The 274,009-nt window shown below is 45.0% G+C and overlaps 5 protein-coding genes and 1 non-coding gene across 9 annotated transcripts; 1 reads left to right on the forward strand and 5 right to left on the reverse strand.

Moving 5' to 3' along the window:
- Window positions 1-260: 260 nt before the first annotated feature.
- On the reverse strand, window positions 261-39,695 carry ST8SIA1 (ST8 alpha-N-acetyl-neuraminide alpha-2,8-sialyltransferase 1). The gene is made up of 5 exons (XM_078863622.1): window positions 38,836-39,695; window positions 25,861-26,005; window positions 20,291-20,403; window positions 18,435-18,527; window positions 261-12,071 (listed from the first exon to the last, which is right to left on the reverse strand). The coding sequence occupies exons 1-5, from the start codon at window positions 39,057-39,059 to the stop codon at window positions 11,600-11,602; spliced, it is 1,047 nt and encodes a 348-aa protein (XP_078719748.1). The 5' UTR covers window positions 39,060-39,695; the 3' UTR covers window positions 261-11,599.
- A 12,920-nt stretch (window positions 39,696-52,615) lies between these two features.
- Window positions 52,616-194,537, forward strand: SLC67A1 (solute carrier family 67 member 1). 2 transcript variants are annotated; one of them, XM_078863623.1, is made up of 10 exons: window positions 52,616-52,879; window positions 56,778-56,875; window positions 59,397-59,542; window positions 62,371-62,503; window positions 86,837-86,955; window positions 88,922-89,026; window positions 151,519-151,619; window positions 172,069-172,170; window positions 187,292-187,412; window positions 192,465-194,537. In XM_078863623.1, exons 1-10 carry the CDS (start codon window positions 52,766-52,768, stop codon window positions 192,665-192,667), a joined length of 1,242 nt encoding a protein of 413 aa, XP_078719749.1. In that variant the 5' UTR covers window positions 52,616-52,765; the 3' UTR covers window positions 192,668-194,537. The 2 variants fall into 2 exon arrangements, with proteins under 2 accessions (XP_078719749.1, XP_078719750.1); XM_078863624.1 differs by lacking the exon at window positions 88,922-89,026.
- Window positions 194,538-194,611: 74 nt separating this feature from the next.
- Window positions 194,612-205,071, reverse strand: PHLDA2 (pleckstrin homology like domain family A member 2). Its single transcript, XM_078863625.1, has 2 exons — window positions 203,902-205,071; window positions 194,612-195,358 (listed from the first exon to the last, which is right to left on the reverse strand). Exon 1 carries the CDS (start codon window positions 204,488-204,490, stop codon window positions 203,960-203,962), a length of 531 nt encoding a protein of 176 aa, XP_078719751.1. The 5' UTR covers window positions 204,491-205,071; the 3' UTR covers window positions 194,612-195,358; window positions 203,902-203,959.
- A 10,433-nt stretch (window positions 205,072-215,504) lies between these two features.
- Window positions 215,505-239,056, reverse strand: LOC144936506 (nucleosome assembly protein 1-like 1). Of its 3 annotated transcripts, none has more exons than XM_078863627.1 (15): window positions 239,000-239,056; window positions 235,676-235,706; window positions 234,005-234,090; window positions 233,134-233,236; window positions 232,660-232,801; window positions 232,154-232,234; window positions 230,978-231,103; window positions 230,549-230,620; window positions 228,025-228,164; window positions 226,605-226,750; window positions 223,110-223,135; window positions 219,902-220,021; window positions 219,494-219,520; window positions 219,341-219,394; window positions 215,505-215,850 (listed from the first exon to the last, which is right to left on the reverse strand). In XM_078863627.1, the coding sequence occupies exons 2-15, from the start codon at window positions 235,690-235,692 to the stop codon at window positions 215,812-215,814; spliced, it is 1,179 nt and encodes a 392-aa protein (XP_078719753.1). In that variant the 5' UTR covers window positions 235,693-235,706; window positions 239,000-239,056; the 3' UTR covers window positions 215,505-215,811. The 3 variants fall into 3 exon arrangements, with proteins under 3 accessions (XP_078719753.1, XP_078719752.1, XP_078719754.1); XM_078863626.1 differs by having other exon boundaries at window positions 238,866-239,030; XM_078863628.1 differs by lacking the exon at window positions 235,676-235,706 and having other exon boundaries at window positions 215,506-215,850; window positions 238,866-239,030.
- On the reverse strand, window positions 221,431-221,562 carry LOC144936613 (small nucleolar RNA SNORA35). The gene has a single exon (XR_013637440.1). It is a non-coding gene; the product is annotated as a small nucleolar RNA SNORA35 (small nucleolar RNA).
- Window positions 239,057-243,921: 4,865 nt separating the features above from the next.
- On the reverse strand, window positions 243,922-269,649 carry CARS1 (cysteinyl-tRNA synthetase 1). Its single transcript, XM_078863630.1, has 22 exons — window positions 269,564-269,649; window positions 264,022-264,113; window positions 263,407-263,495; window positions 261,958-262,054; window positions 260,582-260,680; window positions 259,593-259,742; window positions 258,040-258,180; window positions 257,775-257,863; window positions 256,788-256,909; window positions 255,974-256,086; window positions 255,013-255,141; window positions 253,359-253,488; window positions 252,897-253,000; window positions 252,407-252,504; window positions 251,643-251,832; window positions 250,630-250,695; window positions 249,743-249,824; window positions 249,517-249,597; window positions 248,790-248,857; window positions 248,437-248,496; window positions 247,341-247,424; window positions 243,922-246,221 (listed from the first exon to the last, which is right to left on the reverse strand). The coding sequence occupies exons 1-22, from the start codon at window positions 269,571-269,573 to the stop codon at window positions 246,096-246,098; spliced, it is 2,220 nt and encodes a 739-aa protein (XP_078719756.1). The 5' UTR covers window positions 269,574-269,649; the 3' UTR covers window positions 243,922-246,095.
- Window positions 269,650-274,009: the final 4,360 nt, after the last annotated feature.

Genomic DNA, 274,009 nt, shown 5'->3' on the forward strand with positions numbered 1-274,009 from the left:
TGTTCTCCACATGAGGACGGCTACTTGTGTTGTGGCCGAAACGTCGTGAGAATTATTTATTATGTTTTATTTTTATTATTTTATTATTTCAATTCTACGTGACTTTACCGAAAGAACCAAGAAAATTCAAACGTATTTATCCATATATGACAAATGTAACCTTTAACATTTAAACTATTATTTTAAATCAATAATATTGATGTTATTTATTACACTATGTGCAGCCCACGAGAAATAATGGAAAACAACGCATTTTTTTGCAATATAGTTCACAATGATTTTAATTGAGATGCAGGTTACAGAATAATAGAATATTGAATTTTTTATTCCCAGGGGAAGGAATGATTTTTCCCACCAGCGAACACATGGTGGGGTCAGGCGAGGGTTGTTTGTTAGATGCCACGTTTACTGTTGGTCCGGTGCAAAAGTACATTCACGTTGAACATCTAACACAGGAAAGTCGTGTTTCAAATTAAGGTTTGAGTTGAAATGCATGGATGTAGAAATAACAGCTCGTCCAACGGGTACAACAAATACTCGTTCCTGTGGGGAAACACATGAGGGGGGGGGGGGGGGAGACATTTAGTCTCTGGAAAATGGCACCCACACGTACCGATGGCTTGCTTTTGCCAATTAAATTAAAGGGCATTTTAGATGTGCAGTGGAAAGTGTGTCCAACTCCTGAGGCCGATGTAGGTGATTGAGAGGTTAACTGCTCAAGTTGTGCCAACAATGAGTCCGTGACCTCCCCCCCCCACCCCCACCCTGTACATGTCATCTTGGCTAACACAAACCCTGTTAACATCAGTTGCTTCGAGGCGACTCCTAACATCTGATCAAATTGTGGTCAGTTGTGAACATGCCACAGCTGTGTAACTGTGCGTGGGGGGAGGGTGGGGGGTGACGTCTTAGGAGCATGGCCTGGATTTTAACACCGAACAAAAAAGATAAATTGTGAAATACTTCACGGCTCAAGGTTAAATGGTAACCAGGCACAGTAGCGGGCAAGTTTAAGAGGAGGTAACCGATAAGCACGGTTGGCTATAGATGGTGCGAAAGAAGTTCAACGTACGTACGTAACTTCTGTAGCAGCAACGCCATTGTCAAGTTCCAGCCATAAATTAACCAATATGATCATATTCCGACTGCATTGTGGTAAAAGGGAAGTGCTGTGAATTTGGAGCACCAACCCAGTCTCCTTCACAGCGTGAATGGTTTTGGCACTTTAGTAGCTACTGGACAACTTCATTGGCGACCAGACGGCCCCTTCAAAACGTTGGCGTTGATGGGTTAAGTGAACGATATGGGCACACACACAGGCAGACGCAAGCACACTTCTGAGTTGATTGCAGAAGAGGAATCGTACATGTATTCTCAGGTGAGACGTGACATTCTGGAATGAAGTCACATGAGACGAAAACATGAAAGTAAAATCGTTGCTAGAAATTAAAGTTGAACAAACAAAGGTGTTTTTTTTTCGATTAACATGCAGGATTGTTATTTTTCCGTACTGATTACGTATTGTTATTACTCGAGCATATAGGTGCACTTAAAAAAATTAGTCAAAGGCTTTTCGTTGCGAAAAATCACCACAAGCATATATTTACGTCCTGAAATGCCACAAACCGTCAGTCCCTTTGATGAACGCACGAACCGATGATCCATGCTGCACAAGCAAAAACGTCTAATTTTCATCACGTGACTCCGCTCTCAATAATCCATTAAAAATACATTAAAAGCTACTTAGTACATTCACAGTTGAAAACATTGGCACGACACTTGTTGTGCCAAGATTGTACCAACAAAACATTCATCACATTGGATGCAGTCTAAGTACTTTTGTCTTAAATAACAACTTTATTCCGCGTTTCAGGCAACATCTTGGGTTAAATAAGTATGTCGGGGGTGGGAGGGGGGAGGGGTGACAAGTCCATCATGTGCAGGTGTAGAATGCCAGTGTAGCCCACTCACCACTTGCTTTTGTGAACCCATCCACCTTGGATGCACACATCGAACATTGAGACAGAGAGGCATGACCGGTGTGTGTCCAACTGATGCTAGTCGCAAAGTCGGAGAGCCCACGAGAGAGTCGTGTGGGTTACACCTGCACGTTCCGCCTACAACGCAAGATGCGGCCATTGTGATTTACGTGGGGTTTTGCTTCGAACTAACTCAGCCGTTGGGCGGGGGGTGGGGGGCAAGACATACTTGGATAAACCAGCAAACGTCCACAGGCTGAAACGTTTTAAACCGTAATCTCCATTCTAAGATCATTCGAGTTACGGGACACAACTACTTTGGCTTCTTATGCACACAGTAGGGCTGGATACCACTTCAGCCACGTCACATTAACTAGAATCCGTTGTGCAATCACAAAAAAAAACCGCATAAGTCATGCTCAAGTGCAGAATTCATGCCCAATGCCAGCTTGAAAAGAGAGATGAATTTTAACTTAGCAACAAAAGTAGGACATTGCCCACCATAATTAGCAGGCCAACGTCAACATCCACTGCAGAGGGCCTGGCCAGGATGTGCAAGGAAACAGTAACCACAAATTAATATGCAATCTATATAAATAAATACCTTAATCTGTATGTTTAAAAAAAAAACTTATAGGGTACTACCCGACCAGGTAGAAAGCTGGAATTTTGTACATGGGTAGCTTTTAGGACACAACCCACAGGGAAAAATCTGAAATTCGCGATTTTTCATTTTAAGGCCCCCAAATCTCGATTTGAAGTGCCCCAAAAACATTCAGAAACCATGAAAAATATAAAATTACGGTTTTTTTTTCGTTTGATAGACCGTTAAACAGCAAATGCAATTTAAGCGAGAACCATTGGGTTTTTGAGATATTTCAGATTCAAGCGGTTTTGAATTAAAGAAATACGCAATTCATGATGTTCAATTCTGAACAATTGGAAAACGGTAAAAGATAGGGGCTTCCTCTCGTAGATTATTAAGTTCATTAAAAGTTGTTCTTTCTAATAGAAATGATGACGGAATCTTTCAATCGAGCGGTTTCCGATGGGTACGTCTTTAAATATAAGAAGTTGATTCAAGTCGTGAACAATTTTTGTGTGGGTTATTTTACGGAAAAATACCACATTTTTGGAGTAAATTTTAGTGTCTGATCGTAGATAAAAATTGCAAAAACAATCATATCAAGTTGATTATTAAATATATTGAAAACTTTTCACTGGCGAAGACAGGCTTCATGAACTAGTCTGTTAAAAAACAGATCTCTGGACAAGATCTCTACACTACTGCCAAGCCCCTTCCAGCTACGCTGGACATTTACGCAAGTTCTTCACATGCTTGATTTAATGTCATCGTCGTCAACATCATAATTGCCGTCATTATCACAGCCATGCTTAATCCACTGCTGGTTGTAGGCCTTCACAAGTCGCTACTCCCACTCCTCTCACAAACCAAACGACAACATGTTATAAAAAAACATTTGGAAAATGGTAAAAAAAAATATTCACAAAATATAACGTAGTGCACATGAGAAGGGGAGTCATTCAAGGAGACGCACTCGCACGCAAGCTATTCACAGCGGTGCCATACAACGCTTTACACAAACTGCAGCGGTAAAGAGGTAATAACTTCACCGCACCTACGTTCGGCGACGTATCGCGCGAACGAAGTTCACCATACATACACAAACATTTACGGCTTAAATTATTAACCTCATATTAGCTGTAATATTTACGTGCTCCAACCGGTCGTTTTATTGTTTGAAGTAATTCCGGGACCTCAAGCGAACCGTATGATCTCACATGAGTGGCACAAAAAAAAGCACAAAATGTCCTCAAATTAAATGGCACAAGAGGAAGGGAGAAACAAAAAACACATCCCCTACGCTATCGAGGCCACATCAGCCCAACTTTGAAAGTCATTCTTCTTTTTGTGTATCACAGTTGCTGGGCACCGGCCCACAACTCCAAGCGGCCAGTAAAAAAAAACAACAGCACTAGTCCAGGTAGAATAGAAAAAAATTCATACATGTGTTGAATTCAGCAAGGTTGTGAGAACTTGTCAAATATACCATTGGCAGGGAATTCCAAATTAAAGCAATTCAAGGGACGCAGCCGTAATAGAAGCGTTTTGTCCTGTCGTGTGGTGGTTGAACACAGCGTAGATGAGAGGAAGCAGTCTGGTAGGCCGAGTGCTCAACAAGAATGAAGGATGATAATTGTTTTTTTACCCTTCTATCTGGAAACAAAACTGACACCTTTTTTACAAGGAGTCATGTTTGCATAGACCACAATACCTGCAGTCATAATGCAAACAAAAAACATAACTCTGATAATGTGCACTGTCCTTGAAGTTGATTTGTCCACACCCGAGACAGCTTTTCTTAGAGCCTAGTCTCACATGGGTTGGACCAGATGACGCCAAAAGGAATCAAGAAGTAAAGTTCATGGGAACATTAACCATGGTAGTAGCGATAGAAGGCGAATGACTGACTAACCGGCGAGTGACCGGAGTGAGTTCAGTGAGTGCTGGATTTTCAATCAACCCTACTGCTTTAAACTTATTTCTATCGAGCTCAGTGAAGTAGGCTTGATACAGTAAATTTAGCTGTGACGGTCCCACCTGATGACGGAGACTTGTGTTGCCTCTGAAACGTCGTGATTTACTATTTTATTTCTATTATATGATTTCCATTATTTTATTATTTATTTTTACCTACGTGACTTTACCGAAAGAACCTAAGAGTATGAATCCTTGCAGTCACGAAAACTTCAAATCTAGAAGTAGGAACGGGCTGCTCCACCAGAGACATGACAGCAGCAGGACTCCAACTTCGGGACAAATTGTGTTGTTCTACATGATGGCCAAATACAAAAAAAAAATTTAAAGGGTATTTTGAAAAAGAAGGGCGTACATTTAGCATTCGCTCCCAATTGCATTATCCCTGCTCCGACACCGACCTGCACATATCGGCTGTAGCTTGGGTTCATCGGCATGCTATAAGACACCTGCAGTCTGTGTAGACTTCTCAAGTCCCAGCCATGGTACAGACACAGACATTCACATCTACCAACCGTATCTACCAATGCCGTGCCGCGGACAGTGAGCATTATGTCCCAGTGTTGACTGATAGAGATGAATGATGGCTGGGATGCAGTAAGAAATCGTGAGGTTAGAATTGATATGCTATGACGTAAACTATAAACTAAACAATTTTTGTATTTCACCAGCTAAGGCCCACTGAGCTATATAGCTATGTTTCTGACGTGTCCTGGTCACAAATGACAAGCTCAACGTGAACATTAATAATCGTTACTTTGTTAAATATTTGTTTTACAAAACCAAAGATTTAAAAAACCCAGTAATGATAATCGTGATGTTAGAATATTTAGCAAAGCGTATGAAGCTTTTATCATGGGTCTCATATCGTCCGATGAACTGCGTGTCGGACTATCGGCATGTCGCGGCAACCCGAACTTGAAGGCGACTCGACTTCTCATCATGACCAACGCGAAGCGTGACGTTCAGCGGGGCTGTAATTGCGTGCGATCGCTAACGATGCACGCCGCTAACAACGCACGAACGCACGTGTCCAGTGACACCTCGACATATAATGAATGCACGTGATATTTATTCAGATTTCGTGATTTCGTGCATTTCGAGATTTTTGCACTGCTATCTTTTTTGTTGTCATTTTTTGCTGTTGGAACTTGCTAACAAGCCCATACTGGACATCTGTGAAAGTAGGAGCTTCACTGCTCTTGGGATTTCTACAGTCTAAATTGAGATTCTGATTCGGAAATGGGTGTATTCGATAAAGGGAGTTTCGGTATCACGAACTTTAGATTTATTACTAATATTATAAACAGAAAGCAAAACAAATAAAGCAAATTAATAAATGCACTGAAACGAATGAATAAAACATGTCGAGCTACGGTGCTGTATAAAACAATTGAATTATAATAAGTCATGGATTCTTGAGCATTACGATGTCTTGTATTGACGTCAGTTTATATATTAAACTACTGCACATTATAAAATATTATATTGTCAACATAGATTATTTTATCCTTGTTTGCAATACGAAAGGTAAGTTAAGAAGTTTTTTTAAATGAAATGGCAAGCCACGAAAGGCTGTGAACGCATCCCCGTAGCGCTAATGTTACAAGTTGTTCAACATACGAGGTTTCAACGTACGAACGAAGCTCCAGGAACGCATCTACTCCGTACGTCGAGGTATCACTGATCTGCTTCAAGTCGCAAAAACCACATTGCCACACGCACGCGCAGCGCTCGGTGTACTTCACAATGTGCCTGTTGCTTAGCCAAGTCGTGACAGGCGTTTGGTATGCATGCAAGAGTCTTCACTTCCAAGAAGTGCTCATGGGAGCCCACTTTTGCGCAGGAATGCAACGAGCTGTCGTAAAGTCTAATCCCTGAAGTGGGCTCCACTGCCGCTCTTAACTTTGCACTGCATTTTAATAATAGATGAGGTATTGCCGATGTTCAAGGGCGGCCTGGAAATGGTGTCAGGAGTGATTGATCTTTGCAAAGGGAAAACTGTTGAAGAGGAATTCCCCTGCCAGTCGCAAAGGTATTTACTTTCATCAGATTTTAATCAGGGACGTAATGCGGGCGGTGGAAATGCAAAACCTGCAGTCACGTGACAACATTCTCTCGGGAACCATTTTTGGAATTTTCGTTATTCGCCTCGAATTAACGCGTAGGTTGTGATCGTGGTTGTGCTGACGCGTTTACTAATAAGCACCACGTGGTGTTGTTTGGCTTGATGTCCGGTGTTTCACTCAGAGTATCGGGAGTATCTTCAGGAACCAGCGATACGTCGGACAACATGCCAGACAATACGCACGCCAGAGAGTGAGATTTGCCTCCGCCGCAGGAAATGGATTTCTGGAAAAGGTCCAATTCTGGTTGGGAATTCCAATTCACGTGTCAAATTCACCTTTACTGTCGGGTATTTATAAAGTTCATGGCAATGTAATCACTGTCGGCAATTTGTAAAGATCATGGCAATGTCAGCACACTTTAAAACAAATTCCATCAAGTTCGCTGGGTCCTTAATTGGGCCTTGAAATTAAATGACAATCAACAAAGTAACCGTACTGAACTGTAGATTGGCAGTCATTAATACGAGTCAGTCTTTTTGCAGACAATGTTTAAATGCAGCGCATTACACGGATCCTCTAATCGTACGGGAATAGCTTAATCGGGTCTCAAGACTCGTTATGCAGGAGAGTGTTGCTCGGGAGATTTGGCCACTTGCTCTGTGAAGAAATGTTGTCATTGCCCTATGGAAATATCAATCTGTGGAATATAACGGCTTCTTGTTAAAATAAATAATACATAACTGGAGGCCAAACACTCAACAGTCGGATGCATCGGATTCGTTATACTTACAAATAAAGGGTGAACATTTGCCGATATTTATCGCTCGACTCGATATTTAGTCCATCCCTGAAAACATGCGCATGAGCAAGCGGCACTCATCCTAAGTGGCCTTCCCAACGTTTTCGCAATTCGCAAGGCACACTTCACAGTGCACTCAGTACTACGCCTTGACATTTTGTTGGGCAAAAAAGCCATTGCCAATCATGATTTTTTTCACAAGGACAACCAAGCAACGCACATTGACATCGAAGCTCTGGGGGCTGAACAGCGGTGCCGTTTGTTGCAGATGATGACAAAAAAGTGCACGAAAAGTGCGGAATTCATTGGGATGTTGTGGTTTGACCTTTATACCAAGACAATTCAAATCCATTACTCTCAACTGGATCTGGAAAAGACTTGAAGGCAGACGGACGAGATACAGCAAGAATCGACAATCAAACTTTTAAATGTCGAGGAAACCCCACCGTAACGAAATAATAGTGGGCTGGACATCCATAAGTTCAAAACAATACACAGAAACATGACAGAAAGCACGGCGCCTCTGTGCAGTATGCAAAAACCACCAGTATTTCCTGAAGAAGTGCATTGTGGTCCTCTTGTGGAAAGTCACCATCAGTATAAATGTGAGCAAATGTGACTGACAGCAGCAGTGATGCAGTGTGTTGACAACTGTGGACCGGTTTTGTCAGAATTAGGACTCATCAGCACAGTTTAGCCACCAATCCTCAATGCTGCATTCTGCCTCTCGCTAACCATAAACAGGAGTTCCCACTTCCACACTATGAGGCCCATGAGCCAGATTTGCATAATTTCGCACGAGTGCAAATGATGTTGACATCAATGTAATAATGCTACTGGACATCGGTGAATAAAGAGCTGTATAGCTCATAGAATTTCTCCAGTGTGAATAGGTATTCTGATTCTGAATTATGTGTTTGCTATATGGCTGCACGAAACACGTACACCTCTAAAGGGAGGCAAATGTCAGGTCAAACGCCGGTGTGACTTGCGGACATCTGCCGTGTGGCGCAAATGAACGTGGGACACTACGGCACCTTGCTGGGCTTTGACGGTTGAGGTCATCTGCACGACAGCCACAGGTGCCATGAATCCTGTTCCACTCTGCAAACTTTCAAAACGACCACAATCGCGCTTAGAACGAAGCCGACAGACACAATGATGAAAACAAATGTATATGGAACAGTTTTATATATGGAGCGATTTAACAAACAAAAAAATTCGGGTAAGATTTATTCGTTAACTCACTTATAGGGGAACTCCTCTATCCGCAACCCATTTTGTCTGTAGAATCTGTGGAGTGGGTAAACATAATTATCCACCCCTCTATACATAATTATGCGGCTCTTTAAGGACTACTTAATGACGTCATTTATTAAGGACCACAGTCTCGTGTTCACCTCGCGCATTGCGGCTCGTGAAATATTGACATTTTTACTGAATTGGAAAAAAAATGCCTCTTCTTCTTACTTTGGTCACTGAGCTCTGTACCATACTGACTGGGGATCGTCTTCCTAATACCTTCAAACATTCCTATAATTATCCGTGAATACTTCCCACGGATAAGTGGAGTAAACTAGTGGACAATTCGAACTGCGATGCCGTTCCCCCACATTAGCGGGGACACGGGTTCACCCACACGGTACGTTGGTGCGCCCATTACATTTGCCTTGGTGTAAGATCCGCGTATTGAGGTCTACAATCTCAAAGGGTCACACACGTCTTGCCTCTCGTGCTCAGGGAGGTGACCAGATATCGGAGGAAACGATCGATTGGCAGACACAGCACGCTCAGTCCGTAGCAGCAATTCACCAACCCCAGTGGGACTGCACAAAAACGAGGGGGTGGGTGGCCAGCACCACGCCTGACCGCCTTTGTCTCCCCAGTGGCGAATTTTTTTTTAAAAACACCACACCATCTTCTTGGTTCTTTCGGTAAAGTCACGTAGAAGGGAAATAATAAATAATAAAAATAAAACATAATAAAATAATTCTCACGACGTTTCGGCCACAATGCAAGCAGCCGTCCTCAGGTGAAGAACAGGTCTGTCGGAAATACAGCGACTGAATGGGCACCACCATGCTTGGCAGCGTATATTTAAACTGGGTTGGAGGGGGAAGGGGCGCCTTGACAAAGGAATTTTTATTATTTCCCTTCTACGTGGCTTTACCAAAAGAACCAAGAAGATGAATTCCTGCAGTCACGAAAGCTTTAAATCGAAACACCACACCAGGTACTCATTTGAGGCTGAGTAGACCTAGATGAGGCCCAGGACTGGTTCAGATAATCGCCACTGGTGATGGCCGTGAGCGGGAATCGAACTCGGGTCACCGGGTTTGTGTAACAGCGTGCTCACCGCTACGCTACAACTCCCTAAAGACAAACATCCCCCGTATAGCCTTTGAGCAGACTATTGGGGCTAATGCCGTTAGCGAGCAGCACCTATGAAGGCCTCTCCCCACGTGGCCGTGAACACCCACACCCAATTAATATTTGTCAACACACATTCGGGTGAAAAGACAGCGCAGTTCATCTTTTGCACTTCAATCTACGTTTAGTTATTTTTAATTAGAGATGTAAAAATAAAATAGGTGACTGTGTAGCTTGGAGTTGGGGGTTGTGTGGTGGAGGGGGTGGGTTCCACACGCATGTGAGAGCGATAATCCCGCAGTGCTTACATTCTTATATTCTGGGCGTCCACCCAAAGTATGAACAGGCGGTTGCTCCGTTACCAGAAACGACAAACGAGGTTATTTGAATAACTCCACTACAGTTAATATTTGCAGGGGGGCCCCTGCTCTGATAAGAGCTTATTATGCGGAAAGATTCTGAGCATTTATCTTTTTTTTTTGCTTTTGAACAACTCAAAGGAACACAACCAGTGCGGACAGCAGAGTCACATGCAGCCCCCGTGGAGAAATATTCGACAATCTATCACCTGCGGTGGTGACCTGTGTGCGGTCACCGCGGTAACTTATTAAATGTGACCAACAAAACATTTATCTTACATAACCAGGCGATTAGAGGCCTTGAAAACATATTAGCCCCTAAGCATGGCAACCGTGGAAAAATGCGGTCGCGAAGCAGATATGTTTTTCTTAATTATACACTCAGCTGCAAATACTTTGAGCGTATATATTATTTGGGCAATGACGACCGCTTCACAGCGACGTGACTTTTGTGAATTATGTTGGGTTTTTTTATTGCTGTTGTTGTAAATACCCGATTTGCAGCCAACAGTTGCAAGAAGATAATTTTCCGCACAAATTACCGGGGGAAAACGCGGACGTCAGCAGTGCACGGGCTCAGCGGCGAGCGCGCACGATAGCATGCGAGGACTTTGAGTCACCCGAATGAAAATTCACTCTGTTCATGAACGCCTATGGCACTTATCAGAACCTGATTGGGTAAACACCGAGAAAATAAAAAACATCCCCAAAAACCCACACGCGATGGGGAAGGGTCCCCAATCACACACCCTGACAAGGAAAGAATTCGCAAAAAACCCATGCACCCTCGGCGAATTTTCTCAATGGTAGAGGTAACGGGAGACATTGGCACATTTTTTGCCACATTCAGGCGAAAAGGGGTGAAGACAACTGGCAGAACGTCAACCAGGCCCTCGCAATATCCCAGCAGTACGGCTGCATAGGTGATTGGCGGCTGTGCTCTTATCGCTCCAATGTTTTTTTCGGGTTGTACTCTGTGCTGTTTGGCACAGCGTCCCAACGTTTTGCACCACATGCTGGGAGCTGCTTCAGGGACGGACATCGCGGGGAATGACACGTGGTAGAGGGTTGTCACCTCTGAGGTACAAATCAAACACGGGACATATCATGGGAAGAAAAAATATCTGTCAATACTAACAAGGGGTAAAGTACTACATATATACACGTTGTGTTAATTGGTTTATTATTGTGGAACGTTTTCTTTTTGCATCCGAAAATATTTAGTTAACACAACAAAAAAAATGGGACAGCCACCTCAATATGAGGACAACCTTGGGAAAACCAGGACAGGTGGCAATCCCGAACGAGGCGCAACCCAAAACAACTCTTTAGATCGCAGAGCTTTCAAGCACAACGGCCAAAACCTACACAGAGGCACGACTCGCCTGAACGTGGCAGAAACCTCACAACGTGGGTCCGAACAACCGTAAAAAAAAAAAACTCGCGTGACGACAGAGCAAGGGTTACTCGGACGGCTCACATTGCTCCAGGTGCATGCGCAGGATGCCCCGTTGGTGGAGCATCCACAGCTGCTCGAACTCCTCGGGCATGGCGTGGTAGTACCAGAGAGGCGGCACGTCGTCGTAGTAGTGGTGGCTGATGGCGCGGCCGCTCAGGTCCTCGCTGAAGGGCCAGAAGCCGTAGAGGTGAACGTCCTCGCACATGCCGAGGGCGGCGCTCACCAGGAACATGCCCGTCGAGAGGCGCATCGCTCGCACGCCGTTCTCCGTCCAGAAGGTGCCCGCGCTGTGCAGGAAGCTGGGGTTGGCGAACACGGTGGTCTGGTTCTGGTGGCAGTCGTGCAGCGTGTGGTAGACCCGCAGCGACGACTCGGTGGCGGCGCGCATCGAGAAGGCCGGCATGTACACGAAGCTGTGGCCGTAGGCGCGCATGCTCTCCGAAAAGGCCCTCCTCGACCACAGCAGGTTTTGGTACCTGGAAACGATTAGGTCGGTCGTCATTGTCGTCATCATTGTCGTCATCATTGTTATCGTCGTCGTCATCGTCGCTGTCGTCGTCATCACCGTCGTCGTCGTCATCGTCGTCGTCATCGTCGCCATCATTGTTATCGTCGTCGTCATCGTCGCCGTCGTCGTCATCACCGTCGTCGTCGTCATTGTCGTCGTCATCGTCGTCATCACCGTCGTCGTCATCATCGTCATTGTCGTCATCATCGACGCTATCATCGTCATCACCATCGTCGTCATCGTCGTCGTCATCGTCGTCATCACCATCGTCATCATTGTCATTGTCGTCATCATCGACGCCATCATTGTCATCATCGGCGTCGTCATCATCGTCATTATCGTCGTCGTCATCATCATCATCGTCATCATCGTCACTGTCGTCATCATCCTCATCATCACCGTCGTTATCATCATCATTATTGTCGTCATCATCGTCCTTACTGTCGTCGTCAACGTCGTCATCATCATCATCACCGTCATTATCATCATCATTGTCATCATCGTCGTCATTGTCGTCGTCATCGTCGTCATCGTCATTATCACCGTCGTCGTCTTTGTCATTGTCGTCATTGTAATCATGGAGGTCGCCATCATCGTCATCATCATCGTCGTCATAATTTTTTTCATTGTCGTTTTCCTCATCATTTACTATTTATATACCACACTTCCCATACTATATGTCCTGCGGCGTCCTAATGCAGTGGACCACCCCGTGGCAGCTGTTGCTGTGTGGCACACAAAAAGTTACCAGACATCAGTCAAAAATAGCTTTAGAGCTTATCGGATTATTTCAGTATAAATAAATATTTGTATTCTGATTCTGAATGCAGAACAGGCCTGAGAGTGGGTCAATAATATTATTATTTTATTTTTTTATTAATTTTAATTTCATTTTTTACCTACGTGACTTTACGGAAAAAACTAAGAGTATGAATCCTTGCACTCACGAAAGCTTCAAATCTAGAATTAGCCTGCGGGTCGTGGGAGCGAAGTCGGCATGTGGTTTTCCCCTACCACTACCCCTACCCCGACCCCTACCACTACCCCTACCCCTACCACTACCCCGACCCCTACCACTACCCCGACCCCTACCACTACCCCGACCCCTACCTGACCCCTACCACTACCCCGACCCCTACCACTACCCCTGCTACTCCCTGCCACCACCACCCAGCTACGATCAGGCCTACCCCAACCCCTCCACAACCACTCCTGCCTGTCCTGTCCCCATAACTACACCGCCACTCTTAATGAACCCCACTTTATCTCAACCACTATCATGTTATTTACAATTGTTATAATTCCTGTAAAGCGCCTTGGAGAAAGGTGCGAAATAAATCCATGGAAGATAAGATAAACGCACGGCTGCTGCACCCCAATCATGAACCTCTGCGATAGGCGCTCAGCCTTGTCCATGCAATGGCAGGCGGGGAGAGCGAGGGGGGCGGTGATGGACTCACACGAATCTGTAATTTAATGACGTGTGTGTGTACAACCCTTTTGTCAATCCACTGCTGGATGACGAGGGCTTCCCCACACCACGTGGGATGTCAGGGAGTAGTTGGTTATATCTTCTTGGTTCTTTCGGTAAAGTCACGTAGAAGGGAAATAATAAAATAATGAAAATAAAACATAATAAAATCATTTTCACGACGTTTCGGCCACAACGCAAGCAGCTGTCCTCAGGTGAAGAACAGGTCTGTCGGAAAGACAGTGTCTGAATGAACACTCAGAACTCTCAGTGTTCATTCAGACGCTGTCTTTCCGACAGACCTGTTCTTCACCTGAGGACAGCTGCTTGCGTTGTGCCCGAAACGTCGTGAAAATGATTTTATTATGTTCTATTTTTATTATTTTATTATTTCCCTTCTACGTGACTTTACCGAAAGAACCAAGAAGATGAATCCCTGCTGCGGTCACGAAAGCTTTAAAGTTAAAAACGAATGTTCACAGAATGGAATTAATGTCTCGTGAGCGAAAGTGTCCATTTGCATAGTCAATAGTTCAATTCCCACAGCTGCCCCATGGCATTTTCTGTGGGGAAATTTCCACGGCCAGCCATCTGCTGTAAAGTGCATTCAACAAAGTAAAACCAATTGCAACATCGCTCACGAGAGAAGGCCATTGTGGTCTAATGTCACATCCCCAAAAACCCAAATTAGAAAGATTACCATCAATCCGTGCCCAAGAAAACCCCGGTTTGCCGAAAAGCTAAAATCTCACAATATCCCGTTTAAAAGAGATAATGGGACGGAGAACTTCCAGTTTAAATGAAGGCCATTCATTACATATACAGACACGTGCCAACAACAACAACAGCAGCTTGATCTAAATCTACAAACATTTACAAATCCCAGTGAGATGCTTCAGTGCGAGACAATCAGAGTTATAAGGACACCGTTGATGATTGCTTGTGTTGCAGTCGAAACGTCGTGAGAATGTTATTGTTTTACATTTTTATTATTTTATTGTTTCCCTTCTACGTGACTTTACCGAAAGAACCAAGAATATGAATCCCTGCAGTCACGAAAGCTTTAAATCAAAAGTACACCGTTCTTCACCATTGGTACCTCATTTGCCAGTAAAAAATATGATAATTGGTTTTTTACCCTTTTATCTGGCAACAAAACTGACACAATTTTTACGAGGAGTCATGTTTGCATAGACCACAATACCTGCAGTCATAATGCAAACAAAAAACATAACTATGATAATGTACAGTGCATACATTATCAGAGTTATGTTTTTGTTTGCATTATGACTGCAGGTATTGTGGTCTATGCAAACATGACTCTCGTAAAAAAGGGTTCAGTTTTGTTGCCAGATAAAAGGGTAAAATACACCGTTCTTGGTGCACACAACGGTGCCAACAAGGAACGACATTTTCAACGGCTAAACACAAGTGACCTCCCACCCCTCCGCCTCCTGACGTCATCGGCAATTATTTGCCCTCGAATTCGAGAGAGGCGTTGTTTACATTTCAGCGGTAGCGTCACTCGCCGTTCGTTTTAGGTGAAGGGGTCATTGTTCAGCTTCTATCGCCGACAGCGAGGCGTAAAGTGGCGTTTGCTCACTCAACGTGGCAACGGGGGGTGGGTGGGAAGTGGGCAGGGAGATGGGGGGGGGCACAAAGTCAAACGGGGCTATCAGGTCTGCCTCTGAGTCTTTGTGTGTGTGAGTGTGTGCGTCCATCCATCCCCGTGTGTCTCTCTATCGCCGTGCGTCTCTCTCTTCGTGCCTCACTCCTCTCTCCTGTGTCGGTCTCTTTGCATCCCCCATTGCCACTAAACCGTTGTTTCTCTCTTATATCAAGTGTCCAATCTTATCTCAAATGTCTAATCTTAGCTCAAGCCTCTCGTCTTATCGCAAGTCTTTCATCTTATCTCAAGTCTCCCTCTTTACCCATGGCTCTCTCCCCAATGTGTGCGAGTCCTCTCCCAGCGTTTCTCTCTCCCCGTGTATTCTCTCTCCGTGCCTCTTTCTCCCCACGTCTCTCCTTGCGTCGAGGTCAGGGGGTCGGCAGCCTGCCGCGTGCGGTGGCTCTTTAAGGACTTGCTTCGTGGCAGTTATTTATTAAGGACCCCACCGTCTCGCATTCACACGCATTGAGGCTCTTAAAATATTAAGGGCTTTTTTTTTACCGAATTCGAAAAATATGGCTCTTCTTGTTATTTTAGTTCCCGAGCCCTGGTCTAGACTCCCATTTCTCGATTTGGTCGTGTCAACGGTCTTGTTTCTGTCGCTCCTCATGTCTCTCTCTCTGTGCCTCTCTAATTCCTATGTATTTGTGTGTGTCAGAGAGTCTGTGTGTTCGTGTGTGCAGCCAAGTTATTCACGTGCAAATGTGCACGTGCTCACGTGTGCCTGTCGATGCACATGTGTGCGTATCCCTACCGGATGCATTTGCATATGCGAGTGTACGTGGAAAATATCTGAGCCTCACTTAGGTCGACTCAGCCATAAATGAGTATGGTGTGTAAACATCAGCATTGGGGAGACAAAGGACGTGGTACTGGCCAAACGCCCCCTTCTTGTGCCGTGTCGGCCGCCATATTTGCTCGCGAACAGCACTTGCCCCAAAAGTCTGTTTAAAATGCGACATGGGGAGACCTCCCTCCTGTAGTCGCTAGCATCGCGCTACTAAATTGCATCGATGATATGGGTGTTTACACCACGACAGATCAATGGCGTGGCCTTCCTGGGCTATTGAACAAGCTAAACCGGCTCAGATGGAGGGGGCTAATACACGCGAAACCCAAGCGGCTGCACCCCTCTTTCAACACAATTATGATCCATACAGATTGCATTGCCAAACTGGAGCCGTCTCCAGAAACAATGAGAATACCTAAGAGGCCTAGCTCCTCTGTATTCCCCTATATGGGGAAACCTATCTCTTCAAAATAAATAAGAAAGCCCGTAATATGGCAGGAATGGCCAAATAAAAACACAAGGCTAATTCGAGACATAGTAGACTCACAAGGAAACATTACTCATGGACAGAACACCACTTACTCGCTTCCCAATTTAATAGGTATACCCAACTCATAGCGGCCTTGCGGGATAAGGAACTACCCAGAAACCTTACTGCCCCCCAAACAACGGAGTGGCTCATGGACTCTGCTACCAAAACAAGCCTCCGTAGCATGACCGAAAACCGACAACAACCTGGTCTTCCCTTAACGGTGCCCCAGTAGCAAGTGCCGAAAGAAACAACACCTGGGCTAGTATGCAACAACATCTTCACTCGACCCGTCTCAGAGAAACACAATTTACATCTCTCCATGGCTATTACTTAACTAACTAAAGAGGCAAATTCGACAAAACATTCTAGATTTGAAGTTTCCGTGACTGTAAGGATCCATATTATTTGGTTATTTCGGTAAAGTTACTGCTATAACGCTATGGGCTCTCATGATATTGTTTTCTCCGAGACCAAGGTGCTCTGCAAGCCGTCTGGCTACCATCAAAGATTTGTTCATGAAGGCATCCAGATATATAAATATAGACATAACTTTAACCGAGATGATGGATACAAATTGAGCAATCATTGGAAAGATGTTATTAACCAAGTAAAAGTTTACTGTTCATAGTTGTTCCATCTTATTTACCGGGTACTAGTCTATTTTACCGAGTTAATTGCATCCTCAGCGTTTAGCAGTACGACTATTTTGCTTTGTGCGCCATCATCTATCTTGGCAGCGATCATGTTGCTTCTTTGCTCTCAGCGTCCCTGCAGCGCTCGCCCTCCTCTCCCCATCTGCCCCCTCCCTTCCCCCCACCCTCCCCCCTCTCTGGCTTATTTAACTGACCTAACCTTGGCATCTCTCCCACTTTAGTAAAAATGTTCTTGCTGTGGTTGTCACACCTGATGATAATTGCTTGTGTTGCAAACGAAACGCCGTGATTTATATTTATTTATTTATTTTTCGCCAAAACCTACCCCAACTGGCCACGATGCCCCCCGGCACCCCTCCAACATACAGGCATTGCCTTTTGAAAATGTCCACACATTGACGAGTTCAAATGATCACTTTGCTACTTTAACCACATTCACAAAAAAAGCATCTCACCCTCACCAGAAACGTCGCTGTTGGGGTTGAAACCTCAAGGCCTTTCCAGGGAGGCAAATACATTATTCCAAATGTTAAATGTTACGGCAAAACTCACCATTATAGCCAACTTAGGAAGAGCATGCTCCCCCCAACACTGCAGGAATGGGCCAATACATTGTCAATAAAATGGCCGCTCTAGAGCGTCTAAGTGCAAAACTAAGGGGCAGGGAGGAAGCTTACCACCAAACATGGAACCCCTTCACGACCTCACCTGCAGTGTGCATTGATTCTTAAGAGCGTTCATTGGGGCATTTAGCCCCCCCCCCCTTTCCCTCCCTCCTCCCCTGTTTCCCTTCTCCTACAGCGGTATCAGAGCTTATGAAGACGCCAGAGGTTCGTAGAGTTTATTGAAGCAGTGTATTGATACGTGCGGTTCATACAGGCGTCCATTGCACTGCAATCCGTAATGTGTTGTTCGTGCTGGTGTCAACCCACTTTCATATCTTCTTGTGTTGTGTACCTGAAATCGTTTTGTTAATAAAAAATACTTTTCGAGGAGGAAAAAAAAGGCTACATGGGGGGGGGGAGACCTTTGTTTTTCTGTTTTGTAAGTGCTCATATGTAACTTTGGACGTTTGCAAGTGTATATGTACAATCGTGTATATATGCGTGTTTGAGTTCATGCATTCACTTAAAATGCGGTTTTGAAACCAGGTTTGAGAGTTATTGTCCCAAAGGGCAAGTGTGCAAGTGATAAGAAGGGGAGATATACAACTCACCTTATTTGAATGATGCTGGGGTTGGCTGTAACTAGGTGTGTCTTTGTGCCAATGTCTGGCTCATACTGCTTTGTAATTGGGGGCAGGTTGCACCTTAAAGGACAAAAACAAATGACACACGGAAATTAATATCAGGCAACGTTCAAACTCAATGATGTATATCTGTACACCCGACATACATGAAGTATTTACAAATTTCGCATGCACGTTCATTGCCCGAGTGTATATAGCAGCGTTTAAAGAATGTTGCTTTATGAATGGTTCATGAGAAGCCCAAGTTCAATGTTTCAGAAAATCTGTGGTGACGTTCGGTAAAGGCGTAGCGTCAATTATGGTTTCAAATACAATCAAGCAATTCCTCGTTTGGCGCTGTAGGTGCGCTCCTAAAAGGTGCCTCGTTTCGCGGAAACAAAAATTCCCCATCAGAAATGCCGTAAAAGGTGGCGGGGGGGGGGTCTGCAAGATGCCACTCAGGCCGCGCAGCTCAAGGAGGTAAGAATATTGTAAGTTCATCGCCGACCGCTTTAGAAACCGCGTCGTAACGGTGCACGTGTTCCCGACGAGTTAAGAACCGTGTCGAAGCGTGGACACGCATCGCAGTGTGCACGCGCGTTAAAAACGAGGACTTACCGTGCCGTAAAAAAATTAAAGGGATTTTTTTGTTTTGTTAGAGCATATCAAATACACAGAGCATGAAGCCTGGTGCAGTGGTTGTCAGACTGGAATTGAAGTCTCAAGGTCGCCGGTTCGGTCTCCAGGCGCGGCAGTCGAAACAATCCGCGCATCGTGTAAACTTCCCTCACCTCCGTTCTCCCCACAGCATTAGAAACAGCCGCAGGTTACGTACGGTGGGGTAAAGTGTGGGTACCTCATCCGACACGTCTGGCCAGTGTGGATAAGTCGGTCAAAAAACCCTTCTGGAGAGGGCCTTCCAGAACTAACTCTTGTGGAGGCCCTTCTGCCAGCAGTGGCGTGAGCAGGTCATTTGCAGGGTCTGCACCTTTATCTTTACTTACAAACACACATGTGAAGCAATGATCAAATAAGCATACTCTCCATGTTGACTTGTACTAAAGTGTATACGTGAGCTGAATCTTAAATTGCCGCAACTTAATTAAATGCGTGAAGAGATGGAAGGGGAGTGTTGTCGACTGTACCGACCGCAGCCTGAATATATTTGATAAAATTCCGTTAGTGTTGCAGAATTAAATCCAGGCCGCGTAAGCACACCTAAATACACGAAAACAGCGCAGAGTACTTAACGAGCTGCTTAGAGTGCAGTCAAAACAATACAATTTTATTATTGCTAAATAAGTCACTCAGTGTCAAACTGTGCTACTCTTCCATATCCAACTATTTCATTAATATGGTGAACGAAGGTCTGTGTGTTTCATTGCTCACAACGCTCCACAACAACGCATCACGAACCCTCGAATTTCCCAAATCGCAAAGAATGAGACAGAGCAACTACATTGAACTGGTTAAAAAAAAATGTTGTGCACAGCCCTTGATTAATGCACTGCTGGATGAAGGCCTCCACACACTTCTCAGTCATGGAGGTGGTTTGACCATACTTCACCACGCTGGTCGATGCAGGTTGGTGCAGGAGGGGCCTTGGAAAAGTTCAGAAACACCACTGATCCTACCCATGGCTGGGAATCAAACTCGGGTTCCCAGATTTGGCGCCAGCACTCCACCGGGCTTTTATCTGGGTTAACGATCGTCCTTTCGCAGCAATAAATGAATGACAAAGTGACAATGAGCAACCGAACCGTGAACAAGTATCCCATAATCATTCACGGGTTATCCACTGGGCCTCATAGGAAAATTGCTTTTCTGGGAACGTTGGATCTTACCGGAATATGACGTCAGCCTTGTCGATGTCTTTTCCACAGCCGTGGTCCAACATGATGGCACTGTTGCCGACGATGGCGCATCTCTTCAGAAGCTTCTGACCCAGTGGCTGGTGCTGCAAATACAACAAACAAATAAAGACAAAGATCCTCCGTGTAGCATTAATAGACTGTTGGGGCAAGTGCTGTTAGCGAGCACCTATCAAGGCCGGCACGGCACACGAGGGGGTGGGTGGCCAGCATCCACACCCGGCCGCCTTTGTCTCCCTGGTGGCAATATTTGCATATTTCACGAGATACTCATTTGAAGCTGAGTCGACCTAGGGGAGGCCCAGGACCGGTTCAGATAATCGTCACTGGTGTTGGCTGTGAGCGGAAATCGAACTCGGGTCACAGGGTCCATAGCGCAGCGCAATAACCGCTACATTGAAAATGCACACACACACACACACGTGGGCATTATCAACAGGTTATACAACTTAAGGAATGCTACCACAGGGGTGTGACGGTCATCACACTGGACTTGCAAATACCAGAGGTCATCGGTTCGATTCGATCTCCTGCAGCGACGATTGACACAATGGTTCAATTTCGATGTAAAGCTTTCGTGACTGCAGGGATTCATCTTCTTGGTTCTTTCGGTAAAGTCACGTAGAATGGAATAAATAAAATAAGTTCAAGTTTCTTAAACCCCCCCCCCCACCCCCCTCTGTCCCACCCAGCAGTATCAATGGTCAGAATCAGAATCTGTATTTGTCCTGGAGAAATCCGATAAGCTATGAAGCTCTTTTTCACAGACATCCAATGGTCACACTCTAGTCAGTCGATCGGCAGGTCACGTTCGGTAGGGCACTCCCACCTCTTCCAATGTGTGTGGAAGAGCCACATACATGAACAGAGGGGATCGATAGAGCTCCCTCTTGTGAACGGCACACATTTACTGCTTGAGAGAGCACACGTACATGTGCAGCCCTTATATCGATCCACTGCTGAATGAGTGCCTCCCTACACCGTGCGGGTGTTTTGTGATCATACTTTGCCATGCTGGTCAGCAGTGGCATCTGAAATTCGCACGGTTGGCTACGTACGGCGCAAAACAAGTTCAACGTACAGGGACTCTAAATTTCGATTTAAAGCTTTCGTGACTGCAGGGATTCATCTTCTTGGTTCTTTCGGTAAAGTCACGTAGAAGGGAGATAATAAAATAATAGGGACTCCTCTACTTACAAACTTTCAGCGATACGAACAAACCTGTCCGAATGTCCAGTTGCCCTGTTCGGATCGAGAGTCATGAGTTCAACCGCCGCGCAATAGATGGCGATGGTCGTTCAGTGTCATTACCCAGCATTCCCGGCATTTCGTGTCTGGGCCGCCGCCAATGTCTGTCGCTGTGCGGTTCACTACGACGCTCTCTTTGTGCTTTTCATGAACATAATGCTGTTGCATGTTACAAGTTGATTTATGAACAGAAGAAGACAGCAACTGTGCAGACATCTCTTGGTACGTTTTTTTTACATCGGCATGACCTTAAAAACCAGTGGCATCTACATCTGCAGAACATGAAGAACCAGTGGCATCTACATCTGCAGAACGTGAAGAACCAGTGGCATCTACATCTGCAGAACATGAAGAACCAGTGGCATCTACAACTGCAGAACATGAAGAACCAGTGGCATCTACATCTGCAGAACATGAAGAACCAGTGGCATCTACATCTACAGAACGTGAAGAACCAGTGGCATCTACATCTGCAGAACGTGAAGAACCAGTGGCATCTACATCTGCAGAACATGAAGAACCAGTGGCATCTACATCTGCAGAACGTGAAGAACCAGTGGCATCTACATCTGCAGAACGTGATGAACCAGTGGCATCTACATCTGTAGAACGTGAAGGACCAATTGCATCGACAGGAAATTATACACATTTTAAAGCCATTCCCGGTGTTTGGTGTACATGCCGCATACCATGTTTGGAATCGACAGGAGTAAATTCTAGATTTGAAGCTTTCGTGACTGCAAGGATTCATACTCTTAGTTTTTTTCGGTAAAGTCACGTAGGTAAAAAATGAAATTAAAATTAAGTCACAGCCAGATTTGCTGTATCATGTGAGGCCTCACATGATACAGAAAATCTGGCTGTGATGGTCCCACCTGATGACGGAGACTTGTGTTGCCTCCGAAACGTCGTGATTTATTATTATTTTATTTTTATTAATTTTAATTTCAGACAGGAGTAAAGTTGGACGAATAAATCGACTTATGACCTCTAGAACCTAACTCGTTCGTAAGTAGAGGAGTCCCCGTAAATACATCGGGGGTAGAGCTCCACCTACTTTTTTTGTATAAAAATACATTTAAAATATATGGATTATTATGCACTGCCCTAAGAATGCCCCTTCCCTTATAATGTGAAATGAGCAAAACTGTTTGCGATGAGAAGCTTTACGCAGTGAGCAATGAGATCATTAAATAATGCTTCATTATCATCATCGTTGTCGTCATCAGAAACGCGTAGGCGACGAAGGCCCCGTGGCTCCAACCAATGTCCCCATTCCAAGGACATTGTAGAAGGAGGCCTCCTGTCAGGCAAGGCCAACGTCACAACAGATTGGACGCGCGACCGGTACGGTGCCGCGATGGAAACGTCTCAAGATCCACTCTTTGCCTGGATGGAATTATTGGGGCACGGTGTACAGTATCCGTGTGTTTTGGCAACACGGTCAAACGGATGTATATGTCTACACTGGGATTGTATTACACCGATTGTTAACGTCTTTTTTCTACGATTCTTTGTTTATAGTTTTAGTCCTGTCCCAATATATTCTCAACATTGTCCTAAAACATGGCACATGAAACGCTTCCGTCCGTCGAGTTCTTTTCAAATGCTCAGGGCGTTTATAAAATATCAGTCGGGGTACATTCACCACTTTGTAATCATTATAAATGTTGGAAATCCAAAAAACCTAAATGGAAATGCGGTTGGGGGGACGGGAGAGTCATTGCTCAACAAACTTTAAAGATGTTTAACGGTAAATTGAATGAGTCACGATGCAATCTGCTTGTGTTGAGTCGTGAATTTTGCTCCGGTTCTCACCCTGTGTACATGACGAAAAATCATGATGCCCGTCGATTAATTGCCACCCGTGTTAAAATATTGTACCAACATTCCTGTCACTTGACTGCAAGAATCTTTAAAATTGGGACTCATATATGTGCTATAAAGGAGGGCCATTGCCCCGAAACTTCGCCTATTCATATATATATATTTCCTTTTGAAGGCATCGTGTTCAGTTGTTGTTGTTATTTGTGCTTGTGCACCACTGTCAACGCACCAGGATCTCCAAAAAATGTGTACAACAGGGAATGAGCATTTAATTTGCTCCATTAAGTTCGGAGGGCTTTACGTGTGATTTGCTACCCACTGGTTTGTTTATTTTCTCCATCAGTCTGCTTTTTATCAGTGTTAACAAACAAAAAAACACATCAGCCATGAGAAAATGCAAAGGCTTAGTGTTGTTTAAGTGGTAGACTTTTTTCAATCAATACAAATATTACTTTGACAAAAGTCCACCATGTCATCCAAATTGTGCCCATGCTTTTCCTCGTGCTTGCTGTGTTGTGTTTTAAAATACGATCGGCTACGCAAAGGCATTTCTGCTGCGTGCTCTCCCACCAGCATTATCAAGAGGGTCAGTGGAGCTTATTTCGATGGCCTGAGTAAATATAAGTATCCCTGAGCTGCAAGACTCAATGGCTACTTTGCATGTGAAATGGCGTGCAGACTGAGCGCCATGGAGACCGCTGCATTATTTATACTTTCTCACATAAACACTGTGGCGTGATTGATCTGCATTTTAATGCGTCTACGCCGAAAACAGTTTGGCTGTCTGCCGCATAACAACTACATGGTAATTGGTGGGGGGTTTTTCTCTCAAAGTTATGAGCAATGCCTATCCAAAATAATCATGAGAGAGCAACTATGCAGATTCGTTGATACAAGAACTGTTCTCTTTGGTTTTTTCGGTAAAGTCACGTAGGTAAAAAAATATACAGCCTAGATGGACAATGGGTTATTTATTTGTTTTCATTTTAAATGTATTTTTTATTTTTTACCTACGTGACTTTACCGAGAAAACCAAAGAGTATGGATCCTTGCAGTCACGAAAACTTCAAATTTAGAAACAAAAACTGTTATTTGCGTGCAGAAATCAGGCGCGTCGAATTGCGTGTGCGTGATCGTTACGTCAAATATGCAACGATTGAAGATTTTAAACTTTGCAAATGAAGGTCACAAAATGTCTTATCATGTCCAAGTATCATTTCATAACAAATAAAATGTAATGAAGCAGGTGTTGCTTTCAAATGAGATAATTGGCAGCGCAAAATTTAATACGTATTTAAAGTTGAACGTATCATACACACATATATGGTGGCCCAAAATGCCATTCATTCACCATTGAGATGTATAATGGCACGGGGTGACCAATAAGGTCTGAATTTGTCTGTAATAAGTTAGAGCACTGACGTAATCCGTGTGTTCATCAATTCCAAGCGTGCATCACTCCACGCTTCCTTGCAAACTTTTGAGTTTTTTTGCAGTAGTTTTTGTTAATGACCTCGTTTCTGAATCATTTGAAGCATATAGGTAAAAGTGCAGCCCTGCAATTTCAAGCCAACACGACTGCTGGTGGAAGGGCCCCCTCTAGACGGCGCTCTAGAAAGCCCCTCTGGCAGGTATTTGGCCTACTCTTCCACACTGGAAAGGCGTCTTGGAAAAGGTACCCATTCATACGGCTGGATGGACGAAAGCGAGGTGGGTTTAAGAAACTTGCAACCATTGTTTCAACTACCGCACCAAGAGATAAAGTCAAACCAGCCACCTTTGGTTTCCAAGTGAAGTGTGCTCACCGTTACGAAGCAGCAGCATCCCTATGCAGCATACACACAAGACTAAAATCCAGGAAAGGTGTCTATGCGCCGCTTCTCGGTGGCAGCCCCAACAGTCTGGAACGCTATCCCTCTGCACATTCGCAGCATCACCTCAATCGCCTCCTTCAAGAGAAACTTAAAAACTCACCTCTACAGCCACGTGCTTTCGAGCGACTCTGAGCTTGGCTCCGCGCCTCTGAGTTGCGGCCACTACGTCTGCAAATTTTCGCGCGTTATAAATTGAACTATTATTATTATAAGAGGTAACAAGTGACAAAAGGTCTTGGAGGTGGAAGCATTTACACTTTACCCCACTGCACGTGACATACTAATTGACTAACTGTGCTATACTCACTGATACGGCTGGAAGGACAAAGGCAGGGTGGATTCAATAAACTTGCAACCATTGTTTCAACTGCCACGCCGGGAGATCGAATCAAACCTGGGGCCTCTGGATTGCGAGTCCAGTGTGCTCAGGGTTTACACCGCAGCAGCCAACCATGCAAACCTCCGATGAGCACGGTTGGTTACAGTAACGGTGCGAAAGATGTTCAACTTCCATACAGCGGAATCCCCCATGAAGCACACACACACACGAGACTACAATCCGTGAACGGTTTATCGTCGATAAGGGGTCCTCACAGGTGGGAATAGACCAAAGGTGTCGTTGTCCACAGTGATCCAATGGAACAGCTCTCCGTCAAACCAGATCTTCTTTCCCACCGGAGAATTCTTCTGCGTGAGAGCGAAGCTTTTCAGCGGGTCACAGCACTTTTCAATCTTTTGCCTGCGAGAGAACACAAGCGAGAATGACATCACCACCAGCGCATTGGCAAAACGCAATTTTTTTTTCTGTTTATATCCTCACCGTGGCGTCAAGCCGCCGCTGACGCCAAGAGATAAGGGATCCCCCCCAAAAGCGGGGGTCATTAGATTCGTGAGAAAATAAGGGTGTATTGAATATCAATTCAAATTAAAATCCATGACAAGGTAATACACACAATTGCCAATGAACCTCTCTTATCTCTATCTTGTCTGCACATCGATCTTGTCACCTCACTTCATCTTCGCTATTTCATCATGGGACCTTTCTTTAAAAGGTTTCTGTTTGGTGTTTTAACATCTTAACACCTGTTTTATTGCCAGAAAGGGTAATTTTTTTTTTATATATTTTGATACCGGCAAGAAAGGTCCCATGATGTAGCTGCTCACCATGAGCGATAAATGCCCTGATAGTACTTTGTCTTTGTGCTGTTCTTCTTTTGGCGTTCTATGGTCTAACACTATTTGAGACTAGGCTCTAAAGAAAGCTGTCTCTGGTGTGGGCCATTCAGTTTAAAAAACAATGCGTATATTAGATCTTGACTTAAAGCTTTCGTGACTGCAGGAATTCATATTCGTTGGGTCTTTCGGTAAAGTCACGTACATAGGTTAAAAGAAAATAACAAAAAACCACGACGTTTCGATCGCAACACAAGCGGTCGTCATCAGGAAAAGGGGGTTAGCTTCTAAAGGCAAACTGTTTCTAAAGGTTTGAAATGGGCGTAGCCCAAATGTCAGCAGCATGGGCAGGGCAGCTAATGTTAATGTAAGTGGTGGGCAGCGACCACGACGGTAGTGGGTTTTCAACCAATTAAAGCTATCACCCCAACTGTTGCGAAAGAACCATCTGAGGACCCAATCAAAACCATCACCTTGCCATACATAGCAGGGGTCACCAAAAAGATTTCCAAAATCATGAGCAAACACAAGATCCAGGTTCTATTTAACACAGTACATACAATTCGTGATCTGATCCCATCTGTGAAGGATGTGATCCCTGACATGCAATACCCCGGCGTCTACAAACTAAGCTGTGTCTGCGGCAGTAGTTACATTGGGGAAACTAAGCGACATGTCTCGGACCGTGTTCGTGAACACAAGGCGGATCTGAAACATGGTAGGACCAATTCCTCGGCCGTGGCTGATCATTGTTGTAATGCGGTGGGCTCACATGATATTGATTTCTCTAAGACGAAGGTACTTTGCAAACCCATTGGCTATCAACAAAGATTCGTTCATGAAGCCATCCATATATACAGACACAATTTCAAGCGAGAAGATGTGTACAAACTTAGCAATCATTGGAAGGACGTTATCAACCAGTTTAAATCATAACTAGCTGTGATGTTCCCATCCTACCACCTTCTGATGTTAGTTATTTTCGGCTCTCCGATATTCCATTAACATGCTAATCTCTCACATTAACATAGCCACCTCAGCGCGCTCGCCGTGGAGGCCGTTCACCGATCTTACATTAACATGCTAATTGTTACCTGGCAGCCCTTTAATTGGTGGAAAACCCACCGCCGTCACGGTCGCTGCCCACCACTTACATTAACATTAGCTACCCCGCCCATGCCGCTGACACTTGGGCTACGCCTATTTCAAACCTTTATAAACAGTTTGCCTTTAGAGGCTAACCCCCTTTTCCTGATGACGACCGCTTGTGTTGCGATCGAAACGTCGTCGTTTTTTGTTATTTTCTTTGAACCCATCTACGTGACTTTACTGAAAGACCCAAATAAAATGCATTTATTACCATAGCATGTTTTTGTTTGCATGTTCACCACAATTATGTGTGATTAATGCAGACATTATTCCTTGCAAATTGTTTCTGTTTGGTGTTTTAACATCTTAACACAACTGTTTTATTGCCCGAAGGGTAAAAACCTATTCTTAGATCTCCGGTATTGTCCGCATTGCTCCTCTCTGGCATGCTGTCTCCTTTGACTGACGTTCACTCCATGAGTTAGTTCTGACCATAGGCCATCATCATGTCCAAGCCCCCTTAATTTTCTTAGCAGTAGACACAATGCCTCTAACTCGGGTGTGCTCTCTGATCCGTGTTTCTTCCTCTTTCTTTCTCTTAGTATAAGTTAGAGCGTAAATTCCAGCCGTTCGCCTGCCCATATTTTCACTATTTGTGAATGCGTACACGTTTACTTCAAATTTAAATAAATCAGGATTTTCAAAATCACCCCGTGCGGTGTACATTGACACTCCACAAGACAGACATGGCGAGGTAACATGTATTCATGTAACCATGCTTGCGATAATAATTATCATCATTATCAGTCAGCTCTGTCTCAATTGTATATTATTAATTCGTTCACCGTTCATTCATCACTATACAAGACGTTACGTGCAAGGGACTACGTGGCCAGACTCCCTTAATCACTCAACATAAGTGTCAAAGGGTGTGAGGCCAACTCGACTTTGCTGATTCTAGCAAATCCCTTCTCCCGCAACTTGTTCATGATTAATGAACCAATGTGAACACAGAATATATTATGCTCATAATTTGCCTTATGTTGCCAAGTGTCCGTACAACCATGTGCACAACCCGTATTTGCAATTCACACTGCAGTGGTTAATGAGCCAGACTGACTGGCTTTCTACGCAGTGCCTTGTTGTACACACACATCCAACAACTTATACACAGCTTATGATGTATACATATAGTATGTTTACATATACTTGAAATATCATATAGTAAGAGTCATTGTCCATCCAACTGCTAGATCAAGGCCTCCCCCCCCCCCCCCCCATGCTATCGTCATCTCTCACGGCCCGGTGCTGATACCATCCATCTCACTCCTGCACACTGATCTCCTCGCTCCATCTCTGCGGTTTTCGTCCTCTCTGATGCGTTCCCTCCTTTGGCTGCCATTCAGCACTCGGCCATCGGCCATCATCTTTCTAGAGGTGAACATCTAAAGCCCACTTTTCTTAATTGTCCAACAGATGCGTCTCTGATGAGTTTTTTTTTTGTCAGTGCCAATGTTTTCTGGTCCCATGTCATAGCTGGAAGAAGATTAATATTATTCAATGGTACAGTCTATAACTTATTATGGATAATCATGATTTTTAGAAAGTCACTGGAGCTATGCACGTTTAAATCTAGATTGAAAACTCATTTATTTAGAACTGCTTTTTGTGTTTAGTTTGTTGTCCTTCCCCCACACCTCCAAGTAGCACGGTTGGCTACGTACGGTGCGAAAGAAGTTCATACATACAAAAAATTGCTCAGTTGGAACGTAAGTAGCAATCATTGCCAACGACAGGGAAATTTGCAGGACCCTCCTGCCAGTCATGATATTCAGTCAGGCTTTCCTGGGTAAACAAGCATATTAAGCAATCATAAATTACACTTTACATAATGACTAGTACAACATGCACCATATTACATTGACGTTGTTATATAAGGTACATAAAGTACAGCAGAATCACTACGTTGGTGACCCGAGTTCGGTTCCCGACTTCGGTCAATATCAGTGGGTGACTTCACCTTCACCAATACGCAATAACCAGAGCAGTGAAGTACAGTCAAATACAGTCACATAATCCCCATGACCGACACAGGGTGGAAACATTAATCTTACAATGAATTGATGAAGGTCACGACATTTATGTTAATGGAAATAATTAAACAAGTAAAGGAGTTCCTTGGAGGCATCCATTTTAACAAGGTGAGTGTTCTTCTTGGTTCTTTCGGTAAAGTCACGTACAATGGAAATAATAAAATAATAAAAATAAAACATTATTATGTTTCATTTTTATTATTTTTATTGCTTCATTATTTCCATTCTACGTGACTTTACCGAAAGAACCAAGAAGATGAATCCCTGCAGTCACGAAAGCTTTAAATCGAAATGTAAGGTGAGTGTTTATTTACAAATGGGAAAGTCGGTGCAGCTCTGCTCTGTTGAATCCAGCCTAGCAGCACCCCGCTTGGATGTTCTTCTGCAGTCTCGTCCCAGCCTTGCGCCCCGAACTGCGTTCGGGCTCCCTCTTATATACCCTCTTTTGGGCCCGTCCTCAATCAGCCGGTGTCCCCACGTGGACGGGCCACCTTTTCTTAATTGACTCAACGTGTGACTTCCCAAATATTCCTTCGTACATTTCCCACACCCACGCGTCCACTGTACCACAACGTGTACCTCAACCATAACTCAAACATAGTCCCCTACATCACCCCCCCCCCCTGACGAAAAAACATAACCATCTAACCTATACAATTACACTGGTCTACAGCCAAAATGCTTCCGAAATAAATGTAGTCCAACTTTACTAATTTTGGGTCACTGAGAATAAAAATTATGCTTAAAATTGATTGGCTCTAGTTTCAAGCGATGCTACTGGGTCAGTATATACGACCCTCGACTTGGTGTAGGCGGAGGATAAGTGAGTTATAAAGGGAAGGGATCTACATTTAAACCAGAAATTACTAAAATACATCTTTGACTGGATCTATGAATAAATCTATGACTGGGTTTGGGCAGTACTTGCTTTTTGAGCAAAACAATGATTAATGCAATCTGAACCTGGTACTGCGCCATACGTGATATAAATTCCAGCATGTTATTCCGAGAAGTCATGGATGATGCAATCATAACTAGGCTTACATCCCTCTGCTGAACAAATTGCCCTATATCAGCTCTAGAAATCATACAGTGTCATGCTCTCTTATTTTGTCAGTATTTGATTTTGCAAAGGGACACATTTCGGTTTAGCTAAAGTGAGCAGAGATTCCTCATACGTGTGTGAACAAAGCAGATAACTTCTGCTATGTTTGTAGTGAAGTGACTTTTGCAACACAAAAGTGCAGTATAACCACTATGGGTAAGAACGCCTATCACCTTTATTTTGGCTGCAAAATTGGAAATCAGAAAAAGATGTGGGCCCACAATATGCTGCAACACTTGTGCAACAAATCTTCGCCAGTGGTTGAACAGGAAAATGAAATCTATGCCTTTTGCAGTGCCAATGGTTTGGAGAGAGCTATCAGATCATATAAGCAATTGCTACTTCTAATGGCACCTCCAGTTGGGAAAGGTGTGTCAAAGAAGAAAAAGTGGACTGTACATTATCCAAACATTTCATCAGCTATATGCCGAGTACCCCACGGAGAAGGACTGCCGATTCCTGATGCACCAGAATCATTCTCACTTGAGTCAGATGAGGAAGAGGATGAAACTTCTGGTCCTGAACCATCAATGTCACTTGACCCATATTGTATCCCATCCTCTTGCACTGAACCACGCTTCATAACACAAAGTGAACTGAAAGACCTTGTCAGGGATTTGAAACTACCCAAGAGTAAGGCAGAGCTGTTGGGCTTCAGACTGCAGCAGTGGAATCTCCTGGCAGCCTGCAAAAACATCGATGGTGTGATGGGACAGCCCTCAACATCGTTCATGTTGCAGATGAGTGGAGACTGTTCATTGATTAATTGAAGCTGAGTTCTAAAGCTGTTTTGCTGCATAATGGCAATGTTTTGCCATCAATTCCAGTTGGTCATGCAGTCCATATGAAGGAAACCTATGACAACATGAAACAACTTTTGAGGTGCATAAACAATGACCAACATCAGTGGCAGCTTTGTGGCGATTTCAAAGTTGTTGCTCTCTTGCTTGGTCTGCAGACTGGATACACAAAGTACTGCTGTTTTCTCTGCGAATGGGATAGTTGTGCGAGAGACTCCCACTATATCAAGATAGAATGGCCACTCCGACAGTCATTGGAGCCTGGGAGGAAAAGTGTTCAGCATCCACCACTTGTTGAATCAAGGAAGATTTTGTTACCACCCTTATACATCAAGCTGGGTCTGATGAAGAACTTTGTCAAAGCCATGGACAAAACACAAGCAGCTTTCAAGTACCTCCGTAGAAAATGTTGAAGGTTAAGTGAAGCTAAGATAAAGGAAGGTGTCTTTGTGGGTCCTCAGATTCGTTAACTTCTTCAAAATGATGCATTTGACATTAAACTGGGTGGCAAGGAAAAGACGGCATGGAACACCTTACAGTTTGTGGCCACACTTTTTCTCGGAAACAACAAGGCAGACAACTACATGGAGTTGCAACATGTCACTAAAGATGCATTTTTTGCACTCTCAGCAGTGAGCGATGAGCATGGCGAGCGATTTCATCAGGACATTGCAACAATGGAGAAACGCTACAGGGCAAATGGAGCCCATCAATGCTTGCAAACTACTGCTGGACAGTGACAAGAGATGCTCCATTTAATGAATACAAGAGACAAGCCAAGAAGCGCCGAGTAGACACTGAATAAGGACTAAACTAATGTATTTATATATACATAATAGTTTTACCTTTTTGTCAAAATAAATGTTATTTATACAACCCTTTTGCTGATTTTTTTTAAGTGTTACTTGAACAGGACAGGTGACATGTTATCATGTAAAGCAGGTGACATGTTATCATGAAAATACAAAGGTAACAATTTACAAGTAAATCTCTATTTACACAATGCACATAGATATAAAATGTAAACACTTAAATATCTTGGGAACAGTAGCCAATGAGTTGTTTTAATGGTCATATTTGAATTCAGCACGTCAAAATCCATAATAAACAGCACATTTCATCTCTGAAGCAGACGACGTCTAAAAAATTGTAGATCAGTGTTACCTAACATTAGGGGACGTATATTACTTAGACAATCGAATTTCACACGGGAGAAGTATATTCTCCCTGACGTTCGAGATATGAGTTACACAAGGGAATATTCCCTAGGGGCCCGGGATTATTTTACATAATTGTTGGTCAACGCTGAACATCGGGGCCTTGTAGAACAAAAATGGGGGGATGGTGTTATGACCAACAATAGCCTGTGTTTGCAGACGTGGTTAATACAGGTTATCCCCGTGTCTAGTACACCGATTAGAGGGGAGCATACATGTACATTACAACACACAACACATCCCCTCAACCGTCACTCCAGATCTCAGTGCATTAGCACGCGTTTGAACTGCATGCTCGTCCCGGTACTGGTCCTCTCCGGCGTGTTTTTGGATGACACCCTCCATGTTCCACCTCATCTTAGTCCTCAACAAGGTCGTGCCTAGAAAGGAAGGTTGAGAGTGTGGAAGCGGTACTTTGCTGGGGTAAAAGTTTTCCCCCTCGGCTTTCGTCGCGACACCTCGAGGCTCGGCCTCTATGAATCTGGGTGGTAGTTGTTGTGGGTGGTTCTCAATATGGTTTCAAGTGACTCGGGTGGACCATCCATCGCCAGTGCCCAGAGGCATAGCTAGTGGGGGCAGGGGGGTACTTATGTCCCCGGGCGCCAAGGTAAAGGGGCGCCAAAATTAGGCTTACAACGTCACATTATAACGTATTGCGGTGGGTGCGGCAGCCTGAAACTACTGCACAAATCTACACCTCAAACTAAAAGTTTATATATCCCGCCACACACAGCCTACATGTCATGTAATTACATTTTGGTATGTGATTCAACGGGGGGGGCGCCAATTTTATAGTTCGTCCTTGGGCACAAAATATCCTAGCTACGCCACTGCCAGCGCCCCATCTGGATGCGTGCACTTTGTGGGCAAATAATTATCTTCCGTACATCAAAAGGAGGAGAGCTCGGTCAACGTGTGCGGTGCCCTTTGATAAGCTCCTAAGACTCCTGAGATGTGCAAGTACCAGTCTGTTTGTTACTACGTGGCACAGCATCACAGACAGCGTGCGGTTGAGCCATTCCACCTGTCCATCGGACTGGGCGTGGAATGGTGATGTTCGAATTTTCTTAATGTCTATCATTTTGCATACATCGTGTAGCCATTTTGTGGAAAAATTTCGACCCTGGCTGTGAGCAGTTTCTCAGGGGGGCCTTTGTCCAAGACATATCCGTGGAGAAAGGCCTCCGATATGGGTGTGGTCATCTGGTCTGGCATGGGCCATCGAGTACAATAATCTGTCCCGATTAGTAAATATTTATAACCTCTAGGTGTTTTTCGGAACGGACCAAGAATGTCTAGCGTGACCAACTCGTTCTCCATTTATACTGCGATCAACTGCAGGGGAGGTTGTACTGGTTGTGAAGGAGGTTTCCTCTTCGCACACTCCTGGCAAAAATTACCCAATCCCGCACATCCTTAGCCATTCCTGGCCAATAATGATGGGATTTCAATGCGAGTAGTGTTTTTCGATGACCCAGGTGCATAAGCTGTTAAGCGTGCATCTCTGATAACAATTGGTGGCACAGGAGGGTGCGAACCACCAAGCAGCAGCGCTGCAGTCTAGGGTCCCATCTCATCAACAGTCCCCGCCATTTTATGAATGGCATTCGTGGCTGTATTTCCTTGGCTGACTCAGCTGACTGTGCGGCAAGGGACTCCAGTGAGTAGTCCTTTTTTTGTAAGCGGATCCATTTGGTCCGTATTAGCCCGAGTTCATGATTCTCGGGCAGTTCGTTCATGTCATCGATCACCGCGTTTATTGGTGTCCCTAGGCACGGCGATTCGGGGACGGTCGTTTTACATCGAGCTATCCCATTTGTACAGGTACACACGTTTTTCCATTTTAATCTTGACAGCACGTCCACATTACAGTCACGGGTACTCTTTCTGAGTGTCACGTCGTAAGAGTACTCTTCTGGATTCTCTATCCACCTAGCCATCTTCGCGGACGGTTGATCCATCCAGAGTGAGAATTGTAGTGCCGCATGATCGGTCCGCACGGTAAACCGGCGGCCGTATAGGTAGGGCTGGAATGAGAAACCAAAAGTAACCACTACTAGGAGTTCTGTATGCGTGACGCAATACCGTTGCTCCATGGTAGAAAGCACGTGACTCCCATATGCGATCACCACTTCCACGCCCTCTCGCATTTGTGACAACACAGCCCCAATGCAGACGTCACTAGCATCCGTATCTAGGATGAACGGCAAGGAAAAATCCGGGTATGCTAGTGGGTGAGCCTCAGTCAATCTAGAATGCAGTGCTTGGAAAGCCGTCGCTTTTGCTTCTCCCCACTAAAATCACATTCCTTTGAGCGTGAGGCCATGCAATCGTTTCGCTATGGTAGCAAATTGGGGTACAAATCGGCAGTAATAAGACACAAACCCCAAAAACCACCGTACTTCCTCTATTGAAGTTGATGTAGGCCAATTTTCCACAGGGCAAGTTTTTTCACGGTCTGTCGCCACCCCTTTCCCATTGACTACCCTAGCGATTTTGCTGGTTTCTATATCTGGGTGCAAAAAACGCATTCGCTCTCCTAACGGTGTCCCAATACAATCCTGGTCCATCAAGATTGTAATGGACAACCGACTCAGATAATAATCAGTCCCTCATAAACATGGTACTGCCACCATCAGGGTCGGCGTTCCTGCCTCTTCATGTACCAGGAGGTATCTCGTGAACCACAACTAAGTCCGGTCGCTCTCCGGTACAACGGGCAGTACGATTCCACTCTTTTGCATGAGGCCTCTATCTTCTCCACATCCAGCGCGTCTGGCCGCCTCGTCCATCCTGAGAAATGCTACTTCAGCGAGCACCAGAAGGGTGCAATGGAAGGCCATCAGTGGCTCATTCTGTTCACGCTGCAAGCTCGAGAACTGTTGCCTGGCACTGGATGGTGGCAGGCAGAAGATTTCCGCCATCTCTTCATAGGCCTGTTGTAATGTGGCACGATGAGCCTCTGCGATGGCACAGAAGGCCATCAGCACCCCATCGTCATGCACCGTCGGCAGGGCTCGGAGGGCATATTTCTTCATTCCAGCCGCTGACGGTGATGGCCGCTTTGAAGCACTTGACGAAGGCCGCCCAGTCGCCTCCAGTGGCCGCAAACTCTTTGATCGGGCCCAGCCGTCGTACTCGTTCTGCTGGGCTCTGGGTTGGTTTCAAAGATGTCTGTGGCACCGGCTCAGGTGGTGTGATGGTGGCCTGCAGTACAGCCGGGGACCGCAGCTGCACAAGATGATCCATTCCCATACGTCTAGCCACAAAGAGGAGCGACGACTGCTCCAGCCCATCGATGTCAGATCGCCGTACAGCGAGGAAGCGGCTACTGTTCCGGCTCTATACTGTCGGCTCGCCGCATGGCAAGGGGCGGCGACTCCATCCCCATCCTGTCGGCCCGCTCAAGATCTCTCTCGTCGACAATCCCCGCGATGAGCCGCTCGATCGACAAGGTGAGGCGGTCCACCTTCTCCGCCAACTGTCGCCACACTTCCGTGGGGCTCTTCAGTCGCGGCATCTCGGGTTCCCCCAAGAACATCACCGCCAGCGGGTCGGCACCTCCTCCTCTTGTTGAGCTCCTCTTTCGGTTCTTCATCAGGATGTAAAGGTTGACATCCCACTGCTGCCACCAGTGTAAAGGAGTACCTTGGAGGTGTCCATTTTAACAAGGTGTCTATTTACAAATGGGAGAGTCGGTGCAGCTCTGTTGAATCCAGCCTAGCAGCACCCCGCCTTGATCGTCCTTCTTCAGTCTCATCCCAGCCTTGTGCCCCGTACTGCGTTTGGGCTCCCTCTTATATACCCTCTTTCGGCCCCGTCCACAATGAGCTCGTGTCCCCACGTGGACGGGCCATCTGTTCTTAATTGACTCAACATGTGACTTCCCAAATATTCCTTCGTACAATTTCCCACGCCCACGCGTCCACTGTACCACAACGTTGTATCCCAGCCATAACTGAAATATACAGTCCCCTACAAAAATATATAATCAATTGTTGCATATACATAAGTTGTATGCGTATAGCATCGTGCATATACTGAATATCTAGTTCTTGTTCATACTATAGAATAAGGAAATTCCAGGATAATGGAGAATGCCAAGCAATAAATATTACTCTATTCTCCGGATAATAAGACGCACATTACCACCTCCCACCCTCCTGTATGTTAAAGCAAAAGTTGTGAATGCGTCTTATAAATCGTGTCGATGTGCACGCGTGTGACCAGATTTCTGTAATTTTTTTGACACCGGACACAAGTTTGGTGTGCGTCTTACTTTCTCCAAAGCGGCTTATAATCCGGTGAATACTGTAGCAGAAAGCTAACATCAATTCCTTTGACGCAAAGTCTTTCAAGGTGAGCATTTCATGATATTACATTCACCAGTGATGAAGTCATTAATTAGTGTATCGGCCTTAACTATTCCCAACTCGTGCAATGAATGAGGCTCTTATACATCTGACCTCATCAAAACATCATTACCAACAGTAACTGGTTCAAATTGGAGTAATTAGCATGGCCCAACATTCATGTATTCATTCATGAAACAAGAAATATTAGCCTTAGTCAAATATGCCCTCCATACGTTTACTACCTTAAGACTTTATGGTCTTTCCTGCATGTGTCATGCTACATGTGTCATGCTACATGTGTCATGCTACATGTGTGGTAGAGCGGTGGCACAGTAGTTTGGCGAAATAACATTTTGAGTTCGATTCCAGACCTCGGCTACAAGTGGGGCGAATCATGCCTGAAGCGAGTCCTCTCCCCAAACCCCACCCAACTCAACTCATCCGACAACCCGCACTGACTTGCTAAGCATGGCAAAGTACTACTACTGATACTCTTTAGGTCTTTCGGTAAAGTCAGGTAGATAGAAAAATAATTAAAAAATCACGACGTTTCGATCGCAACACAAGCAATCGTCTTCAGGTGAAAAAAAACCTATCCTGCCTAAGCAGGTTCGCCTGCTGTATTTTTTCACCTGAAGACGATTGCTTGCGTTGCGATCGAAATGTCGTGATTCATTATTTTTCTATTTACGTCACTTTACCGAAAGACCCACAAATAATTAATTCTTGCAGTCACAGAAGCTTTAAGTCAAGATTTACTACTACTGACTCACATGACGTGAAGAGAAAAAAAAACCTTTATCCGGTAGTGGATTGAATCATTGAATGAACACTCGAGACGCGGGTTTCCACGGTTGTGCCGCGTGCTGTTTGTCAGCATGACGTTTGCGCTGCGCGTGCTAGGGAGCTGCTCTGTTAAAAAAAAATGCTTCCCAGCAATTGGGAGCGAAACGTCGGACACTGTACCGAAGAACAGGCCGTAACGACGCGAACACATCATCAGAGAGCAAAAGCTGTAACATGAATCGTGCAGATACATACATTATAGACTGCCTGTACACTCACCCAACTTAATAACCAGGCGACAGTCTAAATTATAGACTGTCTGTACACTCACTCAGCTTAATAACCATTGCTAGTCTACATTATAGACTCAGTTTAACACGTAGGCTTTCGCGACCAATATTATTCATAATCAACGTTTTTGGGTTAGATCTAACCCAAAAACGTTGATTATGTACATTATAGACTGCCAGTACACTCACCCAACTTAATAATCAGGCGACAGTCTAAATTATAGACTGTCAGTACACTCACTCAGCTTCATAACCAGGCTACAGTCTCCATTATAGACTGTCAGTACACTCTCTTTACTTAATAACCAGGCTACAGTCTACATTATAGACTGCCTGTACACTCACCCAGCTTAATAACCATTGCTACAGTCTACATTATAGACTGCCAGTACACTCACCCAGCTTAATAACCAGGCTACAGTCTACATTACAGACTGCCAGTACACTCACCCAGCTTAATAACCAGGCTACAGTCTACATTATAGACTGCCAGTACACTCACTCCGATTAAAAACCAGGCTACAGTCGACATCAGTGTTGTTTATAATTTTTATTCACTTGATTTTATTTTATTTTTCTATCTACGTGACTTTACCGAAAGAACCAACGAATATTAATCCTTCTCAATATACGTTGCATTGCATCATCGCTGCTTTCTTACCTGAACAGTGTCGTAGCGGTTTTGTTTTTCTTCCACAGGACGCCAGATCGCTTCACCAGCCGAATGAGTTTCTGCTCGTCGAATTTGCCGTGCATCGGCAAGAGCTCGTAAATCCCGTAGAGTGACAGCAAAGCCAGGACGATGAAGAGACACACCTTGCTCCTAAGCAGTTTTGATGCTTTCATCATTTTGACCTCCACCTTTTTTACAGGTTGCGCGTGCATGAATAACCCCTTAAAAAATTATAATGTCCCTTTAAAAAAAAATCAAAATAGCACTGCGTAAATATCCGCAAGAGTTCTGTTGCTTTTTTTCGTTGTTGTTGTTATTGTTGTTATTATAGCACGAGAAATTGATGAAGGTTCTCTACGGGACTTGCGTTTTGCGTGATCGGAGTCAATCGAACGCGTCCCGCTACCTGCACGTGCGATGCAACACCTGTGCGGTGATTGACGGGGGACACATTCGACGCTGTCAACGCAAAGCGCACAAGCGTAGCTCCAACCATTATTCTTCGTCCTTCATGCAGCTGGTTCTTTTTTCTAAAATCATTTTGGCATCATCAAAAGACGAGTCGGCCCAAAAAAAAAAATCTGCGCGGTCCCTGTTTAAAAACACACTCTCTACGTTTAGGTCCCGGGTACTAAATGATGAATTTGTCCACGCGTTGCAGAAGGCAAGCGGGGGTAAGGCGTGCAGGGACGTCCCTGTAATCACGACACTGTTCGTAGTCAAAACACTGCGGTCCTTGTTCTTTAAAACAAAAATGTCTTCTCCTTTCTCTGCTGTCTGCAGCCGATCGTGTGCCTGGCTGTGCCGAGCCAGAGCCCGTCCTCACTGGTCCTGGGGCTCTGCATGCCGTCCCCCGTACACCCCCATTCCTCCCCAATTCCTCCCCTCCTCCCCACTCTCATCACCACTCCCCTAGCACCACGATACACCACGCACACCACCACTACCACCACACACCACGCACACCACCACCACTATACCCCACGCACACCACCACACACCACCACCACAGACCACGCACACCACCACCACTACGATACACCACGCACACCACCACGCACACCACACACCACGCACACCACCACCACTATACCCCACGCACACCACCACACACCACGCACACCACTATGACACACCACGCACACCACCACACACCACGCACACCACTATGATACACCACGCACACCACCACCACGCACACCACTACGATACACCATGCACACCACCACTACCACTATGACACACCACGCACACCACCACCACGATACACCACGCACACCACCACCACGATACACCACGCACACCACCACCACCACACACCACCACCACTATACACCACGCACATCACCACCACACACCACCACCACCGCACACCACCACACACCACGCACACCATGATACACCATGCACACCACACACCACGCACACCACCACTACGATACACCACGCACACCACCACACACCACGCAAACCACCACCACCCCTACGATACACCACGCACACCACCACCACGCATCACGCACACCACCACCACACACCACGCACACCACCACCACCACACACCACGCACACCACCACCACCCCTACGATACACAACGCACACTACCACAACACACCACGCACACCACCACCACACACCACGCACACAACAACCACAAACCACGCACACCACCACCACCCTACGATACACCACACACACCACCACCACACACCACGCACACCACCACCACACACCACGCACACCACTACCACTATGATACACCACGCACACCACCACCACCCTACGACACACCACGCACTCCACCACCACAATACACCACGCACACCACCACCACCACAATACACCACGCACACCACCACCACGATACACCACGCACACCACCACCACCACACTCCACCACCACTACGATACACCACGCACACAACCACCACCACCACGCACACCACCACCACTACGATACACCACGCACACCACCACATCCCCCCCCGCCCCTCCCCCCGCCCCGCCCCGCCCATCCCCCCGCCCCTCCCCCCGCGGCCCCCACCTCCCCGCCCCTCAACTCTCTCCATCATCATAGACAAAGGTCCCCTTATAAGCTTGACAGACCGCCGGGGCAAGTGCTGTTAGCGAGTAGCACCCACGACGGCCGGCACGGCACAAACACAGCGGTGGTGCCCCCCCCACCACAGCCACCTTTGTCTTCCCCCAGTGGCGATGTGTAACACACCGCGGCAGGTGCTCACTTGAGGCCGAGTCGACCTAGGGGAGCAGGGAGGACAATCGTCTCACGCAGCTTGCGGGGCCTGCCTCTCACTGCCTTTGGCTCTCACTCGAAACGTCGACGATGACTGCGGCGACGACGGCCCCACCACCTTCACCTCCAATTCGGCCATTGATGATGTTATGGGTGTGTTTGAGAGACCTTCAGGGTGGTGGTTGTTGTTGTTGTTTGTGATAGACCTACGTGGTGGTGGTTGTTGTTGTTTGTGTGTGAATATGGCAGAGCGGACGAGCTGATTGAGTTTGAAAGTGAGTAGGGAGGTGCTTTGTGTTTCTCGGTGTTTGTGTGCGTTAATATCGCGTTTCATCCATCGTAGTTTTTTAAAATTGTCTAAGGCTTTGGTTTGAACGTTTTGGCGCACTTTTTTTAGTGTCTTATCATCTGTGTCTTTGTGTCTGTGTTCGTGTGTTCTTGTCTGTGTGTACTGTAGTGTGTGTACAGTAGTATGTGTGTACTGTAGTGTGTATACTGTAGTGTGTGTATGCTGTATGTACTGTAGTGTGGTGTACAGTAGTGTGTGTACTGTAGTGTGGTGTACAGTAAGGTGTGTACTGTAGTGTGTACAGTAGCGTGGTGTACCGTAGTGTGTACTGTAGAGTGGTGTACTGTATCTGAGGGGTGGACAGTTCTCCACTCGGGGCAGGAAACAACCAAACAGCAGGGAGTGGCACTTTTCAACAAAATAATGAAGATACTGTGGGCTCGCCTTCCCATCAATAAGAGGCAAGGAATGGTGGTGGTTGCTTACGCCCCCACCGAAGATGGACATCAGTGGAGGGATGCAGACAAGGCCGATGAGTCGGACGCCTATAACCTCTTGTCCCAGGTGCTAGCTAAAGTGGCCCCTCGGGATAGAGTCATCCTATTAGGTGACTTTAATGCCCGAGTGGGTCATGACGCAGACTCCTGGGTTGCAGTGATCGGAAGGCATGGGCCAGATCAGCTCAATAATAACGGAAGGAGGCTGCTAGACTTACATGCAGCCCATGGGCTTGTTATTACAAACACGCTGTTCCGGCATTGGTGCATTCACACAACATCATGGAATGTATGCCGGGTCCAAGCAAGAACATCTGTTGGATCTATATAATTACGGACCAGCGGATATGGGCCCATGTCCTTGACACCAGGACCAACCGTGGAGCTGATCTCCCCACTGACCATTGATTTGTCATCTGTAAGATACGCCTACCATTCTTCCACTCCGGTGGTGGGTGTCAATATAGGACCCCATTCAAACCCGCAGTCACCTGGTCTCAGCTAGCTGAGGATAATTGCAAGCAGGAATTTCAACATCGTTTGCAGCTGGGGTTAGCATCGTGCCCCCCTCCTGATGCTGAGGGGAAATGGGTGAGGTTCAGGACTGTGGCTCATGCAGCTGCAACAGCTGCATTAGGCTTGTGATCCAGATCTCCCCAGAGACCCTGGCTGAAGGAGATGTTCCTCTTCATTGACAGCTCATAATGGTGGACCCCCGGAAGGTGCTGATGCCACCACTGCACATCAAATTGGGCCTCATCAAACAATTTGTCAGAGCTGGAGATAAGGAGTCGGCAGCCTTCAATTACCTTCAAGACTTCTTCCCTAAGCTGTCTGAGGCAAAGGTCAAAGCCGGTGTCTTCGTTGGACCACAGATAAAGAAGATCCTGGAGTACAATGAATTCCCCAAGAAGCTCACTAGTAAGGAGAAAGCGGCTTGGAACAGCTTTGTCATAGTGGTTCGTGGCTTCCTGGGCAATCACAAGGTCGAAAACTACGTGGAGTTGGTTGAGACTGGTGAAGAACTATGCACAATGGGCTGTAGGATGTCCCTCAAATTCTTTGGGTCTTTCGGTAAAGTCACGTAGAAAGGTTAAAAGAAAATAACAAACTACGACGTTTCGATCGCAACACAAGCTCGTAACACAAGCTTGTGTTGTGATCGAAACGTAGTTTTTTGTTATTTTCTTTTAACCTATCTACGTTAACGAAAGATCCAAAGCATATGAATTCCTGCAGTCACGAAAGCTTTAAGTCAAGATTGAATGTCCCTCAAAGTCCATATCCAAGATGCTTATCTTGATAAATTCAAGGAGAACATGGGAGCGTACTTGGAGGAGCAAGGCGAGTGCTTCCACCAGGATATACTGAACTTTGAACGCCGCTATCAATGACAGTTTAACAAGAACATGATTGGAGACTACATTTGGGGGCTGATTCATGATTTACAGTATATTCATAAATCTCGAAAAACTACTCACTTCTAAATCTTTTGTAGTAATTTTTGTACAACTTTAGTATAAATACATGTTAATATTGATTCATATGGTTTTTTTCTGACTTTGTGAACGAAAATACACAAATTCGCCCGTTTTCTCATTGAAAATAGGTAAATTTCAAAATAGCACTGTCCTGGTCACAAAAGCAAAGTTTGTGGGGAATGATAACCATCTTCTATACTTTTTAGGCATAAGCAATTACGAAATATCAAACTACCCAGGAACAAAAATTGTGTTACATTGTGTAATCAGTCCCCAGTCGGCAGGTAACAGCCAATGTGAAAGAGACTAGAACCAGGCCCGTACCAGTAACTCCCCAATACAAATTATTGTATTTGTCCTACAATTCCCATGCTCCCCCCTTTCGCAGCTACAAATTGACTCTGAACGTACAAATTGAACATGATCGCCAACGGGCTTCTTAACTGGTCGGTCTTCCAGGCCATTTCAGCCTGGGGCGCTTGGAGTAGCTGCTGCCCCATCCTCTTCTTCTCCTGGAGTCTCGGTGGGGTTCCTTTTATGACCAGCGTGAGACCTCTTGTAGTTGATCCCACCGCTGGCACCACTGTAACGACTCTGACACGTTGGTTGTTGAAAAGGTGTGAGAATATTTTATTATCTTCTGCAGTGCACGTTCACTTCAACTTTCACCATCAAAAGGGCCCCGAGACCTCTCCGATCCTCTTTTCCCGTCTCTTTCCCGCTATTGTTCTTCCGTTTCTATCCAATGACTTCTCTCCTCGCCTCCCTCGTCATACCTCTTCTCTTCTCATCTGCATAGGTAGGTACGTCTGATATCATCTGTCTCTCTCCAACGGCAAATGAGCTATTTCTTAGGTGCGCTCTTTCAGCCAATAGGGAGCCATGTTGCTCGTCGTCTCCACGGTCCACGTAATACTCATGTGTTTGACTGTCTCTCCATTTGTGCAGGTAAATACTCTATATTCGTATAGCTGGGGAAGCAGTTATACATGTACGATAGTTTTGATGTCGAGATTAGCAATCAATGCAACAACTTCACGTGAGGGCAGAGTGAATGGTTGCAATGCCGCCGGGAATGAATCCCTCAGGGTAGGAGGAGTTCAGTACGTCGGTGATTGTCTGACTTGGGTGGCCAACCATCGATTGTCTTGACTTGGGTGGTGCATTGGGTAAGCGCACTGCGGACACGAGCCCTATGCCTTTACTCTTTGGTTCTTTCGGTAAAGTCACGTAGGTATAAAATTAATTAAATCACGACGTTTCGGGCGCAACACAAGTGTCCGTCGTCAGGTGGGACAACCACAGCAAGAAACAATTGCTGAAGTGGGCAAAAGGGGCTGCTGCAAAAAGAGGCCATATAGGCAAGAGATGGGGGGAGGAGCCAGGGAGGGTGGGGGTGTGGGGCAGGGGGGTGGATGCTACAAGTAAGACTCAAGCACGGCAGAAAATGCCGGGGTGGGGAGGGGAAGTGGGCGGGGCTGGGAGTGGGAGGGTTAGGAAAACTGGAGCTGCGGATATGAAGGCAGGCCAAAAGCAAATGTAGTGACATAAGAAGGGAGGAGCTGCTGGGGGCTCGGTTCCCGGGCGGGTCCAGACGCTTAAGCCTCTGGGCGCCAGGCGCTGGGTTCCCAGGCGCTTAAGCCTTTTGGCGCCGCCAACGGGGGGGGGGGGGGCTGTGTGTGCTCTGTTGGATGTCTGGTGGCGCACACGGCCCCACCCCTCGTTGGCGGCGCCAAAAGGCTTAAGCGCCTGGGAACCCAACGCCTGGCGCCCAGAGGCTTAAGCGTCTGGACCCGCCCGGGAACCCAGAGCCCCCAGCAGCCCCTCCCTTCTTATGTCACTACACAGTTATGGTTTTACCTGGTTAATAACATCCTTCCAATGATTACTCAATCTGTATCCATCTTCTATGCCTTTGTTGAGTTTGATTCTTGGCCACAGCTAACATCAGTGATGAGGTGTTGCATGCAGCAAATGTGGGCTCAATGGCTGTTATCATCACAGCTGAGGACACTGATGTCATGGTGCTTTGTCTTGGCTTCCAGAAGGACATCACCTGTCCCATCTACCAGAAGTGTGGGACACAGAACCGCACGCGGTTTGTCGATATCAGCAAACTGGCAAGGTCACTTGGAGACAGCATCTGTGACAGCCTAATTGGCTTACACGCCTTCACAGGCTGTGACACGGTTAGTGCATTCGCCGCTCGAGGGAAGCCGAATGCCCTGAAGATGGTGAGAAAGGACACTTCCTGCCAAGAGACTTTTAGTCGACTGGGGCAGTCATGGAATGTGAGTGATGAGCTGTTCCAGACAATTGAGCAGTTCACCTGTCACATGTATGTTGCTAATAGCAGCACTGGTGAGGTGAACGAACTGCGCTACCAGCTCTTCTGCACCAAAAGGGGAGAAGTCGAGTCAAGCCAGCTGCCACCATGTAGAGACTGTCTCTTCACGCATGTTCAACGAAACAACTATCAGGCAGCAATCTGGAAGTGCTGTCTGCAGGCTAACCCTGTGGTGCCAAGCCCTACTGAGTATGGATGGACAGACGATCATCACCATTGTGGTGTTCATTCAGACGCTGTCTTTCCGACACCATTGTGTTCATTCAGACGCTGTCTTTCCGACAGCCCTGTTCTTCACCTGAGGGACGGCTGCTTGCGTTGTGGCCAAAACGTCGTGAGAATTGTATTTTATTATGTTTAAATTGTATTATTTCCCTTCTACGTGACTTTACCGAAAGAACAAAGAAGATGAATCCCTGCAGTCACGAAAGCTTTAAATCGAAAAAATGATTTAATATTCTAAATAATATTTACAAACACTAGAGAAACGTTATATATATGTATTTTTAATGCTTTTATTACACCGAAACCTGAGTCTGACATACCACGCTGAAAATTCACGGTAATAGGGTAAAACAAATCTGCAGTCATCCATTCCAACTCAACGAAACGACATGAAAGGGAGAGAAAGAAAGGAATCGTATATATGTATTTAACAAATGATAATGCTTGTACAACCTGCAATAAAATCTGATATAACACTTTTCCAACCTCAACTGAAAAGCTATGTTGTAATTATGGTCATATCGTGAAGTTTATTATCGCATCATGAAAACATTGTGCCAAATTTCGGGGAGGCTCAACCGGGACGCATCTGCTAAATGCATAGAAAGTTGTCTGCCTCGACACTTGCAGGCTGTGCAATTATGTGCCTCTTCTCTAGTCAAGTCCTCTATCGTAGATATCTACGTGACTTTACCGAAATAACCAAAGAATATGAATTAGTGCGGTCACGAAAGCTTTATCCTCATTTCTCTCTATACTCATTTCTCGTTCCGCCGCATCCTCCCATCTCAACCTTGGTCTCCCTCTATCTCCTAATAATCGTCGGCTTCTTTTACTCTCTACACAAATAACAATACGATGATTGTTTTAATGTTTTTTTTGTCTTAAGTCATGTCAAGGGTTTTTTTACACGACCGAATAATGGAAAACAATTATGAATGATAATATTGGTCGTGAAAGCTTATGTATAAAATTAACAATACGACCCTAAACTGTTGATTCTGTGTGAAAACGTCAATGCAGTTATAATTGACATATGTTTGCATATTGGTACAATTATCACCTTAAATTCGTATTCATGTTTTCGTAACCTAATTGTACTTTGAAGGATTTTCAAAAGTAATTTGTCCAAGCCAATTTTCATTACAGGAATTATATCTTATAAAATATTAATATTTTTTAAAATATAATTATTTATTTCTCTTGAGTTGCTTGTATTTCAAATTTTACTTGATTCATTATAGTAATTAACGTTATTTTTAAGATTTTGGTGACCCACGTGACCCTTGCAAATATAATTACCCTGGTCTCTCGAGGTCTCACCTGGTGAAATGAAAATAAACTTTAGAATCGAGCGTGTAAATTCATCATACAAAGTGAAATAAAATAACATTAAGGTCAAATGAAAATGTCTGGTCGAGTACTTTCCAGCAGCATTCACCAGGCTTTGATTTTCAGAGTATCATCATCATCAGGGTGTGAGCAATACCCGCTGGGATGCATAGTGTTTATAGGAAAGAACAGGTAGAGCCAATCAAGGCGGCACAGGGACACTGCTATTTTAGCTGCTCACAGGTGCAAATTATAGAGCAACGGTGTGACACCCATTAAAATCATTCACATTTGTGTCTAATGGGAACACAGCCCAGATGGTCCATAGAGGCTGACGGTACTAATTGATATTTTTTTTGGGATAAAAACAACCCATTGTCCATCATTACTTACATACTGAAAAATATCCACGAACACAATAAAAATTTACATTTATACGGCGCGGATCCCATGTAATAAATACAGAAAATGCATAAACTGAAATGCTCAAATGTTCACGTTGTCGTTATCAAAGCGACTCCACCTTAATATGGTCAGTGTTGTTTCTACCTGGCGAAGGGGCAGCGTTCTTGAGACAGTATTGGAAATTCCACGTTCCCTTGACAGGTGCAAGTCTACACATATATAATTTACTAGTCTTTTGCCCGTCCAAAGACGGGTGTATTGTAGTAAATCTGAAACTTGCAAGCGAAAAGCAGAGCGCGACGTGATAGTCATTGCATCCATTCATGTGCATTTGTAAGGCCGCAGTGACACACTTATTTCATATTCTTTGGGTATTTCGGTAAAGCCACGTAGATAGAAAAAATAATCAAAATAATAAAATCACGACGTTTCGATCGCAACACAAGCAATCGTCTTCAGGTGAAGACGATTATTTTTCCTACCTACGTGGCTTTACCGAAAGACCCAAAGAATATGAATTCCTGCGGTCACGAAAGCTTTAAGTCAAGATTTACACTTATTTCATTAAAAGGTTATAATCGCTTGTTCATCATGATGTCCTTTTTACTTTGATGTCTCAACAGCGTTACGGAGACCACGTGACGTGAGGGTTCTGCCTTTCTGCCTTTGTAGTGAGGGTTGGAGTGACGTCACCCGCTAATTATTATGAATGAGGGGGGCGGTGTCCATTTGGAGTGACGTCACTTGTTCATGATTATTAATGAGGGGGCTGTTCCATGTGGAGTGACGTCACCCGCTCATGATTATTAATGAGGGGGGTGTCCATGTGGAGTGACGTCACCTGCTCATTATTAATGAGGGGGGGTCCATGTGGAGGACGTCACTTGTTCATGATTATTAATGAGGGGCTGTTCCATGTGGAGTGACGTCACCCGCTCATGATTATTAATGAGGGGGGTGTCCATTTGGAGGACGTCACTTGTTCATGATTATTAATGAGGGGGCTGATCCATGCGGAGTGACGTCACCCGCTCATGATTATTATTGAGGGGGGCTGGTCGACGTAGAGTGACGTCACGCGCGGGACACACAGACATTCTTGGCTTATTATGGTAGTAAATGTCGAGTGAGAATACTGTACTGCCGTGATCGGGGAGAAGAAATGTCATCCCTTTTGGTTCGCACACGATGCCTCCTCCAATTTGAGTTTCGCTTCATCACAACGCACATGGTGTGGCGACACCTCGTGGTAAAGCTGCGGCATGGCACTTAAGAGTCACCAACAGCGCAATTCGGTCAACTTGCAATTACGTGGACGGTCCAACTCATGTTTTACCACGAGGGACCCATGGGGTAACGGACAGTCCCCAACCCAGATTGTCCACAATATCTCTCTGGGCTGTCTATGAATAGGAGCCATTGCCCAAAACGTGACCTCCGATTAGCACGGTTGGCTACGTACGGTGCGAAAGAAGTTCATTATAGCTTTTCATTCTAAGGCGGTATTACTGTCACGTGTTGAATGTTGTGTTAATTGTGCTTGTGCACCAATGGCAACGTGGGATCACCAAAAAATGATCGGCAGGGGAAGTGCATTTACAAGTCCAGTGTGCGAACCACGCAGGTTAATTCAGTAGCGTAACGAGTGTGGCGGCAGGGGGTGCATCCGACCCCCGTGGTGGTCAAAACTACAAATTGGGTCCCCCTTGACAACCACCAATAGATTATGTTTTATAACAAGTGTAAAAGAACAACACACTTATTTAAAACGCGGTTAAATAAAAAAAAATGCTTTCAATTACGTTCCACGTTTCATTTGTATTTAATTCAAATAAAATATTGGGACCCCACCTGACCGATTGCCGCACCCCCCCCCCCCCCCCCTGAGTTGATAATTAATGTAGTTAACGCCACTGGGGTTAATGCCAAGGCTACGTCCGCTTGATGCCCTCTGGAGTAGCTGGATTCAAGTTTCAATTTTCATTGATTCGGTACAGCCCTGTGAGCCATGCGGCTCTTGAGTCGGGTGCAACCGCAACAAACAAAATATGAACAGAGAACATCTTACAGCGACGACGCGCCACAGAAACATCCTGGATAAAGCAGCAAATCTTCCAGAAAAAAACCCTACCGTGTTACAACGCTGGATGCAAATTCCATAGGAGCGTTGTGCGCTCCTCGGCGTCCTTTGCGGCTGGGCGAGAACGCGGGACAGCGCTCCCTGCTGGCGAACCTGGGGGTAGTTGCACCTCCAATTCAACAACAACAACAAGCGCCATTCGCCACTAAGTGGCGGTGACGTCACCACGACGCTTGTGCCAGGCTAGGTGCACCTTGAGGCTACCACGTGAAGTGTCGAACGCCCGCTGGCAGGAGGTCACTGGGCAGACCCAGCAGGTGCCACGGGTCGACTGACTGAGACGATTGGGCCGATGCACCATCTGTGCCCCCTACTGTGGCAACCTCGAATTCACTGCAATGGACCCCCCCCCCACAGTTCACTCCCACAGGACACAAGCTGCTGATCGTCATACGATTATTGTGGCACTCATTCAATCTCCTGCATGAACAGACGGTGGGGAGGGGAGTTAAGAAACGCACCTATTCGTGTCTTAGGGCCCGTCCATAAATGACGTCACGCACCTAGAGGGGGGGGGGGGTTAGACATTTGTGACGATTGTGACGAGGGTGGGGGGGGCTTTTAGAAATGTGACGTCACATCAAAATGCGCAACTTTAAATAAATATATACAACACGTTCCACTTAATAAAATATACTTTTTGATTAATGTTTTCTTCTATAACATCAGAGTGCAGCGCCACATTAAATACGCACTACAATGACAATAATTTAAAGCGATTTGAAGCATGTTTTATATTTTTTGGGGGGGGTGAGCAGAGCTTTGTGACATCATATTTGAGGGGGGGTCTGACTTTTTGTGACGCCGTGTGACGAGGGGGTGGGGGGTCAAACATCGTCCAAAATCGCGTGACGTCATTTATGGACGGCCCCACAGGCTATTAGCAGCAGCCCCGAGTGGACACGAGTGATACGTGTTGTTATATAACGTCAACTTCGTTCTGTCTCCATGTATATAACCTTCTGACCCGCACCTACTGGACATCTATAAACACACGTTCAGAGTATTTGGCTGCTATATATTTACACATGCTAAGGGGCCGTCCATAAATGACGTCACGCGATATTGTACTATTTTTTGACCCCCCCCCCCCTCGTCACACGGCGTCACAAAAATTCAGACCCCCCCCCTCAAATATGACGTCACAAAGATCTGCCCCCCCCCCCAAAAAAAAACATGCTTCCAATCGCTTTAAACTATTGTCATTGTAGTGCGTATTTAATGTGGCGCTGCAGTCTGATGTTGTAGGAGAAAATATTTATCAAAAAGTCTATTGAATTAAGTAGAACGTGTTGTTTATATTTAAAGTTGGCCATTTTGATGTGACGTCACATTTCTCAAATCCCCCCCTCGTCACACATCGTCACAAATGTCTGACCCCCCCCCCTGGGTGCGTGACGTCATTTATGGACGGCCCCTAAACCACTTCGTTGAGCTGTCATTTGTGGCCAGGTCGCTTCTGACAAAAGGAGCTGTATGTATCCATGGGCCTTACCTGGTAAAAATAAATATAGTTTATAGTTTAAATTTTAAAAAAAGTTCATAGTTTATCTGTCAAATACAGCTTCATAGCTCATCGGATTTCTCCAGGATAAATAAACATTCTGATCAATACATATTTAATTCCGTACAACGCAACATTCTGTTCACTTGTTGTAAACGTGATAACCTATATTGATCAATCATTACATTTCAGTGTCCATTTCAGTCTATAAATTGTGGATAATCATTAAATTCAGAATTCCATTCAAGAATATTTATTTGATCTCATTTGTCTCTGCCTCGTTAGTCACGTTTCCCCGGGTTTCTCGTGTTCCGACCAAATTTTGATTCGCTCAAATCAGCCCGAATAAAACATTTGCATCGCATTTGCATACCGCGACAAATATCGAACCGTTTAACACTCGCAATCAATTCGAAACACGTTCTCTGAATCCTCATGAAGTAGATTTTTTTTAAAGTAAGTTAATCATAGATTTTCTAAAGGACAACAGCGTTAACGGAACTCGGTACCACTTAATGTGGCAAAACTTCAATCGCAGCGATTTATACCCGAAGCTCGTGAGAAGTGAATTACAGCTACAATATATGATAAACCAAGACCGTAATTATAATATATATTGGGGGGGGGACACATCCCCCCCCCAATATTCAAATATGCTCAAAATGTCCCCCCCAATATATTGCTATAAAATATATTTCTGTTATTTGATTGTGGTTATGGTTGTACTTTATTAATCCATAATCTCTACCATTACACACAATGAAACAAGAAAAGGTAAAAAAGAAAACACAGCAATGTAATACAATACACTATTAGACATTATTGTAAAAAATAAATAAAAAGTCCATCCCATGTGATAGTGAATTCTTTTATATTTTAGGCAGGAAATGAGTTTTCAAATTTAGATTTTTTTTCTGTGGGGGGGGCCCCCAGACCCCCTGGAAGATTTGCCCCCCCCCCCAATGTTGACTCCATGGCCACGGCCTTGTGATAAACCCACTCATTTCAAACGATAATTAGCATCGCACAATCCACTGCTGTTGGCCACACACAGAAATTATAACCACTTAAAGTTTTGCCACTGCAGGTGATTAAAATATACTCGACATATATTTATTTTTTCTGTGGACCCGCAGAGCAATTAAACTCACAGCTACCGTAGTCAAGGGGGTCACCATGCAACGTGCTGGCAGCGAATCGGCCCTTTTGCTTGTTTGTACTTTGCGCTCAAAGCAGTTTTGTTTAAATATTTCCTTCCTTCTCTCTCTCTCTCTCGAGTTACGCAACCTCGCAAGGGTTTAACCAACATCGCAAGCCGCACGCCATCGCTACTGTACGACCGCTTAGCGGACAAAACGCCTTCGCGCGCACCTCGAACGCGCCTGTTCGACGTTTCGCGCGCACTCCTTTTTTTCGGGCGAGACTCTTTGCCGGTCGCGAATCATGGAGAAGCGTGCGGAGAGAAGCGTGGAGAGAGATCGCTCCGTTGTCCGGACTGTGCACCTCACGACGGCCATCTACGCGTGCTGCTTCTGGATACAGCTCGGCGTTTTGCCCGTGAGTGAGCGATTTAAACGAGACCAACACGCTCTTGTTACGCTGGGTCCATCCGTAGTCCGCCGGTCGTTCATTGCAAGTCACCCGGGGTCACTGGCCGAGCCCGGTGTGGGCCCTTCGTGTGTGGGGGGCCCACCTGACTTGCGACCACCGAGACAATGCACGCGATTTGTGAAACCCCAGCGGGTGTTAAACGTCAATTCGCAAAGAAAAGTTAATTGACGAACGCTCATCTTCTAACACCGTCGATTGCCCGGAATGGTGTACGTAAAGTGTATTTGTGTTACCGTATACGGTGTTTGGGCACTTGCATTCTATTCATTGTCTCTGTGGGTATGTCAAGCGTTGGTTTTTAGTGGGTGGCTCTTGACAGCAGCTGTCTGTCTGCACAGGAAATCACCACAGTCTTGAGTTCACGTTGCCGGCTGTGTGGGTGGGGGGTGACATTGCATTTTTTTAAATTCAGTCCTCCGAACACGGCAACTGATTGCCAACCGAGGCCAACGTCAGTGGCGAGTGATATTCGAAGCAGGCTCTAACCGACCCACGCTGACCAGCGTGGTGAAGTATGGTCAAACAACCCGCATCCATCTCTTCAATAACCTGAAGAGATGGATGTAAATCATGGCACACGCATGATAGTTTTTGTGTGTTTAGTTTTGTGGTCCTCCGATTAGCACCGTTGGCTACGTAGGGTGCGAAAGAAGTTCAACAGACAGTGCATACATACACGTTCACAATGTTAAAGTGTCAGGTCGTTGATTAGTAAAGTACTGTTGCAAGGCAGACCTCGAAATGCACGAGACAAAGATCCCCCGTGTAGTCTGAACAGAGTGTTGTGGCAAGTGCTGCTAGCGAGCACCTATGAAGGCCGGCACGGCACACGAGGGGGTGGGTGGCCAGCAACCACGCCCGACCGCCTTTGTCTCCCCAGTGGCGATGTTTACACACCGCACCAGGTACTAATTTGAGGCTGAGTCGACCTAGGGATGGCCCAGGACCGGTTCAGATAATCGTCACCGGTGTTGGCCGTGAGCGGGAATCGACCTCGGGTCACCGGGTTCGTAGCGCAGCGTAGTGCTAACCACTACACTACCGCTCCCCATAAAATAACCATAACCACGAATCCACACACACACAGCATCTTCGTTTACGAAAGTGATTCGAGTTACATTATAAGGAGACTATGATCCGATGAATGGTGTAACGCAGCGCTGCGCCGTGACACGTTTTCATTGCTTAATCGCTATCCATCATTGAGCCTTAAGGGATTTAGCAGCAATCACCTGCTTAGGCTGAGACGTTTGGTGTTTTGATTAATAACTGTGCAGTGCACCATCCCTCTTGAATCTATAGGTGTACTGTTCTGTAATCAATAATGCTTGTACTCGTCTATCAAGCGTGAGAAAGCCAGTGCTTTCTGCAGTATAGAAGTGTTTGGTGGCAGATTAATACTGCTGCTGTATGTGTTTATACATTTCTAATGCATGTAATGCATTAAGAATTGTTGAAAAACAAGAAGATTGTCTTCGAATTATTTGTGTTTGCTATCAATGATGAATAACAGACATGCCGATGAAAAAATAAGAAGAGGTTTTACCCTTTCTGGCAATAAAACAGGAGGGGTTAAAATGTTCAAACACCAAATAGAAACCTTCTACAAGGCATCAAGTCTGAATTAACCACACGTACTTGTGGCAAAATATGCAAACAAAAACATGCTCTGATAATTATAATATTTTGAATTTTTTTTTATGTTTGCAATGTCTTTAAAACTGATTGGCCTACACCAGAGAGAGCCTTCTCTATGGGCTTGTCTCACCATCAATGTTAGAGCAGAGAACGCCAATAGGTGAACAGCACAAAAGTAATGCAACTAACGACCAGTTATACATAACAGACATGCCATGTCACATTCTAGGAAATGGCTCTGTCCGTTAATAAATCAACAATTACCGTTCATTTTCCCGCACCTCCGATTAGCAACGGTTGGCTACGTACGGTGCGAAAGAAGTTCAACATGCTTACATACAACATTGCTAATGCAACAAACAGACCCATCATAGACTGGCACGTGACAGCGTGGACACGTGCCCGGGTGGGGCCTTTGGCGCAGGACTGCTCCGTTGAAGCACCGTGCTGTGGCCTTTACGGCCGCCTGGCTTCATGTGGAGTGGCCCCCCTGCTAGACCAGAGGTCGCAACCAGGTACCCAATACCCGTACCCTACCCGATACCCGGCTACCCGTACCCGGCCGTACGGGTACCCGTTTGCGACCCTGGTGCGGCCGGGTATGGGTAGACCGTGAGTCACTGGTGAGTCACCGTTTGTCACTCATTTCCCAACGTCTTGTCTCTTCTCACAATTCAAGTTCCTAGAATCAACCCACCCGCGCCTGTAACATGGCTTCGTCCCAGAGGTCGCAATCAGGTACCCGTACGGGTACGGCCGGGTACGGGTACCCGTTTGCGACCCTGGTGCGGTCGGGTACGGGTAAGGAATCAAACCCCGTTTGCGACCTCTGTGCTAGACCCACACGACGGATATTGCAGAGGCCCGGTGCCCTGCTCTGCCCACTCGACTTTGTTGAGCCGATTCTCTCTCCCTTACAAAAAAAAAACCCCTTTGGCTGAAGGTCACCCGCTAGGCTGCCTGGTTGAAACAACCTATGGGGGTGAATGTATGTTGAACTTCTTTCGCATCGTACGTAGCCAACCGTGCTTAATCGGAGGTATGGTGGGTGGGGGGACACACACCAAACTCAAACAAGCAGTTCCGAAGAAATTAGTTTTTACAATTTTAATGTCGAGGAGAGGTCTGATGCCGGGGCAATCGAGCTGGGCATCCAGCCAGTTGTGTGCGTGGTGTGCTGGGGGTGCTTAGTGGAAGGAGTGTAAATTGCCCTGGGTGGCTGTGTGACCGTGGCATCCCAAATCCAAATTCCCCATCGCCCCTCAACAGCTACCATCAAAATCTGCACCATCGCAGTTTATTTTCACCTGAAATGTCGTCCAGTGTCTCAGCCCCATAATCCCTCTGGGGATCGATAAAATCAGCACCACTTTATGGAGTGGTTGTCCTGTGGAGAGAGAGAGATAGAGAGACTCGACTTCCACCGTAGCAATGAGGAATTTCCACCACTGCCTTCAAGGCTGTATACAGGAGATGAATACTGCCTCAATGCTCAGTTGAGCAGGACATCACTTTGTTTATGCCTCGTCTATACGTTCCCTAACACATCCGACACCCGAAACAACATCTGCACAAACCACACCAGATGCGGATAGCTGATGCGCGAATGGAAAATGTTAAACTGACCAGTGTCAGACAGTGGTCATCCAGAACAGACCGTACAGCGTGTGCGACGTCCGATCCACAAATACGAAGGAGACGTCGCAGCGATACACTCCGCTGCTCCTCACGCGGCTATGTGGCTTGGCCACCTGAACGTGAAGTCGTTTGCTCTGCATCTACATCAGCAGTCACACGACAAGAAGAAACCGACATTTACCAGCCCTGTCTACGTTCACCATCACGGCCCAAACTCACAAATCACAGTCTGCATTCACCCCCACCACAGACTCATTTCACCTCCAGCTCTCACCTTTGACCCAGGCCCCGTAGCGTCTTAGAGGGGGGGGGGGAGGGGGGGTGAGGTGCTGGAGGAGGATGAGCCCCTACTTGCTGAAGGCTTATCCTCACTTCTAGATTCCTACAGCTTTAAATTTGCTAGACCGTGACTGCATCTCAAGTCGTTATATGCTCTCCGTTCACGCTCCAGTGTTGCCACCACACTTTGCTCTGAGCCTGTCTCGCCGCTGATGCCGCCGCTATCACCGCTGCTGCCACCACCGCCACCACCGCTGCTGCTGCCGCTGCCGCTGCTGCTGCTTCTCAGTATCTGTCCAGGAAACTGGACGTGGACGCGGTGCAGTTCGGGACGCTGCAGACCTTCTTCGCGGTGGTGCAGCTGCTGGGAGGCTCCTTCTTTGGGAGGTGAAGCGAGCGATGGGGCAGAGGGGAAAGCCGGTCCCACGGGAGAGCTCCTCCTCTTTATCTGCTGGTGACCTGAATCGGAGTCAGAATAGTTATTTACGCTGCAGAAGGAATCAGATGAGCTGCGGCGCTCTTTTTCACAGGTGTCCAGTCGGGGCGGGCGACAAACGTTACGACAACGAATAATACAAAAACACACCAAGGTTGCAAAGTATATGAAAGGTAAACTCATAACTAAAAAATATACAGATACAACTGAATTATTTGTGATGTGAGGGTGGTGCAGGGTGGGGGACCAACCCCGCGGATCCTAGTATCCACGGGGTTATCCACAAATTCACTCTTATCTGTAGGAATAGGACCGTGGATAATTGGAGCTTTTGTGGACCCAACAACCCCCGTGGATAATAGGGGGTTGCACACATAGAGGAGTTCTCCTGTAATTGGCTACCAGGTTGCCGAGACAACGCAATGGGGCATCATTTAAATTGGTTATCCAGTTCGTCAATTAAAATACAAGGTAAGCACGAGGAGTTGTACTTTTCGAGTGCTTAAATAATTCAGAAACTCAAAGGGCCTTTCGTCACATCTCATCCCAACCATTTCGTTGCCCTGCTCTATTGTAGCCGAGGGAGGCCCCGCGGCAGCTGCCTCTGTGTGGCCCAGGGTGGGTGCAGCCCTGGCTTTCATTCATCCCAACGTGTAACGCACTGCACAGTATTCGCCCACTGCTCTAAGAGACAGAACGACTCGGAGGGGCAAGGGACCCTAAGACAAGCGGGGAGGCAGCCAGGCGGTGAGCTGGTGGAAAACTTTGCCCAAACTTTGCCCAAACTCTAAGGCCCTCTAAATATTAAGATATGTTCAGTAAAATCACGAGTGTTTATACATGTCGGAGGAAACCAGAGTGCCCGGAGAAAACCCAAAAGTGGCAGGGAAGCAGCGCCAGAGGTCGCAACCGGGTACCCGATACCTGTACCCTACCCAATACCCGGCTACCCGTACCGGGTACGGGTAGACCGTGCGTCACTGGTGAGTAACCATTTGTCACTCATTTCCCAACGTCTTGTCTCTTCTCACAATTCAAGTTCCTAGAATCAACCCACTCGCGCCTGCAACATGGCTTCATCCCAGAGGTCGCAATCAGGTACCCGTACCCGTTTGCGACCCTGGTGCGGCCGGGTACGGGACCTCTGAGCAGCACTCTATCCCATACAAATGGAGCAGATGGAGATTAGTCCACATTTTTCCGTACTGCCATCTCCTGGCGACTCAGGGTATGGCACCTCAACGCCATCGGGCAGGAAGTTTCACAACGTGTGTGTGTGTGCGTGATCCACCAACCGTCGCCTCCACATTGCTGGATAACAGGCGTTGCTGGATTACAAATTAAAGGGTCATTAGTTTGTCAGAGGTGCACAATGCCTATAGACCAAATCACCGGGAATGCGCAATCACACATCTCACAAGCTACGCAAAGTTAAGCCTGGATAGTTTTTGGGTGATTAACCACCAGGCACGGATAGCTATCTGGTCCATTGGTCTGCGGGGCAGCGTGTTTGGCAAGAGAGGGCAGTACAACAACGCCCATAGCTTTGCACACGGGGCTTCCGTCGTTCCACATTGAGGTTTCCCCCCTTCAACAACCCGCACTGACCAGTAACGGTGAAGTATGGTCAAACGAGCCCGACGAGCCATACGGCATTGGGAGACCCTCATCCAGTAGTATATTAACAAAATACCTGAACACGAATGTGTACGGATATGAATGCACGTACACGTATCTGTACACGTACCTGGCACGTGCGTTTACCAGATGAGAACAATACTGCATTGTGGGAAAAACGCGACGGCTGCATATCGTGCAGAGGGGGGGGGGAGGTAAATATTTAATGAGTGCACTGAAATCGGTGGGTGATTAGGGAAAGACTTTGAGATTAATCGTAGTTTTCTCGATATTTTTTCCCTCTATTTATTGTAGTGGGGGGTAATCTATGAATGGATCGCCTCGTAGTATGTTTTTATCCCTAAACGAAATATTGATGGGACTTCATTGGCGGTGGTTTACATGGACAAGGACGAAATGCACCACAATCACTGCAAACAGCAACAACTAAAAATTGCCGTTCGCCACTAAGTGGCAGTGACGCCACCACTGCTACGTGCACCACCACCATTATCGCCATTAACACTGCTCTTTTCGGAGAAATATAAATGCTAAGCTGACTTACAGGCAAAGAACATTTCCCAAAATCATCATCAGCCTGGTCTTGTACAGGGTGTCCATGGAAGTAATATCATGGCTGCATATCTACCTTTGCTCGTACGTTTGTTGAACTTCTTCGAACTGTGCTAATCGGAGGTGTACGGGGGAAGGACAACAAACTAAACACAAAAATCAGTTCTAAAGGAATGAGTTTTCAAACACGTTGATAAATATGGAAATGCGTAATGTGAACGGTTTTTTTTTTGGTACGTGCTTTCGAAGGGCCTTGCGTTGTCATTTTGTAACGCGCCACAGGTTCGGGGACGTGTTTGGTGGGCGGGCGGCACTTTCCGTGGCTTATCTCTCGGCGGCGTTCGCTCACTTGCTCCTCGGCCTGTCCAGCAACATCCCCCTGCTCTTCATCTCTCGCCTGCCCTCCATGTTCATGCACGGATTTCAAGGTGACGACCGCACGGCACGGCAGAGAAAAAGAAAATCAAAACTAAAAACTAAACTACTTTTTATTCTACCAGGAAAGGCCCACTGAGCTGTGTACAGCTCTTTTTCAGGAGCGACCTGGCCACTAATGATAGCTCAACCAAGTGGCTCACCGTGTGGAATTTTATAGCAGCCAAATACTCCACACGCGTGTTTATAAATGTGGAGGGAAAAACCGGAGGACCCGGAGAAAAATACGCACGACAACGGGGAGAGAGACATGCAAACTCCAAATATACAGCAGGCGTCAGGGTCGCGATCGAACCCACGACCTCCTGTATATCAGGCGAGGGAGTTACCACCTCGCCACCGTGGCACCCTTTTGGTACTGTGACATGTCCCAAGTGGTAGCATTTCCACGAATGTTGCAGAGGTCCGTGGCTCAAACCCAAGGGAGATAACATCTCGAGGGAGATAACACCTCGCCAGGGACTAGGTGGTGGCACGAACCGGGCAAGCCAGAGTAGCTGTGCTTGCCTGGGGGCCGTTATACCTCGGGTTGCCATCCGTCGTGGTTCTCCCAGCAGTGTCTTTCTTTAGTTCAAGGTAGCTTGTCCTATTTAAAATCTGTAAGTCTTCCCAAGGCATTAGGAGTTCCGATTATTTTGTTAGTGGTGAAATAATAGACCACAGAAGACAATGCATGTAATTATCATTCTCCCCCATTCTGGTATTGTGAGATATATTTCTTCCCGTGATTTTAGATTGAAGAGGCATTTGTTTGGAACTGCTTTTTGTGTTTAGTTTGTTATTTGTATGCACGTGGGAATTTCTTTGCATGCAAGGGGCTCGCACTCAAAAGCTCCAAAAATAACAATAAAAAAATATTTGCTGCACTGTCATCTCATAACCACCTCGCAGACCACAGCGAGTTTGGGAGTTTTACAATCTGTGTGATTCACCAAACCTTTCCACAAAAGTTCCGGGAGCAGTGGCACGCACCACCAAAAACAGCAACGGATGATGAATGCATCCAATGAGCTGGCAGAGCCATTTGATTAATTGCAGTGCTTTAATTCTTGCTTATTTTTTTCCCCTTTGTATTTGCGTTTTATGTGTTAATATTTAAATGTTTTGTTGCAACGTATGGCAAGGCAGGTGGCTTAAACGCCGGGTGTACTGTCTTTTGTCATGAATTTGAATACGAATGGAGGCCTCTTAACAAATTTGCTTCAGTGGTACACGGAGCAGATGTTATCCATCCGTTTCATTTCAATATAAACCATTCTCCCCCTGTCATCTGTAACCTCTGTTTCAACCACTTATTGTTTGACAAATGCTGAGACGCGGTCATGCTCTGAGAGTGTTCTGACGCATGGGGGTAGTTTTTTTTTGTTCTTCTTCCGACTCGACTTCAACATTTAACAATTCCAAGGTCACGCGAGTAAGGAGTATCGTGACCGAGACACGCGCACATGATGTGTTGACGTTCGCGGAGAAATCCTAGGACATTTTTCAGTTTCTCAAAGCCAAAACTCTTTTTTTTGTTTTAAAGGACAGGCTTGGTAAAGCAAACATACTTTTAATGCACTTTATTAACCACAACAAATATGTATTTTTTTTTATACATTCTCATACATCAACTTTATGTGTAGACATTCAATGTCATTTGTTGTATAGTGGGCGGAGCAGTGGCGCAGTGGTTAGCACACTGTGCCATGGACCTAGCAAACTGAGTTGGATTGATGGCCACGACTAACTTGACTGCTGAGTGATGTCTGAACTGGTCCTGGGCCTCCCCTAGTCTCTTCAGCAGTGGATCGACAAAGGGCTCAAGTAGACTTTCATAAAGTGGAGTAATTGTTAGCAAGGTAGCTGACTCGGAGCATAATATCTACTCTAAATATGAATAGTGTACAATCTTTGGCCATGCTGTATCATTCGTGGGGTTTGTTTAACCATACTTTCACCATGCCGGTCAGCACTTGCTGGTCAAGTGAAGGCTCAGGGACCGGTTCAGATGTCACTCACCACTGGTGTGACCTTGTGACCAGGATTCAAACTCGGGTAGCCCAGGCCTAAAGGGAAAAATTCAAACTCCTGCACACCCACTCCTCATTGTAAATGTAAACACCTCTGTTGATTTCCACGTAGGTTTCGTTAACAATATAACCAAATCCAAAACTCCATACAAGCTGGCATTGGAATGTTCCCTTAACTTTATTACAGCTGCCTTACATTACTTTGCGTTTACAGGTTTCATAAGAGAAAACGACTCTTGCTGGAATCTCACCGTGTTAAGCAGAGGACATTGAAACGAACTACATTGCACTAATCGCACTGCTCAAGGATGCTTCCAGCCTTCGCTGAGGTCATGAGCCGCAGTAAATGTTGCATGTCGATCCGTGGGACACGCGGGAATGAATGCTCTGCTTCACAGACAAGGCTCTGTCGATGGGCCGGTGATATTGCAAAGCTGAAGCACATTCACCGCGTGTTGAGGAGGTTTGTGGTTCAAACCCCACGGCTGCCCTGGGTAGAACCGCGAGTTTCTATCAGCCAAAATATTTGCATCGTCTGCTTCAAAGCGGACATCAAAGATCCCCGTGACTTTGTTCTAACAGGGTAGGCCATTCTCCCCAGGCATCAGTTTAAAATTTGCCAATTGGTGGAAAATTACCCGCAAATTACTCAATTGGGAGAATACACAGCAATCATCCCCCCCCCCACTGTGAAACTACCGCAGACTGCGGCTGTGCAACACAGTGCGGCGCCTACCCTTCGCGATCGCCTCGCGCTTGGAGAAGGCGCGCCAAATGCCACCTCTGCAAATGTTTCGACTCGATCGCAGGGGCGCAGATGGTGGTCACTGACCTCTCGGACAAGTCCCAGCGCGCCGACGCCTTGGGAAAGATCGGAGTGCTGTACGGCGTGGGCATGATCTCCGGATCCATGCTGGGGGGTCTGCTCACCAGTCACTACAGGTGCGAAAGCGAGCACGTGTCAAGCGTGTCAGCAACGCGTGCGTTCGCGTCGAGGGGCGCGCGGAGCCCTATGCGGCGGGTTGCCGCGCGTGTCCGGACACAGTCAACATGTTTGGATGTGGTCGGAAACATCCACGTGAATTCATTGCCTCGGGCATTTTAACCATTCGTTCGTTCATTCATTCATGTTTCTATACACAGTCGTTCATTCATTCATTTCATGCATTAATCAAAAAAGTATTAGTCAATCCGTTCGTGCATTCAGCAATTGACGAAGACATGAATAAATTAGTTCACTCATGCATTAGTTCATTGATCCCTGCATAGATTTGTGCATTCTACCATGCACTCGTGGTCGCATTAATTAATTTGCCAATTTTACGAGCCATTCATGCATTAGTTAATGCAATGCCTGTGGAATGCGTGCAGCCTGCATATGCAAAGTATATGAACATCCACCGCACTCCCATAACAGTAAAGGGAAGAAATCCATAATGCTGTGTGTGTACCGGTAATGAGGAGCGGTCGTGTAGAGGTTAGCGCGCTGCGCTGCGAACCCAGCGACCAGAGTTCAATTCCCGCTCACGGTCAACAGCAGTGACTGGTACTGGGCCTCCCCTAGATGAACTCGGCCTCAAATGAGTACCTGGTTCGTTGTGTAAACATCGCCACGAGGGAGACAAAGGTGGGTGGGCGTGGTGCTGGCCACCCACCCCACCTCGTGTGCCGTGCCGGGACTTCATCGGCGCTACTCGCTCACAGCACTTGCCCCAATAGTCTGTTAAGGCTACACGGTGGGGTAGGGGGGGGGGTCTTTGTCTTTTACCTTGCATCAGTAATCTAACCAATAGCCACCGGCGAACTCTGATCGAGTCCTGACAATGCCACCCACTTCCGAAGCAAGTTTTTTTTTGCGCCTGTTTGTATTTGGCGACATCGCGATGTGACAATTGTCTTCGTGGACATCGCAAGTGTTTTATACATATCGGAGTAACTGTCCCGGGGCTGTGTCTCGTCTTTGCGCTTACGCGAGCCGAACGCTGCCCCGTTCGAGTCACGGTGATGTCGACTGCAAGGCCCCTTGGCCCGAATTGGAATACGATTGATGGCTGCAGAGTATGGAGCCTCTCCCCCACGTGGAATTAGCAAACTGCATTGCCTCAGATTCGTAGACCGAATATATCCCTGCCCAGTAAGCATGCCAACGACATGCCTAAAAAAGGTGCTCAAAAAAGGTATCCCATGATACAGCTGCCCACCCCGAGCTATAAATCAGAGGTCGCAACCGGGTACCCGATACCCGTACCCGATACCCGTGTGTCCGGCCGGGTACGGGTACCCATTTGCGACCCTGGTGCGGCCGGGTACGGGTAAGGAATCAAAACCCGTTTGCGACCTCTGCTATAAATGCTCCGATGCGTGTGGCATTGTCTTTGAGCTGTTCACCTTTTGGCGTTCGCTGGTCTGACACTGGCGGTGAGTCTAGGCCATAAAGAAGCCTGCTACCTCTGGTGCAGAGCAATCGGTTTCAAAGACGAGGTATCAGTTTGTGTGCACGCGTGTGATTAATGCAGACTTGATTCCTCGCAAAAAGGTATCTACTTGGTGGTTGGACATCTTCACACTTATTTTATTGCCAGAAAGGGTAAAAACCTATCCTTATTGTTCATAACATGCCAACTAACGTTGGCCAACGTTGTTGGAACTGGTGGCCCAACGTGGGATCAGCGTTCGACGCTTGCTGGGTTCGTGGTGTTCCTAGTGTGGTCCAACTGCTGTGTCGAGGAGAACCGAGGTTTCATACGTCATTACTGAAACCAACACGGAGGTACTCTTTGTTTTTTTCGGTAAAGTCACGTAGGTTAAAAAAGAAAACAAATAAATTTAATCACGACGTTTCGGAGGCAACACAAGCCTCCGTCTTCAGGTGGAACCGTCACAGCAAAATTACTGTAGCTTGATACAGGAGGTGTTGAATCTAAAAGTTGAATACAAATCTACAACAAGGTACAGACGAAGAATCTCCCTCTCCATAGCCTTAACGGACTGTCGGGGCAAGTGCTGCTAGCGAGCAAGGCACTCAGTCTATTCACCAGCCCCCTGCGGCAAACTTTTAATGTGTGCGGTAAATTTGCCCCGATATGACGATACAACGGTATATGTTACGATTTAAGATCCACGGTCATCGTTATCGTCCGTTTTGCGAACATATCGTTCTATCGTGAATATAATATTGATCATTATTTCATTAGTTCTCGCTTAAATGTAGTTTTTGCATCGTAAAATACTTGTGAATAAATCAAAGCACAATCATCAAAGTGGTGATGACATTTAAATAGCTATTATCCCATTATACAGCTGCCTTTGCAACATGTTTTCTGGAGCAATTGACGGAACGGTCGGTTATAAGACGACATACTGTTCATAATTGCTGCATATTATTTCCACTATAACTCACAGCACGATTGCTTTTCAGCATTGTTCATTACAAAGTAAGGTTTGTCACGTAAGCAGAACGTGCCAATTCGTCACTAGTACAGCACACCGGTGTGTTGGAGAGCAAATCCGCAACATTTACAATCCACAACATTTACAATCCACAACATTTACAATCCGCAACATTTACAATCTAGTTGTAATTACTGGCGAAACGTTGTGGATTTGCTCTCCAACACACCGGTGTTGCTGTACTAGTAACGAATTCTAGATTTGAAGCTTTCGTGACTGCAAGGATTCATATTCTTAGGTTTTTTCGGTAAAGTCACGTAGGTAAAAACATCAAAATTTACCTACGTGACTTTACCGAAAAAACCTAAGAATAGTAACGAATTGGCACGTTCTGTTTACGTGACAAACCTTACACATTTTCTGTGTCGGGTGGTGGCGGGTTTAACGACACATTTATGTATTTACGCGATCTAACCCAACATAACCTTTCATGGATGATATTGGTCGCGAAAGCCACGTGTTGAACTGGAAGGCTTGTGTTGCGCAGACTGCAAGTTGAAGTATTCTTTATCGATCTCTGTTTGTAACTGGAAATGCACAGAAGCATAACAATTCTACGATAACATTGCGAAATGCAATTGCAAAGTTGTGCCAAGTTTCTATCGCAATAATCGTCATATCGTGAAATTTAATCTCGCAACATGCAGTATTCTGAAACGTTATAACACGGCAACCCCCGAGTAGTACCACCAGATGGCAGCACTGCCATATAATTTATTGTTTGTTTATCTCTGCTTTCACTTTCATCATTAATAGATTTTCTGAATTCAAAATTTGTATCTTGAAAATAGACGTTGAGCCTTTGCCCCCTCCCCCCCCCCCCAATGGGTTTCATGGAACAGTCCCAAAAAATGTATAACAGCACGTTACGATCATTCCAGAAAGTTGTACATTCTGTTGGACGTTTAAGAGTACAAAATGTACGGGAGGACAGAGCCAGGAGTAGAGATCAAGTTCAAGTTCATTTATTTGGTATAACCCTATGAGCCATTCGGCTCTTGAATCGGGTGCAACCGCAACAAACAAAAAACAAAAACATGAACAAGAATACATCTTATAGTGACTATGTGACTGAGCGCAAACTGAAAATCCAAGAAAAGACAGCAAAATATTGCAGAAAAATCACCGTACACCAACACTGTGTGCAAAAATCCCAGTGGGATGCAAGTCAAACAACAACAACAACAACCACAAGACAACTTAGATTAAGGCCATCAGTCTAACTCTGTACTATAACAAACAAACATAGCCAAACCAAAAAACTTTTCGAAAATCACCAAAATAAAGCCATAAAAGCAATGTAACAGTGATCATAGGAACTGTGACCGAATTTTCACAATAAACGACGTAAACAACATGTACTACCAAACTATGCAGCCATAGCTGGCTGCATGAGTCACTCCACAACAGTAGGAGCATCAGTCGGAGTATCAACATTTTTCAATGCACCTTTAAGATCAGCACACAGATGCCAGGGTGAAAGCTCTGGCTGCATGAGTCACTCCACAACAGCAGGAGCATCAGTCGGAGTATCAACATTTTTCAATGCACCTTTAAGATCAGCACACAGATGCCAGGGTGAAAGCTCTGGCTGCATGAGTCACTCCACAACAGTAGGAGCATCAGTCGGAGTATCAACATTTTTCAATGCACCTTTAAGATCAGCACACAGATGCCAGGGTGAAAGCTCTGGCTGCATGAGTCACTCCACAACAGTAGGAGCATCAGTCGGAGTATCAACATTTTTCAATGCGCCTTTAAGATCAGCACACAGATGCCAGGGTGAAAGCTCTGGCTGCATGAGTCTCTCCACAACAGCAGGAGCATCATTCGGAGTATCAACATTTTTCAATGCACCTTTAAGATCAGCACACAGATGCCAGGGTGAAAGCTCTGGCTGTATGAGTCACTCCACAACAGTAGGAGCATCAGTCGGAGTATCAACATTTTTCAATGCGCCTTTAAGATCAGCACACAGATGCCAGGGTGAAAGCTCTGGCTGCATGAGTCACTCCACAACAGCAGGAGCATCAGTCGGAGTATCAACATTTTTCAATGCACCTTTAAGATCAGCACACAGATGCCAGGGTGAAAGCTCTGGAGCAGTGGTTCTTAACCTGGGATGCACGCAACTCCCTGGCGGTCGCGAGATGCCCTTTCTGAGAATCGGGCAGTTAAGGTTAAGAACCAATCACTGCTCTCGAGTCTAGAAGGAAAGTGATTGACTGATGCAGTAAACACTGCGCTCCAGATAGAGCACCATGGGGGGAAATTAATTCGGCCCCGTCGTCGCTAATGAGTTGACGGAGGGTACAAATTATGTTACAGAAGTGGCCGTTAAATAAGATTTACATTGTTGAAAAAAATAGTATAGGTTTACTCGAAATGCACAAACACATTTCGATTAGAATTCGGCTGAGTTATTCCTCTAATCCGTAATGGGAACACAGTAACACCGGTAGGACCAACGATTGCCGTGGATGAATTCACGAATGAATGAAAGAATGAACTAATGAATGAAGAGGAAGAGGGTAGTGTGAATGGCTGGCTGAATAGCCGGCGTGAAGTGGGAGACGTGTAGCCTCGAACGTGACCCAGGCTGGCTCCCGTCGACAAAGCTGCTGACCGTCTGCTCTCGTTCCCACGTCTCGAGCTCATGGCTCGCGGTGCTCTCAGAGTCTATCTTTTATCCCGGAGAAATCCGATGAGCTTCGAAGCTCTTCTTCACTGATGTCCAGTAGCTCAGCGCTGGGCCGTCACAGCACCGCGCGAAGCAGCACCCCTGAACTGTTGCACGTCGCCAGTCAAGTGGCCACGGACGAACTCATGGTCGGCCAAGTTGGGTTTCAATCGAACGAGAGTTTTGAGACCCCCCCCCCCCGTGCATATACAAATATGGATGATTATTATGTGTGCTATAATAAAAATAAACATAATTAAATAAAATACCGAAAGAACCAAGAAGATGAATCCCTGCAGTCACGAAAGCTTTAAATCGAAATGTGTGCTATAGTTTGGTCACTGGGATTCTGGGCAAGAGTGGGTTCATTGCCGGTATGCCTTCTCTAGTTTTGGGAAGGAATTATTGCGGATCCGCTTGATGGATACGTTAGCGCAGCTTTAATTGGAGGAGAGTGTGTTTCCATCCATATATTTTCAGATGACATTGAATTGACACTGGGAACAGAGGAAGACCTTTGCGAAATTACAAGACAACTCTGCACGACATCCGAATCAGCATCGTTATTTCTTCCTGGAGGAATCCGATGCACAGATTTCCAGTATCAAGATGATATGGAACGGAAATTAGTCGTGAGAATTACCGGTGTTAATCGCATCGATATTTCCATCATTGGCCAAAAGTCAGGTCAATTGCTTCGAAATACTTGCGAGCGGCCTTTGAAAATGCAATGGAAAAGAAATGTTATTAACGCATGAATAAGGATGGAATTCTTTGAGACATCCATTGAAATATGTGATTGTGTGTGGATGTGAAGCACAAACTCTTGTCAGCTGAAGATGAAAGGGGGAATCCTGGCTTTTGAAATGAAATGCTTTTGAAAGTTACCATGAAGCCCTGGCACGGCGCACATAACTGACGGACGTAGAACAATTACCACCCAATTAGGAGAGAAGGAATGGCTTCCAGCCACAATTTAATGAGGAAATCTGCAGTTTAGCCCCCCCGATGTGTTTTCGAGTCGTACTGCGTGCTACTCGGCGCGATGTCCAACGTTTCGCTCCACGTGCCGGGAGCTTCATTCGGGGGGAGGAGAGGGGGGGAGGGTTCGACACAATCCTAGAACACATTTGAGAGCTTTGGGGCTCATCAGCGAAAACCTTCACGGGAGATAAAACAGCAGATCACTGAGCGCCATCGATAGATCAAGCAAACCACCCCGCAACCACCCGACAACGCGTCATCGAGGGCAACCCAAGAAGAGGAAGCTCAAGGACGACTTGTATTCAGAACTCCGCGGATGATCGCACCGGCCTTAAAGCGCAAGCGGCTGATCTGTGAGGGTGAAGGCCGGGCAAGGGTGCAGAGGGAGACCACGAGCAGAGCCGCGAGCACGATGCCCCATCGTCACGGGCGACGGATCGGCGGATGGTCTAGCGTGAGAGGTCATGTTTGTGCATGTGTCATTATGGAGCGGTGGTTAGAGCGCACGGCTCGCCATCAGAACGTCGAGAGTTTAATTCCCTGGGAGGATTTTTCGATTTAAAGCTTCTTTCGTGACTGCAGTGATTCATCTTCTTGGTTCTTTCGGTAAAGTCACGTAGAAGGGAAATAATAAAAGAATAAAAATAAAACATAATGAAATAATTCTCACGACGTTTCGGCCACAACGCAAGCAGCCGTCCTCAGGTGAAGAACATGTCTGTCGGAAAGACAGCGTCTGAATGACGCTGCTTGCGTTGTGGCCGAAACGTCGTGAGAATTATTTTATTACGTTTTATTTTTATTATTTTATTATTTCCCTTCCACGTGACTTTACCGAAAGAACCAAGAACATGAATTCCCTGGGAGGGGGTCAAGGAGGTGGATGGGGTGGGGGGGGGTTCGACTCCGGAATAATATTCATCGTAGAGGTGCAGCCCTGCAACCGCCTGCTCACACCACTGCTGTTAGAAGGACCTCCGCTCGTGGGAGCTCCAGAGAGGCCCTCCCTACTCTCTCACGCCAGCGAGACAGATTTGGAAGGGTTGGGAAGTGGGAAGCACCCACGTTTAACCTCACCGCACACGACCTGCTGATGGGCGAGTTGCGGTGTAGACATATTACGCTGCCGGCCGGGCAGAGGCGGGGAGTGGGAGTGTGGATTTTTTAAAAAGAAATGCAGACCTCTGGATCGCAAATCCACCGCGCTAACCGTGACGCAACGGCGGCATCATTATTCCGATGTTTTTCTCGCGTGGGTGAAATGATTCCTGCTTTGTGTGGGAAAGTCGTACGGCGGCGGTGAGCTTTCCAAGTGACTCATCCCCCCCGCACATGGGGATCAGGAAATGCCCCACCGCTGCCTTCGGGATGTAAACAGGAGATGAGTGCTGCCTACGGTTGTTGGGATTTTGAAACCGCATTGACGATATTTTGCTTCATCACTCTTTAGGTAGCCGTGTGTATTTGTGTGTGGACTACCAGAGGTGTGGACTCGAGTCATGTGACTTGGACTCGAGTCAGACTCGAGTCATGAATTTGATGACTTGCGACTCGACTTGGACTTGCATAACAATGACTTTGTCCCACCTCTGTGGACTACTATAACAACTAAAACGCATTCCTGCGGAGGGAGCTGGTAGGAACGTTGGGTTGCTCGTTCAATGGCCAAGGTCAACGGCGGCGTGTTGTATTCCGCAAATATGCCCGACTGTGAGGGCGGGCACAAGCCGGCGTGAGTAGGTTAAACGTTGAGTTTTATAAGGGCACCACGGGGTGACCAGCCCCTCCCCCACCCAGCCCCACCCTTCCCACCCAGCCCCTCCCCACCCAGCCCCTCCCTGCACGACGGACACAATAATCCCCTGTGGGCTGGTGTAACCAGGAGGTTCCTACCAGTAAAAGTACGCGCTGCGCTGCGGATCCCCGGCGAGCCGAATTCGATTTCTCGCTCACGACCAACATCAGTGACGGTTAACTGAACTGGTCGTGAGCATCGCCTAGGTCGACTCAGCCTCAAATGAGTACCTGGTGTGGTGTGAAAACATTTCCACTGGGGAGACGAAGGGACACCCAACCCCTGTGTCGGCTTTGATAGGTGTTCGCTAACAGTACTTGCCCCAACAATCTGTTGGGGCCTTGTGTTTTATACAGGATACCTCCTATAATCACCCAGGAATGTCTGTCCTTAAAATTAGTGACGTCACTCCACATCGACCAGCCCCCCTCATTAATATTCGTGAGCAGGTGACGTCCTCCAAATGGACACCCCTCCTCATTAATAATCACATGGAGTACCCCCCCCCCACACTAATAATCATGCGCAAGTGACGTCACTCCACATCGAACAGCCCCCCTCCATTAATAATAATTAGCGGATGACGTCACTCCACATGGAGGGCTGAGGCGCCTCCCCTCCTCTGCGTCAACTCACAACCCTCACGACAAAGGCAGAACCCTCACGTCACGTGGTCTCCGTAACGCTGTTGAGACATCAAAGTAAAAAGGACGTCACGATGAACAAGGGATTATAACCTTAAAATGAAATAGGTCTGTGTCACCGCGCCCTTACAAATTGCACACGCATTGATGCTATGCATATTACGTCGCGGCCTGCTTTTCGCTTGCAAGTTTCAGATTTACTGCAAATACACCCGTTGGATGAGCAAAAGACTCGTGTATAAGAATAACTCGTCCAGCTCCATGACGAATAACGAAAAGTTGTAAACAATTACAAACGTATGAGAACAACAATGACAACACATACCGCAGTTGCGTCGAAGGAAAATTGAACATTCGCCACAATGTTATTCCTTTAGCCCCAAAATGTGAACGCCTTGAGGGCAGTCATCGGATGTGATTCATTGGAAAATGTTCGTAAAGTAACAACTCGAGTGAAGCGTGTAATGTGTTAGGAATTGTTTTCAGTTGTTTTGTTCATGAGCGTTGTGCCTTTTTCTCTTTTTAAACATCATCTTTAAATGTCAACATGGCATCTGCAGTACGCTATTGCATTTCCCATAAGTAATCTTTGGGAAATGATTGTGGCTGGAAGACTGGCGTTTTTTGTTGAAAGTCAAACCCCCTGATGCATGAAACGATATTAGAGTGCTTATGCAAGAGGTAACGGCGCAGCAACCTGAAAAGATGCTCAAGGGTGCCCCATCTGTGCAGTATTTTGGCCTACTCTTCTACATCGGTCAGATGTCTTGCAATATGTGGGAGTCCCCACACTTTACCCCACCACACAAGACCTGCCAATCGACTAACTCCACTGTACCCACGCATAATACTACTGGGTGGACAGAGACGGGGGCGGGGGGATGGGGGGGGACAGGGTAGATTTAAGAAACTTGCCAATTGGTTGATTTACCGCCTCGGGAGACTAAACCGGTGACTCCTGCCAGCGCGAGTCCAGTGAAGGCTACACGGTGGATCGTTGTCTTGTGTTTGGCCAAAAAAGGCAAGATGTTGTGCCCTTGCGCAAATGAGCGCTGGGAAGTGGCTCACGAGAAAGCATTGGAAATTCCACTTATCTTGCGACGAGGATACGTATATCCGTAGAAAACACTGCTGTTTCTAGATTTGAAGCTTTCGTGACTGCAAGGATTCATATTCTTAGGTTGTTTCGGTAAAGTCACGATAGCTGTATACAGCTATACACTGCTGTTTCTAGATTTGAAGCTTTCGTGACTGCAAGGATTCATATTCTTAGGTTTTTTCCCACCTGAAGACGGAAGCTTGTGTTGCCTCCGAAATGTCGTGATTTTTATTTTATTTTTATTTTACTTTAATTAATTTTAAATTTTTACCAACGTGACTTTACCGAAAAAACCTAAGAATATGAACACTGCTGTTGACTTCCCAGCCAAGTAGTCCTCGTTTTATCGACACAGGAAGCGTGATGGGCTGGTTCGATTCCCCAAACAGGATTTTGACCTTAAAACCTTTTTCCATTTGTAGTCCTCGTGCTTCCCAACAGCGGCCCGTTTCGAAATTTGGCAGCGTGTGTGCGTGTGTGCATCTCATCGAAATCACAGACTTTGGGCTCTGTGTCTCTTTCCATCCGATTTCTGGCAAACAAAAAATATGCCGATGTCTCCATTGGCAACGAGAGGGCAAGTCGCCAAAGGGTGGTTGTGCTGTAGCTCAGTCCGACTCTGTAGCATGAGCAGCAAGCAGCGTTGAGACTCATAACAGGTATTGCTTTGTTTTAGATTTGAAGCTTTCGTGACTGCAAGGATTCATACTCTTAGATTTTTTAGGTAAAATCAGGTAGGTAAAAAATAAAATTTAAAGTTAATAAAAGAAATAACGTAAATAAAATAATAAATCACGACGTTTCGGAGGCAACACAAGTCTCCGTCATCAGGTGGGACCGTCACATCTAAAATTACTGATGCAGTAATTACTGCATCAGAAATGCCTCCGAAACGTCGTGATTTATTATTTTATTTTATTTCCATTATTACTTTTATTAACTTTTAATTTAATTTTTTACCTACGTGACTTTACCGAAAAAAAAACCTAAGAGTATTGCTTTGTGTGCTTATTTATTTATTTACCCCGAAAATGCTCTGTGAGTCTCAGGGCATATTTTTTTCCGGGTGTTTCTTAGAAAGTTGGGCACACTTTTTGAAAATATTTTTGAGTAAGAGTTGTAGGAATGGAACGCATCCAAGATGAAGTCAACTCGCACGCAGGTGGGAAATTGCGACGGGTTGGGGATATTTCAACGTGTGCTGACGATGATCTTGACGATGATGATGACGACGACGAAGTGTTGAAGGAAACTACGAGTGCCCAGACAAGAGCCCACCTAAGCCAAGCACATGGGGCTCCGCAGCCCACTTGCTGCGCTGTCTCTTCAAGGCACATCACTGCTGCTGTAGGTAGTAGGATTTCCAGTATCTCACAGTGCCGCAATATTGGAGAACAACCCTTAAATGCATCATCGCCTCGAGTGATGCTTTATAAGACAACTGACATAAACCTGGACTCTTAACGCCCCGGGAAGAAATTACAGATTTCCCAGCACGGCCACTTCCAAAAAGAGGGCAACTCCTGGGAAAAACCTGGGCAGGTGGCACTCCCGATACAGGCGAGTGTTTCCACGCACACGTGACTTCAGCGTGACCCACATACACCCAGCCCGCGAGGTTGTGAAAAGCAGGTGTGCGCCACACACCTGGCGTGCCTGCGCGCTCACGAACGTGTAAGTGCATGCGACAACCATCGGTGAAATGTGAGCTGGAGATGCGGCTACTTCAGCCTTTGTAGAGCATAACGAGGAGGCCTGGAGGAGCCCGGTGTCGCTAGATGGGTTTTCAAGTTCAAGTTAATTTATTAGGTATAGCCCTGTGAGCCATTCGGCTCTTGAACCGGGTGCAACCGCAACAAACAAAAAACAAAAACATGAACAAGAAAACATCTTAAAGTGAATATGTGACTAAGTGCAAACAGAAAATCCAAGAAAAGACAGCAAAATATTGCAGAAAAAACACCGTACACCAACGCTGTGTGCAAAAATCCCAGTGGGATGCAAGTCAAACAACAACAACCACAAGACAACTTAGATTAAGGCGTCTGCGTTCTTCACTCTCGACCAATGTCTCGGACGCTGCCGTGATGTCATGGGTAGCGAACTTGGACTTGCAATCAGCCAGAGGTCGCCGGTTCGATCTCCCCGGGGTGGCAGTTGGCGTCAGTTGGTAGGTCACGTGCGGTGGGGTCAAGTGTGGGTCCTCAGGTGGAGAACAGGTCTGTCGAGAAGAGACTCTGTCTTCAGACTCTGTCTTCTCGACAGACCCGTTCTCCACCTGAGAACGGCTGCTTGCGTTGTGGCCGAAACGTCGTGAGAATCATTTTATTATGTTTTATTTTAATTATTTTATTATTTTTATTCTACGTGACTTTACCGAAAGAACCAAGAAGATGAATCCCTGCAGTCATGAAGGCTTTAAATCGACAGATACATTCATACTTACCCCATATAACCCTTTAAAAAAAAAACCTGTATCATGAACAATATTGGTCGCGAAAGCTCACGTGTCAAACCAAACAACCAACCGTGCTTTAGTTTCCTGAGATGTGACGAGATGAGGCACGTTCGTGGGATATTCAGTCACGGCGTGACTCAACTCAGTTCCTGCACCTCACAAAATAGACGCTCATTAGACTGTAAATATTTGAACGTCTATGCCAATGGCTATCGATGACACAGTTGCACATCCATCACTTCTTGTCAAACATTTACTTAACGTGACCGGGAGTCGATTTTGAACAATTTGCATTCGAGTTGCACAAATTCCGAGACGAGGCGACCAGTGGCACGCAGTGGATAACGCGGCTTGTTTAGCTCACTGGCCTGTGACCCCCCCCCCCCCCTTATCACCTGAGTTGCGTTCACAACCCCGCGGCCAATAACATCACCGGCGCCTGATATCCGAAGTGGGTCCTGGACCCGCCCCTTACACCAACCCATACTGACCAGAATGGGGAGGTATGGGTAAGGTAACCCCTCTTTGACCGACGAAAGCTTGCGGAAGATTGTTGTCAGGCAGTGGTTTGACAAAGGCCGAAACATTATTATAATTCATCTTCTTGGTTCTTTCGGTAAAGTCACGTAGAATGGAAATAATAAAATAATAAAAATAAAACATTTTAATAATTCTCACGACGTTTCGGCCACGGCGCAAGCAGCCGTCCTCATGTGGAGAGCAGGTCTGTCGAGAAGATAGAGTCTGACTCTTATTTTATTATGTTTTATTTTTATTATTTTATTATTTCCATTCTACGTGACTTTACCGAAAGAACCAAGAAGATGAATCCCTGCAGTCACGACAGCTTTAAATCGAAAATTATTATAGTTGATATAAAAAAAACAATTCAAGCTGTCCCATGGTTGCCTTTCTCGAGATGTGTGCGCGTGTTGATGCAGCGGTTCACTGCTGGAGGGAATTATGCAGAGAAAGAAACGGCTCGTAATCCAACACTTACGGTTTTCTGTGTGTTACACTGTATTGTGTTGATGGACATTGCCTAGGGCTGCGTGCTGGCAGACGGCTGAAAAATGATACGATCCGGGCCGCTCATTTTGCACAGAATCGGTGTAAAGGAGCCATTTTAAAGTGGCGTGAGATTAGTGAGAAATGCGTGTGCATGCATGTGGCCGTGGGGGATGGGTGAAAGCCAAGAGCAGCCAAAGTAACAGTAAGAAACATGAGCTCGTGCCAGGAATGTCCTTGAATGGTGGAGTGTTTGCTGAAAAGTCGGCGAGTTTCAAGTCTCGGCGCAGCTTTAGGGACAGCAGATGATTGTCTTGTTCAGCGTTGGCAAGCAGAACTGAATTTGCGTCTCCAAGTTTAAACAAAAAAAAACTTGTAGCGGTTGTGTTATCACTCACACTTTATTGGTTAAATGTGTTTATTCCTACAGGCGAATGTTTAACATTTTGATCTCGAGACGTAAGCATTTTGGTGTCTTTTCGTTGGTGATCTACCGGTGGTCTGCTAGGTTGAAAGTTAGGTTGAGAGATTTGTAATGACTAAGGCTCGGGAAATTATTATGTTTTATTCCATACGTCGTAAATCATCACCACACAAGTCGCCCGTTCAAGAGCATTGATCGATGCAAGTCTGACTCTGCTGATGAGACACTGAATATCAAAAGCGGTCGAAACTTTTGCTTGTATTGAACCAATGCTGCTCACAAGATGCATTGCCAGTAGGGTCGTGCGGCCGATGGGTTATTTATATTGCTATTAGAATTCTCCACTTAATGATTGGTGTTGCGCACACATGCCAGGTCACTGCCAACGTTTCGCAATGGCACCATAACGCAGAGTGCCGATCCAAACTCGGTCAAGCTTATGTAATACAAATTGTTTAATCAAGCAGTGCTTTCATGAATGCAAATCTCCCTCCACTGTAGTGCGTTGAGTTTTAGGTGTGCTTCAAGCAATCACTACCTTCATGAGCCCACGTTTGAGGTCTGAAGGCCGCAGTGCGTTTCACTTCTTGTTTACTTGCCTGCCAACATTACAAATTATCAGAGGTGTGGACTCGAGTCATGTGACTTGGACTCGAGTCAGACTCGAGTCATGAATTTGATGACTTGCGACTCGACTTGGACTTGCATAACAATGACTTTGTCCCACCTCTGAGATGTGGACTCGAGTCATGTGACTTGGACTCGAGTCAGACTCGAGTCATGAATTTGATGACTTGCGACTCGACTTGGACTTGCATAACAATGACTTTGTCCCACCTCTGAGATGTGGACTCGAGTCATGTGACTTGGACTCGAGTCAGACTCGAGTCATGAATTTGATGACTTGCGACTCGACTTGGACTTGCATAACAATGACTTTGTCCCACCTCTGAGATGTGGACTCGAGTCATGTGACTTGGACTCGAGTCAGACTCGAGTCATGAATTTGATGACTTGCGACTCGACTTGGACTTGCATAACAATGACTTTGTCCCACCTCTGAGATGTGGACTCGAGTCATGTGACTTGGACTCGAGTCAGACTCGAGTCATGAATTTGATGACTTGCGACTCGACTTGGACTTGCATAACAATGACTTTGTCCCACCTCTGAGATGTGGACTCGAGTCATGTGACTTGGACTCGAGTCAGACTCGAGTCATGAATTTGATGACTTGCGACTCGACTTGGACTTGCATAACAATGACTTTGTCCCACCTCTGAGATGTGGACTCGAGTCATGTGACTTGGACTCGAGTCAGACTCGAGTCATGAATTTGATGACTTGCGACTCGACTTGGACTTGCATAACAATGACTTTGTCCCACCTCTGAGATGTGGACTCGAGTCATGTGACTTGGACTCGAGTCAGACTCGAGTCATGAATTTGATGACTTGCGACTCGACTTGGACTTGCATAACAATGACTTTGTCCCACCTCTGCAAATTATCCACTCCATGAAATGAACTCGACTTTTTTCGAGAAAGGCCATGCGTTCTTCACAGTTGTGAAAAAAGGCCACCGCACTTATTTGCCGTGAAATTCAATTGCAGTTTGGAATTGTGACGTGTCGTCGGATGTATAAAGTGGCACTCGAGTCCTCTGCAGAGCACCATGGGATCTTCGTTGTGCAAGTCTGCAAACCGCGACACTCTTCGAAATAAAATCGCATCGCAGTTCGGAGTCATGAAGTTGTCTGATTTATAAAGTGGCGCTCGAAACTTTAACACGACGAATCTTTGTTTTCAATTTGCAAAAGGTCACAACGGGTCTTTGGAGTCAGTTCGGCCAAATGCAAGTCTCGTTACAATTCAATCACATTGCTGTTTGGAGTTGTGAGGTGTCCAATAATGTACACAGTGACAACGTGACTTCACAAAGAAGTGAACTTCAAGAGAAGGTTATGGAGTCCTTTAACATTGAAGTCTTAAAGGGACACCGCTCTTTCCTATCAAATTATTTTGCAGTTTGGAGTTATAGAGTGTCCAGTGTGTTAGTGTGACGCTTGCTATTCCGTGCACATACTTGCACGGTTTCCGTGTCCGGTTTAAACATTGAAAACGTAAAATAAAATGCCGTACGGAGTGTTCAGCGAGCGCGTCGCGTCCGCGCGTGTCCTCGTGCACTCATTTAATGGAGACATTTGGATTCGTTTTGGAGGCTGCTATGCCCACCTCGGGTCCGTCAACCGAATCGCGTAAGGTATGTGTGCGCTCCCCCCCCACCACCACCACCATCTGGTTTTCATTGCCCCGGCCTTAAAGAGAAACTTCTCATTGCCTGCACACACGCTGTGACCCTTTTTCTACTCTGAATACTTTGGAGAAATCCCCAAAAGTTTCTTGCCAATGTTGATTTTTTTTTGCTGCCTTAGATGTGATGGTAGATTGCAACGAGCGACTTGAAAAAGAGGCTCGGTGAGGGGGTTAAATGAAAGCATCGTGCGCTTGCCTGAGTTTGCGAAGGTAAAGCGAGAGGGTGGCAGCCCTGAAATTCCTCACTTGCGATGCTGTTGGCGGAAAGGCCTCCGCTTTAAGAGGGACCTCTCTCTCTTTCCAGAAGGTATTTTGGCCTACTCCTTCTGCGCTGACCAGATGTCTGAGAACAGAGGTGGGAGCGCCAATGCTTCGGCCTACCAGTTTTGTCGCCCTGCCGATCGCCTAAACGGCGCTGTCCCCATTCGTATTACTCTTTGCTTCTTTCGGTAAAGTCGCGTAGAAAATTAAATCAAATTATAATAGAATACGACGTTTCGGTTGCAACACAAGCAACCAGCATCAGGTAAGAATGAATAATAAAACACAGACACGGGAACAACATAGGCAGACACACATGCAGAAAGAGACACACAAAGACACACCGAGCGAGTGTGTCTCGCACGGTGTGCCCGTATCTCTGTTTTATCATTCATTCTTACCTGATGATGGTTGCTTGTGTGGCAACCAAAACGTCGTATTCCATTATTGTTTGATTTTATTTTCTACGTGACTTTACCGAAAGAACTAACGAGTAATTCCTGCAGTCACGAAAGCTTCGAACCAATTCATATTGTTCGGTAGACAGGGCCGGCCGGCTAGGGGGGGGATTTAAGAAACTTGCACCCGTTGTTGAACCTGCCACGCTGGGTGATTGTACCAACGACCTCCAGATCGAAGTGTGCTGACCGTTAGGTAATTCAATTTCAGTTCTGGTACGATTCCTGCAGATAATCCCTTTGCGTGATCACTGATCAGATATCATTATGACATTATTTTGAAATGTCAGGTTATGCTTCCTGCAATTATGCCTTTGCCTTAAACAGTCGGGGTATGCTATGCTTATTGGTCACGCAAGTCAAGATGAAATGGTTATACATATCAAGCCAGCTGGAATGTATGCTATTAAGAGCAGTCAAAATGTTTGATATTGAGACATGGAATGTACTTCGACTCCGGATTTAGAAATAGATGTTTTTTTCCAGTGCATCAAAGACACTATTTGACATCATCGCACTTATCTTTGTACATTCACGAGGGACATCTCGAGGCTGTAGTTGATATCCACGGTGGTGCATCATGCGAGCAATGAATTGAGCCACATCCTGATTTCAAGCGACGAAGACAAAGCGTGGATTGCTCAACGCTTTCCCAGCGAGGATTGCGCAATGCTTTCCCAGCGAGCGTTTGTCTTCGAAACTGTTTAATTATTTGTTCAGCATTACAGAAGTCGACGGGTAGCGGTCAGGACAAAACGTGCTTATGCATATATTTACAAGACACCGTAATCCCTTTTTTTTGTGTCTCCCGAGTTTTTGACTGCTTTTTGGTCAGTTTCCTATCTCGTGGACCCCGTGTTACAGATGACAGCGAGAACGACGGACAGAACCAACTCTCCATCATGGGACCTCCACCCTTGCCAGTGTCAAAATACAAGAATATGTTTCACCCTTTCTGGCAACAAAACAGCTGTTAAGATGTCAAAACGCCAAACAGAAACCTTTTGCAATGACTCATGTCTGAATTAACCACATATACTTGTGGCGAACGTGCAAAAAAAACAACAACCATGCTCTGATAGTATATTGCATTGTCTTTGAAACTGATTGGTTCACACCAAAACAACGCGGCCGGCAAGCGGTGAGCGTTTTTCGTCTTGGGCGCTGCGACGTGAGCTGAGAGAGGGGCCGTTTGTCTCACCCCCTCGAGGACCTTTTGACATTTTTCGAAATTGTAGACATGACCTCGAGCTTCCTTGTCCCCCACTTCCCTCCCACCCCCGGGGGGATGCTCCTCAAGCCCCTCCCCCCCAAAGCCTCGTGTTTCTGTCATTCTTGCCACCCCCCCCCACCCACCCATAGACACATGTGCGAGGCTCGCGAAGCCCACAAAGTGTACGACTGCCGCGTTTGTTTTCGTTTGCAGTTGTGCTCTGTGGCTCTCCGACGATGTGTTTGTCCGGGTTTGTGCCACGTGCTTTCTCGCCATTTTAACTCCTGAAGAAGAGCCCCCTCGCACGTGGAGTGAAACGTCGGACATCGTGCCGAACGACGTGCAGTACAATTTGGAAAACACGTCAGAGAGTTATTGAAGAACTGATTTTTTTCTTGAATATATATCCTTTTTTTCGATTTAAAGCTTTCGTGACTGCAGGGAATCATCTTCTTGGTTCTTTCGGTTCGGTAAAGTCACGTAGAAGGGAAATAATAAAATAATAAAAATAAAACATAATAAAATAATTCTCACGACGTTTCGGCCACAACGCATGACTCTGTCTCCTCGACAGACCTGTTCTCCACCTGAGGACGGCTACTTGCGTTGTGGCCGAAACGTCGTGAGAATTATTTTATTATGTTTTATTTTTATTATTTTATTATTTCCCTTCTACGTGACTTTACCGAAAGAACCAAGAAGATATATCCTTCTTGTTTGTATGCAGTAGCTTATCAACAACTGAAATAGTTTACGTAGGCAGATTGCGTTGAGATTGTTCTGGTCAAATTGACGTGGCTGATAGGCAAGTACACGGGGGAACATTCAACAAATCATTGAGAACATCTCGCCGGGGGAATGCGAAGGAGTCGTATGCCCGGGCTGTGAGATGTTGAGCAATACAACAATGGATTTCGATTTAAAGCTTTCGTGACTGCAGGGATTCATCTTCTTGGTTCTTTCGGTAAAGTCACGTAGAATGGAAATAATAAAATAATAAAAATAAAACATAATCAAATAATTCTCACGACGTTTCGGCCACAACGCAAGTAGCCGTCCTCAGGTGGAGAACAGGTCTGTCGAGGAGACAGAGTCATGCGTTGTGGCCGAAACGTCGTGAGAATTATTTTATTATGTTTTATTTTTATTATTTTATTATTTCCATTCTACGTGAACAGGTCTGTCGAGGAGACAGAGTCATGCGTTGTGGCCGAAACGTCGTGAGAATTATTTTATTATGTTCTATTATTATTATTTTATTATTTCCATTCTACGTGACTTTACCGAAAGAACCAAGAAGATGAATACAACAATGGTTTAATGAAGCTGTCTGTGCTGAGCTTTGGTTGTTACCCCCCTCTTATGAGTGGGGTTTTCTCCGGGTGCTCTGTTTTCCTCCCACATGCCAAACACTCACTAATGGAATTGTCCAGACATTAATTCAGGACCATCCTAAAAGTAAGTCTTGAGACCCAATGAGACTTTCCTGGTTCAGTAAAGGAAAGTATTATTGAGGGATCGACCATTTGCTTTTTGAATATCCATTTAGGTTTAAAAGTTATGCAAGTGTGAATTCCATGAAGCAGGTGTTATAGGTTACAGGACGACGTTTTGGTCAGCAGAGGGCAGTGCGTCAAATTCCCATTGTACTTCTTTGGCACCACGACTATGCTCCACCACCTTCAATCCACACTGACCACAGTGGTGAAGTATAGTCACCCCCCCCCCCCCCCATTACGTGGGGTGGAATTGGAGGGGTCCCATTTATCCCCCCCCCTCCCATCGCCATCACCCCGCCAGAATTTAACCCTCCCCCCCCCAACTTTTCACAGAATAACAACACGGGATTCGGAGCTGTTTTCGTTGTGCGTGCTGTTTTTTTGTGTGTTGTTGCTGTGGGTTGGGGAGGGCGTTAGAGTTTTAATAAATGCAGGTGTCTCTCTGTTCGTGGTACGGCCGTCTCGTCCAGCACGTTGGTAAACATCTATTTCACCACTCCTCCTCATGCGCACCGAACGCCCGCTGGGAGAATGCCCGATGCCTTTCGTCGGCAGGCCCTTTTAAAGCGCTTAAAGGGGAGCGAACTTGGCGGCGAGCGAGACCTTTTTGTTGTTGTTGTTGTTGTCTCTTCCCCAAACAAAACATAAAAGGCGCACGCACGAAAGGCTCAGAGGATGCATCCGAGGGGCCCATTTTCCGTCGGCCGGGCGACTGACCCACGGCGGCCTTGGCAGCAAATTAGCAATGCAATCATTTGGCCGGTCGACTCGTAGTGTGGGATTTGTGGAGCTAATTGCTTCCATGCGCTTCAAAGTGGGGGTGGTGGTAAAAGGGGGGGGGGGCAAAAAAAATGCGCACCTCTGGGAGGAAACGTCGCAGAATGAGCCCACAGTTTTTGAAGCTCGTTACGCCGGCCGGAACGCGGTTCTGCCGTTCGAGACTAGAATATATTAGTGTCTTCAACGTGCCACACACTTTTTGTGTGCGTGTGTGTGTGCTTGGTTCATCGTGAGCAATGATTTGCCATGTGGATCATTGCGCGCTCGCTCTCGCTCTCTCTCTCCCTGGCCGTGCTGTTTATTGTGGTGATGACAAAATAAATGAACAACCCGCGTTTTGCTCGTGCGGGATAGATTTACATTCGCACTTGTGGGGAGCGGTGGTGTAGCGGTGAGCGCTACGCTGCGCTACGAACCCGGCGGCATGAGTTCGATTCCCGCGCACGGCCAACACCGGTGACGATTATCTGATCCGGTCCTGGGTCTCCCCTAGGTCGACTCAGCCTCAAATGAGTACCTGGTGCGATGTATAAACATCGCCACTGGGGAGACAAATGCGGCAGGGCGTGGTGTTGGCCACTGACCCGCTCGTGTGCCGTGCTGGCCTTCATAGGTGCTTGCTAATAGCACTTGCCCCAACAGTCTGTCAAGGCTATAGGGGTATCTTTGTCCATGCATTTGCATCAAACAACCAAAACAACATTATAACATCTCAGGGCGTTGAAGTTGCATTGAACAATTCAAGAGCGTTTGTGTTGTGTGTGTGGCTTTTGGCAAATTCCTCAAAATGCTGCCAGATCTAGTCAGATGTTGTGCATGTATGTGCGTTGAACTTCTTTCGCACCGTACGTAGCCAATCGTGCTAATCGGAGGTGCGATGGAAGGACAACAGACTAAACACAAAAAGCAGTTCTAAAGAAAGGAGTTTGTCAATCTGGATGATTTAAAAGTGCATATCTCCGGTGGCTTCCTAATATGGGAAGGAAGAGCTTTCCAGACGGCCGCAGAAGCGCATCTGAAAAGCGCCGCGCGATGCGGTGGCCGTCTTTGTTCGGTAGCGTTAAGCAACAGCGAACGAGCCTTGATGTCCTGGATACGGACGGTTGACCGCCACCCGCAGATTGCCACAGCGCTAGCGGGTGTCACGTGACGGTCATTGGACGGCAGTGCAAGCGAAACGAGTCGTCGTGCTGCGCGTCGTTGCTTCCACGGCTGTGCTCTCCGCAGCCTTCGCCAGCGACGCACTCGCTCATCAAGCTGTTGGCGACGTTTCAGTCGACACAGCGCTCGCGAACGACCACCGCACGCTAGCACGGTGGTCGAGGCGTCACTCTGTCAGCAGCAGCAGTAGCAGCGGCGGATTGACGAAGAGAGGGGTTCACATCCACCAGCGGCTCTCTGAACATTTGAGTGCAGCCTTGCAACCCCTTTGGTTCGCAATCGTTGAACAACAAATAATGCACAATGTTCATTAATGCCGAGTGTTCGATGAAAGAGAGGAGTCGTTCTTGCGTGACCGGGCTTAATTTGCGTTTCCATTATTTACCTTCTCTGAAAAAAAAACAAATCTGGCCATGTCTCTCACCCCCCATGAAGCCAGGATTTTCAGGTAGGGGGGGTAACCCCTCCAGCAATGAGAAATGATAGAGGAGTTGTTAGTAAGTAAGGACTTGTCCCTTGCTTTTTATTCGGTGCGTGTGCGGCGATGGCGCAGCCATCGATCGAGGGTCGAATTCGAACCGCGTTGTGTGATCGGCATCTCGCTCGCCGAAGGTGAATGCCTAATAAACCCGAATGATCCGATCGAAATTCGGGATTTCGATCGGATCATGGGGGGGGGGGGGGGGGGGCACGTGCCACCCCACCCCCCCACTGGCTCCACCACTGGGTGCGCGCAGCCCAGGTCAAGCAGCAGCACTCCGCTCTGCACGTTCACTCGCATAGCGCACGGGGAAGGGGGTGGGCGGTGTGGGGGACTGGGTGGGCGGGGAGCCTCGGAGCTCTCCCCGTCAGTTATCTGGCGATAGAATCAGCACTTGTGGCGAGGATGTGTCGCCGACTCTGGCGATTAGACTATACACGAGGGGCGCTCCTCCTTGAGCCCGTGGCGGCCAATTGAGAGTTGCTGTCTCGTCAGCGAGGCCTGCCCGCCCGGCTGTCGTAGAGTCAGGGGCAAGGCGACAAAGACAGACTTCCGTCTCAGGTCGTGTTTTCCCACTCTCGTTACTCGGCGCTCGTGCAAAGAGTTCGGGTGCGCGTGTGGGGGGGGGTGGGGGGAGGTCGTGGCACGTGTGTGCTTAACGGTGTCGGCGTCATTGTGCTGCTCGCCAAGCGCGCTTCAAACAATCCGTCTTCCCAGGTGCCTTTTCGGTTGCTGTCCGTTTGCTCCCCAAAATGTCAAGCCGCTGTGCTCCGGTTAGCCGAATGCCGACGGCGAATACGTTGCACCGCGCGCGTTCCTGGGTTTTTGTCGCGTGACCCTGCATGACATCGCCCTCGGTTGCTCGTATCGATTTGGCTCCATCGATTGTGATGATCGTTTATCTGAAATGTGAAACGCCGATTTGTCGTTCGTGACCTTGTACAATGAGCTGCATTTGAACTGAATACAGCGGGTGCTTCTACAACTGCCATTAATTTGATGTCTATCTAAAGAATAATACAATTAGATGCCACTGATGTCACTCGCCACTGATGTCAGCCGTGGCGATGAATCAAACTCAGATTGCTGTGATTAATGATGCGGATGCATTATACTCCACAAATTGACATTACGTCATAACGGATGATGCATCCGTGGCCACCCAGTACACTATATAACAATGTATGATCGTCAGTGTGCTTGAGACTATAAGTGGGCAACGTCGTGTTTATCACACCGCATTAAGATCTTGGCAACCCAGAATTGATTAATTCACATCGGCGACAATTGGTATCTGAATGTGGCCTGGGCACTCGCTGGGTTGACTCAGCCAGAAGTAAATACAGTGTTTGGCTTCAGAGCAGGTCCTCCAATTGTCTGGGTCTCCTTGCCTTTGGATCCAGGTCCTGTCATGATCAAGCATCGTGTGGACACTGGCTCGAATCGACGGTGTTCTCACGTTACTCTGATCACGTGCAGGCATCCTCCTTGAACTAAATATAAACAAGATATGCGGTTCCAGGATTGGTCTTCATCAGCCACCTGCGTAACCCACAAACCCTGGCCATCATTGCTGCGACACTCCCTTTGTGCATGGTGCCAACCCTAATGGGTGTGTAGAGAAGCAATCCATTACCGTGAATATGAGACTAGGTTTTAACCGTTCTGGCAATGACACAGGTGTTTAGATGTTAAACCACCAAACTGATACCTTTTGCAAGGAATGTCTGCATTAACCACATACACTTGTGGTGAACATGCAAAATAAACACGCTCTGGTCGTATATGATGTATTGTCTTTGAAATTGATTGGTCCACACCAGAGACAGCTTTCTTTAGAGCCTAGTCTCAAACGGTGTTAGACCAGAGGACGCCAATGCCAGCTTGCAAGCACTCGTAGCATTTAATGTGTATATATAAGCACGTGCGTGTGTGCGTGTGTGGGTGTATATGTAATGCTGATTTAGCCTGGCATGTGTACATGGTGCTGTGTGTAAACATTAGCACTGAGGTGGCAGGGCGTTGGTGCAAGCCACGCCAACCTACGCCTTCGTAGGTGCTCGCAAACAAAAGCTGCTCTAACATCCTGTAAGGGGAGCTTTGTCTTATGTATATATATGGCGTATGTATATGTGTGTGCCTATAACCAAATGACCCGGAATTCACGACCGGTCTGATCGGATCTCAGAAGCGAAGCAGGGATGAACCTTGGACAATGCTTGGATGGGTGACCACCGTGCAGTCGATAGCTGCTCTAGGCAGCTCCGGGGCTGCTTTGTCAGTCGAGGCCATTGCAGCAAAATCCAATGTTGTACTGTACTACGCTCCAGCATCTATGTTCTCCCCACTCACCAATCCGCAACCGACCCGACACCCTGAAGCGTGGTCAACGAATCCGCACGACGCGGATGCAACAGTGTGTGCGATGGGTCACAGCCCCCCTCGTCCATCGAGAGAAGGGTCTCTCCGCGTTCCACCTTCGCGCGCGCGCGCCGGCGATGGAGGAGCCGTGCACTGCGAGCCGACCCGTGTCTCCGTGCCGCTGCGCGTGTCTCCGTGCCGCAGCGAGGAGACCGCGGCGTTCGTGGCGGCGGCCGGGTGCCTCGCCTGCTGCGCGCTGGCGGTCGCGCGCGTCCCCCGCCACACCAAGTCCCCCGCCGTCCTCCTCGCGAAGGGAGACAAAGGTCAGTAGGTCACGTGACCGCCGCTGGGATTGTGCTTGTTGCGACCAGGTGGTGGGTACGCCGGAGCGGGTTACTGCTCTTTTGTGTATGATGAGAGTCATAATGATGACGACAACGATGACGATAACAACTCGCAGACCCTTGTTCATCCACTGCTGGATGAAAGCCTCCCCTAGGCCGTGTCGGTCACGGGAGTTGTTTGAGCCGGGCGACCTCGGTTTGATTCCCGGCACGGGCCTCCCAGCAGCCCTTGCTAACACCAACCCCACACTCACCAGTCTGGTGAAGTATGGTCAAACAACCCCTATTATGAGATGGCATAGGAAGGCCTTCATCAGGCTGTGGATTGGCAAACAGCTGCAGTAGACGGTTAGTTGTGAAAGTGGGATTATCAGTCATTGTAAAGTAATCGACCCCAAGAGGATAATATCCATTCCAAATATGAACATATGGGGGGACCCCGGGGTCCCGAATAAACGGAAGTCAAAATCGTAATCAATACATTTATTTTTGGCGACTCCATCCCACCGCGCACGTAAACGCCGCGACCCGCCTGGCACGGATCATTCTGTTGTCATGTCGTGTCCAAGCGCAGCAGCAAGGACGAATGGGCAGGATCATGAGTCTTACCCAAAGCTGCTCAAACTGCCTACACGACTTAAGTCCTTTATTTGTCATCACGGGATGCATAATACAGTGAAACTGCTCTTTTATCTTCATTATTATTTGTGACCTGCCAATGTCTGCAGCCAGGATCAATCGATGACAATCCTATTACCTGCAGATATTTAACAGATGAGATGCGTTGCACCGTTAATTCCTCCTGTTTGATAATACTTCTCTTGTCCATATGCATCTGTGCAGATAGGTTTTTGTTTTGCGTTTAAGCCATAGTCCCCACATACCGCTCGTATCAATGCAGATAAGAGGAGCGGTGACCCGCTACTCTGTAGAGTAACATTGGTATAAACGCTTGTTACAATATGAACATCGCATTGAAAACGCGCTCTATTTTATGTACTGTTTACAAAGTGTGTTCACAAATCCACACTGAGAAACACGATGATTGACAGAGGGGTGTTAATATTTTTTTCGGAAGTGTATTTAAATAGAGGTACTGCAGGTAAGTAGTCAGCAGTTTTAAAGGCACAGTTTAACAAGACAACACTTGCCACCATCCTTCAGACCCATTGGTGAAAACGAGTAAAGTTTTTGTTCACATCACAATATGTTTACGCGAGAGCCGGGGGCTTATGGGTCCCCGGGGTCCCACCATGAGGTCCACATGTATTTGAATAATGAACATCTCTTCTTGAATCCTCTGCTGGATGAAACCCTCTCCATGCTCCATCAGGAATTGGCTATGCGTCACCACGCCGGTCAGTGCGAGTTGGTGAAGTGGTGCGGGGGGGGGAGTGGAGGTCAGGCTTGGACTGGTTCAGATATTACTCGCCACTGATGTTGGCCGGGAATCAAACTCGGGGTCACCGTGGCACATGGCGCAGCACGCTAGCTGCTCGAACCGCCGCTCGCCCAGTGAGTGAATATTACTCGCTGCTGAGATACGGGACAGTGAAGGCGTTGGCGTAACGCGTTCATGGACCTACGTGTCGCCTATTTTTGTGGAACAAGCGGCGATATTAATAACCACAGTGACATCTGGAAAGCTTCAGTATCAAACGTCGTGTCGTGTAGCAACTCGATGAGCAAATCAGAATATCCATTTATTATTCTATCGCACAGATTTACTTTCCGTTTTGTTTTACATATTTAAAAAAAATGTTTTTATTACGAATTCAGAGCAGCATTTCGCCTTGCACATTCTAGGGATTTTGAGTATCGCAGTTTTAATAATTGAACAAAGACTGAGAGTGTTGAGATGTGCGGCTGGGATGCAATGGATAACCCAGAGGGCTGAAGTGTTCTCTGAAGTGTACTTTGAAGTCTACTCTGCTGTGCCATTCAGATGAGTCAACGGGCATCTTCAACGTACAGAAAATAGTCCAACTGCTGAAGATTCCGGGAACGCTGCAGATTTTCACCATAAAGACCATCACCGGATTACCAGTAGGTAAAAAAAAATCGCTGACTCCCTTCACACTGTTTACACTGGCCTGTTAAATTCGCTGCTTCTACAATGTAACGCCCAAGACCGGCAGCTTGCCCAACAGCTGCGGGTAAGCGTTCAGGTAAGCTCTGGTAAATGTTTGTCTGACACCGTGGGGCGTACATAGCGAGGCGACTTGACACGAGTGGCACACATACCACCAGACCCAGCGGAGTCTTTGCACTTGACCACCACATCCGTCATCCTGCTGTAGTCCGCTCAATAGGATATTGGCACACGAAAGCGTGCCACACCAAATGACATCATCATCAGCAGCAGCAGCAGCCTTGATCTATCCACTACCGGATGAAGGGCTCCCCACTCCGGCACCACCCCCACACAGTCTCACCACCGTGCCGTAACCCATCTCGCTCCTACATGTGAACCGATGCCATCTCTCCTCCGTGGTGGCGGTTACCCGCTTCGGGTGTCATCTTCCTCTTTGGCTGCCTTCTTTCTCTCGCCGGTCTCGTCCATCAGCAATATTCAACTCCGCGCACAAAAGAGGGCGGCGTAATTAAATGCGCGATGCCGGGTAAATGCCTTGTCCCGTGCTGCACATTTTCTTTATTTTTCTTAAGTTCCCTCTGGATTTAAGACCTCAGCGAAGAGAGCGGGGGCAGGGGGTAGTGGCGTACATGTACACGCCTGCGCTGAAACCAGTGAGCGTTTCATATTCTTAGGTTTTTTCGGTAAAGTCACGTAGGTAAAAAATTTAAATTAATAAAAGTAAAATAAAAAATAAAAATCACGACGTTTCAGAGGCAACACAAGCTTCCGTCTTCGAAACGTCGTGATTTTTATTTTTATTTTACTTTTATTAATTAAAACATTTTTACCTACGTGACTTTACCGAAAAAACCTAAGAATATGAATCTTTGCAGTCACGAAAGCTTCAAATCCAGTGAGCGTTTCTTCACCCCCACGAGTTTTGCAGTTCACGTCATGCGCCCGGGCATTCAGAGCTCCCAGCGAGCGAGCGAGGAGCGAGCGGGCGAGCGTGCGAGTGCATCGCTGGCTGGCTGCAGCCCGTGCCAGGCCTGTGTGACGGTTCACACAAAGGAGACGGCGCGCTGTTTCCACGCGAACATTCTCACGTATATTTATAGCGGTGGGAAGCGGTGAACGCCCGTGCCCTGGTAATGTCACTTTGCAATTACACGACCGCTTCAGCACCTTTCTCGGCAACCCAGATTCCACATTTTTAAGGAAGTTTTTTTTTTGTCAGCACAGGTGGCCCGGAGAAAAGTTGGTGGAAATTCCACATTGCTTTGGCGGAGGCCAGTCTATCGTCTATCTGGTGTTGAAATTCATCACACTGCTAGTGGTATATGTTTCGGTTGTCATAATGTATTGTGAGAAATTGTAACTATTATTAGAAAATGCCTGTGAAATTTCACAGTTAATGTTCCACAAAAGACGACATTTGTCATCTTACAGACTTGTTCACACAGAAAGACAAGGATTCCCCATATAGCCGTCAAGAAACTCTTGGGACGAGTGCTATTAGCGAGCACCTATTAAGGCCGGCATGACACAAGAGGGTGTGAGTGACCAGCACCACGCCAGGTCGCCATTTTCTCCCCAATGCTGATGTTTACACACCGCACCAGGTACTCATTTGAGGCTGAGTCGACCTAGGGGAGACCCAGGATCAGTTCAGATAATCGTCACTGGTGTTGGCCATGAGCGGGAATGGAACTCCAGTTGCTGGGTTTGTAGTGCAGTCTGCTGACCACTGCACTACCACTCCCCACGACACACACATACATACTATGGGAACCTCATTTGCCAGTAAAAATATGATAATTGGTTTTTTACCCTTCTATCTGGCAATAGAAGGGTAAAAAAACAATTATCACACACATACATGTTTACTAACGTACATACACACATATATTTAGACACAAACACACATAACCATTTTCATTAGCCATGATCAATCCACTGCTGGATAGGCCATACTACAACAACAAAAACAATCGCCATTCACTACTTGGCGGTGACATCACCACAGCACTTGTGCCAGGCTATGTGCACGTTAAGGCCAAGTGAAGTGTCGAATGCCCGCTGGCAGGAGGTCACGGGACAAACCCAGGTGCCACAGGTTGACTGACTAGGATGACTGGCCGATGCACCACCTGTGCCCCCTACCGTGCCAACTTGCTGCGTTTTAGCCACCCGGCGCTCTGCTCGTTGTTGTGAGTGTCGGTCCTCTGCCCTCCATACAAACACCTATGCTCACGCATATCCTTATACACACATATACTAATAATAACAACATCTAGCCCTTTCTCAATCAAATATTTAATGATGGCCTCCTTTTTACCAGATTTCACCACGTTTCTCTTTATGGGTATTACCAAGATCTTAAAATGTTGGTTGGCAAACGAGGGGGCCAGAGGTGGTTGAGATGTCACGTGCCACTGATGTTTATCATGGCCAGCAATCAAACTCAGGATGGCTGATATGATGTATATAATTATACTCACACACACACAACTTACAATCCCATATAGACGCACACATAATATCATACAAATACCATCCTATACCTACACCCACATACAGCCATTTACTGATAATCATATACTAATGTGCCGTATAAACACATGTATACTCATACATGTGCCCTCGCACGTACATTCACGCACATTTACACAGATATATGAATGCACAAACCAGGTGGACGGACACATGGATGGCCACCTTAAAATTTGGTTTACACAAATATAATATATATAATGAGTTGGGGAAGTGGTGGCACAGTGGTTGGCGTGCTGCGACATGAATCGACCTAGGTTCACCCGAGTTACAATCCCGCCGCTGCTAATATCAGCGGCGTGGCGTGTGACATCTAAACTTGTCCTGGACCCCCCGCACCCCCTCACCCACCACCCGCACCCCCACAAACCCACGTTACAAACCCCAATCGACCAGCATGGTGAAGTATGGTTAAACAACCCCCCACAGCGGTCATCGTCCTTGCGATGAGCACGGTTGGCTACGTACGGTGCGAAAGAAGTCCAACACACACGTGCACACATCCAGCAGTGGAATGAGAGGGGAATCTGTGTAGGTTATTGTGTACAGCGTATGCGGTGGAAGGTTTTGGAGATAAAAAAAAAATTAGCCCAATTGTATCCTGGCTTGACACACGCAGAGGGCATGTTAGGCTGCGATGTTAATCACACGCAAACAGTTGGTACTGACATCGGCTCCACATGCAACGGAAGCGTCTAAATAATGAAATAATAGCGACCGCCGACTTGTAAGTTCTTCGGTATGTCCGGACAACTGCGCCGCTATTGCGCCGCTCGTCCTATTTTTAAAACGGATGACCACACGAGCAGCGTGCGCATTTGAATCTGTCGCCTACTGCCGTGCAGCGGCGTGGTGCTTCTCAACCGTTAAAACCTAAGAATATGAATCCTTGCAGTCACGAAAGCTTCAAATCTAGAATTCTCAACCGTTATCTCTACACACGGCGCATCTCTGCGGTGGCGAGCTTGTTAACTACCTCGCCTGGTGTGCAGGAGGTCGTGGGTTCGATCACGACCCTGACGCCTGCTGCTGCTGTATATTTGGAGTTTGCGTGTCTCTCTTATCATCCTCATATCATCACGGTGTCTATGATATGTTAACTACCTCGCCTGGTGTACAGGAGGTCGTGGGTTCGATCAGGACCCTGACGCCTGCTGCTGTGTATTTTGAGTTTACGTGTCTCTCTCTCATATCATCATCACGGTGTCTATGAGATGTTAACTACCTCGCCTGGTGTGCAGGAGGTCGTGGGTTCGATCCCGACCCTGACGCCTGCTGCTGCTGTATATTTGGAGTTTGTGTGTGTCTCTCTCTCATCATCATCACGGTGTCTATGAGATGTTAACTACCTCGCCTGGTATACAGGAGGTCGTGGGTTCGATCACGACCCGGACGCCTGCTGCATATTTGGAATTTGCACGTTCCCCCCGTGGTCGCCTGGAATTTTTTTTCTGCGGGTCCTCCGGTTTTTCCCCTCCATATTTAGAATCAACATCACGCGTTTCGAATATTTGGTTGGGATGCATTTCCACATTGATAAGCCACTTCGTTGAGTTATCATTTGTGTCCAGGTCACTCCTGAAAATGAGCAATGTAGCTCAGTGGGCCTTACCTGATAAAATAAAATGAAATAGTGAAATATGTCCACCCCTACCTTCCCTAGCTGCCTGCACAGTATATTAAAAACGCAGCGATGAATTACATTTAGAGCTCAACCCAATATGGATTTCCCCCTTCACCGCCACAGTTATGAAAAACCACAGATTTACAAGGGAAATCAGTGTAGATTGAGCACACTTTAGGACATTTTTAAAGGTCGAACGGTTTGTCATACTTTGCATAATGTTGTTAGTGTCAAGAAGAATTGTACGTGACTATGTACGTGGGCATGTGGACAAAGACAAAGATCCCCCGTATAGCCTTAACAGACTGTTGGGGCAAGTGCTGTTAGCGAGTACCTATGAAGGCTGGAACGGTACACGAGGGGGTGGGTGGCCAACACCACGCCCGGCCGCCTTTGTCTCCCTAGTGACGATGTTTGCACACCTTACTTGGTACACATTTGAGGCTGAGTCGACCTAGGAGAGGCCCAGGACCAGTTCAAATAATCGTCACTGATCTTGGCCGTGAGCGGGTATCGAACTCGGTTCGCCGGATTCATAGCGCAGTGCGCTAACCGCTACACTACCGCTCCCTACTCTACCGATCTTTGTCTGGGGAGCGGTAGTGCAACAGCCAACACCAGTAACGATTATCTGAATCGGTCCTAAGCCTCGCCTAGGTAGGCTCAGCCTCAAATTAGTACCTGCTGCAGTGTGTAAACACCGCCACTCAGGACAAATGCGGCCGGGCGTGGTGCTGGTCACTCACCTCCTCGTGTGCCGTGTCAGTCTTCAAAGGCACTGCTCGCAAACAGCACTCGCCCCAACAGTCAGCTAAGGCTATATGAGGGATCTTTGTCTTTGTGCATGCAAACATAGTGTTAGTGTGGGTGGGTGAGCAGTGGTGACCCAAGTTCGTTTGCCGCTCACAACCAATCACAGTGGCGGATTTTTGAACCGACCCTGGGCCTCCCCCAGGGTTGGACTCACCCTTAAATGAGTACCTCGTGCCGTGTCTAAACATCGCCACTCGGGAGACACAGGTGGCCACGTGTGCTGCTGGCCACCCCACCACCCCCTCGTGTGTTCCATACCGGGTGGTGGAGTGTTGGGGGGGGTGCAGGCAAAAGTTCCAAATGATCCTTGACATCCATAATAGAAAATCTTGATTTAAAGCTTTCGTGACTGCAGGGATTCATATTCTTGTCACGTAGAAGGGAAATAATAAAATAATATTAATATAAAACAATAAAAATTCTCACGACGTTTCGACTGCAACTCAAGCAATCATCATCAGGTGTGAAATCCACAGAAAGAACATTTTCTTTCTGTGGATTTCAAGAATATCCATAATATTTTTTTTAGCTAGATCGCGTAAATATTTAAATGTGTCGTTAAACCCACCACCACCCGACACAGCCAATTAGTAAGGTTTGTCACGTCAAGAGAACGTGCAAAAATTCGTCACTAGTACAGCACACCGGTGTGTTAGAGAGCGAAGCCACAACATTTACCATCTGAGTACGACGTTTCGCCAGTAATTGCAACCAGCTTCATCAGGCGACAGCCAGATTTGTGGTGAAATGCTCCTGTTTCGTTTCTTAAAATCGAGGGGTAGATGTGATGTCGACGTTGTGTGCTCTTCTTGGATGATATTAGTCGCGAAGGCCGACGTGCTAAACTGATTCTTAGCATTTGTTTATTTTCCTGGTTCTTATTTCTCGTGCCGGTGTTTATTTTGCGCCAATGTTTCATTGCGAGTTCATACGGCGGATGGGCCGCTCGCGTTTAAATTCTCATCTCGTCGAGGCGCAAGTAATGCCGTATTAACAGCCGCTGAGGCGTGCCGTTGTCATTAAGATTCTGATGGGCCTGATGCTGACGACAGATGATTGGCTGATGAGTTTCCTGTCTTCTGTTCACAAGGGAATATGTAAAAAAAAAATAACAAATCAGGTAGACATGTGGGTAATGGCATGGGTGTGGATAATTGGCGTGCAGATGAATGAGATTACCACATTATATAACACGCATTCGGGGAGATGCCTTGTAAATGTAGGGCATTCTGCAATGCAACAGCAGCCACGTTCATCTTAAGGTGAAGGCATACATCTCACTAACGTATCGTCATCATCATCCATGATCAATCCACTGCTAGACGACGGCCTCCCCAAGCTATCACCGTGTCTCGCTGCTCTGCAATGTCGATATCCACCCAGCACCTGCACACACACACACACACGCCGATTTCAGTGCTCCATCTCCACAGTCGACGTGTCCTCGGATGCGTTCCACGTCTTGGCTGCCACTCGACTCGCTATTCTTGAACGTTGGCCATCATCCTGCCCAAGTCAATTTCTTTTTACAATTTTGACAATCATGTCTGCATGCTCCCTCTAACCCATGTGTTCCTGTTGTGTTTCTCAGTGTCATTGGAAGCATGCCTCTCCTCCATGCTTCTTAGAACAATTCCACAGTTTTTGTCCCGGTTTTGTGTTTGTTTTTTAACGACCCTGTTTCTGAATCATACGTCATAGTCGGCAGTGCGCACTGATTTATACATGTTTTACTCCGGGCACATGCAGATGATACTTTTCACTATCAGCTTCATCTTTCAAGAAGCACTCCAACCTGCGCTAGCCTGCCTCTTTTATTTCCCCATTTTGATATCGAGTCTGCCTTCAGTAGCCATCCAAGGTAGCAAATAATTCTGCTGTGTGTATGTTGAACTTCTTTCGCAGCGTATGTAGCCAACCGTGCTAATCGGAGGTCCGGGAGAAGGACAACAAGCTAAACACAAAGAGCAGTTCTAAATAAATGAGGTTTCAATCTTGATTATTTAAAAGTGCACAGCTCCAGTAGCTTCCTAATATCGGAAGGAAGAGCGTTCCAGACGGCCGCAGAAGTGTGATGCGGTGACCGTCTTTGTTCGATGGGCAGCCAAAAGCCGCCGCTGTGAGGATGACCGGAGCTCACGCGATGGTTGATGCTCCTTAACGAAAACCAGCAAGATATTGTGGTTCATTTGTGGCGAGCACTTTTGTGTGGAACAGAGACAGTGCAACGCCAATCTTGAATGGCGACATCGCCCACATTACGAAGACAACAACAAAACAGCACTGTAAAATCTTCCCTGCGAAATCGCTTTTAATGGTCTTTGCGCCCAGAAGTCAATCCGCTAATTCAGACGTCGTCGTCGTCTTCGCTGTAATATTCTCTTTGTGAGCGGGACATTGGACTCTTGGCTCACGTGGCGTCAATCACGTCCCTGCCACGGCATCCAGCCCTGCCCACCAAACCCACCCAACGACCCATCAAACTCCTCTCCGCTCTCCCACAACTTGTTTGGGAGGCGCAAACTTGAATGCAAGTTGCACAACCGTGAATAGCAGAGGGGGAGCTGGGGCGGCCGGCGGGGGGGGTGGTGAGCGGGTGTGCTTAATGCGCGCGGCTGATTTAGTGATGTGACCACGGCCCGACTCGCCAAACGAAGTCTGTTTGCGCTGTGGTCGCCCAGCAAATCTTGTCACGGTTCCCTTGTCTAAGGCGGGCTGCACGGGCGAGAAAACAAGCCGCCCGCTCGTAAATGTTGGGCCCATTCATGCGCTCGGCCCGAATGTATCAATGGAGTTGGAAACGGATGTTTTTGGCCGACGGTTTGAAGTGAAGGTGGAGGAGGGGCTGTAGGGGAGGAGGAGGAGGAGGGGGACGATGTTAAATGGAAGCCTTAGGGGCATGAGTGCGTTTTAATGCATTCATGTCGATAAATTGCATTTTGTTTTCACTGCGATGCTCGCAAAGTGGGAGTCGTTTTAAATGCGTTTTGATGTCGGGCGCCTGTTGCCAAACAAGCTGAAATCCCCTTTGGACGAAGACTATGACAGGGAGTAAAGTTGTTTTTGGCTTTGTGTATTTTATGCATCAAAAGGCATTGCTTTAAAAAAATTACTTAACAGATCTTGTTGTTCCGAGGTTAGAAGCAGGGTCTGCTGTATTTAAAATCTCGCTGTATCTTTCTGTCTGTGTCACTGCCGCTTTGCTGGAGCTGTGCAATGTTTTGGTATTGTGATTATTCTGATTATTCCGCTTGTGAACCCAGAAGAGCCTCGCCGAGTCTCAAGACTCGTTTGACGAGGGTCCTGCCAGGTTTTCGCAGTAGGGGGCGACAAGTGCTGTGTACCGTATCATCCGATGGAAGTAATCGCAAATTTCGACCGTGACGCCGGCACACGATGGACCCTCCTCTCGCGAACGGCGTCACGGGATCTTTAACGTCCGCTGCGAAGCTTGCAGCGCCTATCCGCCATATCTTCACCGCAGTATTAACCAGGGCGGCCGCTGGAATCGAACCGCCACTCCGCCGCCAGTCGCTCTTATCGCTGAATGAGCGGTGGCCCCAGTGGCGTATTCAGAGGTGGCCTTGGGGATGAGCCAGGCAGGGCGGTGGGAATCCTCGCACCGTGAGAAAGCCACCTCCCCCACCGCAGAACCTCCTGCCAATTTATTACATTTTTGCGACCACTGGCAGCAGTTTCGCTTCTCCTCGCGTCCGTGCCATGAAACCGCGCGGCTCCCGCGCGAATCCCCGTCGATGGCAACGGCCTGAAGCTTTCCCTAAAGAGCGACGAGCGATCACCACTCATTCGCGCGTGATCATCGTCATCGTCACCGTGACGACAACGATATAACGATCATGGTCCTGACAATGACCGTCATCGTCATTGTCGCCATCACCAGTTTACATAGAAATGTAATGATGATTACAATTTTTGAATACTAACGTAGATCCCCTCTGGATCAATGCCGAATGAGGATGATTATTTGACCATGCTTCACCATGCCGGTCGGTGCGGGTGGGTGAAGAGTTGGAGGAGAGTGGGGCAGGAGGGCAGCATCGGTTGAGATATCACTCGCTGCTCATGTCAGTGATTTGCCAGGAATAAAATTCAGGTCATCGAGTTAATTGCACAGTGCGGTGTCCGTTGCACCACCACTCCCCCCCAGTTGTGCTACCTATACATGTGGTAGCTTATTTTAGCTGCACCAAGTGTTTTTGTTTAAGCCTTGGTCTTATTTGTTACAGTGCAGTATTGTATATCTGGTATAAGTTTACGTAATCAGGGCATGTGTTACCTGATCGTTTTGCTTAATCTTTTGCAATCAAAGCGGTTTCACGTTTGCGCATCTACTCGAGTGTATATGTTACAAATACGTTCTACGGGTATATTAAAGTGTAACTGCTCTTAGGCTACTAGATGTGGTGCTTAAGAGTGCTCTTTTTAATTGCGTGCAAAATAAAGCAACGCCAAAATTGAGCCTGAAGCGTGAGATAGTTTGGCTGCTTACAAAAACATTCTGTCCATGATGTCCATTTCCTGCGCTTTAAATATTGCATTTGTGATGTTTGAAGGCTTGAAAGTGGTGCTTAAATAGTAATCTGGTTTTTCCTCGAATCAATTGTTAATGAACCTGTGTGTGTGTGTGTTTGATTCATTTGGAGAACTCAGTAGTTATTTATTTAGGTGGTAGCACTCAATCACAGGTTGCAAAATTAGCGTATCAGCCAGGCCCAAGTCATTAATATCGGATGTGATAAATAATGCACTCAGCGCTCCGGGATAATGCTTAATGTCATGTTTATTATTATTTTTATTTTTCCCCAGGTGTGTTCTTTGCAATTGAGTGCACAACACCCGAGCTGTGTACTTTTCGTTTGTGTGAAGCCGTTCTCGCTCGGCACAGCGTGACAAAATAAATGATAGCAATTAAGTCGCATGGAACACTTGAGGAAACATGGGGGTAGTAGTGGTGATATAAAAAAAAAACACTCAGACTCGCAGAAGTCCGAAGGCTTAATTTTGAAATTATTTGAAGCAATTAAGCTGTCTTCAACGGGTCTTAATGTCTCCATAAAAAAAACGGCGACATAATTTTTTTTTAAAGTTATTCTTTTACATCTATTTTGCGAATGCATGCTCTTCACAAGTTACGTTTATTTTTTTTCACGAAACATTGAGCGTTGAACACATGAATAAACTCCAATCTCAAGAGTATTCAAGAAACGTGTGTTGTTTTTGTATGTGTGCTAGTTTTATGCAGCTTCTCAGGTCAAGAGAAGATCAGAATCAAACTATGAAATAAAGAGGTGAACAAAAGCATCATTAGAGTGTGCTTGGGAAACTGAATTTGATATTCTTGGTTCTTTCGGTAAAGTCACGTAGATAGGATTTTTTTTTATATATAAGTGATGAATTGAAAATAATAAAAACAAAAACCACAATAAAAAATAATTAACAATTTTTATTTTTTTATTATATTTTACTATTTTTATTTTTAATTGTGGTTTTTGCTTTTATTATTTTCAATTCATTATTTGTATTTTTTACTATTTTTCATTTTTTCTTTTTTCTTTTTCTATCTACGTGACTTTACCGAAAGAACCAATAATATGAATTCCTGCAGTCACGAAAGTTTTAAGTCAAAAAATTGTAATTTGATAACTTCCTCTGCGTACGGCTGGGGAAGCAGTTGTAGTTTTAACGCCAAGGTTAGCGATCCATTCAGCCGCTTCAGGCGAGGCAGCGTGAACGGCCGCGATGCCACCAGGAATGGATCTCTGGGTGGCAGGAGTTTGGTGCGTGGGCGATCATCTGACTTGGGTGCGCCTAGCAGTCACGATGTTGGCCGCCCCTCAATGTCCCAACATCAGCGAATTGCGTGCATTGGGGCAGTCATTCGTTGGCGATGCGGCGAAGTGAATGGTGCCTCGGCACGGTCGCTAGTTGGCGAATCCCCGATGTCCCCCAGTTATGTTGTACGAATTACACTGAGAGACGGAGTTGGGGTGCGCACTGCTCAAGAGAACAAGATGCTGATTACCGTAGGCGGTTAAGACGAGCAAGTAGGATTTGGGCAGGACACCCGGCTAGAACGGACGCTGTCCGATGGAACAAAAACTGGTCGCGGAATGCCGGCCGAGGGTGAAAACAACTGACCAAGGCTGAGGTGGAGCGGTCTATACTCTTAGGTTTTTTCGGTAAAGTCACGTAGGTAAAAATAATAATAAAATAATTATAAATGAAAATTACTCAATTCAATCATTTATTATTTTTTTATTATTTTTTACCTACGTGACTTTACCGAAAAAACCTAAGAGTATGAATCTTTGCAGTCACGAAAGCTTCAAATCTAGAAGTGGAGCGGTCTGTTCATCTTCGGGAGCGGGGTGGAGTGTGGCATAACAGGACCATCAGGGGTCTGCGAATGGCATGGGGGAGGCTGTAAACCGGCTGTGGATAGACCATGGCTGATGATGTCTTAAAATGCACGTGTTGCAATTTGCAGACAATGGCCGAGGGTGATGATTATCTTCTTGGTTCTTTCGGTAAAGTCACGTAGAAGGGAAGTAATAAAATAATAAAAATAAAACATGATAATTATTTTATTATGTTTTATTTTTATTATTTTATTACTTCCCTTCTACATGACTTTACCGAAAGAACCAAGAAGATGAATCCCTGCAGTCACGAAAGCTTTAAATCGAAGGTGATGATGATGTTGATGATGATGTTGATGATGATGCAGGAATTACCTAAATTGTTTCTGTTACAATAAGCTGCGATTATAAGGACACAGTCTGCACTAATATTTAAACACAGTTATAGGGTGTTAGCATTTAAACGGGCGGTAGTGTAGCAGTGAGTACACTAAGCAGATGCAGGCACACGTATTGCAGCGCTTGGATATGGATTCCTGGCACGTGTTGAATAATTTTTCAAATAGAGCAGAGCAGGCACCCCGATTTACTAACCCATACACTTCCCAGAAATGCAATGTCTGTTTTATATTGCACCAATAAACCTTAAACATTATGCTGGAGCCCTTGTCCCATATATTGGGTTGTTTGAAGAACAGTTGGGTGCCTCCAACTGGAATGGTTATATTTAAGTTATAAGCGTATCGTGTGCAATATATAAAGCTGGAATGTATATCAACCAATTATACTTTTTTTGCACTGAAATTTAGGCTAAATTTTTTTATATTTGCAATCCTCTTGGAGTGCAAACGAATGGGTTCGTGGTGGACATGCTGGCTGGATTGTTACAACGCAGGACCGTGGAGGTGGCGACGGCTTGTGGAAGCCTTCATCCAGCAGTTGATAGACCATGGCTGACGATGATATCTAAAATGCATTGGTGTGTCGCAATTTCCAACATTTAGCGTACAAAGAAAGACACTTTCAAATATGAATTCTAAGTACTTTTAGATGTCTTTATTCATTTAATGCTGTATAAGAATGTAGGGCCGACATATGGGACACTAAGTAACCTTTGGCCGAGGGGGTAAGATTGACACTAATTAAATGCCCAATGCCACTCAACCCTGGCTGCCTGTGTGTGTCCAAGCATGATGGACTTAAGTCGCCCTAGAATGGGAAATATAAAGACTCGTGCTCTGAATTGCCCCCAATATTGTTCACTCTTTGCTCATTGTGGGCTATGCCAACTCAGAATCAGAATATTTATTTATGCTGGAGGAATCCAATGAGCTATAAAACCTTTATTTGTTTTCACAGATGTCCAGTAGGGCCATAGGGTCAGGACGTTACAACAACAAACAATACACAAACACGACAGGAGTGAAAAGTATAGGAAAGGTAAACGCATCACTTAAAACATCCCAGCTTAAATAGTCGCTCCAAGCCTGGGGCTTGTCATTCAGACTCTGTCTCCTCGACAGACCTGTTCTCCACCTGAGGACGACTACTTGCGTTGTGGCCGAAACGTCGTGAGAATAATTTTATTATGTTTTATTTGTATTATTTTATTATTTCAATTCTACGTGACTTTACCGAACGAACCAAGAAGAAGACATTTACACAAATTAAACTAAACATTTTTTTTTATCTTACCAGGTAAAGCCCACTGAGCTGTAAGCTTCTTTTTTTCAAAAGCGATCTGGCCACAAATGACAGGTCAACGAAGTGGCTTATCGTGTGGAAATTTATAGCAACAAAAATAATCCGAATAAGTTTGCACGTGCTCCGCAGATGCTTTGGTGACCTCCCTATTTCATTATAAGCCAACCGACTGTCTGCACATGTGGCGCCAGCGTGTTTCAAGTAATGTCAACCAACGAAACCACCTCTGTGTTCTATACAAACCCATTATGAATTGTTGTGGAGCATTCGTGGTATTGGTATATATTACACAATATATACTCGATATGCAGAACGCCAGTGTGTCTCCTGGAGTACAAATACAAATATATTATGTGTCTGTCCACACAATGGCTTTCCAGACCAATGTTATATTATGTGTACATCCGCCGAATGGCTTTCCAGACCAATGTTATGAAATCGGTCCGAACAAATGCATCCGCCGAATGGCTTTCCAGACCAATGTCATGAAATCGGTCCGAACAAATGCTTCTTCGATCGAACTAAATGTTTTTTTTTTGTTCATTTATATGTGGAGACATAGAATGAAGCTCTGCTTATACACGCCTACGCCTTCCCTTCTGTGTTAGCTTTTCTAGAACTTGCCCCCATCGAGATGCTGTGTGAATGTGTGCAGTGTTTGATATTTCCCATTATGCAAATACAGTACTTGACGGCTTGTGTTGGGGTTTCTGCAGTGGCGAGATGTTAACTACCTCGCCTGGTGTGCAGGAGGTCGTGGGTTCGGTCCCGATTCGGACGCCTGCTGTATATTTTGAGTTGGCATGTCTTTCTCCCCGTGGTCGTGTGGATTTTTCTCCGGGTCCTCCAGTTTTTCCCTCCACATTTCGAGTATTTGGCTGCTATAAATTACCGTATGATAAGCCACTTGGTTGAGCTATCATTTCTGGCCAGATCTTCTGAAAAGAGATATACAGTAGAGCTGAGTGGACCTTACCTGGTAAAATAAAAAAATGTGTTTAGTTTATAGTTTTAGTATTTGTTTAGAACTTTCTGTGATGTGACTGCACATGGCATGTTCTCTTTATATTAGCTCGTGGTTGTTTTGTGTTTGCAGTACATCTATCGTTTTATGGCACGCTCGTCATATTGTTTTCGTGTTTCATTATCTCTTGCAAGGCAACGCAGTGGAGGCATCTAAAACATTAAATCGAGTCATGTTGATTTTAAACAACAGAAGCCGAGTGAGTTGTACAGCGATTTATTTCAGCTCTTCCTGTCTTCTGGATCGGATGCCTGCTGCTTGTACTTGCACTCACTAGAAGGGGTTTGGCAGCAAAATAATAACAGTCTCATTATTGGGAAAGAAAAAAACAGGTCTCTTCTTTAAAGTGATTTGTGAAGTGTGCGTAGACTGTGCTTCCCTGATGCAGCAGCCGCATGAACTGCATCAAAATAATTGGGACAGCTTGTTCTCAGTGCAAATTTTATCGAAGAAACTATCTCCGCGCTCCTCAAATGAATTGCATATGAAGTATAGTTCAGAAAACTTCAGGAACATATATATGAATAAAAATGTAGGCATTTGTTATTTCTGCACGAATGCGTACAACTGTTATTGTAATTTATCATGTTAGGCACGATTATACTTTACCTTTCCACAACAGTAGCAAGTTGGAATCCCGTTGTAAATTTAATTTATAACGCATTCCGATGCGCAGCAAGCTTGTAAATTGCGTTTTTTAACATGAGTGACGTGTAACTAAACATTGAATTGTCGCCACTTTTTCACGGGCGTTGTCAGATATTTCGCGGCCTCACAGCGTGTGTCACAACCCGTGTTTATTCACACGAATCGTAGGGTCATCTGTTATAGTTTTGTGTGTGTGTCTGGGGTAACATTTGTTTTTGAGTTCTGATACATTCCTGTCCTTTCCCACTCTCGTTATCTCGGCTGGACCTAATCCACTTTGGGTCACTTACAAAGAGACCTCAACCGAGGCCATAATTTCATCAATCGGTCTGTCGCGTGCATGCGCGGCCAACTCAATACCGCTTCCAGCTCTGCAGCGGGATTCGTTCTCACCAGCCCGTGTCTCCGTTTCAGCGCCACTAATGTAAAACCATTACGGCAGAAGCTTTCTGATAAATTGAAAAGGGGGTTGGCGTGCTGGAGGGGCGGGTGGGGGAAGGACAAAGATCCCCTTTGATAGAAGCCAAATGCGAGCGAAACAGCAGGGAGTGTGTGTGTGCGCAGCGCCAAATTGGTGCCCTTTGATGGCACAGGTGTGTCGTTGGAGCGTCTGTTTCGTATTTTAGAATGGCCACACAAAAAAAAACCGTTTGCGCCAAGGATATGTCATTGATTTTTCATAACAAACTTTCTTGCTTTTTGTTTTGTCAATCCCACGCCGTCCGAGTGGATTGGACGGGGTGGGGAGTATTGCTGCGCTGCTGCTTGATTAAATACCCGTGTGGCATTATGTGAACTTGTAAAACGACAGAAACGACTGTGTGTCCTTTATATGAACAGACCGCTGTGCTGTATTAATGTTGCACAACAAGCACACTCTGGACGGGTTTCGCCATTTAGTGTCTCATCAACAGAAACTGGCTTGCATTAAACCGATGCTGGCGTACTGCCAGATGTATATATAGGCAAGTGCCCTCTCTATTAGACATGTGTTGTATGTTTAAACTATTGAATACATTACACAAACTCGTTGTGTTATGCATGCGTAGTGACTAACTCGGAGACGGTAAGAGTTGGAGGCACTTCTTTGTTAACGAGCACCATCGGGGGAATACACTCTTAATAACTAGTCTGTCTAAGGTCGGCGACGCTACTCAGGACAGTTGGTAGGCCGCCTGACTGGTGACGCCCCGAGATGGTGAAGACGGAGACGACGACGAGAAAGATGGTGAAGACGACGAGAAGAACGGTGACGAAGACTTCAGCAGCGCGACGAGGATCCCACTCCACACGACAGCCCCGAGGTCCCCTACAGGGGCCCTTCTTGTACTGTCACGTGGCCTGGCTCCGCCCCTGACCACGCCCCCTTTCTAGAACCTACCAGCGGGTTCCTGGTGTGCCCCTTCTGTGAACTTTCCCCTAGATCCCCCTCTGGTGTGTCACGTGGCCTGCTGACGTCAGGGCTGCCGTAAGCTGCAGATCCCTTTCTCTGCCAGCAGCCGGCGCTATGCTGCTACACGACTATTCTATGCCACTACACATGCAATAGTGGTATGGTTCACCCAGCATTGGTTTAAGTGAGCCAGACTGCTGATGAAACACTGAGTGTCGAATCAGTCCAGAGTTTGCTTGTCTTGAACCAATGCTGCTGAATAAATTAACTTCCAGAAGGTCTTGTGGCTGACGGGATGCGTAAACAAGTTCTCCACAATGACAATCATGATTATTTCATGTTCTGCGTGATATCTGACCGATCCTGGTACACCCTGTCACCAACCCACAATGACCAGCGTAGTTCAAGTACGGTCAAACAACCCCTCCACCAAACATGGTGTGTTGAAGCCTTCATCCAACAATGGAAATACAAAGGGCCGTACATTGTTCGTAAAACTCAAAGTATCCTGAATACATTACCTAGGCTATATCGTGGGCAGCAGAAAGGCTACGCGGTGAAATCCATTGTTGTACTGGACTGCGTTCCCCACCTTCAATATCCCAGCACGTGGATTGCGTGACCGCACGTTTTGGCGTACGTCTCAATCCGCGCGGTGCAGAGTTTCGCACGTGAGCGTAGGCCGCGCAAAAATTGCTTTGGAGGAACGCGGCGCCACAGCCTGACTCAGCTGGGGCGTTAAGTCTATTAAACGGATTCCCCCACTCTCCATTGCAATATTGCGAGATCGCGTCGGTGCAATTGTGGCTTGCTCCGCGCGAGCTCGGATCGGGAGAGAATCCAAATGGACCGAAGGAGTCGTAAATTACTCGCGCCCGCCACGATTTAACTCTCGACTGAATGTTTTATTCAGTTTTTTTTGTATTTTGCCTAGCTTTCTCGAGGCGGCTGCGACGTTTTATCTCAAAGAGTGATATTGAATGGCACTATTCTCGAAGGAAAATGACAATGCGAGATAAATATATCTGTGTGTGTATATATATAAAAACAAGTGATGTATAGTTTGGTTCTCTTCTGTGACAGTGGTGTAATGATGTTATTTAAAAACACGGAGAGAATGCGATGCTTTTTTCCCACAACCGCCAGAGTTATGTGACGGAGGCAACTGTGTGCCGCACTGCCATCGATTTCTTCTCGGGGAAACTTACATTTTCTCCCGGCAGCAAGATTCATTTCACAACGTCTTCATTTCATTGGAAAAACAGAATTATCATTAGGGCTTCAGCGGGCGTTTCCATCATCCATATTACTCACCTTCATCACCAGCTCTCGGCAGATATGCCCCATAGGACACACAAGTCAGAATCTGGACTTTTAACCTCTTTCGGTTATTTCTTATCACATAATTCTCTCCCAATGTCATCCCGTGCCGCGCATCTGTCTCAAGTGCACCGTAACAATAACCTCTCCCCTCTGCTGCAGTCCCGTTTGCTTTATTTTCTGTTGCGTGCCGACGACTTAAGGTTGCGTGCCTTTGTCCGTCAGGAACGATATTTAACCTTGAAAAATAATTATTTCAGAACGATTGCGTCAGACGGTGCCTCTGAACACATTTCACTGGATATTGTGATGTGATACGTTCTGCTATTTTATCATCAAACACTTCTACTCAGACTGAATCTCCTTCAAATGTTCCCTCGTGTTCAATTCTCATCTATACAATGAATATAAGTATCTACTGTACGGATAATTATCGGCACGATATCATTATCATTTGAAACTAAACTAAAACTAAATTTTTTTTAGTTTACTAGGCAAGGCCCACTGAGTTATATAGCTCTTTTTCAGAAGCAACCTGGCCACAAATGATAGCTCAACAAAGTGGCTTATCATGTGGACATTTATAGCAACCATATACTCTAAATGTGGAACTAAAAACTGGAGGACCTGGAGAAAAATCCACGCGACCACGGGGAGAGACATGCAAACTCCAAATATACAGCAGGATTCAGGGTCGCGATCGAACCCACGACCTTCTCCATACCAGGCGAGGTAATTAACATCTCACTACCATGGCGCCCATTTGGGTCTGAGACATGGTCAAGTGGTAGCATTTCAACGCATGTTGCAGAGGTCCGTGGCTCGAACCCGCCAGGCCGCCCTAGTTAATACTGCGGGTGTATTAACCGCAACATGTTTTGCTTGTCTGCTTCACAGTAGACGTCAAATATATCGTGGCATCGTTCAAATAAGAGTAGGGCCATTGTGTGCCAGTGTCACGGCCCATATTGGTCAAATTAGAAAAACAAGTATTTGCACATTACTTCATTGGAAAACGCATTGTAATCATCGCCCTCTCTGAAAACTTAGCAGGACCTTCTTAGAATTATAGTGCCGAGACTCAGGCTTTTCTGGGTAAATAAGCATAATAAATAAGATGCAATGTGTCTGGCCAATGCCATTAGGGACATAAGGAGAGAAGCCATGCGGAGAGATGGGACTCGTACGATAAAACCCTCATCACACCAAGTGTGCATGGCTTGGTTTTATCGACTAAGGCAAAACTGCTGTCGAATTATAATTTTCAACATGCGACGCAATTCATAAATCCGGACAAGTCACGGCTTTACTTAATCGAGAATCCAATTTTTCCATTCGTCTTTGCGCGTTGTTTTCAAAGGAACGGCGCTCTGTTCATCGTCCTGACCCCTACTTTGCCACTATTACACAAGGACATACATGGCTGTACAGCCATTTCCAAAGCAATTGGTATGAAATTACCATCAAGAAGATACACGGCTTACGCTCTTACCGGGGATTAAACGCTCGCAACGTAAGATGTCCTGTGTCGTGTGCCGAGAGTTGACACCAGATTCACGGAGTGTTCCTTCATCCACCGATGCTTTATAAGGCTGGAACAAAATCGCGCCTCTTTTGTATTCAGTGATCATTTCCTCTGAAATGTTTTTCTGCAATCACCACCTGCATTCATTCCTCGACGAAATCGAACGTAAACGCTTTGATCGTCGCCTTCTACCACTTTTAGCCTTCGCGTCTTACGTACGTGGATTCGTTCAGCGTGTCAGTGACAAAAAGTAGGATTATTTTGAGAGCAAGAATCGAATTGGAATGTTAAAGAACGTATGGCTTTTTGCGTGTTTGTTTTGCCGTTGTCATCGACTTTTGTCCTGTACTCGTTACGCATTTAATGCTTGTCACCAAGGTGCTCCGAGACACAGAGGAGTATAATTCCAACGAGCTCTCCCTGGGTCATCAATACGATACCTACTCCTGCGCATTATCTCATATCTTTGCTTTCTTTGCTCCATCTCCACAGCGGTAGTCCAACAACAACAAAAAACGTTCTATCTCCACTAGCCCTTCTCATTCCTTCAGAATTTGTACCTTAAAATGTAAAGGAGCAGCCCTGAAATTTCTTGCTTACGTCAATGCTGGTGGAAGGGCCTCCGCTCGAGAAAGCTCTAGAGAGTCCATCTAGAGAGTATTTGTCCTTTTCATCCACACTGATCAGACCCACACTTTACCCCACCGCACACGACCTGCCGATCGACTGTGAAATGAAGGGGTGGGGGGGGGGTGCGAAATAAGAAACTCGCCCCGCTGTTCCAAAGTTCCATGACCTCTTCTTCATTGCAAGTCCAGCGCGCTCACCATCATCCAACATTTTCAATAAATATATTTTTTGCGTGTTATAACACACAGGTTCAACAACAACTCAATAGGTTGTTACCTCGAGAAGAGCACAGCTCCGAGCAATGAATAGCTCCAGTCACAACACTCTCTGCAAGTCTAAATCAATAAGTATTTTTGTTATTATCCACCCAGGAAGACGACCTTCTTAAAATGCTTCAATATTAATCCAGCTGTTCCCAATCCATGTTGGTCATGGGGTTTGTTTTGTTTGTTTTACCATTCATCACCATGCAGGCCAGGTTGATGAAGGGGGAGAGGGTAGCGTTGATTCATAGATTATTGGCCCTGGCCAGGAATCAAACTTGGGTTGCCAGGTTATTTGTGCAGCGTGCTTACCACTCCACCCAAGATACGTTCATAAAGTATTTATTCTCTCTTCCTGTTGAGAGCAAATTCAAATTTTAGTTTTTTTAAGTTTTTAAGTCATCACAGACTTGGTTTGGCTCAGGCCATCAGACTCAATGCATTTGAGGATCAATTTCACCTTGGAAGTGGTTATTCCACCTTTTGCCAGTTTTACTCAGTGTCATGGCTAAGGATTGTTAACCTCAAATTCAGACTGTTGATTTTTCAGAGGGCTCGTTGGGAAATCCATTCATTATAGCTGCTGGGTTTTTGAAGTACAAATTTGCCAACGTACGTCACTAAAGGACCATAAAAACACCTCTCTTCTGCCTCTTTCAACACACACCACTCGACTTTAGAATGCATTGCGATCATCTGTTCTCATGAACCCTTATCGCCTTGCTTCTAAGAATGCTCTTTGTTGCTGGCCCCTTGATGTTTTGACCATTTGGGCCTGTGTTCAGAAGCTGTAATAAAATAGCAAGTGCAATATCGATTTTATTTAAGTGTGCATTTGATAAATCTGAGTCATCTCTTAATACTGAACAAAAATATAAATGTTTGCTTCGTAAGCTTAGTCGTTCGCTTATTTTTCTCAATTGCTTGGATTGTCTACCCAATTTGAGCCCCATTGCGCGAGAGACGTCACGTGATCAGACGGAACATCCACTTGGATACTCTTTGGTTTTTCGGTAAAGTCACGTGGGTATAAAATAAAATAAATCACGACGTTTCGATCGCAACACAAGTGGTCGTCCTCAGGCGGGAAAAAATATATAATCAAGCAGTGGAATTGCTGATCCAGCATCTCTCGCAGTGCATTGCAACCCATTAGCTTAGAGAGAACGGCTCATGGCAGCAAATCTCACAGAGCTACCTTTGAGATCCCTTCAGGTGACCTCTGGTTCACACACAGTAGAGGGCAGCACTTTCCAACCCACTCTGCACGTGACAGTCATCGATTGTTGCGCGACATTCAAAACAATGTTTTTTATTCTTATCACTGGAATTCGCCAAATTGAGTGCAGGAATCGATTCATTATACCCGATGGGAGTTTTTGATGCACACATAGCCACACTTAATGCGATGGTATTGTTGTGCAGTCATTTGCTGATCGGATTAAGACCATCATGAACTCGTTACAATTGAGAACCCGGCTTCAATCATAGGCAGCTGCCTGGATTTGAACCCAGGTTGTCAGTAGTGCCAGCTCAGCACTTTGACCTCTGAACCACCCCGGTCTGTTCTCCTATAACGAAGTAGTTGCGTTCCTGAAGAACACCGCGTTATGTAAAAATATCGTTATAATAAATAAATAAAATATAATCTAGGGTAGCGCACTGTCCGCGATAACACGTGAAATGCACACGCAGGCTGAACAAAGAGTGAGTCGCGTGGATAGAATCTAGAAGCATTGAGCAGTATCCTGGCGCCTTGCGTGATGACGCTACGCTGCTGCAGCCACACAACCGCTTATTCCTACTGGCGTGACGTAGTTCGCTCACTCGCGTTATATCCAATTCGCACCCGCGTTATAAAAAAAATGCATTCATTGCGTTATATCCAATTCGCGTTATGAACACAACACGAGTTGGAGAAGAACCGACTCTATTGTAATTGCAATATTTTTGTTGTTCGTTCGTTTAACTAAAATAAGGTAAGCTGACTATGAAATGGGCTTGAAGTCAGATCAAACGCAACAGAGTACTGCGCAATTCTCTGGCTCTTTTGCTGCTCCTGATTGATTGGGGAAAGTGCTCTTTAATCAGGCTGCCCAGGGTGCTCTGGCCATTATTAACCCCGAATTCCCTCCCACTGCCTCTCCCCGACAAGCGTAAAGAAATTAGAGGAAGGGACAGGTATTAATTTTAGCTTGAGGGAATCGGTGAAGGTCGTTGCAGAATGTACAGATCAATTTAATCTCTATTGGAAATAATTACGGAGGAAAAACAATTCTCGAAATCATCAACGTTATAGTTTTCACAAGTGATAACATTTCTTTGGCATTTTTTATATAATTTTTTTGTCCTCAAATGCCCTCTTCAGTGCCAGGAAAGATTAATTTCCCTCTCAAACGAAATTCATTACATAATTACGTTTTATTAACAACTTAGCGCGACTTGTGATGCATAATCTCCTCCGTCCTGTAATCAAAATGAAGGTTAAAATTAGCATAACTTTAGACCGGATCTATTTGCATCTAGACAACATTATCATCGTGAAAGTAATGGTTTCCAGCAATGCCATGTAAATGAGCCCGCCCGACTTGCGTCTCAACTCAGAAAACGAAGCCACTAGAATAATAAAATCTTGCGAGCAGAAAAAAAGGCCGCGCGATTTCCGCTGGTGGATCACAATTGCGGGCAGCTGCTTCAGGAATATTCTTAGGTTTTTTTTCGGTAAAGTCACGTAGGTAAAACATTAAAATTAATAAAAGTAAAATAAAATAATAATCACGACGTTTCGGAAGCAACACAAGCTTCCGTCTTCAGGTGGAACCGTCACAGCCCGACAGCTGTATCAAGTAAATGAGAGATTACAGGAGATACCACTCCGTATATATAATGGTTGAGGGGGGGGGGCAGGGATGGCCCACTCTTTATTATTATGGTAAGGTGCGGTTTGAGACTATGAATAGACTGCATAACAAAAGACTGAGCCTTTATTATGGAGAGGTTCGGTTTGTGACTACGCCTAGCCTACATAATAAAAGTGTGAAAAAAGAAGAAAGCTAAACCTGGTAGAAAGCTAAACCTGGTGAAACAACTGGTAGGTACAACTTTTTTTCTTCCCCTGATGTTGTGCCCCTGTGATGTCTCTCCCCCTCCCCGCCTTGCGCAATGTCAGCCCGTGAAAATAAAAATAAAATGGCACGAGATAATTCAGTGCAACGTTCTTCAATTCCCCCACAGCCCTACATCATCCCTTATTAATGCTCTCCTGCCCGCCGTGCCGAGGCTGAATTTTTTAATATTACCGCGCACAAGACCAGACTGTCGCGTGCAAGGTCGAAGCAATTGCTAAGTGCTCATTTAACCTCGTGCACCCCACGTCATCTTTTCTAAAATGCTTATCACTTATATATGCCCGTGTATTGGTGCGTTGAACGTGTGTCACTCTGACAACTAAAACGAAGGCCTTGTCCACGGCATGCCGTTTATTTCCACCGTCGATTACAATCGTGAGGTCTCCGATCGTCAAAGGTAATGGTGCAGCCCTGAAATTGCCCGAGAGGGGCATGCGGCCGGTTCGTCCACGCTGGCCAAGATGTCTCGAAAGAGGTGGGAGTATGCACGCTTTGCCCCACCACATGGAAAACTTGCCGATGGGCCAGCTGTCGTGTACCTATTTAGGTGGTCGGGTGGACAGAGGTGGGGAGGGATATCACCTGCCCTGCCAGCAGATTGAAACTACAACCTCTGGCTTCCAGGTGCAGTGTGCTGACCCGGTTGCTGAACGAATACATCATGAGCTCGCACTGAATACGCACGGAGTGCTTGCTGCAAATGAACCGCGATGCCTTGCAGATGTTCGTCAAGGAGCACAAACCATCACGCTAATTCCGTTCGTCTTCGCAGTAGCGGCTTTTTGCGAACCGCCGAACAAAGACGGTCGCCGCATCGAGCGGCGCTTTCGGATGCGCTCCTGCGGCCGTCTGGAACGCTCTTCCTTTCGATAATAGGAAGCCTCTGGAGCCGTGCACTTTTAAATCATCTCAATAAAAAACTAATTTATTTATAACTTTGTTGTCCTCACCCCCGCACTTCCGATTAGCACAGTTGGCTACGTACGGTGCGAAACAAGTTCAACATACATGCATAACACTGTGGCAGGACCCGTGCTGTAATGTCGTGTTATGTTAGTCGACCCGAACATAGTCGTGGATACGGTGTTTCACATACATGGGATATGAGGTGTGAGATATGCGCACATACGTTTGAATGACAGTGTATTACATTATTTAGGGTTCTCTATGGCATGGCACGCTTACCAACTAAACACAAGAAAGTTCAGCTTTAAGTCGACATTGTTTGCTGAAATAAGGTCGGAAATACGATAGCATTTTCACCTGGTAACATGTTATTAATTTATTTACAGCCCTTTGTCGATCTACTGCCAGATGAAAGCCTCCCTCAGCCCAATCAAGAAATGCGTGATAACATTTCTTTTTGCAACATTGTTATAAATAAATAGTGTTGATGAAACAGGTTTCTTACTCAATGCAGATGTTATCCCCTGTGTGATGTGACCGAACTACGGGGCTATGCGGTCGCCAGTCAATGCGCTTTGTTCGTCCTAACAAGAACAAACCTTCCCACAATGCATTGTGCCAGCATTTTGAGAGAGAAAAAAATGGTCTGCAGAAATAATTAAAAAAATGAATTCTCATCAGGCCCCATTGTGTCCATGCGGTCTCCAAACCCTGATTAACTCTTACCTCTCTGGCCTCGCTGTTACGCGTTCTGTAGATTAAATATTTTGAGGCAGAGTTGTTGACGAAAGTGTTGATTTGCCAATGCAGTAGCATCACCAAGTAATGTATTTTAGTATGATGTAGTACAGCATGTAGGTTGCTGACCTACCTTTGTGGCTTCTTGCAGGCTTGTGGAAAGCTGCAAAATATATCTTAAGGAGTTGCAGGTAGGGTTGTAAGGATATGTCGGCGAATAGCGATTCTTAAGCTCGCATTGCATTGCGTGGGGTGAGAATCAATGCTTGTCAAATTCGCATTGATCGTGCGTAACGGGTTCACGTGACCCCTGCAGTCACTAGAGGCGCTACTAACTAAAACTAAACTCAACTTTTATTTTTTCCAGGTAATGCCGACTGAGCTAGAAAGTTGGTTTTCAGAAGCGACCTCTACACAAATGATTGCTGAACGAAGTGGATTATCCTGTGGGAATTTGTGGGAATTTATATAAGCCAAATTCTCTAAGCGCACGTTTCTAAATGTCGATGGAAAAACCGGAGGACCCGGAGAAACATCCACGCGACCACAGGGAGAGAGAGACATTAAAACTCCAAACATACAGAAGGCGTCAGAGTCGGGATCGAACCCACGACCTCCTGCATACCAGGCGAGGTAGTTAACATCTCGCCACCGCGGTGAGATGTAAACTAAAAATAATTTTCTTGGTTCTTTCGGTAAAGTCACGTAGAAGGGAAATAATAAAATGATACAAATAAAACATCAGAAAATAATTCTCACGACGTTTCGGCCACAACGCAAGCAGCCGTCCTCAGGTGAAGAACAGGTCTGTCAGAAAGACAGTGTCTGAATGGAGAACAGGTCTGTCTTTCCGACAGACCTGTTTTTCACCTGAGGACGGCTGCTTGCGTTGTGGCCGAAACGTCGTGAGAATTATTTTATTATGTTTTATTTTTATTATTTTATTATTTCCCTTCTACGTGACTTTACCGAAAAAACCAAGAAGATGAATCCCTGCAGTCACGAAAGCTTTAAATCGAAATTTAAAAATACATTGTCACTTTAAACTGAGAGCCTGAATTGTGACGAATCTCCGCCGGTGGAGAGGGAGTCGTTCCACCCCTAATTACACGGCCCTCCTTAAACAAATAGAATTTCGAATCTCACCGAGCCTTTCTTGTGTGTGTTTTTTTCTCTATAATCAATAGATACTTAATTATAGATAGCATGACATGACAGAAGTTTCTAAATCGCAGCACTTCTTGTTGTGTTATCTCGGCCGATGCACGCGTGGTTGTATCACGCTGCGCTCGTTCCACGTTGAGACTTCAAAAGGCGCCGCTTACATTGGGGGTCACCTTGCTACCCCCCCCCCAACTCCCTGCGCCCCCCTCCCATACTCCCCGTAGCGACGGACAAAAACTGTCAGTAAAGCGTGATGAATTCACGCGTGCAAATCGCACCAGGACATCCGTTGCAGGGCAGTAAAGCCTCACTTCTGACGGTGTGACATATTGTGACATATTATTATTATCATCATCATCATCACCATCACGGCCGTCCACCCGCAATGTGAAAACGCCCTTGAACGCTTTTTTTGGAAGAGAGAGAGAAAAAAAAAACCAATTAAGCGCCCGATTCCTTGCCGAGTTATTTTGGGAACGTCGGCATGCCTCGCTATGTTGACGCCGGAGGCTTCTGGGGGACGGCCTCAAGGAAGTACATTTAATCTCACCTTGCAATGACTGCCTGATAACCCCCCGCGCTGGGAATGGGTGTACACGAGATCGTCATGAAGTCTGGCCGAGTATAATCCTGTTGAGCTACCTTTACTCGATAGCGGTGGTCTCCGCAGCTCGTCGTTTATTTTTCACAGAATGCATTCTTTTTTTTATTATCAAGGCTCTGCCGAGTCTTGCATTTCGCTGATAAGATTCAGGGGGGCTTTGTTGAACAAGAAAGCATTGTGACAAAAGAAAGGAGACGAGACTTGTGAACCGCGTGCTCTTTATTTGATTTGACTCTGGCATTCACCGATGCTGGTTGTAGCTACGAGAAAAGCCTTCTTGGTTCTTTCGGTAAAGTCACGTAGAAGGGAAATAATAAAATAATAAAAATAAAACATAATAAAATTGTATCATAAAATAATAAAAATAAAACGTAATAAAATACATAATTACAATTGTATTTTATAAAATGTTATTTTATTAGGTTTTTTATTTATTTATTTTATTATTTCCCTTCTACGTGACTTTACCGAAAGAACCAAGAAGATGAATCCCTGCAGTCACGAAAGTTTTAAATCGAAATTTACGATAAAAGAGTCAAGACTACCCGATTTCGAAATTTTGTGGATCGCTCTCCCAACAACGCTACCGATGCCGAAGCAGTTTGGTCGTCATGTGACAACTTCATTAATCGTCTGCGTCGGGTGGAGGAGGGTTTCCGACACGCAAACATTTTACCCACGCGATCGAGCGCAAAGATCAGTTACGAACCGTAAATATTGGTCACGAAAGTGAATGTCCGCTTCGGGGACGGAATGATGAAACTCTAGTGTGCAAATGCTCGGTGGATTTTTACAGGACCGCGACAGATGGCAGTGCCTCTGGGAGGCTTTCATCCAGCAGTAGATAGCAGAGGTGTGGACTCGAGTCATGTGACTTGGACTCGAGTCAGACTCGAGTCATGAATTTGATGACTTGCGACTCGACTTGGACTTGCATAACAATGACTTTGTCCCACCTATGAGATGTGGACTCGAGTCATGTGACTTGGACTCGAGTCAGACTCGAGTCATGAATTTGATGACTTGCGACTCGACTTGGACTTGCATAACAATGACTTTGTCCCACCTATGAGATGTGGACTCGAGTCATGTGACTTGGACTCGAGTCAGACTCGAGTCATGAATTTGATGACTTGCGACTCGACTTGGACTTGCATAACAATGACTTTGTCCCACCTCTGGTAGATAGAGCATGCCTCATGACGATTCACTGATACATAAAGCAGCATTGAGTTATAAATGTATGCTAGATACTGTAACAAACAAATACATGATTACTCCTGCGTTATCAAGACAGTTTGATAATGTGGCTTCTGGCTTATGCCGTCTAATTAATATACATTTTTAATAATAATTTTCAAAGTGACTCTAATTTGGTCATAATAATGATTAGCCTGTTTAATCAAAACAAACTCCATGACTATTTATTATAAGCTGCAATGTTTTGCAACAATTAGCATGTGGCATGCCACAACAAGTAGAGTATTATCGTGGTAAATGCAAGGGTGGGGGTAGCGATGGTGCAGTGGTTAGCACACAGCTCTGTGATCCCAGGAATCTGAGTTGAATTCCCGGCCACAGCTGACACCAGTGATATGTGAACCAATCCAAAAGCCCTCCAATTCATCAAACCAGCAACCCTAGAAACCAACATGACGTAAGAGGGCCTTCAATTAGCAGTAGACTGACAGAGAGCAGTAATAATGAACTAAAATATATCTCATAGGTGACGTTTCTGGTAATGGCTCAACAGTGGCGAGATGTTAACTACCTCGCCTGGTATACAGGTAGTCGTGGGTTTGATTCCCAACCCTAACGCCTGCTGTATATTTGGAGCTTGCATGTTCTCCCTGTGGTTGCGTGGAGTTTTCTCCAGGTCCTTCGGATTTTCTCTCCACATTTCGAATTGAAGTACTTTTACAGTGTTTGTCTGCTGTACATTTCCACGTGATAAGCCACTTCATTTGGCTATCATTTGTGGCCAGGTCGCTTCTGAAACAGAGCTGTATATCTCAGTGGACCTTCCATGGTAAAAAAAAACAACAACTAAGTTTTACTTTTTTGGTTTAGTTCTGCTATCAAGAAGGGCAATTTCTCGAAGCGGGCCATTTACAATTGTGTAATTTGATCATAAATACATGGTAATTTGTATCCTTATCATGACTGTGTGAACCAGCTTTTTGTACCCCTTTTGTAATCCAGTGAAGCCAGTGTTGACTTTTGCCGATAAGGCTGGGAAAGTTGCAATGTGCCAGTAATCAGCCAACGGCTGTGTAAACCAGACCATCTGGTGCATTGATGGCAAATGGCACAGAATAAATAGGACCCTGCAGCCTTACTAGCAATTGTCCCACATCTCCTTCTGTTTGTGCCCGATATTGAAACCCTTGCTCTTTCATAATTCACCAGAGAACCTGTTTCTCCGAACGAGCCTATGCACTCGTAACCTGTGCAACATTCAGTTTCCGAATGTCCGTGCTGTGACAATATTCTTGTTTTCATGGGCAAGACAATCGTCCTCAGCGTCAGTCATGATCTCTCCACTGCTAAATGAAGGCCTTCAAATGTCTTGCCCATCCATCCATGGTGATGCAATGCCACAATCCATCTCGCTTCTGCGCATCGTCTGATCTCATTGCTTCTTCCCCTCATTGCCTCTCTTGGCTGTGATGCACCTGTTTTCATGAACAATATTAATATACAGAGTGCTTAAAATTTGATTTAAAACGTATATGGGACTATCGTTCTTAATGGAAAAAGAACGGATAATAGACTGGAACATGATAACAAATGTGATGTTAATAGCTTCAAAAAGTCAAAGATTCTCCACTTATTCGCCATCATTGTCAACACGTGTCTATGATAATCTCCAGGTGGTCTCCAGAGCCCGGGAGGCACATTTCTTGTGGTGTTGTTGCAAATTCTCGGAAGTGTTAAAACACATTCCTGCGGAGGGAGCTGGTAGGAACGTTGGGTTGCTCGGTCAATGGCCGGGGTCAACGGCGGCGTGGTGTATTCCGCAAATATGGCCGACTGTGAGGGCGGGCACAAGCCGGCGTGAGTAGGTTAAACGTTGAGTTTTATAAGGGCACCACAGGGTGACCAGCCCCTCCCCACCCAGCCCCACACCCCCCACCCAGCCCCTCCCCACCCTCCCTGTGGGCTGATGTAACCAGGAGGTTCTTACCAGTAATATTTCTTTGAAGCACCCAGTATATGCGTATGTCCGTACGTGCATTGTTTATACGATCCTGTGGGATGGCACAGTGGATACAGCATGCGACTCGCAATGAGATGGAGGTCAATCCTCGACGTGTTCCCACCTGTCATTGTCTTTGGATAAAACAGCCGGTCACAAATCTTTCATGATCGCAACGTTTATTTCATCTTGTCCGGGAGCTTTTGGAACATTTCTCGAATGATGAGGCGGAGTTCATTCCCGATGCGACGCATTTATTGAAGACAGTCTGTAACAATACAAAGATGGACATGTTTATGTCTGGCTCTTCCTAACCCGAAAAAAAAAATTCAATCGGGGTATATGATGTGGGTATTTTTTTCTGCTATCAATATATGCATTGAATGATACCACTCATTTGTATTGTAATTATTATTCCTCAATCATGCCTTATTCGTCCACATTGCTGTTGACAAGACTCCGATTTTGCGATTTGCCAATCATCAACATGCCACCGTTTCCATGCCACCATTGCTTGTTGTGATACCTGCAGTCACTCTTCCACCGCGTTCGCAAATCTTAAATTATTTATTTGTATTCCTAATCGTTGTAGACAGGTCTGTGTATGCTATGGTTTTGTTTGGCACTTCCACTTAAAAAATGGGTAGAATGAGTGTTGCAATACTCAGCGGAGTGAATTCATGTTTCAAATTGAAATATAGTTTTTAAATGTTAATGTTTTTTTTTTCCATACAAACATATCCACATGCTAAAGAAAAACGACGCTCTTTAAATGTGCTATTTTCTTTTTTCTAACAGATCTTGTTAGTAGATTGGTGGCGTCGAGCTTAGTTTGCACATAGTCACTTTAAGATGTTTTCTTATTCATCTTTTTGTTTTTTGTTTGTTGCGGTTGCACCCGATTCAAGAGCCTAATGGCTCGCAGGGCTATACCTAACAAATGAAATGAAAACTAGCATACTATGCTTTTAATCCTACGGGACCTGAGTTCGATTCCCAGCTCGGGCTAAAATCAGTGGTGAGTCATCTCTTAAACCAACCCCATAACCAATGCAGCATTGCGAGGTCATTGTCCAACAATGATGGATTCACAAGGAACTGAAAGCTATTACAATAGCCAGCAGAGAACCCGTTGCTCTGCAATGGAAAATAATAGACAGCTGTCTTTTTCACACTCTTCTCACAAACCTGTACTTGGAGCAGTAAAAGTAATCTCCTTTTTTACGCCATAATAAAATACTGGCGAATAATATCTTTAATAGGAGCGCAAATTTAAAACTTCGAGCAATGTTGAATGACCCGTGCAAGTCTTCCGTATTCGTTACTCCCACTCTTCGGTGTCGCTATCCGTTATTATGACGTCTTCCGAACACCCGACATCGTTATAATTTCGATGTTCATTTGTGAAACGGAAAATGCTGTTCAACCAGTTAGTTTTGGTGTCAACGGTTTGTAGCGGCCGCTAACAACGGAGTTGTTGCGGCGGAGATGCGCCCAGCCAGCAGCCAGCCAGGGAACTCAAGGCATAGACTATTTGTAACAGTGGCAATATGTAACTGATGTTTTAAAATTTGTAATAAATTTAATATATTGTACCGTTTATTTTTGGTGTATTTTTGTTGTTTACTTTGTTACAATGTGTTCTGCCAAATATAGGAAAGATTCTTGATTGGTAAATCAATAGATTAGGCATATCAGAACAAAGCTCCGTTATATTTTCAAACCTAAATTAAGCTTGCCGCACTTTTGTTTTGGTGAGCAATGTGAGGCACTAGTGGTCTGCAGTTCGTTCATTTCAACACTCTCTTCATTAAACGCATGAAATGAATTATTCAATTGGCCTACAAAACAAATATATTAACGGCATTAAAGATATACACAATATATCTCGTTTGAAGTGATAAAAGTGTTTTATGTTCATGTTAAATCACGTGTTGACAGAAACAAAGCGACTTCTCCATCTGGCCCGCTTTGGGTTTTGTGCACTTGGCGAAATGTGCGTCGAGTCTGCCGTCGAATGTTTACGTTACCGAGTGAATAATAGCTTTTCGCAAAAATCTGCGGCCCCCCAGAAGCACAAATGCACAGAGAGCGATAGTTTTGCCGCAGAAACCTAAAAGGGAAAGATTCAAAAAACCCTTTTTTTTAATTTACGTTTATGTAAAAGTTATTGCCTAAACTATTTACGGCCAAGCTATAAATTACCACCATGCAACCTACGGCAGTAAATTGTTTACTGGTAATTAATGGTGCTGATCTTCTGTGACCTTATGAAATAAGGCTTTATATTGGTCATCTGTCTTCGGCAGTTGCTTCTTCCACGTGTGGAAACTTTCCATGTCCGTTACAATCGCACCACTGGCTTTGTTTTGTTTCACAAGTCGAAGACACATTCAGCAATAACATTGGTCGCCGTTGGGATAGTTCAGCACGTGTAGCAATGGGCCTCAAGTCGACAGTTTCCAAGATCAAGAAGTCGGCATGACCATCGCCGTTGATTGCCACCACACCTCACCAAAACGTTCCACGTCCACCTGCCAGGTCCCACAAGTGGATGTGCAGTAGAAACCGCTCGTCTTTTGGCGTCCTCTTGTCTTAACACCGGTGGTGAGATAATGTCATACTTTAAGGCTGTCTTTGGTTGTGGACCAATGAGTTTCAAAGACAATGACGTACGTTATCAGAGCAAGTTTTGCGACAAGTATGTGCAGTTAAATTTATATTTAAAGCTTTCGTGACTGCAGGGATTCATCTTCTTGGTTCTTTCGGTAAAGACACGTAGAAGGGAAATAATAAAATAATATTTTATTATGTTTTACTTTTATTACTTTATTATTTCCCTTCTATGTGCAGTTAATGCAGACTTGATGACGGCTGGCTACGTACGGTGCGAAAGAAGTTCAATATACTTTACATATTTGGTGTTTGAACATCTTAAAACCTCCTGAATTCATTGCCCGTTCTTTTTTTCCCATCAGCAAAACACGCGACATTTACCATCACCGCCTTCTTTCTTGCCGTGACATTTTCTGGGTCAGAGACATGACCACTGACATTGACAGGCGGGTGGAACACAGGTTGAAAGGTGCACAAAGAGAGACACGGAAATGGGCACGATTGGAATTACACAGGGAGACAGAAGGAGGAGCACGTGGAACGGAGCGCAGGGTAGGAGACGTCGCGTCGCTTGAAGGGATGACGACCGATGGTCGAGACTAACGAGGAAGTGTTCGGCCAATGGAAGGAACACCTCTGAGAGGACGCCCGCCAGAGGCAGATGGAGTGATGAGCGATGAGATCTGATTGTGCGCGGGAGACACATTTATCGCTGCGTCGCGTGATCACGAGAGATTGGCAGCCGCGGTTTTGGTAAGCTTCATCCAGCAGTGGATTGAGCCCGGACGATGCCGATAATGATGATGATGATGATGATAACGATGGCAATGCAACTGGAATGTGTAAGGGATTAAACTTGTTGGGAATTACCCGGGGCACACTTTTGTTTTCGCGGCATCTCTCCCTTGCCGCCAGATGCATTTGCCAGGGCGTTGAGACATGCGCAGAATACTAATGCGTTTCCCATCCAGGGTAGCTGTCAGCTTAGCCAGATAGAGAGGAGCGTTAAAGCAGAGAGGCAGGCTGAGAGATGACACGCCACGAGCAGGCCCGTACGCTGTACCACTTGGCGATGGTCTGTGTCATCAAATTAACTTATTAGAGCTATTCAAAGCCACGGCTCAATGCAGCAGTGAGCGGACAAGCCGTGCGACCACGTGACCACGCATCCGAGCATCGTGACAAATGTGAAGCAGTGGAAATTTTCGGAGCTGCGTTGTGTTTGTTGTACAATAGGCCTGCCATTTTGTCTTATTCGGGGTCAGAGCCCTGGTAAGAAGCCCCCGGGGGCCTTTAATGGCTTGGTGTGTCCATGAGAACGCCCTAATTGGCACGATCAACAACAAATTCTGGAACTCTTTTTTTGACGAATCATGCAGTTTAATTGTGAATCTTTGGGTGAAGTGTATTCATTTTTTTTCTCCATCGTGAACATATTTTCTTTACATATTTTTTTTATATTTGTATCTACAATAGGAATCGTAAATGATGTTTGATTTTTTTTTCAATTGTGTGTTCACCAGTTCCAGTTATTGGAAAGTATATTTTTTGTGTACTTTATAGCAAGGTTGTGTCTAGGTTAAAATTACGTCAGCTGCATTGATAATTCACTGTGTAACAAAAAACATGTTTGTTCCTGGGTAGTAAGTGTTATTTCCTAATTGCTTATCCCTTAAAAGCACAGACAATGGCTATTATTCCCCATAAACTTTGCTTTTGTGACCAGGACAGTGATATTTTGAAATGTACCTATTTTCAATGAGAAAACGCGGTGTGCATTTGTGTCATTCCATCACGTAAAATCCTGGTCACAAAAGCAAAGTTTGTGGGGAACAGTAATAGCCATTAGTTGTACTTTTGAGGCATAATAAATTAGAAAATAACACTTAGTACCCAGGGACAAAAATCGTGTTACATAGTGTAATGTATGTAGCATTTTCAACAGATGGACAAACACAGACAGAATCTCTATTTAAACCGGTGCCGTTCTATTCATCAGTAAAAAATACACTGATATCATCATTATCATTATTCCCATTGTTGAAACTTGTGATTGAATACCTTACATCGAAATCCGGCACCAATATTTGTTCTCATATCGCAGCCTTGATACATTTGCTGAAAGAAATGTCGACATCCGCTCGTGCCTGCCGTCCGTGCTTTATTGTTTTGTCACTTTCGCCATTTGCTCGCTGGCGATGTGGCGTGCCGCTGTGATCGCCGACCCAGACGGACCCACGTGGACCCGTGGGTGATGCGAGCCGGGTAAAGACACGGCACAGAGTCTATTTCCTTTGCCCCGCCCCCCCCGTATCGATAAACAGTCACAAGAACCCTTTTCTATAAAGGTTGGCACAGCCTTTGCCGTCCGGATCATAGGCATTACCGCGGAAATGTAACGGTGAGATGAAGTCGCGCGGTTTACACCCAGTGTCTGCCGTTGCAGCATCGCATTGCAAAGGGCGCCACGGTTGTGAGGCGTTAACTACCTCGCCTGGTCTACAGGAGGTCGTGGGTTCGATTCTGAGCCTGACGCCTGCTGCTGTATATTTGGAGTTTGCGTGTTTCTCTCTCCGTGGTCGCGTGGATTTGTCTCAGGGTTCCTCCGGGTTTTCCCTCCGCATTTAGAAGCAACATCACGCGTTTATAGTATCTGTCTGCTGTACATTTCCACGTGATAGGTCACTTCGTTGAGCTATCATTTGTGGTCAGATCGCTTCTGAACAAGATCTATATAGCTCAGTGAGCCTTGCCCGGAAAAACATTATAACAATTTATCTTCTTGGTTCTTTCGGTAAAGTCACGTAGAAGGGAAGTAATAAAATAATAAAAATAAAACATAATAAAATAATTCTCACGACGTTTCGGCCACAACGCAAGCAGCTGTCCTCAGGTGAAGAAACGTCGTGAGAATAATTTTATTATGTTTTATTTTTATTATTTTATTACTTCCCTTCTACGTGACTTTACCGAAAGAACCAAGAAGATGAATCCCTGCAGTCACGAAAGCTTTAAATCGAAATATAACAATTTACTTTCATATTCTTGGTTTTTTCGGTAAAGTCACGTAGAAGGACTTTACCGAAAGAACCAAGAATATGAATCCCTGCAGTCATGAAAGCTTTAAATCAAAATTAACTGTCAGTGCACTTTGCAGCAAGCGTATGTTAACGGGAATTGGATGTAAGCTGCAGACAGCGTTGGCGTCAGCCTGCAAAGTGCATGTTTGGGCCTGTCCACCACTCGAAACGGCAAAACACCCAACGCACGCGCCCACGCGCATTTACGCGAGGGTCTGACGTCGATGTGGATGTATGCGTGGGTTATTTACACTGGGGGGAAGTGCGTGGCACAAACAGTGAAATGCACTCTCTAGTGAGGTTGACATACTTGGAGTGGTAAGCTAATGGCCAACACACAAAAAAAAGTATGAATGCCATCCTGGTGTCCCGAAGAACTGGAGTGTGAGAATGGAACTTTTGGTTGTGGACAAAAAAAAAAATTTTTGCAAAAGGGTAGGAAATGAAGCATTGAAATACGTAGCTCATATTTTGGCTTTTGGAATGGAATGTTGACCTTTCATCTTCACGATCTTAAATTTCCAATACCGCTCGTAGCACTGCCGTATGACCACAGCAGTGACAGTTTTTCAAGTTACCGTGGGACAATTTGAGCGAGGCATTGATTTAACATGTGCTCTCACTCAACAATCATGCCTTCGTCTGGCGCGGGCGGAGATACCGGGATAACGAGATTGCTATTTTGGCAACTTGCGGTGAATAATGACACACTTAGCGACGCACTACACACACAGTGGCGTGCAGACGTGGGCCAGTTTCAAATACAAATCCACAGAAGAGCACCGTTTTACTTTTACGACAAGTCACACTGACCATGCTCAAACGACGCTCCGCCGTGTAACATTTATAAGGTTCAGCATTACAGAGACAAAGATCCCCCGCATAGCCTGAACAGACCTGTTTGGGGCAAGTGCTGTTTAGCGAGCGACTGTGATGCACACCGACGAACAATGCAAATGCAAGCAATTAGGTCAATTTATACTGATTTCAACTTCTCGTGTTGACCTTTATAAGATTAAATCGACTTAATGCGACCAATTTAAAAATGGACCCCATATCTTAAAGTCAGGATGCCCGCCGATAACATCTGGCAGATCAGTTCAAGCAATTCTGACTCCGCTGATGAGACACCATAAGTGGAAACCGGCACAGAGTTGTGCTTGTGTTGTACAAATTCTGCTGAAATGGTGCACTCCCAGAAGGCCTTGCAGTCGGTGGGATGTGTTTTCTTTTTTTTTTATGCGGAGGGAGAGATATATTGATGGCTTATTGTTTTTGTTATTTGGAAATGATTTGTTTCAAGACCGTGTAAGAACATTTTGAAGTTTGGCTTTGTTCCCTCTTTTCAATTTGTGTAATGAAATTTTAAATTTGAGATTTTAATTCGGTTAATGTGCATCGCTTCCTCGCATGGATTGTGTTATTATTTAATATACATAGTTATTCTCTCATTTGAGTATTTTTGTCTCTTGCTAGGAATGGTTTGTCTGTCCTGGTAGTGTATGTTGCTCATGAATATCGTTAAATATTTTGAATCTAAGAAGTAGGTTATTAAAAATCATATTTTACAGATCGTTTTCATTCTGTGGTTGGATTTTAAGGCCTCCCCACACCGTGTCTCTTGAGGGTTATTTCACCATACTTCACCACGCTGATCATTGCAGGCTGGTAAAGACAATTCCAGAGCCTGAACATTAATCATACCTGTGTATCGATAGTTACATTTTAATGTGCTATTTTATTAAGGGGCTCTGTGCTATCTTGGTGTGGTCTGGGACTGTTTTTGTTGTCTTGCCGAAGCTTGCATTTCGTGTTAAAAAATTTACTTATGTAAGTTATTCATTTATATTTAGTGACTTGCTTACCATTTTTTTCTATTTTGCCCTCCTATCGTTTTTTTGGGATTGTTTGTTGTTGTAACTTGCTGACCCACCCCTACTGGACATCTGTTTAAAAGTGCTTCATAGCTCATCGGATTCCTCCCGTATAAATAAATATTCTGATTCGTATATTTTCACATTGGAAAAGGATAAAAGATTAGCTTGGATATGTTAAAGTAATCCAAAGCGTCCAATTACAATTTTCTATTCCACCAAATAAGCTTCGTTGTCTCAGTCTCCAAAGTGTTCTCTGATTGTCCTGTGTGTTGTTCGGCACGATGTCCGACGTTTTCTTCCGTGAGCTGGGAGCTTCTTCAGGAACTTAATTCCTGTACGTCGGACATTGCGTCCGATGTCACAACCGCGAAAAATTACGCAGAAACGAGGCCTATTGCAGCTTAATAGTTGACCGTTTCATTGTGTCTTTGGATTCCAGGATACAAATTATACATTTTTTTAATCCAAATTATCTCAAGGACACCACAGAGGCAAAGCAAAGGGGTTTACTTCCATTTGATGAAAATGTCAGTGCCTTGCTGAGAAAATGACCACTTTCACCAAATGAAAATCTATGCCAGAGGGTTTACTGAGTTGCCGCATCACGTGACTTCCCGTGGGCAAGAAAAACAAGTCCCGTTGTGTTTATGTTGCTGCAGAGTACACGAGTGAATACACGTACGGTCTGACGCTAAGTGTTTACAAGATTACGCACCCTCCTTGGAAGGCTGCAACGAAGCTGGAATGTTGTCCACTACTTAATTTACTGGAGAAGCCTGTCTGTGCTTAATGGAACATTAAAAAAAATGAAATGTACTGCCAGCCAAACCGGCCCGCAAAGAAATTAGATAAAACCCAGCTGTGCCATATAGCGTGATCCATGATGTATAGCTATCGACGTATTTATTCTGATCCGCAAGCAAAAGTTTACTTTTACATTTTTCTCATGGAGCAGATGACATTTAAAAGCAACAGTTTCTCCGCCCCCCCCCCCCCACAAATTGGCTTTGGAGAACCATGGCTTTATCTTACATTCTAAATGTGCTGGATCAATAGAAAAATCTCACAACATTTTCCAGGCTTGGGCACACAAAGAGTTTCTCTGTGGACGCTCAAGGCTCGGGAGGATCGGACCGTAAACGAAGGGCATTTTTAATATGCTCCTATTGTTTACGTGGCTGGAGCGCGTTGGGGTGGTCTGTCCGGGCGCTCGCTCGCTCGCTACAAAAAAGCCTCTGTGCACCGCCACACAGCCGCTCTGTGTCTCACCGCCGCCGCACACACAGCCTCCCCCTGTCACAAGACACATTTGCGGGCCCTGACTCACGAGGGAGATAATAATCCCTGCCCCTCCAACAGCCTCCTCCCCCCCCCGCAACAAAATGGCAATCCCTCGGCCACATTGGCAGAGGATGAGAAATGAAATAGGAAAAGACGAACGGTGACAAACAAAAGAACTAAAACGATGCTCGGTGAATTCTTCAATGCTAATTTAATTCCATATTGGTTTTTATGAAAGATGCCCCCCCCCCCACTGCCCCCCACAATCATTCCCCGTGATGGTGGGCTGATGATGTTTTGAGTCGGCGAAAATAAATTAATAACCGCATGCTATAAATACTTATCGCGGAGACGTTATGCGGCAATGCATTCTTTAAAGTTATGACACACACTGGTATCGCCTGCAGCTGTGTTTGTACAGTTTGTGATTTTCCCAGAGGTTTAGGGTTTTCCGTGGGCTGCATGGCCTTGTCCAGCCGGCGTGTTTACTCTCCCAATGCCATGCGTTATTGCCAAGTGAGAAAAAAAATATATGTTATTTTAAAAAAACATACTTGTAATTCTTTTCCAAATTTTATACCGATTATGCTATTGGTGTCATGCCAAGACACGAAGCACCGATTCGGATCTCTCACAGAGCAATGCAAGTCTTTTGTGCTAGAGAATCGCCCGTGAAAGTAGATACCACAGAGCTACCTCTGAGATCCCTTCTAAGTGACCTCTATTCCACATGGTAGGTGGCAGTATTTTCCCACTCGTTCTGCCACTGAAAGTAATGTTCGTTGCATGGCAGTCACACCAATATGTTTCTTCTCAAAGCTGGAATGTAGCCCAATTAAGTGGAGAAAAACCATTTCATGCTTGGGGTTTTGTGCAGTTGTCGGTGATCCTGCTGAGACGATCAACTCGTTACACTTGCTTGAAGGACCTGGTTTAATCACAGACAGCTGCCTGGATTCAAATACAGGACCTTAGTGGTGCCAGCTCAGTAGCTGTGGCAATGAATATTTCATAAACACGATTACCACGGAAGCACATATGTGTTGGTCACATTGGGAGCATTATTCAAATTACAGCAGTTTAATGCCATTTGCAGTGACGAGTAAAAAAAACCGTTAATGGTTTAAAACATTGTTTGGGTTATTAAAAAAACTGACGAAAAATAGAAATCCAATTACAATTACCGTGCGCGATACAATTTTACCATGACTTATGCCAGCCGCGTTAAATCAGAACAACCGTAATGGATATATCAACTTGCTATCGGTGCTGATAATGGATTTTTAGGCGATGATAACAATATATTTTTTAATGAAAGCTGGTTATAAGCGCTTAAGTGTTAAGACGTAACGACATTTTGTAGGCATTTTAACCACGTAAAAAAGAGTTAATTGAATACTGAGACAATTTGAAAATTAAAAAGAGGCATTGAAATGAAGAGGGAAGAATAATATAACATACTTTAATCAATCGTCTTGTCAAATGGCTTATTGTAAAGATAATAACCGTTGCTCAAATATACAGTGTACGTTATATATCATGGGTTTCAGAAGGGGGGTTGCAGAGACTCATTCTCTTTTTAAAAAAATTGGCATTTTGATAATAATAATAATAATAATAAAGTTTAAATCACAGAGTTTCAGTGGTTTAATTTGCCGTCCGAACATGAAACGCCCCAACTCCCGAATGCCTCGTGATTCTGTTAAGTCCCGCGTGGAGAGCAGAGAGAAAACTTCTTGATGAAATTTACAAATAATTACGAACTCATCTGTCTGTGTCAGTGGGCGTAACCACATTGGCGCACATGGCCCGAAATTATTTCACCATAGCGCCTTCCACCGCGTTGACAATTTAAATTTCCCCTAAGTAGTATTGCGTTTGCCAAAATGCTTTTTTATACAAACAAAATGTTTTCTTTGGTGTGGCATATTACGTGTGCTGCAGTTTAACTTATTTTCACCACTTAATGCGCAAGGATATAAAAAAAAAAACTGCGTTGGTCTATTTGTGATTGTCATATACGGTTCTTTTGCATGAAGGGTGAGCACATGTGTCGAATATAAATAATTAAATATTCAAATCACAGTGCAAGTGTCGCTCCACTGCTGGATGAAGGCCTCCCGATGGCGTGTCAGTCACGGGGGGTTGTTTGACCATACTTCACCGTGCTGGTTAGTCAGGCTTGGTAAAGTGGTGGAGGATGGTTCATGATATCCCACCCACTGATTGTTTGCCATGATTGGGAGTCGAACTCAGGTCACTGGGATCACAGTACAGCGTTCTGCTCCTCCCACCTCACCGCACCCCCTCAAATCGCAAACACTGCTTGAATAATTGCGGCTCGCTGCGTTTAGTTCGCCGGTGGGGATTTTTTTTGAGCCGACTGAAAACAATGCGCGTGCCCGAGTGTTAGATCGAAGCTAAGTGTCTGGCCGGTGAATTTTCTGAAACTTTAACTTGGTTTCTTCATTTTCAAAACACTACGCTAAATTATCTTGGGACAAACCTTGTGCTTTCCATAGTAACATATTATTTACTGTAAAAAGAGAAAATGTAATATTTCGAACAAAACGAGTTATGGTGAAAATGTCCTGATTTTTAGGACATTTATTTGGCTGGTATGCTGCCGTGGTGTGTAATGGTTAGCAACACTGGACTTTAAATCCAGAGGTCACTGGTTTGATCTCCCGACACATCAGTTTAAACAATGGGTACGTTTCTTAAATCCCTCCGCCTCTGTCCAGCCAGCTGTACAAATGGATATGCAAGTTAGTCCATTGGCAGGTCCCGTATATTTAATTGTACGTTGAACTTCTTTAGCACCGTACGTTGCCAACCGTGCTAATCGGAGGTGCGGGATCAAGTGTGGGTACGCACACCTCTTCCAAGATGCCTGGTCAACGTGGATGAGTAGGCAAACGAATCCTCATAGAGGGGGCCCTCTAGCGCAGCAGTGGCGTTTTTCAAGCACTTTCAGAGCTGCGTCTACTTGACTGGTTGGCCCAGGATGTGGCTGCTTTGTCTCGTGTTTGTGTATTACCCCAGGGGACCGCAGGGAACAGTTATCTCGGCTTCCACAAGTGCTTAAATATTTCCCCTGCGCGGCGAGCCTCACGGCTTCAGCTGAGCCACCCGTGGCCACGTGTGAATTGGTGAGCGATTCGGTCATCCTCGACCCTGAGAGGACGAGTAAGCGGCGGAGGGTGGATTTAGATTATATTATTAGTGTGCGCTCTGCGATTGTACATTTTGTACCTCCATCAGTTGGAGGTACAATGATACTCTTGAGCCACTGTGTTGTGCGCGAGTTTTATCTTTGTTTTATCTGCGTAAGCTGGCGCTTGTATTATTGTAGCATTTCTTCCTAATCTCTCCCTTCAGTCGACTGGAGAATGCGGCTTTGTGTTTCGCTGCACTGCCCTCACAACGCTTTGAGAGCGGGAACTGCATCGGGCATTTTGAACACATGCTGCGGAACGTGTCACCGTGTCCCCGTTCAATTTGAAAATCGTAAAAAAAAACTCGCGAAAATATAGAAATGCCTCGAACGTTGTGTTGAATTATTTATGTGTTGCTCTGTGCGACAAAGCGATGGCTGGAATTGATGCATATAACCATCCTCACTCAGCACTCGATGGGTTTAATGTCCCCAGACGAAATTGCACACGTGCAGTGGGAGACGTTAAGGTGGAGGGAGGTTTGAATGCCTCTCTTCTCGGATGCTACCATGGTGTAATGGTTAGCGCATTGGATTTGCAATCCTGGATTGGGAATCAAGAGGTCGCTGGTTCGATCTCCCTTCCGCCTCTCTCTCCATCCACCCAGAAGTATAAATAAGTGCACCACAGTTCGTCGAATGGCTGGTCACGTGTGGTGAAATACACTGTGAGCGCTCCCATGTCTTTCAAGGTGTTTTCTCAGCACGTCAATACCCTCGAGAAGGATTCTATAGTCTATAACTCTCTTTCCTCTAGCAGTGGGGTGAGCAGGAAATTGCAGGGCTGCACCTTTAACTCCCCACGTCCTTACGTTGCCTGTGTATTCTGCATGCAAGAGGGCCCTTTATCTTCCGTTGTGTCTTTGGTCTGCACTTTTGCACATTAGCAAAATGTACAAGGTCCTCCGTATAGCCAACACAGCAGGCTGTTTGGGCAAGTGACATTAGCGGGCATCATTACCCACACTCTACACAAACTATCCAGAGACCGATGCACCGTTCCTGTGAGCGCTGAGAAGCAGAGGCTGTTCCGGTTTGCGAACTGGGAAAGTGGGCATGGTGCAGAATTCTCATGGCAGACTTACCGGGATGACAGATCAAAATAGGTTTTGCGGTGACCCACTTGCTCGCTCGCCTGCATGAGCACACAAGCGAGCTGGCACCCGTCACATCATGAGGTCAACACGGACGCACCTCCGATCAGCACAGTTGGCTACGTACGGTACGAAATAAGTTCAACATACAGTCAGTTCTCCTATAACGCGATAGGTAGTTACGTTCCTGAAGAACATCGCGTTATAGAAAAATCGCGTGATAATAAACGACATAGGATAAAGCACAGATAGCACGTGAGATGCGTACGCAGGCTGAACAAAGACCGAGGCGCGTGGGTAGCGTCTGGAAGTATCCAGCAGCATCCCGACTCACGTAACGCTGCGCCGAGGCAGCCGCACGAACGCCTTGTTCCTACTCGCGCGATGTAGTTCCGTTCGCCCAATCGCGTTCTATACAATTCGCGTCCGCGTTATACAAACAACTGTGTTCCCTTGTACATTCATCGCGGTTATATCCAATTCGCGTCCGTGTTATCAAAACGTGTTCCCTAATGCATTCACCGCATTATATCCAAACTCACGTTATAAAAACATGCGTTATAGGAGAACGGACTGTTCATACGTACACGCCAAATTCGTGCCCGTGTGGGTTTATTTGTATTTGTTGTGTTCACGTTCCCAACGCATGGTGGTAGACCCCGACAATAAACACACTGCGCAGGCGTTACGGGTCGAAGTGAATCCTTATTTACAGATCCTATCATAGGGATTTCGCAGGGTTGGCCGTTCTATTAATTGATCAACACAAGAGGGGTGGGCGGAAAGCCGAGGCGAGGGCTTAGTCCATGCCTTTGTTTAAAAGTCACCGCAGAAATGTAACAGAATAGGTTTAGAGCTCGTGATAGCGTAAACTCACGCTAATGGAACGTTAAACCTTGTTTAAAGAAACATAACAAATAACATTGCTTCTCTCTGGCTGCAGAGGAGATGGGGGGGGGGCGAGCGAGGTTGCGAAGACAGAGCAGGAAGCAACGAGGCCTCGGAGCCGCACGGTGGGACGAGAAATTAGCCATGCCGGCACCAACATGAGGCCTGGCACGGCTTGGTTTGATTTATAACGGCCGTGGAAATGCAACATTAGCAGTCAGGTTCGGTGGATCATACAGAAATGGACCCTATATAATATCAGCGCACATACACCAGTGAGGCGTATGTAGATGGCAGTACAGAAAGTATCTTTGATTTGGTGTTTTTTTTTTCTTCTGAGTACCATAATTTGGTTTCCACTTACAAGAAAAAAAAATGCAATTTGGCCAAATAATCAGGCTTTGAAATGAAGTCCTGAATGTCAGTGGCATTTATTTATACGCCAATAAAGAATTGTGTTATCCCAAGCTCTTTCTTCATCTATCCGCTGCTGGATGAAGGCCTCCCTACGGTGTGCATTGCTCGCGTGTTCTTTGACCGTTCAGTGCAGGTTGGTGAAGGCAGGCAGCATACACGCAAGAGCATAGACAAACAGTACAACGTTGGATTTTATCATCCGCTAACCACCACGGAGTAGAATCACACAGCCACTTATGACAATCTGCTGTGCACGGTGGTAAACCACTGGGATTTTTGCACACAGTGTTGGTGTACGGTGCTTTTTCTGCAATATTTTGCTATCTTTTCTTGGATTTTCTGTTTGCACATAGTCACTTTAAGATGTTTTCTTGTTCATGTTTTTGTTTTTTTGTTTGTTGCGGTTGCACCCGATTCAAGAGCCGAATGACTCACAGGGCTACACCTAATAAATGAAAACTTGAAACTTGATCTGAGCACTGACCAGGCTCATGCCTCCTTTAGGCACCATAAGATCCGACAAAATCGGACACATTCTGCCTGTGCTAAATATGCAGCGTACACGCGTGTGCACGTACACAAATGCAGCATACATTAAGCTGCGATCTGATGGGAAGACGCGTATAAAAGCCTCAGTGTGCTGACGCCGTGGCCTGAGAGAATTTTCTGACGCAGCTCGTCTCGCTGAAGTGGGTGGTGGTGGTGGTGGTGTGAATGCAGCTTTCACGGTGGCAGCTCATTAAATCCTAAAGCCCTCGTCGGCAGGAGAGAGCGGTGGGGGTTTTCCCGGCGAAGAAAGCGAGGCACTCTCCCCAGGAGCCAGATGGTCCGCTCTCAGAGGGTGGGCATCCGTCCACAAGGAAGAAAAAATAAGACAGCGCGTTAATTGCTTACATTTGTGGAATTCTTATTGTGCACGTTGTCAGAGCAGAAGGAAATCCGCACGCTAAAAAGGAAAATATTTGAAGCGTTTGCATATATCTGTGGGGCGCTCGCAGGGAACGTGCGGTTTTGCGGCAAATATGGATTTGAATTTTTTTTAGTGAAAAATGCCGAAGCAAAATATTGGAAACGTTTCCGTTCTAATATGTATCCTGGATATATGTCTGTTACTCGCAAAGTAACATAAAGTTTGCCAGCAATATGACGTCATCCAACTCTGACGTGATTAATACAGAGAGCCGAGGTTTTTAAACGTCCGTAATCTGTTGCCTGCACGCCAAGGTTGCAAATTGTATAAACTGAATATGTAAATGATGAGAAAACCCATCGCAACAAAACACATCGGTGCAGGTCTGCATCTCATACGTTTCAAACAACACACACAAACGTGTACAAGAAGCACTTTGGCCAGATGCAATATGCAAAAATCCATGAACAGTTCCTGAAGAACTGCATCTTTGTCCACTTGCCTTCGGTTACCATGAAAAAAAAAATGTTCATTTTTTTAAATATATATTAACGCAGACTTTTCGGGAACACTTAATACCGTGTAGTTCATCGTCTCGCAGATGCCACGTGCATGAAACACGTGGGTGTAAACTATTAAATATATATCAAGCCAAATGAGCAAATTTTTGGTTCTTAAAAGAAACGAAGCAACAACGCTGTGCGTGCCAGCTGTGACAAGTTAATGGGCCCGATGCAGGCAATGGGTGCAACCACCATGGGAAGTGTCGTAAAATTGTTTCCTGGTTCAGCATTAATATTTCAGCAGATGGCGTTTCCAGACACCCTAGGAATGCTGGGAACGACAGCAGAGTGTGAGGGCCCACACCTCAGGGATCGATCGACTGATGACCGGGTCATGGATAGAGTTGCCACCTCTGAGGTTCCAAAAAAAACGAGGACATATCATGGGAAGAATATCTCACAATGCCAGAAAGCATCGGGCTAGGTGGGGGGAATTACTGTGCACATAAATACAATATTTGGAGCGGTGTATAATCATGCAACTGGCAACAAATTAACACTTCAAATGTCACAGGAAGACTTACAGATTTCCCAGGACAGATACTAGCAAAGCAGAACGGTCCTAAGAAAACCAGGACGGGTGGCAAACCCAGGCAATGGAATAGGGAAGGCTGTTTCCAGGCGTGGTGGTGCGTGCGGATGTCCCAACACTTTGTAAATCAAGGTTGGTGGATCACGCAGAGATGTTCACGTGAGTGAGACACCCATCTCTGCTGGGCTATAAGGTAGCCGTTAAGTTGCAGCATAGGCACCAGCTCAGTGGGCCTTACCTGGTAAAATAAAAAGTTGGGTTTCGTTTAAAAGATGATGTTGTGACAGAAAACACGACCGTCAACTGCACGCGTTATTCTGCAGTACAACCTGCATTTTTAAAGACGCGAGGAGAGAACCCGTTGCTATGCAGTGGGAAATCAGAGAGGGCTGTCATTGTCATGCTCTTCTCACAATGCCCTAGACGGACCACTAAAAGGAATATGTTTTTTTACGTAATAATAAAATAGCAAGATAATATGTTATGTGACGGAGTCTTTTTTGAACGTATAAATTCACTCGGATTTAAGGAATATCCTGGCAAAAGAATTACATTCATGGGGAGCACAAAATGAAAAGTCAGAGCTTTGAGTGCTTAGAAATTGGAAGTTGTCGCTCGGCGCTATTCTCAGAGCGCACGTACCTCGTGTGTTATTCTCAGGGTGCCCGTACATTGTGTGTTATTCTCAGAGTGCCCGTACCTCGTGTGTTATTTTCAGGGTGCCCGTACATTGTGTGTTATTCTCAGAGTGCCCGTACCTCGTGTGTTATTTTCAGGGTGCCCGTACATTGTGTGTTATTCTCAGAGTGCCCGTACCTCGTGTGTTATTCTCAGGGTGCCCGTACCTCGTGTGTTATTTTCAGGGTGCCCGTACGTCTTCTGTTATTCTCAGAGTGCCCGTACCTCGTGTGTTATTTTCTGGGTGCCCTACGTCTTGTGTTATTCTCAGAGTGCCCATACATCGTGTGTTATTTTCAGGGGTGCCCGTACATCGTGTGCTATTTTTAGGGGTGCCCGTACGTCGTGTGTTATTCTCAGAGTGCCCGTACATCGTGTGTTATTTTCAGGGGTGCCCGTACATCCTGTGTTATTCTCAGCACGTACCCTCACCAGTAGCCCGTGCTGGCTGCGACAGCTCGTCAACAGAGCCAGGCTCCCCAGGACTTATAGTGGGCGGCCTTGCATGCCCGACTATGAGTGAGCGTTGGGGTGGAAGAAGATGGGGGGGGGAGGGGGAAGGTTTGGGGAGGGGGGAGAACAGGGGAGGGAGGGGGGGCAGTTGGCACGCGTCTCGCATCCCCTTCACGCGCTCCTCCAGGCAGACTGAGAACACTTCACTGCCATCGCTGTTCACAAGCAAGGGCCTCTGCTCTCAACATTCACATTGCGTGCGACGCAGATACGATGTGAATCGTTTTCTTAACTTGCATGGTACTTCGCTGTGAAAACACAAACTGGATTCCTCGTATACAATTTTTTTTTTTACCAAAAGGCCGAAGTGGTCTTCAATAGCACAGAACAGAAGCATTTGAAACGATCACAGCCTTAGATGTTGGCAAACACCTGCGTTTTCTCTCTCTCTGGAAACTATTTTTTTATTTTACCAGGTAAGGCCCACTGAGCTGTATAGCTCTTTTTCAGAAGAGACCTGGCCACAAATGATAGCTCAACGAAGTGGGCTTATGATGTGTAAGTTAATAGCAGCCAAATACTCTCAAGGGATGTTTCTAAATGTGTATATAAAAACCGGGGGGACCCGAAGAAAAATCCACCCGACAACGGCAAGAACGTGAAAACTCCAAACATTCAGGCGATCAGGGTCAGAATCGAACCCACGACCTCCTGTATACCAGGCGTGATAGTTCACATCTCGCCAATGCCACTGCGGACACGTGCAGGTTTCGAGGGATGAGGCTGGCATGATGAAGTCTTCATACGACCTAGTGCGTGTGTGTAGCTTTATTTACCTAGCTCGAACTGATGTCTAATTATAGTGCTTTAATAATGGATGACACCTTCATGAACTTCTTGTATATACACACAGAGTGTATAAATGTGTCATTTCCTGATATGCTGTCTCATTATGGAATAACAATTACTGTACTAATAATGATGTACGGCCCTTTGTCAAGCTACCGATTGCCAACACTGGTCAACACACTTTTTCTGGCATAAGGTATTCCAACGGTTTGAAGGTAATTTTGGGGTGCTGATTCCAAATCTGGCATCAGTTTTTTTCCATCACATCAGGTTTTTAAGATATCAAATATTGCATTTTCAATAAAAACTGCAAAAGAAAAATATTAAATAAATGTGGATATCTACATAAAATGATGTTATAAACACACTATCCTAAAAATACAGCACCATATTTTAACACTAAAGCAGTCACTGACTCGCAACAACTTGCAATCATAAGTGACAGAGTTAATTTCAGGTAAAATCAATGAAAATGGGGTATGCCGATAGCATAAAAATCAGATGTGATAGAGAAAATCTGAGATCAGATTTGGAATCAGCACCCTGAAATTAGTCTAAAACAGCTGCAAAAGTCCAGGCCAGAAAAAAAATGTGTTTTTTTGTTGACCACTCCGTGCCAATGAACTCCCCAGGCCATGGGGGTTATTTGACCATATTTCACCACGCTAATCAGTGTGGATGCTCAGGACCGGTTCAGACATCACTCGTCACTGACATTAGCCACGGCTGGAAATCAAACTCAAGTCCAGGGTCTATAGCGTAGTGTGCTAACCACTGTGCCACTGCTCCTCCCCCCATTGTGCATTATGCAAGACTGTATATAATAGTGTGCATGTGCTGACTGTAAATATGTAACGTAAGTTTATCGTTGTCAGCCTTGGCTTTTTAACACCTCTGGCGCTACACCATGCCCACTGGATTGATAAAAATGCAAAGATTAAGGGATGTAGAAAAGTTCAAGATTGAATGTGTGATTTAATCTTGGAATCGCAGTTTTGGCCAAACGCTACGAGAAAAATAAATCAATTGATGGCCTATACATTATTAATCGGTAACATTCACAGCTCGGTGCCGTTTTTTATTTAACATTTTCACACACGGGGCTGCAGAGAATCGCAAATGGGAAATGATGGCGCTGGGCTCTGGACGGAACGAGTCTGGTTGATAATAATAATAAGAAGCCTTTTTTGGGGTGCGTATGCAGTGGCGTTCATAGTGTTGCCTGAATGTTGATCCTTGAAATTCTGGAGGTGGTATCTCAAGAGTGTACTACTGTTAGCTCTGATCAATTTAAGTCCTATGAACAACTGACTCATGCCGCCGTAGCCTTAGAATAAGTGAGTTGAGTTCACGTTAAATAATCACAAATTTATAAAATTGGTGAATTCACAACCCGTCCTGCACAGTTTTGCTCAGGGCAAAGGCATGGATTCATTACTAAGTTATCTAAAATCTGGAGTAATTTTAGACTGCTTATTGCCAAATGTATAAGGAATTAGATGATTTTCCCATCATAAATGTGATGAATTGTCACAATAAAAGATCACGATTCAGTTTACAATAGATTTCCCTTTTTCATCTTATTTTTATTGTCTCCTTTCTATTGTGTATTGTTTAGTTTCAGAGTACTTGTACAGTTATACTAGTAGGAACCTCTGGTTACACCAGCCCACAGGGGATTATTGTGTCCGTCCGTCCATCGTGCAGGGAGGGGCTGGGTGGGGAGGGAGGGGCTGGGTGGGGAGCGGAGGGTGGAGAGGGGCTGGGTGGGGAGGATGGGGCTGGGTGGGGAGGGGAAGGTGGGGAAGGGCTGGGTGGGGAGGGTGGGGAGGGGCTGGGTGGAGAGGGTGGGGCTGGGTGGGGGGTGGGAGGGGTGGGGCTTGGTGGGGAGGGGCTGGTCACCCCGTGGTGCCCTTATAAAACACAACGTTTAACCTACTCACGCCGGCTTGTGCCCGACCTCACAGTCGGGCATATTTGCGGAATACACCACGCCGCCGTTGACCCTGCAGGCCATTGACCGAGCAACCCAACGTTCCTACCAGCTCCATCCGCAGGAATGTGTTTTTTTACTCCAAGGTCCTTAAGATCGAGGGATGCAGACCTTCTCTGCGTTCCCAGATCGAGGTTTCGGTCCATGGGTGACCGAGCGTTTTCCCGTGTAGCCCCCAGGCTATGGAACGCCCTTCCACGAGCCATTAGGAGTCTCTGAGCCTGTGAACATTTTTAAAATGCGTCTTAAAACCTATTTATACGTTTCCGTTTATTAAACTTTTAGTTCATTTCGTAAATGGATTCTTAAAATTTATATAGAACATCATTACTTTCATGCTGAGTGTTTGCTGCTGCTGCTGTGTCCTGGACAGCACTTTGAGATCATTGATGAAAAACATTGCATACCATTTGCACACATTGTTGATAATCTGTCCTCACACACTTGATTTGACACGTGCATTGTGAGACTAAGAATCAATTTGAATCAATTAATCGATTAATTGTGTTTTAAAATGACACGCTGAGCCACTATGCGTGTCTCTGGGCCACAATGTGAGTCTATGGATCTCTGTGTGAGTCTGTGGGGCCGAGTATGTGGATCTATGTGTGTGTCTATGGGTATCTGTGGGAGTCTGGGTCTCTATGGGAGTCTATGAGTCTCTGAGTGAGTCTATGTAGGAAGCCACTGTCAGTAAATTTAAAACAAATTCTCAATAAATCCACTTGTATACATTATTACCCGAGACTGGAAACTCCAATGTGGGCATTTTTAGCTTTCTCAACCTGATATCCATGAGCCACCCGTGGTGAGAACAGGAATATATGAATGACATTCGTGTCTATGTGCGCCTCTGGTTGGTGACTTAGAAGTTAATTGGCGGCTCAAAACACACCATCCGCAGAGTGACTGGACAGTATTTATGGGTTTCACACAGGAGCATTTTTTTTAAACACAACTAAAACATGCCTGAGATGCTCACGTGGTGTCATAGTTAGCAAGCCGGACTTCTAATCCAGCGGTTACCGGTATTCGGTCTCTTTCTCCCGGCACGGCATTTGAAACAATTGGGAAAGTTCATTTAGTGAACCCAACGTCTGTCCAGCCAGCGGTGTAAATGGGCTATGCCGCAGTTAGTCGACCTGCAGGTCACGTGTGGTGCAGCTCCTGTCACCTAAGATGTCTGGCCAGCGTGGAAGAGTAGGCCAAGTACCCTCTAGAGCAGCGGTCCCCAACCTTTTTGGCACCAGGGACCGGTTTCGTGGAAGACAATTTTTTCACGGACCGGGGGAGGGGGGGGTTCATCATTGCGGTCTTTCCCCCTTTTCAAAGAAGCTCTCCAGCGACGTTTGTTTTCTACTCATTGTGGCTACTAGGGGTTAGCAGCTTGTGCGCTCACCAACACTGTGACTGCTGAGACAAGTGCGCGGTGCGGGAAAGAGGCGCGGATGGAAGTGGTGAATAATAACACAATGGGGGCGGGTTCCACGCGCGGACTCACCGCTCACCTCCTGCTGCTGTGCGGCCCGGTTCCTAACAGGCCACGGACGGGTACCGGTCCACGGCCCAGGGGTTGGAGACCCCTGCCATAGAGGGTCTCTTTCGGGGAGGTCCCTTCCACCAGCAGTGGCCTTTCGCCAGTCGAGACGTTCGCAAGCCAATGCAGGGCTGCACCGTCTTCTTTGCCATATTTGACACAAACCTGAGAGCGACTGTGTTCTGTGGCCTGCGGTTCACAGTGCGAGTCTTGATTTTGTAAAACAGAGCGGAGCTGCAATAACTGCGTGATCCAGAAGTGCTTGTCTGCTTGACCCGCTGAGCACACTCCAATCGTTTTTATTTTCGCGACATAGATCATAGCGTTTGTTCGCTGTCGCGTCGCCTGTTGCCTAGAGGCCATCCCTGCTTGATGAAATGTGATAGCCTGCTCTTCGAATGTAATACTTGTGTACAAAGGGGCCCTTCGTACATTTATAGAATGACAAATTATTAGCAACGATCCGTTTTATTGTCGCATAATGTCCGAGTTACTTCCTCTTCAATCATTATACTACGAACACTAAAATAAGTAAACAATGTTACAGCCCCTTTGACTGTCGGCTGTTGGATGAAGGCATCCCCACAACGTGCCAGTTATGAAGGGGTGTCTGACCTCACTTCACCGTGTGGGTTAGTGCGGGTTGGATGCAAGCAGAGGGGAGGTAGTGTGACTGGTTTGCCACGACCAAGAATCGAACTCAGGCAGCCAGGTTCACAAGACCAATGCGCTAAATGCCGACATCATACCGTGTAATAAATCAGAGCTCTGCCTAAGGTAGGGCTCCCTATGCCAAGGCTAACCTAACCCCACTCCTGAGCTTAACTAACCATGTCCGTGTGCAACTCGAGTGACGCGGCGCCGATGCATAATGATCACTTTTGACTAAATTAATTGACGTTTAACGGAAATAGGCGGCATCGCGGTGGGAAAGGTAGGGTTATGGGGAGGCGGTGTATTGATCATTGCCTTTGAAGATGTCAAACTCGTAATTACACCACAATTTAACAACACACACACACACAACACTACCCCTTCCCCCACGACCTCCCCAAAAATATACGGCTCAGATGCAGCCGTCATTGACAGTCATAAACGTGCAGCGGCGCTTTACAACAATGCGTGCAATTAACGTTCGAATTTCAAGCGCGTAAGGAAATGCTCTCGAAAGTTGATTGCGTCAAAATAAAAAAATGTTAATGCATCTTCATGTTCATATCGTGATCATGACCAAGGTGACATCACTTAGATGAGCTGAGACCTGGCAGCCGAGTTATCTCGTGGGGTACGGCCTTGCAAGGACACAACTTCATTCCATCGATGACTTGTCTTACGAACTCATTACACGTTCAATCTTGATTTGAAGCTTTCGTGACCGCAGGAATCCATACTCTTTGGTTATTTCGGTAAAGTCACGTAGGTAGAAAAATAAAAACAAAAAATAATATATCACGACGTTTCGATCTTTATTTTTTTTCTGGCGGAAAAAATAATAATTTTAATAAAAAATATATTTTTTTCCGCCTGAGGACGACCGCTTGTGTTGCGATCGAAACGTCGTGATATATTATTTTTTGTTTTATTTTCATTACACGCTGTTGTTGTTGTTCTTATTGACAATTACGGGTACATGTTTATACAAGCAGAACTCCATTCTGTGTCTCCCACATATAAACAGAATGAAGCTCCAGTCCATTGTTGGCCTTCTGGCTTTACAGACCAACCAATATTATACAGCAATGTTTGTTTCAGTGAGCAGACTCTGGACAGGGTTTAACCTTCTGGGTCTCCACGAGATTAATACAGTGTGCTCTTGCCAATAATATTTGGAAGCCCAGCAGCATTCGTTTAACATTTGCTCCATTTGTTGAACAAGCCTGACCGCTGATGAGAGCCAAAAGGTTGAAACCGGTACCTAGTTTGCTTGCTTAAACAAATGCTGCTGGATAAAATTAATCTTGAAAGCCGACAGGACGATAGAATACAATTATTTTATTTATATATGTAGACACAGAACATTGCTTATTGGGATTGTTTTACCCACCTGGTTAGATAAGAGCGATGTTTTTCAGAGTCCCTTCTAGTTGACATCATGTATTTCTCAAACAAAAATGTGACAGTATTTAACATTTACTTTAGACGTCATATTTATTTTAGGTCCCTGCGCGTAGCCACTTCGGTCATTCTGCAGCCTTCCTTTTGTTTGTTATTTTGTTTATTTTATTTCGCGAACGGCAGATGATCTTTTTTGCCTAAAGGGTTCCTTCGGCCGCCAAGCCCCGTGTTGTTTACCGGTCAACCACACAGCGATGATGAGCCGGGCTGGGTTTGCCGCTTGATAGGGATGCTGAGTAAAAGGCGTTGGGGAAGTTTGGCTCCCCCAACCGCCCTCCCCCAGTTGTTTTTACGCCCGGGGCTCTGAACTCCAATCGATTGAGTCAACACAACGGCACGCAGGTCACGAGACCATCAGCACCTGTCCACGTTGCCGGCTAAATTACGAACATTGGCCACTTCCCTCTCCGACTCGGGTTTCCTCGAGGTCGGGTGTTGCTCATTTTGCCAAGAAAAAAGCATTGCGTCATTGGAATTGTGACAAATATTTGAGCCCAGCAAGCTCTGGGGCTCTTCGTGTGATTAAAATCCATCTCTCTGATTAAAAATTACGGCCACGGCAGTAGTCGTCATTCGTCATGGTAGTGGAGGGGGCTTGTTCATAATAATAATGTAATTTTACATTGCGTCATTCATGCAATTGCATCCCACAGTGCTGCACATAAATTCGTCAGTCCCTTACACAGTTAATACAAAAACAAAACCCACCGACTCATCAAATCAAAAACTAAATGATGAATGCATAATCACACGAAAAATGCACATAACAAGAAAATGATCATCACAGCGAAAATAAATTAGAATAAATAAATCCGTTCGATCTCCATACCCCAAGACCATAATCCCAACATTTCGCCGGATGTCATCAATTACAATTTTAAAGCTGAATAATTAACGTGGCAGCTGAAATGAATGAAAATAGATGGGCTGTGACGTGCAATTGCCTGAACTGCTGTAATGGGACTGACCTTAAAATATAGTATTCTCTCTCTTACTTGCCGTTCTGTTAGTGATTAAAGTGGAGGAGATTTGGAAGGGCACTTATCTCGAATGATGTGAAATAATGAGTGATTGTTCAGAATGTCGTGCATGTTCGATATTGCACGTGGTATTTGGGGGCCTGTTGGCCAGAACCTGACATTCGTGTAGTCTACGAGTAAATGTTCAAGTGTTTTCTGTTCCTTTTCTATGCAACTAAAGCTGGATCCGGGGTTTTTGCCATTTGCAATCGTGGCCACCTTCCACAGCTCTGTCTGTCACCAACCCTTGACCTCCCCTTGGGTAGATGCACCTGTGCACCTGAAACATTCCCTGTTCTCTTTCTGCCACTCTTTGTCATGTTTCATTTGTTTTAGCTCTTCCCCCATCCCTTGGCCTAACCCACATGCTACCTTATGACCCTTGCATAGGCCAAGGTTACACACCAAGACAAAGATCCCCCGTGTAGCCTTAACAGACTTTTGGGGCGAGTGCTGTTAGCGAGCACCTATGAAGACCGGAAGGGCACACGAGGAGGTGGATGGCCCAGCACCACGTGATGTTTACACACCGCACCACGTACTCATTTGAGACTGAGTCCACACAGGGGAGGCCCAGGACCGGTTTAAAAAAATCGTCACCGGTGTTGGCCGTGAGCGGGAATCGAACTCGGGGTCGTCAGGTTCAGTAGTGCAGTGCGCTAACCGCTACACCACCACTCCCTCCCCGCACACACAACAACAACAACCGCCATTCGCCACTAAGTGGCGGTGACGTCACCACGACGCTTGTGCCAGGCCATGTGCACCTTGAGGCCACGTGAAGTGTATATGCGAGGCTCTAGCCGAGGCTAGACACATGCAAGGCTGTGCACGTAATCTCCCTGCGTGTAGTCCACAACTAGATTGCATTAAATATGCGCATTATTATTTGGTAAACCACACATGTTGATGGGAACAGGTGAACGCCGAGATGTTCGTGAAGGGAAAAAAAATCCCTCAACCTCAACAAAGGCAAATGTTTTATTTGAATTGGGAATACAGTAAAGGTTTCTGGATATTTTTTTTAGAAAAGCCGGTTAACGATATTAATTTGCTGTCATGAGCTGCTGTGCGGGTGCAGGCCGTGGGGGAGAGGGGGGTGTGCAGTGGCCCAGTGATTCACGCACACTGCACCATTAACCCGGCGACCTGAATATAATTCCCAGCCATGGCTAACAACAGCGTCGAGTGATACCTGAACTGAACTATACGAATAATAACGATGGTGGTGGTAGCCATGGTTGACATGATATTAACTTTTCGATTTAAAGCTTTCGTGACTGCAGGGATTCATCTTCTTGGTTCTTTCGGTAAAGTCACGTAGAAGGGAAGTAATAAAATAATAAAAATAAAACATAATAAAATAATTCTCACGACGTTTCGGCCACAACGCAAGCAGCCGTCCTCAGGTGAAGAACCAAGAAGATCATTTGAACTGGTTATACACCTCCATCACACACTTCATCAACCCACGCGGAACCAGCGTGGTGAAGAATGGTCACAACAAAAACAACAACAACAACAACAACGGCCATTCGATACGAAGTGGCGGTGACATCACCACGGCGCCTGTGCCAGGCGATGCGCACTTTAAGGCCACGTGAAGTGTCGAACGCTCGCTGGCAGGTATAGTCACACGACCAGCAGTGGATTGAAAATTGGTCATGAATAATGCATAATTACTTGTGAATTGTCAAGTGAGGACTCTGCCTTGTAAATTGAACGAGCAAAATTGAAACACAGTTACAGCTGCTTCTTTCACCAGCGTTAGCCTCTGAGATTTTTCTTCATTACTTTTTTGTATTGTCCTGTATTGTTTTAGGGCTTCCAAGGGAACGCTAATTTCTACGAAGTTAAATCTAAACCAAGCTCTACACAATCTCTGATTAATCTACGAATGTTTAATTTTATATTGAGTTCAACTGAGTCGCAGACATACTCTTTGGAGGAAACACATTTATTAACACCAACACACGGGATTACTGCCCCTTAACAGGATAACAACCTATGGTGGTGACCACCAGGCTAACTACACTGCAACTAGCTACAACAGACCGGACCACAGCTTGGGTCCAGGACCACGTGTTGGAGACTCTGTAGGACGTAGAACGTAGAACGTTGACGAAGGTTTCTTCAGGATGAACAACAGCAGCCGGTCCCACTGGGGGGACCCGGCTTACATCCTCTGTGGTCGTGGCTGGCTCCGCCCTGAGCCACGCCCACCTTCTAGAATCCTCGAGCAGGATCTCGACCCTGAAACGTGACCACCCCTAGCCCTCACCTGGGGCCCCTGTGTAGACTTCACCGGTCACGTGTCCTCCGTGGTCAACCAGAGTGCCACGGCCCTTAGTAACCCCATTCCCATGTCCGGCACTCCCGCAGCCTATCCTGTAGGGGCCGGCACTGCACGCCGAGCGTGATGCCATCCAGCGCTGTCAGTCAGCGCTCACCGAGCCCCTCTAGGGCCGCTACTGCACCCACACCCACGTGGTGTCCGCGATGTCGCCACATCGCACGCCGTGCCTCTCTAGAGCCGGCGTTACACAGTGACATCTCGCGATGCCACGACAATTGTAACAGGAATACGAGCATGCTTTGCGTGTCAAGGCGGCGTCCTTTAACCGTTCGATATTTTTGTTTGATTCTCCGGTTTGTGGCTTAGGGGCATTCATTTAATCGGCCGGTTACAATGTCGGCTACGGGAGAAGCTCTTGACTTTTTCAACAAAAACTTTGGTTATCATTGTACGACACAAGATGGGTCTTTTACATATTGAACTAGTTTTCTTTAGGCGGGCGCAGTAGAATTGTTTCCACTTGTGACACTCGAGTATGCGAGCGGAATCCCCTGCTCTGTCGCTTAAACTTTTATTGGATTTGTCGTGACAAGAATTAGCACTAATTGTGCGTGTGATTTTCTCTCAGCCCATGCTCACTTGAGATAATCTTCGTTGCACGCTACACTAACCGCAAAATTAAGATTCAGCGACAAGGCGATTGCTCTTGACGAGTCACCAGCAATTACTGCAGCAATGGGGCGAATGCAGTGAAATCAGGGTCCAACTTGCATTCAAATCAACTCGGGCCATTTTGTTGTTGTTGTGCAGCGTACACACAACGGTTCGCGAATGCGACCCTCTCACCTCACCGCGTAGGTTTTCGCGGCTGTGCCCGCCGGATGGCTGTCGTTTTGGGCTCCGTTCACTCCTTTGGCTGCCACTTTGTCGTTCGTCTCGACCATCAGCCATCGCCCCTTCTAGCGACGCGTCCTTCCCAAGCCCACTTAGTTTTCATCACGGTCTTCTTCTTCGTCCACGCGTTTGTCCCACTCGTGCGGAGTGTTTTGCTGTCATTGCCAACCTTCTCCACGCTGCCCTGTCCTGCGCCATCTCTCTTTCCGCTCCTCGGACCACCACGGTCCGATCGCACCACATCGCCCCCCCCCCCGCCCCCGCCTCTTCTTCTGCCTTCCTCTTCTTGATCTCTTTCCTTACACTTGCATCACTTGCCACCTTCTGACCCACATCATTTTCCTGTTGTCCGAACCACACCAGAGCCTTCTCTCTCTCTCTCATCTTCTCCGTGACATCTACCGCCTTGAGACTTCCTCTCACTTTTTCATTTCTCACCGTCCTTTCCTTGTTGAACCCAACATCCACCGCGACATCCTCGTCTCTGCGACAGCCACAGCTTAGTCCTCCCTCTTGCTTGTGCCCCAGCACTCGGCCCCATACAACAGGAACCGGCCTCAGCAACGTCTCGTACAACACTTTTCCCTTCAAACAAGCTGGGAGCACCTCAGTCACTCTGATCAAATCCGCAAACGAGGAGAAAACCCCCCTCAAAACAGAAGAAAAGTCTTGTTCTGGAAGTCAAAATGATATCCGTAGCTTGCGTGCGTCGTATGTTCTCTCATCCATCGTTTCCTCGTTACGTCTCTCGGTGGAATCCCAAGCACACATCTGTCCACGCTTCTTTTCAGCCTCCGTCCCAATTCCCTTGCCCACGTTGCTGGGCTCACTTCAATCGGCACGCTTGCGCGGCGCGGCACGGCAATATATATACGAGCAGTGTTAACGCGCACAACAGGATAACCGCGCTTACCTGGCACAGACCGGGGAACAGGTTTACACGATCCGGGGACACATTCCTCCAGCCCAATAAAAAGGTGCTATCTATGCATCACCCCCCCCCCGCCCCCCCCCCCCATTCCTCCGGGCTCTCCATCCGCTATCCAAGGGATGAAATATTTAATTCATATTTTATTCATCCTCTTCACGCACTCATCCAGCACAGCGATGCTCAGCGGCGCAATGGGCCCCCGAAAGTGAATTCCCCGCGCCATACGCAGGGTATGGGCGGCAGGCATTGCCTCCGTTGCGTTAAGTCACGCCACTGAACGTCGCTTTTAGGAACAACAACAACCACAACAACAGCTGCATATCTTACGTTACAGAGCTACTGTGTAGGGAGGCTCTGCTCTAGAGTAGCTGTGTTTATTTGTGAGTCATTGCCGTGCGTATGCTCAAATGTAGTCTGCAGTTCCGTTAATAACAAACAAATAATGTGCCCGATGCGATGTTACGTCTTTTTGAAGCTACTCTATTCCGGACACATGGAAACGTGAATCGGCGTGAGTTGAGGTGTAATGAGTGTGCATGGATGCGCGAGTGTTATTGTTGGTTCATTGCATGTCTATATGAGCATGTTGGTGACTGCTCCTTTTCAAGACTGCAGCCTGCGTGATGGTGTCTGGGTTCATCTCTATGCATGGCGTCTGAGCATGTGTGCACTTGTGTGTATGCGCACTTCCGATCAGCGCGGTTGGCTACGTACGGTGCGAAAACACATTCCTGCGGAGGGAGCTGGTAGGAACGTTGGGTTGCTCGGTCAATGGCCGGGGTCAACGGCGGCGTGGTGTATTCCGCAAATATGCCCGACTGTGAGGGCGGGCACAAGCCGGCGTGAGTAGGTTAAACGTCGAGTTTTATAAGGGCACCACGGGGTGACCAGCCCCTCCCCACTCAGCCCCACCCCTCCCACCCCCCACCCAGCCCCACCCGCCCCACCCAGCCCCTCCCTGCACGACGGACGGACGGACACAATAATCCCCTGTGGGCTGGTGTAACCAGAGGTTCCTACCAGTATAAGTAAAACATACGTAGATACGCGTGCACACACAGGTTCAAGATCCTCCCACATTGCCTGTTCATGCTGCGGAGGCAATTGATGTTTGCAAGCACCTACGAAGGTGGGCAGTGTGCACGAGGGGAGCTGGTGAAGCCAGCACTGTTGTCAGCCACCTTTGTCTCTCCAGAGCTGATGTTTCCACAGCGCACCAGGTGCTCGTTTAAGGCTGAGTCAAAGTATCGTGGACTAGATCAGGAGATGAAAATGCAGGCTCTGTGAGACGTTATCAAAAACATTCGCAAGGCAACCTGCAGAGTTATTGTCAATTATCTGGAGCGTGGAGTGTCAACGTCAACACTGGGGGGAGAGAAAGGGGAGAGAAAGGTGGCCGGACATGCATGTGCATGTACAAATACAAAGATCCCCCGTATAGCCTCAATAGACTGTTGGGGCAAGTGCTGTTAGCGTGCACCTATGAAGACCACCAAGGCACACGAAGGTGTGGGTGGCCAGTACCACGCCCGACCGCCTTTGTCTCCCCAGTGGAGATGTTTACACACTGCATCAGGTATTCATTTGAGGCTGAGTCGACCTAGGGGAGACCCAGGACCGATTCAGATAATCGTCGCTGGTGTTGGCCGTGAGCGGGAATCGAGCTTGGGTCACCAGGTTCGTAGCGCAGCGCGCTAACCGCTACACCACCGCTCCCCACACACACACACAGAGCCACATTGCCACACACACACACGCAGTGCGGTATTTCCTTTTTGGCACAACAAAAAATTGTGGCCGCAGTTATCCGTCGGAATCTGTTGTCATCAGTGAATAGCTGTGGGTCGAACGGGAATATTGACAAACCACATCCTCACGCACGCCCGCCACACCTACACATTACGCCGGCAGACAGACCGCGCTTACAGCGGAACGGACAGGGAGCAGTGACGCAGTCACAATTTCGTTCAATATATTATTGCTGCGGAGATACGGTCGGTGCAACCGGAGAGCCACCTGGTCAGCATGCACGGTTGCCGAATGGGCACGGCAAATTAATTTAAACGGCAGATTGCCCAGTGCAGCAAAAGCTCACTCATCCTAAACAGGCAAGGGCATCTGAAAATTGGTTCGGGCGAACGAGTGTTTGCGGTGTAAATAAATTGCAATGTTGCACGTTATTACGCGACAATGGAGGTTCCGTTGAAAAACAATACGGTTACTTACGGTTACGCGTAATCACCATCGTCAACAGCGATGGGCCCTACTCACCACCACTGGACGAATGCCTCTCCACAAGATCGCCCCGCGTGGTCTCGCGATGCCGTAAATCCACATCCCGATCCTGCATGCGAAGTTGTCTCATCTCCATGGCGGTCATCCCTCTGTGGGCAGCTCCTCCTTCGGCTGCCTTTCCATCCACCAGTCTTGTCCGTCGCCTTCGAGTGATGTCTCCTGCCCAAGCCTTCTTTCATTAACGCTTGGCTATTAAGCCCTCTCGTGGCTAGCGGACGTCGATTCGACATTGGCATTTTGCTCCAGAACATATTGCCGCAAGCAAGAATTAGAATGGAATGGTGGCAGGGAAAAGTATTTGTTCCCTGAATCGCGTGTTCATTATTCTGTCTGTTGGTGTTCTTCGAAGCATGTAACAGGGTGCTTCAAAAAATTGTTAACACTTCTGAGAATTTCAAACAATACCACGAGAAATGTCCTGCCTCTGGGATCTGGAGACCACCTGGAGAAGATTCCAGGCGCGTGTTGACAATGATGGCAAACAAGTGGGAGAACAAGTGGGAGACAATTGTTATCATGTTACATTGTATTATCCGTTCTTTGTCCATTAAAAACGAGTCATATATAAGTGTTAACATTGTTTTGAAAGCACCCTGTATATATGTCGTGATTTTTGTGCACTTTTGAACATTTGTTCTTGTTATTTTTACATTTGTGTTTATATATTTGACGCCTATTCTATGCGCTTAATACATATCTATTCATTATCCATAAGACTGCTGTAAGGCTATTTTTCTTTTCTTTTTTCGAAATTCAAATAACAAGCGTAGGAGTGATAAAATATTCAACGGAGCAAAGATATTTTTCCTGACCCACACCACCTGTGGTTAACGATTAGGAAACTGTGAGACATCCTAACGTTTTAATTTAGCTTTTAAGTGATTCTGGTCAGCCCTACATTTGGCCACACATTTTGTTTAATCCAATCAACGTGACGGAAAGCATGTTACCATGTAACTAGTTAGAATCACCCGGGAAAGCCAGTGTGTCATTACTCCTGTTTCTCCTGTCTCACACGGAAAAATGCACGTCTAACAATGAACATGCATCGCACACGCGGCTTCGTTAACGACGATCACGCTAGTAAGGAGCCGAAAGCATGTTTTAATTGCCCGAATCAAAGGCGAGGAATTAACCACCAAGGATGTATCTAATGGCACTATATATCCAGCTGTTAAGCATCTGTGACCTTTTACTGCAATTCCTAAACGTAGCCTGTGTGCCTCTGCAATTATCCCACCAGCTGTACTTACAGAAGCATCTCTCCTTTAAGCCTCGTGCCCTCCTGCGTTCCGTGTTTTTGTCGCCACCCAGGAATCTTCCACAGCATGTTCTCTCTGCTGACTATGGAGTACTTCAAGCTGCAGCCAGAGCAGAACGGATACCTCATGTCCTACATAGGCCTGCTGCAGATGGTGAGAGCTTTTACACCCTTATTTTCCCCCAAGTGCAATGCTAAGCCAAAGCTCATTTCCCGCTTGTTGATCGTTGACACACACACACACACAAAAAAACATTCACACGTATTTCACATTTTAAAACGGTGTGTTTCGTCATACGTCATTGGTGTTGTGCTGTGGCACAGTGGGTAAGCGTAAGGCACTGTGAACCCGACGACCTGAGTTCGATGTTTCATTGTTGGCCAAGGATAACGTTAGTGAATCGGGGACATTAGTTTCGGGTAATTTTGTGAAAATCCAGTTAATTCTATAAATCGGCTGCCAAGGAATAATTGCGCACGTGCAGGCCATCGGTCCGGAGGAGCAGTGGTGCAGTGCATCACGTTCCGCGCTGTTAACCCGGTGACCTGAATTTCATTCCCAGCCACGGCTAACACCGATGGCGAGTGATACCCGAACCCCATTTTCAGCAACCGGCGCTGACCAGCGTGGTGCAGTACGGTCGAGCAACTCACACGACCAACTCGGCATCGGAAGGCCTTCATCCAGCAGTGGATTGTCAGAGGGCTCGGCAATATCATGAATGGAGATGTGCGAGAACCCAACGCGTATCATCGTCGTCCGAGCGTTGTGTTGCAACTCCACTGAATGTTTGTACGCGGGGGGGAAGTCTGCCGATGCTATGCACCCAATATTTGTTAAAAGCTGAAGATGACAGTCAGAAGAGTCGTGAGGCAATGCATGGCACGTAGCTTCGCGTACGTAGTCTGCCTCCTAAATGTAGAACATAGCGTACACGGATTGAGATCAATTCACCACGCGTGTGCCCGCTTTTTGAAAGCTAAGCATAGTTGGTGCGTTGGTGGGTGAAGCACCGTGGCCTTGCCAGAATTGTGTTGAGGCCGTGAGGTGATCAGGAAGAAACTGGTGTTGTCACGATTTAAAGCTTTCGTGACTGCAGGGATTCATCTTCTTGGTTCTTTCGGTAAAGTCACGTAGAATGGAAATAATAAAATAATAAAAATGAAACATTCTTTTATTATGTTTTATTTTTATTATTTTATTATTTCCATTCTACGTGACTTTACCGAAAGAACCAATAAGATGGTGTTGCCACCTTCTCGTGTGTGTCTGTGTGCGGGTTTTTTTTTCCGGGTACTCCAATTGACCCCCCCTATAAGTGTCCAATTAATTATTCATGTTATTTGGCCAAACATCCCAATGCAGGACCCTCCAGGAAATTAGTCTTGAGACTCGGTGAGTCTTTACCTGGCTGAATCGTTATCAGTGTTAAACGCTGGCGTTGATTGCCATTATTAGGGGCTGTCATTGGTGATTCAAACTGGCACACACTCATATGAGCATTGTAGTTTAGGACGCTAGCATTGCTGATTGCTATTGACGATGTGGTAACAACAGCACTCATCAGTATGGCGATTGTTAGTTCAAACTGGGTAAGTAATTGGCATTATTGTTTACCCTGAAAGTGGGACATGCCATTGGCTAAGAATGCCATTAGGCAGCAAGCAGGAGAATGGAATGGCAAGGGCTTTAGCATGGGGGTGGCCTTTTGTATGTTGAACTCTTTCGCACAGTATGTATCCAACCGCCAGCCGAATTCTTGGCGAGGTTCCCTTCCTCGTGGCAAATTTCCATGGATACTGAACCTGTTTGTCGCACACGTCTCTTTGAAACCAATATTTGTCAATGGAAGTAAATACACATACCCTTGCCCCAATGTGGAATGAGTAAGGTGACGCTCATTAACATCTTCACAAGTTAATTCTTTTTTAATTGCTTAATATTTTTTTCAAGGCTTTTTCCCTCTACATTGCTTAATATTTAGACTCTGTATGATGATGTTTTCAAGGAATTGATAGGAATTATATTGTGTCCCAGGTCACCCTTATACTCGATGGCTTCTTACCTCGTTGTAGATTGAGGATATTGATCGATGCATTAATATTTGGACATAGTGTAAATGATCATATTATCTGTTTTAGCGTTGTTGCTACGGTAACACCCACTATTAGTCACCACCATTCATCAGACTCACAGCCACCAAACTCTATTAGTCACCACCATTCATCAGACTCACAGCCACCAAACTCTATTAGTGATCACCATTCATCAGACTCACAGCCACCAAACTCTATTAGTGATCACCATTCATCAGACTCACAACCACCAAACTCTATTAGTGATCACCAATCATCAGACTCACAGCCACCAAACTCTATTAGTGATCACCATTCATCAGACTCACAGCCACCAAACTCTAGTAGTGATCACCATTCATCAGACTCACAACCACCAAACTCTATTAGTGATCACCAATCATCAGACTCACAGCCACCAAACTCTATTAGTGATCACCATTCATCAGACTCACAGCCACCAAACTCTATTAGTGATCACCAATCATCAGACTCGCAGCCACCAAACTCTATTAGTGATCACCATTCATCAGACTCACAGCCACCAAACTCTATTAGTGATCACCATTCATCAGACTCACAACCACCAAACTCTATTAGTGATCACCAATCATCAGACTCACAACCACCAAACTCTATTAGTGATCACCATTCATCAGACTCACAGCCACCAAACTCTATTAGTGATCACCATTCATCAGACTCACAACCACCAAACTCTATTAGTGATCACCATTCATCAGACTCACAGCCACCAAACTCTATTAGTGATCACCAATCATCAGACTCACAACCACCAAACTCTATTAGTGATCACCAATCATCAGACTCACAACCACCAAACTCTAGTAGTGATCACCAATCATCAGACTCACAACCACCAAACTCTATTAGTGATCACCAATCATCAGACTCACAACCACCAAACTCTATTAGTGATCACCATTCATCAGACTCACAACCACCAAACTCTAGTAGTGATCACCAATCATCAGACTCACAACCACCAAACTCTATTAGTGATCACCATTCATCAGACTCACAACCACCAAACTCTAGTAGTGATCACCAATCATCAGACTCACAACCACCAAACTCTATTAGTGATCACCATTCATCAGACTCACAACCACCAAACTCTAGTAGTGATCACCAATCATCAGACTCACAACCACCAAACTCTAGTAGTGATCACCAATCATCAGACTCACCGCCACCAAACTCTATTAGTGATCACCATTCATCAGACTCACAGCCACCAAACTCTAGTAGTGATCACCATTCATCAGACTCACAACCACCAAACTCTATTAGTGATCACCAATCATCAGACTCACAGCCACCAAACTCTATTAGTGATCACCAATCATCAGACTCGCAGCCACCAAACTCTATTAGTGATCACCAATCATCAGACTCACAACCACCAAACTCTATTAGTGATCACCAATCATCAGACTCACAGCCACCAAACTCTAGTAGTGATCACCAATCATCAGACTCGCAGCCACCAAACTCTATTAGTGATCACCATTCATCAGACTCACAACCACCAAACTCTATTAGTGATCACCATTCATCAGACTCACAGCCACCAAACTCTATTAGTGATCACCATTCATCAGACTCACAACCACCAAACTCTATTAGTGATCACCATTCATCAGACTCACAGCCACCAAACTCTATTAGTGATCACCATTCATCAGACTCACTGCCACCAAACTCTATTAGTGATCACCATTCATCAGACTCACAACCACCAAACTCTATTAGTGATCACCATTCATCAGACTCACTGCCACCAAACTCTATTAGTGATCACCAATCATCAGACTCACAGCCACCAAACTCTATTAGTGATCACCATTCATCAGACTCACAACCACCAAACTCTATTAGTGATCACCATTCATCAGACTCACAGCCACCAAACTCTATTAGTGATCACCATTCATCAGACTCACAGCCACCAAACTCTATTAGTGATCACCATTCATCAGACTCACAGCCACCAAACTCTATTAGTGATCACCATTCATCAGACTCACAGCCACCAAACTCTATTAGTGATCACCATTCATCAGACTCACAGCCACCAAACTCTATTAGTGATCACCAATCATCAGACTCACAGCCACCAAACTCTATTAGTGATCACCATTCATCAGACTCACAGCCACCAAACTCTATTAGTGATCACCATTCATCAGACTCACAGCCACCAAACTCTATTAGCGATCACCAATCATCAGACTCACAACCACCAAACTCTATTAGTGTTCACCAATCATCAGACTCACTGCCACCAAACTCTATGAGTGATCACCATTCATCAGACTCACAGCCACCAAACTCTATTAGTGTTCACCAATCATCAGACTCACAGCCACCAAACTCTATTAGTGTTCACCAATCATCAGACTCACAGCCACCAAACTCTAGTAGTGATCACCATTCATCAGACTTACAACCACCAAACTCTAGTAGTGATCACCAATCATCAGACTCACAGCCACCAAGTTCTGCTGTCCATCACGAACTAATGGGAATCATAGATATGAAGAAAACGATTCTTTAGGTTAGCTTAAATTAATTGGCAGTCGCCGTGAAGACCGTCTCCCGGGGTCCCTGAGCAACGACGAGTTTCGGGTGCTGTGGGTAATTCTCGCAGTTTACCGAGTTGGCGCATGGTCCTCTGGGCTGCGGAGAGGTCAAGGGAAGAGGGGAAATGACCCGCTCCCGTGTTGCGCATGCGATCGCTCGTGTGCATAAACAGCCTGCGTCACGCGTCATAATTGATGTACTCCACGTGACCCCAGTGACACCGTTCGTCTTTGATGTGCTGCTGCATTCGTTAATGCATGCAAACTGCAGCCGCTCTGCAAGTGCGCACGGAAACTGCTAAGGTGCTCAGCCAGCCACCAACACACACACAAAGACAAAGGATTCCCGATACAGCCACAACAGAAAGTTGCATGGGGCAGGTGCCTTTTGTTAGCGAGCGCCTATTAAGAGCGGCTAAAACACTCGAGCGTGTGTTTTAGCAAAGTACCGTGCCCAGCCGTTTTTGTCTTTCCAGTGCTGATGTTTACAAACCCTTTCAAGTATTCACTCGAGTTGACGTAGGGGATGACCAGGACCAATTCAAATATCGCTCGCCGCTGATGTTAGCGTTGGCTGGAAATCGAACTCGGGTGGCCAGGTCCATAGTGCCGTGCGCTAACCACTGTGCTACCCACTCCTCCTGCACACACAACACTACTTACACATATACACCCATACCTATACACACACACACCCATACCTATACCTATACACACAGCACTACTTACACACACACACACCCATACCTATACACATAGCACTACTTACACACACACACCCATACCTACACACAGCATTACTTACACACACACACCCATACCTATACACATAGCACTACTTACACACACACACACCCATACCTATACACATATACACCCATACCTATACACACAGCACTACTTACACACACACACACACCCATACCTATACACACAGCACTACTTACACACACAAGACAAAGATCCCCCGTGTAGCCTTAACAGACTGTTGGGGCAAGTGCTGTTAGCGAGCACCTATGAAGGCTGGAACGGTACACGAGGGGGTGGGTGACCAGCACCACGCCCGACCGCCTTTGTCTCCCCAGTGGCGATGTTTACACACCGCACCAGGTACTCATTTCAGGCTGAGTCGACCTAGGGGAGGCCCAGGACCGGTTCAGATAATCGAGCGGGAATCGAACCCGGGTCGCCAGGTTCATAGCGCAGCGTGCTAACCACTACACTACCGCTCCCCTCGTCAATTAAGTTGTATATTAAAGCTTGCAATGCAAGTGTTCTAATTGCCTAAGAAGGAATATTTACAGTGTGTGCAAATTATATGCATGCTGAGTAATATGTTGCATGAAGGTTCATAGAGAAAATACAGCTGCGAGAAAACGAATGAGAAACAATACAAATGAGAGGCAGTAAAAACAATTCATGAATCGAATTGTCACCAGGAATTGCGACAATTAATCTCCAATTGTCACAGCCACAATTTATGGCATAGATTCTAAATGTAATGTTATATATATAATAAATATAATGTGCAGGTAAACTTCACATTGTAGAAATTCCACGTTTGTACGGCGAGGGCAAGTCTATCAATAGGAGAACCAAGTTGGTACTCACTTCATTGAGGCCGAAGAGGTGATGACCTGTTTCAACCTCCAACCAGGATTTGAATTTAATTCTAGATTTGAAGCTTTCGTGACTGCAAGGATTCATATTCTTAGGTTTTTTCGGTAAAGTCACGTAGGTAAAAAATTAAAATTTAAATTAATTTAAATTAAAAAAGAGGGTTCCACCTGAAGACGGAAGCTTGTGTTGCCTCCGAAACGTCGTGATTTTCATTTAATTTTTATTTTACTTTTATTAATTTAATTTTTTTACCTACGTGACTTTACCGAAAAAAACCTAAGAATAGGATTTGAACTCGCAACCTTCCCATTGCAAACACGTTCACTCTGCAGCTGAGCCCCCTGGCCCAATGTGAAGGCTCACTCCTCGACGCCTTTTTCCAACAATACAGGCACGCATTTAATATTCCCTGCAAAACAGTGTTTGGCGACATTTAGAATTCACGTTTTTTTTCATTATTGTCGACGGAGCAAGCCACGTTAAGTTAAAGGCTGAATTCAAGTTGATGGGTGTTTCGTCGAGGGTTTGGTGACTGGACTAAGACGATCAGCTCACTTCCACTTCACAATCCCATTTCGTCAAAGGTGGCTTCTCAGGTGCAAATCCAGAATATCAGCAGCAGTGGCAGCTCAACACTCTGACCCGCACATTAACCCCCTTTAGCCACCCGTCCACCTCGAATGAATATATCAAGATGGAACAGCGCAACTGACGAGGAATACTCAACACACTTGGGCATCGTTTTATTCCAAATGGAGCCTTTCGATGAAAACGGGCAGCGATGCTTACACCACCGTTGCCACAATTGTTTATCGTTGCAATGTGGCTGCAATGAGCCGCTCGTATGAAAATTGCACTTGCCGCATCGTAGCCAAAGTATTCCTCGGACAAGCTTCATGGGCCCAATCTCAGCCGAGGTCAAGACACGAAGCAGAGAGAGAGAACAAATTACTGGCCCAAGGATAAACTCCCTTCTCCACATCGGTATGTACTGTACCATTCAGGCTTCGTTACACTGGCCTCAGGCTTCTGAAATTGGATGCCTTTATCGAGAGAATTGAATCTTGGTCTCATTTGTCTGGGTGGGACTGGAGCCCGATTTTTCAGACACCCTGTTTGCGAAGCAATCACCATCCGTGCCTATTCTGCCCTGGTTTAAAAAATATATATAATGCCGCAAATAAAAAACAGACCTATCCATATTGGTTGGTATTATTGTAGTCATTGTTATACTGTATAATTTTGCCCTATTTTCTCAGCCAAGGTAATTGTTTTTTTTAACTCCACTGTTGTCCTTTTCTTGTTCATCAGAAGTAAATCAGTGCATTATTCTTACGAGTGCTATCTAATGTATCTCTTGGTGGTGCAATGGTGCTGTTCAGAGGGCTTTATCCCGAGTGATCATTGGGGCTCACGATTCCTTAGGCAGTCTAGACTAATGCTTTGCCAATTTAGTGGCCCGTGGTCTTGTCTGCCCTGTTAAATCAAAGGATTTGTCCGGACTTTCGTGATGAAAAATGGAAAGGTATTTTAACAAAGCACTGAGCTGCTTGTGGGGAAAATGTAGCCAGAGTCCTTTGTGGATTATGTCATTTCTATGCTTTGTTAACCTATGTCATGTGATGACTCCACAAAATCGGAATGATCCCGGATAAAGGTGCTTAGGACCCCCAATATAAATGCACTTGAACCAATTTTTTCTCATTTAAATCCCTCATTTTCGGAGAGCCGCTTTAAATTGAGAAAAGGATTATAGTTGATTTGGTCAAGTACAGTTTTACTCGGTGTTTACAAGACAGATTGACGTCTTGGTCAACACACACTGCCTATTTCATGTACCGCCGACCAAAATACATCGAGACTTTTATTGAATTGCATTACATTTCTTCCCCCCCCCCATTCCAGTCTATGCCCACGAGTATTGTAGAGCACTAATTTGCTTTGCCTATTAAATGTACATGAACATATCGCCGTGTACGTGATAAATGGGGACTCTGGCGTCGACAATAATACTTATTCTAATCCAATACCTAAAGTCAATGCGCACTAAGTACACCGACCATTCAATAATGTTGCTGCAATAACAAACAGCATTCAGCGCCCTACTCCGCATTGCAAAACACTCTTTGCAAAAAATAACACCGCCCGAAAAGAAAAAAAATCACGTTTTTTTTTTCACTTTCCCTCGGGTCAAGGGCAGGTCAAAAGTATAAGAACATGCCGGTTCCATTAAAATGAGACCAAGACCTTTCGAATGAACCGTTGCTCATTAAAATCGCTTCTCGGGTTTTAGCGGAAAGAGAGGCCTCGCGTCGACGCAGATGAAACGGGGCTCGCCCGGCGGGTTTAGCCGATGGTTTGAGCATCGTCTGCCGGCGAGCTGCGGTGGACGTACAAAGCGTTGGAATTGACGTCACGCCGAGTGGCAGGTCACCGCGTGCGCGGCCCACGCTGCCACCCACTCCACGCCCCCCCCACTCCACGTTGCTTGCAAGGAGACAAAACAACGGGCACTCTTTTAGATTTGAAGCTTTCGTGACTGCAAGGAATCATCTTCTTAGGTTTTTTCGGTAAAGTCACGTAGAAAGTAAAATAAAATAAAAACAAAAATCACGACGTTTCGGAGGCAACACAAGTCTCCGTCATCAGGTGGGACCGTCACAGCCAGATTAGCTGTATCAAGTGATGCAGCTAATGATACAGCTAATCTGGCTGTGACGGTCCCACCTGATGACGGAGACTTGTGTTGCCTCCGAAACGTCGTGATTTTTGTTTTTATTTTATTTTACTTTCTACGTGACTTTACCGAAAAAACCTAAGAAAACGGGCACTCTCCTTTAGCCGTCGGGTCGGCCTCTGTCTCTCAGAGGCTTGCTGGCGCCTGGCCCTTGTTTCGCTGTGTGGATTATGGGCGTAGCAGGCGAGGCAATGTCATTATTTTCCAATTTGCTTTCTTTGATAAAATAATTAATTTGCCCCTTTGTGAACGACTTGTCACTGGCACATAGTACGAGACTTTGCGTAGGTGTGTGTTCTTGTTCGTATTAAGCACACCCCCCCCAAAAAAACACATCTTCAGTCGTATTTTAAACTATCATTTCAAATTGGCTATTGACTACAGGGGCTTATTTTCTTGTCAAAGCTATTGGAATTGTCCCTTCGCGACAAAGCGTTGACATGCCGGAGGAACAACTAAAATCACAGGGTCCCTACGTTCAACCAGCAGTGCCTGTTGCCCTGTGGGTGCCCTGGGCCGTGCCACAAAGTCGGTGTTTGTGGCCCGGCTGGATCACTTCTCCACGAGTTGTTTTCAAGTTGCTCTGCGTCTTGTTTGGCCCGATGTTTTGCGATGCCACTTTAAATTTCGATGTAAAGCTTTCGTGACTGCAGGGATTCATCTTCTTGGTTCTTTCGGTAAAGTCACGTAGAAGGGAAGTAATAAAATAATAAAATAATATTTATTATGTTTCATTTTTATTATTTTATTACTTCCCTTCTACGTGACTTTACCGAAAGAACCGAAAGAACCAAGAAGATGATGCCACTTTAGTTCCCGAAGAAGCTCCCGGCACGTGGAGTAAAACGCCGGACATCATGCCGAGCAGTTTGGGAACTCCCACATTCCTTTCATAGGGGGGTGGGGGGACAGTTGCTTTAAACTAAACTATATATTTTTATTCTACCAGGTAAGACCCACTCGAGCTTCATAGCTCAAATGATAGCTCAGCAAAGTGGCTTATCATTACGTGGAAATGTATTGCAGCCAAATACTCTAAAAGCACGTTTCTAAATGTGGAGCGAAAACCGGAGGACCCAGAAAAAAATCCACGTGACCACGGGGAGAACGTGCAAACTCCAAATATACAGCAAGCGTCAGGGTCGTGATCAAACCCACGACTTCCTGCATACCAGGGGAGGGAGTTAACATCTCTCCAGTGCCCTTTATAAGATAGGTGGGGAACCTACAGCCCACAGGCTGTATAGGGTGTTCCAGATGCCTTGTGACCCCCATTTAATTCTCTAAAACTTAATTTTTTTTAGCTTTATTTGAAAACAAAAATGAATATGCAAAGGAACAAAAATGTGTGGGGTAAATTAATTGGGAGTCACAAGACATCTGGATCACCCTGTAGGTGACTCGACACTGAATTTCACGTAGCCCAAGGCCAGATGAGGCCTGCCACCTTCAAAGAGCCAAACAAACAAGATTTATTCGCCGCTGCACCTTAGCCACGTGTCTACCTCGGAAACGTGACCCGACACAAACGAGACGTTAGTGAGAGTGATTGCAGGCGCGGACATGGCCATTAGTGCTGTATAAGTGAGCACCAATAGTTTTGCGTTTTATTTGGATGGGAGAACATTGACAACCACTCTTGTGACAACAGTGAAGATATAGGAAACAGCACCAATGGTTTGGACACGTGACGAGATTAGAGCAACGACCGACGTCATCCTACAGGGCAAGGTAGCAGGAGAAAGAATGAGAGGCTGCTCTTAAGATCTGATGGACCGGCCTCCAGTAGAGGGAGCCCTAGAGAGCCCCTCTGACGGGTAATTTTGGCCTACTCTTCCACACTAGCAGACGTCTTAAAAGAGTTGGAGTATCCACACTTTACACCACCACAGGCGACCTGCCGATTGATTGACGGTGGTGCCCCTATTTATACTGGCCGGTGGACAGAGTCGGAGGGATTTAACAAAAAACTTGCACCGTTTCAACTGCCCGGAGATCGAACCGGCAACCGCTAGTCCAGCGTGCTAGACACAGGACAGCGTTGTCAATAATCGGCATCAATATATTATTACGATAACGTATGAAGAGAATAGCGTCCTTGATAATTGTTTTTTTACCCTTCTATCTGGCAACAAAACTGACACCTTTTTTACAAGGAGTCATGTTTGCATAAACCACAATATCCGCAGTCATAATGCAAACAAAAAACATAACTCTGATAATGTGCACTGTCCTTGAAGTTGATTGGTCCACACCCGAGACAGCTTTCCTTAGAGCCTAGTCTCACATGGTGTTGGACCAGATGAGTTGGACCAGATGCGCCTTTTGGCGTCATCTGGTCCAACCCATGTGAGACTAGGCTCTAAGGAAAGCTGTCTTGGGTGTGGACCAATGAACTTCACGGACAGTGCACATTATGAGAGTTATGTGTTTTGTTTGCATTATGACTGCAGATATTGTGGTCTATGCAAACATGACTCCTTGTAAAAAGGTGTCAGTTTTGTTGCCAGATAGAAGGGTAAAAAAACAATTATCATATTTTTTACTGGCAAATGAGGTTCCAATGGTGTAAATAGCGTCCTTGTTTTCAGAAGAGAAAACGCGTGCGGTGTTTGTCCTTTGTATCTCCCCTGCGACAAACTGCACCTGGATAAAGTCGGGATTTGTTGTTGTTGTTGTTAATTGACATATATTAAATCGTGGGGGGGCTCTCTGATTGATACACCCAACAATTCGAGTGCTGTGCTTTTCACAACCGGCGTAGCGTCGCTTTCCCTGGCTGCAGACTATACTTTATTTGTGAACCCTCTCGCGTGTTGGAATTGCAATGGGGCCACGTTAATGATGTGGGATGTTGGATATGGATGCTGCATCGCACTCCATAGACCGCCACTCGGTCCACCTTGTTTTCGTTGTGCAGACGACACAACGCCGGGGGCTGCTCTGCACGGCGCAATGCGTTCAGCTCACGTTGGCGAGTGCGAGTTTGAGACTCGGCCCATGTAGACAGAGAGTGTGCATTATTAGAACTTGGGCATGCACTTTGGGGCCGTTCATAAATGACGTCACGCACCTGGGGGGGGGGGCGGGGTCAGAGATTTGTGACGATGTGTGACGGGGGGGGTGAGGAATGTGACGTCACATCAAAATGCGAAACTTTAAATAAATATAGACAACACGTTCTACTTAATTCAATAGACTTTTTAATGAAAAAAGTTTTCTCCTACAACATCAGAGTGCAGCGGCACATTAAATACGCACTACAATGACAATAGTTTAAAGCGATTTGAAGCATGTTTTATTTGGGGGGGGGGCAGAGCTTTGTGACGTCATATTTGAGGGGGGGTCTGACTTTTTGTGACGCCGTGTGACGAGGGGGGGGGGGTCAAAAGTCGTCCAAAATCGCGTGACGTCATTTATGGACGGCCCTTTTTACTCTTGAGATACATTGACATTAAATAATGTAAGCCAGGTTTGACAAATATGTCTGCGTGTGCGCAGTGGTGGTAGAGATAAAGTTTGTGCTTTATCTGTATATATATGATTGTAATCTCCTGGATTAAATGAACGGGAGGGGGGCGGATGGGGGGTTAAAATATAATTGGAATCTATTTGAAAACTTAAGTCAGGAATGTTTAACTCCTTCGTATTGTCACCACTAAAGTTACATGTTGGTCATGGACCGGGGAAGGGGAGATTTTTTTACAAATATTTTTCGTAAAAGGTTTCCTGAAGCTAAGCCTCAAGGCTGCCTTCATAGGCACACAAATCTGTAAGAGATACGAGCAGAAAATACGGCGTTTTGTTTATGATGAGTGTTCTTTTGGCACTTGTGCAGAATGCCTGGACCTTAGACCCAAGTCCTTCCTGTGCTGTACAGCACATAAAGTCGCGTTGTTTTTGCCTCCACTTCTGGTCTTCAGCCAGCTAAGCCGCATCATCCAATGATTTTTTTGACATTTACGGTTTATATATTTTTTTAACACAGTTGCTCTAAAAAACTGGCTCAAAGGCCTAAAACGTCAAGCATGCAGCAACAAACAGTGCCATAGATGTTGTAATAGATCCGAGTTCAACACGTGTCTTGTATTGAGCAAGGTTGTTATTGTAAGATCTTGGGGAAACGAGTCGATGGGAGGGGGGGGATTCCAAAGTGGAACAATGCCAGGGAAGAAGCAGAAACAGAAGCGTTGTGAGTGAGAGGGTGAGTGAGAGGGTGAGTGAGAGGGTGAGTGAGAGAGTGAGTGTGGGTGAGTGAGAGAGTGAGTGTGGGTGACTGAGAGGGTGAGTGAGTTGTTGTCACTCACAGTGTGGTAGGTGAGTGTGGGGGAGTGAGAAGGTGAGTGTGGGTGAGTGAGAGGGTGAGTGAGAGGGTGAGTGAGAGAGTGAGTGTGGGTGAGTGAGAGAGTGAGTGTGGGTGACTGAGAGGGTGAGTGAGTTGTTGTCACTCACAGTGTGGTAGGTGAGTGTGGGGGAGTGAGAAGGTGAGTGTGGGTGAGTGAGAGGGTGAGTGAGAGGGTGAGTGAGAGGGTGAGTGTGGGGGAGTGAGAGGGTGAGTGTGAGTGAGTGAGAGGGTGAGTGAGTTGTTGTGACTCACAGTGTGGTAGGTGAGTGTGGGTGAGTGAGATGGTGAGTGAGTGAGAGGGTGAGTGAGTTGTTGTGACTCACAGTGTGGTAGGTGAGTGTGGGGGAGTGAGAGGGTGAGTGAGCATGTAAGAATGTATTATTATTGACGATTTGTGCAAATTACGTGAAAATAATATGCCAATCTGACATATAGGCCAACGGATTGAACAAACTTTACAAAGGAGACAAAACCATTTGAAACAATATGAGACACAACGATTTGAAACAATCAATAACTGATTATTGAATTGAATCACGGCCCGAACTTGTGACAATTCATCAAATTGCTGGTTGAGGTGGGGTGGTGGCTGGAATTGTTACATGGCTATTCCGTAAGCTCATAATCATCATCAGCCTTCATCAATCCGCTACAGGACAAAGTCCTCTCCGCGTCATCGCCACCCCTCACGGTTCCGCGATGCAACAATCCACACAGCAGCTGCACACGAGCCGATTTCATCCCTCCATCTCAGTTGGTGAACGTCCCATTGGATGCATTCCATTCCTTGGCTCAGCTTGGTCATAAATTTATAAAGTTTTGGAATTATTATATTGATCTTTGGATTCATGCCATGTGGACTGCTAGAATTATTATTATTATAATAAAAAAATACATTAGCCAGCACTAACACTGACCTGAAGTTATGTGCAATTAAACATAACTGGATCGTCATTTCGAATCGTTACGCGGTTTTATTTTTGCTGGACGTTGCTTTTGCAGGTAGAAAAACATTGAAAACGTTCAAAAAGTAAAATTCACGTCGCATTCTAGCCATGGGCTTTCAGCCGAGGGCACACATTCATTGCATGGCACACGCTGAATTTATTCTGATGCATGGCAGTATTACGGTTAGATTTATATTTAATCGCTCCCTTAAATATGGAGGCCTGCTCGACAGACCTCCTAATCCAGCGTGCACTGCATCACATAAATCACACTGGCATGTTTATTGATCAAGATTAATGCAACTTAATTGAACGTGATCTATTAAAAGGTTATCCCTTTTCCTAATGAATATTAGCCTGTTCCAAATCGCCTCAGTAATTAAGCGCTAATGCAAATGCCTGCTACCAATTTCATTAGCAGCCAGTAGATGTATGCGAGATGGCTCATATGCACACTACTGATCTCTGATACACAGCAAGTAGATTTTTCATCTCATGTGACCTTGAACTTGTTTTTATTTTGCCACGAATTACATATAATCATCAACAGCCATGATATATCCACTGCTGGATGAAGGCTTCCCCAAGCTGTAGCCATCTCCAAGTTCTCCAATGTAACAATCCAACTAGCACCTACATCCATGTCTTACATGTAGTCATTATTTTCAGCCCTTTGCCAGTCCACTCATAAATGAAGGCCTCTCCAGGATGTGTATCATCTTGGACCATACTTCACGAAGCGGAGTCAAAGTGGGTTGCTGAAGGGGTGGGGGGCATAGGACTGGTTCAGACATCACTGGCCAGGAAACACATTCCTGCGGAGGGAGCTGGTAGGAACGTTGGGTTGCACGGTCAATGGCCAGGGTCAACGGCGGCGTGGTGTATTCCGCAAATATGGCCGACTGTGAGGGCGGGCACAAGCCGGCGTGAGTAGGCTAAACGTTGAGTTTTATAAGGGCACCACGGGATGACCAGCCCCTCCCAGTCCCTCCCCACCCTCCCCACCCAGCCCCTCCCCACCCTCCCCTCCCCACCCAGCCCCACCCTCCCCACCCAGCCCCTCCCCACCCTCCCCTCCCCACCCAGCCCCTCCCTGCACGACAGACACAATAATCCCCTGTGGGCTGGTGTAACCAGGAGGTTCCTACCAGTATTAGACTCAGGTTATTGGGTTCATAGCACAATGTGCTGATCACTGCACCACCACTCCATGCTCCAAAGGAGCATGATAAACCAAATGCTGATGCAAGACCATTACTGCAACAATTATAATGGTGCAGTAAAATTCAAGAGGTTGATGGGGTCTTTATACTTTTAATTGTTTAGCCTGGGGCACTGATTCGATCAAATTTAATGAGATATTTAAGGTACGTTTAACACGTAGGCTTTCACAACCAATATCCATAATATAGGTTTTTTTTGGGTTAGATCGCTTAAATATAAATGTGTCGTTAAACCCGCCACCACCTGACACGTGGATTGTAAATGTTGTGGATTTGCTCTCCAACACACCGGTGTGCTGTACTAGTGACGACATGTTCTGTTTACGTGACAAACCTTACTAATTGGCTGTGTCGGGTGGTGGCGGGTTTAACGACACATGTATATACTTACGTGATCGAACCCAAACAAACAACTGTATGATGGATACTCTTTGGTTCTTTCGGTAAAGTCACCTGACTTTACCGAAAGAACCAACAAGTATGGATTCCTGCAGTCACGAAAGCTTCAAATCAAGATTGTGTTATGGATATTTAAGGTATGTTCACACATATTCTTAGGTTTTTTCGGTAAAGTCACGTAAGTACATCTCTTGAGGAAGGCCAGCGTCTCGAGAAGCCGTGACTTCTTGTCTCGTTGTCTGTTAAAAACTCTAACTGATAGGTGGAATTCCTCCCGTAGAGGGCATTAATTAATATCCTCTACGGGAGGAATTCCACAACGAGACAAGAAGTCACAGCTTCTCGAGACGCTGGCCTTCCTCAAGAGATGTACCTACGTGACTTTACCGAAAAAACCTAAAAATATGAATCCTTGCAGTCACGAAAGCTTCAAATCTATGTTCACACAGGCTAACTCGGGTGGCACATCTTTGAGTCCCAGCCACCCCACTGCGTAAACAAAGGCAGTAACTGTGCCTTTGTATGAACACTGTACTTGTTAAAATGTCATTCGCGAGTGGATTCTTGGGAATCAATACACGCTATTCCATCATTAATACATATCATAGCATTGTTAAATTACATAGAACAATGATTTTTTTTTTAATGGCGCCTGTTTCTTAGTCAATATCCGCTGACATTTGTTTTATCTTGACATCTCTATTTCCTCAATGGGGGTGTTGCGGTTAGCACGCTGTGCCACAAATGCGGCGGTCCGCTTTCGACTCCCACACACTGCTAACGTCAGGTGCACGGCAGTTACGAATCGCCATCACAGTGATCTAAAGCAATTTTAAAACACTTAACTTTTTAAAATGTTAAACTAAAACTAAATTTTTTATTTTACCAGATGAGGCCCACTGAGCCATATAGTTCATTTTCAGAAGCGAACTGGCCTAAATGGACAGCTCAACGAAGTGGCTTATCACGTGGAAATTTATAGCGGCAGCCAAATACTCAAAGCAATGTTTCTAAATGTGGAGGGGAACACCGGAGGACCCGGAAAAAAAATCCACGTCACAACGGAAAAAGACACGCAAAGTCCAAATATACAGCAGGCGTCAGCGTCGGGATCAAACCCACGACCCCCTGTATACGAGGCGAGGTAGTTAACATCTCCTAGCCACCGTGGCACCCCCATCGTTCTATTTCATCGTTCGTAATGTGCAGCGGTGGTGGCGCGGATGTTAGCACACTGCGCTGAAGACTGCTATCTGGAATGGAATCGTAAAACATTTCATCTGAATTGGTCGTTGAGCCGCATCGTACTCCACCAGCCCACATTGACCAGCATGGTGAAGTATGGTCAAACATTTTTAAATGATCTTCTCAATACTGGACAATTTTTGTAACTGTTTGGTACACGTAAATGTACAGTGCGGCCCTTTTCGTCAATACACTGCTGATGTGGGCCTCCCCCATGCCGTGCAGATTGTGGGTGTTATTTGACCATACTTCACCACGCCGGTCAATGCAGGTTGAAACGCACATTTATGGTAGACGTGAGGAAATAAAATTGCTGCACTCAATGAATATATGCATGCGCTTTATAGTGCATATAGCGATTGTCAGTATCACATTTCATCAGTGACCGATTGCAGAAGCAAGTAAAATGTAATGGGCTGTAGTGCAATACTCATACACATTAGTAGGCAGGGCATGCTGAGATAAAAAATACGAAGATCTTGCCATGAATATGACAAATATTAAAATAATGTTTCGCATTAAGATTAACATTCATCATTTTGCAGTTTATCTGGCTTTCACAAATTATAATTGGGGCTGCAAAGATAGTGAAAATTTCGACACATTCACCAAAATTACATTGCAGAAAGTGGCTGTTATCTAGCAAACCCCCGTAATGCGCCAGTCACCTAAGATAAATAATTAAAGTGTGGAATTTTTCAACCTTGGTGTCCTTTCCTTATTGAATCTATTCCTTTGTTTTCCCACCCGTCTTCTCGTATCGTATGCAATCAATCAGTTGCCTTTAATTTTGCCAGGCGAGCTCTCGCTGAATGTCATGAGTTTATTACTTTTTAAATAACATTTGGGGTGAATTAATTTGTAAATATACAAGCCCTTTTTTTTCTTCTTGGTTCTTTCGGTAAAGCTGTCTTTCCGACAGACCTGTTCTTCACCTGAAGACGGCTGCTTGCGTTGTGGCCGAAACGTTGTGAGAATTATTTTATTATGTTTTATTTTTATTATTTTATTATTTCCCTTCTACGTGACTTTACCGAAAGAACCAAGAAGATGAATCCCTGCAGTCACGAAAGCTTTAAATCGAAATACAAGCCCTTTTGTCAATTCTTCTTCTGGATGATGGCCTCCTCACGCTGTGTGGGTTGTTCAGGTCATTTGGCCACACTTTGCCATGCTAGTCAGTGTGTGTGTGTGAAGGTAGGTAAGCCTAGACATGGGAGCATAGTACATTGCAATGGATTTTGTGTAAGGTGGTTGACTAACAAAAGCACAATCCAGGCTCAAACCTGCTTAGCTTTCAAGATCTGACAAGATTGGGTGTATTACATGTGATTTGCTCATAGGCAGCAATTCAATTTAGATGTGTGCTCATTTTTAAATTGGCATTCTGGCCATGACAGATGCACAATGGACTCGCTGATATGAATGACATAACAGTATAACGTTGGGAATGTTTATTGTAATGCCTGATCAAACAATACTGGGCTACTGAAAGGAGAATAAAACTGTCAAACCACCTTTGGCACAGTGTTTAGTATTCGAAGCTAAGCTTGTGAACCAGACACAAATGTATACAAAACATTACAAAATACCATACAAGCAAAAGTGTTGCTTTTGTGCCATGCTTAAAAAAAAATTCAACCCTCTGTTGTACCACTGCTCGGATATCACAAACTTTTTGTGCACTTGTGTCTGTGTATGGTAATTTCTTATCTATTAGCTAATATATATTTTAATTGGCTTCAGGAATGCACGAATTTCACAGGAACACACACACACAGTTATGTTGTGACCTTCTCATTTTACACCATCGCGGGTACGCTCAGCCCCCACATTTCGCGACACTTTATAATTGGAATGGCAACCCTTGGACAAAGTGCCATAATATAATGAAGCAACGAATATAGCGTTTCTGTTCATGTTGAGAACCCTGATAAAGATTTTGCCAAAATTAAGGCTCGCCGTGGCTTGGCACTTTAGCTGCAATTTCATAAAGGCAGCATTAAAGTGCGGCCTAGTGGAAAGGGCTTTCATTAATGTTTACCTATAGGGTTGCCACCATATAGCAATCCCTCACTGGAAATTTAGCACGGTTGACTATGTACGATGCGAAAGAAGTTCGACTTACGTATAATCCTATGAAACGTTGTACGTTATGAGACCCACGGTGACCACAGCATCCTCTGCACAAAGTACAGTTATGTTTTGATTATCGTTGCTAATTACATTTTTCTGAAATGTTTTTTTATTGCTGCCAAAAAAAATTGAAATAGCAAACTCGGTCATTGAAGTTTCAAATAAATAGCTATCTTACCCATAAATTAATGCTCTGTAAAATGATTTATGTATTAATTGACAGCATGGCTGTTACATAACACAGTTTAATTCATTATTTTAATATCCTTAGTGTAACTGACAGCTTGTGAATTTTACGCGTCGTGGATTTTAATGATTAGAAAGACATATGGCAGGCTTAAATTGAGTAAACCGCAGTTAAGAAATCTTTAAGTAATCTCTATATGTACTGGAAGTACAGCAAAGCACAAAACATGCACTAAAACAGGTTAAATAAAACGACTAAGTTGTGTGAAACTGATATCGTGATAATTGTCATATTGTGAAATGTTGTATCATATTGACAAGAACATGATATCTTCTTCTTCTTTAGTGCTGCCTAACGGCGTGTGCGACTTCACGATGATATTGGTCCCGGTCTAGCACGGCGTGTAGAGTTTGTGCTGCTGTTGTTAATTGTAGCCATGTTTTGATGTTACTGAGCCATGTCGTTGTTGGCCGTCCTGGTCGTTTTTTCCCTTCGATTTTTCCTTCCAGGATTAGCTTTAATAGCTGGTATTTGTGGTCGTTTCGGGCAATGTGGCCTAGGTAGTAACACTTCCTGCTATCACTGCAGCTATTTATAATAAACTTAATTAGACAGACATGGTCTGATCTTTCCAGGTATTACAACTTCTTCGGCAGTTCTGCATATATTTATAAGTAAAGTTTGCAGTAACTGCTTACATATTTGCAGGCAGGTCCAGCGTGTGTGTAAGGGGATTATTTTTTATTTCTGGTGGTTAATTTGGCCAGACAGCAAGCCTCACTTTGCCTTCAAGGTCAGCATATATTTTCTCATTACCGGCCAGTAACACCCTATCAGGGGATGCTTGGGAAAGCGCACGAAATGGACAGACCTTGGCTCAACATTAAACTTCAGGGACTTCTACAGCAAAGACACATATATTGCTCATAATGACGACAACATGGCCCCAGGTTGTCTTCCGCCCCCCGCTCCCCTCCTCGCCCCCGAATCACACACACACACACGCACGCAGGACCTCGCCTGACCAGCTCGTGGAACGTCAAGCTAAGAAACGCGTGCCTCCGGCCCACGTGTGTGCACAGGTCATGCAGGGGGTGCTGATGGGCCGGCTGACTAAGCGCTTCCACGAAGGCAGCCTGCTCCTCTGGGGCATCGGCATCACGAGCTTCGTCGGCATCGGCTCGGTAAGACGGTCAACCCACGCCGACGCACCCAGGGAATGAGGCCGAGGCGGTGTGTAGGGATGGATGAAAGGATGTATGGATAAATGGACAGATGTACGTTGAGTTCAGTCTCAACAGTGTACCTCATTTAGTATTTTCCGCAGAAGCAATTTGGTTCATATACCTGCATGTATGTTGAACCTCTTCCGTATCCTACGTAGCCAATCGTTCTAATCGGAGGTGCATATACCTCGTTAACGGTGCCGCTACGAAGCTGCCACATTTCCCCTACCCCGTCTCTCCACCGCCACGTTGCGTTTCGTACATCCACATCTTTCAACACATCTGGCCAGACTGGAAGAGTAGACCAAATGCCCTTGAGCGTCCTCTCCCAGCGGAGGCCCTTCCACTCGCGGGCGGTTTGGTTCAAACAATCGCAACGGCCGCGGCCATCACCTCCGACAGCGCTGCCCTGCAAGCCTGCGTGCCCCGAGTGTGAGAAGAAATCGCAGGTCTGTTTTTAGTTGGATCGGCCAAGCGTGAACGTGTCTCGGAGTGTTGGAAGAGGCCACGGGCTTGTGAACGCTCGCAGCAAGGGAGCGTCGCGTCGAACCGCTGGGCTGCCGCTTGCATCAAACGAGCGCCCAGCCACATTCGAAACTGGAATTTCGCATTGGCCTTTGCATTAATGAAAACACTCTCACATTCACAAACAGAGGCGCAGTTAACAACAGATGCCTCTTTTAGCCGCAGATGACCGGGGAAATTTGTGAAATTCCCCTTAATGGCTTGCATGATCAACCAGATCTAACCCACAATTGTAAAAAAAAAGAATCTTATTTATGCAGGGTACATCTCTTGAGATGTATTTACAAAGATTTATAGCTCCAAGAATGATTCTCCATATATAAATTAGCTATGTAGAGGGAATTTGGCTTGCCCATAGATCTTGCTGATCTGTAGTGGGATTTGCTCTGTGACAGAGATTAAGGCCGCAGCTATGATTAAACGATTCCATGAAATGTTTACGTCTTATCTCATTTTGTAACCTTACTTCTTCTGTATGCCGAGCACAAGGGTAGATTGCAAACTCTCCCTCCCTCTCTGCAGCTGAAACTTTTGTCTGCAACTTTGACCTTGCAGAAAAAAAAACATAATCACATAAATACTTAGCGCTCATTTGCTTTCATATAAACGCCTTGAAATTTCCGTCTGATTGAATGCACCCAATTAGGTTGCCGCCACGAAGTAGTTGAAAGGGCTGAATGGAATGATTGCTTTTTTGTGGGCGCCTTGACAATCTACGTAATTGTCTCTCCGAAGAGATTGTTAAAAATAAATATAAATTTGAAAAAAGTTCACTCCTGACCGAGCGATATTAAACGCATGCGACACATTGGAGCACACCAGCCTGTATTTTAATAAACGAGATCATGGTAAGGGGACCTTAGTGTAGCCAACCCGGCTATAATAGCCTTCATCAATACATTGGCTTCTATGTGAGGCCATACCGCCTGATTGAATGTATGCTCAATTAAATTAAATATCCAGCCATTAAAAACTGTGCAAAGAATAAACAGTCATTGCCCCCTGCATAGAACATCATGGCATTCATGGAGAAACCCAAACTGTCCTCCATTGAAATAGGGGAAGTCTAATATAACTGTTTCCATGTATAAATAAAAATATAATTTTATCTTCTTGGTTCTTTCGGTAAAGTCACGTAGAATGGAAATAATAAAATAATAAAAATAAAACATTATTTTATTATGTTTTAAGAAGATGAATCCCTGCAGTCACGAATGCTTTAAATCGAAATATAATTTTAGTCCATCGGACCTCTTGCCTTAAAGACCAATATTACCCCGCAGCATTGATTTAAACAAGCCGACCCCTGGACTTGTTTTTTGACCGTTTGGGACTCATCAGCAGGGCTCAGGCTTGTTGAACAAACGGCTGCCGAAATGTCCCTCTCGTCGGGAGAAGCAGCGCAGCTGTGCGGTTGGCCCGAGGGAGGACATCGGCCCCGACGTCTTTAGGGGGGCGAGCGCTGCGGAACAGGATGCCCGCGCGCGACCCCACACACCTGCTCGGACGCTTTGCGGCCCGTCGTCGATTGGTAACCTGTAGTCCACCTCAAGTGGTATTCTTAGGTTTTTTCGGTAAAGTCACGTAGGTAAAAATTTAAAATTAATAAAAGTAAAATAAAAAATAAAATAAAAATCACGACGTTTCGGAGGCAACACAAGCCTTCGTCTTCAGGTGGAACCGTCACAGCACGATAGCTGTATCAAGTGAGAGAAATTCCAAGAAAACAGTCCTTGTATATATACTGGTTGAGGGTGGGAGGAGCCAAGGTAGGCCCTGAATATTATTTTTGTGAGGTTCGGTGCAGCTGAAGCACCTCAAGTGGGTTTGTCATCGCCACCGTTGGGCGTTTGGTGGCGAGCGGACAGTTTTATTCTCCTTTCAGTTGCCCAGTATTGTTTTATGCGGCATTACAATAAACATTCCCAACGTTATACTGTTATGTCATTCATATCAGTGAGGCCATTGTGTATCTGTCATGGCCAGAATGCCAATTTAAAAATGAGCACACATCTAATTTCAATTGCTGCCTATGAGCAAATCACCTGTAATACACTCAATCTTGTCAGATCTTGAAAGCTAAGCAAGTTTGAGCCTGGATTGTGCTTTTTTTAGGCAACCACCGTGAATATAACGTTACACAAAATCCATTGCAATGTACTATGCTCCCATGTCTAGGCTTACCTGCCTTCACACACACACACACTGACTAGCATGGCAAAGTGTGGCCAAATGACCCGAACAACCCACACAGCGTGAGGAGGCCATCATCCAGAAGAAGAATTGACAAAAGGGCTTGTAAATTTACACATTTATTCACCCCAAATGTTATTTAAAAAGTAATAAACTAATGACATTCAACGAGAGCTCGCCTGGCAAAATTAAGGGCGTCTGCCACAAAGAAGGCTTCGGTTACATTGAGCTGCCGTCGCCATTTATTTATTTGACGAAAACTTTTTTTAAATCCTTCATATTAAGTTCACTTGCTTGCTTGCGCGCTTACGACCGTGCAAATCTTTCGGTCGTTTTTTAACCCACTTCCCGTAATCCAATCAAGCTGACATTTTGCACACAGACTCGTTGTGCGTGACAATTTATTTTCGTGAAAAATTTTTTCCCAAAATTTTACACTTTTTAGGGGAATTTTTTTTATATTTAATTACCAATTGCTTAATGGTGGCACGCAATCATCTGACCCATAGGTGGCAGCCATCTCAAGCCAGAGGACGAGAGGACTCTAGCCGCCACGCATATAAAGGATTTATAGTGAAAAACTTAGTTTTTACGGGTTAATTTTTTTCATTTCCCCTCGGTGTTCAAATCTTTAACGAGCTGCCCGGCCTCTCGTGCGGCCTTCCCCACGTCTGCGCTGTTGTTGTTGTGGCGGTGATACATCGCATCTTTTGGGGCGGTTTCGGTGGTGGCAGCGCTCAGCGCAATTTTTTTTTCCGATGCGCGTGCAATTTGCGGTGTCTAACTTGATGGGGTTTTTAATAGTTATCTCCCCCCCCCGCCTTTGTTAACACGAATGCAACCAAAATAAAAGTTTTGAAAAAGCTTCATTTGGCTCCAATTACATTCCTGGCATTTTAGGCACCAAAGGTCACGGTAAACGCTGCTCTTACCCGCTGCAGCTGTTCTCTGTGCTCCGTGTATTACGTGTGCTCCGAGGCAAAATGGTATTGTAAAAATAACGCAATAATCCGATAACGGTAACCGCAGCAAGATCATCATTGTTTTTTTTTGGGGGGGGGGGGTTATTGCGTATAAGCAGGTCACACTGAGCTCCAACGTTTAATCGCTGCTTCATGAAGATCAGCACAAAGAACATTGCATACTTAATGATATTTTTTTGCTACATCTTTTAAAATTAAAAAAAAAAACTCCTGTGGTTCATTTGTGTGCGTGAGCCAGAAACGTAATGCTAATTAGTCGTCTATCATTTTATCAAGTATTTTATTTTTAACAGATTAATTTGCAGCGGCTTCATTACATTCGTTTCACACCCACAAGTATGTGTCTGTGTAGAGAAGCAGTTTGTGTGGAGAGCAGGAGTGTCCTGCGAATCCGGTGACCCGAGTACGATCCCCGCTCACAGCCAACACCACTGACGAATATCTGAAATGGTCATGGGCCTCACCTAGGTCCACTCAGCCTCAAATGATTAACTGGTGTGTAAACATCGCCACTGGGGAGACAAAGGCAGCTTGGCGTGGTGCTGGCCACCCACCCCCTCGTGTGCCGTGCCGGCCTCCATAGGTGCTCGTTAGCAGCACTTGCCCCAACAGTTTGTTAAGGCTGTACGGGGGATCTTTGTCTATGTGTGGTGTCGTAGTTCGGGCACTGTGCTACAGGTCCGTTTTCTGTCTGTGAATACTATTGAAGCTTAGCCTTAAAATCATTGAAGGGTTGCCACCTTTGAATATACGAAAGTATTGACAAAGAGCAGGTTAAAAAGGAGTTGTACTATTTCACAGTTATACATCCGCACAAATAAGTGTTTGGGAGAAAGGGTGTCAAATCACGCAATTTGAAGAGCAAAGACAGTGCCAAGGAGTACTGACATTTCATTTGATATATATAGCGTCTAAAATGTGTACGGGTGACCCAACAGTGGTTTCCATGACTATTGGAAATCAGGGTCTTCTGGCCCAAGAACGGCGCAGTTCTATCACCTTGCTCAATGAATAAAGGTCCGTGATTTCATCCCATCTCCTCATATCCACACCCACCAGGCCACCAACCGCTTTCCCTCCATACTAAGTTGCACAACGACGCATTAATTCATTAATATTGATTGCTACGTTCACGATACCTGCATTCATATAGTGCGCGTGAGAATCGATTGTTTAAAATGTATGTGTGTAGCATCTTTAGAATGAGGGGGCAGGGTCCATTCCAAATGCCACCAACATTTATTGAATGTCTGTAACAATAACGGATGAACACTCTTGTTCTTCGCTTACTGCTCAGGAGCACACACTGCCAATGGCTTGCATGCAGTGATGTTTCACTGCCTCAAAGGGCAGAGAAATACAACTTACATTCACTCAGCATACACTCTACACATGTCTATAACCGCATAAGGCACCACTGTTTCGGCACTTCAGGGTCAGCAATCTCTAAAATTCGCATGGAACAAATAAACACTACACATTTTTTTTGCACATGTCATAAAAAAGAAATAAAACCATCTTTGCAATGCACTGTACATCAAATTCTTCATAGGCAAAAACCTATAAGGGCGTCTCTGTATTACAATTATTAAATAACAAATTAACCTCATGGCGGTATCCCAGGGTACCATAGTACCCCGGCTCTCGCATAATGTCCGTGATGCAGTCATGTTTAGTCTGTTGATGGTCGGCGACGCGGCAATCGACTCATCTCGACGAGCTGTACACTACGATGCACCACCACTACGGTGCGTACGAGCGTTCAGGGTTTCAGCGCAATCGTCCTCGCTGTGTTTGGACACCGCGGAGTGTGGCACCGATTTCGGATTGATTGGTACCCCAGCCGCGGAGTGAAGTACACCCCTGGAAAAAAATAGTGTCCCAGAAATAAAATATGTAATTGCCTCAGCCCATTTTGTATTATTTGGTACCCCGGGGTACCGCCATAAGGATCATATTTGGAACTCAGAGAGTGAAAACAATATTTTCAACTCTTACCTTTTCCACATTTCCCAGTTACGTTACAATGACCACATCAATAGCCACAATCAACACAATATAGTGCTTAACAAACACATTTGCGTAACACTTTTATACCCCATCCAACCGTCATAACGCTTTCGCAAATCTCAGTCAGTTGACTTTAATAACGTGTGTACAACTCATATATGTCAAAATATGGTGACTAATATTCGTACTGTTAGAGTCCAGTTCACGTCCTTTAGGAGCACATTTGCACATGGCCTGCATGCAGTGATGATGCTTCACTCTCGAGGTGTTTACAGATGAGAACTACTGGCGGGACCTGAGCACTGCAGTAATATTTTTTTTCTGATGCCTCTCGCTCTCGTGTTTATATTCGTCCAATGCCTTCCTTGGTAGCTGTGCAATATTCCTTGAGGAACCCTGTACTCCTTCTCTGCAATGTTGATGTTTTTGTCTTTGTTTTGTTCCTGCTGCTGTGCTCAACGCAGCCAGGGAAAACTGGCCGAATGGGATTATATTATCAATGTAACAAATTCAAATCAATATTCTATGGGTCTTTCGGTAAAACCACGTAGATAGAAAAATAATAAAAATATATATATCACGACGTTTCGATCGCAACACAAACAATCGTCTTCAGGTAAGAGGAAGAGTAGGACAACGATTGCTTGTGTTGCGATCAAAACGTAGTGATATTTTTTTTATTATTTTTCTATCTACGCGGCTTTACCGAAAGACCCATAGAATATGTATTCCTGCAGTCACGAAAGCTTTAAGTAAAAATTCAAATAAACCCGAGCTCACATTCAAACGATGGCCACTATTCTCTTTCGATTTAAAGCTTTCGTGACTGCAGGGATTCATCTTCTTGGTTCTTTCGGTAAAGTCACGTGAAGGGAAATAATAAAATAATAAAACATAATAAAATACAATTCTCATCTTCTTGGTTTTTTCGGTAAAGTCACGTAGAAGGGAAGTAATAAAATAATAAAAATTTAGCATAAAACAATTCTCACGACGTTTCGGCCACAACGCAAGCAGCCGTCTTCAGGCAAAGAATGAGAACCTGTCAAGCTGGGAGCTTATATCTACGCTGAGTTGGGGGGGGGGTGTAAGAGGAGCGCCTTAACAAAGGGATGTGCATATCACATATGTATTTTATTGTATTTTAAAATACAATTTTTTTTATAGTATATTAAAATACAATTCTCAATTGTATTTTATAATGTTTTATTTTTATTATTTTATTATTTCCCTTCTACGTGACTTTACCGAAAGAACCAAGAAGAAGAAGAAGACACTATTCTCTTGTTGTGTATGGCAGCAGAATGTTCAGGAGCTAAATACCAATGTTGAGGTCTGCTAGCCACGAGAAACCTTCAGGAGAGAGTTTGTGTGTATCTGCGCTATTGCTCCGTTGCAGAGCTCAGACGTATTGTTACAGTTGCATCGCCACAATCGCACTCATGTGGCTTATCTGTAATTTCACCCAAACGTGACGGAGGTGTGCGCATCGGCCTGTTGACGGTCTGATGCGGCTGACGGTCACGGAAGCGATGGCCACTGAACATTTATCATGAATTGATTGCTCTTTTACACGGTCTATAAGGGGGGATGAGGACACGGTCTTATTATTAGGCCCTTTTAATCCACCTTGTGTCTCGTGTGCCAATTGTATGCTCCAGTTTCGTCGAGGTTAAGTGTTTGAAACCGTCCGAATAAGAGACAGCAAAAAAGAAATGGTACAAATGAGGCAATACAAACAAATAGAACCATTTCATTACGTCCCGGAAACGTAACACTGCATCGAATTGTCAAACGCATCGGGGCATGTCGATTCCCTTCGACTCCACTGCCAACGGTTTGAGTCGAGAAGTAATCTTAAAATAAGTTAATTTCCAACAAGGTTAAACATATATACACGGGTTACTTTCGACAATCTTAAGCTAAAATCAGTTTTGTGATGCTCTGCCATGTATAGGATTTAAACATTAACGCAGCCAACAAATTGACCTGAGAAAGTGACATCGCAGGACATGCGTCTCCCTTCTATATTCATGATCATCGTTATTTATTTTTTATACCGCGCCTCTCATGCAGCGAATCTATTGACCCCATGAGACCACAGCTGGTGGCTCTAGAAGTGTCAAGTCCCCCTGAGAGCGTGAGTTCCTCCTGGGCTCAGCCAGTTTCAAGCACTAAGCCAGTGCAGTTCCGACTGACTTTTGAAAATTACGAACACACCACTCACACTGATGCCGTGCCAGCCTTCATATATAGCACTTACACCAAACGGCTTCTACGTTCAAATCATGAACTTTAATTACGAAAAAAACTATTGAAAGATTATTTGATTGCGTTTAAAAACTATATGGTGCCACATTAGCCAGAGAATGCATACGCACTGGCTTAGTATATTGCGAGTGATACTGTGATTGCTCTTGTTAGCTAGCACTTTCATACTTGCCCTAACAATCTGTTAAGGCTATACAAGGGATCTTCGCTCTCCGATGTGTTGTGGGGAGCGGTATTGCAGTGGTTAGCACGCTGCGCTACGAACCTGACGACCCGAGTTCGATTCTCACTCATGGCCAACACCAGTGACAATTATTTGAACTGGTCCTGGGCCTCCCCTAGGTCGACTCAGCCTCAAATGAGTACCTGGTGCGGTGTGTAAAATAATCGCCACTGGGGAGACAAAGGTGGTCGGGCGTGGTGCTGGCCCACCCACCCTCTTGTGCACCATGCCGACCTTCATAGGGGCTCGCTAACAGCACTTCCCTCAACAATCTGGGCGTGTTGTGGGTTGAACCTCGCCTCGTTTGGCCGCAAGACCCTCGGCATTAGTAACACTGTGGGCGTTAATCGGTGTTTTTAACTCGATGAAGGTAAACTTACACGGACGGTGACTATACGGGGGGGGGGATGGATAATCGCTGACAACAACGCAAGTATTAGGCTGCTTCAAAAGGATTTCGCAACTCGGCTCACTCGGTATTTTCTTTCTCTCTCCTCCTTTGTTAAAATCAAGTTTACATTCAAACGTTTTTTTTTATTTTTAAGACTCACAATTCGGAAACGTAAAATCGCCGTGATTGAAAGAGCTTTGGAATGCTAAGAGCCAAAAGGGGCCTCGGGGATTAGAGGCCGAGATTGACGGCTACAGGCGCCGGCTGGGTCCGGGACACAGGCAGAGAGCGAGAGAGCTGCGATCGCGCACCGATCTCTCCAATGCGCTACTCCCTTCCCAGAGGTCGCAACCGGGTACCCGTTTGCGACCCTGGTGCGGCCTGGTACGGGTAGGCCGTGAGTCACTGGTGAGTCACCGTTTGTCACTCATTTCCCAACGTCTTGTCTCTTCTCACAATTCAAGTTTGTTAGAATCAACCCACCCGCGCCTGCAACATGGCTTCATCCCAGAGGTCGCAATCGGGTACCCGATACCCGTACCCTACCCGTACCCGGCTACCCGTACCCAGCCGGGTACGGGTACCCGTTTGCGACCCTGGTGCGGCCGGGTACGGGTAGGCCGTGAGTCACTGGTGAGTCACCGTTTGTCACTCATTTCCCAACGTCTTGTCTCTTCTCACAATTCAAGTTTGTTAGAATCAACCCACCCGCGCCTGCAACATGGCTTCATCCCAGAGGTCGCAATCGGGTACCCGATACCCGTACCCTACCCGGCCGGGTACGGGTAGGGTACCCGTTTGCGACCCTGGTGCGGCCGGGTACGGGTACGGGTAAGGAATCAAAACCCCGTTTGCGACCTCTGTCCCTTTCCCCATCCGTTTCCCTTGCGTTCTCCGCGAGAAATGCAATCACACCGGCGTTCGCTTTTTCGTGTGTGTGTGCGTGCACCCTTTGGCGCTTCGTGTTCTTCTCTGTACAGTGCGTACTTTCCATATCCATTAAATATTATTCCTGTGATAGTGATTTGCTTTGCACCATTACAGCGGTCTGACCTTGCCGCTAGCTTTTCTTGCCCTCTTTGCTTTAATGAAATGTAACCTGCTGTGCGCAAGGCTTTTGATCCAATTGGCTCCTTTGCTTTTTTGTTTCCAGCCACTTATTCGACGTTCCCCACTGTTCCTTCTCACCTTGCAATGTGTTTTTCCCCCTTCTCCGGAGCGAACCTCAATAACAAAACAACCGTGCCTCCACATTCATCTCCTCCCCATTCACTCCACCGTGGGTAGCGGTGGGCATTTGTGTTTCTCTGCTCTATAACCCAAGCCGAAACCTGAGCTGGCATGGCACAATTAAATGTCTTCACAGTTGTAACCACCTCGGGATGGGAGGATGATTCAACTGCTCTCCCTAAGCCAAACTTCCTCTCTTGGGGAAAGCCAACTTTGTCGAATTCATTTTTTTAAACCCGCTCCCTCCTCCCACATGCCAACACGGCGCACACCACCCCCACCACCTCACTGTACTTGATGGGCATTCAAAGTAAAACAATCGGGTTGATCGATGACTCCAGAACTCGCTGATTTACTCTCGTCACTCGCGGTCAGTTGCCTCCTTGTTCCTCTTCTATCGCCACTGCCACGGCTCCTGTTCGTGTGAACTCCACCCGTGTTGACGACTCAGTCTCATCAACACGGTAACTACTCTTGCTGCTCAATAAAGACGTGGAAGATCTCTGGGTTTGATCTTCCACGAAGCTGATGGTCCACCAAATATAATTTGGAGCTTTTGTGACTGCAGGAATTACTCTTTGGTTGTTTTGGTAAAGTCACGTATAAAGATAAAATAATAAATTAAATACTAGCATACGACGTTTCGATTGCAACACAAGCAATCATCATCAGATATAAATGAGATAGAAAACAAATTTAGTATACTTAAAAATGTATGCCTCTGTGTGCCTATGTTTGTTCTCTCTCTATGTATCTCTGTGATATCTATCTGCTTATATGTCTGTCTATATATCTCTGGTTTTGTGTTTTATCTCTCTCTCAAATTTAGCATTCTCAGGAAGAACGTAATCAACCAGGTAGAGTGTTGACTGTTATGGTATCCGACTCTCTGTTGTATTACATTACATTTCTAAGTATACTAGATTTGTGTTTCTATTTCATTTATTCCTGATGACGATTGCTTGTGTTGCAATCGAAACGTCGTATGCTAGTATTTAATTTATTATTTTATCTTTATACGTGACTTTACCGAAAGAACCAAAGAGTAACTCATGGTCCACCCTAAACCGCATCCACTGGTACAAACCACGGCAGTAGATGCGGATGCGCGATACACAAATATAACTCTCCGTTGTGCCACTGTGGTCATCCAGGACAGACCCGAACAACGATGCCCGATCCGCAAATTACGAAGGGAGACATCACGGCGATGATCCACTCCGCTACCCCTGTTATTTATTTGGCTTGACCACCTGAATGTGAAATTGTAGTCGTTGTTCTGCATGCACATCAGCCGTACGACAAGAAGCAGAAGGCTGCTCAACTTTGGAATTCCTTCCCCTTGTTTCTTTTCCAAGTCTGCAGTAACCGCGCTCAATTCCAGAAACGAGTCAACTCTTATCTCTCACAGTTTTTATTTTGTTATCGAATATTTGTTGCGTTTTGGGCCTGTGCTCAGCTATTTGGGGCCGTCCATAAATGACGTCACGCACCTAAGGGGGGGGGTCAGAAATTGGTGACGATGTGTTACGATAGGGGGGGGGGTGAGAAATATGACGTCACATCAAAATGCGCAACTTTAAATAAATATAGACAACACGTTCTACTGAATTAAATAGACTTTTTAATAAATGTTTTACATCAAAGTGCAGCGCCACATTAAATACGCACTACAATGACAACAGTTTAAAGCGATTTGAAGCATGTTTCATTTGGGGGGGGAGGGGGCAGAGCTTTGTGACGTCAGATTTGAGGGGGGGGGTCTGACTTTTTGTGACGCCATGTGACGAGGGGGGGGGGGCGGGGGTAAAAAATCGTCCAAAAACGCGTGACGTCACTTATGGACGGCCCCTTATATTAATGCAGTGGAGACAATCAGAATTTGGTGGACAATTAGGGGAAGGTGTGGCCAAGCCCCGGGGCGAGGAGTAAACTCCCTGGACGGTTACTACGCATCATTTGTGGGTGTTGTTGTTGTTATTGTAACGAGCATGTCATGTGCACGTGTTACAAACGGCAACCTTTAATATCCTTAGGTTTTTTTCGGTAAAGTCACGTAGGTAAAACATCAAAATTAATGAAAATAAAATAAAAAACAAAAATCACGACGTTTCGGAGGCAACACAAGTCTCCGTCATCAGGTGGGACCGTCACAGCCGAATTAGCTGCATCAAGTGAGGCAATGATTCAAGATGTAATCCCTTAAAAGCAAGTTGAGGGGGGAGGAGAGGGGGGCTCATCAGAATGTGGTAGCCAATGAATGGAACGTATCGGGAGGGAGGGGGGCGGGGCTCAAAGACGGCACGGAGTGCTAAGTACAACGCAATCTGCAACTTATGTTCTGAAGAAGACGTTCAGTCATTGTCTCAAGGCAGGTGTGACAGATTGTGACTGAATCTTGATTTGAATCTTTCGTGACTGCAGGAATCCATACTCTTTGGTTCTTTCGGTAGAGTCACGTGGGTCGAAAAAGAATTAGATGTTTTTTATTTTATTTTATTTTTCTACCTACGTGACTTTACCGAAAGAACCAAAGAGTATTGTGACTGAAGTTTGTATTTGTATTTGCCGTCCCCCCCTCCCATTTCCACGTGGCATCATTGTCAACATTGCTGCCACCCACACCAGACGTATGCGTGCAAATCTTCCACAGATGATATGACGCGTTTGTCGTGCTACTCCCAAGCTCCGGTGGATAATAGGAGTCATGAGCGAAAGGGTTGCGGATAAAAATGGATTTGTTCTGGAAATAAACAGGAGGAAATGTAATTGAGAATTATTTTTTGGGCAGTGAAATGTTATTGCTAACTGCTCATTTGTACAACTTTTACTCGAGGTGTTATCCTCCAACATTTGTGTTCAGTGGATGAGCCGTTATATTTATGCTTCTTCGCTTGCTTATGCACACTCAGAACAGGTTTCACTGGGTTCTCACTTAAGTTGTGACAGGGTTGGTGACTTACAAACAATCAATGTGCGCTCATGCCGTGCAGCAGACAGACACGCAGTAATTCACCCCTCTGGTGATTCCATGAATTGTCACGATTTGTTGTCCTGGCTTGATTAGAAATTGCACTTCATTGGCACCGTCTGTCTCACATGCTTCGTCGAATGTTTTCTGCCTCGTTAATTCTGTGCTGTTTGCCAGGTAACCTGAGTTCGATTCCCGACCATGGCTAACATTAGTGGCAAGCAATATCTGAACTGGTCCTGGATTCCCCCCTTTTCACCGACCCACATTGACGAGCTTGGTGAAGTATAGTCAAACAACCTCCTTGCCCGACATCAGCGTGCGGAGAACTATATCCCACAGTGGTTTGACAAAGAACGTCAAATAGTATCCATAATACAGTTATTTTTGGGTTAGATCGCATAAATATATAAATGTAAATCTTATTATTTGGTTGTGTTGGGTGGTGGCGCGTTTAACGACACATTTATATATTCATGCGATCTAACCCCCCCAAAAAACCCCCTGTATTATGGATGATATTGGTCGCGAAAGCCTGCTACGTGTTAAACTAACTTAAAATATTAATTCTATTAGCTTCCCACTATTTAGGTATGAAATTATAATTTGCATGTATTGTAAATAATATATTCCTCGTTGAAGCATACGATGCGTACGCATCGTCAGCAGCATAATTGATTGGAATTGAATCGATTTATCCTTGCATACCTAACCTGCAGATAGTCATATCCTTATCAAAATAACAACAATCACACCAACTATATGTGTCCTATAATGTGTGCAGTATGTAGCCCAGCATGTTGGCACAGTAGGGGGCACAGGTGGTGCATCAGCCAGTCGTCTCAGTCAGTCGACCCGTGGCACCTGGGTCTGCCCCGTGACCTCCTGCCAGCGCGCGTTCGACACTTCACGTGGCCTCAAGGTGCACATGGCCTGGCACAAGCGTCGTGGTGACGTCACCGCCACTTAGTGGCGAATGGCGGTTGTTGTTGTTGCAGTATGTAGGAAATCATGCTTGCCAGTCGTCTAGAATGCACATCTCAATATACCCTTTGCTGGATGATGTAGACCTGATGTCGTGCACTGGATCGGCCTGAACTCAGGAATAATGAATGGTCTGAACCATAGTTGGTCCCAGAAACGTTTAAGTCTGGGCACTAAATCGAGAGTCTACGAGTGCTGTGTTTTGTCAGCTTTGTTGTATGGTGCGGAGGCCTGGGCATTGCTAAGGCGCCACAGTTGCGAGATGTTAACTCCCTCGCCTGGTATACAGGGGGGACGTGGGTTCGATCCCGATCCCGACCCTGACGCCTCCTGCTGTATATTTGCAGTTTGCGTGACTCTCTCCCCGTGGTCGCGTGGATTTTTTGTCCGGGTCCTGCGTCGCATATGTCACCATTCCCGAGCTGAGTTCGAGGGAGACGGCTACCACTTCGTGGAGACGTCGCCCCCATCTTGATGCGCAAATTGCAGCAAATTGCGCTCACTGCAGTTGGCGGTCGATGTTTGAAGTGAGGACTGCGACCCCCAAAGGAATGACGTTGACCCCGTGGTCGCCTCCCCCCTGCCCCCCCCCCTCCCGTGATCGGTCAATCAAACAAATCACTCGAGACGCGGGTGTATAGCAGCAAGAGCAGTTTTTGCGAATGCTGTCGCAAGTGGTTACGTGCTCGACGCAGCGGCCCTTCGCTGACTATGCGTGATGAATGAATGAATGTGAATCACTGCCCAGTCCAGAATGACCCAACATGTGCTAATCGGTGGCTTCTTGCACCACTGTACTCAATCTCTCTTTCGCTCTTAAGTGGGTCTGCCTACCTCACTTTGCCAGCAAAATAAATAGCACCTGAGCAAAATTGTGTTTTCTGCAGTGAGGCACATGGGATAATTTAAAATTACGGCTTCAATTGATGACCTTGATGGTGGCAACAGTGGTGGAGATGGTGATGGATATGGTCATGGTGGCAGTGATGAATGTGAAGATGGTGGTGGTGGTGGTTGAAGCAATGTGGCAAACGTGATTCGGCGGTAGTTGTGGTGGTGGGGGATGTGATGGTGATGAATGTGACGGTGATAGGGTGGTGTAGTGGTGGTGTTGATTGATTTCATGTTGTTGATGGAAATGGTGACAGTGCTAATGTAATGGTGGAAATTGAAATTACAGTTGTGGATATCGCGGTGGTGGTTGGCATCAGTGATGATTGCGGTGGTACAAGTACTGTAACCACCATTTCCTGACTTGTGTCGTCTCCCTCGTTGTCTCCGCCCTGAACATTCTGCAGGCCATGATGACTTCGGTGTTTCATTTCTGCCTGAATGCCATTCCCATGTCGCTGGGGCTGGGCATGACCATGGTGATGTCGGACAGCTTGCTGACTAAGGTCGTGCCGCCTGCAAACACAGGTAGAACACCGGGTGGGAAGACAACAACAACAACACCAACAACAACAAGACGCGTCCATCGTTGGGAGAGAAATCCACCCAGGTGCACCGCAAAGAGTGAAGGGCGGGGGGGGGAGAGAAATTAAAACGTTCCCCGCATTGCAAATGAAACCTAGAAAGTCTAAAAGGCGGAGTTTGACTTCTATATGTGGGGGGGGGGGGGGGGGTGCTGCAGGGGTTCGCTATGTCCCTCACATTAGGAATCGCTTGCGCATACAATACACGTCTTTATATTTTTCTTCGTCTTAATTGTAAACTCCTGAAAATAAATTGATGAATCTTCTTGGTTCTTTCGGTAAAGTCACGTAATAATTATTATTAATAATTATTATTAAAATAATAAAAATAAAACATAATTATGGTTTATTTTTATTATTATTAAAACATAATTATGTTTATTTTTATTATTTTATTACTTCCCTTCTACGTAACTTTACCGATAGAACCAAGAAGATGAATCCCTGCAGTCACGAAAGCTTTAAATCGAAATTTAAATTGATGAAGTTGTCCAGTTCGGGTGGGGCATTGCCCCCCCCCCCTGCCGCAAACTCCGCCCATGCTACAAACACATCAAAACCACGACTAATATCAACTGCACGCCGATGACATCTGCACATCGCACCATTGTTGAGCCTCCCCCACCTTCCGGCGCGTATCCCCACATCCTTGATATTTGATGAATTGTGTCAGCTCCTTTATCCGTCACCGCGGGTCGCTTCATGCCGATTGTAACCGAGCCACCCACCGTAAGAGAACAAGGCAGGGCAGCGACGAATCCCCACGGATAGAGGGGCTGCAGGTCCGGGAAACGAAGGGGTTAACGAGAACACCGGCAATTTGTGCCATTATGTAATGCGCACTTAGTGCGCATATTTCGCAGGATTAAAGCGCATTACGTGGCGGGACTTACGGGAAGGCTGGGCCGTGAATCAGGACACGGGGATTGAGCGGGGGGGCAGAGTGGCGTCGTGAATCACCGCGTTATAATCACGCGGTCTGGACGCACGGGGCAGTAGGAGGTAGGTAGGTGACGCCCGGAAAATTTCATTCCGCGAATCAATTAAAGAGTGAGGCTAACGCAACCTCCATCGATACCGGGAGAGTGGGAGGGGGGGCATCTCATCTCGTTTCACGACCCCTCGCGAGCGCGACAAGAGCTGTGCGGTTGTTGCTGTTTCGGGGCAGATTTTTCACACCGCATCTTTTTTAAAACTCCGTTTCTCACCCCCCCCACCACCCCAACCACCAACCACCACCACCCATCCCGTCCTCCTACCCCTGTAATTCTTCACTCGCTTATTATTTGGCACCCATAAAGACCAACCCGGCGGAATGCGAGCAACATTTTGCCGTGGCAGATAATCACTCCCGCAAAAAGGGGGATTGAGTTAACACGCGCGCGGAATTCGCAGCTGTAAGGACCCCCCCCCCCCCCCGATAATCGGCATCTTGAATCCCCGTACCTTGCGTTTGTGGGAACGGGCAGCAGCTGCGTGAAGGGTGCAACACACACAAAAAAACACACCGGCCGGATTTGCCCAGCCCAGCGCCACGTTTATGCCTCTCGGCTCGCAGTGGCACAGCCGACGTTGGCAAGGTCTAACTCCTGCGGAGGCGCCGTCTCTTGCCGAGTGTGAGAGCCTCACCCCATAGCCGCTCCGTGTAAGCCCCGCCGCACGCTAAGTGCCTAATGTGTTTTTATTAGTGGAGACGGCACAATGAAGGCAGTCTGGCCGTGAGAGCAAAATGGCGAGTCGTTTTCGATCAAGCTGTCTTTGCCGTGTGTGTGTGTGCTTGTAGAAGCATTGTACTGCTTTGTTTAATGCATGTAATTCATTCCCTCACTATTCAACCCGTTCAGAAGTTGTTGACGCTTTGTGAAAGAGAACCCGGGGTAATCGTTGCCACATAGGGAAAGTTACAGGGGCATGTCTGTGTCTCTGCAGACTGTTGCTTTTATCCGCTATGATGCAAATTACTTGAGAGACAAAAAGGCATAGCAATATCACGCCCCCCCCCTGCACTAGCAGACTAATACCCATTTACAGTCCAGTGATGAAGACATCTTGTTGCCACAAAAGCACATCTAGTTATTGGGGTCCCTTTGGCTACGTGATGAAAGGCGCTTTGAGTTTCTAGGGCATTTAAACACCCGATTCGTGCAAATGGTGATGCAGAGGTCATGGAGAAAACCGACTCTCAGTTTCCTCCCACATGTTAATATCCTCATCCAAGAAGGAACAAGGCCAATATCTCAATGAAAGGTCCTCCTGAAAAAATAAACGACTTTAAAAAAAATTGGGCCATGACCCATCACAAAGTGGCCCACGCGTGCACCGAATGTTTTCGCAATTGCGCCCCTCCCATAGCTCTCCGGTGTGTTTTCAGTTTTGTGCCGCGTGTGTCGATGGGTAACGATGTCCGACGTTTCAATCCGTGCGGGCTCCCGACGAAGCTCACGGCACGAGCAGCGAAACGTGCGGTACAATCCGAAAAACACGTGGGAGCAAATTCACGGCCGTCATCTTTGCAGCGGGCATTGCTAATTCCTCCCCACGGGAATGAGTGGGGCAGCTGCCGGAATGGAAATTGTCAACGCCGTGCAAACCGGTTCGGTGGCTATATCAAGCGACAATCGTTCGTTTAACCAGCCACCTCTTCATTTGTTGACCAATCAATGGACATTCAGGTGACCGTAGTGTCAAGTAGCAAATGCATGGCCCTTGCTCAAGCTGATGTACACACAGGCAGTTTCGCTATACCCTCTCTGGCTGTTTCAATGTGGACAGGATTCCTTTGTTGTTGGGAGCAGATGTGCTTTGACAGCGGGTCACTGCTTCCGAACTTGGTATAAAAGGGACTACAGCTACGGATCCCAGTGTTACGACGTTTCCGTGCGCAACTTACCGCCCCCGGATTTGTTTAGGTTACTCGCGCGTGTGTTTCGTTGGATGCTAAGCACAGAAGCAAGGACAACACGCCTCGAAGCCATCGTTTTCAGTGGTTGTGTGCCGGAGACGAAACGAGTTGCCGTGGCGCAAGATTTAGCAGCCCCGCCAACAGCCACTAGAGGCACTGTCGTTCACTGCTATCGTTAACAAAATAAGTAATATTTATAAAAAAAAAACTTTTTTTAAACACGCTTTAATGAAATGTACCGTACTTGTAATGGAAGAACTCCACGTCTCCAGGAAGTGGCCAAGAAGCTTGCCATAACGTAAGGGGCCGTGGTGATTTACAGCCAACGGCAGTTGATTAGACCCAAGCCGAAATAGAACATATAACAAATTATGTTTACAAAATTACTTTTATGATAGAATATAGTATTGTCATCAGTATGACATAAGTATACCAAGTTTGCAGTCGATACCACATTGGGAAGTGGGTAAAAATTGAGTTACAAGATTTGTGGATACAACAACAACAGACAGAGTGAGTTAATAAAAAGCGTGTAATAAAAAAACATAAACTCCGAGAAGGAATTGTCGGGTGTGGAATTGTGAAGTCCGAATTCCACGGGAGAAGAATTAACTTCCAACTAGCCCTGGTTGTACTGTGCAGTGTCAGGGAGCGTCCTGTACTCGTTGGGATAAACAGACGAATCAAGGGAGATATCCGACCTGGAGAGTGACAGCATGTCACGCTGCTCATTTCGTGCCATCAACAGAGCGGGTTAGTGGCGCCGGGCTAGGAGTTAAAATCACTGAACCTTGGAATCCGAATTGAGTGAGTGACCTCTGAGCAACATGGACGCTTGCAATCTTCACTTTTTTTTATCTCCCTTCCTCCCTCTCTCTCTCCCTTGTACGGATTTGCCCTGAAATGTAACAGCGATGCCACGCAATTGCTAATTCACTTGTGTTCCGATCGCTCTGAAAATATGCAGGCGGAAAGATGTGGCATGCCGGGCACCGTGTCAGCAGTTTATTGGTGTGAAACCAAAACCTATCCCCCCACATGACTGGGTACTTTGGAAAAATATTCCCTCTGGCTTGGCAAAGGTGCAGCCCTGCAATTACTACCTCGCGTCACTGCAGGTGGAAGGACCTCCAAAAATGATGGAGCTCAAGAGATCCCTTCGAGATGGTATTTTGGCCTACTCCTCCACACTAGACAGATGCCTTGGAAGACGTGGGAGTACCCTCCCTTGACCACACCACACGTGACTTGCAAACTGGTCTACTGCTTAGACTTCATTCAAACCACATGTGCTACCTGCAATCACACGTTAAATACCCCTCCATTCACAAAAATAAAGTTTAGTATGCCATCGTTAAAGCCCAACTACTCATCCGTAATGAGTAACACATGACTTGTAAACGGTAACTGTATAAAAACGTGCGTTAACGGATTACCTGGTTTGCCATTTGGAATGAAAAAACTATGTGCGCAAAAGTAACATGGGCAGATGCGTGCTTGGAAAGACACGAGGAACAAACGGATTAGAGAACACGTAGTTCAATGACATCATACAAACTGTGGAGGAAAGTAAGTGTGCTTGGGTATAACACCTTTAAAGCCAACGAAGTGGCTTATCATGTGTAAATTTAGAGCAGCCATATCTCTAAATGCATATTGATTTTAAATGTGGAGGGAAAAACCGGAGGACCCGGAGAAAAATCCACACGACAACAGACATCAAGGTTGGGGTTGAACCCACGACCTCCTGCATAACAGGCGAGGTAATTGACAATCTCGCCACCGTGGCGCCCCCGTTTGCGAAAGGAGATGACGACCGATGGTCGAGAGTGATAACGTTGTGGCAGCCAATGGGTGGAACATGTTCGAGATGGCGCCCGACGAGGAGATGAAGCGATGAAATGACCTCGTGAGTGGGTGCCAGCTGAATTATACCATCGCGGGACTGTGAAAGATGACAGCAGGATCGGAGGGCCTTCGCCGAGCCGGGCATCTGCCCACGACTAGAAACGCGCGATGGTTTGCAATTTGTGATGAGTGCGAAGATGAGGATGTGTGTATATATATATTTGTTTTGTGTATCTCGTTCTCCAGGTGTGATGCTGGGTCTGAGCATGTCCATCCATTCGCTCATCCGAACGGTGTCCCCGACCATCGGTGGGTTTCTCTACGCGTCCTTTGGCTTCCCCGTGTTTGGGTGGCTTCAATTCGCGGTCAACCTGGCGCTCTTCGTCAGCCTGCACATCTACAGACGGTCCAAATCAAAAGCGGCGGCTATTTTTAGCTCGAAGCAGTAAATAGGGAGGACTTCATCCAGCGGTGGATTGACTGGGACCAACGATGGCGATGCTGGTGATGGAGTAATGAAGGGCCAAAAGAAATTTGACTCGAATGAAAGTTGAAAACATATTTTAAAGAAGTGTGCGTTCAAGCCTGGGTGGTTTGATGCGCAACGTTTCCTCGGTTTTATTTTCATACCGCACGCATTCATCTAAACTTGGCCGTGACAACCGCACGCGATGCACGTTTCTCTCTCAGCGTCTCGGGACTGCGACTCTTCGTGCACAACCGTGGCATGGTGGGCGGACGTAACGTCAGCTCGCGTAGCCGCCTTTCCAAGCCAGATTTGTTTTTGCATTACTGCTACTACAAATATAAACTGCGCTGCTGTACATCAAACGCCCGGTGTTAGTTTTTTTTGGGCAAGTTGAAATGAAACTTAAACACGGAATTTTCACTTCGTAGGCGACAACCGGCATCCATGGGCATAACTAAATGAAAGTGATAAAACCGCAAAAAAGAAAAGCAAGCACGAACGATTTAAAAAAAAACAAGCTGCGATAATTTTTCATCCTTCAAAGACTGCTCCCTTTTTTCGGCCCCAGTTTTCCTCGGCAGCCTGCGATTTTTCACACGTGAAGCCGAAATGCTTAACATCCTTCCTGAATGACGGCACGCTTGCTCCTGCGACATTGCCTATGCAGTACACAACACTCATGCAGCAGTCTGGAGAGCATTTTTTTTTAACTGCTACTTCAGTGCAAGAAAGTTTCCCATTGATAAACAGCTTCAAGTTTTCACTCTTGCGAGTTTTTGTTTGGCTGTGGGGTGTAGAACCAGGAATGCGTGCCAAATGAAGCACTTCTAACTGCCTCATTTACCGCCAACTCAAGCAAGAGTCTGGCAGAGAGTGTTTAATATGCGCACTTTTTGGCAAATGCGGTCAGCATCTTGAGCATCAATGACAACTGGAAAAAGTCCAAGCGTTCCAAGACCGTTTTTATTTTCATCATTGGGATTTTCAGTCGGGATTTAAGAACACGTGGTGCATAAAATTGCCGGGTTACAGCTGTACAATTCAGAATCACGCAGCATTCTTAATTGCACTACGAGCCGCAGCCGTGTGAACAATTTGGAGACGATCCCAGGCATAAATGCTAGTGCCCCGGTGGGCGTTCTTGCAAGGTGTGATGTGGGACAATTGTGCAGGCGACTGTACGAAACGTACTGCAGCACTTACCTATGTGATAAGTGTAAGCACGACCGCGATCTCCAGGATTAAGTCCTAATGCTTCGGTGGGTGTTCTTGTTGAGACACGATGTGTGCGGCGATCATTAGAGGCTACATTAAACACCGCAGAGCTTTTGCCTGCCTGAGTCATGCAAATCAATGCAATTAATGCAAATGCTCCAATCGGGTGCAGCGGTGACGCGCTGTTTATCCCACTGCACCGTGAACCCGAGTTTGATTCGCAACCACGACTAACGTTAATGGCGAGTGATTGTCAGAACCGGTCCGAGCGAACGCCCTACGTAGCAACTCTCGCACGCAGTGACCATCGTGGTGAATTTTGCGATGAACGCTTCATCCAGCAGTCGATTGATCCAGGCCTATAAGTTTAACACGTAGGTTTTCGCGACCAATATTAGCCATGATAACGTTTTTTTTTTCTCAGTTAGATCGCGTAAATATAAATGTGTCGTGAAATCCGCCATCACCTGACACGGCCAATTCGTAAAGTTTGTTACGTCAACAAAGCATACTCTCGAACAAACCGCTTGAAGTTTTGTTTACTTGACAAACCTTACTAATTGGCTGTGTTGGGTGGAGGCGGGTTTAACTGCATTTATATTTATGTGATCTAACCTTTATCAGTGCTATAAATGCTAATTTATTATAATAATTGCTACATCACAGTGCTTTAATAAACCATGATGAAGTTGGACACTTAAAACAGGGATTGTATGTTATTTTTTATTGATGTAAATAATATTAACAGTGGAGCAATGCAGACACAAGAGCTCTGAACAACCAACAATCGGTTTGATCCACACAACACTGCCCATTCACTAGGTGCAAGTTCTAATGGACAGGAAAGAAGAATCAACAACAACAACAACAGAAGAAGAAGCATGAATCACATCTCCACTTAAAACGTGGTGAATCACAAACGTACAATATAATTATACACTACAGCAGGTAACACTGTTTTTCTTTCTTCCTTCCCCCCCGACGACTCCTCCGGACGACGCCGACGACGACGACGACACTCCTCGGCATGAAGATTCGCGCGCAGATCCCAATCGCCAAAAGTCCCGTCATCTCTTCCCCGACTGCGCGGGAACCCATCGCCATGCCACGTCAAGCAAAACAAAATTTGCCGTTTCTGTCCAACTACTTGGGGGTGAGGAGGGGCGGCCGCTCCCGGGCATTTGCATGGCAGGCAGATTAGCAACATGACACACGCGACTGACACGTGGCCGCTCTCGCGCCGTCGCCAGGAGGTGCGGTTGTAGGGTGCGTCGCGCCGTGCGCACGCACGCACGCGGCACGGTACCGTAGCAACTTGTTCGGGAACTGCGGGCTATCTACAAAAAAAGCTGGCTGCGAAAGATTGGCAAAAAGGAGGAGGAGGGTCGGTCGCTGCTTTGTGCTTGGCAGAGGTGGAGGGTGGAAGCTGGTGACTCGCTTCCAATCTGCTTGCAGCCTGGAAAAGAAAAAGCGGTGGACGAGAGATATAAATATATGAAAGTATCGGGAATTTAAACAATGAAGAGCGGTGCAAAGCTCTTCTGAATTCAAACGTTCGCATACACAGATTTCCCAATTACCGGCAAACATTAAACGTCAGAAGATAAGCATGACTACCCTGTGATTAGTAAAATTATCTGCCTTTTTGGTTTTTCAATGCGGCCACGTTGGCTGTGGCTAATTTTAGGGTTGAGATGTGTCTTTGCACATGGAAACTGGGTTACTTCCTCCCCCAGTGCAAACGCGCAAAGGGTTGTTGAATTAACGGTGGGTTAAGCATCACGAACAGCTGTTATTGCTCTCGTCAAACGTGTGCAGTTTCCCAGTATTATAGACGCTGCACTTTTGCGTCGGAAACATCACTGCACCACGTTAAAGACATCGTTCAAGCCGTTAAGGAATTGCGAGTCGTTGGCTTCGGCAGGAGACGGCGCTAGAAAGGGATGATGGCCGACGGTTAAGATTCACAGCCAAGGAGAGGACATCCACCTCCTATGGTGGACATCTGTGAAAAAGAGCTTCATGGCTCATCGGATTTCTCCCGGTTCAATCTTCTGATTCTGGATGATTACATCGCAGGGTCACGAGAGATGGCGACGGTTTTGAGAGACCGCTAATCCAGCGGGTGGACTGATCGTGGCCGAAGACGACGATGAGCATTGCACCGGATGAATTTGCCAGGGCTCAGCAAAGTGTGTACGTGAATGATGGCTCTCTCTCTCTCGCACGCAATTGCTGTGCATCTCCGAGAAACCCTGCTTGCGTTCAAACACGCGAAGCCAGGAAACCGAAAAGCAATGCAGAATCTAAACCAACGCTCTCAATCAGCGCAACAAACAGCAATACAAAAAATCGGCCAGTCTTGAAGAGCTTTTGCACAGCTTTCACGCAATGCATTTTCATTAAATGTAAATTTTTTGTGTTTGAAAGAATTCAGTTTCGCAGGTCACAACAGCAGCGATGTCTAAACGCACCCGATCTTGACACTCTCACAGCCCCGCCCAGTAGCACCACTTGGCAAATGGCATTTCCGTTGCCATGGCAGCCAAATGTTATATCCTGGCAGCATGTGTGTTATTGGCCGAGCGGTGGGTGGGTGTGAAGTCGTGGTGGTGGTGTTGGAGTGTGTGCGTGTGTGCGTGCATCTTTTTGGGGAGCGGTAGTGTAGCGGTTAGCGCGCTGCGCTATGAACCTGGCGACCCGGGTTCGATTCTCGCTCACGGCTAACACCAGTGACGATTATCTGAGCCGGTCCTGGGCCTCCCCTAGGTCGACTCAGCCTTAAATGAGTACCTGGTGCGGTGTGTAAACATCGCCACTGGGGAGACAAAGGCGGTCGGGCGTGGTTCTGGCCACCCACCCCCTCGTTCGTGTACCGTTCCGGCCTTCATAGGTGCTCGTTAACAGCACTTGCCCATACAGTCTTTTAAGGCTATACGGGAGATCTTTGTCTTTGCATCTTTCACTGGTGCTCCTGGGTGTCCCGGAGTGCCTGTGTGGCTCACAAAAGACGGGGAGCTACAAGACCTCAAGCAATACGCAAAATCCCACCCACAGATCCAGCCAAATCCATTGTGCGCCGTGGTGGTGAGATGTTAACTACCTCGCCTGGAATACAGGAGGCCGTGGGTTCCATCCTACCCCTGATGCCTGCATATTTGGAGTGTGCATGTTCTCCCCGTGGTCACGTGGATTTTTTTCCGGGTGCTCCAGGTTTTCCCACCACATTTAGAATCAATGTACGTTTAGAGTATTTGGCTGCTATACATTTCCACACGATAAGCCATTTCATTTGGCTATCATTTGTGACCAGGTCGCTTCCAAAAAATAGCTATATCGCTCAGTGGGTCATACCTGGTGAAATAAAAAATATATCTTCTTGGTTCTTTCGGTAAAGTCACGTAGAAGGGAAGTAATAAAATTATAAAAATAAAACATAAATAAATAACATAAATAAAACATAACCAAATAATGCCTGTATATTTTGTTATGTTTTATTTTTATTATGTTATTACTTCCCTGCTACGTGACTTTACCGAAAGAACCAAGAAGATGAATCCCTGCAGTCACGAAAGCTTTAAATCGAAATTAAAAATATAGTTTAGTTTTTAGTTTAACGCAGGCGCATGAAAAGCGTGCTACTTTTATTTGCTCAATGCGTGTGGCATGGAGCACAATTTACCGCAGTTACAAATGTGTATTGCCAACGGCGTGGGCACTGCTGAGGTACAAACAAACAGGACGTGCCTTGGGAAGGGTGAATACTGTATCCTACAATATTAGTCCGTAAGCCAGAACGCGATATTTCAACTGTAGGTACCACCCAGAGGTGCCATCACTTTAGCGGTTCAAATTAATTTACGTGGACAATAACAGTGGATGATGTGATAACCACTTGAAATGAGTGGGTTATGGAAACATATATATTGGCCGTATAAATACATCGCTAGTGTGAAGGTATTAGCGATTTTTTTGTTGTTGCGATTGCACCCGATTCAAGAGCCGAATGGCTCACAGGGCGAAACCAAATAAATAAAACTGAAAAATGTCTGCTCTGGCCGACTGTTTGATACCAGAGGAGGGCAGAACTGCATGTAAATAAATGCATTGCCCTGAGTGCTGTATTATTACTCAATTTACACACACAAATAAACGGGATTATTAATATCCCGGGAAAAACTTGCCTTAAAAGGTGCTATAAAATGTCATTTCTTTAAAATGTTCTTTGCACAGGTTTTGTAATACGGCACATTTAAAAGTAACGTGATTCAATGTCGTAAGCGAGGAGTGAACCCACCGCGATTGAATTCGTAATAAGTAATCCGAAGTGTATCATTGTGTGGCACGGCTTATTTTACAGTTTGGATTTAAGTATTCATCAGATTCGGGTTATCATAGCGAGCGCACAATTAACTACCTCTTACAAACGACTCCGTGGCACGGCGGGTGGCATTTTTAGGTTACCCATCGCCCCGATAAAACAAAAATAAGAATGCATTTTGCAAGTTACCAAAATCCAAACACTTTGCCACAGTTTCCATCCGTTCATAAGTAGTATTTTTCTAGACCATGGATGCTGTCGTGGTGTGATGGTTATGAGACGTTGTACTTGCGATCCCGAGGGCCACTGGTTTCAAACGTGTCAGGTTTCTTAAACTCCCCCCCCCTCTCCCCGCGCACAGTATAAAAGGATACACCAGTTAGTAGATTGGCAGGCCTGTACGCTGGCATGAAATGTGGTTTACTCCCACCTTTTCCAAGATGTTTGGTCAGTGTGGAAGAAGTAGGCCAAATATCCTCTCGAGGGGCGCAGAGGGCTTTCCACCAGCAGTGGGCATGAGCGGGTAATTGCAGGGCTGCAACCTTTACCTCTTTATTTTTACCGTCGATATCGTAACGTGCCATTTTCCTTACGAGTCAAAACACACACACACACGTGCAAATGTGACCGTGCGTGCTAAAGCCATCAGTTAAACGTGCAATTTGTTTAAAAATAAATCGGGAACACGCACGAATCGCACTGCTGCTATACGTCCTGTAACCACCACGCAATTTTGTGACAAACGAGAATCCTGATTGCCGCCGTCGGGGAAGATAATTGTGTCCGCCTCTGCCGAACGCATTACTTGGGCTCAGATTCGGGCATTATGAAAATAAATCTGCCCCGCGGGAAATTGGGTATGCTTTAAAAGCGCCGAGAGCCAATACCGCCCATTAATCAAACGGAGCGTGAACACTTGAGGGCAGAGGCTCGTGAGGAGCTGATGTAAAGCCCACCGGCATGCACCTACGGGATTATATTGAATTGCATTTGCGTCACCAGGCATGCTTCCGAGTGAAATGCAGACCCGTGTATAGACGCAGGGACGTGTTCTATTTCATTACGGCCTAATAGGTAGTGGGAGTGCTCACATTCCAAAATTATTGGGACTATTCCAAGCTATTAGCTTTTTTTTAGTACCGCGCTTATTTCACCTGATCGGAAACTGTCGTATGCGTATACAATGACAAAGGTCTCCAGTATAGCCTTGACAGACAGTTGGGGCAAGTGCTGTTAGCGAGCACCTATGAAGGCCCCCACGGCACACGGGGGAGGTGGGTGGCCAGCACCACGCCCGGTCGCCTTTGTCTCCCCAGTGGCGATCATTACACATCGCACCAGGTACTCATTTGTGGCCAAGTCGACCTAGGAGAGGCCCAGCACCGATTCATAAAATCGTCACTGGTGTTGACCGTGAGCAGGAATCGAACTTGGGTCAGCAGAAATCGAACTTGGGTCAGCAGGGATCGAACTTGGGTCAGCAGGCATCGAACTTGGGTTACCAGGTTCGCAGCGCAGCGCGCTAAACCTCTGCACTACCGCTCCCCGTACTGGTCCTGCCAGTACACACACACTGAAGAATACATTAGGGCATATAATGAATGATCGGAATTAATAATTTACAACACGAACCTACCGCGGTGATTCAACTGTGTTGTTCGATGGGAGAATCATTTCCACGGGAAAAATATTGTGTGCCTCCGCCAAATCACAATCGCCTTCCTATGACTAGGTAGAGTACACAATTGTCCGTGCTGCACTGCATTTGAATCGCACACAATTATTGCACCTTGTGTTTTATAACTGGGGGGGGGGGGGCTATTAAACTGTAAAATAATAATAAACTCCGGTACTGTAACCGATATTGTGATAACGCTAAGCACAATGCATTAATGGCGCATTAGATGAATAATTTAGTCTTAAATCATGCACCGCTGTGCGCTGACCTCATACGAGCTCACACACGAAACGCGCCACTGTATCTGGACGCGTCACGTAGACAGACATTCGTGTTTCCCGAGTGTGCGGTGTGTGTGTGTGCGTGCACCCGATTGTGGTTTGTCAACGCCCGAAAGGCATCGACACGGACACACTTGTGTACACGTGCGTAATACGACAGGCAAGACATCACAGCAGGAATTGACGCGGTACCCGTGGCTGGGCGTGCATTTACATGTCGGAAGCCACAATCCACCCCCCAAAAGAAGGACCCCGCATGTCCCTGCTCGGGACACTTTCGTAAGAGGCACCCCGTTGTTTCATCGGCTGCCACCTCGCGGTGCTAAGATCTTCACGCGGGTCGATGGAAGTCGGTGGGAATTCATTCCGTTCGCACGAGGCTGGCACTTGTGCCGATTTATATGGAAAAGAATTAACCCGTAAAAACAAAGTTTTTCACTATAAATCCTTCATATGCGTGGCATCGGTTTTATTTTATTATTCATTTCTGTTTTTCTTGAGTAAGAGTTTCATTTTTATCACATTGGTATTTTAAATTAAATATGAACATTTTTTTTCCTATAAAGTGAAAAATTTAGGAAACTTTTTTTTCACGAAAATAAATTGTCACGCACAACGAGTCTGTGTGCAAAATGTCAGCTCGATTGGATCACGGGAAGTGGGTTAAAAAACGACCGAAAGATTTGCACGGTCGTAAGCGTGCAAGCAAGCAAGCAAGTGAACTTAATATAAAGGATTTAAAAAGCAAGCGTTTGTTTCGGTCCCCCCCTCACCCCGCCACCGTTAAACAAAAGACGTCAACCCTAAAAGCTTTGGGTGCGTAATTCCATATGCACTTCGTGAGCAGGTGAGTGAAACCCCCCTCTATTGAGACACCGTGCGTGCCCTCTTTTCGAAGTGAGACCTTGGCAAAAGGACAATCGGCCGCGGGACACGAAGGGAAGGGTGCGTTCAAAAAGAATGCCACCGCGAGCACAAAAGGGACAGGCGGACAATGCCGCCGCTGAGCATTGAACGGGAAGGCTTCGAATTACACTCGCCGGTTCAGCGAGGGCCTCTTTAAATTGGGGGCAGAGCTTTAGACGGTCTTTTCTACCCGGGGAGGAATGGAAATTCATCAAAGTGGCAGGACCAGTGCGTATGCACTTAGCACCCCGCCTTGACCTGCATATGTTTGAGTTGCAAACGAATGCCACGGGGTTTAATCACGTGTTCATTTCAGCACTGCCATAATTGCTTTGTGGTGGAGCGGTAGTGCGCTGGTGAACGCACGACGCTACGAACATGGCCACTCGAGTTCGATTCCTGGCCACGGCTAACATAAGTGGCATGTGGATAGATCCTGGATCTCCACCCCACTTTTGCTCACCCGCACTGACCAGCGTGGGAAAGTATTATCAAACAACCCCCACGAGGCCTTCATCCAGCAGTGGATTGCTCATTCTCTCGCTGTTTGGACCGTGAGCAGTACCAGAATAATAACAACGATCCATACAAAAACAGCAGCTAGGTTTGAGTTGGCGTTAAGATTTCATGAAAAAGTGGACTAAAAACAGAATACTGTGCCTGTAAAATCTGTCAACACTGAAAAAATGCGATCCAGCCAACACATGTTTCCCCTCATCCGTGCTTCATCCTGCACATATATGATCTAGTATCACAGCTTAAGCGCACTCACAGCACAGAGCCAGTATTTATCTGCTGCTGGATGAAAGCCAGCTGTGGATATCTCCCAAAGCCAAAGTTATTCACTGCACACACACACACCACGCCCCTTAGGATAATGTTTAAATATAAGCGCTGAGCAATGGCCAGACAAAACAGACTGCCCATGACTTGTCCATCCTTAACCCTGAAACTACAAATTAACTGAAACTACAATCAAGTATCAGCCATGATTCATTCGCCGTTGGCTATAATATATGTCCACAAAAGCCACTTCGTTGAGCTAGCATTTGTGGCCAGGTCGATTCTGAAAAATAAACACATTTTACCTGGTGAAACAAAATAGTTTAGTTTTACGTGTATTTCATTTTTGTGCGTGATTTTCTTACCTCTCCTATACTTTGCACTCCTATCGTGTTTTTGTAACGTTTGTTGTTGTAACGTTCTGACCCGCCTCTACTGGACATCTGTGAAAAAGAGCTTTATAGCTCATCGAATTCCTCCAGCATAAATAAATATTATGATTCTGATTCTGGATGAAGGCCTTCCCAAGTCGTTGCCATCTGTCGCAGTTCTGTGGCTCACCTAGCACCAACACGTGAGCTGATTTAATCGCTCCATCTCCTCGATTGATGCCCTCTGGGACGCGTTCCATTTCTTGGCTGCCGCTCCGTCACTATTCTCGACCATCGGTCACCATTCTTAATTTGTAGCTTTCGTGACTGCAGGAATTACTCTTTGGTTATTTCGGTAAAGTCACGTATAAAGATAAAATAATAAATTAAATCATCCATCCCTTCCAAGCGGCGTTGCCCTATGCAAGTGCACTTACTTTTCTCAACAGTTGTAATGGTCTTAAATCTGGTAACGTTCTCTAATCCAATCCACGTGTTTGTTTTGCTTTCTGTCTGTCTCCCAATGCAATTCCAAGATAACTAACAAGATAGACCGTCATGTGACTTGTTAAATGAATTCTACAGCACGCAAAGCCGATGCATGTAGATGAGTGCCTGATGTAAATTATAATGATGCCCTGACTGCAAGGGCTAGAAAGCTGACAATTGGCATGAATGCAAGTTCAGTATTTGATTACAAGTAACCTAACACTAAAACCCAATGTCACATCTGGGCCTCCACAAAATGACAGCCGCGAGCTTGGCAGATAACCCATAAGACGGAGCCAGCCTGAAGTTTCTTTAAGTTTAGTGTTCCTTAAAAAATAAGTTTACGATATCAATCGTCAGCGAACCATGTCATCATCCACCATCAGCCATGTTCAATCCACTACTGGATGAAGACCTCTCCAAGCCGCCGTCACCTCTCTCGATCCTGCGATGTCAATAATAAATCGACCTCACATCTGCGCGTCAACTGATGTAATTCGCTCCACCTCTTCAAGACGCGCACACTCTCGGACGCCTCCCATCACACTGAACTATTGACCCCCCCCCTCCCGTGAAGGGCGACGCTACGGTCGACCACGCATATACCTGGCGATGGGTCATTTGGGATGGCAGTCCGTTAGTGCATTCTTGAATCCACCTCCACGGAGTTTTTGAACGTCACCCGCACATGTGCGTGGTGGGTTTTCTCCGCGGGGAGCTGCAGTTTCCTTCCACGTGCCAAACACGCAGATTGATGACATTGGCCAAACACCCCCCCACGCCCCCACCTCCAACATTCAAGAGGCCCTCATTAACAAACTAAAGTGTTGAGACCCAGTGAGGCATTCGTGGGCAAAATGCATTATTAAGATTCTAACAATTATTGTTATGGAGGGATTAAGTGGCGCAATGGATAAGCGCGCCGCGCTATTAAACGTAGCAACCAGGGTTCGTGTGTCGGTGAACATCAGCGGCGAGTGATACGTGAACAGGTCCTGGTCTCTCTCCAACCTCTCTCCCCTTCACCCACCTCACCGACCCTCCCCGGACCAGCGTGGCGAGTTCCGATCAAACAAAACCTCCAAGAACCGACACGGCACCGGGATGGTTCGCCTTCATGCAGCAGTGGCTTTGGACAAAGTAGTAGCAGCAACATCCGAACCTTCTTACCTCTGGGACTCGTTCGCAGGGGCTCCAAGTGGCCACTTTATAAACGCGGGCGGGGTTGTCAATTGCGCACGGACTGTGGCAGATGTTGCTGCTGCTGCTGTTGCTGCTGCTGCTGCCGAGCCCTGGCCTCCCGCACCGCCTGCTGGTTCTTGAACTGCACCAGCGCCAACGTGATCTGCGCGTTCCACCCCGTCTCGTCCAGGCAGCGGAAATCGATCTCCTTGTTCTCGGCCGTCACGATGGTGAAGTACACGTACTTGCCCTTGCGTTCCACACAGTCCAGCGTCTTGATGCTGGCGAAGGGCAGCTCCTTGGCCGAGCCACTGCTGCTCCCACCACCACTAACACCACCAGCACCACCACCCGCGACTGCTCCACCGGCGCCAGCTGTACCACCACCACCACCACCGGCACCACCGCCGCTACGTCGGGGTCTCATGAAGCCCTCCTCGGCGTCAGAGATGCTGAGACCCTCCGGGGTGAGGACACAAAGCTTCTTCTTCCACAGCTGCAAGAAGTTGTCGCTGCGCTTTTCCAGCTCGCCCTCCTTGATCACCTGCCGTGGGTCCATGGGTGCTGTGTTTCGCATCCTCCTCCCCGGTGTCCCACACAAACTCGTTCCCCCACCACCCCCAACCCGGCCCTCTTCCACCTCTCGCACTGTCTAGAGGATCTGTCTTGGGGGCCTCGGTGTGTCCAGAGGGCTCCCTGCTGAGCTCGAGAGCGACGGGATGACGTCCTCCAGTTGACACCGTCTGCTAGTGCCTGGGCTGCTGTGTTTGGTGGCGTTTTCTTCACGGTCTCTTCGCTGCTGGCCGCTGTTGAGAACGATTCCGAAAGCAGCGGTGAAAATAATTACTTTAACCCCCCCCCCCAAAAAATGAAATATAGCGGTATTGACAGTCCCGAGGTTCGGTCGTTGAATTTAAAATAACAACAAAAACCACACACACACACAAGCCCCAGTCTAGGGCAAGCAGATGCCGTGAAATATCCGCTTGGCGAGCAACGTTAATGCATAACGACAATGTGGATGATACGCGTTGTTCAGTGGGTGTTGTACGGGGAAGGGGCAGGCAAGCGCTGGGCCCACACAGACACACACACAGCTGCTGCTGACGCCCGGCGTTGGCTGTCAGTGGCGCTGTGCGTGGCGAGGAAGCGCTCCTCTTTATACGAGGACCCCCCACACCCCCACCCTCACCCCCCACACCCTCACCCCCCAGCCCCCCACAACACCCCCACCCTCACCCCAGCCCCGCCGCAAAGTGCTGACGTCACACGTCGCCCAACCCCGCTTCACCCACACGGCCCCCACCCCCTCCACCCCGAGCCGGCGCGAGCGCGCCCCCGCACGCTTCCGATGGGAGAATTTCCTCCGGCGACACAATCCCAGCAAAGGTGCCATCGCGAAAAGCAGCAGCTACTGCTGCTGCTGCTTCTGCTGCTGCAGCTGCACTACACAAAGAATAAGTGTGCAGCAGTAGCAGCAACTGCAGCAGCAGCAGCAGGAGCAAGAAGCAGCAGCACCTGCAAGCTGTACACAAATAATAATTGTGCAGCAGCAAGATCAAGCATCCGCGTTGAAATCTCGTTATCGGGGATGATCTCCCACAAAGAGACTTATCCAGATTCTCCGGCTTAAAAACAACGTGTGTGTGTGTGAGTGGCAACGGCGTCGTGCCTGATAGCGATAACCCCTATCACGGTCACCCACAGCACTGACGATTATCTGAACCGCTTCTAGGTCTACTCAGCCTCAAATGAGGACTGTAACTGGTGCGGTGCGTAAACATCGCCACTAGGGAGACAAAGGCGGCCGGGCGTGGTGCTGGCCGCCCAACCCTTCGCGTGCCGTGCCGTGCCGCCTTCATAGGTGCTCGCTAACTACACTTGCCCCATAAGTATATTTTGTTTAAAGGGGGGATATTTGTATATGCATACGACAGTTTCCGATTTGGTGAAATAAGCGCAGTAGTATTAAAATCAAACCAAGAGCGTGGAATAGCCTCAATAATTTGGGAATGTGAACACTCCCATAACCCATTAGTACCACCAAATCAACAAGAGCTGTTGAGAAAATGTGGCCAAACCAACAGGCGGCAGTGAAGCAAAGACACAACTTCGTGTGTACTCGCCTCGTCATAATTAGGACTCGCCGATTCACTGCAGTCCACTTGTTATTGTAAAGACCAGACGTTCCCATTTAAATCTTTCGTGACTGCATGCAGGGATTCATCTTCTTGGTTCTTTCGATAAAGTCACGTAGAAGGGAAATAATAAAATAATAAAAATAAAACATTATAAAATACAATTCTCACGACGTTTCGGCCACAACACAAGCAAGAAGAACAGGGCTGTCGGAAAGACAGCGTCTGAATGACGCTGTCTTTCCGACAGCCCTGTTCTTCACCTGAGGACGGCTGCTTGCGTTGTGGCCGAAACTTCGTGAGAATTGTATTTTATTATGTTTTATTTTTATTATTTTATTATTTCCCTTCTATGTGACTTTACCGAAAGAACCAAGAAGACCAGACGTTGTGACTTTTCTATGGGAGACAGGGCCTGATCGGCAGCCAGGCTCCACGAGTGTGGAATTTTCTTCCTCTTCGGTCCATTGCGGGAGTCTGCGGTGTCTAACTCGTAGCGGGCTTTCGGGACCGATATTATTCATAATCAAGGTTTTTGGGTTCGATCGCGTAAGTGTAAACGTGTCGTAACTCTCCACCACCCGACACAGCCAATTAGCGAGGTTTGTCACGTAAACAGAACGTGCCAATTCGTTACTAATTCAGCCCACCGGTGTGTTGGAGAGTAAATCCACAAGATTTACAATTTGAGTACTGAAGTAGTCACTAATTGGCGTTTCGTTTACTGACATATCCCTTAGTAATTGGCTGTGTCGGGTGGTGGATGGTTACGACACATTTATACTTACGCGATCTAACCCAAAAACCTTTATTCTGAGTCCCGAGTCTGTTACAATGTTTTAAAATTCTCGTCTTCAAACTCGCCTGTCTTCACAACAGGCTTTCTCCATAACTCACACTCTATGTGAAGCCCTCTGAGGCCTTGTGCAAATTGTGCTATCGAAAACCGAGCTGTTTATGATTATTATATTAAAATGTTCGCTGCTGCCATATGCCTGTGGGAGAGCCCCTTATATGGAGATGGCTTGTTACCTTAACACGATGGGGACCCATTAGCACTTGCCTGAAGGACACGATAATTCAAATCTGTAAATGTTTTCGTTGTCATGTGTTTACAGATTCGAATTATTGCCATTGCTGCTGATGATGCTGCTGTTGTGTTAATCATGGTGATGATTTATCATTTACGAATTGAAGGTGATGATGGTGTGTTGATAATAATTTGTGAATTGCCGCTTGATATAAATCACTGTCATTACTGTACTGACGATTCGTTAGTGATGACAACAAATGAAGATAATGACGATATTTATAAGTCATTAATGGTAATGTTTGAGTATGATGATGATGATGATTATTGATAATTGAAGAAAATATAGATCATGATTCATTTTAATTGAGGATCATGTGTTAATCATTTGTAAATTACCGGGACACATTGCCATTGCGCTTGCTGATGATTATAATGGTGTCCGATGATGCATGAATAACGTCGTGGTGACGATGATGACGATAGTTGATGCATGAATGATGTCTGACCACACACTCATGATGGTGATGCATTGTTGATGATGCGTAAATGACCGCGAGAAAGTTATATTTCCTGCTAATGCTGTTGGTGATAATGATGATTCAGTGTTGAGAATGATTATGCATTTATGATGAATTCATGATGATGATTACGTGTGAATTACCCACAAGACGCAATTTGATTGCTGCTAATGATGCTGGAAATGATACATTTGTGCCAATGATGACGCATTGGTGATGATTTAATAATGATCATTATATTTGGTAGTAGGGCCGTTTATATATAGTACTAGCCTTTTGCCCGTCCAAGGACGGGTGTATTGCAGTAAATCTGAAACTGCAAGCGAAAAGCAGAACGCGACGTGATATTCATTGCATCAATTCGTGTGCAATTTGTAAGGGCGCGGTGACAAATACTTATTTCATTTTAAGGTTATAATCCCTTGTTCATCATGACGTCCTTTTTACTTCGATGTCTCAACAGCGTGACGGAGATCGCGTGACGTGAGGGTTCTTCCTTTGTAGTGAGGGTTGTGAGTTGACGCCGAGGAAGGGAGAGGAGGCGCCTCGCCCCCCCATGTGGAGTGACGTCACCCGCTAATTATGATTAATAGAGGGGGGGGGTCCATTTGGAGGACGTCAGCTGTTCATGATTATTGAGGGGGGCTGCTCGACGTGGAGTGACGTCACGCGCGGGACACACAGACATGCTTGGCTCATTATAGTAGTAAATTGCTACGACTGCTGCTGATCATTATGATGCAATGATGCTAATGTTAATGATGATGGGTGCCGATGACAGATGGCTATAACGATTGCCCACGTGTCCATTGCAAAGTATCACATATATAGTAATCGGTTTCAACGTGTCATCGATACCCGGGGCGATTATTAATGTATCATGTTCTCTGTACACGATGACTAATATAAATGTACTGTATAGTGTAGTTTGTAAAAAAACAAATCAATTTGCAATATAGATCTGTGTAGTCACTTGTCACGCACAAAACGCTCTTTGTGTTATGGAAGACTGCCCGGGTAGACCAAGCTGTTCTCGGGATGAGCTGCGAGGGAGTTAGCAGATGGAAATACAACAATGAATTCTTGACTCTATCCGTGCGGGGCTTTGAGTCCTACCCCTCATGTATGTGGTGAGGGTTTTTTTGTTTGTTCCGGGCACTCAAATGTCGCCAAGCATCCTCATTTAGGACCGCGTTTAAATAGCCCCGGGACTCAAACGTTGGCTTTGCTGGTTAAACTGCCACTATTAAAATAATAATTGACATTATTGTTGTTGACAAAATAACATAAATTGCGTTCCATTTAAACACTTGGTGATGTAGACAACACTGCGTAACACCAGTGGCACACACGATGGATTGCCCATTCTTTCGAAGGACGACGTCACGTGGGTTCTCACCTGGTTAAATAAAGGATTGGCAGAAGCGGAATGAATGAAGAGTGAATGAACGGTTGTGACGTTGACCATGTTTTGTGCACGTGCAGTACACACCTGAATGTGCAGTGGGTCTCATGCGGATGTGAGCTTTGTGTGTGGGTGTGTGCAGATGTACCCTGTGTGTTTGCGAGCACCTATTAAGGCCGGAACGTTGCTTAGCTAACAGCACTTATCCCCAAGTCTAACCTGTTAAAGGCTACACCGGGGATGTTAGTCTTTGTACGTCATTGTTAACTTGTTAGTGACAACCAAAAATGGTCAGTATGAAGCTGACTTTGCTCAGGATTCAATCGACAAATGGTCAGTAAAAAAATGGTAACCATAGCAGCTATGTATCCAACTCGGTAACTGTTGTAGCTGTTGCTCTGTATCCTGTAACACTATGCCATATACTTACGTGAATACATGACAGAGCTCGATGGTCAGTGTTAACCTTTCCTTAAAATAGGCCCTGCCCGAGTGTGAGTGGCTGTGTGGATAAACCTGCATGTAATGAGGATCGGTGTGAGTGGTTAGCGCAAATGCACTACAAATCCGGTGACCTGGGTTCGACTCGTGGCCACAGCTAACATCGGCGATGAGTTATATATATATGAACGAGTCCTCGGCCATCCTTAGGTCGACTCAGCCTTAAATGAGTTCCTGGGCAGATATGTAAACATTAGCACCAAGGAGACACATGGGGCCAAGCGTTGTGTCCACACCACCCCCATCGCGCACCGTGCAGGCTTTGATCAGTGCTGGGACCTTTTTTGCCTAATGGGCGTTTGAAGATCTGAACACCTGTATTCTTGCCGGAAAGGGTAAAGTCTATAATTTTTTTCTTCAACGTTGTGCTCTTTATTTTGTGTAAACTGTGTGCGGGGCTGATGTGTAAGATACATCGTACCCTGGGTGGTGAGCGGTTAGTGTCGTGGTTAGCGCACTGCACTACGAAGCGTGCGTCCAGAATCAATATTCCGCTCACGACCAATACTGTAACAGCGGGCGATATATATATGAAACGGTCCCGGACCTCCGCTAGGTTGGTTCAGCCTTAAATGAGTTCCTGGTACAGTGTGTAAACATCAGCACTGGGACAGAAAGGCAACGGGGCGTGGTGTTGGCCACTCAAACCCCTCCTGTGCTATTCAAGGCTTTATAGGTATGTTAAAGGCGATTGAAGGGATGTTTGTCTTTAGACCCGGGTGTGGGTGGCTGTACCTGGGTAATGTATAACCCAGTGGGTAACAACGTGTGTAAACCATTCTCAGCCATGCTCTGCAAATAGGCGTCGAAGCCGAGTGGCAACCTCCACCGGATTAAATCTGGCTCTGGCAAACGGGGGAATTGGCCACGTTCAAAAATAGAAACCAAAGTGAGCGGTCGCTTGTTTCTGTAGTCAAGGGATGGGCATCCTCGTCGCCTTACTTTGGCAACGAGAGCGTCGTGACAAAAGTGCCCGTCGCATGTGCTGTGTGCTCTCACACACACGCGCGCGCGCGCGCGCACACACAGCAAGCATGGCACGAGTCAACATTCGTGAGCTCTGCGTTCCCTATTCGTGCCACAGTAGAGCAGGTTAATCCTTGAATATTAATCAATGAAACAGTTTGATAGACACACGACACTGCAACATCACGATCGGACTGAGTTATCGTAACGTGTACGAACAGGGGGTTCATTTCAGCCGGGACTGGGGCGGTGAGGGACTCGAAAGGAAACGAATTCATACCACATCCAGTATACCTCTCGTTGTAGATGGGGCTACTAGTCACATGCCTACCGAAGTCTCACAGCGACTCGGAAAACATTAAGTGAAAATGTAAGCCATGTTTAAGTACTGTATAGCCCCCTATTGTCAATTCACTGCTCCACGAAGGCCTCCACATACATGCCCCGTGCGGGTTGTTTTTGTGTGTGTTTAGTTTGTTGTCCTTCCCGGCACCTCCTATTCGCACGGTTGGCCTACGTGCGGTGCAAAAGAAGTTCAACATACACATATACATGTTGGTCAGTGCGACTTGGTGACTCGGCCGGATGTATCGCCACCTTTGTCCTTTGGACACCTGAGCAGAAAAAAAAATTAACCCGTAAAAACAAAGTTTTTCACTCTAAATCCTTTATATGCGTGGTGGCTAGAGTCCTCTCGTCATCTGGCTTGAGATGGCTGCCACCTATGGGTCAGATGATTGTCTGCCAGCATTAAGCAATTGGTAATTAAATATTTATTTATTTTCCCCTAAACAGTGTAAAATTTTGGAAAAAAAATTTCACGAAAATTAATTGTCCCGCACAACGAATCTGTGTGAAAAATGTCAGCTCGATTGGATCACGGGAAGTGGGTTAAAAAACGACCGAAAGATTTGCACGGTCGTAAGCAAGCAAGCAAGCGAACTTAATATAAAGGATTTAAATACCTGCCAATGCTCACCTCCTCTTACAGTATTTAAGAGAGTTTAGTGTCCCCCGGGTTCTGGGCTATGGAATGGTGCTCTAACATATACGCTCGGTGCATGTCGGTGACTAATGTGCTGTCTGAATAAAAATATATAATTGTGTATATGGTTCACATTAAAATGTTTTTTTTTTCCTGGACTCCTCTGGAGTTTTGGACCCTAGACAAATGTCAAATTATCCTCCCATGAAACCGGGCCCTGGTTTGTGAAGGCGGGGGGTGAGGGGTGAGTGAGGGGCACTCCATTGGCGATGGGATCATATAATTAGTTCGCTCGCACGTACGTATGACGTTGAATTCCCGTGGTTTTATTTCGCGGAACCGTGCACGCGAACTCGTGCAGAGAGATATCTTAAAACTTGAATGGCCAAACTTTAATTTCCTCCGCCGAAGCCCAACCACCGAGATAGAGCACGTCCTAGCGACACTTAAAGCAGCAGCGAGCGGGTGATTGCAAAGCTATCGCGAGTAGAACCCCGGTCAGATTGTGTGCATTGATCGCCGTTGCTGCCACAGTGACGCGATAGGCATCGGAAATTGGCACACGGCTGGTGCTGCTTTGTCACTGCCGTTAGAGCCATCACGCTTGGCCGTATAAAGACGTGTGCGTGCATGGGTGCAAAAAGTGTGTGTGTGTGCAAGAGACACACACATTTCTTACTCGTTTCCTTCACAAACTCATTATGCATCGCTGTGGAGCTTTATGGGTAAAATAAAATATAAGCAGAATTGCATAGCCTACGCGTAAATACAATATTATAACTCCATCAGCGTATGTATCGACTTTACAGAACAATATTATCAAGCTGCACCTAAGTAAGCAAACTCAGCTACCAGTTTTAACCTTCTGGGTCTGATCGGCAGTCAGGCTTGTTAGCAAGTCACGCTTGTCAAATGAATGCTGCTTGTTGACGCGACCCGCAATGGCAAAACGTGCCCCAGGTGCTGTTGCTTACTCATGCCAATGCTGCCTCGTATTGGTCTGGAACACAAATCGGCTGATGGAGTAGAGGACATTTCTCTGCGCGGAGAAATATATCGCACGAATCTGCTCACATTCGCTCTGTTTCCTGCGCAACACCTCGCCCGCAGCTCCCCCAGACAAGCCCTGCAATCAGTCCGATGGCGTCTAAAGGGTTTGCTTAGTTGTGTCGAGTAAACATCACTCCGTTTCCTTTTCTCAACCGTTGTTAAACTTTGAAGCTGTATATAAAAAAAACCCATTCATACGCACCAACCCCCTGCTAGTGACTTTGCGGTTTCCGTCTCATTCAATGGGCCTCCTGTAATCTACAGTATTGTGGTTAGATAAGACATGTGTACATTCGCAGGTACAACACATCATTCTGTTACGGACCGACGAAACCAGCTTGTGTGCAGGTGCTAAGGTGGATTCTTGCATTCTGGTGGTCCGATGATGGCGATGTATCGTACGCCGTGCCGGCATTAACAGATGCTCGCTAACAGCACTTGCCCCACATTTGCCTGTATGCGCATAGAAGAATCTTCTCTTTGTACTCGACATAACCTTGCAGATGGATTCCCCCCCCCCCACACTGTACGGGCGTGCGATTGTGTGTCTTCTGTAATGTGTGTGTGTGCACACTGGTGCGGTGTGCCTATTTTGATGTCTGAACGCACGCGCACGGCTTTTGCTCGACACTTTCACCTCTGTTCCTCTAAACATTGATAAATAAATGAACACCGGCTGTCATTATTTGACAGCCCACGGAAATTGCACGATGTCCATTATTTATTTGGAAATCGTTATTGGGGGGGGGGGGGTAAACTTCTATTGTGATATAGGTTCTGTGCAGCGTGATACACGGGGACTTTGTGGAGGTATATTGCCGATTTATTACTCATGTTCGAGCTGGCTTAGCCAGGACACTGAACCACACGGGTTGGGGCTAGAGTACTTTAGAATTGTACTCACCTCACAAGGGAAAATTACATGATTGTTGATGCCTTCTGTGGTTTCAGATAGAGACGGCACCTCCGGCAAGGGATGTTGTACGATCCCTTTAATGCAGGGGTCGGCAATCTGCTGCTCTTTAAAGACTACAAACCCCTGACTATGGGAGGTCCAGTATATTATGGGAATCCGAGATTACCATGGAAGCCCAGTTTACCATGGGCAGGCGTCAGCAACCTGCCACTCCACAGCAGCATGTGGCCCTTTAAGGGCTTCGTGACGTTAAGGACCGTCTCGTACTCGCATGAATTGCGGCTGTTGAAGACCCCTTGCTTGAGTGGATCCATGACTGCACGAGTTCTCCCCATGCAGTGTGTCACGGGGATTTGATCATACTCCACCACGCTGGGCGGTGGGGGTTGATGGTGGGGCTCATAGCACAATTGTAAGCTTAACTACACTGCCCTTTGGTGATAAAATGCACCCACAGCAAACTGCCTGCATGGTTTTCAGCCATTCAAAGACAATGCAGGATCAACTTTGCCTGGCATCCGAGATCTGATGAGATCGTGGGCCCATTCCGGGTGATATGGTCTAAGACGGGGGATTTCGTTGTACATTAAAATGAAAGAATGTAAATCAGTTACGTGCCTCGACTGCCATTCGGTATTGAAGATTAAGGAACAAATGGCTAGAGATGAGAACAAATCGTGATTATGTAATTAAACCAAAGCTGCACGGACAATTACCCATCAATCGTCATTCCAATCGCATAGCCTTTATAATAGCACGAGTGAATAGGGTAATGCTGCTACACTACACAGGCCTCTCTTAATTGCCCATTAACTTGCAGAATATCCTGCAATAGCTGTTTTTAGGTTTCACAAACGATACATCATGGTTACAAGGCAGTGATAATGGGGCCGTGTGAAACCACTTGACGTCATTCTAATATCAGCTATCATGATGATGAAAAAAATGAATGGCCAGTAATAACAAAATTACCATTCGCTTCAATTTCAGCTAACGCCACTCCCGTCACTTTCAACGGGCAAAATGAATTATGACGTTAAACCGTTTATAAAAAGGTACGAAAGGTTTTTTTTTGGAATCGATGGCAAGGTTGCATATACCAGTCAGTTTCCCAGTTAAAATGTAGGGCTAAAACAATACAAATCCTTTCAACATAGGTTATTATCACGGAGTTTATTCTCTATTTAGCTAATTGTATACAAAAATCTACTTATTAGAACCCTGTTAGACGAGGGGTGGTGGGTCGTGCCAAGTCTATGTACACATGAATCCTACAACTTCCAGTCTTGCCATGACATTTGAACGTATTGGCGGGTACAACGATACGTGGTATGAAAAGCAAAATCTTGGTAATAAGTATTTCCCCGTGCTTCGCAACTCGGGGTCAGAAAATCTTGCGGGGGCGACTCAAAATCAGTTCTCGTGATGTCGGGCGTCAGTTCAAATATTGATTATAGACTGTTTGACAGGAGTGTTGTACTGCACTGGTGCACCAATGTCAATTTATCCATCACCACATCTTAGCCAAAGAATGTGGCGTACATAGGACTATTTCTAACGTAAATTAACATTGTTAGCACCCTTGGTTTACGTCCTTCACTGCAAAAGCAGCGTGCAGTGATCAAAGTCACGTTGCACCCAATGTAGAGTAATATTTTTTTACTCTTAACAAAGGGCACCTATTGTGCCGAGTACTGTACTAAAATTGCCCTCATTGTACAACCTTTGGCAGATGAGTAGCTTATCTGCCTATGTTTCAGTCCTGCTTTCCAAGCATACTAATTCACAAGCGATGGGGGATGCATATACCTGGTTGAAGTAGAAAATGGATACACGGATTGCCTGCAATTGGCTTTAGAAAAGCCGGTCAAAGCTCTCATTATCCTTTACTCGAATTCGAAGCATGAAACTAAAACTTATTTACTGTATATATATCTTTAAAAAAATAAGTGATGGATATTGCAGATGGTGAGCAACTGTGTATAAAGGAAAGCTGGCCATAAAAATAGCATTTCAGTATCGTTTGATACTATTTGCCGGTTGTGCAGTAAATATATTCTTCATTGAACATGTTTGGATTAAAGATTTTATTTGGGCAACTTCCACATGTGAACATCAAAGCTACTTGAATTATTGAAAGATAAATGTTATAAACTTGCAAGGGTTAAAGTGCGGCTTAACTTTACCTGTAACAAAAGAGCCATACTTTTTTTATTTATTAAGCTGGTTTGCGTTACTAACTAGGCAATTCACATTTCAAAAACAAAACAAGAAACCGTGAACACAAACAAAACTCTTCAGCAGAAACAAATATCATGCCAGTTTAAAGCTAAGCCAAGTTTATAGCGATATAATTGACAACTTTTGAAGGACGGGTATTGTCCTCTCACTGCTGCTTGCACTCGGCAGGCTGCTTGTTATCCGCCTGCAGGCACAAACATAAAGGAAGTTGGTGAATAAGTTACAACACCGGCAGAAATCCACAGAAAGCACAACTCTGAATGTTTGAGGGTCACTTTTTGGGTAATCTGATACAAATCAGTTTACGAGCATTAACTTCCACTTCTAAGCACGTTCTCGCCAGTGCAGTGCAGAGCGCAAGGTCATTCTTTTCTTACAGCCTCTGCACATAATTAACCCACAAACTGCCATTTGCTCACGACTATTGCAATAAAGTGATTCAACATTTATAGGCGTTAAATTTCAATTAATAAAGCCTGGATACCAATTAGCAATACACCAAAAATAACCTAACCACCTGGAAATTCATTGGGGAAAAAAGTTTGTAGTTCCCACCATCAAATCATGACACATTTGTACTGCAGCGCTTCAATTAATTGACTTATGTCAGAGAATGTATCAAAATATATTTCAGGTCTATTCTTTGATACACTCGTTGGAAGGCAACTGCAAACGATCAAACGCACTCTTGTGCTGTTGGAAACCTGTCAAGTGAAAACTAATTTAATCTAGAATTGAAGCTTTCGTGACTGCAAAAAATACTCATTGGTTTTTTCGGCAAAGTCGCGTATGAAAAAATAAAATAAAATCATGACGTTTCGAACGCAACACAAGCGCTCATCATCAGGTGGAAATGGGGTAAAACACACAGCGAGGGAACACACAGGGGGACACCACATACATAGCAACATAGAGAACGGCAAACTGCATGGAGGCAAATACAGCAAGATGGAAGACGAGACCTCAACAAGCCTTAGAATCATGTGATCCAAACTAGTCAGCCAACAACAGTTAGACACTAACATGGTTGACCACGTATTTCAAGATTGCTAAATTTGTGTTCATCTTCTGTGCTGAAGATACGCTGCCTTTGTATGTCTCTTGGCGTGGTGTTGCTCTGGTTGTCCCTCTGGGCTGCCCAAAACATCTTTCCCTGTCTTCTCTGTATATGTACCTCGTGTCTGTTCACGAGTCCTTGTCCTCTGTTTTACGTTGGTATGTTCAGCCCAGAAGATGAACAAAAAATGTAACAGCCTTTTGAAGTACGTGGTCAACCAGGTTAGTGTCTGTATTGTTGGCCGACTGGTTTGCATCACATTATGATTCTAAGGTTTGTAGAGTTCTCGTCTCCCATCTTCTTGCTGTATTTGCCTCCATGCAGTTCTCTATGTGCTATGTACGTGGTGTCCCCATGTGTTCCTTCGCTATGTGTTTTACCCCATTTCCAACTGATGAGCGCTTGTGCTGCGTTCGAAACGTCATTATTTATTTAAATTGTATTTATTTAGAAAGCTAATTTTCCAGGTGAACACAACAAGTTGACCTTTGATCATTGCAACAGCCAGAGGTAACAGCTATTGAACATTACACAATGTAGAAATTCAAAGTGCATGGATCTTTGTTCACAAAAAAATGCATCAACTTGACGCTCTTGCATAAAGCAGTGCCTTTATTATTTTATAAACCATTTAAGATAAACACTAGTGGCATCCAGCATGCATTTGTTAATCCTGCAGTAGTTCCAATACAAAATTCCTTTAAAAAATACCCTCTTTTTTTGGCAGAATTGTAAATCCAAAACAGTTTTTCACCATTTTGCCTATTTTCTGTATTCAAAGTTGACCGTACAAGATTTTTTTTTATAAAATATTGAACTTTGGGTTCAATAAACAAATAAAAACAAGAGCCATCTCCACTTCATGCCTCAGTGGTATTTTTATTATTTTGAGTGTTAAGGATGCAGCAACAGCACTGGATAATGATCCACACACTTAAGTCTCAAAAGGCTGAAACTGCCTTCAATGCACACATTCATTAGCTCTATTAGATGCAACCTTCATCTCTGCATTAACAGGTCGGATATGGAAATGTACAAAATCTTCACGAAGGTGAAACAAAAGCATCATAAACTTGCTTATTGCCAATCAGTATACGCTATACCAGGATGTCCTGGACACAGCTTATAGCTGTGGATGTTGACAATTACATTTTATTGCCTTGTCATGAGCAACATTTTTACGACGTCTTAAGTCACGCAATGGGTGTACAATAAATAACACAGCTATGTTGCATGCTGTTGAGTGCCGTAACTGTACATTTTTTTTGCACAAATCCTCACCAATATTCTATCATACTTTAGACATTTGTACAGTATTTTTAATCTATTGCAGTCATCTATCCATTCTCGATAAGCACCAGTCTTATATTAGTTGTTCATATGCCCTTATAAGCTCAATAATTGGCGCTGTTTATAAAGCGGTCAATACGCTCGCATTTACGAAACACGTGGGAGGTGGGGTTTTTTTTCAACGTATCTCTTAAAACACTTAAACAGCTGTTGATTTTACACTTTTAGATTACCATTAAATACAGAATACATTTCCTGAAGGCAGTTCATTTTCACGCGTGTCACTAGCAGGTACGAGAGTTACTCAAAAGTATCACCAGCAAGAAGGTGGGTTCATAAGCAGGCAAAAGTCCAGCAGAATTACGATGCTAGAAAATTCAGGGCTGCACTCAGCCAGCCCCACGCTGATAAAAGGCTTTTCAGTGGGGCAAAGGCATGCCTGCAGGATAATATAACAGCTAGACAAAGACCACTATTCTGACGCACTCATGCATGCCCAAACATGTTATGACACGTCCACGTCTGGCCTCAATTAGGCTTCCTTTAACATTCATGCACATTTTTAACTGAAGATCTGCGATTGGAGAAGGATGCAGCCACTCCGGACAGCACTGCACCAACCCCCCACTCCAGTACGTTGTTCATTAACTAGGGCAACTTGGTGGGGGGGGGGGGAATTACTCTAGAAACGTGTCCAAATTGCACAATTCCACCACAGGGTGTTGCACAAGAGAACAATTTGAGGTTACCGCTGCTCTTGCTACTACACAAGCGATTTAAGCAGGCTTCTTGGCTAGGCCCTGGAATTAACCCATGTGTGCCTGTCGGCATAAAAAAATAGTCCAAGTGCACAAGGAGAAACAAAACATTTTAGCCGTGAAATATGGCTGCCAAAAAACGTTTAAAACCTGAAAAAGCATTACTCTATTGGCAGCCATGTGCTGACACTCGCATATCAAAGTGTTGGGGACAGTGGTACACCAATGAGTATTTGGTATTAAACATATATGCTACTTATGGACCAAGTATATTCTTCCTGTTTTTTTTCCCCTTAGAAAAGTTACCTATGCTTAAGTCTCAAACAATGTTAAAACTTAAAGCACTGCTTGAATTTTTACTGCGTGCTCTTTGTTGTTACTCAAAAAACACACACATGCTGCATGTTGTGTATTTAAAAATAACCAATTTGCCAGGATGCACAACTGATGCAAGTGTCTCATTTACAATATAGTCCTGGTGGAAGTGTAATGTTGCAGCGGCCACAGAAAAAAGTGTCCACTTAAATTTCTCGACTAATATTAGCACAACGGCATGTGGGCACTCATACCGAAGGTTCATAGTCCGGGTCATCATCCTCTTCATCTCCCTCCTCCTCACCCTCCTGAGGAAACAATTTGTTTATTAAAATCACTCACAAATTACTCAATCAATATATAATGCATTGGGTGAATTGATGCCACAGGAATGTATACTAACATACCTCTCCATCTTCTCCCTCTTCGTCATACTGGAAAAGAGAAATCACAATTACTGAAATAGTTGATGGTTATGCAAATACATACAAAACCCATGGGGACGGACAAAAACTGAACACTGCAGGACTTGCTAAAAAGTCACGCGATTACAAGTTTCAAAATAAAAATATATCGTACACGACAGCGAAAGTAATAGCAATTATTACGGCTGGAGGGCAGTAGTTTATATTTCTGTGGTAACACTGCAGAAATCAAGAACAGCTGTATTTTACCACACGATTTTACCAGCCATGGACCTGCACAAAGCTCACCTCGGGGAATTATTGCCCACTGTCATTGCCCCGTGTGAGCAATTGACGCGTGCGAGCATGCGCAAACTGCGACGCACTAAAAAAAGGGCAACGCGCACTCACGTCATCCTCGTCCTCAATGGCCTCCCCAGTGAAGTAGAGCACCGCCCTGGGCACAATCCTCTCCCGGAAAAAGTGCCCAATCTCAAAATCTGTCGCCAGCTGTGTATCCGCCTCTTCGTCCTAGCCGCCAGGAATGGGGTGGTGGTGGTGAGGTTTGGGGGGGGGGGCAAAGGAAGAGAAAAAGACCGCAATATAACGCTCCGGCACTTTAATTGACCGTCTCATCGATGGATGGATTGAGGCATTTTGTAAGTTGCTCAAACGGAAAGACATTCCCATACTGTAAAGCATCATTAAAAAGCAGTTACTCTCTTTGACGATTGTTTTAAATACAGCGAGTGGACATTTCAAGAATGCTCTCCCACGTAACAGTACAACATTCAAGTAATATAAAACAAAAATATAAACCACTTATTTTACCGTAAACCTAAACATCCAACCAATACACAGTAGACCTACGATTTGAAGTGCTTATACAGTGCTTTAAAGCTGTTTTACATTCCAACAGTCTGTATTTCCTCCAAAAAAAACAAGCACACTGGTGTTTAACAAAAAATATTTAAAATGAACATCCTTTTTTCCTTTTGTCTTATTTAAAAGGGGCTGCTTTTCTTAAGCATTCATGAGCTCGGAAAAGTGGAGCTCTTTCGTCTAAATAAACGCCAAAAGAAGATGATTATTTTCCCAAAAACAATTTCAACATCGCTTTCCCGACAACTCTTTTGGTTTTCTGGCCCTGTGCATGTCAGCCATGAATCATCTGTAAACATTTGGGCGATTTAATGCTTGTATGGGTCTCGTGAGCAATGGCCGCAAATGCGTGCAACAAAGTAATAAGCCCTTGGTCCAGATGAGACTCTGCAGCAAAACCCTTACTCGGGGCTAAATCTGTAGCAGATGTTTTCCCGTGACCACTTTAAGTACACGATGCTAATTTACACACATGCAGGAAGAGGATTGTCAAGGCAACCAATTTAAGAATGCAAAATAACCTCGTGTCCGGGCCCATTAAGCAAACTCCGAATATAAATGTACAGTAATTAGTGCAAAATGTAATGTCGATGCAGTGATATGCTGATATTTTCACAAGTTGCAAAAGTTTGTCAAGTTATACATGCAACAGACCATTTCTTTGAATTTCACTCAGAATATGAATGTTATTTTCAAAGACCACCAGTTGGCCCCAACATAAAATCCGTCAGCCTTTCTTCCAACAAGCTATAACATGCCAAAATCTAAATATTTGATAACAAACGCAAAACCATCCATCAAAAATATGGTAAAACTACCATTAATTCACACCGTTTTAATGCTAGTCTTAAGGCAAGATGAAGTATGTGTTAATTACCAAACTCACATTTAGGAATGTAAATAAAGCTGGTTTGAAACAAATTAAAATTATACAAAATAAAGTTCTAACAGCTAGCAAACCAATGCCTGCAGCTGCTTTATATGTGCTTGTTGGCTCAATGTGTTTATATATGAACGACTTAACTCGTTTCTTAACCATATTTCTGCTATGAAGAGAGCATTGTTCATCACTTTAGAAAGAGCAAGGCTACTGATAAAGTCTAGCCCTTCTTCAGAGGACAAGTTTGTTCTGGCACTGTAATGGAGCCCAAAGTGCAACCATAATGCACTACGGGTAACGATCAGTGCTCGCATGCTGCCTTCTGTAATCATGGCAATCTGATGTAAAAATATTCTCGCCAGACTTAAGTACTGCGGGCAATTACTCTATTGCAGACAGTTTTAAATTTCCAAGTTAATTTTAGCATCGCACTCTTTTGCAAAACGTTATTCGGGAACTCGCTAGACAGCGACTGCAGAACGCACTTGTGCAGACTGACGACGAGGCCCAACAGCCTTCAAATTAACCTTATGGCGGGACCCCGGGGTCCCATAAGCCCCCAGCTCCTCGCATAAACTGCGTTGCGACGTCATTTTACGTCTGTTGAAGGCGAACGACACGGCAATCTATTTCTCCTCGACGAGCTCTACACGATGCGCTAATCAAAGTTTTGTTTCTTCTGTGCATTCGTCCTCGCCGCTGCGCTTGGACGACATGACAGAATGATCCGCGCCAGGTGGGTCGCGGCATTTATGTGCGCGGTGACCACATGGCCAATACATTTTTCTGCATTATTTAATCAAAGCATGACAATCATCAGCAAATACCTCATGGGTCGAAACTAATCATAAATAAACAAACGTTGTTTGTGAAATTACTAATTTGACATGAAGGGCTAACAAACAATAACATCAAGTGTCAATGTTAAAATGGTCATGTTTGATAAAAACGCATGAATTTCACTTGACAACTTCCCCCCCCCCTTTTAGGAATCACAGCTTTATTGGCCGAACCTAAAATGTTTCTAAACGTGGCTGTAACTTTCACATTTGTAACGTTACTGTGAAGCATCAATATAAAAACGTTCCCAATTGCTTAAGTTGCTGCCCTTGGGAAGAACCTAATAAACAATGCTCGCCATATACTCCCCCTTTGCAGTTAACATGATGGATAGCAGCTTTAATTGTAAAAATGTAGATAAAAAAGCTGCCTATACAGATAAACCTCCGGAGCACTGTATGCAAGCCACATCTTGGTTCCGAGCACCGCTCGCCTGTGAAGTTGAACAAAGCCCTTTTATGTGCTGCTGGCACCTGCCTCTGCCAAAGGTGTGGGTGCATGACCAATGCCACACCCTTGAGAAATAATTTGCCAATACATTTTTAAATGCAGCATTATGGACAAACACACGCCTATATCACTATTTCACTCGCCGCCGGTTTGCAAATAGCATCAACAATGGTACCCGTAAACTCTTATCAACTTAAATTTGAAACGTTTGTATACATTGTATTTGTCAATGCAGACATCTTTAAAGCGATTATGGCTTGAAAGTAAAAATAAACCAATCTGTGTGAGAAGCCAAGATTAAAAATCACCTATCTTGAAGCCCAATTTGAGGGAAATTCAATATTAAAACTAGTTTATAACCAAGGGGCCTGACAACATCGCTGAACGCTGCTTTGTGTTGTATTTAGTTACGTACACGTTGAGCATCTTTCACACCGTATAATGCCAACCATGCTAAATCAGAGGTGTGGGGAATCACAACTAACACAAAGGAAATGAGTTATCAGAACTTAGATCGATATCCAAGCTTTTATATTTAGGAAATTCAGATCTCGAAATACTGCTTACCTCAGGCCCATCTGAATCTTCAGGAGCTGCAACAGACACAAATAAATTAGGGGTTGGGGGAGGTGTACATTAACATTCAATCGCAGTAATTTCCATTACAACTCCTCACACACCCCACGAGACAATGAACATTTCTGGCGGTGTGAAACAAGCAATGGCAACAGCCAATGAGACTAAATTCAGATTAATGGTTCATTTCAGCAGCAATAACTGCCACACTGAGATATTCTATCATGATAAAGTACCACCTTTAAATATGCAATCAAGATCAATTTGTCTGCACTTTAATGTTGGTAGCTACAATCCTTATATACAGTATCCCCTCGTTTTTCAGACTTGCTATCAGTGATTTTGGCTATCCGCAAATCGCATCTGGAACTCTACAAGACTGCATTGAGATGAGATAGTAACGAGAGAATTTCATGCGAGAAAGCGATGACTTAAAGTGATGAGATAAATTAATTAAAGATAACGTAATGAGGATAAGGAAAAGTTCATTTTGAAACTAATTCATTTGAATATTTATTTATAACCATAAAACATTTTTTTAATGTATTTAATAGCTTATTAATCGTTTTTAGGCAATTCATTAAAAGATAAGTTTTCATAGGATAATATAATATATTATTTTAAATGATTAGTGTTATATTCCTGAACATTTAGGGCAGGAGTGGGTGAGTGGTTAAAATGCAATATATGAACCTGGCAACCTAGATTTGGCTTGCCGTCACGGTCATCAGTGGGAAGTCATCTTAAAATCAGACCTGGTACCTCCACCAACTGATCAGCATGCTGTAGTACGGTCAAACAAACCCCAATGTCAACCGGGAGCATGCGGATTTTTAAGGACTGCTTCGTGATGCTATTTATTAAGGACCACCAAATCATGTTGACATGCATGGCAGCTCTTGAAACAAGAGGGATTTTTTTTACTGGGGCTACTTTTTTTTGGTTAACAACCCCCTAGTTTAGCAGAAACACACCAATGCCAAAACTAGTGATATAACTTTATATTGTAAATAAAAAAATCTCTATTTATTATTTACTAGCTGTACTACCCGGCTTTGCCCGGGACTTGGATTCACCACACCCGGCCACCTTTGTCTCCCCAGTGGCGATGTTCACACACCACACCAGTTACTCGTTTGAGGCCGAGTCGACCTAGGGGAGGCCCAAGACCGGTTTAAATAATCGTCACCGGTGGTGGCCGTGAGCGGGAATCGAACTCGGGTCGCCGGGTTCGTAGCGCAGCACGCTAACCACTACACTACAATGCGTTACGCTTCCACATATGCAAGTCACGTTACAGATTTAAAGTCACAGCTCACTTGCCGTTCAAAAAATATATGCATTATTGAACCCCCCCCCTCCCCAAAAAAAATACCCAAGTGTATTTCCATAATGTTTGCATGGTGTACAGTCTGGAAAGTACCCACATGGCAATTGTCAAGTTTTTGTTGCATGTCGGGAAGTACACTAAACATTTTGAACAGACACATTCACAACTTTGCCTTTTATATATGGAGATGTTAAATCATCTAGGATTCGTGTTCAGGGAAGCTGTGACTAAATAGCTCTTTTTTTGTAGATATGCTTTGAGCGTATTAATTTGGCAGAGGTAATTTTTTTATCAGTAATCATTTTTTTTCCAGATGTCTCACCAGAACCGCGACAGTATTCTAAGGAACTCCAATAGTGACACGTCACTCATGTCACGATTGGAGTCCCTTTCCCTTTAAAGTTATTTTCTATTTCACAAAGCTTTCACATTTTATTTTACAGCCAAGGATGCACAAAAATACATACCTACGAGAGAGATTTGTTTTTGGGCTGCAGTGTTGCACATTCTACATCAACTTGGTAAAGGGCCAACTTTATAGGGAGGGCAGATCCGCTGGGATGACAAGAATAGGCAGCACCGCCATGGGTTGTCCCCTGCTCTCAAGAGAGACGAGCTGTGGACAGCTCTGCCTGCATGTAATGATCAGCAGGAACTTTAATATGGCACTATGATGAAACCTAATGCACACGGTCATTGCACACCAGGTCACTTTATAGTGCTGCTTGCAAGGGATGGATGCAGAATTGTGTCACATCAGCCTCTCCCCCCCCCCCCCCCCGTAAGACATGGTCAAATGGTGAAATATTAGAGCTGACAAATTCAGCGCATTGCAATTTGCCGTAGCTCACAAGTGCAATCATGGTACAATTTAATGTATATTTGTTATGTTTAGTAAGATAATTTTTAAGTATTTACCATGTTACAAACGTATGAAAATGTACAAAAAATACAGCCTTAATAGTTTTAAGTTTTAGGAAAATGCTAGCCAGCCTTTAAAACTCTGAAATAATAATGTAGTCTGCATTTATACATTTTGGTTAATCAAAACCAAATTTTCTGCAGATTTGGAAAACCTGTTCAAACATAATTTTAATTCAGCATCTTTTCAATCTGTAAAAAATTATCTATAATTATTCCAATACGAAAAATTAAAAGGCAGCACTTTTCCACCATGTACATCACTGCTGTGTTAATTAAATGCATCTGAAATTAGCGTCATTAACATAAAGTTAGCATCAAGGTTTCCTGCCCAATGAATACAATCTAACCGTCATAAAAATAGTATAATTGGTTTCTTTAGCGGCATATTTTAATCAGTTGCTTTAGCTAAATTTTACATTCTTAAACTTTACTACCTCAGCAGATGGGCATTTTGGCTCTACAAAACTTCAGGAAAACAAGGCATGTGCGTGGGCGTTTGGAAGCGTTCCACCAGGCTTCATTTCCTGTGCTGCTACACAATTCCTTACCGCCCCCGCACTCACACACGCTGTACAAATTACGAGTTCGGCGCTTCACGTTTGGTCGTTAGCAACAAGGGGTTTACAGCTACTGTATGGCGATTCCCCCCCCCCCCCAACGTGGAAGAAATTAGCGGTGTACGAGGCACTCGCACGATACACACACCGACTCGATAGGTGAGCAAAGTTAAAGTTAATTTCTATGAGCAACAAAAAAAACCCGTTGTGGATTAAGGGGTTGAATAAACGCAAGGAAAAAACAGGGCCCAAAAAAAAGGAAAATTCCTCACTGCTGTTATATTTTTGCTAACTTCCCAACCCCTCCTAAAACAAACTCGGCTTTTTAAGATGGTTGTCCAGCCTTCCAATGAGAGGGGGAAGCATAAGAGAGGACACGAAGGGGGAAAAACTGGGCAGGTTTGGCCTACAGGCCTCCAATGAAGAAGAATGCATCTGTTTTGAAGGGATTTGCAAAATATAAACTTTTCTTTTTAAATGCAGAAAGTTGTTTTCAATTTGGCCAAAACCAGTAGAAATATCGAATTTCCAACTTGGAAAGTAATTTAGCTTATTTGGCAGCGGCACAAATAAAGCCTAAACAGACGAGTCTGATAATGCAACTTTAATTAGGCTTTGTGGTACCAGGCATGTTCACAGGAAAGCTCTGGGGAGGGGGGGGGCACATTAACACACCTTCAGGTGGGCTGAAGAAGTTAAAGAAGGACTCATTGGCCACCGTTTTGGTGACCGTACGAATGGTGCCCCTGCCCTTGTGCTTTTGTTTCTTCTTGATGGTTTTCACAGTGATGTTCTTGCCCTTCTTCCAGTCGATCTTGCACCTGCAGAGACGTTTGGCAAAGGGGTGCTTTTACTTGCCTCAATAAAGCTGACGCAATTTAGTGTACACCACAGGTAAATCAATACAATTCCAATATTGGCTCGTCTTTTTTTAAGGAATGGGCATAGGAAACACTTCAGCTACCGAAAACCTTAAGCTATTTTAAGTAGAATTAATGGCCGAACTAGCAATCCTTTGAGCTCCAAGAAAACCAAATAAAGAATTTAAACCCTCATTGCAGATGAAAGCAATGTTTTATCTTTAAAAAAATGTGTAAAATAACATTGCAGACTTTTGCCCCCCCTGACCAGATCATAAAACAAGGCGATGCAGTAATTGCACTATTGATATAAAAATGCACAAATGTATTATTTTTTGTATGATGCATGTGCATGCACGATTAAGTGCATCAGTGAGCGTTAACGTTACACTGGCGTTTCACCACCTCCCTTAGTAAGATGACAAACTGCAAAGGCTAGGCTGCACCAAAAGCAATTGAAAAAGCCTTGCATACACTTCAAACCCAGCTCCACTATATTTATGAATCCAATAAACACAAATATGCACTTACCGAGCCAACTATAAAGCAGGCAGCAATTTAAACTCTACAACATACAGCAATAACAAAAATTGGCTGACCACTGTCGAAGCAATTTGGCCAGTGGCTTTTGTTTCAACTATTAAGACTCTGCATTGCACCTCTGGCATCGTATAGCAACATGCTAAAGCGAGTTACAGAACTAAAGGGTGTCCATAAGGGTATTTATGAATGATTAAATATATACAATTAAACAGCAGCTTGAGCTAGGTCTATGAAAATACACACTGGTAGTATTAAGATTTCTATTTAATCCCTTTTAAACCACACATCCACCATGGTATTGTGACAGCAGTATCAAGAAACGAGATATTCACGAACATATCCGGGTTTGATGGTTTTGAATGCTTCTATTTCATGTTGTTCAAAATTACTCAAGTGTTTAGAATAAAATAAAAACTTGGGTAGACTCATAAGTTAAACATTTCAAGCACACAGTTCAAACTGTCTAATCATACGTCTTTATTAATGGATACCTTTTATGGACACCCTGAATATTTAATGAAATATTTCACTTTAAGAGAATTTACACCAACATTTTAACAGCCATTATAAATTGCCTCTATAAAACACAATTTAACCCTCCCAAAGCAGAGGAAGTCTATTTATTTACAATTCTGAAAGCGCAAGCAGCTCCCCCCGTGTGTGTGTGTTAATGGCTCCCCTGTCGCATTTACCCCGTGCACGTCGTGATTTCTGGTCCTTCGAAGGAAAAGGGATCGTCCAAATCGGGCTCCGCTTTCATTTTGTACAACTTGGTCAGAACTGTATTGGTGAAGTACTCATTCTCCTCAAAATGAAACTCCAACAAGAAGCTCTGAACATGCGGGAGAATAAAACATCCACACAAGTTAGTTGCAGATGCACATGCGGTTTTGAGACAGCCTTGCCAAAATTATGCAGTCTTTCTGCGAAGACAGAGCTTTGATGCGGGCCTCCATACACCGCGCAGGTCGTAGGGGTATCCGACGACAATTCATACACACTAGTCAGCATGGGTTGAAGGCAGAGCAGATGCAGGAGCATACAAATAAAGCAATGATTTTGCTTCACTGCTCTTTTTTACTACCAGCCTCACAGCTCTATGACAACCTTGATTATGCACGATAGTCACCCATTCAAGCACTATTAGAATTAGGGGCATTCTGGCGATTTGGTCAGATGCCTCTTGACCATCACCCAGTGGAAAAAAAATCAGATCACTTGAGGCTGGTCATAGCCGTGGCTACCATTGCCGAGCATACATCGTCGGTGCTCCGTAACCCTAACGCTGGGCCCCCTATGCAGCGGAAGTTCAACTGGACTGAGTCATGCAAGTTTGTATATTTATTTTAACATTTCCTTCAAGCGTATAATTTTTATGAACAGCACAGCTTAGGAAAATGCCTTGCCCTCTACATTTTATTACGTATAGTTGATGTCCACCGATGGGAGAGGGTCGAATACGGATAACATTTGCAATGAATCACTTGTGACAAGTATTTACGCACGCGTTTTTTTCAGAGGAATGCAATAACATTTCTGCTTACGAGTTTTCAACAATCACCACCACGTGTTGCATGAAGACATCTGAGTCATGGACGTAAACTGCCATTTACGACACGTTTTACTTCAGAAAAAGGCTTTTCGACTTGAGGGATCACTCATTACATTTATGTAGCTTGACATTAAACAGTGACATAAGGAGTTGACTCGGAAGGGGTTGATACAACTTCTTTTAAATAATAACCTATTTGTAATGGCTCTAAAATAATACTGTCTGGATTTGGAAGAGGAAAGGGCAAAGGATAAGTGGTGACCAAGGTTGGCAATTTGTCACAAATGCTTTATAAATAAGCACTACCTGAGCAAATGGCGTTTAACTATGTTATGGGATGAGTAGAAATAAATTGTAATTTTTTTTTGGATAATTTGGCATTTTTACTGTTGAAAACTTAGTCTTAAAAATGGGCATGCGTCAAACCAGTGCATAAACTTGTCAACAGGTATTCATTCAAATGAACACAGGATTTTGACTAATATTATCCAGTAGTTTTATTGGGTTCGACTGCGAAAGTCTTCATCAGGCGGAGAGAAGACCGATTGTGTTGCGATCGAAACGTCATGGGTTTTTTGCTTTTATTTTAGTTTTTTTTGTTTTCTATTTGGGTGACTTTACTGAAAGAACCAAGAATATAAATGGGTCGTTAAACCTGCCACCCCCGTTACAGCCAATTAGTAATGTTTGTCATGTAAACAAAAAATGACAATTAGTTACTACTTCAGCACACCGGTGTATTGGAGAATAAACCACATTTTTTTTTACAAATAGAGTACTAGATACAATTTGAGTAGGCGGTTTTAGAGATTGCACAAGGTAAGAAAAAAAATGACCAACACTACTTTTAATAACTGCATATGTTCCTCCAGGCAAATTACTTGACTCGGTGCAAGTTACCAGAATCATAAAGGACAATCAGTAAATGTGGTGCCCATTTAAACATGTCAATGTCAGCCATTTGTTTTTTTTTACATTTTGTCAAAAGCCCCTTAAAATAGCTTTAAAAACAAGACTGGTTAGGAAAAAAAAACTTTACATTGGTTGGAATGTCATGATTCAGCCCTTCCATACACTATGCCTACAATTTAAGGAATTGCCAAGATTAAATTCAAGAACTGACGTTAATCTAACCCAAAGTATAGGGATTGTACTTACAAAAATGTGGAACATGTGAACGCGCTCTTTTTCAAAAAGTCCACTCATTTGATAAACTTAACTGGTGAGCAGCTTAAAACGGCAAAATGTAGTAGACGCATGCTGGGAAAAAGGTTGCCAATTTATGCGAGGCAAAACATTCAACTAAGAAAGTAAAATACGAGTTTGACACCAGACACGTGGCATTCAACGACTAAGACTTATCATCCCCAAAGTATAGCAGCATCTATCAAGGGTCCAGCAACCACAACATGTTGACCATGCATCACAAAAACACACCTCTTACTTACACAGCAACATCAAGCAGGCAAACAGGCCGAATGATAGTTAGGGGCAAAGACTCATATTTATATAAAAAGATAAGCAAAGCATGGTCTTTAGTTAGTGATTTCCTTGGTGCAGATCTTTCATAAGATTTTTCATATCTGGAATTGGAACAACCAAGCCCATGAGCAGGCAAAGAATAACAAAAAAACTTTCCATACAGCTCGGTAAAGCTTTCTTACCATTGGCTGTCCTGCTTCGGAAAACTGCACACGTACATCCTTTAAATGCCTAAGAATCGGCTCATCATATTCCTGCAAAAACACAAGCACCTCATTAGGCTATAAGAACAATCAGTAATGATCAATGACCCACCCAAAAATGCATGAATATTGTAAAGACAGAAATAATGGTGTATTTTATGGTGGTGAAGTCAAGGGCATTTCCATTGCCTGCTGAAGTTGTGGTAATATAAAAATTAGTTGCCATGAAAAAGTGCTTAACATACAAAACCGTCTCAGGCTTCCGCAACATCTGCTGACTTGACAATAAGTGGTCCAAATTATTCTCCAAGTCGGTGTTTAAGGTCAGAAATGTCCAAAAAAAATGAAGCAGTTTTTACAGGAGGGGGAGAAAAAAAACATGCGCACACACAGCTCTCTGTAGATTACCTGCACAAGGTCACCGAGCATGTCCACATTTTTAAACACAGTCAGCCAGAATTCTGGAATGCCCTTGGGATCTTCCTCTTTCTCCTTTTTCTCTTCCTCAAGCTTCGCTTTCTCCTTCACTTCATCCTATAGAAAATAAACATGGTCCAAGCAAAGATAAGCTCAATAGCCTTTGTATGAATGTTTTTGCTGCGAGGACAAGTAAACATTCTTAACACAGCAACTCAATGAGGACTTTAACACTTTAAAGGCCATCATTGAAAAAGGCACTAAAATGTGCAATGTTTAACCTTTGTGGATGCACCACGCGCACCAGGAATGAAACCTTTCAAAATGTCATTTGTATATTGCAATAACTGCAGCTCGCTCATGTTACAAATACGAATTAAACCTTGCAAATCAATTTAAACCCACGTATAAAATTAAATTACGTTAATGCAATTGGTCAAATTTCATCACCAAATTTACTTTTTCAATAGCAGGTGATGGTCTTACCGTTATAATTCAACATCCTATTCGCAAATGTATGCAAAGCTCATACTGAAATGTTAAATAAAATTTACAATTAGACAATTATTCAAAACAGATTAATGCACTTTGTTCACAAAAACATTTATGGGAGAAAACATCAAGGGTGCAACGCCACCTTGTGGAACATTTCAGCATTCACTGGATGAAAATCATCCACATCTAAAATTCAATTACTTATGTGAGGTTTAAATTTCATACACATGCACTTAGATTATACCACTTTGTCTGGCCTTAGAGGCATATTGATTTGTGGCATGTTTTCATGGTCACTAAAATAATTGCTATGGAAACATTTAAAACACCATGTGAATAAAACCAGGTTATCACACCACCGCAAAGGGAATTTTAGTCAGTTGAAAATTAAGATTGGAATCGTTCACCTCCGTGGAATACAAAACAAGCTGTATGTAGAATCTACAGCAACATGGAAGATTAAGTGCTTTTAAAGGAAGCATTAAAGGTCCTGCCATTATTTTTTCCAAGTAGCAGACACATTGGAACAGCTGTGAAGCAAGCTCTCATTTTACTTTTTCAATCTTACCACACCATGGTATAGTTTAAAAACGTGCAGGATTAGTCACAAGTGCAAGAATAGCAATCACTGCTGAAAAACAATAGTTCAGTTTATTCAATGACGATCCTTACCACAAGGTCTTCTTCCTTGTCATTCGGCCACTCACATTCCGCATCATCAGGTTCCACCAAGGCAGCTACGATGTCTCTCCTCTGCAACAGCAGCAGCCACACAGAATTAAAGTGAGAAAAACAAGTGTAGCAATGTACATTACATCGAATATAACAAAGGCCATTCTAGAACCAAATAGAAAGACCCCAGACACATGATATATCGTATGCAGCTATACAACTAGAAAGGGGTCACAATACATCAGCACAGGTTTAAACTTTGGTAATGAGAATGTAAATATTTACACTGCAACGTCAATCGCTTCCATTTAAAAAAATACACAGCGTTTTCACTCATGCTTTACAGCGTGGGAAACCAACATCATCTCTCATTAATGAAGCGTCACTCCTGTAAGATCGCCTGGAACACAGCACTTTGGTAGCCAGCTACATTGTCTAAAGGTTCAGCATGTCATGGCACCACCACGTAACACACAAGCCATTTCATCAGATTTGGCAGCACTCACCCTGTCAAAGAGCGGCTGGTACATGGCTGCGTACTTCCTCTCAAGATCATGGACCTCCTCGTAAAACTTTGCCTCGATGAGTGCACACTTCACCTGCAAGTTCTTCAGGGCTGTCACTCTCCTCTTCACAACCTTTGGTAAACTGCATAAATGCATTCATTTACAATAATCACAGTCGTAATCGTTTACATCAGTCACCATCAAGTCACGTTACAACTTGTGTTACACTGCAGTGCTTGTTTTAACCAATACTCATTGAAACTGCGTTTATATTGTGTGCATTTTATTTTAGTACACCATGCTTCATACTAAATAAATGCAAGTCAATGTGAATTCAAATAAAACGTACTATTACCAACAGGTATAAAAATGCTTTTATTATTCCATATAAACCAAACATTGCAAACTTTTCAAGACTATTTTTGAAAAATTAAACCTGCAAAAAAACGACCATTACACATCATAAAGTATGACCTCTCGATGTAGCCAGATGGAGTGCCTGACAGCCCATCCAGTCTCTCTTGCAGTGCAGCCAAAACCTGCGGATTCTTCATCATCTGAACTGTCAGTTGTTTCACTGAAAATTAAAAACGTGTTTTCAAATATAATTAACACATTCTGGGTCCAGTTTCAGCAACAATATCACAGCAAGCAACTCTTCGACCAGATGTAGCAATGTCCATGAAAATGTCATTAACCATCGATTCTAGAATACAAAAATAAATGAAAACTCGACCGTTTGTTGTTATACCACATGCAATGTGATTAACTGCATTTCTTAATCGTTTAATATATCAAACATGCCATGTGTTATGATCATTAAATGCCTCTTCATGTGGTAAATGTTTGTGATGTTTAGCTTTTACACGCATTGGTAACACGAGTAGCGCAGACACAGCAGAACAAGCTTAACACAGAAGTGCAAAGTCAATGCAAAAAAAAAGCTTGCACCCACCAAGCCATACAATTGAAAGCTCCTGCATTTAAGCTTGCATATTACCAGACATTAACTTATTAAGAAAACACAATGAGCTGCCTTCTGAAAATAACTGCATAATACTATCCATTTATCGAAACCCATGAGTGGACCAGGCATCAACATAGCTTGCAGACTTTCCATCAACAGATCTGTGCTTTTAAAGATTAACTTAGAGGTTAATTTCCAGTATTGATGCGTCCTGCACATACGAGATAGAATAAAAGCATTGGTTGCCATGTGATGAATCTGCACTCTTGACATCCTCACAGTGATGCCGGGTAGTGAAGTGCCACTGAATATTACTCAGGGCCGTCGTATAATGAAAATGTATATTTAAATATATTAGCAAAGCAGTTACAAGCGCACCTTTCTTGTCTTGATCTCCTGCACACGCCTCTGTTTCTGTTTCTTCATCATCCACTTCTTCCATCTCATCCTCTGCTACAACTTTGCTGTCGAGTGTAAACAAGACACAGAATGCGATTCAGCACAATTGCTGGCAATACAATTTCTTTTTATAATTAAACCATTTTTCGTGGTATAAAAATGTTTAAGGATAGGCTTTATTTACCCTTTCCGGCAACCACACATTAAAGATTAGAAGTTCAACCAGGAGCTATTAATGTATATACGGTTTGAGAATAGGTTTTTCCCTTTTTTCTGGTAACAAAACAGGTGTTAAGATGTTAAAACACCAAACTGAAACCTTTTACAAGGAATCATGTCTGCATTAACCACAATACTTGTGGTCAGAAACTGATTGGTCCACACCAGAGACAGTTTTCTTAGGAGACTAGGCTCCAAAAGGTGTTAGACCTTTTTGAGACTAGGCTCCAAAAGGTGTTAGACCTTTTTGAGACTAGGCTCCAAAAGGTGTTAGACCTTTTTGAGACTAGGCTCCAAAAGGTGTTAGACCTTTTTGAGACTAGGCTCCAAAAGGTGTTAGACCTTTTTGAGACTAGGCTCCAAAAGGTGTTAGACCTTTTTGAGACTAGGCTCCAAAAGGTGTTAGACCTTTTTGAGACTAGGCTCCAAAAGGTGTTAGACCTTTTTGAGACTAGGCTCCAAAAGGTGTTAGACCTTTTTGAGACTAGGCTCCAAAAGGTGTTAGACCTTTTTGAGACTAGGCTCCAAAAGGTGTTAGACCTTTTTGAGACTAGGCTCCAAAAGGTGTTAGACCTTTTTGAGACTAGGCTCCAAAAGGTGTTAGACCTTTTTGAGACTAGGCTCCAAAAGGTGTTAGACCTTTTTGAGACTAGGCTCCAAAAGGTGTTAGACCTTTTTGAGACTAGGCTCCAAAAGGTGTTAGACCTTTTTGAGACTAGGCTCCAAAAGGTGTTAGACCTTTTTGAGACTAGGCTCCAAAAGGTGTTAGAACTTTTGAGACTAGGCACCAAAGAAAGCTGTCCGTCTGGTGTGGACCAATCAGTTTCAAAGACAAAGCATATATTAACAGAGTGTTTTTTGTTTGCATTCTGACCACAAGTATGGGCTAACACTGAAGGCAAAAAGGCGGCGGTGGACGGTGGTGTAGGCTAATCAATTTCAAAGACAACGCAAGCATTAGACTGTGTAACAAAAAAATGTCTTTGGGTAAGTGTTATTTCCTAATTGCTTATGCCTCAAAGTACAGAAAATGGCGATTCCCCACAAACTTTGCTTTTGTGACAAGGACAGTGATATTTTGAAATGTACCTATTTTCAATGAGATAACGTGTGCATTTGTTTTTTGTCCACAAAGTCCTGGTCACAAAAGCAAAGTTTGGGGGAATAGACATTTTCTATACTTTTTCAGCATAAGCAATAAAAAAATATCACTTAGTACCCAGGAACAAAAAATGTTACAGTGAATTATCAAAGAACGTTTGCTTGCATGTTTAACTTCTTTCACCCCATACATAACAAACCGTAGATTTGGTGCCTTGAAACAGGTGTCTATTTGGCGTTTACACATTCCAACACCTGTATTGTTGCTGGAAAGGGCAAACCCAAGTAAAAATGCATTATCTCGTGGGTTGAACTTGTCAAAAAAAGTACCTGTCTTGTTCAGCCATTTGAGATGCTGCACCTGAATATACAAATACAAAGAGTTAAAACTCAATATACATTACAGGGCATCACTTGTACTGAGATTAATGCAAATACCGTACAGAAATCTCAATTGTAGTTCCCTTAAACACTTACATCTACTGTTGAAAGAGTGTTTGCATGTTGTGTGATCCTTAACGGTTAATCTATCTATAGAAAAGTAAAAAATTATGTTTGTAGGTTTGAGTGGCTTTGTGTTCGCGCGCTTGCGAAGGATTTGGCTTTCCAACGGTGTGGTTTAGGTTAAATAAAAATAGCCAGGTACCATGCCGTAAGCAAGCGCTATTCCTTTTTCACATCCGTCAACTTTAAATTAGTTTAATTAGCGATTTAGTGCGATTTTAGCGTGCTATATTGGTGGAGGGCGGGGGGACCCATGCCAAGTCGGTGGGAGTGAGCGGGACATTTTCTTTCGCGTTAGAAATGCTATAAAATACACTAAACGCCGAGCTTTAATCTTCACTGTGTGATGTCCCCCCAACCCCAATGCGTGCGCAGTTACTACCATATACAGTCGCTATATGCTACGATATTACTGCAGAGCGGCCAGGGAGATTGTGGCGGGGGGGGGGTAGCAGCCCTGCCTGCCAAGGTGCCACCTCGGCCGGCTGGACAATCTAGGCGAGGCCGGAGGCTCTGCACGGGACTAGGACTCACCACGCCACTGTCAGGCGAGTACCTTGTGCTATAAATACTGCTATAGTCAGCATGTACTACTGTAGTGATAGCAAGTACCACCACAATCGGTATGCACAGCTGTAATCATAGCAGGTACCACAGTCAGTATGCACTGCTGTTAAGATTTTTAAGAGTAGTTTTCAAATATTTTTAAGACCTGCTATAATTCACCACACTGGTCAATGTGCGTTTGAGAAGGGTCTGTTTTATAATTCCCTTGTCCCTGCTGAGGCCTGGAATCAAACTTGGGTTAGAGTTTACCATACAGTGTTAATGCTAAAGGCCCAAATATTAAAGGTAAATGACAATAGAAGTGTTAAATGAACTTGTGACAGTGTCATCCGAGCTATATCATACAGTATTGCCGCATGCTTTCAGACCACTACAGTTCAACCGTAGTCACAAAAGTCAAGGTTTTGCAATTGATTTTCCACCGCCCAAGATATTGCCTGCGAAATCTTCTCAGTAACCAAATACAACTGACCACCCCCACACGCTCTCCGACTGCTGTATAACCTCAACGTTATCCCACACTGTTTGGGGCGTAAACGTGTACGCAGTTGTCTTGTATGGCCAAAAGGCACAGCTTTTGGCAGTTGTCCTTGTAAACAGGGGGGTTTAATTGTATGGCATTGCAGCAAAAAAATACAAAATTATCAGTTGGCGCATTCAAACGGGATGTACGGCTGCATTCCCAAGGTGCATGGCGATCTAACCCAGTGACTACAGTTTCACTGCAGCGACGTCTTGGAATTACATAGGCCAGCTACAAATTCTGAGCGGTCGTGTGAAGTTCACGCACTAACGGGCGTTTATCGATTCTCGATTAAATCGATCCTGAGGCACGCGAAACATACATCGAACCATTCATGTTCGCATCGTTTCTGATAACTGTTCTTTTAAAAAAAATACCATTATAGCTTCATACCCGCCTTGTTTAAATACTTTCTACTACAGTACAGTACTATGCCACTATGTTCTACATACAACACAGCCCAAAATATTGAGATGAATCGTTACACCTTGAGAATAGTTTTTTCCCTTTTTTCTGGCAACAAAAAACACCTTTAACAAGGAATCATGTCTGCATTAACCACAATACTTGTGGTCAGAATGCAAACAAAATCACTGATAATATATGCATTGTCTTTGAAATCGATTGGTCCACACCAGATACATCTTTATTTTTGAGCCTCGTCTCAAAACGGTGTTAGACCAGAGTACACTTTTTTAAGTTTATTCAACTTAACCAGGTTAGAACTCACCCGCTCAACGTCTTATCGTATAAGACGCCCAATGACAAAGTTGCACACTGACTATTTACATTTTTATAATCAGGCCCCACAGTTGAGTTGTATTGCAAAGTTGATATAAAGTTTCCGCTTCAGCAAACTTAATGAGAATACGTTGTGTAAAAACCCATAACTTTCAAAATATACATTTGCCGTAAAAATCTAACGTTTGGCTAACGACCTTTCTTTAATTAATAGTTCAGTTGTACAAACACATGTGATGGAATTCATTTAAACTACACCACCGATTGAAGACTTTCATCGAAATGACCGTAACCGACGTTGATGGCCTCATGCGGATGGGACTCCACTTCAGAATTCGGCCGACTCCAGTTACAAACCCCCGAACAAAGAGGATTAAACGAGCGCCAAAATCTCAGCGATTTGCGTAGCCCACTGAAGATGCCACCGACTCTCATGATATCTGGCGGCAATGGTTTTCACCTTGTACAAACATAACCACAGCTGTACTAAAGATATATATTTTTAAAGTCCATTATGCCAACCCCCGAGCGCCAGCCAACACCGCGAGACCACGTGGCGCCACCACTAAAGCGCGCAGTCACGATCCGTTTTAAATTAAACGGGAGCCTTTCCGTGGGCCCTTGACACGACTACTAAGAAGTGAACATTGATAAAAACACCAGTGTACGTGCAAATTTCTGGCTTTGATTGTGTTATTTTTTCATGACACATCAGCCAACACCGCATTATATCGCCGACGCCACGTGGTGTTGTCAAGACAAGTGAATTTGGCCTCCCAAATTGCGTTACTATTCGGCATTCATCCCCGCTTCGACCACCCACGCGTCAACGTCTACCGTACTTAATTTAAAAACGTTTAAACATAAAACAGATGTACGCCGAAGCCACGTAAAGCAAGACGACATTTATAACGGACGCCGCGGCGAGCTTCGCGTTTTTTTAAACCAATCACGAAAATATACAAACCACACTCAACCCGCTGTAAGTAGCAAAACACTTAAAAAAACGACACATGGGGCGAGGTTAGTAAACGCTCGCAGTCGACTAAAGCGACCACAATCACGAGCCCCGAGCACCGCGTGGCTGCCCTGGCTGGGGCCTATAGGCACAGGCGGCGGGCCCACGCGGGCAAAAGCCCGTCAACTTTTCTCGCGCGCGCACACAAAAGCTCGAGCCAAATTTACCACAAAGTGAGCTAATGAATCCAACTGCCCGTTGACGTTTTGCAGCAAAAGGTCGGTCGCAATTGTTATAATTATATTGGCGATAGATTTCCCCTCACGTCCACCCCGCCAACAGCAGCAGCAACGCGCGTTACCTCTCGCTCCCTTAGCCCGTTGGCGGCAATGCCGGCTGCCCGAGACGCGCCCTCTGATTGGCTACTTCAAGCGCTTGGTGACAGCGCGCGGCGACGTAACGCGCTCGCCCATTGGTCCGTCGAGCCGTGGCGCGAGCGCGCGGGAGAGCGCGAGGTGGGAGGGAAGAGAGAGGGGAGAGGGGGAGAGGGGGTAGAGCGCGAGGGGAGAGGGGGGAGAGCGCGAGGGGGGAGAGTGCTTGAGGTGGGAGGGAAGGGAGAGGGGGGAGAGGGGAGAGGGGAGAGCGCGAGGGTGGGGAGAGTGCTTGAGGTGGGAGGGAAGGGAGAGGGGGGAGAGGGGAGAGCGCGAGGGTGGGGAGAGTGCGCTAAGGGGGGGAGGGGAAAGGGGAGAGGGGGGAGAGCGCGAGGGGGAGGAGGGGATGAGAGCGCGCAAATCATTGGCCCGGGATAGTGACGTCATGTCTGCTAGCGCGTGGAATGACGTCACAATTTAATACACTGATTGCAGCTTAAATATTTAAAATAAAAACTCAAGAAACAGTCTTACGAGGACAAGTGTAGATTTTAGGCGACGTTTCGGGCGTCCGCACTTCTTTACAGCAACAAGCTTATCGCAGCTGAGTTCGTGAGTGGCGAATGAAATATTTGAGGTGTTTTAACAAGTTGGCTTTCGCGACCAATATCATCCATAATACAGCTTTTTTGGGGTAAGGTGTATGACGTAACCAGAACATGCCAAATTGTTACTATTTCAGCACACCGGTGTGTTGGAGAGTTAAACCACAACATTTACAATTCGAGTACGACGTTTTGCTGGTGATTACAACCAGCCTAATCAGGCGATAGCCAAAACACAATGATTGATGTACGGAACTTGTAACGAATTAACTGCACACGTGCAGTTAATGTTGGGCAAACTGGACGAATGATTAGCACGAGACTAAAAGAACATCAGATGAATATTAAATTATCCCAAATACAGCTGTCAGCAGTAGCAGAACACGCGTGCCAACAAGGACACTCAATTTATGTTTTATAATGTTGAAGTTTTGTGCAAAACTAGCTACTACTGGCCAAGACTAATTAGAGAATATATCGAAATTGAAAGAAATCAAAATAACTTTAACCGTTCGGATAGCTACCGCCTTAGTGTTGCGTGGAAGCGACTATTTACAATCTGAGTACGATGTTTCCCCAGTAATTACAACTATTTTATTTCTATTATTTTTTATTTTTACCTACGTGACTTTACCGAAAAAACCTAAGAGTATGAATCCTTGCAGTCACGAAAGCTTCAAATCTAGAATTAATTACAACTAGCTTCATCAGGCGACAGCCAGATTTGTGCAGAAATCCTCCTGTCGAATAAAGTGAGGATGACGTTTTCTGATAAAGACGTCATATTGTGGCTTTTGCATTGATGATCGTAACGTTAACTTTAAATATTCTGATTCTGGTTATGTTAACAATGTCTGGCCTTTCACCTAATTTCAGCAGTGCTATCAGGGGAGTCACCTTAGACTAACAATATATTTGGAAATCTCGCATTTGTCAGAATGGCTGCGTGATAGTTGTTTCACAAGGACTTCAGAAAAAAAATATTTAAGTGAAACAAAGTTTATCCATCATTAGACCTCCTTTGCCAGTACCAAAATATAATAGGATTTTATCCCTTTTTTTCTGGCAACAAAACTGAAACCTTTTAACAAGGATTCATGTCTGCATTAACCACAATACTTGCAGTCAAAATGCAAAAAAAAAACATACTATGATAATATATGCATTGTCCTTGAAACTGATTGGTCCACACCAAGGGACGGCTTTCTTTTGAGCCTCGACCCAATTGGTTTATCCATTTACAGAGGTGTAGATTTCCCCACACACTCTGCCAAAAGATGGTCACATGATACAACCAATATATGTTTTTTTTATTCTGAGAACTGGAATTTAACCAAATCTAGTGCAAAGCCAAACAACGTGACATTTTCTTTGTGCAGTCATCACCGAGATCATCAACTTTCTACACTTGAGAACCCATTTTAATCACGTTATAGCTGAAACCTCTATCTGAACCTAGCCACCTGACCAATAGTATAAGACAGTATAATAACTCTTTAAAAAATCATTGTAGTTGACGAGATAAAGCTCAAGTCGCTCCTAGCCTGCCCAACGTCCAAACTCAACTTTCAGGATAACAATCACCAAACAATTGTGTGACAAGAGAATTGTTTGTGATTTCTACTCCTATTGGCCAACGCTCTGCACGCAGTCGCTTGTCTCTCAGTCACAGCGTGATTGAGGCGCCTACGATTAGCGCGAATGGCTACGTACGGTGCGAAAGAAGTTAAACATTCATACAGAGACCAGGCGAAGCCCAATTCCGTTACTCCACTGCCAGGTCACAACCAGAGCTCACAGCCGGCTCAAACACATGCACTTCTGGAAAAAACTTTATATGCAAAATATCAACAAAGCATAACAAAGCAAGGGCTTACAACAACAAAGAACTCCCAAAGCAATACAGACAGTATTTCAATTGATGATCAATTACATTTTTCCTGCAACTCCCATATTCATTGTGAGTCTGTCTACAAACAGTCTGCTGCAACCACACCAATGACATCACAAAAAAGTTGTCAGGTACAGCTGTAGCCAGACCTCGGGTCAATTATAATAACGAAAGCAGCTTTGTTCACTGAAATTACTACATTCTCATCGAAAGTAATGGTGCATGACAATTCCAATCGTAATTGATCCAAGATCGGGCTTGAGCAATCCCCAGATAAATTATTTTATTATTATGTTCTGCAAGTTCCCATAGTATTTTAGGCATATTTGGTAAATTTGAATTTTTATTCTGAATACTTGTCAATTACTACCCAATAGTATTTTGAGGTACGCGTGTAAAAATCCCAGCATACAGTTTGATCCATGGTCCATACTAGGGAAAGATTATTAACATGGTTCTCTGCAAAATAAGGATCCATCACTTTTACAATATGCAATATTCTGTTGATAATAAAATGAAGAAATCAATCGAAATTGTTGGGGTATCTATTAATGGAATGTATATTTTGGGTATTCTATGTTAAGATTCCAGTACCATTTGTGTTATATAGTATTTTTATACCAAATATGTCTTGGGTAAAATGCCATTATATTTTGGAGATCCTATAAAAATCAAATACTCTGGGAAAAACTATTTTTAAAAATGCCCAGCAGTTTCAATCCACTGCTGGATTAAGGCCTTCCACACGTGTCAGTCACGGGGGTTGTTTCCCTGTATTTGATCACAATGGTCAGTGTGGGTGAGTGAAGGGGAGGGGTATGCCCATGATCATTTCAGTGATGTTGGTTATGGCCACGTATTACTGGTCGGAACCTCCTGGTTACACCAGCCCACAGGGGATTTTGTCCGTCGTGCATCCAAAAATGGGAGGGGTGAGGTTGAGTGGAGAGGGGAGGGTGGGGAGGGGCTGGGTGGGGAGGGTGGGAGGGGTGGGGCTGGGTGGGGAGGGGCTGGTCACCCCGTGATGCCCTCATAAAACTCAACGTTTAACCTACTCACGCCGGCTTGTGCCCGCCCTCACAGTCGGCCATATTTGCGGAATACTCCACGCCGCCGTTGACCCTGGCTATTGACCGAGCAACCCAACGTTCCTACCAGCTATCTCCGCAGGAATGTGTTAACTTAGGGAACCTGGTTTATAGCACAATGCAATTAAACACTCACTGCATCACTATGCCACTAAATTTCTGATGAAAATATAAAACTCCCGAATTGTGTATTTAAAAATGAGAACACTTTGCAGCATATTTTTTTGTTCGTCGCCTTGATGCCAAACATTTGCTTGTACTGTATGTTTTTAGTATCGTTTGAACTTTTGAGACAACATACTGTCTTGCTTTATTTGACCCAACTTACCAAGGACAATCTACATTTTTAGTTCAGAATTAGGATATAACGCTTTGATAATGTTCATAATCGTTACTCGGGCAGCATTTATATAGTTTACGTTTGATCACGCATTTTTCGGCATGAAAACCTGATCTCTGACCCAAAATTACCATAGCAAGTCTTCAAACAGAATTGCCTGTAAACATATTTTTGATTAAAAGCAGAACCCAGCTGCACAGCATTTGATTTTTTTACTGCGACTTTTCATTCATCCAAACATTTCGCTTTGAGAAAGACTCAGTGGGATTTTCGTTTAATAATATTTTCATTAGATTTTTCATTTGATTCAAAAAATTACAATTTGCAGGCGTTCACCATTTAAATCGTTTGTGATTTACACTGTTCCAATACTGAATGCACGTATTAAAGCCAACAAAGCAAAGCATCGTGCAAATCATTTGGAGATTATGACTACATTTCCACTTGATAAACCACTTTGTGGAGCTATTATTTGTGGCCAGGTCGCTTCTGAAAAATAAGTTAATACTTGTGTGCTTAACCTTATATCTGGCAACAAAACCGACACCTTTTTTTTACAAGGAGTAATGCTTGCATTGACCACAATACCATGGTGTTGGACCAGATGACGCCAAAAGGCACCTTTTGGCGTCATCTGGTCCAACACCATTTGAGACTAGGCTCTAAGAAAAGCGGTCTCGGGTGTGGACCAATCAATTTCAAGGACAGTGCATACATTATCAGATTTGTTTTTTCTGCGTTCCGACAGCAGGTATTGTGGTCAATGCAAACATGACTCCTCGTAAAAAAATGTCAGTTTTGTTGCCAGATAAAAGGGTAAACAACCAATTATATTTTGTTACTGGCAAAGGAGGTTCCAATGGTGTAAACTCCACTTAGCTTTGGATATCTTATAACATTGTGCACATGCTCGGAGATTGTCATATTCCTAAGTACTACATATCAATACACATGACCGTGTGCAAAAAACACAATGGAGTTCGTGATAAAGTATTTTATTATATGCACCAGCAGCATAATTTCATCAAAATACTACATAAATAGCATTGTCTACGTTACATGACAATGATGAATGTACTTTTTAAAAACGACAATTGCCATTAAAACACAGGATTTTTAATGAGTGACATTGACATTCGTTATAAGAAAATGTCTCAAGAACCCATTCACCTTCACTTTGGATTTTAAGTACAGTTTTATGAAAAGACGAACAAATACAGTATGGGCAATTTTAAATTGGCTAAGTTCATGCTAATTAATTCAGGCAGAATGGTGGCATTGGTTCGTGCACCGCATGATGCATGCGAGACCCAAGTTAGATTTCCAGCAATGACTAAGATCTGTGGCAGATCATATCTGAACCCTTGGAACTTCACAAACCCACACTGACCTGCGTAATAATGCGTGGTAAAACAACTACCACGAGTACATGGCATGGAGAAGCCTCCATTCAGCCATGGTGGGGAGATGTTAACTACCTCGCCTGGAATACAGGAGGCCGTGGGTTTGACTCCAAACCCTGATGCCTGTATATTTGGAGTTTGCATGTTTTCTCCACACGGTCGCGTGGATTTTTATCCAGGTCCTCCGGTTTTCCCTCCACATTTAGAAACGTGCGTTTAGAGTGTTAGGTTGCTATAAATTTCCAAATAAGCCACTTCGTTGAGCTATCATTTGTGGCCAAGTCGCTTCTGAAAAAGAGTTGTATAGCTTAGTGGGCCTTACCTGGTAAAATAAAAATTTTAAGGTAAGCAGTGGATTGATAAAGGGGCTGTAAATTATGCTACTCAAATATAATATTTAAAAAATACATTATTCAACTTGGGGTCGTCATAACCACTTAATTACTTAGTGGACCAATTTCTCTTGCTGTTGCAAGGAGCAAAGACAATTTTCGATACCGCTGTTGCAATAACTTTTTTGTTGTGTAAACCATTTGTTTTTAGACGACCTCTTGATTTGTTTTTCATTTTTATTTTCTGAAGGTTTTAATTTACTTAATAAGTGCTACAAATAGGATACAGCCCTTAATTTGATAATACAATTAGCATGAATGATACTGTAATAATTATATGTTTAGTTTTATAATTAGAGATGTGTGTGAGTAATGTAGTCGTTTCACTGTTAAATCTAGTTTGCCAATTCGTGGTGTGATGGCATGTTACAAAATCACCAGTCAAATTTCACAATTTACAGCTTTGCGTGCAGCTTTTCTAGATTTAAATCCAAAATGATGGCGATAGCATGCAGAGTGGTGAATAAAAAAAAAACTCTTGCTTAGCACAAATGAATCACGTGAAAGGATTTGTAATGTTATAAAACTTCACACATTAAACTTGCTAAACAACAATACAAGTGGAACAAATTTTTTACTGTGATTTATATTCGTAAGGATAACACCACCATGCTGAATTTAACAGAAAGTGTGCCACAACGTGCAACCTGAAAATGCATGTAAACACCACCAACATAAAAAAACACCCTTCCACCACACACACCATTGAAAATAAATGAAAAGAAAACACGTATTATATATGTTAAACGTACGAGCCAAGTAGAATTCATGCAAGTACAACTTTTAAAGGTAAAAAAACCAGCCAAATCAAAGGGAGTAATTGTATAAGTGTCAGTGGGCGTTCACGTACAAGAGCTAATGATGGACTTGTAACGTTATCTGCACTCCACCTAAAAAGTGGCACATCCACAGATTCTGATCAAAAAGTCAACAACGGCATGGGGGGTCAGGATGCTATGCCACTTACCCTTCCATTATCCACGTGATACTGTACAGCAGTCGCTGTATTAACAAAAGCAAATGGCAACTTTCTTCAGATAGGAGGAGTTAACATCTCAAAAACTCAATGGGAATGTACCTCCCCATGAAATAAAGGGCTGGCATGTAACATGCAACAATTCAGATTAAAACTGATCTCACACTCACACAATGCATGCATCGAATCGTGCGTGCGAGAATCGATAATTCTCAATTCTGACATGCACTTCAATTGTTTCAAGTGGTGTTACATTCACACAATGTTAATAAAAACATTGATCTTGAATAGAATGGCCACAAATAATGACAATGTATTAAATTACGAATGACGAGGGGAGGGGAGGAGGAATCGTTCCATGGCCATTACATGCCGTGCTGGCTAATTCTGTTCACTGGGAGATATTCATTTGCTCAAACTGGCTGTGCAGCTTCTCCTGCGCGTCGTACAGCTTCCTCAGCTTCTTGGCGAGACCCTTACTGATCTCCTTTCCCTCCAAGTCGTGCGTGGGGAACCCCTGGACCGGTAACACAGTCACAGATATATATCTTGAGGAACACCAGGGCACACAATTGCAACGGCGAGGTTTCGGGGTGGGGAGAGGGCTTGGTGGAACAATCGTGCACCCCTGCCAGGGTGCAGTCAAAGAGTTCATTGTGGTCAACAAAAGAAGTAGTAGCGATGAAAATGTGCGTCAACGAAGAGGGATATTTATTTCAGTTGACGATGACTTTGAGCGGACAAATTATCATCAATTTCAACACGTAAGCTTTCGCCACCAATATTATTCATTATCAACGTTTTTGGGTTAGATCGCGTTATTTGCAAATGTGTCCTAACCCTCCACCACCCGACACGGCCAATCAGCAAAAAAGTGTCACGTTGACACAAATAGTTCACTACTTTAGCCCACCGGTGTGTTGAAGCATGAAACCACAACATTTACAATTTTTGAGTACGACGTTTCGCTGTTAATTGCATCCGGCATTTCGCCAGAAGTAGTGAACTATGTCTTTTGTCAACGTGACACTTTTTTACTGATTGGCTGTGTCGGGTGGTGGAGGGTTACGACACATTTATAAATAACGCGATCTAACCCAAAAACGTTGATTATGAAAAATCATCAAAGTGTGACGATGACTCCAACTACCCCGACAAAGACTAAAGCATGATAACTACGACGAGAAAATTAGCGAGTGACTCAAGACGAAGACTAAGACAATTTCGTAAGATTATTAGAAACTGCTGTGTAGTGGTAGACAAAATTGGTCCTTGGTGGTGTAAGATTATAGAGATCACCAATTGGCCGACCTGATAATATTGGGGTGGGGGGAAATTGCACACATCACATACCTAATAACCCAAGTGTTCGACTGCTTTCGTCAACTAGACTAAGCGAATGATTATACAAAATTGTCATAACTGCATTTGTACATGTTGTCATTAACGACACTGAGGCTATTATCAAAATTGAACAATGCTGAATAAATTAACACTGAATGTAAATTATGGGTTGTTGCTGTAACGTTTGTGCCAAACATAAAAGGCAACGTCGATCTTATTTTTGTTGCTAACCAATGAACAGACAGAAGTGCTACAAAAGCACGTTGACAATACCTCAAGTGTGTCTACTCACGTTTCCATCAAACTTGGAGTATTTGTCCGTCTCGCTCAAAAACATTTCTTGAGGTCGGATCTTCATTTTTTCCAATTTTGCAGCCTCAAGTGAAAAACAACAACAGCACACGTTTGAGCAACATCTTAAAACATTTGATTTTTAAGGATATGGTCTGGTCATAGTAGTGGTCTGCAGTCATCCGTTTGCTGTGAAGTCACAGGTGGTAAATATTTTTTTCAGGAAATACAGTGGGCAGTGTTTTATGTTGAATGATAACCTCTGTACCAGCTGTCTACATGTAATGACCAAAATGTATTTTTGATAAACAGAGCAAGACATGATAAAGGGTAAACAGATGCAGCAGTGCTAAAACTTTGCTGGAGCAGCATGTAAGGGACGTGCTATATCGATCCTAGACTAATGACCCAATTTCTCAAGTAAAAGCAAATGTCATTTTTATTATGAAGCCACGCATTAACTTATGGCAAACTGTGACGACTCAGATGAATAATCTCTCTGCCAGAAATGACATCCATCGTTGGCATGTGCTCAGGATGGGATGGTCTCAGTGTTTTAAATTGTGTCTAATTCCCTCTATGACACAGACATACAACATGGCATATCGTGGAAAATTACAAAATTGTGCTAAATATACCACGATTAAACTCCATTGTTTTTCAGGATATGTTTAGATACATTTAATCTCATCACACCGGAGATAAAGTGATGCAATCGGCTCACCTGCAGAAGGTGAATTGTGGAATCGCAAGACTGCGACAGATGATAAGAGCATGGGCAGGCCTTTATCCAGTAGTGGATGGACACTGGCTAATGATGATAATGATGCTAAACACCCATTTTTTCTCCAAAAAATAAATGTTAGCTTTTGTTAGGTGGGTGCCGATGTATGAAGTGACTTTGCATGTATGTAATTTAACCTATGTTACCAGGGTCTGTACCCTGACCTGCCAGTGAGTCAAACCATGCAGCGTAAAGACGCAGAGCCAGATACAAATACCACATCCACAATGTCACTTATCATAAAAAAGCAGCTACTTTTCTTGCTGTGTCACATGATTCAGCGGAACAACTCTAAGACGTCCGGGAGTTTCACCTCCTGTTCTTGCTTTTTCTTGGCCGCTTCCTCCTTCTTAAGTTGCTTTTCTTCTTCTATCTGAAGGCACATGAGTGGTATAGGCACAGTTAATAAATGTGCAAAGCCGATAAAGCACTGCTTGTATACTGAGCAGCTGTTCAAATAAAATGTGACCGTCTGATACAAGCGCTTCCTCTTTGATGAACGACTCTGCTCTGCTACAAGCTGCAACGGAGATTATAAATCTTCCGCTTGCGACGGCATGGCAAAAATCACTACAGTTTTATCGATGCCTCGACTACCTGTCCAGGGGGCACAAGCCCTGTTCCAAATTTACAACTCCTCATCGCCATCTGTGGAGCTAAACAGACCTTTTTCTTCTCTTCCCTCTCCTTTAGCAGAGATTCCTTGTCCACGAGTTTCACAACGGGGGGAAGACCTGGCAAAGAAGACAAATAAACAAACACAGGCTGAAAGGAATTCCAACACCATCAAGATATTGACTCCAATTTATTGAACACTGCCTTAGGTCTACATGTTTGGCTGTGTCTAGCTGCTTTACTGCAAGACTAGATAAAGGGTGAACCCTTCATATTTTATTTTCCAATTTTATTTTCAAGGTAAAAGGTGCCAGCCCATTAATTGTTTGCCGACACCACTGATGGTGGAAGGGTCTCCACTAGAGGGAGCACTAGAGAGCCCTTCTAGAGGGTATTTGGTCTACTCTTCCATGCTGGCCAGCCATCATGGAAAAGGTGGGAATACCCATCCTTAACCCCACCACCACATGCTACCTGCCGAACCAAACTAACCGTCCAACTTCAGATAACCATATTCAGAAAGTTTAGTCTCACTCACGAGCAACATTGGTTGTTCTGCCAACAGCGATGGCTCCTAGGAGATGTGACCCCTACCAGAGGCATGTGGACATTTATACCACTGTTTATTTGAATGGGGATGAATTTTGATATGGAGATGTTTTACTTTCCTTGCTTTACCTTCCTTCATTCTACCGATGGGGCTTTGTGTTATGGATCTTAAGAAGAGTGTCTATTTAGTAATTATGATCAACGAAATAACAACGACAGGAGCAGCTACCCTCATGGTCTTCCAGTCGCACACCGAGCTCAGGCAGAATGTCGTCACGTAGGGTGTCGCTCAAAGTCAGCAACTCCATCACTGCACAACACACGACACGGGTCCAGCTTTATAACACAGTGCTGTCAAGGCAGTGGGCCCAGAGGCAACCTGCCAACATTTTACTTCCACAGAAGAAAATATCTTATTGCCAAGCAACTGGAAATGTAGCAGTGTTCAAACAGACCCTTCTTTTCCCGGGCAATTTGTCGGACGCTTTCGCGGAATTCGGCCAGGGTGGACAGGAATGGCATTACTGCAGTCTCCAGCTGGTGGGTGAGCACAAGGCATGGCATTGTCAATAACAAGACAACAATGAGGAAAACCTGAGACAAGGAACATGATGTCATGTAAAAATGAACACATTCCTGCGGAGGGAGCTGGTAGGAACGTTGGGTTGCTCGGTCAATGGCCAGGGTCAACGGCGGCGTGGTGTATTCCGCAAATATGCCCGATTGTGGGCGGGCACAAGCCGGCGTGAGTAGGTTAAACGTTGAGTTTTATAAGGGCACCACGGGGTGACCAGCCCCTCCCCACTCAGCCCCTCCCCACCCCACCCCACCCAGCCCCTCCCCCCCCAGCCCCTCCCCCCCACCCAGCCCCTCCCTCCCCCCCCACCCAGCCCCTCCCTCCCCACCCAGCCCCTCCCTCCCCACCCAGCCCCTCCCTCCCCACCCAGCCCCTCCCTGCACGATGGATGGACGGACACAATAATCCCCTGTGGGCTGGTGTAACCAGTCATAGATTTCGCACCTAATTACACGTGTGTGCATATAAGACAGTTTTGCAATGTCGATAAACCTTCAGCCATTCTATAATCGTCCAATTATTAACAAAGGGATTTCTCAAATTTTCTAACATTAGTCCAGAGATGGGATATGCATGTGACATGTGAGCTGGCAATTATTGAATTGTTCCACCCAGAAAACAAGAACAGTCATTTTTCACATTATAAGATTAAAACAATCATGAGCACACAAAAAAAACACAGAAAGTGCATTTATTAGATTACTTGAAGTACTGATAGCCATTACAGGCCTTTTGTAAATATTGCCAAATTCTAACTTTACTTACGTTTGTTCCCTGGCAGGCAGTGATTGGGAATCCAATTGCATCGTCCCCTTCGATTGCACCAAAAATCTGGATGGAAACAAGAAGGCTACAGCTGGGAAACGAATGACAAATTTCAAACATCATCTTTCCACGATGGGTTTTTTGGTTGGGTCATATACAAAAGTGTCATAAATCCTCCTACACCTGATGCAGCGAATTATTTAGATTTGGCTGCTATAAATGTCCACATGATAAGCCACTTCGTTGAGCTTGTGGCTAGGTTGCTTCTGAAAAAAATACGAATAGCTCAGTGGGCTTTACCTGGTAAAATAAAAAAGGTTTAGTTTTAGTTTATGTATTTATTTATAGTGATTTGCTGGCCATTCCTATACGTTTCACTCCGGTATTTACAAGCACTTAAATATTAGTTATCCAGCTCCATCTTTTTTACATTCATCAGCAAAATAAAGTGAACACATGAAGGCCCATTTCACTGGCAGCCAATGTAAATCTTGTCTGACTTGTATGAAGAATTACATGTTTTTTATCAACAGCAACCGCCGGGCAAATCAAAGGTAATGAGCCGTTTCATCATTATGCGAATATGGCCCAAAGCATATTAATATTGGGCAAGTAACGATGTGTCAATTTAGCAATTAAATAGCTTTAATGTTCACTATACTTGCACCGTATCAAGTGTGAAACAATTATATATGATTTCTGCAAATGTACTGCAAAATATATGCCAACTTTATATTTAGGCCGAGCGGACAAAACTGTAGACAACACAGAAAAAGTATACACAATACAAATTAGAGAAAACAAATCAGAAAGTTAAAGAACCCCCGAATTGAACGAATCGCAACTCCGAATTGTGACATTTCATCGAACAACTTGGATGAGTGAATTATCACAGGGGTAGCACTCGTGACCATTATTCGATTCGGCAAGTGTACACGTTCAAGAGCGAGCCACAGTTGGCTCCGACTGTGTGGAAATGGTGGTGGTTGGTGGTGGCGGTGGGGACTTTGCACCTTGAACATCTGGGTCAGGTAAAGGGAGACGTTCTTGAGCAGGCCCTTGTTGGGCGATGCCTTGCGGCCCTTCACGCTGGCGATGTACGTGTTGCAGTGGCCGATGAGGGCCCTCATCTCCTCCAGCGCCACGCGCGTGTCGATGTTGTCGCAGAGCGCCGTGTGGACGCTCGCCTTCTTTTCATAAAACCTTTGTGCGTGGGGGTGGGGGGGACAGGTGCGGTCATGACAAGTCGCCGATTTTTACCAAGAAGCTTCGACAAAGGTTACCGTTGTGCATGACGCATGGTGCGCAAAGAGATTCGTAGCTATAGAGCAGGAAAAGCTTTAAAAAGGAGTTTCAAGTAAGTGTGAAAAAGGAAATATGCACCACATATATACAAAATACAAATAGGCTCACAAATCTGATATCTGTATACACTAGTTGTATATAAACAGTATAAATATATAGTCAATAAATTAATAATACGATTAATATTGTTTTCACATTTTGTTATTCATCTAAAGCACTCAATTAGGGCTCTACCTATTAGTTTTGTCGTTACAAGTATTAAAACATAAACGTTACTGTGTAAAATTCACAAGTATAAAAAACACCAGGCCTAAATTCTATTCAAAGGTTCAAACTACATTTTGGGATTAAAACTTTTTTTTTCCAAGAAAAGCTATCATTTTCTACTCAACATCTCTTGACAGGATGGGAAGACAGCCCAGGAAGTGTCAGTTTTAATTCGCCGAGTTAACCCCACCCTGGCGACACTTACAGTTTGTTGAGATCCATCTCAGCCTCTTCCCACTTTTCGTACTGCCCCGTGATGTCCGTCGGTGCTCGCAAAATGTCCTTCACATTCAGGAAGAACTCCTGCGCACAATAACAAGGCATTGGGCACCCACTGCTGCGATATTCATCCAAGTAAACACGCATTTGCCCTGCAAGCAGACTATATGGTCAATCTCTTATATTATTGCAACAATTTAGGGTAGAAACCGGTTTTATATTTACACGTTTTCAATCCACTCCCCACACCATGTAGGTCGTGGGGGAAGGGGTTGTTTGATCAACCTTAGCAAAACATACATTTATATTATTTGGCCACTTCGTTGAGCTATCATTTGTAGCCAGGTCACTTCTGAAAGATAGCTATATAGCTCAGTAGGCCCTTACCTGGTAAAGTAAAAATAGTTTCGTTTTTAGTTTAGTTTAGTGACCTCAGAGTCACTCAGCCACCCCCCCCCACCCTTTCTGTGACTTACATTGAGAAAGCGTTCATACTGGGTGGCCGACTCCATGGTGTTTGAGGAATAATCCAGCGTGTCTTTCCAGGAGTGCATGAGGAAGGCCAGCCTGAGCTGCCGAGCTATAGCACACAAATCAACAACAGACATCGTAAGCAAACGAACACCCTTACTTTATGCCTTTATTAATTTAAATAATCTTCAAATTGTTTTTAGAACTGTAATTATATATCAGAGGCTAACAGCAAAAACAATTAATTTAAACAAACATTTAGAGGCAGATGAGGCAATGTTTTTGTCAATTTCCTAAAGACTTGAACTTCAATGTCAACCCACCTAGAAGTCGTACTGAAACACTATTAAGTTGCATGAATTTCGATTTAAAGCTTTCGTGACTACAGGGATTCATATTATTGGTTCTACGTGACTTTACCGAAAGAACCGAGAATAAGTTTCATGAAATGAATTCAATGTGCTTACCCGTGTTGCTCATCAGAGCCTCCTTGATGGTGATGAAGTTCTTGAGAGACTTGGACATTTTGCAGCCGGAGATGGTGAGATGTCCCGTGTGCAGGAAGTAGCGCACCCAGTGGTCGTTGTCAAAGTAGGCCTGGAGATCGAGTGGATTCACATCGGTAAGAAGCACGGTCGGCAGTCGGTGTCTTCTAATGCTTAGATCCCTTGCTTAATATGGTTTATTAAGCGCATGATACAAATTGGATTGCATATCTAAGAATCCATGTGGTTTTTATTACTTTTATAATTTGAGCCATTTGCCAATCCACTGCTGGATGCAGGCCTCCCCAAGCTGTTCAGGGCGATATGACCATACATTACCACGCTGGTCATTATAGTTGGCGAAGGGGGGGCGGGGTGGGGGGAACTAAGGCCCGATTGTCAGATGTCACTCGCCACCGATGTCATTCTTGGCTGGCAATGGAACTCAGGTCGACGGGTTCGTAGCGTAGCACGCACAACAACGGTTCACCGCTCCACCCTTGTTTTTCACCTATACCAATAATACGGAAATAATAAGCTATTGTGCGACTTTGTTTGCTAATGGAGCTCAGAAAATGTATGAGCCAGATGTAAAAAAATGAGAAATAAAGAAGACGGAAAAGGGAGACAGATAATATGTAATTCTTGAATCGAATTGCATCCATGAGCCACGACAATTATTTGAATGAAGGTGTGAATTGTGACTTCTCATTTAACGAGTAGGTTTAAAGGTGAGCGAGAGGGAAGAAACGAAAAATAAACAAACACTGCCACCTTAGGCTCAGAATATGAACTGCTACTTTGTAGTATTGAGGCACGTATCCGATTCGCCCTCCTTGTGATACAGTTGTCAAGATTAGGGGTCGCGATTCAAGAGGAGGTTCTTTAAAAACACAGTGGGGTATGTAGATATAATACTGTGTATCCCAATTATAATCCTCCAACGATTATTTTATGTTGTGTCTCCAAAGTTGTACACGACTTTTTTTTTGCCCATATTTATTTTAGCCACAAATTTCCACATTTTTTACATTCTTCTATCTTGCCATATCGTTAATTCCTATTTAGTGTTATAACAAAGAAGATGGTTGATTTTTAGAACAATTATATTTCTTCCTTAATTTCTTCAATAATGGTCTCCAATCTAATAAGAACATTGCACAATTATGTAGCCACAACACCGTTTTCAATGTCATTTCCAGGCATGTAGACACCCCACTAATAGAACACGGAGACAATCGAGAAAATTACATGAAATCCAACACTTCGACATATCTCCCAAGAATATCAATTAAATTCTAAAATCTTTTAACACTCCCCCGATACCCTTTGTTCAACAATGCCAGTGTGATTTGCGGACAACATTCAATGATGTGCAAGATCAGTCCATTGATATATTTCTGTTTTGTCACGTACACACACACACACACCGTCTTTCATGTGAAAACCCTGCGGGTTTATGTTAGGTGAATACGAGGGCCATCCAATTGATCCACCTCAGCCAATCCAACACACAATGTCTCATAAAACCAATTATGCACTGCATGAGATATGGGTTATTGGATATCAGAAGGGGATCTAAAAATGGATCACCCTGGCACTGTTCTTTGCCTACACTAGCACTGGGGATCAGCACCTCGGACTGTGCCAATTCGTTGTCATGGTGGGGGAAGCGCAGATCAAAGCCCCCGCCGTGGATGTCCATGGACTCTCCCAGGATGGAGCCAGCCATTGCAGAGCACTCGATGTGCCACCCAGGACGACCCTGCATTCACAGACACACACAAAGACAAAGACTCCCCATGTAGCCACACAGCACACAAGGGGGTGATGTAACCATTACCATTGCCTGTTTTCCCACTGCTGAGGTGCATGAATTGAAGCAGACACAGTACTCCATTAAGGCTGAGTAAATATAGGGGAGACCCAAGTTCGGCTAAAATCAGAATCTTTAGACTGGAGGAATCCAATGAGGTATGAAGCTCTTTTTCACAGACGTTCAATATAAATACATTTGCCATCAATGTTTTCTTTGGGTCATTGAATTCAGAGTAGTGAATGAACCACTACACAACTGCTAACACACACATATATACCATCGTATACTCATATCAGTCTGTTGGTTTAAGTGTTGTTCATGAACATTTAAGACCGACCTAGCAAGTGGCATTGGTGTGGCCAATACCATGCCTGGCCACCTTTGTCTTCCCAGCGGTGATGTTAAAACACTGCACCAGGTGCTCATTAAAAAGTTGAGTTGACCTCAGGAGAGGACCAGGAAAGTTCTGACATCACTGACCACTCTTGTTTGACTAAATTTGACATCACCGATACCACGTTTGACAATTTCACAATCCCATCAACTTGGGTCATGACATTTGAATAACATTAGACGCTGTCTCCCTGACAGACCTGGTCTTCACCTGAGGACGGCTGCTTGCGTTGTGGCCGAAACGTCGTGAGAATTATTTTATTATGTTTTATTTTTATTATTTTATTACTTCCCTTCTACGTGACTTTACCGAAAGAACCAAGAAGATGAACATTAAAGAAAGACCACATAACACAACGTTGCACACCATCGCATGTATGCGTACCTTTCCCCACGGCGAGTCCCAAGAAGGTTCCCCAGGCTTTGAGGCTTTCCACAGCGCAAAGTCATTTTGGGATCGCTTGTCGTTCAGCCGCTCAGCGCTGATGCTCAAGTCGCCTGCAAAGAGACCATACCGGGAAAGGACTTGTTGAAGAAGCTCCAAGCAGGTGAAGCGAAACGTCGGACATCATGCCGAACAATACGCTGTACATATTCCTGCAGTCACGAAAGCTTTAAATCAAAATGTAATACGCTGTACAGCCCGAAAACGCATCGGGGAGCTTGATGATACCGCGCTCTGTTCCCGTGCTGCTTTGGCTCTACGCCGCCCATCCCGGATAGACGAATGGCGAGTAAATGGAAGCTCCATGTGTAACGTGTGCTTTTATAATCAAGTTTAATTATAAATCGATTGTTGCTTGCTAGGTATGTAATATTTCACCCCCCCCCCGCCCCAAATTTTTTATGAAGTTGGGATTCTTGATTCAATAAAAAAATAATCTATTACTGTTTGTCTTTTTTTAACATCTCACTTGTAGGGTTATTCAGTGGTTTCTTGTCTCGTTTCTTCAGTTTCATTCACCTCGTGAGCTACATTTTTACATTATTATATAATTAGAATAAAATAAACAAATAGGAAATAACTGTTTCTTGCACGCATTAAATCAACGCTTGTTATCGTGAGCAAGTAGAGCAGACTGCAAAAATCTAAGCACTCCCGACTGTCGACGAGATCGGACGCGTTCCGGACGATTTGGTTGCAAGTCGTGCGCACGGTATTATTCCAGACGGTCGAACAGTAAAAAGGGATGTCGTACCCTCTCCTTCGTGCAGAGCCTTGTGATCACCCACAGCCTCGGGCACAAGCTTGGCGTAAGAGTGGCGCTCGCTGCTGTCGAACTTCGCCGTGTCGAAGTACACCGACCCACCCGACTCGTAGCTGTAAACAGAGTCAGCATTCAGCATAGCCCAAGGCAAAAGCAGCAATTACTAGTGGCAATTGATCATCCGGTCTTAAGATGCCGACAGTTTATTAGCATCTGGAGGCAAACCGTGGGGCCAATGTATGGACATGTATATGTACAGCCCTTTGGGTCAATATACTGCTGGATGAGGGGCTCCCTACACCATTTAGGTCGTGGGGGCTTTTTGACCAAAATTCACCAAGCTGGTCAGTGCAAATTGGTGAAGGTATTTAGTATAAATGCTGGATAATGCAGCAATTGATCTCTCTACACTGCCATCTATTGACAACATAGCCCCGTATAAGTATACAATACATGATTTATGCATGGCCGTCACCCATTAAAGTACTATCCAGGCTCAATTCTGCTTAGCTTCTGAGATCCGACATGCCAAGTGATGTGATCACAGGCCCTGGGACTAGCATAATATTTAGGGCCATTTTATAGCAATCACGTCTGTAGTTTCAGTTCTGCTTCTCTGTAAAATAAGTCCTGGACAATTTTGAAACATCCCTCGCATATAAATTGGGTTGAAGGATTTTTACATTTAAAGTCAATGTGTACCCCCATGCTCAAATGAGCAATGGGACGGCACTCATTTCTATTGGTTGTCCTGTGTCAGTGGTGGAAATATTCCACATTTCATGATATTCCAATCAGGACATTGAATCGCAATTTTTCCTGTGAGGTTTACCACTAACCACAGCGCGACCCGACCGGACTTTAGACCGACACTACACTCCCGTCCCATGTTCTGGCCCGAGTCCCCGATCGTAAACACATGCCATGCCAAACAGAGCCTCTCCACTGCAGCATTGGCGCTTAAACGTTTCAACGTACCCAAAACCGTTGTCCACGACTTTCTGCACGAAGGCGATGATTTCTGGCACGTATTCACTCACTCGGGTCAAAACGTCCGGCGGCAGAACCTGAGAGCACAACAAAAGAAACGACAAAAGTGTCATCCGTCAAGCGGGGAGCAGTGCTTGGCACTTTGCGGATGACCCTGCAACAGAATCAGAATATTTATTTATACTGGGAAGGAATCCGATGAGCTCTAAAGCTTTTTTTCACAAATGAACGCGGTCGAGTTCCCGTATCTCACGTTCAGGGCCTCCATGTCGCGGTGGAATTCCGCCTCCCAGTAGCGTGGAAGTTCCGAGAAGATGGAGTTCTCGGTAACCTCGCTCCCGTGTTGTGCGTCCAGCCACTCGGAAAGGGGGTCCCTGGCTTCGGTGAGCAGCGCCTGTGCGAGGCCACAGTGCAACAACACAACGCAGCTCCATTGGCTGCACCATGGCTCATCATCCATGTCCAGGAGCAGATTAATACAGGGGCTTTAGGGGCTGCAACCCTTAGGCTCGGAATGAGTAACTGCCACCCCCCCACATCCCCCCTTTCAAAATACATTTTTACTGCTTTATAAAATGGTGAAAATTCTACGCGTGTCGCAATATGATAAACTCCATAGGTAATTTAGTAATGAGAGCTAGCATAATCACTGTATATTACGACCAGTAAAATGCCGAAATGAAAAGATTTTAACCTTTTATTGAGAGTCACAATTCGTATGTCACAATTAAAAACCGGAACTGCAATAATCCATGGAGTGTTTGGATTCGGGTACAAATGGTGGGAAACCGGTAAAGGGAAGGAGTTGAATATACAGCCTCAAAGCCCCTTCAAACTTGACCTTCCCATGTTAACACACGCAAGCACCATGATAATAATTATTGATTGCCCACTCGATGCAATATGCAATATTTGCTTTCGTTCAATAGCCATTGTGGTACAGGCATGTGCACCTATAGATTAAGTGAATAATTATTCCATTGAATGCTGCATGCTTCCTTGATGTATTAAAGAAAATAAGTTTGTCAACAAAGTTAGGGAAATGTAGTAAATGCAAACACACGCATATTAATTCTATAAATATAACTGAATAGATTGTTAAATACATTGTATAAACATTTGACAGCTTTAGACATGAAGACATTTTATGATTACATTTAAAAATCCTGCATTAATAACTGCTGCTGTGAGAAATATGTACGTGTATTAATGCGCAGGAAATCTTAACATCACAGGCAATTAATGTGCAATACGCTCAGTACAAAGCTTGTCTGGAGCATGAGCTGCAGTCAGATCCCACTGTCATAGTCCTAGATTTTATCTTCAGCATCTGACTCCCGAGCCACCCGGCCACCCACACAGAATCACCCTTCAAACCCCATCTGGACAGACAGCCCACCATTGGACGTTGTTATTGATACCAGCAACACGTGAAGTTGTTAATATTGTGCTGAAACCCAACATGGTAAGGTTGCGAGCGTCTAAGCTGTCGGACCTGAACGATAAACAATTTTATTTTAATAGGTAAGGCCCACTGAGCTATATAGCTCTTTTTCAAGAAGCGACCTGGCCACAAATGATATCTAAACCAAGTAGCTTATCATCTGGAAATGTATAGCAGCCAAATACTCTAAACGCATGTTTTTAAATGTGGACAGAAAACCCAGAGGCACCTGTAGAAAAATCCACACAACCACGGGGAGAGAGAGAAAGAGACATGCAAACTCAAAATATACAGCTTTCAGGGTAGGAATCGAACCCACGCCTGTATACCAGGCAAGGTTGTAAACATCTCGCGACCGTGACCTGTGTGAGTGATTGGAGTTCCTCCTCTGGGGCGCTTTTGGCGAGAGCAGCCTCCAGGCGCCCCAGCCCTCCCTCCACTTCAGCCAAGATCCTGTCCAGCATTTGCTTTTTGTCGGAATCCGTCGTCTCCGACAGCTTCGTGCGGAAGCCCTGCAAGGTGGAGAATGCCCCAAGGGCAGTCAAAGCATTAGCAAGGTCGGCTAGATAACGCGCGCTTTCAGATGCGCTTCTGCAGCCGTCTGGAACGCTCCTGCTTCTGATTTTTGAAAGCCATTGGAGCGATGCGCTTTTAAATCGAGATTAAAAACCCATTTATTTAGAACTCCTTTTTTGGGTTTCGTTTGTTGTCCTTCCCCCCGCAACTCCGATTAGCATGGATGGCTACGTACGATGTGGAAGAAGTTCAACATACATACAGACATACGTATGGTACGAAAGAAGTTCAAGTTTAAAGTTCTACCCAGCACTGGGATGTCAAGCATTTAGACAAGCCGTGAAATCAATCAAACCACAACTTATAGTTTGCTGCGAGCTTATAGATCTTACACAATTAATTATCGATTTTCCATGGGCAGTTTAACAGTGTTGTGGGTTAACCGGGTGAGCTGGTTTAGCTGCTTCTCATTCATTAAGGGTCAGTGACTCGGTGCTTACGAGACCACAAACACACGTTGCAAAGTGACCTGATTACAAAGAAGCCATAAAAACAAACGACACATTCATCCTTTCACCATATTTTTCAATGCATTTATTAGGCGAATGTACATGTTTTATTATCCTTGTGGCTGTTATAAACAAGCCACCCCACCCCCCCATTAGCCCTAATATTTGACAGTTGACTGTAGCAGGAACTTCCCTCTCGGGTTCAACCTTGACAACAAGGGGAGAGGCCACGCTCATTAATTTTACTTTGTTTGCAATTAATTTTACTTTGTTTGCCATTAATATTACTTGTAGCCGACTAAGACTTCGCAAACAGGTAGACGTACTACTAAGGCAGTGGCGACATCGTTAAGGAGGCTCTGGGGACCCTGCATGTCGGCGCTGTACTTCTCCAGCAAGTAGTTCTGTCGTGCTCGCTTGATGATCTGCAAAACACATTGGTGAACGCGGGTTAGAAAGAGGAAATGCTGGGGGCTTGTTCTCTGTCATTTTTCCCCAGTGTGTTTCCCGGTTGTGCTATAGGCCTCATGCCACAATACGAAGTATCTATCCGAATCTCTCATAGCACAGTGCACCCCTTTGTGTTAAGAGAACGAAACAGATACAGAGCTATCGCCGAGGTCCCTTCAATGTAACTCTGGTCCACACAGTAGAGGGCAGGACTTCCCGAACCATTGTGCATATGAGAGCAATGTCCGTCGCTTGACAGTCATACCGATATTTAATATCTCAGAGCTGGAATTTAGCCAATTTAAGTGCAAACCAAATTGAGTGTATTTAAAAAAAAAATTCCAGTCATTGGTGACCACGCTGAGATCATGAACTAGGTTGCCACGGTGGCGAGATGTGAACGACCTCGCCTGATATACGGGCGGTCATGGGTTCGATTCCGACCCGGACGCCTGCATATTTGGGGTTTGCAAGTTCTCCCCATGGTCGTGTGGATTTTCTTCTGGGTCCCCCTCTACATTTAGAAACATGCGTTTAGAATATTTGGCTGCTATAACTTTCCACATGATAAGCCACTTCGTTGAGCTTTAATTTGTGGCCGCGTCGCTTCTGAAAAAGATTATCAGGCGAGGCCCACGGAGCTTAAATAAAAATTGCTTAGTTTTAGTTTAGTTTCAAGTTCAAGTTAATTTATTAGGTATAGCCCTGTGAGCCAGTCGGCTCTTGAATCGGGTGCAACCGCAACAAACAAAAAACAAAAACATGAACAAGAAAACATCTTAAAGTGAATATGTGACTAGTGCAAACAGAAAATCCAAGAAAAGACAGCAAAATATTGCAGAAAAAACACCATACACCAACGCTATGTGCAAAAATCCCAGTGGGATGCAAGTCAAACAACAACCACAAGACATCTTAGATTAAGGCCATCAGTCTTACTCTGTACTACAACAAACAAACATGGCCAAACCAAAAAACTTTTCGAAATCACCAAAATAAAGCCATGAAAGCAATGAAACAGTGATCATAAGAACTGTGACGGAATTTTCACAATAAACGACATACATTTGAGAATCCAGTTTTAAATCACAGGCGGCGGCCTGGAATCCAACCCAGGAATTCAGCGATGCCAGCTCACTGCTCTGACATCCGTGCCACGAAGCCACCCGAAGCTGCAGATCCTATCGTAATTATTGTTGTCGGGCCCTACATTGCGGGTGCATGCTCAGAGTTCGTAATTGCCATTGCATACCTTGTCATCGATGTCGGTGATGTTCATGCAGTAAAAGACATCGTACTTAAAGTAATCCGATATTATCCTCCGCAAGATGTCGAAGGAAATGTACGATCTGAGGAGGTATAATAAAAGTGGGTTGCTTGAGTTAGTTTAAATCAAACAGAGTACAACAACACTCGGTCCATTAGCGATTCAGAGTCTGGGTCACTTTTAAAATCACATCATAAAACTTGCCTATTTCTACAGGCTTTCCCTGTAACTTAAGATAAAAAATATATATATTCTGTTATGTGCATGAATTACTCTGCAATTATTATTCTTCACTTTCATCATAGTTCTTCATTTTATTGTAATTTCGATAGTCATTGATATTGTTTTTATCAGCTATCTATTTGGCTTAGATTTGATCTATATTTGTGAGTGTAGTTTTATTTTTATGTCCAGCGCTTCGAGACACTTCAATATGGAAGGCGCTTTATAAAATAGATTATTATTGTTACATTTTTCCCTCATCGCATTCCATGGGTTCAAGAGGAACCATGTTCTGGCAAGTAGCATGCAAGAAAACATTGTAAGACCGTGCATGTAGTCAACACATTCCACACATCACTACAAAAGAGGAAGTAGTGCATGTTTATGGATGAACTGACTCATGTTCTTTATTTTTAGGCAATGGGCAAACAGTAACAAAATATATATTGCTTCTGGGGATTTGGCCAGGAACTTGATTGTTTTTAAAATGGCGTAAAAATATTACCAAAGTGTTCATTATGAACATTATTTATATTCTTCTTAGGTTAGAGGACAGTTGATCAAACTAAAGTCCCCGTACTCCAACACTGCAAGGTTTGTCTTTGCACATATGGTGACATAGATGTAATGTGTCATTATTTCATGTGACTTTCAGTGCATGGCAAGGTGGATCATGCACTACCCTGATGAATAGGCCTTAAACATCTCATTATGGACAAGTTAATGATGGCCGCTATCAACTTGTGCCCATATCTTCTTCAACCATAACGAGTGTGATGAGAAATACGTATTTATTTTAAAGTAATAGATTAGTTATCCTTTCTAAAAAAAATGTTATTAGGGAAATTTTAAGTTGTATAAAATGCAACGGCAGCTTTAACAATAAAATGTTGATTTCTAGCTCCTAAAATGAAACTTCATCTCAAGTTGCTGTACAAAACAATGGAGGAACAAAGGCTTATAGGGGAATGGAGGCATCTTTATAGATTTTAAAGGACAGTCACAGGAAGATAAAACAGTGAAAATGTTTGAGCCTAAACTTGAACAGGGAAAGAGATGTTGAGCGTAATATTGAACTTCATCTGGGATTTGATTGGGATCCAGTGGAGGGATTTTGATATTTGGTAGAGTGAGATGAGGCAGGGGAGATAGGCCAAGGCAGTTTTGCGTCAATGAGCCATTGCGTGATACATTGGGAGAGAGAAAACTCACCGTGCGTGGCCCATGTGCGAGGCGTCGTACACAGTTGGGCCACAGCTGTACCAGAGCACGTTGTTCCCATTCTGTGGAACAAACTCCTCCTGTCGCCCACAATAAAAAGACAAAGATCCCCCACATTACCTTTTAATATAACTGCATATATGTAGCTCTACCCGGGTAAAGTTTTGATGCAGTGGAGAGCACAACGTGCTATTAACCCATAGCCACAGCTCGCATCAGTCTCCAGTGATATCAGAATCGGTCTCGGACCCTTCCTTTACCAACTTGCAGCGACCAGCGTGGTGAAGTATGGTCAAACAAATCCAATGACCGGCAACAGCAAAGGGCTGCGTTGTAGAGCAGTAGATTGACAAGAGTTATTATTATTATTACAAAGACGAATGTTGTCTTTCGAAATCCATTCCCTGGGCCAAGCTTTGCTTTCACAACAGTTGAGAGACATGTACCGAGCTGGATGTTAAATCGGCCAAGATAGTTCATTATCTTTCGGACGATATCACGGTCAAGATTCAATGTCAAATTGTCAGATTCCATCTCAATCTCAGAACTGATCCTGAAAAAGGTGAAATGCCAAAAAAAGAAAACACATCCAATATCTGTTCACACCTTGTTCCTCGTCAGGCTGTTGTACAAGTGCAGCTTCGGCCGATTGCTGCCTTGCGGAGCGCGCCATGCTGGCTGCATTCGCTTACCTTTGCCTGCATAAAAAAAAAACAAGCCAACGTGCGACATTCAAACGAGTTGCCATGTGATATTAACAAACAACGTCTTGGCGTTTTTGTGAGACACACCAAAGCTGTAATTGCACCCACGCTGTGTTTGTGTTTGCATTAGTTTCGGTGCTTGGTTCCACCCATGTTTCTCTCCCGTGCACCAACTTATTGTGCTGCTCTGCAAAGTGGCAAACATTTAATGTTATGACATTCGCAAAAGTTTGTATGTTCTGTACGCAAATAGCTGAGCTGTGATTGATTTGTTTACAGTGCTTGGTTCCTCTTTAAACTCATATGGATATGTTCATGCGCTCAAAATACAGCCTGTTGGGGCAAGTGCTGTTAGCGAGAACCTATGAAGCCAGGCACGGCGCATGATGGGGTGGGTGGCCTTTCTCTCCTCAGCAGAGATGTTCACACACTGCACCAGGTACTCATTTGAGGCCGAGTCGACCGAGGGGAGGCCCAGGAACAGTTCAGATATTCGTCACTGGTGTTGGCTGTGAGCGGGAATTGAACTCGGGTTGCCGGTAGCGAGCAATCACACCAAGTAATCCACCAGCAGATGTTCAACAAGCCTGACTGCTGGTGAGACGCAGAAGCCAGGCACGGCGCATGATGGGGTGGGTGGCCTTTCTCTCCTCAGCAGAGATGTTCACACACTGCACCAGGTACTCATTTGAGGCCGAGTCGACCGAGGGGAGGCCCAGGAACAGTTCAGATATTCGTCACTGGTGTTGGCTGTGAGCGGGAATTGAACTCGGGTTGCCAGTAGCGAGCAATCACACCAAGTAATCCACCAGCAGATGTTCAACAAGCCTGACTGCTGGTGAGACGCAGAAGGTAAAAACCGGTCTAGAGTTTTTGTTTTATTGAAGCAAACACTGCTTGATAAAATTAGTCTGAAAAGTTAATATATTCAAATATATTTTGTATTTATATATGAAGACAAAACAAGAGTTCTATTATAGTTCTAAAATTACATTAGCTTGCGACATTTTACACAGGTCAAACCACAATTGTGGGCGATATCATTTAAAGTAAAACAAACTATGTCAATTCTGTTTGAAGTAAAGTTACTCTATTTTCATGGTTATTTTCTCTACAATGCGTGTAAAAACACATCTGTGTGAAATGCAAATACATTTCCCGTTTACAGTGAGAAAGTAATTTTTACAGAACCTTTTAGAATAATTTTCAACTTAACTTTAATTACCCTTGCTCTGGTTTCTGAGCACTTAGCGACTTTAGGTACATTATCATTACCTGCCCATCACGATGCACAAACTCATGTTGTTTCAGGAGTCTCATATATAAACAGAGCAAATATATATTGGTATATTTTTGGGATTGCGACAGCAAAGCTTTCCAGTGTTTTCTGAAATGTAGCTTCATTTTTTTTCTTAAATGCACCGTTCCGCGTTTACCAATTTACTCCCCAAATACGAAGCAACTCGTTCCACGCTGCACGCACCCGATGCTAAACACATCTCGCGTGGCACACTCATTCTCCTCTACTACATCACGTGTCTGGAACGCTCTTCCACAGTCATCCATGCTGTTGACAAGTGCCGGTTGAAGATCTTCTTCCACTTTTTCTCTGCCTGTGACTGAATGTATCTTGCTCGACATTTAGAAACGGATTTTCCCTTCACATTTATTAACAACAATGCGTTTAGAGTATTTGCCTGCTACAAGTGATAAGCCACTTCGTTGAGCTATCATTATTTATGGTCAGGTCACTTTGTAAAAATAGATCATAGCTCAGTGGGCCATCCCTGGTAAAATCAGTTCAGTTTTAGTTTTTTGTTTAGTTTATAATGTACTAATTGACACAATGATAACAGTGCATTGATTTTGGATCATAATAATAACATTATTTATTTACATTCAGGTGAGAGCCCAAGGGAGATTTGAGTCACCCAAAGCTTGACTTGATAATAATCTGCGCGTATTGTTGATGAGCAACATAGCTTCTGTTGTCGGCTTCTCTTGGTTCTGTCCGTGTATTTCGATAGAAAAAAATCACTGGTGTTATTGCTCGTTGATTCAGGTCATCCTTGCAGAGCTTTTTATTTAATCTCAATGGGGTTTTAACAAGCAAAATTATGACATAATTATTCAATACATCAATAGGAGAAATTACAATGAAAAAACGGAGCAGTGTGAGACTACACACACGTATGAGATTTGCAATGTTTGCACTGCCCTTTGTGAAATGTCAGCTGTCTTTTGGAAAAATTGGGTAACCGAGACTAACTCTACGATGAATGGACAATTACTCCTGAAAAGAGCGCACAATGCAGTAGTCGTTAAAAGTTTATAACACATTATTTACATAACAGAAACTAGGAATTCATGAAATTGCAGACGACCCATATTCATTCAATGCATAATGCAGGAAACTTAGTAAAAAAATAATAGGCGTAAAAGTTTATGGCATGTGTTTATATAGTGACTTTACAAACTGCTATTTACTTTGCCACACCACCACCACCAGCAGTGTTCTAAACAGACACTAGGAATGAATGGAATTGCAGAAGAGAGAAGTTTCAAGCTTACCAGATGCAATTACCACCATCCATTCAATGCATGCTGAAGCAAACTTTGAGTGAGAAGTGTGTGGTATGTGCTCACAATCAATGTGTATGGTCATATTTACTTTGCCACTCCACCATCAGCGGTGTTCTAAACAGACACTAAGAATGAATGGAATTGCAGAAGAGAGAAATTTCAATGCATGCTGAAGGAAACTTTGAGAGACATATGTGTGTGGTATGTGCTCACAATCAGTGTATATGGAAATATTTACTTTGCCATCCCACCACCAGCAGTGTTCTAAACAGACACTAGGAATGAATGGAATTGCAGAACAGAGACATTTCAAGCTTACCATATGCAATGACCCCTATTCATTCAATGCATGTTGTGGGAACCTTGAAGATAAAATGTAACCAGCAAACCCCACAAGAGGAGAGTTTGAGCATGATTTGTTGAAGCAAAAGTGTAACCCTACGAGTAGTGTGGGCAGTGCTGCTAGAAAAATGCATACATTTAAGAATGCGTTATTTAACCAGGTGAGAAATAAACAATGGAGACCCATGAATGAGTGGCAAGTTTATTTTGAAATCGGCCTTCACAAACCTGCACTGACTAGCATGGCGAAACGTGGTCAAACAACCCTCATACGTGATATATATGTATTATACATCATATTCAACTGGGCACCATTATTCTTAAATGCTGCTCCTGACAAGGCATAGGGAGGACCTTCATCCACCAGTGGTTTAACAAAGGGCTGTATATTATTATTGTTTACATACTTTTTTTACAAAAGCCTAGAGCCCCATGTAGCTCAAAGGGCCCTGGCTACATGAAAAAGTTGTATATCAAACAGATTACGAAATTAATATCCCCATTAACATAACAAGCTAATTTAAACAAAAAGCCAATTAATATCTCGTATATCAAGTTAACCTGCACTTGCCTCACTACATGTATATTTTGGGTCTCCAGTACAACTCTTCTGTCATCGCACTGTTATTTTTTTCATAATTTGAATGGGGGGGGGGGGGCATAAATCTAATTTCTGCTCCAATGGACTAGTGCCACCACTGGCCAGAAAGCAATGACCAACCCTTGCAAACGATTACATCACAGGGTTGGTTTATATTACTCTCTCCACAGCAGTGTTGCTAAGCAATAATTCCCAGCAAAAAAAATTGTAGCCTGTAAGCCTAGTTAACGACAAGCATAAACACAAGGGAGGAAACACGTTTATATCATAACCCCCCCCACCATGTTCAAAGTTGTAATTGCCTTAATTGTGAGCCCACACCTCTTGGGGGACTTTCACAAAACCAAGGACGGGGGGGGGGCAAATCTATCCATGTGCTAAACAATAGTCCAAAAAAGCTTACCACCAATAACTCTATATCGAGATCACAAACGTACTGCACAGGAAATATAGCACTCCAGTGGCGATGACCAAATGCATCTGATCTCATCAGAACTCGTCAGCCAAGCCCAGGAGCTAAGCGAGGCCGATTCTGCAGAGTTCTAGGATGGGTCTACGTGGTGGGCAGCAGAGGGATAGTGCAGCAAAATCCATCGTTATCCATTGTTATACTTCACGTTAAGTCTATGATACCCGCCTTCATAAAACCGCACTGACCAGCGTGGTGAAGTATGGTCATTTAACCCTCACGACTCGCACCAGCGTGGCTCTCATCCAGCAGTAGATTGACAAAAGGGGTTTGTGTATGTACACTGCAGTATGCTTGCTTATGAATACATCTGAAATATGATCACTCATTTAAAACACATATCCAGTTGTCAATTATCTGAACTTACACATGAGAACATTTGAATTACATTTTACAGTACAATACATTTTTTGTTCTTCCAACAAAACGGTACTCAATTTAGCGTCCCGGTGGGCACGTAGGCACGATGGCTGGCAGAATGTCACCTCCAATCATCAAAGATATTGGTACAAAAATTATCAAAAATTACCAAAAACGAAACTCAACGCGCCTCTGGCTCCAAGACCGCAACGTGAACAATCATTCGTCAATATTGTTTGGTTCTTTCGGTAAAGTCACGTAGCTACGTGACTCTAACGAAATAACCAAAGAGTATTGATTCCTACAGTCACGAAAGCTTCAAATCAACATTGAACCGAGTCAACTCGAGCACTCGATGTGACCGATGGAATGTCACCCAACCCACGGCCACACAACACTCAGCACCACCACGACTACTGCAGGACACGTAATCGTTGAGCTGGGGGCAAGAGACAATATAACAACACCGATGCCTTTAAACGTACACACAAATTACCCTTTAAATATATGTATACAGTACGCATAAGAGGCGACGTTTCGAGCAATGGGCCTATCTTCATTCACTGACAAAGGATGGGTGTTGTTGCGACTGTGGTAAACCAGAGCATGGGAACATTAGCACGGTTGTCTACGTACGGTGCGAAAGAAGTTTAGCATGCATACATAGCACAGTAATGAGGTTGTAATCACAGCAGGCGCTACACGGCTCCGCTACGCCTCCCATCATCATCATCCACACGAAGTATAGGCCTGAGGTGTACAGAGATCACCACCGTATCGGCTTAATAGACTGTTGGGGCAAGCGCCGTTAGAGATTAGCAGCACACCTATGAAGGCCGGCACGGCACACTAGGTACGGGGGGGGGTGGGCAACACCACGCCCGGCCGTCTTTGTCTCCCCAGTGGCGACGTCCACACATCGCGCCAAGTACTCAATTGAGAGGCCGAGTGGACCTAATGCATATACAGTGAGAGTAGAGGCGTAGGGTTTACAATGATGGGTAATCATTACTACAACAACAACGACGACGACAACAACAACAACACGTGACGAGCGGCAGCGCAAAGGAACTCGCGCGGGTTTCACACCTGCGTCCATTGCCGGATGAATGAAGCGTCGAGACCGACTCCGACTTGCAACTCCGCGCGCTGTCACGGCGACTCAAATAGGTGGCGGGGGCGGGGCGTAGGGGGGCGTGACCGGAAAAGGGCGGGGCGTTGCGGGAAGGGGGCGGGGCGTAGCGGGAAGGGGGCGGGGCGTAGGGTGTGGAGGGGCGTGGCGGGGAGGGGGCGGGCCGTAAGGTGTGGAGGGGGCGGGGCGTGGGTTGTGGAGGGGGCGTGGCGTAGAAGGGGCGTGGTCTGAAGGGGGCGTGGCGGGGAGGGGGCGTAGGGGCAGGGGAGGGCGGGGGAGAGACGAGAGGTGGTTGGGGGTGTGGCGCGCAGGGGGGGCGTGGCTCGTGTTGATGACGTCACCGCGCTGAAGAATTTCCCCCCCCCCCCGTGACGGCGCGGCTGCTCGACGTCATCGGCCTGCGTCGTTGGCGCCGGCGGATGCGACACGTGGTTCGCACGTGGTGGTGGTGACGTGGGGCAGGGTGGGGGGGGGCTCGCACGTGGAAACGCCGAAGGCCCCCCCCCCACGAGGGTGCGCTAAAATGTTCAAATCAAAATTGCGTGGCTTGCGTAAAAGTCGGGCTGTTCGCGCGCGCGTGTGTGTGATATAATAAACAAACAAGGCTGCGTTGGCTGGGTCATGTAGCCCTCGTGCCCAGCCACCGCATACCTAAACAGCTTTTGTTCGGCCGGTTAGAGGGGGTTAAACGGGCGCGGCACGGGCTGCAGAAGAGATGGAGCTGAGTGGACTTGCCGATGACTGATACCAGCGGTGTCAAAATCTGCCTCTGTGGAGGAGGCTCGTGAAGGACGCTGCTACTGGGCAGTTGAAAGCACAAGCACCCTCTAGCAACAACGGAAGGCAGAGGAGCGACGCTCACAACAACGAGCGGAGCGCCGGGTGTTTAAAACAGCAAGTTGGCACAGTGGTTGGCACAGGTGGTGCATCGGCCAGTCATTTCAGTCAACCCATGGCATCTGGACCTGTCCAGTGACCTGCCAGCGGGTGTTCGACACCTCACGTGGCCGGAACGTGCACATAGCCTGGCACAAATGTGGTAACGTCACCACCACTTAGTGGCGAAAGACGGTTATAGATAAGAGTACTGTGTACAGTACCAGCAATTCACAGACCTGTTCGGCTAATATATACTGTACTAGCATTTTGCCCGTCCAATGACGTGTGTATTGCAGTAAATCTGAAACTTGCAAGGGAAAAGCAGACGGCGACGTGGTGTTCATTGCATCCATTCGTGTGCAATTTGTAAGGCCGCGGTGACAGACATTTCATGTAAAGGTTATAATCCCTTGTTCATCATGACGTCATTTTTACTTTGATGTCTCAACAGCGTTACGGAGACCGCGTGACGTGAGGGTTCTGCCTTTGTCGGCAGACGAGGAGGAGGCGCCTCGCCCCCCATGTGGATTGACGTTACCCGCTAATTATTATTAATGTGGGGGGTGTGTCCATTTATTGGACGTCACCTGCTCATGATTATTAATGAGGGGGGCTGGTTGACGTGTAGTGACGCCACGCGTGGGACATGCAGACATTTCGATTTAAAGCTTTCGTGACTGCAGGGATTCATCTTCTTGGTTCTTTCGGTAAAGTCACGTAGAAGGGAAGTAATAAAATAATAAAAATAAAACATAATAAAACAATTCTCACGACGTTTCGGCCACAACGCAAGCAGCCATCCTCAGGCGAAGAATGAAACACCCCAAGCTTGGAGCGTATATTTAAGCTGGGTTAGAGGGGGGGGAGGTGGGAAGAAGAGCGCCTAAACAAAATAATTTGCATATCAAGAGGATATTTCCATATGCTGAATTCCTCTTGATATGCAAATTATTTTGTTTAGGCGCTCTTCTTCCCACCTCCCCCCCCTCTAACCCAGCTTAAATATACGCTCCAAGCTTGGGGTGTTTCATTCTTCGCCTGAGGATGGCTGCTTGCGTTGTGGCCGAAACGTCGTGAGAATTGTTTTATTATGTTTTATTTTTATTATTTTATTACTTCCCTTCTACGTGACTTTACCGAAAGAACCAAGAACATGCAGACATTCTTGGCTCGTAAATAACGTTTGCGTACAATGTACACACACATGGATTTATACACGCACTATTCAATGCATGGTAAGTTTGATCATTGTATCTGATCTTTAGGCGACGTTTTGGTCAGTCGCCATACGCAGTACATGTCCAAGTCATCCACAGTGATCAGGAGGTGTGACAATTGGTCGGGTGGTGCCCCAATTCATGATTTGTCTCGCACGGTCGCACCTAGCCGGTATATATCACGGCTCTTACCCAATCACATCATTGCGCTCACGGTCTCGAACATTTAACGCTGTTTGGGGCGCTCCGTCTTTGCACAAAATGCAGCCACCCCAGCTCCGTAATATGGTGGTTGTCAAGGGAGTCCCAACTCGTAGCTTTGACCACTAGGGATGGGGGGCAATGCACGCCTGCTCCCACACGAGTTACTCTACTAACAGTGATGAAGTGTTGATTGAGTGGATGATGACAATGTACTAAACAAGTGTATTAGGGCTCGTGGGCAGCAAAGCGGAATGTCGCAAAATCAATAGTTTTGCGTTACCACCACCTCCAAATCCGCACTCACCAACATGGTGAAGTATGGTCAAGTATTTCGCAAGAACCTCAAGGGCTCGAGTGCGTTGGGAGGCCCTCTGCACGCAATTAATCGTTACATGCTAAATATATATTTCGGATGTTGCTTTGTTTTCATAACCATTGCACACAACGCAGCAATTATTTATATAAATGCGATACTCCTTTGGCAGGAATGCAGCATGAATAACAAAAACTCAACGCATTTGTCAATAACACGACCCCACAGACAGAAAATGTATAATAGGCGATGTTTCGGACAGTAACTATTCTTAAGATCAATACATTGTTCAGAGCAGATATTTGTTGTGAAGAATGGCCATGGGCCGGAACGCCGCGTATTAAATTGTATTTGAGCGTACATGTAAAACAAATCTTCAGGACAGTGTTATGAATAAAGGGGGTTGCTTGGTTCCGCTTATGCATCGCTGTCAACACAGTATCACATTTTCGGACGTGTGTATGGCATGTGGTGAGTTGCTGTGTGCAATTGCAGTCAGAAGAAACGAAATCAACATTTCACGATATATTTGACACGAGACGATGCACACAGCCAGTTTGACCGTGCTGGTATTTGCCACGTTTGTCAGTGCAGGTTTGATGATGGTGGGAGAGTGCAGTATACTATACAGTATATTGTGTTGCTGTGAATGTGTATAGGATGAATGTACGTACTATATTTTATTTTATATTTGGCATGCAACAATTGGCCGAGTAAAACGTGTTTATAAATGCTACACTGAATGTATGTCCTTTCGCTTGTTTGAGGAGTCTTGATTTAGTCTTGGATCTTTCGGTAAAGTCACGTAGAAGGGAAGTAATAAAATAATAAAAATATGAAACAAATAATTCTCACGACGTTTCTCATGATGTGAAATCCACAGTGGATTTCAAATTTTCTTGCTGTGGATTTCACACCTGATGATGATTGCTTGTGTAGCAGTCGAAACGTGAGAATTTTTGGTTTAATATTTTTATTATTTTATTATTTCCCTTTTACGTAACTTTACCGAAAGAACCAAGAATATGAATCCCTACAGTCACAAAAGCTTTAAATCAAAAATTGAGTCTTGATTTGTGTTGTTATGCATTTGACCTGCGTTGTTTGCAGTTTTATGAATGGCATGTGACCGTTGCGGTGTGCACAAATGCTTGTAGCTGTCATTGGACATCTTGCAACTCACCTGACCATACATCAATGGGATGTATGCTTTTAAAGAAACAAGCGCATTTAAGAGCTTGATACCTGTTGAAATATTGGAAGACTGTTATTTGGTAAATTCGCATTATTTATTTGGCAATAATATAACATTTGATCAAAATAGATTTCAAATTACTGTATGTCGTACTGTATTGCATTTAAATGCAAGGCCTTGATTTGATATTTTCATTTGTCTACACAGACACTTATTTATTAATCCATGTCAAACTGTTTTTTTAGAAAAAAAATGTATAACAATGTATGGCCTAGTTTATATGTCATTTCCACCTCCGCACCTCCAATTAGCACAGTTGACTTCGTGCGATGCGAAAGAAGTTCAACATACATACAATTATAATACATTAATGCTTTTCACAATACGGTTCTAATAGACTGGAAACCTAGCCACGGTGGGCAGGTTATAAGGTCGAGCTGCTCTACAATCAACTCTCGCGAAGTGTACTTTACTCCGTAGGAAACACCTCGACCAAAGATATCAACACAAGATTCGGTGCATGTGCATCCAAAGTGCAGAAAACCCTGTGCGGCCAGGATTAGTCGTGTCTGTCACTACCTCTTTTATCGTATTG

Source organism: Lampetra fluviatilis, chromosome 16, assembly GCF_964198595.1.
Source record: "Lampetra fluviatilis chromosome 16, kcLamFluv1.1, whole genome shotgun sequence".
Classification (NCBI taxonomy): domain Eukaryota; kingdom Metazoa; phylum Chordata; class Hyperoartia; order Petromyzontiformes; family Petromyzontidae; genus Lampetra; species Lampetra fluviatilis.

What these genes read in the sequence shown, in the direction of transcription:
- ST8SIA1 (XM_078863622.1), bottom strand. Translation starts at nt 39,059, where the DNA reads ATGCACGCGCAACCTGTAAAAAAGGTGGAGGTCAAAATGATGAAAGCA. An exon ending in ACCGCTACGACACTGTTCAG is followed by an intron (nt 26,006 to 38,835) that starts GTAAGAAAGCAG and finishes GTTCTCTCGCAG; the next exon opens with GCAAAAGATTGAAAAGTGCT. An exon ending in AAGGCTGACGTCATATTCCG is followed by an intron (nt 18,528 to 20,290) that starts GTAAGATCCAAC and finishes TTGTCCTTTAAG; the next exon opens with GTGCAACCTGCCCCCAATTA.
- SLC67A1 (XM_078863623.1), top strand. Translation starts at nt 52,766, where the DNA reads ATGGAGAAGCGTGCGGAGAGAAGCGTGGAGAGAGATCGCTCCGTTGTC. An exon ending in CCTCGCGAAGGGAGACAAAG is followed by an intron (nt 86,956 to 88,921) that starts GTCAGTAGGTCA and finishes TGTGCCATTCAG; the next exon opens with ATGAGTCAACGGGCATCTTC. An exon ending in CGTGCCGCCTGCAAACACAG is followed by an intron (nt 187,413 to 192,464) that starts GTAGAACACCGG and finishes CTCGTTCTCCAG; the next exon opens with GTGTGATGCTGGGTCTGAGC.
- PHLDA2 (XM_078863625.1), bottom strand. Translation starts at nt 204,490, where the DNA reads ATGCGAAACACAGCACCCATGGACCCACGGCAGGTGATCAAGGAGGGC.
- LOC144936506 (XM_078863627.1), bottom strand. An exon ending in TGCTCGGTGACCTTGTGCAG is followed by an intron (nt 230,621 to 230,977) that starts GTAATCTACAGA and finishes GTGTTTTTGCAG; the next exon opens with GAATATGATGAGCCGATTCT. An exon ending in CCGAAGCAGGACAGCCAATG is followed by an intron (nt 228,165 to 230,548) that starts GTAAGAAAGCTT and finishes CCGCATGTTCAG; the next exon opens with AGCTTCTTGTTGGAGTTTCA.
- CARS1 (XM_078863630.1), bottom strand. An exon ending in CTGCCTGCCAGGGAACAAAC is followed by an intron (nt 249,825 to 250,629) that starts GTAAGTAAAGTT and finishes CTCACCCACCAG; the next exon opens with CTGGAGACTGCAGTAATGCC. An exon ending in AGAGGGAAGAGAAGAAAAAG is followed by an intron (nt 248,497 to 248,789) that starts GTCTGTTTAGCT and finishes ATGTGCCTTCAG; the next exon opens with ATAGAAGAAGAAAAGCAACT.